Consider the following 288,358-nt stretch of genomic DNA (forward strand, 5'->3'; position numbering starts at 1 on the left):
TCTTACAATTTAAGCCATCTCTCTAGCCCAGAGGTTTAGATTTTAGATATCTACTTTCACAACCAAGAATCACCAAAGAGTAGAGCTTCAGCTGAGGAATTATGCAGATTGTGGAACATATCTATGAAAGATTTTTCTTGATTGTTATTTGATGTGGGAAGACCCAACCCATTGAGGGAGGGCACCCTTCTCTTGGCAGATGTCAGGAAGTATACAAGAGAAAGCTAAATGAAAGCTAGAAATGCAGCTGCATCCTTTCTTGTGTGTTCTTGACTATGGATATGGTGTGAGCTACTACTTCAAGCTCCTGCCTCTGTGCATTGCCTTCAATGATGAGTCCATTATATATACAGCCCCATAAAACTTAGAATTGTCAGCTTCAATAAGTTGCTTTCTATCAGAGTGATTTTTCACAGTGACAGAAATGAACTAGAATGGGCTTCATACAAACCCCTGTGAAGATGCTTTTTTGAGCTTTACTAGTTATTAATTTATGAGAAGAGGAAAATTGCTTTTATCCATGCTCCTAAGATATTTCATGAATCTTAAAGATGACTATAAAATTTATGAAACTGCATTTTTAAATATGTGTGCTAGAATTTGTACATGTATGTTATTTTTTCTGGTTTTTATGTATAAAATAATAGTTTAATAATTGGTATGAGAGGCAGCATATTATAAACAGTTTTAAGTTTTAGGTCTGTCTACTTAAACAATCTCATAGACCATTGTTGAAAATATTGTCATTTTCAAAATATTGTCTATAGAGTGGCATATGCCTGGAACTTATAGACAATTTTATTTTAGCTAGTTTCACTAACCAAACAAACTAAATTTCTTCTGATTAGTTAACTGCACTTCTATCTATCATAAGTCATCCAAATTGCTATATTTTGATACATGAATAGACACATTTGCACAACTAAAAATTTTAAAACAGAAAAGCTAACATCCCAATACATTTTTAAACATTTAAATTTAGTGTGCGTGCATGTGTGTGTGTGTGTGTGTGTGTGTATGTGTGACTATGTATGCATCCACATGACTGCAGTGGAGGCCATTGCCATTGAATCCCCATAAAGCTAAAGTTATTTTCTGAATGGTATGGAATATTCCATTGAAATTAATTCCAAAGTTGCCACCCCCATTCTCACATTAAATTCAGAACATGGTGTTTGTCCTTTGTCTATTTCAACATTGTTCAGCCCCTTGGTATCTAATGTGTTTGACAGAGTCTAATTGGGAAAGATCCTGAATGAAGAGAACATAATCCTCTTTAATGTGTCTGTCAGTGTCAAGGCATCCCTCTTAATAACTATGGTGAAAAGATGTGGAGAACAGGGAAGGGCCTGCTGCAAAGTCTAGGGTGAGTCACTTCAGATTCTGAGTTCAGCAATTGTAAATGAACCATCACATTTCCACCTTTACCCTTAAAACGTTGAAGGAATAAAAGGAAATGGATATCTTCAAAAGAAAATTATCCATGAAAGTTTTACAAAGAAATACTCTTTCAATAATTAAAAACTGACTTTACAAACTATTAATTTTGTATTTTCAGGGACCCACCCTACACCTTGCTCTGCTTTCTTTCTATGGTCTGAAAGATATGCTAGTTGAGCTTCTTTTCATTGACACAAGACATGACTGGTAAATAAGAAAATAAAAAGAAATCCATTCTGTGCTCATCTTTGGTAAAAATCCCACAATTTTTCTTTTGGTTGATTCTTATTTCCTTCTCTATTTTTGATTATACTCTACTCTAAGCATTGTCACTTCATAATTTAAGGATACTCCAGAATTATTCAGATCACATCAATAATCCTGAATTCAATACTCTTCCTACAGTGACACAATCCCTTCCTTTGTGACCACTCTGCTTACAAAGGAATTATTCAAAAAATAAAACTTAATATTTAAATACCTGAGGTATGGTGATATGGCTTAATGGGTATTGGGGTTTGCTGCCAAGCATGACCACTCTAGTGCCATTTCTGGTAGCAATCCAAATTGTGATAGGAGAAAAATTCACACAAGTTGCCCTCTGATCTTCAAATACATGCAGTGGAACACGAACAATGTGACATTAACGTGCCTACACACATAAAACCACACACACTAAACAAATAAATAAATAAATGTAACATTAAAAAGCTGTAAGTCTCTGGCTGAATGAAGGAATGTTAAATGGTGACTCAAATCTTCATGTAAAAAAGACCATCAATAAGCATAAAGACATTATGACTTAGTAGTCTATATTTTCTCTACCTAATTCTAAAAACAACTGAAATTTAAAAATAGTTATAATGAAGTGTTGATGGATTTATGATCTTTTATAGCTTGTATGGCTCTGATAATACAAAAGGGCATAATACTATATTAGATAGGAAGATCTGTATACAGTTTAAATAAAAATTAAATAGGTATTATTCTAATTATATTTTGTTAAGAAAATAATTGTGGTTTCTAGGAACATTAATTGAAAGAAAAAAATTATAATACTGACAGAATTCAAAGGGGCACTAGAAAATATGTAATTAAAATAAACAAGAGCCGGGCAGTGGTGGCATATGCCTTTAATTCCAGCACTCGGGAGGCAGAGCCAGGCGGATCTCTGTGAGTTCGAGGCCAGCCTGGTCTACAGAGCAAGATTTAGGAAAGGCACCAAAACTACACAGAGAAACCCTGTCTCGAAAATCAAAAAAATAAAAAATAAATAAATAAACAAGATACGAGAACTAAAAAGCAAAATCTGTAAGATGCAGAAGACACAAAACAATAGAAACAATTCTAAATATATCAGTGATAAGATAAAATCTAAATGAATTAAATATCTTAATCCAAGGGCAGAGGTTATGAACTTGATTTCTTTAAAGCTTTGAAAGTGTGTCTTGTTACAAAGACACATCTTAGATTCAAACACAGGAAAGCCTTGGGAGTCAGGCTGGGGAGCTGACATAGGAGTTAAGAGACATACTGCTCTTGCAGGAAACCTGTGTGTGATTCCCACATCAGGGAATTCTCAACTGCCTTTTACTCCAGGCACAGATGATCCAACACTGTCTTCAGGAATCTGCAGACACCTGGGCTCACATGTGTGTACCCACACACACAGATATGCATGCACATAATTAAAAAACAAAGGAAATAAATCTTCAAAATAAAGGAGGCCTCTAAAGTCTAAGAAAGAGGAAAATAAAATCTGAAAAATCTATCAGAAGATAGTTGAAATATTTGTATCAGTATCAGACATATTTTAAAGAAAAAAGGTTGGATGGGGAAATGGCTCAGTAGTTAACAGCATGAACTGCTCTTAAAATAACCCAAGTTAGATTCCCAGTACCCATCATGGATGGATCACAATTGCCTGTAACACCAACTCCAGGGGATCTGATATCCTCTTCTGGCCGCCATTGTCACTTATGTACACATACTCCTGCATAGATACATACACATGCACATAATTAAAAAAGAAAAATATTTTTCAAAAGAATAATATTTTTAGAGATAAATGTGGAATTTCCTGCTAATTAGTCTGATTATTTTGATAAGACATGGAATGTTTAAGATTACTCAAATACGAAAATAGCCTTAAATATATTAATTAAAATACATTGAGATGATTAGAGATGATAAATACAAAGTTTGTACCATAACCTGAAATTTCAAAAAGTATTAAAATATGAAAACAATAACTACACAGAAAATCAGCCATGAAGTAGATGATTTGAACATTACTAAGGAGACAAAATTGATATTTATGGAAAAATTTACACAATAGCAAAGAATTCATATGTATCACCAAGTATTATGAACTGTTACCTAGAATGTGCAATGTTATTCAATTTAAAACAATAAATTTACTGACAATATAGTCACATTACAATAAGAAATTCAGGTTTGAAATTGTAATAGACAGAAGTTTAGTATAGTCTCAAACTTGGAAATTAACACATTATAAGGAACTGAGATATCTAAATGCAAAACTCAGAGCAGATAAACATTTAGTGATAAAAGAAAACAAAGACACACTGCAACACAGTTCTGAGTACTGTAACATCAGGGCTTAGAAGGAAATGGATGGTTTTTCATAACTGTGATTTTTATAAGGATTTCTTTTTACTTGAATGTATGTGTGTGTATGTGTCCTCTGTAAGGATATGCCACATGCTTGTGGATACACACAGAGTCCAGACGACGGTGTTGAATTTTTGTAGGTGCTTGTGAGACACCTGATAGGATTGTTATGAGCTGGACTCTGGTTTTCTGGAAGAACAGCCACGTCTCTTAACCAGTGACTATCTCTCCTGTCTGTAACTATACATTTTCAAAGGGATTTTTATTTTATCAAATAGCATTCATTAAAGACAGGGAAGAGAAAATTAAACTCAGAGAAGAAAGCAGAAGGAGATTATAACTGGCTAAACAAATGAAAGAATAGCTGCTCCTATTCCCTGAAGTTATCTAAGCAATTCCAATATGTACCAGGATTTAGAGTGAACTGCTACACAAGACCAATGCTGTGAGTAAAGTCAACACTGTCTACCCAGAGCCCACAGTCATAAAAACTACACTAACAAACAGGGCAAGAACGTACCCAAAGGAAAAGCATTGAAATATTTTACTACACCATGTAAAATTGTTGCATATGTTTCTAGGTGAACAAATGTGGACTCCTTATTCTTGGAAAACTTGTAGATTCCACTCAACAGGGGCAAGGACTAATATCCTTCCATGAGTTCTGGTGCACAAATTATTCAAAGCTCCAAATTCTCAGAGAGGTAGAAGCTTTAACTCTGAGAATTATTTGGTGGTCACCTCTTACTTTCTCTCAGTAAGTGGTAGTTTCCATAGTAAAAATTAAATGGTAAAAAATGGAGACTTTCTCTCCGGGATGTGCCATAGTGATCTGGTTCCTCTTGGTGTGTTCTGTGAACTCACAATAACCTAACTTTCTCCCCAGTGAGAGTAAAGTTTTAATATATCCTCATTTTTTTTAAGCAAAGAACATTCTTAGCTTCATCATTATACAGTCTATGACATTAACTCAGTATTTCAAGGGCTGACCTCCTTCCCAAGCAAAAAAAAAAAAAAAGTAAATTAAGTAAAATAAAACATCAATAAAGAGGCCATAATATGAAAAAGAAGAAACAGTGAAGAGAGGAAAAGGAATGAGGAAATGATGTAATTATATTATAATCTCAAAAAGTAAAAGAAGTAATAAGAAGAAAACAAAAAAATCTTAGTCTTAACATGGAGAGATGAAAAGCTTTCAGGATGAAAAGCTCCCAAACAGGCCTCTGGCATGAGTAATGATAACACTGGGGATTTGCAAAGAGGTTTCCGCTTAATTTCAAACATACATCTAGGTATGCATTTTGACTGTCTCGAATATTAATTTGAAGATCTGAGTGTGTTTTAGGCAAGTCAAGCTGATGCAAAAATCATCCATTAAAACCCTCATTAAGCTTAAAACAAAATATGCAAATGTCAATTTGTACAATGGGGAACATTGAGTGAAAAAGCATAGTGTTGTAGGATAATGCTCTTGTACACTGTAAAGATTTGTCACTCGAATTGGTTTAATAAAATGCTGATTGGCCAGTAGTCAGGTAGGAAGTATAGGAGGGGTGACCAGACTAAGAGAATTAATTCTAGGAAGAGGTAGTGCAGAGTCAAGAGTCACCAGACAGATGCAGAGGAAGCAAGTTGAGAATACCAGACTGATAAAAGTTACCAAACCACGTGGCTAAACATAGATAAAAATTATGGGTTAATTTAAGTATATGAGCTAGTTAGTAATAAGCCTGAGTTACAGGCTGAGCATTTATAAGTAATATTAAGTCTCTGAGTCAATTATTTGAGAAGCAGCTGCTGGGTATTGGTGAAGAAGCCTCCAAATTAATTATTTAAGAAGTGGCTATCAGGTATTTAGGAGTTGCTGGCCAGACATAGAAACTTCTGCTGACATGTGATACCCAACATGGGGTAAGAATCTCCACATGAAAACTGATAGAACTTTTAAAAAAAGGTTCTAAAATGGAGCCAAAAGCAGCTTCGTAGTTCACATCTCTCATTCAGGGCTATGGTACAGAACCATATCCCCTGGCCATAGTGAGACTCAGCTGAACATGGAAGACTCCCATGGTCTCTCACGGGTCACAGTACAAAGAGGCTTCTCCCAGCTGCTGACTGTGGGCTTGAGTAGACAGCTGTGGGCTTAAGAACACAACTGCAGGCCCCCGACTTCCCTTCTGGACCAGAGGTGAGTACCCGGGTCCAGCCCGGACCCCATCCCTGGGCACCAGCCACTCCGGGGAGGCCTGCACAGCTTGGCGCCGGGTTCTGGCCACCGGGCAGCTCCCCTTCTAGCCCCACTGGGAGGGATCTCCTTTTCCAAGCCCCCCGACAGCCCCTGCAGTCTCCGTGCCCTGCCCCCACGCCCATCTGCCCAAGACCCCAGCCACTTCCTGAGACTTAGAGACCGGCCCCCTGCTCCCAGCCTGCCCCTGACTTCCCTTCTGGACCAGAGGTGAGTGCCTGGGTCCAGCCCGGACCCCATCCCTGGGCACCAGCCACTCCGGGAGGACCTGCCCAACTTGGCACCAGGTTCTGGCCACCAGACAGCTCCCCTTCTAGCCCCACCGGGAGGGATCCCCTTTTCCAGCCCCCCCGGAAGCCCCTGCAATCTCCGCGCCCTGCTCCCACGCCCATCTGCCCAAGACCCCAGCCACTTCCTGAGACTTAGAGACCGGCCCCCAGCTCCCAGCCTGTCCCCGACTGCCATTCTGGACCAGAGCTTGCCCCTGACTTCCCTTCTGGACCAAAGAGTTGGACAAGAGAACTCCCTTTTGGACAAGAGAGAGAGTCTTCCTGAGTCTGTCAGCTCTTTGTGAAACAAGTACACTGATAAGACCAAGAAGGAACCACAAGGAGATGGGCAGACGTCAAGGCAGAAGTACATACAGCAAAATGAAGAGCAATACAGCATCACCAGAACCTAGCTCGCCTCCAACATCTAGACCTGAACACCAAAAATTGGAAGAAGCAGAAGAAAGTAGCCTTATGAGTAACTTCATGAAGAAGGTAGAGGCTTGTGTAGAGGAAAAGACAAGAAAATTGGAAGAACGCTGTAAACAACTAGAGGAAAGGGCAAACAAATTAGAAGAAAACAATAAAGCCCTCCAAGAAAACAATAAAGTCCTGGAAGAAAACATTAAAGTCCTGGAAGAAAACAATAAAGCACTGAAAGAAAATCATGAAAAAGCAATGAAACAAACAAAGGAAACAGTCCAAGAACTGAAAAGGGAAATTGAAAAAATAAAAAAGACACAAACAGAGGGAATGCTGGAAATAGAAAACCTGAGTAAAAGATCAGGAACTTCGGATGCAAGTATAACCAACAGAATGCAAGAGATGGAAGAGAGGATTTCTGGCATTGAAGATACAGTAGAAGAAATAGTTCCATCAGTCAAAGGAAACACTAAAGCCAACAAAGTCATGAACCAAAATGTCCAAGAAATCTGGGACACCATAAAAAGACCAAACCTACGAATTATAGGGATAGAAGAAGGTGAAGAATACCAACTCAAAGGCACAGAAAATATATTCAACAAAATTATAGAAGAAAACTTTCCCAACTTAAAGAAGGAAATGCCTATGAAGATTCAAGAAGCCTATAGAACACCAAACAGACTAGACCCCCCAAAAAAGTCCCCTCGACACATAATAATTAAACAACTAAATGTACAGAATAAAGAAAGAATATTAAGAGCAGCCAAGGAAAAAGGCCAAGTGACCTATAAAGGTAAACCCATCAGAATAACACCCGATTTCTCAATGGAGACTTTGAAAGCCAGAAGGACCTGGACAGATGTAATGCAGACACTAAGAGACCATAGATGTCAGCCCAGACTAATATACCCAGCAAAACTTTCAATCATCATAGACGGAAGGAACAAGACATTCGAAGACAAAGCCAGATTTAAATAATACCTATCCACAAACCCAGCCCTACAGAAAGCACTAGAAGGAAAATTCCAACCGAGGGAAGTCAGATATACACTTGAAAACACAGGCAATAGATAAAGCCACAACAGTAAACCCCAAAGAAGAGAAGTACACACACACTACCACCAAAAATAACAGGGATGAAGAATCACTGGTCATTAATATCCCTTAATATCAACGGACTTAATTCACCTATAAAAAGACATAGACTTACAGAATGGATACGAAAGCAGGACCCATCTTTCTGCTGCATACAAGAAACACATCTCAAATTCAAAGATAGACACTACCTAAGAATAAAAGGCTGGGAAAAGACTTTTCAATCAAATGGTCTTAAGAAACAAGCAGGGGTAGCCATCCTGATATCCAACAAAATAGACTTCAAACTAAAATCAATCAAAAGAGATCAAGAAGGACATTACATCCTCGTCACAGGAAAGATCGACCAAGATGAAGTTTCAATTCTGAACATATATGCCCCAAACACAAGGGCACCCACATATGTAAAAGAAACATTACTAAAGCTTAAATCACATATAAAACCCCACACATTAATAGTGGGAGATCTCAACACCCCACTTTCACCACTGGACAGATCTCCCAAATCGAAACTTAACAGAGAAATAAAGGACTTAACCGATGTCATGACCCAATTGGACCTAATAGATATCTACAGAACATTCCATCCTAACAAGAAAGAATATACTTTCTTCTCAGCACCCCATGGAACTTTCTCTAAAATCGACCACATACTTGGCCACAAAGCAAATCTCAACAGATACAAAACAATCAGAATAACCTCCTGTGTTCTATCAGACCACCATGGTTTAAAGCTAGATTTCAACAACAACAAAAACTACAGAAAACCTACAACCTCATGGAAACTGAATAATGCTCAACTGAATCACCAATGGGTTAAGGAAGAAATAAAGAAAGAAATTAAAGACTTCCTAGAGATCAATGAAAATGAAGACACCACATACCCAAACTTATGGGACACTATGAAAGCAGTGTTAAGAGGGAAATTCATAGCACTAAATGCCCACATAAAGAAGTTGGAGAAATCGCACACTAGTGAATTAACAGCACATCTGAAAGCTCTAGAAGAAGAAGAAGCAAAGTCTCCCAGGAAGAATAGACGCCAGGAAATTATCAAAGTGAGAGGTGAAATTAATAAATTAGAAACTAAGAGAATAATACAAAAAATTAATGAAACAAAGAGTTGGTTCTTTGAGAAAATCAACAAGATAGACAAGCCCTTATCCAAACTAACCAAAAGACAGAGAGAGAGAATCCAAATCAACAAAATCAGAAATGAAAAGGGGGACATAACAACAGACATTGAGGAAATCCAGAGAATTATAAGGTCATATTTCAAAAACCTCTACTCCACAAAACTGGAAAACCTAAAAGAAATGGACATTTTTCTGGATAGGTACCACATACCTAAGTATAATCAAGACCAGATAAACTATTTAAATAGTCCAATAACCCCTAAGGAAATAGAAACAGTCATTAAAGGTCTCCCAACCAAAAAAAGCCCAGGACCAGATGGTTTCAGCGCAGAATTCTACCAGATCTTCAAAGAAGAGTTAATACCAATACTCTCTAAATTGTTCCACATAATAGAAACAGAAGGAACATTACCAAACTCCTTCTATGAGGCTACAATTACCCTGATTCCTAAACCAAACAAGGATGCAACAAAGAAAGAGAACTACAGACCGATCTCCCTCATGAACATTGATGCAAAAATACTCAATAAAATACTGGCAAACAGACTCCAAGAACACATCAGTACAATTATCCACCATGATCAAGTAGGCTTCATCCCAGGGATGCAAGGGTGGTTCAACATACGAAAGTCCATCAATGTAATACACCATATAAACAACCTCAAAGAAAAAAACCACATGATCATCTCACTAGATGCAGAAAAGGCATTTGACAAAATCCAACACCCCTTCATGATAAAAGTCTTGGAGCGATCAGGAATACAGGGAACATACCTAAACATAATAAAGGCAATATATAGCAAACCAACAGCCAACATCAAATTAAATGGAGAGAAACTCAAAGCAATTCCACTAAAATCAGGAACGAGACAAGGCTGTCCACTCTCCCCATACTTATTCAATATAGTACTTGAAGTTCTAGCCAGAGCAATAAGACAACATAAGGAGATTAAGGGGATTCAAATTGGAAAGGAAGAAGTCAAGCTTTCCCTATTTGCAGACGACATGATAGTATACTTGAGTGACCCCAAAGATTCCATCCAGGAATCCAATAAATTGATAAAGCTTATAAACACCTTCAGCAACATAGCAGGATACAAGATCAACTCAAAAAAATCAGTAGCCCTCCTATATACAATGGACAAAGAAGCTGAGAAGGCAATTAGAGATACATCATCCTTTATGACATAAAATACCTTGGGGTAACACTAACCAAGCAAGTGAAGGACCTATATGACAAGAACTTTAAGTCCCTGAAAAAAGAAATTGAAGAAGATCTCAGAAAATGGAAAGATCTCCCATGCTCATGGATAGGCAGGGTTAACATAGTAAAAATGGCAATCTTACCAAAAGCAATTTACAGATTCAATGCAATCCCCATCAAAATACCAACACAATTCTTCACAGATCTGGAAAGAACAATACTCAACTTCATATGGAAAAACAAAAAACCCAGGATAGCTAAAAGAAACCTGTACAATAAAACAACTTCTGGAGGCATCACAATCCCCGACTTCAAGCTCTACTATAGAGCTACAGTAATAAAAACAGCCTGGTATTGGCATAAAAACCGACATGTGGACCAATGGAATCGAATTGAAGACCCTGACATTAACCCACACACCTATGGACATATAATTTTTGACAAAGAAGCCAAAAGTGTACAATGGAAAAAAGAAAGCATCTTCAACAAATGGTGCTGGCATAACTGGATATCAGCGTGTAGAAGGCTGCAAATAGATCCATATCTGTCACCGTGCACAAAACTTAAGTCCAAGTGGATCAAAGACCTCAACATAAATCCAGCTACTCTGAACCTGCTAGAAGAGAAAGTAGGAAATAGTCTTGAACGCCTTGGCATAGGAGATCACTTCCTAAATATAACACCAGTAGCGCAGACACTGAGACAAACAATCAATGGGACCTCTTGAAACTGAGAAGCTTTTGTAGAGCAAAGGATACGGTCAACAAGGCAAAGCTACAGCCTACAGAATGGGAAAAGATCTTCACCAACCCCACATCTGACAGAGGACTGATATCCCGAATATATAAGGAACTCAAGAAATTAGACATCAAAACGACCAACAGTCCAATTGAGAAATGGGCTTTAGAACTAAACAGAGAATTCTCAACAGAGGAATCCCAAATGGCTGAAAGACATTTAAGGAATTGCTCAACTTCCCTAATCATCAGGGAAATGCAAATCAAGACAACTCTGAGATACCACCTTACGCCTGTCAGAGTGGCTAAGATCAAAAACACTGAAGACACTTTATGCTGGAGAGGATGTGGAACTAGGGGAACTCTCCTCCACTGCTGGTGGGAATGCAAGCTTGTACAACCACTTTGGAAATCAATATGGCGCTTTCTTAGAAAATTGGGAATCAATCTCCCCCAAGATCCAGCTATACCACTCCTGGGCATATACCCAAGAAATGCTCAATCATACCACAAGAGCACTTGCTCAGCTATGTTCATATCAGCATTGTTTGTAATAGCCAAAACCTGGAAACAGCCTAGATGCCCTTCAACTGAAGAATGGATAAATAAATTGTGGCACATATACACAATGGAATACTACTCAGCAGAGAAAAACAGTGACATCACACGGTTTGCAGGCAAATGGATGGATCTAGAAAAAATCATCCTGAGTGAGGTAACCCAGACTCAGAAAGACAAATATGGTATGTACTCACTCATAGGAAGATGCTAGATGTGAAACAAGGATGACTAGACTGCTACTCACATCACCAGTGAGGCTACCTGGAAAACGGGACCCCAAAAAAAGACACGGAGAAATGGACGAGATCTACATGAATAGCCTGGTCATGAGTGGGAACAATGAAGGGCGACAGTCGAGGGAAAGAGTGGGAGATCCTAGCTGGATCAAGAAAAGAGAGGGAGAACAAGGAATAGGAGACCATGGTAAATGAAGACCACATGAGAAGGTGAGAAGGGGAGGAAGCAGAGAGCTAGGGAGGCCCACGGAGATCCACAAAGATACCCCCTCAAAAGACTGCTGGCAATGGTCGCGAGACGGCAGGAACTGACCTACTCTGGTGATGGGATGGCCAGACACCCAGATAGTGGTGCCATAAACCCCATCCAAGGACTGAGGAATCTGAAGGCAGACATCCACGGCTGGGCCCCTGGTGGAGCACTGGGAGTCTAATTAGTGAGTAAGAAGAGGGTTTATATGAGCGAGAATTGTTGAAGCCAAGGTTGGATAAAGCACCGGGACAAATAACCAAATGAATGGAAGCACAGGATCTATGAACCAAAGGCTGAGGGGCCCCCAACTGGATCAGGCCCCCTGAACGGGTGAGACAGTCATTTGGCTTGATCTGTTTGGGAGGCAGCTGTGCATTGGTGCCAGGTCCTGGGCTCGTTGCATGAGTTGGCTGTTTGAATCCTGGGACTTATGCAGGGACACTTGGCTCAGTCTGGGAGGGGGGAATGGACCTGCCTGGACTGAGTCTACCAGGTCAACCCCGGTCCTCGGGGGAGACCTTGATCTGGAGGAGGTGGGAATGGGGGGTGGGCTGGGGGGAGGGGTGGGCGAGAGGGGGAGAACAGGGGATTCTGTGGCTATTATGTTGAACTGAATGGTGTTGTAAAATAATAATAATAATAATAATAATAAAAGAAAAAAAAAGAACACAACTGCATACAACTTAGTACTGCTTCCCAGGATGGGGGCATTATACATGGCTACTCCCAGTACCTCTGCCATGAAGCTAGGCACTTAGGGAACAAAGAAATAGCGTGAAGCCAGCTGCTTTAATCCTAGCCACATCTGCTTAGCAGATTTAATACTCATGTGGTCAGCAAAAGATAGAGATATGCAGTAAAGACAGATTCCGACAAAAACAAAAAACAACCTCTAAATGGTTTAGAGTGTTTTTAAAGATATATGTATGCTTGGGAGAGTAAAGAGAAGGTATAGATAGTCATAAAAAAGAAAGACATAGTTTTAAAATAATAAAGTCCTTAAAAATTGAGTAAAGAAATATAAAAAAGCCATGTAAAGATGGAAAATACACAGAAAGTTTGCATACTGTATGTTATTGTGTTGTCTTTGAATTGTTTGACCAGCTGAGGAAGGAGGAACAGCTGCTAAAAGACATTTAATATAAAACATTATAAATGTTGCTGGATTAATCCAACCTATGTATTTTGAAAATGCCTTGACTACAAAATTTAAGTCTAAAGATATGTTACACTGGAGAAGAGGTTATGCTTTTATTTCCACAGGAAATGAGAAGCTGTGGATTCATTCTGTGTTAAGAAAACTCAGATTTGATGGAGGAAAACCCCCTGAAAAATCTCCAGTGGGAGCATATGGCCCAGGTTATCTAATGTTTCAAATTGCCTCTGTTGCAGTTTCCTCTAAGTTCTGCATCAAGAAAGGCTTCAAGGCTGCTGAATGAGATGATTCAATCTCACAGACTACTCCAGTCAGGACTTGACCATAATCCTAAATTTTCTCAGAATCCCCATAAGATTAACAGCACCCCCAATTAGCAGAAAATAGCCTAGAAAACTACACTTACACTCCCCCCAAAAAATGAATTATGGATGTTTGTCTTTGTTTAGGGGGCTTGGTTACAAACTGTTATTGGTCATAGTCAATATCTTTTTAAAAGAATAAATGGGGGTATGATATAGAAATGATGGGGAGAAAAGGTAGATTATTAAATCTACTTTAACCCCAAAACCAACTATTAATCTTCCATATTTTACATCAGTGTGGATTTTAGTTTATTGATACAAATATAAAGTTTGGACAAGGAGGACACAAAAGAAAATTACTGAAGAATTTTGCCAAGACAAGGTGGACAGATCTTCAAAAATCTTGCTTCACAGATAAGTCTATCAGATATGCCAGGTCTATAGGCCAAAGATGGATGCCTCAATGTTGCACAGGAACTTTGGATGACTGTCTAGGCATCCTGATTTCCCTGTCATTAAGTAACATTTCACCTTTCAGGAGTCTTTGATGGAGATGAAGACTAAATAGTTATAGTTTTCCTTAGTTATAATGGAAAGTAAATTAGATACAAAACTTTAGACTCATCAAGATAAGATAGATAATTAAGTATTTTCTCTAATTTTGTCAAATACAAATGGATTGGATATTGTTACTGTAATCCTTACTTAATAACTATTTTTGTTTTACTATATTAAGGTTAAAAAACCTTCCTTTTAATTAGACAAAAAAAAAGGGAAATGCTGTGGGATAATGCTCTTGTACACTGTAAAGATTTGTCATTTGAATTGGTTTAATAAAATGCTGATTGGCCAGTAGCCAAGTAGGAAGTATAGGTGAGGTAACCAGATTATGAGGATTCTGGGAAGAAGAAGGAAGGAGCCAGGAGTCACCAGACAGATGCAGAGAGGAGGAGGCAAGATGAGAATGTCAGTCTGAGTAAAGGTACCAAGTCACATAGCTAAACATAAATAAGAATTATGAGTTAATTTAAGTGTAAGAGCTAGTTAATAATAAGCCTGAGCTACTGGCTAAGCATTTATTAAGTAATATTAAGCCTCCAAGTCAATTATTTAAGAAGCAGCTGCCAGGTATTTGGGAGGTGCTGGCCAGACACAGAAAATTCTGCCTACACCTAAATTATCTTCACACCAAATGTGGGGGTGCTCTGGGATATTTTTATTAATTAAACTTATTCATAGACAATTTTACCTATATGCAGAGTACATACTGAACACTTTTGCTCCCCACTTCTCTACCACCCATGTAGACACACCCCGCAAAAGCCTGTCTCTCAAGTTGCCCTTATATTCCCCATGTTACTTCATGTTTCTTTATAATAATATTGAATCCTTGTTGGGGGATGGTAATGCTTTTTCTACTTTCTCCATAAAATTAGAAGATCTACAATGAAACACTAAATATTTTATTGTTTTTCACTGTTATAGAAAATTTCATTCAATTAAATAAATACCTGTTGAGAATTAATTACTTCGTGATTCTTTCGGTATTGTTCTAGTAATGTGATGTGTATCTCTTGTAATGTTTAATTAACATATTTATGTGTTATCATCTAGGGAAGACAGCTCCCTTAAAATAGAAATTGTGTGTCTGTGCAAATCAGACTCGTCCAACAATAGAGTTGAGTAAGTGCTGTTTAATATCTCCTAAGAGATTCCCAATCAAGTAATATTAATAACACATGACAACTTATATTTCATCCACTTAATGTCAGGGATAAGTCTGACACTTCATATACAAAGAGAAAAAAAGACTTATTTTTATTGTCATTAATTCTCCCACATTAGAACTGTACTATGGTGCCTGAAACCTGATCAAAATTACTTTTCTTGTTTTATTTTTAATCTTCTGTAGCTGTTCAGAGTGAAGTATGATACCCAAAGATAACATGTAGAATATAAACCATAGCTTTTGTATGACCTACTCATCCCTGGGACTGTAAGAACACCATACTAATAAAGTATTACAGATGTTGGCTAACTCAATTGTCCAGTTGCAGTAAATGCAATAACAGTATCAAAATAGTTAACCAATATTCCCCTTAAACAGGTTTTCAAAGACAGGAACACTATTCTGAATGCCACTTTCCCCTTTAAATATTCCACTCAATTCCAGGGTTGCTTTATTTTCTTTATCCGCTTCACTGGGCTTGTCCATGTTTTCATATAAGCAGTGTTCTGTCTGTTTGCAAGTTATGTGGTATATTGTGACCTAATAAGCGAAATAGCACTCTTTGTCCTACACAGTCTTAAGGGTATTCACAATTACCTAGCGACTAAGATTGTAAGATTGCATTATTCTGCTAATTTCTTGTCCCTAAAAGCTCCCATGCATCAGATGTTTCAGCTTCCTTCTTTCCATTCCTCTCCCTGATCCCTGGAAATCACTGATATTTTTCTGTTAATTTTTTAAATTAGTCTTGTTTGCATAACAATAATCATTTAATTTGTCCACATATTTCTATTCACTAATATCTATTAGTAAAGAAAAGTCAATGGAAAAGATAGATTGACCACAGTTTATCCAGTTTGCTACTGTTACTAATTCCCACTGAATATTGTGTTCTTTTGTTTTAGTTTTTTTTTTGACAATAATAATAAGGTACATTAAACTTTGTTTTAATAAAGACTGTAGCTAGAGTTTTCCGGCCTTGCCCACAGTCAGGACAAATCTCTGTCACCCGTCAGTCCCACAGCCGCTCAGACCCAACCAAGTAAACACAGAGACTTATATTGCTTACAAACTGTATGGCCGTGGCAGGCTTCTTGCTAACTCTTCTTATAGCTTAAATTAATCCATTTCCATAAGTCTATACCTTGCCACGTGGCTGGTGGCTTGCTGGCGTCTTCACATGCTGCTGGTCATGGCGGCAGCTGCAGTGTCTCTCTCTGCCTTCTTGTTCTTTTATTTCTCCTCTCTGTTAGTCCCGCCTATACTTCCTGCCTAGCCACGACCAATCAGGTTTTATTTATTGACCAATCAGAGCAAATTGACATACAGACCATCCCCCAGTACAGCCAAGTGCAGACCATCTCAGACACCTGCACTCAGGCCCATGGTCCTAATCATCCTCTATGCAAACCTGCTGGGTAACGCCACAAGGAACCCAAGAAGGGCTCCCACAGGACATACATTAACATCCCACAGCACTTCCTCTTTTCTTTTTTTTTAAAAGGAAGGTTTAACTTTTATACAAAATTTTCAAACATTTGGATGAATATATAGGAGTATGATTGTTAAATTATGCTAATCACATCATTGAGCTTTTGAGGAAAAATATTATTATTATTTTCTTCCAAAGTAGTTATATTACTTTGTAGTCCTAACAGCTGGCAATTGAAACCCCTGCGTCTATGCCTCCTTGCCTGTAATCAATAGAGATTGTGGTTAGGTCAGTTAGTAATGCAGAGTTCTTTTAACTTTCACTTCCCTGGAGATAATTGATGCTGAGTATTTCTTTATAAACAGTTGTCATTTGCTCTTTTCATTGGTGATACAACTATTCTATTTCATTCACATTTTTGGTTACTTGGTCAGTTAAGTTCATGTTTTAACCTTTTAAAAATATAGTGGCTTCCAGCATATTTACAATTATTTGTTCTTTATTCATTTTTTCCCAATCTCATGAGTACTGCATTTATATCATTATTAACCTTTCCTTTCCTCATTCACACTCTACTGGTATCCCACCTATTCTTTATCAAATTCATGACTTCTTTAATTAACACACACACACACACACACACACACACACACACACACACACACACACACAGTTTATTTTGTGTCATTCATATGTATATGCTTTTAGGGATGACTGCTAGGGACTGAATATCAGGGTCATTACTAGATAGAAGTGAATCTCCTTCTGTAGGTTAATTTCTGAATGGTCTTATTAAATAAAAACATGGAGCCAGATATAGGGGTGAAAACCTGAGAGATCAGGGAAATAGGGAAAGCCACAGCTAGCCTTACCTCACCAACTCTGCAGCTTCCAAATGTGGCTTACTTCCTGTCTACCCATGCCTATATGCCTTGCTATTCTGCCATCTGATTTGCTTTTTCTGTCTAGCTACATCACTTCCTCTTCCTGCCCAGCTCTGTTACTTCCTGTTTGTCTGTACAGACCTCCAGACTTCCATGGTTAACTAGAGTTGGAATTTAAGACATGTGCCACCATACTGGAGTGTTTCCAGTGTGGCCTTGAACTCACAGAGATCCAAACAGATCTCTGCCTGCCAAGTGATAGGATTAAAGACATGCTCTAACATTACATAACTTTTGTGTTTACTTATAATGGCTGGCTGTTTCCTCTGATCTCTAAGCAAGCTTTATTTATTAAAACACAAATAAAATATCACCACATCTGTGGTGGTAATCTAATTGTATTGAAATATTATTTTGATTTGTACTGAAATATTAATTTGATTGTATGTTAATAAATAAAGTTGTCTGGGGGTCAGAGCTATTAGAGCCATAGCAAGAGTGTGGCGGTGGTGGCACACGCCTTTAATCCCATAGATATCTGTGTGTTCAGGGTCAGAGCTATTAGAGCCATAGCAAGAGTGTGGCGGTGGTGGCACACGCCTTTAATCCCATAAGATCTCTGTGTGTTCAGGGATACAGCCAGCATTGGAGACATATGCCTTTAAGACCTAGGGGGCTGTACATTCAGACAGTGACGAGGCAGTCATGTGTTTGGGTTTACAACCAATGAGAAGGCAGAACAACATACTTTAAAAATACGAACCGAGAGGAAGTAGGTCTCTTTTCGCGAAGCTGGGACAGCAGCAGGAAGGGTGAGATTTTAGCTCTGAGCTCTGACCTCTCGGCTTTCTCTTTTACATTGTTTCTGTGTTTCTTATTTAATAAGACGGTTGGTTACATCTACATCTGGCGCCCAACGTGACAAGAATCCATTAAAAACTGCTTGGCTTGGCGGCAGGTCCGCTTTCCCGCAAGGGCGGCAGGCGGCCCGCGGCGGCGGCGGCGGCGGCAGCGGCGGCAGCAGCGGCGGCACACGGCGGCCGGTGGCGATCGGCTTCTTAGTCCGAGCTGCTGGCGTCCTAGTCCGGGTAGCAACTTCTAGCCCGGGCCTAGGTCTGTGAGCAGCTTGCCTAAAGCCGGTGCTACAAACAACTCAGACCTGCCCTGCCGAACAGGGCCCTGCCTGTAAAGCACGTGGTCGGAGCTTAAGGAAGCCAGACCCAAGCCTTGACTCGGCACAAGAGGGAACACGTGGCTGCATTTAAGCTTTAGTCGGCTACGCTTTCTTGTGCGTTCTCTCTTTCCTCTCTCTCTCTCTCTCTCTCTCTCTCTCTCTCTCTCTCTCTCTCTCTGGATTTACACCTGGGACACTAGGTGGCTGCTTTGAAAATCCCCTCGGATTTCTACTGTTCTACGCAGATTTGGTAAGTCATAATATATCAGATATTTTAAAGGAAACTATCTAAAAGAGAATTTTTTTCCACATTAAAAAACAAATGGGTTTTATGTGTACATTGGAAGAAAATTGGTTTTTGTTCGAAATTTTAGGCAGTCTGGCAATGGAACAACTATATAATATTAGTATTGGTGGAATTATGCACCTCATCACTATAATAATCCACATTTTAATATTTAAAAAGATAGTCAATTTAAGTGCCAGGATAACAGCGTTAGAAGAACTTGTTAAACCTGTAAAAATTCAGACAGAAGAAATTAACAGTGAAGTTGTTTCAAGTCGGGATCATAAGGTTGCAGAAAGAAAGCCTGTTTTCACACAGTCACCCTTAATTTATCCTGTAACAGTACAGCAGATGCCTGATCAAATGGCTACACAAAATACTTGGGCTCCAATTGAAATGTTGGATTTAAAAAGGTTTAAGGAGGCAATAGTATCTTATGGCATGCATTCCCCATATGTAAAGCAAATGTTAAACACTTGGTCAACATATAATAGGATAGTACCACAGGACTGGCGGGACCTCGCACAAGGTGCTCTGGAACCCAGCCAGAGACTTCAATTTCTGACTTGGTTTAAGGAGGAGGCTAAAAACATAGAAAAACAATGGAGGGATAAAGGAGTACAAGTTTGCCAGGATCAGCTTATGGGCGAAGGCCAATATGCTTCAGCACAAGCACAATGTTTATATGATGTCCAAACCCTAATTTTATGTCGAACGGCAGCCTTGAATGCATGGGACAAAGTTGAGGAACCAGGAAAAAAATCTGAGTCATTTACAAAGGTGAAGCAAGGCCCAAAAGAGTCTTTTACAGATTTTTTACAAAGACTGGCTTCAGCAGTAAAGAGAACGGTCTCGGATTCAGAAGCTGGTAAGGCAATAATTGAATCTTTGGCCTTTGAGAATGCGAATGCAGCATGCAAAAGAATAATCAGGCCATTAAGGGCAAGATCTGCACCTATGGAAGATTGGATTAGAGAAACAATTAATGTTGAAGCTGATGAGCATGATGATACATGGGTAGGAGAAGTAATTTCAAAAGGTTTGAGGAGTGTTAGATGTTTTGGATGTGGAAAGCAAGGACATTTGAAAAGGGACTGTAGACAGGTCATTTCCAGAAACAATGTTTCTTCAAGGAACAATGGCAACAGAATGCCCCTTCCTTCTGGAGTATGCAGAAGGTGTGGTAAGGGAAAACACTGGACCAACGAATGTAGATCAACAAAGGACAGACAGGGTAATCCTTTGCCTCAGTCTTCGGGAAACTCCCAGAGGGGCCTCAGGCAGGCCCCCAGTGCAAATCCAGTTCAAACCTTTCCTGCAGCAATAGAGGAAATGCCTGCTCTGGAGAGCGATTAAATAACCAAATGCCTATTGGAATAAATCATGCTGGTCAGAATGATGAAACAGAGAGAATAGAAAATTCAGGAGAAAACATAAAGAAAATTTTTTGGCAAACTTCTATTAATGAACAAAGACCAAAATTAACGATAAAAATAAATGGTGTTTTGTTGTCTGGTCTGGTAGACACAGGTGCGGACGTTACCATAATTGCACCAGAATTTTGGCATCCAACTTGGCCTCTTCAGGAGGTAAACGTTCAACTGTTAGGAATTGGGACATTATCTCAGGTGAAACAGAGTGCAAGATGGCTTGAATGTATAGGTCCAGAAGGACAGAGAGGAAAATTAAAACCATATGTGGCTAACATAACTATGAACCTGTGGGGTCGAGACTTGTTGCAACAATGGAATACTCAGATTAACATCCCTCCAATCTCAGAAACAAATCATAAACTAGCACATGTTACTGAGAGAAATATTAGAAGATATTGTTCTAATGAGTGGTCACCAGCCATCCATATTATACAAGAACAGGGCACAATAACTGATGATCTTCCAAAGACACCAACAGCTCTACCTTTAAAATGGTTAACAGACAAGCCTGTATGGGTCCAGCAATGGCCTTTAACAACAGAGAAACTCCAGGCTTTAGAAGAGCTGGTAGAAGAACAGTTAAATGCTCAGCATATTGAAGAATCAACCAGCCCTTGGAATTCTCCTGTATTTGTTATTAAAAAGAAATCTGGTAAATGGAGAATGGTAACAGACCTTAGGGCAATTAACAAAGTAATTCAGCCGATGGGCTCTCTACAATCTGGGATGCCTTTGCCTACTCTGTTACCAAAAGGATGGCCTCTCATAGTTATTGATTTAAAAGACTGTTTCTTTTCAATACCCTTACAAGAAAAAGACAGAGAAAGATTTGCTTTTACAGTGCCTACTTATAATAATTCTCAACCGGTTAAAAGATTTCAATGGAGGGTCCTCCCACAGGGAATGTTGAATAGCCCAACTCTGTGCCAATATTTTGTACAACAGCCATTGGAAGTGATACGTAAAAAATTTCCTAAATCTATAATTTATCATTATATGGACGATATTTTACTAGCTGACTCAAATGCAGATACTTTAGAAATAATGTTCGAAGAAGTAAAGAAAATTTTGCCTCGCTGGGGATTACAAATTGCTCCTGAAAAGATACAAAGAGGAGATTCTATTAATTATTTAGGATATAAAATAGAGCTACAAAAAATTAGACCCCAAAAGGTGCAAATTCGGAGAGATAGACTACAGACTCTTAATGACTTTCAAAGATTATTTGGAGATATTTCTCATCTACGAACTATTGTTGGGGTAAAAAATGATGAACTGACTAATTTGTTCAAAACCTTAGAAGGTGACAAGGACTTAAATAGTCCAAGAGAATTATCACCTGAAGCTGAGAAAGAATTAGCATTGGTAGAAAAGAAAGTGCATGAAGGACACGTGAATCGTATTGATCCAAAGCTGGATTGCATTTTGGTTATTTTACCTTCTAGGCGTTCTCCTACTGGAATATTAATGCAGAGGGAAGATATTATATTGGAATGGATATTTTTACCAAATAAACCAAATAAAAAATTAAAAACTTATGTGGAAAAAATCTCTGACTTGATTTACAAAGGAAAATTGAGACTTCGTCAATTAGCAGGCATAGACCCAGCAGAAATTGTCGTACCATTAACTAAGGAGGACATTGAAAAATTATGGACAGAAAGTGAACCTTGGCAAAGAGCTTGCAGTAATTTTTTGGGAGAAATTAACAGCAAATATCCCAAAAGCAATAGAATTGATCTTATAAAGAGAGCTGAATGGATCTTGCCTCGAATTGTACGGCAAAAACCCATATCTGGAGTTCGTACATTTTATACAGATGCCAACAAAGAAGGAAAGGCAGGTTACAAATCAGAAAATTTAAGTAAAGTGGTTCAAAGTCCGTATAATTCAGTGCAAAAATCAGAATTGTATGCTATTCTGTTGGTATTAATGGATTTTTCAGAACCTCTCAACATAGTAACTGACTCTCAGTATGCTGAAAGAGTGGTGTTACATATTGAGACTGCAGAATTTATCCCTGATGCTTCAGAATTAACTTCACTATTTATTCAATTACAAGATACAATCAGGAAAAGGAATCATCCTTTATATATAACTCACATTCGATCCCATACTGGTCTGCCAGGCCCTCTAGCACAAGGCAATGAAGAGATTGATAAATTATTGATAGGAAATGTGCTGGAGGCCTCAGAATTTCATAAAAAACATCACGTTAATAGTAAAGGTTTAAAAAAGGATTTTTCCATAACCTGGCAACAAGCCAAAGAAATAATAAAGAAATGTCCTACTTGTTCCTTCTACAATCAGACACCATTACCAGCAGGATGTAACCCAAAGGGTACTCAGAGAAATGAAATCTGGCAGATGGACGTGTTTCACTTTGCAGAATTTGGAAAATTGAAATATGTACACCACACTATCGATACTTATTCAGGATTTCAATGGGCAACTGCTTTGAGTTCTGAAAAAGCTGATTCTGTAATCACTCATTTGCTAGAAGTTATGGCCATCATGGGTATACCTGCACAAATCAAAACTGACAATGCTCCATCATATGTCTCTGTTAAAATGAAACAGTTTTTTGCTTATTACAATATAAAGCATATTACAGGCATACCACATAATCCTACAGGTCAAGCAGTTATAGAAAGATCAAACAGAACTCTAAAGGATATGCTAAATAAACAGAAATGGGTAACAAAAACCCCCAGAAATAGACTGCATAATGCTCTTCTAACTTTGAATTTTCTGAATGCCAATGAGAAAGGAACAACAGCTGCAGAGAGACATTGGATAATAGAAAAAACTACAGAATTAAATCAGCCTATATACTTTAAGGATGTGCTGACCTCAGAATGGAAACCAGGGTATGTATTACATTGGGGACGTGGTTTTGCTTTTGTTTCTACAGGAGAAGATAAGCTGTGGGTACCATCAAAATTGATAAAGGTTCGATTTGAACAAGAGAGACCTCTTAATTAGAGGAGGTGATAGTTCATCAACCAGCATGAACATCCAATTTAAACTAACTTGTATCAATAAAACATGCCTTTTCATTTCATCAGATAATAACTTGCCAAAAAGGAACATCCCCAAAATTAGTCTTGGGGAAAGGTTTTTGTTTTTGTCTTTTAGGAGAATGAAGGTTAAGGAATCTGAAGAACACTGGACAAATGAGACAACTGAAGAAAAGGGACAAATCATCTATCCCAAGAAACAGAGTGAAACGATGTATGGGTGTATATTATCTAAAAAAAAAAAAATTTTATGTCTTCCTAAATGTTTGTTTCTGCTTTTCTCTAAAGATTTAACACTATTGGTCTTCTAACAGTCCCAGTTCAATTAAAATTTAAAGCTGACTTTGGAGTTGGAGAATGGCTCTCTCCTTCTTTAAAATCAAGCATGTTGTTAAAAGGAAAATGCAAACTCCCTGTATCATGCCAGAATAAGAGCCATCTTCTGCTATGGTACAGGACAAAAGCAAAATTAATTAAGGGACTATTCTATTACTAATCTCAACTCTTTGATTCTATTCTGATTCTTTAAACTTTTCTCAAAGTATAAATTTTATATCAAAATTTACAAGATTAATATATATATATACATTTTAAACTTTGTTAAGATATGAATGGTCACATAGAGTACTAACTAATTCTAGAAAAAAGGCTAGCTGCATATATATGTTTTTGTGTTCGAGTCTCTTATCAGTTTTCTGCAGGAAATCACGGCCAGGCCTAATATCAACTGAAGTCTCCAGAAAGAAGATGGGGCCCCACAACAACAACAATTCCACGTGGACAATAATATCATTAAGCTGACAAACATCATCCACAGATCAGCTTTGAACTACAAGGTGCTCAGAGCAATTTTGAGATGACTAGCTGAGATGATCCAGTCTCAAAGACTACTTGAATAAGGACTTGAGATAAACCCTGAACTTTGGCATTATACACAGACTGGATAGTGAAGGATATAGTTACCTCTCTTAGAATTTGACAATTAACCTAAAATTTTTCTTTCAGGATAAAGAAAACTTCGCCCATACCCAGCAGGAAACAATTTTAAGAATACGACGCCCACATTCCCAAAGAGGTGGTGTGGGGCAGGTGGTTTTTTGGTCTTTTTAATGGGTTCTGGGTCTGGGATAATTTTCAGTATTTAGGGGGGTTGGTTACAAGTTATTGTCAAGGGTTAGGAAAAAGGCTAAGCAAAGGAGATTAGATTTAAGGTTCTTGTTAAAAAAAAAAAAAAAAAAGAAAGAAAGAAAGAAAGAAAGAAGGAAAGAAAGAAAGAAAGAAAAAAAAAAGAAAGAAAAGAGAAAGACAATTACTAGTTTTAAATACTTTACATTGGATTGAATTGTTTTATATTGTACACAAATTTGAAACTGATATTGTTAGAAAATGCTATATGTATATTTCTAATTGTATTTATTCCATCCATTTAACAATGTAATGCAAATTTCTGATCCTTGAATGTTATTATTATCAACTATTAGGATATAAAGAAATGAAAGCTAGTAGTTAGACATTATCATAGAACTTGTAGTCATATTGGATATGTTTTAAAAATTGAGCAGAGATGTTTTAGACAGGTCATCTTCAAACCCTTCAGAGATCTACAGAATATGGCATTTAAAATGTTTTAATAACTTAGAAAATTTTTCTTTTTTGAGACATGTCGGCTCCTGGCAGTACCAATCTACTTTAGAGAAAATATGGGCATTGAAGAAACTGCATATGGAGTCAACTTTCATTCTGGCAAAAGTTAGCCACTGGACAACAAAGTATCCTCGAATCAACAGGACAAAATGGACAGACAGATCACGAAACAAGGGACTACTGATTCTTGCCAAAACAAGTGTGGTTATGGCTTTATCAGAAGGCATCTTCTGAGGCCAGGACAATATGGCCCCATCCCTGAAGTGGCCTTCGCATCCGGAAAAGGTACGGTGCCCTTTTCTTCGAAGGCAGCTTAACAGGCAGAAGGCCGATGGATTCTGTTGTACAATGGAACAGCAGCTGAAAGCTCATGCCTCTCAAAAGTAGACTGGCATTTAATAGAGGGATGTGGAGAAGAAGGGGATGCTGAGATGAAGCCATATATACACAGCCAAGAAGAATGGACAGCTGAATTAAAAAACTGTCAACAATTTCCAGAATTTAAAATCCTGAATCATGACAGGACACTAGTGGAATTCAGGTGTTTCTGGTACGTGGACTGCTCTCACCCAATGTGAGGTTGAACTGTTGACCTTGTGTACATCCTACTTCACAAATGAGTCTGTCAGATACACTAAGCCTATAGGCTGAAGATGATGCCCCAACACTGCGGAGAAACCTCAGGTGACTGCCCAGGCAGCTGGCTGTTTCTGTCAACTCACAAAATTTTTTTGGAAGTTGCTTACATGCACTTCCTGTTTTTATTTTTGTTAGCTACTATTATTCCCTTCTTGGGTCTCTGAGGGAGTTGAAGATTAGTTAGTTATGGTTGAAGATTAGTTAGTTATAGTTGAAAATTAATTAGGATAGAAAGTACATTAGATACATCTTGGAATTATCAAAATAGGATAGATAATGGAATTATTTTCTCTGATTCGTCAAATACCTGTTTAGGTATTTATTACTTGTATATATTGTATATAGTTATTGTACTTTTGTATATAGTTTTTCTTTTGTTAGTCATAACCTTTTGCTTTTTTTCTTTTTATTAAAATAGAAAAGGGGAAATGTGGTGGTAATCTAATTGTATTGAAATATTATTTTGATTTGTACTGAAATATTAATTTGATTGTATGTTAATAAATAAAGTTGTCTGGGGGTCAGAGCTATTAGAGCCATAGCAAGAGTGTGGCGGTGGTGGCACACGCCTTTAATCCCATAGATATCTGTGTGTTCAGGGTCAGAGCTATTAGAGCCATAGCAAGAGTGTGGCGGTGGTGGCACACGCCTTTAATCCCATAAGATCTCTGTGTGTTCAGGGATACAGCCAGCATTGGAGACATATGCCTTTAAGACCTAGGGGGCTGTACATTCAGACAGTGACGAGGCAGTCATGTGTTTGGGTTTACAACCAATGAGAAGGCAGAACAACATACTTTAAAAATACGAACCGAGAGGAAGTAGGTCTCTTTTCGCGAAGCTGGGACAGCAGCAGGAAGGGTGAGATTTTAGCTCTGAGCTCTGACCTCTCGGCTTTCTCTTTTACATTGTTTCTGTGTTTCTTATTTAATAAGACGGTTGGTTACATCTACACACATCCTTCTCTTGCCAACCATTAAGTGTCTGTAGTTTTCATGAAGTAGTAAGCCCTGGTGAGATTTCCTCCATCCATGTTGGCACACCAGATGATATGGTCAGTGTGCCAGTCTTGGTTTAGTGACCTTCCTGTCAAATATGAAAACAGCTTACTGCAGTGGAGACCCTGATCCTCTGGCTTTTACAACTTACTGCAGTGGGGACCCTGATCCTCTGGCTTTTACAGTCCTTATACCGACTCTACCACCATGTCCCCTGAATGCGAGGGTCAGGGCTACACATACTGTGGTGGGCACACCATCTTCAGTTGTTCTAAGCATTTTAAACAATTGTGAACTTGTGTGATAATCTGCATGCTGCAAAATGAAGTTTATTAATTATTATATAACTATATAATAATTAATCAATATAATTTAAATATTATAATTAATATAAATAATAATTATCTGTTATTAAGGTGGGTGAGAGTTACACTTGTTCAAGGGTATAAGGATGGGTATTTAGAATGGAGTTAGGAATTACACTGGTTTAGAGCAGTGGCAATAGTAGCTTCTCTCCATAGTCCATGACCCCACCCACAGCTGTGGATAGTGTGCTAGGTTTGTAGTACTGGGCATACATTTCTTCCTACTAATCAGGCCCTAGGTCCAATTAGACATCTATTGGCTTCCTCCAAGATGTAAGTGCCACATATCTGTGTGGCTATCACTCTGGTCTGGTCATTGTCGTTTGTAAGCCTTATAGCTAGATAGGACTATTGATTTATTTTCTCCTTTGGCAGCTTATGTACCACCTTCAGATATTATTAGAATTATTCCTAAGGAAGGAGGATTCCAGGCCCATTCTAGCTCAACTCTTCCACATCCAATTCAAAAGTGTGTGGTGTCTTTAGCAACAGGGTCTAACCTTCATGTTCTAGGGGGCAACCAAGGGCAATGGCAATCGGCTGTATTGTTTCAGGAATCATTTTTATTCCTGTGACCAACAGCTAGAAGGGAGGTTCCTTGTGACAGTCACTGGGATTTCTGCCAGAGGATTAATATAACCTCAAGTGATGTGTCTTAATTTAAACTACACACACACACACACACACACACACACACACACACACACTCTTACATACATTATATAAGTATAATATATATTAAACATTCTTCTAAAATAATGTTTTCCTGGTGGCTTTTAAAAGCATTCTTAGTGTTACTTATTCTTTCACTTTCCTCATCTCTACATGTTGCCCACCCACACCCTCCCCAATTCTCTGTATTGCCCACCCACCCTCTCCCCAGTGAAAGTCCCCACCCCTTTTTCCTTATGTTCCCTTTCATAGTACCTATGACCTACTTTCCCTTTCTCTAGATCTCCCTCACTGAGCTACCATGGTACCTATTTACAAACATAGCTAAAGATTCAGAAATAGGAATCATACATAAGAGAGGACATGTTGCATTTGACTTTCTGAGTCTAGGTTACCTCACTCAGTTTAATATTTTCTAGTTCTATCAATTTACCTACAAATCCCATCATTTCATTTCTTTACAGATGAGTAAAATTCCACTGTGTATATGTACCACATTTTCCTTGTCCACCCATCAGTTGAAAGATTTTTAGATTATTTCCAGTCCTTACTTATTATGAATAGAGTGATAATTAACATGGCTGAATGAGTACTTGTAGGTTAGGATGTTGAGTTCTTTGGGCATATGATGAGTACCAGTAAAGCAGAGTCATATAGATGTACTTCTGGCTTTCAGAGAAATTTTTATACAGTGATTTCCATAGGGCCTTCAATGATCTGCAATCTGACCAACAGTGTGGATTTTCCCACACCTTTGACTGAATTTGTTGTCAGTTGTTTTCTTAATCTTAGCCATTGTGATTAAAGTAAGATGAAATCTCAAACTAATTTTAATTTAGATTTTCCTGATTGCTAAGGATGTGGAATACCTTAAAGGATGTTTCTTAGTCATTTTACTTTTTCTTTTAAGAACCATCTGTGCAAGTTCAAAGCCCATTTTTTAACTATGCCATTTGTTTTCTTGGCCATTTTATTAATTTTTAGTTCTTTGTACATTTTGGATGTTAATCTTCTACTAGATGTATAAATGACAAAGAGCTACTCAGTGAGTTTCCTCTCCACCCAAATTGAAAGTTTCCTTTGATGTACAGAAATTTTCTTAATTTTTATGAGTTCATATTTGTCTATTTGGGGCTTTAATTTCTAAGCAAATGGAGTCCTATTCATAAAGTCATTCCCTACATTGTATCTTGTAGGATAATGACTATGTTTTCTTCTAGCACTTTCAGTTTTTTATGTTTTATACTGAGGTCTTTGATACATTTAAACTGATTTATATGCAGGGTGATTCTCTTATATATGTACATACAGTTTCCCCAGTACCATTTGTTTAAGATGCTGTCTTTTCTTTACCATGTATTTTTGGTATCTTTGTCAAATACCAGCTATCACAATATTTACATGCTCTCCTAAATCTCTTCTAGAACTAATCCTTTTTAAAGCATCCAGTCAGTGTAGCTTGATGACAACTGATATAAAGTAATATTTGATACTATTGGCAGTATTTGATGATAATAGATTATATATATATATATATATGATATATTCAATGGAAAGGAATCAAGAATTTGTTAATTATTGTGATGTTCCTATGATACAGTATCAGGGAGATTATTACAAATGACACAAAAATAGACATAAATGTGAAACTCATTAGCTGTGTGTGGTAATACATATAGCTAGAGTTTTCCTGCCTTGCCTACAGTCAGGACAAATTTTTTGTCACCTGCCAGTCCCACAGTCACTCAGACCCAACCAAGTAAACACAGAGACTTATATTGCTTACAAACTGTATGGCCGTGGCAGGCTTCTTGCTAACAGTTTTTATATGACAACTCTAATAATAGACAAAGTGGTAAATGTAAGAGGACTTTGCTGCTCAGTAACAAGTAGTAATATAAACTGGCTTTCTGTCAGTGCTCATGTGCATAGGTAAAAAGGTAGATTCTATATCTTAATGAATTGTTGGCAACATAGACACTATTTTCATGTGTGTGTATATGTGTGTGTGTGTGTGTGTGTGTGTGTGTGTGTGTGTGTGGTTTATGGTTTACAGAGGACTGCTGAAGGTTTGAGTTCTGGACTACATAGTAAGTTACAGACTACTATCTTGGCGTATACAGTAAAACCTTTCCCCAAACAAAACAAAATAAAATTTTAAAATGTAAACAGTAATGCAAAACAAAAGTATATAGACATATACGCTACAAGAAGATTGTTTTTGTTGACTATACAGAATGCAGCTATTATATTTAAGTATCAATTAAATTGCAAAGGAAAGTTGCAGGGCTCACAGCAAGCTGAGGACCTAGTGGATGGTAATGGTAAGACAGGAGGCTCAGGGAACCTGATAAGATGGGATGGGAAAAAAAAGTAAAAACAAAAACAAACAAACAAGGCCGGGCGGTGGTGGCGCACGCCTTTAATCCCAGCACTCGGGAGGCAGAGCCAGGTGGATCTCTGTGAGTTCGAGGCCAGCCTGAGCTACCAAGTGAGCTCCAGGAAAGGCGCAAAGCTACGCAGAGAAACCCTGTCTCGAAAAACCAAAAAAAAAAAAAAAAAAAACAAACAAACAAAAAGCAACAACAACAATAATTAAAAAAAAAACTTCTCTGCCTTCAGAAAAAAAAAGAGCAAAGTGAAAATATTTGCAGAAACTCTATAAACTAATTCTCAAAATTCCAGGTCCTCTTTCTGGGCCAGCAACCTGGCTTCACCTCTCAGAAGTAGAATTGACCATTGCAACTTGACAGTGACACTAGAGGGAAGAAAGACTTTCTGACCCAGTGGAGCATGGTACTGCATAAGGTTGATACTAGAAGTACTGTGACGTTTTAGTAAGAACCATGGGCTTCTTTGAGAGTCATTACTGAACCCCAAAGTTAAACACTGAGTGCAGAGAGGAAAAGGCAGTATTCACAACCCATAAAAGACATCTTTAGGAAGACTTCAAAAAGAATAATCCCCAGTTGTTCACATGCTCAGACATTCCCTTGTCTTGTCGAGTAACAGATTTATTTGACCTGTCAGCCAGGAAAACAAATACCCTACAGTTGCCTCTGGTACATCAGAACAATTCTAGTGAGCTTAATCTAGTGTGAACTGGCTGACTGTCAGTCTCTCCGGGTGTCTTGGAGATTTTAGTTTCATTAGTCAGAGAATACAGACTAGATGTATTTCTAATGGGTAACAGGCTACTTGAAAATTAGGATTGGGATTTATATAAAGTAGTGGTCCACTGAGCAGTTACAGAAACATTTTATTTCTAGATTTCAATTACTTGTATTTCAGATAATTTTGAAACAAAGCGACTTGTCTTTAATTTTTATTATTTTTGTTGTAATGGTTGTTACTCTTTTCTGTTGTTTCAAGATGTCACATATGCCTTGCTCTTTCCATGTATTCTGCAAGAAAAGTGGAGTTTTGGCAGCCAGAGCCTCTTACATTACTCTCGAGATCTGGATATTCATCACCATCAAGTATCCAAACCTTTCTGATAAACATCTGATCTCAGATATGGGATGTATTAACTCCTGTTGCTGCCTCACTTTCCAAAATATATGCTACCTAAGCTGTATTATGTGAACATCTCTTCCCTCTACTCTCTCTTCCCCACACACAGAGAAAGAGAGATGGGGAGAGAGATGCATACCTGATGGCTTGAACTCCACTTCTCAGGACTCTGAGGGCACCAGTAGAGCTCCAGTCGACCTTGGCCCAGACCAGGAGGTTCTGGGCAAAAGTCCAATGACTCACTTTAATAGGAAGAAGACATTTTGCAGTGATTCATCACTTCCACTATAAATTAGAGAAACGTATTTCTGCTCACTAATGATTTATTAAGAAGACTTTGCAGCAGTAAATCCTCTCACTTCCCATTTTCTTGGCAGTCATGGTAGCTTTTGAGCCCCGGAGCAATAGATGGCTGCAGTTTCCAGAGGTGACCACCTTTCTAAAATACAGATATACTGTGTTTTACACACAGTGGGGTCCTTGGAAAGGGCCACAATAGCGATTTGGAAGCGCTGCCTATGACCTTTAGTGGATCAGAGTGTCCTAGATAGCAAGCTGGGGTATAGTGACAGCAATGACTCCTGGGAGGAACTGGGCCAATCATTAATGTTTTTTACCTGTCAGCTTCAAATTTATCTTTCTTTATCGTCTTTGGTGACAGAAAAACTGAACCCTTCAAGAAAATACATTTTCATTTTTTAAGCATAGAATACCTTTAACCAACTTCTTTAATATTTAAAGTCCTATATAACCAAAGTATAATTACAAAAGCTGGAGATTTCATACCCCTGCAATGCTAGTAAATGATCCATGTGGCTTATTTACATTTTGAGCAGAAACAAAATCCCTGAACATGAACAGGGGAGACACTGAAAGTCATTTTTTTTCTCTATCATAATGTCCCCAGTGACATTCTACTCCTCTCATAAAAAGTAAACAAAGATCCCATGTTATATGATTAAGAATAACACCTCCAGCTGCTATGGTTGTATTTATTTTTCACTGCAGCAATCAACATTTAGTTACTGCTGTGTACAGAGACTAACACATCAGTCTTTCTATGGCAGTGAGCATTTATTTTCATCATTAATAATTCTTAAGCAATTCATCACAGTAGTGTTAATGTATTTGGCTCCTTCGAGGCAAGGTACCAGTAGTAATGTGTCACTACCTGGAATTCCTTTGTTATTTGTTTTTGCTGTCAATAGAAAGTTATGACTAAGTTTAAGAATGAAGTATTATCTAAGATCTTTTGTTGTCTTAATGATGAATAAATTAGAAAAGGGGCTTGGGTTACTTATGAAAAGTAGATTTTCCTTGTTGAATGAATACTGAATATCTATTTAGTGAGGTTTTAATGGCAAAAGATTTAACTATTTAACATTTATTATATAACAGATGGTGGTCAAAAATTATTCTAACAGGAGTTTCTTGCTTTATACAATTATAAACAGATATAGACAGCTGACATCTTTTTAGCTCAAAATTGTGTGTGTGTATGTGTGTACATATGTGCATATATGTTCAGGTGTGTGTGCATTGTGTGTTTAGTGGTGGTGGTTGTTGTGGTGCTGGTGGCGGTGCTGCTGGTGGTGGTGGTAGTGGTAGTGGTGGGAGTTCATGGACAGAGGTGTCCTGGTGACCATCAAACAATACAATTCAGTGTCATTGCTTTTGGCTAACTACCATTTGTGGCTATTGTAAAGGGTGATGTATCTCTGATTTCCTTCTCAGGTTCTTTATCAATTGTATATAGGAGGGCTACTGTACTCACTCATAGGAGGATACTAGATGTGGAACAAGGATGACTGGACTGCAACTCACATCACCAGGGAGGCTACCTGGAAAACAGGACCCCAAGAAAGACACGAGGATTGCCCTATGACAGAGAAATGACTGGGATCTACATGAACAGCCTGGACATGAGTGGGAGTAATGAAGGATGAGGGTCGAGGGAAAGAGAGCCTGTGGGAGCGGGAGATCCCACCTGGATCAAGAACAGAGAGGGAGAACAAGGAATGGGAGACCATGGTAAATGAAGACCACATGAGAAAAGGAAGAAACAAAGTGCTAGAGAGGCCCACAGAAATCCACAAAGATACCCCTACAATAGACTGCTGGCAATGATTGAGAGACAGCTGGAACTGGCCTACTCTGGTGATGGGATGGCCAAACACCCTAATAGTCGTGCTAGAAACCCCATCCAACGACTGAGGGGTCTGGATGCAGAGATCCACGGCCAGGCCCCGGGTCGAGCTCTGGGAGTTCAATTAGCGACAAAGAGGAGGGTATATATGAGCGAGAATTGTTGAAACCAAGGTTGGATAAAGCACAGGGACAAGTAGCCAAACGAATGGAAACACATGAACTGTGAACCAAAGGCTGAGGGGCCCCCACCTGAATCAGGCCCTCTGAATGGGTGAGACAGTTGATTGGCTTGATCTGTTTGGCAGGCATCCAGGCAGTGGGACCGGGTCCTATACTCAGTGCATGAGCTGGCTGTCTGAAACCTGGGGCTTATGCAGGGATGCTTGGCTCAGTCTGGGAGGAGAGGACTGGACCTGCCTGGACTGAGTCTATCAGGTTGATCTCAGTCCTTGGGGGAGGTTTTGCCCTGGAGGAGGTGGGAATGGGGGGTGTCTGGGGGGAAGGGGAGGGGGCAGGAGGGGTGAGAACAAGGGAATCCGTGGCTGATATGTAGAACTGAATGGTATTGTAAAATAAAATAAAAGGAAAAAAAAAAAGAAAATTAGGAAACAATCTACCTCAAGACCCAGCTATACCACTCTTGAGCATATACAAAGGAATGCTCAATCATGCCACAAGGACACATGCTCAACTATTTTCATAGCAGCATTATCTGTAATATCCAGAACATGGAAATGTCCTAGATGCCCCTAAACAAAAGGGAAGGAATAGATGCATGTAACATTCTTTACTATTCCATGTGCAAAAGCCTCAGTTCAAATATTTGTTAATAATAAAACATATAATCTTGAAATGCCCTGAAAGACATTGCAATAGCTCAATTTTACTTAAAATCATGCTTCAGGGGGGAAATTGCTTTAATAATTTATTATTTCTTTTTTAAGCTTTTTTTATTGCATTTTGTCAGGGCATGCTAAGTATAAATGTATAAATTGAATAAAATGAGAAATCACATGGGGTATTAATTACAATACTATTAAGAAATCCTATGGCTTTGTTTTCTGAGCTTAATAATGAGACATTTTGAATAGGCAGAATTTTAAAAAGTCACCAGCTAATTTTTCTCTACAGAGAACATAAGTCATATCCATTTGGCACAGAAATTTTTCATTCAATTTTTAAATATTATTTTAACTCTCTTTGTGAGAGTAAAATTTGGTCTGAATAAGATAAAAACAGGACATGGAGATCTTCTCCAGTGAATCAGGTGGTTCTAGCACAAAATATGTTCAAAGACTCAGAGTAAGGCAGAATTGAAGATAATAAATCTGTCAGAATCTGAGCAATCCAGGAAGACATTTATATTACTTACTTTTCTTACAACTAAGAGGATATATCTGGCAAAAATAACTTAAGGATAGAATGGTTTATTTGGTCCACAGTTTGAGGGGATTCAACCCTTCTTGGAAGGAAAGGTACAGCAACAGATTGTATAGCATTCCTGTTGCTCTCTCAGGATGTGGACAGAGGTGAGTGCTGGTGCTCTGCTGGCTTCATAATTTTTACATTTTTATAGTCAGAGATTCCAGCACAAGGGTGAGTGCTGTTCACACTCAGGATGGATTTTTCCCCCTCAGTTAATTCTCTCTGTAAATAGTATTTCATTCACATACAGAGGTGTGCCTCACCAAATTCTCTAGGTGTTTCAGAATCTAATCAAGATGACAGTCAAAAGTAACCATGATAGTAGTTAAAGTTAATGATGGCATCATTGCTATAACAAATAAAAATAATTGCTCTCAGTGTCTGTGCTACTGGTGTTATATTTAGGAAGTGGTCTGACCCAATGTGCTTAAGGCTACTTCCTACTTTCTCTTCTATCAGGTTCAGTGTAACTGGATTTATGTCAAGGTCTTTGATCCACTTGGACTTGGGTTTTATGCATGGCAATAGATATTGATCTATTTGCAATCTTTTACATGTTGGCATCCAGCTACACCAGCACCATTTGTTAAAGATACTTTCTTTTTTCATTGTACATTTTTGGCTTCTTTGTCAAAACTCAGATATTCATAAGTGTGCAGATTAATGTCAGAGTCTTCAATTTGATTCCATTGGGCCACATGTCAGTTTTTATGCCAATACCAAGCTGTTTTTATTACCATAGCTCTATAGTAGAGCTTAATGTCAGGGATGGTAATGCCTCCAGAAGTTGCTTTATTGTACAGGATTGTTTTAGCTATCCTAGTCTTTTATTTTTCCATATGAAGTTGAGTATTATTATTTCCAGGTCTGTGAAGAACTGTGTTAGAATTTTGACAAGGATTGCATTGAATCTGTAGATTGCTTTTAGTAAAATTGCCATTTTCACTATGTTAATCCTGCCTATCCATGAGCATGGGGAATCTTTCTATCTAAAATCACAGAATTCAAAATGGTTGGCCACACACACATGCACCAATGATTAGAACCTTTAGTGAACAAATCAGCAATAGTTGAAAGTGAATATGTGATGGTGCAACGTTGATGGTAGAAAACAGTTGATTCCATAGAAAAGAAGGAAATTTTAGAAAATGAAATAGCAACAGAGAAAGCCAAGTTTCCATCATTTATAGCTTACCCTGAATAGAAACTAATCTGTCCCAGAGTGACATGAGTGGAACTATAGAAGGTTTCAATAATGTCCTAATAAATGTGAAGTTTCAGAGTCAGACAGATTTTTCCTTTTTCTTTCTTTCTTTCTTTTCTTTCTTTCTTTCTTTCTTTCTTTCTTTCTTTCTTTCTTTCTTTCTTTCTTTCTTTCCTTCCTTCCTTCCTTCCTTCCTTCTCTCTCTCTCTCTCTCTCTCTCTCTCTCTCTCTCTCTCTCTCTCTCTCTTTCTTCCTTTCTCAATTCACAGTAAATTATGGTTTATATGTAGAAATAATATTTTGGGGTTTTTTTGAGTACTTAAAATAAGGTAAAACAAAAATAAATACATTCAAATAGAAGGCGAACAAACAGAAACAAAAGAGCCCAAGAAAAGACACATGAAGCAGATAAAGACCAAGAGATGTACTCATTTACACACTCAGTAATCCCATAAAAGCAGTAAATTAGAAGTCAAATATATTCAAAAGGATTTATAGGGCAAAGAAAGAGAATATATATATATTCTGACAACATTATGAGACAAGAGATCTACAAAGATACAATTGAATTTGTTTTCTGTTGGCCATCTAGTGATGGGCATGCAACCTACCCTTAAGATTTGCTTGTTTCCCTAGTGAAATCCCCTTGCAGAAAATTAATTTTCCTTGCAAGTGGTTATTATTAGAGATAGCTTCTAGGTTAGAAAAGGGGATATGTGTCCATTTCTTCTTTCAACTCTAGGACCCCATCTGGTACAGATGTGTGTAGGCCCGGAGTTTCCTTCTTCAATCTTATATCAGTTAAATTAGAGGGCCTGTTTCCTTAGTGTCCTCCATTCCTTCTGACTTTTATACACTTTCCACATCCTCTTCTATGGGGTCCACTGAGTCCTGAAGGGGAGGGATTTGATGACGATATCCCATTTGGGCTGAGTGTTCTAAGGCCTCTCACCCTCTGCATACTGTTTGGCTATTGGTCTCTCTGTATTTGTTCTCATCTTCTGCAGGAGGAAGCTTCTCTGATGATGGCTGAACAAGGCACTGATCTACAAGTATAGCAGAATGTCGATAGAAGTAATTTCCTTGCTACTTGGTTTGTTTGTTTCTTGTATTTGTTTTTGTTGTTGGTGTTGTTTTAAAACAGTGATATTTGTTTTACCATAGGTCCCTGGGCTATTTAGTCTTAGATTCTGGTCACTCAAGCAGTGTAAGATATGAGTTCTATCTCTTGGTGTGAGCCTTAAGTCTAACCCAGGACAAAGGCACAGAAAATATTTTCTTTTTTTTTTTTTTTTGGTTTTTTCGAGACAGGGTTTCTCTTGTGTAGCTTTGCGCCTTTCCTGGAACTCACTTGGTAGCCCAGGCTGGCCTCGAACTCACAGAGATCCGCCTGCCTCTGCCTCCCGAGTGCTGGGATTAAGGGCGTGCGCCACCACCGCCCGGCCAGAAAATATTTTCAAGAAAATCATAGAAGAAAAATTTCCTAATTTAAAGGTGGAGATGTCTGTCAAGGTAAAAGAAGCATAAAGAACACCAAATAGACTAGAGAAGAAAAGAAATTCAATTTGGCACATAATAATCAAAACACTAAAAGAACAGAACAAATAAAGAATATTAAAAACAAAAGAGAAAAAGAATAAGTAAATACTAAGATCAATGTATTAGAATAACACCTGATTTCTCAAAGGAGACACAAAAAGACAGAAGGTCCTGGACAGATGTTCTACAAACTCTAAGATACCAAGATGCCAGCCCAGACTATTATACGCAGCAAAACTTTCAGTCACCAAAGATGGAGAAAATAAGATATTCTATAATAAAGTCAAATTTAAGGAATTTCGATCTACAAATACAGCACTACAGAAGATGCCTGAGAAAAAATCCAGCCTACAGATATTAACCACACCTAAGAAAACACAAGGAGTAAATAATTCTAGACCAGCAAATCAATAGAAGAAAAACATAAGCATACACATGTACACACACGTGCGGGCACACAGATACACACAAGGAAAGGAGGGAGAAAGAGAAAAATAGCATGAATCAACAAACACTGCTAATCGATATGTCTCAATATCAATGGTCTCAATTCTCCAATAAAAAGACACAGATGAAGAGAATGGATGCAAAGACAGGATCCATCCTCCTGCTGCAAGAAATGCACCTTAACATCAAGGCTCAAAAAATGGGAAAAGATAGTCCAAGTAAATGGAAATAAGAAGCAATCCAGTGTTTTTAATTTTTAATAACTTACAAAACAGACTCAAATCAAAACTAATCATAAGAAATAGGGAAGGTCATTCTGTACTCATCAAAGGAAAAATCCACCCAAAGGATGTTGCAATTCTTAACATGTATGCATTAAACACATGGGTGGCCAGGTTCATAAAAGAAACACTACTACAGGTAAATCACATATTGACCCTTATGCACTGATAATGGGAGACTTCACAACCCCACTCTCACCAATAGGCAGGTCACTCAGCCAAAAATTAAACAGAGAAATGCTGGAGCTAACTTATTTTATAAACCAAATGGACCTAACGTATTTACAGAACATTTCATGGAAACACAAAGAATATACCTTCTTCTCAGGACCTCATGGAATTTTCTCCAAAACTGACACAAAGCGAGTTGTTGTCGGATAATGCTCTTATACACTATAAAGATTTGTCACTCAAATTGGTTTAATAAAATGCTGATTGTCGAGTAGCCAGGCAGGAAGTGTAGGCAGAATGACCAGACTAGGAGAAGGCTGGGAAGAGAAAGGGCAGAGATGGAGTTGCCAACAGATGCAGAGGAATTAAGATAAGAATGCTGGACTGATAAAAGGTACCAAGCAACCTTGGCTAAACATAGACAAGATATATGGGTTAATTTAAGCATAAGAGCTAGTTAGTTATTAACCTGAGCAATAGGCCCAATAGTTTATAATTAATATAAGCTTCTGTGTATTTATTTGGGACTGAATGGCTGTGGGATTGGGTGGGACAGAAACTTCCATCTCAGCAAGTCTCAACAGATATAAGAAAATTGAAATAACATCCTGTATCCTATGTGATGACCAGGAATTAAAGCTGGATATCAATGACAACAGATACAAGAGAAAACTTACAAACTCAGGAAAACTAAACAATTCACTACTGAATGTAAAGTGGGTCAAGACAGAAATTAAGAAATAATTATATACTTTCTAGAATTGAGTGAAAATGAGTACACAGCATACCCAACCTTACAGGACACAATGAAGATGATTTTAAGAGGCAAATATAGAACTCTAAGTGCCTACATAAACATATAACAGAAATCTCATACTAGTAACTTAACACTCCCCCGGAAAGCTCTAGAACAAAAAGAAATTATACCCCAAATGAATAGACTGGAAGAAATAATCAAACTTGGGGATGAAATCAATAAACTAGAAATAGATTGCACTTTCAATAGCAAGTAAGTAAGAGCAGAGACGTGGGAGGCGACAACCCTGCAGCTGCAGGGATATGTGGCACTGGGAAAGTCCCTTCTGCTTAGCACTTCACCAGAGCAACAGAACAAGACGTTTTCCTTAAAGACTCTTGCAGAAATGGTGTCAGTGGCTCCAGAAGCAAAGGCTTTTCCCTGTGTGGTCTAGTTTGTGTAAACGAGGCAAGTGTAAGAGGTCTATACTCTGAGGCCTTGCTTTCAGAATACTTGTAGCTATGAGAAAAAAACTACATCAAAATGGTTCAGTGTTTCACATGTTGGAACTCTGTTCTGACCTATGGACCACAATAATTATTAGCTCACAGGTAAGTGGAAAAACAGAGACAAGTGCTTACAAGTGCTAGCGTCTAGGGCACATCAGGAGAAACTGTACTAGGACTCTAACCCAGTATGTGAGAAAGAAAATATGACCCTTAGCCCATTCCCTCTGTTAGTCGATGAGCAGCACTAGGAGGTACACAGGCAACAGAAGTCACTTTGAAGCTTTGCTCATTGGAAATCACCCATCCAAATAGCTGAGAAGATAAAATAAGGATGGCATAGGTGGATGATGTCCCTGTGCTTGTATTAGTAATAACGTAAGGACAGACCCTAAACCTGTGTCCATGAGAGGGACCACAAATTATTTGTGCAATTATGTCTACATAAAAGAAGCAGTTTCTGCACATAAAAGAAGAGTTACTGCATACACACTTTGCACTCCTGCTAGGGTCTCTTTTCCTCACTTTAATATATGTATATATTCCTAAAAATAAGCATTATATAAAATGTTTATTTATAGTATAAAATTCCATGTATATGTACTATAATTTCATTATTCATTTGTTGATGACCATCTAGGCTCTTTTCATTCCTTGTCTATGGTGAAAAGAACAGCAATGAACATAGATAAAGAGGTATGTCTGTAGTAGGATTGAGTCATTCAAGTCAATGTCAGAACTGTGTAGGTGGGTCACAGACTGGACCCTTTAGCAATTTGTGTTACATAGGCTGAAGATAGAAAGAAATGGAGAGTCAGCAGTTCCCTGATCCTAATGGAATATGGCAGACAACAATGGAGTTTGGGCTTATGTTGAGAGATATCCGTACACTGTTTGAAGATGTATTGCTGTGATTGGTTTAAGAGCTGAATATCCAATAGCTAGGCAGGAGAGAGAAGGTGGGATTTCTGGAGAGAGAGGAAGAGAATGAAAACTTTACCCATCCTTGACCCAGGAGGCACCAGCCAGACTGAGAAAGCAGGATGGGAAGTACATAGATGAGGTAACAAGTCTCATGGAAAAAGTCAATTAAAAAATATCAGTTAACTTAATTTAGAAGAACTAGTTAGGAACAAGCCTAAGCTAAGGCCAGCTTTCATTATTTAATAAGTCTCAATGTCATTATTGTGGGCTGGTGGCAACTATAGGCTTGTCCTTGAAAGTAAATGAGTCTGAGCTAAAGGCTAACATATAGAGCCTGAACTCATCATAGACCCAAAAGCTGCCTGGAGCAAAGAAAGGAAGTGGAGCTAAACTCCCCCCTGCCCTTAAAGGAATCTGGGCTGAACACAGAAAGAAGTAGAGCCCTGAAACATTCTCGACCTAAAAAGAGCCCAGGCCAAAGAACTGATTTGGAGCCTTGGCTAAACCCTGACCTAATACTAATTTGGGCCAAAGACAGAAAGTTGTGTTATCAGGATCATCATTCACATAAAGGAATTGGAGCTGAAGATTGAAAAATAATTGAGTATGGGCTCAATCTTGGCCCAGAACTATCCCAAGCAAAAGACAGAAAGAAGCAGAGTATGAGTAAATCAATGACCCTAAGGTAGTCCAGGTCAAAAATAGATTTGAGCCTGGATTCACTCCTGACTTCAAAGGAGACACAGCTAAAGACTGAAAAATCAAAGCTAGGCTCAATGAATATCATAAAGGAGCCTGGGGGTGAAATCAAAGATGAGGAGGTTGAGCTAAAACCCAACCCTAATGGAGACTAGGCTGACAACTGACAGAAATAGCATCTGGGCTCATTTCTGACCCAAAAGCAGTCGAGCAGAAGAGACAATGATGTGCAGCCTGTTCTCATCCTTGTCCCTAAAGGAGACAGATAAAAATGGACCCCTCTCCACCCCTGCCACTTAGGGACCTAGGCCTAACACAGAACCTTTTAAGGCCTGAACTTATCCTTGGCTAAAAGGAGCTCGGCTGGACTGACAAATGGGGCCCAGGCTCATCCCTTACCATAAAAGGGCCTAGGCTGATGACCTAAAGATGTAGAGCCTGAGTTCAACACTGATCCCATAGGAGCTCAAATGCAAAAGATTTGAGGCCTAGACTCATCCTTGACCTAAAAGGAGACTGGGATAAAAAACTGACAAATAAAGGCCAGGTTCAATCCTTGCCTTAAAAGAGCCTAGGCCAATAGCAGAAAGAATGGAGCCCAAGTCCCCATCTGACCCTAAAGGAACCCCAAGTGATGATGGACAGTAATGGAGACTGGGCTCTTTCCTGACTCAAAAGGAAAATAAGCCAATGAAAATTATGGGGCCCAGGACAAGGAGAGATTTGGAGCCTGGGTTAATCCTTGACCCCTAGTAGCCTAGTCTAACACTGACAAATAGAGCCCAGGCTTACCCCTGACCAGAAAGTAGCCTGGATTCATGAGACAGAGACAGAGACAGACAGAGCAGCTAGACTCATTGCTGATCTTGAAGGAGTCTGGACTGAAGACAAAAGTGGGACCCCAGTATCATTCTTGAATTTAAAAATCCCAGGTCAAAAACAAAAATGACAAGGAGTCTGGCTTCAACTCAGACCTAACATTAGCCCTGACCAAAAACACACAGCTGTGGAGCCACAGCTCACTCCTCTCCCAAAGGGCTGCTGGGGTGGGGGAGCCTGGGCTTATCCCTGTTTCTGAGGGAGCTGGGCTGTTGGTTAAGAGAAAAGGAGCTGGGCTCACCATTGACACTAAAGGACTCTTGGTGGATGTCAAAAGGAAATGGAGTCCTGGTTCACCCACGATCCTAACATAGCCTGGTTTTAAGACAGACAGGAATGAAAACTTTACCCATCCTTGACCCTAAAAGTGCCCAGGTTGAGGACACAGAGATTTGGAGCCTTCGATCTACCTTGAACCAAAATTATCCTGGTCCAAAAAGAGAAAGAAAGGAAGGAAGGAAGGAAGGGAGGGAGGGAGGGAGGGAGGGAGGGAGGGAGGGAGGGAGGAAGGAAGGAAAGAAAGAAAGAAAGAAAGAAAGAAAGAAAGAAAGAAAGAAAGAAAGAAAGAAAGAAAGAAAGAAAGAAAGAAAGAAAGAAAGAAAAAGAAAGAAGAAAGAAGGAAATAGAAGAGAAAGAAAAGTCTGGAGCCTGGGGTGATCCCAAACCAGAAACAGATAAGGGATCAGTCTTGTTTCTAATGCACTAAGAACACAGCAGGTTTCTTATATTGAGCCTGAACTCAACCAAGACCCTAAAGAAGCCCTGGAAAAGTCTTTACCAAAAGAAGCCAAAGATAAACTAAAACAAACAGAGCCCAGACTCATCCTTAACCTAGAAGAAACCTGGACAATACCTGTAATTGACGGAGCTTGAGCTTTTCAGAACCCAGCAGGAACTCCGAATGTTATCTTATCCCTGTCTTAAAAGAAGCTTGCTCTAAGCCTAAAACTGAATGATAGGGAGCCCTGTCTCATACTCAGCCCAAAGGGGCTCAGGGTAAGCCTGACAATGTTTCTGCCTGCACTAATCCTTGTGTTCCACAAAGGAGCTATAGTAAAATCAGTCCCAAAACTTAAGACTGAAAGAAATGGAGTACTAGCCTCAGCTATCACCAAAAGGAAACTATACCCAACCCTGTCTAAGGAGCCATGGCTAGACATCAAAATGAGTATAACCCCAGACAAACCATTTCAGAAAGGAGACTGCACTAAAGCCTGAGATCTTACAGCACAGGTCCAAGCATGACTTAAACGTGTCCCCAACTCAACACATATACAAGTGTAGCAGGGGCAAAAGGTTTAAATGATGCCCGGCCAAAGCCTAAAACTAGGAAAGCCACAGTTAAACACTGACCTTAATGGTGCCTAGACCAATCCCCAAACTACAAGAAAACAGACACACAAATGAGCTGAAAGGAAAAGGGAGAAAAGCCAGAATTGAACGTATTGTGGCCATGTTCCCAACAGAAATGAGGCAAGGCAAGAGTCTAAAATAAAACAAGCCCCACCCTGAGCCAAGACCAGGGACAAAGACAGAGACCAGTGGTGCTGTGGATGATTGATTGATAAATAAAACACTGATTGGCCAGTAGCCAGGCAGGAAGTATAGGCGGGACTAGCAGAGAGGAGAATTGGGAGAACAGGAAGGCGGGGAGGAGACGCCAGCCTGCCATCCAGGTAGCAACATGTAAAGGCAGCAAGTAAAGCCACAGAACACGTGGTGACATATGGCTTAACAGAAATGGGCTGAGTGTAAGAGTAAGCTAGACAGTGGTAGGCCTGAGCTAATAACCAAGCAGTTTAAAGAATATATGTGTCTATATGTTTATTGTATAAGTGGGCTACAGGACTGCCAGGGATTGGTGGGAACCACAGAGAAAAACTCTAGCTACACAGTGGAGTCCAGGTCTTAGCTGGAACAAGCAGAGCCAGGCTTGAACCCTGACCCTGGCCCATGGCCAACCTTTTCTAGAAAGGAGCCTGGGCCAAATCTTGAAGCAGAAAGAGCCTAGAAAGCACCCTTGTCTGAAGGAGCCAGAAGAGTAACCAAGTATTACAGCACTGAGGGGAAAGGTTCCCCAGTGGAAGTGTTACAGCTCTGCTCTGAGAGGGAAGGTTTCCCTAAAGCAAAAGTTACAGCTCTGAAAAGACAAGTATCCTGGCCATTGGTAACCAAGGAATACAACAGAGTCACACCACACAACAAACATCACATAAGAGATTTATTGGGAAAGAAACAAGAAGATAGCTGCCTCTGCTGGAGTGAGAAGCAGCAGGGAACTGAGCAGGAGACAGGCTTATATAGGGTTGTGTGGGGAAAGGAATTTTCCAGGGTGGAGATTTCCAGAGTGGGGATTGGTGAGATTTCAAACCAAGCCTAGGGATTGGTGGGATTTCATGCTTGGGGATTGGTGAGTTTTAAGGCCATGGTCCTCACCAATAAAAGAACCTGGGTGGAACACTGAACTTAAAGAATCTTGATGAATCCTGAGATGATTAGATCCTTGGCTGACATGATCTGAAAGGAAATGGAACATAACTCTCACCTACACACAGAGCCTGGGCTTCATCCTGGACTCCAAGAAGCTGAGACCTCATATTTCAACATAGCTCAAAATGCACTGAAAGCAGCCTCCTCTCACATTCCTAACCTCACCGCCTTCTCTTGCCTTATTTCCCTCTGCCTTGCCCTCTCTTCCCACCCCTCCTTCTCCCTCCTGTAACTGACACTTAAATGTTTAACAACAAATCAAGACTGAAAATAGGACAAAATTTGATGACATTATTCACTTGATTTACCTGTTGTTTGTGCACTCCCCATTTTTCCAGTCTGAGAAACACACCACACACACACACACACACACAAAACCCATTTGTTCCAATCTGAGAAAAAAGTCAAAGGCCTTGTAGAACACACGTCAATGTTTAAAAATGATTTGCAATATTAGTTACCATGTGCATAGGGAATAAGGGTCTAGTTTACATCTTCAAACATTTTTTTAAAAGTTGTAGCTCACAATATATCTGTGGCCTTATGTTCATTTTATTGTGACTGTTTCCACTGAAGATGCTGATGTTTGTTTTGCTTGAGGATAAATATACTTTTCCTGTCCCAGTTTTCATATGTAAAAGGTTTGCTTTTGGTACAAAATGAAAATGCTTTATTCTTTCCTGATGACAGGTAGAAACCACTCGGCTACACACTGCTCCAGAGTAGCTAAATTTTTAAGGAGACTCAAAACATCAAATGTAGAGTAAAGTATGTGTGTGCTCCTTGTCACAATTGTTCCCAGTATCATAAAAATGAATATTAAGTCACATAGAACTGGAGTACAGTGTTACAGCAAGAATGAGAACCAGGAACCAGTTTCATTCTGCTACAAGTTGAGAGGCACTGCATGTAACTGACAGGTCTCCATTTGACTCACTCAGCTCTAAAACTGGAAGTTTCAGTACAAGAGTTCTGCCTTACCATCTATGAAACTTCTGTGTTCTTTTCCTTTCCCTGGTCATGTCATTCTCTCTGCCTCTACAGAAAACACCTGTCTCTTCTTCCCCTGGCCACTCGGCTCTCTGCCTCCTCAGGAATCTTGCTCCACCCTACCTTCCACCTTGATATGTAAAAACCTGTAAATCAAGGTCTCCTCCTTTATAAGTACCTATGACATATAAGTTTACGTGTTTGTGTATACTTTATGTATATATATTTTACATGCATATTTTATATACATACATATATACTATGCATACATACGTTACATATATACTTGATTTGTGTGTGTGTGTATTGTTCTAATGTGCTAGACAATGCTCTAAGTGAACTTAAGATAACATTTTGTACCCAGATACAAGTAAGAATACAAAGTATGAATTTAATATAAAAGCACATCTTTGTCATCATGGACAATTTTCAGCTTCTCATCTCATCTTGAGTGGTAAAGGACAGAGCATTGGAATGTGCAACAGAATGAATAGATGCAACACTTCCTGTTTCATTTCACTGTGAAATGCACTGACATCACTGTGCTCTCTGTCCAGTATGGTCACATGGAAATCACACCTCTATAATGTAGAAGTCCATTGAATGACCTCCAGCAGCCTTTTCTTTTGCTCAGTTTCCAGTATAATCTACTGATTGTCTCTATGCCTTGGAGAAATTCATGCAGTTCTTTGCTTTTGCTTTCTTGTCTGTACAGTAGTACATTTCTATTCAACTTGTCTTCACTCAGACAGAACTTAGTATTGAGTCTGTGACAAACTACATGGCCAAGGTTTTCTACAAACTCAATCACTTTCAAATAGAGCAGTCACTGCTGTGGGATATCATTCAGTATGTTGTGAATATGTGTTGCTCTGATTGGTTGATAAATAAAACGCTGATTGGCCAGTAGCCACACAGAAAGTATAGGTGGATAGAGCAGGCAAGGAGAATTCTGGGAAGAGGAAGGCTGAGTCTGAAGTCACCAGCCACACACAGAAGAAGCAAGATGACAAGGCAGAACTGAGAAAAGGTACCATGTCACATGACTAAACATAGATAAAAAATATGGGTTAAATTGTGTAAGAGCTAGTCAGTAATAAGCCTGAGCTAATGGTCAAGCAGTTGTAATTAATATAAGCCTGTGTGTGTTTACATGGGGGAATGCAAGTGGGAGAGATTTTTCCTGACTGCTGGCCAGTCCGAGACACAGGAAAACTTCCAGCTACAAGTCACATTGACTTTCTACATGCATTGAGAAGTATATAGAGTATATATGATCCACTTGAGTTAATGTAATTTATCCCAGAAACATCTATTCATTGATTCTACTTCTGAGTAATAGCAATAGTCTTGAGTCATGTATTCAAACTACAAAGCAATGTAGCTTTCTCCAAAGTATTTTAAAGTTGAATATTTTATGAAGTTTTAATAATCATTTAAAATTGATCATGAAATATATGGTGCTATGTAGCTAGAGTTTTCCTGCCTGGCCCACAGTCAGGACAAATCTCTGTCACCCGCCAGTCCCACAGCCAGTCACAAGTAAACACAGAGACTTATATTGCTTACAAACTGAATGGCCATGGCAGGCTTCTTGCTAACTGTTCTTGTAGCCTAAATTAATCCATTTCCATAAATACCTTGAATACCTTGCCACATGGCTTGTGGCTTACCGGCATCTTCGCATGCTGCTTGTCATGGCGGTGGCTGGCAGTGTCTCTTTCTGCCTTCCTGTTCTCTCAGTTGTCCTCTCTGTTAGTCCTGCCTATACTTGCTGCCTGGCCACTGGCCAATCAGTGTTTTATTTATTGACAAATCTGAGCACATACAGACCATCCCACAGCAGTGCTACAATATAAGACAGTGATTTTGAATTAAAAGTTATAGATCTATATCCACAGGAGTTAATCCAATCCTTTATTACATTGTATGAATATGGCAATATGATAGATATATAGAATATAGATTAGTAGGTGGGAGGTATATAACAGATGGCAGACACATGGACATACCTTCTATATGTTACTTTCAAGGGTTAGAGAGAAATAGAACTTTATGCATCAGTAACTTGATTCCTGGTTTTAAATTACCTCTGGAAATTTTAGGTGAGTTAAAATATTTCTGTTTTAATTTACTTTTCTAAATAAGTCAATGAAAAAACATAAAGTGAACATATAATACAGAACAGCAAACAAATGTTTACACAGAATTTGAGCCACTGTATAAAATGTTTAGGATAAAGTAGTTGTAAGCAGGAAAGTACCAAATTATTAATTTCACCATGTAAAGAAAGTTAATGTGTATATAATAAAAAGCCCCATATTTATTGTTTCAGTATTCTTTTAGTGTTTACATACCTTCATTTACCATAGTTTGTCCACCATAAGAGAGAGTATACATAGGCTAACATGATTTTATTTCAAAATTCAGTAGATTCTGTTTTAGCTACCAACAGGACTTCAATTACAGCATGAAATATCTTGGAAGTCCTTTCCATTCTAATGGTAAGTAAAAGTCAAAGGAAAAATTGAAAAAGAAAATCAAGAGTTCTTTTAATAAATAACTGAATAAATGACAGAGAAAATGGCTGTTCCTGTTCACCTGTTTTCAGACTGGCCAGTGACTGGACATCTCACAGACAGAGAGCAGAAACCTCCACCAGCACTGTTGCTTAGGTGGGAATGCCTGAACTCTGATGAACAGCCATATGCTTAGTGACCAGAAAGGAGTAAAATCTGCAAGGGACACAGTCCCTGGGGTCTTATGCTTTTGTTATTGATGTCCACAATATTTTATTACCAAGTCCTCGTGGCAAAAGTGCTAGAAATGTCCACTCACTGTTTCCAGGAAAGGAGGGCTGGGATGGCTTCAAGTTTATGACAGTCTTCCAGACAACCTTCCAAGTGGGCTTTATGATTTGTAACACTATACTTTTCTGACACTAATTTTTAGCCTTTTAGACACTGACATATATGTGAAGACATTATTTCTTTCAGCTTGTTTAAGAGATTGTATTTCCCATCCTGTAATTCACTGTTATGTATAATTACTCAAGCACATTTTCTTTTGAATGGATTCTCTCTTTTTAATGTTGTTTTATAACCTGAAACCATTCAGGTTGTTTAGTTTCCAAAGTATATGAGACTCATTTTCTTAACCCTCAATTTTTATGACCCATTTCATTTTAAACACATTTTTTCCTATAATAGAAAGTTTACCTTAATGGCATATAAAGGACTCTGTTAATCTAACTGTTATCTGTTTCAACAGATAGTGATCTGCTTCACAATTTCTTGTCTCCCTGTGTCTTGATTACCTTAATAGGAGCTCTCTTTCTCCTCTGGATACTAACGCATGGGGCAGTAATATGGATCCTGAGAATTTAAGCTCTGGAAAACCACAGGCTTCATCTAATGCTCTGTAAGTGATATTTATTAAATATGCAATGCCCCAAAGCACACTTCAAAACAATAAACTGTATTATGGAGAATTTGGCCCTTATTTCAGAAGAAATATTGTGTTAAATGATTATTGAACCAAGGATTTACTACACAGAACATCCCATTCTGACTTGGCACTGAGATGGCTACTGTTGCTCCTATTTTGCCTGACAGTTGTGCATTTACTGTGGGGTTCTGTTGGCTACTAGTAACTTCTGTAAATAGGAATCTAGAGCAGGATAAATATATATATATATATATATATTTACATCTAGCCCTTTCCTCAAAGATTTGGGGTAGCTATGAAACTTTGTTTTAATATAAACTTATAAAACCATCTATGTACATCATATATAAGCAAATAATAAGTTCATGATATAATAAATTTTCCCTTTAAGTAAATATATTCATATAATCAGTATCCAAATTAAAATGAACAAACAAAACCCAGAACACTATCAAATCCTAGAAGCATTTTGAGGATCTTCCCAACATTAACTCTGCCAAAATAACTATGACACTGACTTTTAATTTTTAAGAGTTAAACCAGATAGTCATTTTAATGTTATATTTTTTTTATGAAATTAGTGACTCTTAGAGACAAATGGGTTAATTTAGGATTACAAAAACAAGGCAAAATGAGATTAAAAACTTGCTTGAAGACCAATGAGTTGCTGCCAATCCTGACAATTAGAGGTCAATCATAGGGACTCTCACAGCAAAGGAGAAAAACAACTCCTGAAAGTTGTGCTCTGACTTCTGTGTGACTCATATACACATATACACAAAGTAAATAATTATAAATACATATTGTAAGATTTTTTAAATACATTGACTTGGGTATCCAGAACTTTCTGTGGTATCTATTCTATCACTTTTTTCTTTCATTTTTCTTTATTAAGAAAATGTCTACTCACTCCACATACTATCCACAGATTCCCCCCTCCTTCCTCCTCCCACCCCCCAGACCTCTTTTCCAAGCCACCCCGCATCCCCAAATCGAGGTCTCCCATGGGGAGTCAGCAGAGCCCAGCACACTGAGCCTAGACAGGTCCAAGCCCCTTCCCACTGCACCAAGGCTGTGCAAGGTGTCACACCACAGGCACTGGGTTCCAGAAACCTGCCCATAGACAGGGATAGATCCCGATCTCCCTGCCTGGGTGTCCCAGGAATCCACAAGGTTGACCCCACCTTGGTCTGCTGGCAGTGGTCCAGAGGGTGCCTGGACCGGTCTACTCTAGTGACCAGCCTAGCAAATAACCTAGCTGTCATCATAGAGCCTTTGTCCAGTGACTGATGGAGGCAGATACAGAGATCCATGTCCAGGCACCAGGCTGAGTTCCGGGAATCCAATAGATGAGAGAGGAGAGATACTGCAGGCGAGGGACGTCAAGATCATGATGTGAGGACGTGCAGAGATGACCGGCCACAATAGTGGAAGCCCATGAACTATGGACTGGTGGCTGTGGAGCCCTCATGGGACCAGACTAGGCCCTCTGGATATTCTATTAATTTTTACAGTGACTCAATTCATGTTTGCTTTCATTTAAGTGTGACAAGAAAATCATTAACAATTTAGTAGTTTATATCATTTTTTCTTATGAAAGTCAATATCCTCTAGTTTTATACTTACTGTCCCAGTAAACTTTTTTTTTCTGACATGGGGTTTTTCTGTATCCTTGGCTGTCCTAGACTCACTCTGTAGAACAGGCTGGCATCAAACTCACAGAGATTCACCTGTCTCTGCCTCCCGAGTGCTGGGATTAAAGTTATGTGATACCACAGCTGGCATCTCCAGTAAACTCCTTTATTCTAGATCATTTTGCCTTTTAAACGCATGGATAGAGCTTAATATACATTGAAGGAATTGTAAAATATATCCAAGCATAGGGGAGGGTACCTCATGAAATGTTTGCTGCCAAAAGACCTGCTAATGGGAGGAAAGTATGTGGGGGCTGGATAGTACATGAGATGTTTTCTGAAAGAAAAAGAAATGTAAATCATGCTTATACCAACTTACAATGCCAATATGGCCCCATCCCTGAAGTGGCCTTCGCATCCGGAAAAGGTACGGTGCCCTTTTCTTCGAAGGCAGCTTAACAGGCAGAGGGCCGATGGATTCTGTTGTACAATGGAACAGCAGCTGAAAGCTCATGCCTCTCAAAAGTAGACTGGCATTTAATAGAGGGATGTGGAGAAGAAGGGGATGCTGAGATGAAGCCATATATACACAGCCAAGAAGAATGGACAGCTGAATTAAAAAACTGTCAACAATTTCCAGAATTTAAAATCCTGAATCATGACAGGACACTAGTGGAATTCAGGTGTTTCTGGTACGTGGACTGCTCTCACCCAATGTGAGGTTGAACTGTTGACCTTGTGTACATCCTACTTCACAAATGAGTCTGTCAGATACACTAAGCCTATAGGCTGAAGATGATGCCCCAACACTGCGGAGAAACCTCAGGTGACTGCCCAGGCAGCTGGCTGTTTCTGTCAACTCACAAAATTTTTTTGGAAGTTGCTTGCATGCACTTCCTGTTTTTATTTTTGTTAGCTACTATTATTCCCTTCTTGGGTCTCTGAGGGAGTTGAAGATTAGTTAGTTATGGTTGAAGATTAGTTAGTTATAGTTGAAAATTAATTAGGATAGAAAGTGCATTAGATACATCTTGGATTTACCAAAATAGGATAGATAATGGAATTATTTTCTCTGATTTGTCAAATACCTGTTTAGGTATTTATTACTTGTATATATTGTATATAGTTATTGTACTTTTGTATATAGTTTTTCTTTTGTTAGTCATAACCTTTTGCTTTTTTTCTTTTTATTAAAATAGAAAAGGGGAAATGTGGTGGTAATCTAATTGTATTGAAATATTATTTTGATTTGTACTGAAATATTAATTTGATTGTATGTTAATAAATAAAGTTGTCTGGGGGTCAGAGCTATTAGAGCCATAGCAAGAGTGTGGCGGTGGTGGCACACGCCTTTAATCCCATAAGATCTCTGTGTGTTCAGGGATACAGCCAGCATTGGAGACATATGCCTTTAAGACCTAGGGGGCTGTACATTCAGACAGTGACGAGGCAGTCATGTGTTTGGGTTTACAACCAATGAGAAGGCAGAACAACATACTTTAAAAATACGAACGGACAGGAAGTAGGTCTCTTTTCGCGAAGCTGGGACAGCAGGAGGAAGGGTGAGATTTTAGCTCTGAGCTCTGACCTCTTGGCTTTCTCTTTTACATTGTTTCTGTGTTTCTTATTTAATAAGACGGTTGGTTACATCTACAGGGAGGAAAGTATGTGGGGGCTGGATAGTACATGAGATGTTTTCTGAAAGAAAAAGAAATGTAAATCATGCTTATACCAACTTACAATGCCAAACAAAACAATTCTACTGGTCCAGGATGATATTATATAACACATCTATGGGATGCATTATTTAGATTCCTACTCAAGGAATCAGACTGTTCCAAGTAATGTAGTAGCTATAGTCTCATTATTAAAAGCTTAAGCATTCATTCTTGCCTTGAAGCTGAGACCATACTGCTTATAAAATGAGCACCACTAGTGGCTGGTGAATGCAGTGACAGCTGAGGGTATATCTTACTCCTGTGCTCCCAGCCAGTATTTGAGCTCTGTTAGATTTCTTGCCAATGACTGACAAGACTCTAGATTTTTTAATTCCAACATGAAATTTAAAATTCCACTAAGCAATCTTGCTTCCTGTATGATGGAAATGATATCATAGTCTGACAGCTCCATTTCTCGAATCCTCCTGTCTTCCTCTTTGGTCTATCCTTTGCAGCATGCTCTCAATCATATTTCTGACTCTTTTTAACACACAAAGTATATCCAGATGGTCTAGTTTCATTTCCAAAGACTTTTCTATGGTTAGAGCCCCCGAATCTCTTTGTTAAAAGGGGTTTTGACTTAGTGTGATATAGCAGAACTTGAAATGGCATATTTTTAATTGTTTATGTTTTATTCTCTGAGGTTTGCTATGTACTTCCTTGAGACAATTTATCAAATTATTTTAAAAATAAAAATGTCTTTTAGTATCATAAGTAAAACATGTAAAATGAAATTTTATAGAGGGAAAACTGATGATCAAGAGTATTGTTTAAATTATAAGGACTTCAAGTGTATATAAGACCAAGACAATCATGTCTAATTATATTTGGTTTCACATGTCCATGAAATATTTTATATAAGGTTGGTCATGAATTTAAGAGAGTGTCTAAGCTATCTAGAGTCATTGATGTCATCAGTATAATCACTTTTCTCAATGCTATGCTCAAATATCTGAGGAAAGTTTAGTTAAGAGGACGAGTCTCTGTTGGCTTATCTTCATAGTACAGTGAGGATCATTTTTCTCCATCACAAATCAGATGATGCTAGAGGAAATTCTCTAAAACAGTTCTGATGCCTGTTATGTACTAGGTCCTGGAGACAATATTTAGTGAATAAATTATAGCATTCTTATATTGCTTAGACAGAAATATGACCATGCTTGTTCTGTGGCCAGCTTTTCCAGGGGAAATACAACACACACATGTCTACTCACCCCAGAAAGGGAGCCCACTACAGACTAGAGTAACAAAATTGATCAATGTCTAATTTTATGAGCCAATGAGGATTTTATTTGAGCCATTAACTTGTGTATGGGTGAGGGGCTACTTACAAAGAGCAGGGATAATTCAAAAGAAGATATATCACTGATCATCTCACCCCAACATGGGTGGAGACTCCAGAAAACTGAACCCCTGGAGCTCTCCAAGCAGCTTACAAGCCCCATCCACAATCTCTCTTTTAGCAATGGTGCTGATTGTAGTCTCCACCCCCAGAAACTGTTTACTCCCTTTTATTATGTAGGGCAGGGACCACAAGAGCCCTCCAAGGTTTTGTTCTCTCACACATGTGATCCTAATCTTTCCTTCTGGAACAGAGATTTCAATTTGAGGGAAAGCTGTCATTCAGAGGAACATGCCAAACAGCAGTTTTATATTATCAGTTTTCCCAATTAATGTATAAATCCATCACTAATGTAAACCATTAAAATAAAAATTTTATCCAAATGAAAGGAACATAAAATCAAGGAAAAAACGTTTTGAGACTTCAAGATTAAAAATTAATAAAAAATAATAACTCATTTTACAAATCTGGGAAAAAAGACAGGCATCTAGATTTAGAAAGTCTTGGAAGTTCCAACAGTGACAAGAAGCCTACCGAAGCATGCATTCACAAACATACATTACTAACAAACTGTGAAAAATTGAGAACCTAAGGAGAATAGCAAGAGCATAACAACTCATGTGTAAGACACTGTCTATAAAATAATTAGAAGAATTCTCAGCAGAAATATTCTAAGACATAAGGAAATGAAAATTGTCATGAAGTCTTGCTAACCAAGAATACCATACTAAGCAACACTATCCTTAAAAATTAAGATATTTCCCTCTAAAAATTTTATCAAAATTGGTTATCATCAGATCTGCCTTAGGAATATGAATTGGTAGCAGTGCTTTAGAAAATATCATGGTTCTTAATCCAGCTGGGATCTCCCGCTCCCCTAAGCTCTCTTTCCCTCGAATCTTGCCCTTCATTACCTCCACTCACATTCAGGTTGTTCATGTAGATCTCATCCATTTCTCTGTCATTGGGCGATCCCTGTATCTTTCTTAGGGTCCTGTTTTCTAGGTAGCCTCCCTGGAGTTGTGAGTAGCAGTCTAGTCATCTTTGTTCTACATCTAGTATCCTCCTATGAGTGAGTACATACCATGTTTGTCTTTCTGAGTCTGGGTTACCTCACTCAAGATGATTTTTTTCTAGATCCATCCATTTGCCTGCAAACCTCATGATGTCATTGTTTTTCTCTGCTGAGTAGTATTCCATTGTGTATATGTACCACATTTTATTTATCCATTCTTCAGTTGAAGGGCATCTAGGTTGTTTCCAGGTCCTGGCTATTACAAACTGTGCTGCTATGAACATAGCTGAGCAAGTACCCTTGTAGTATGATTGAGCATTCCTTGGGTATATGTCCAAGAGTGGTATAGCTGGGTCTTGGGGGAGATTAATTCCCAATTTTCTGAGAAATCACCATATTGATTTCCAAAGTGGTTGTATAAGCTTGCATTCCCACCCGCAGTGTAGGGGTGTTCCCCTAGCTCCACATCTTCTCTAGCATAAGCTGTCTTCAGTGTTTTTGATCGTAGCCATTCTGACAGGCATAAGGTGGTATCTCAGAGTCGTTTTGATTTGCATTTCCCTGATGATTAGGGATGTTTAGCTGAGGAGCCCCCAACTGGATCAGGCCCTCTGGATAAGTGAGACAGTTGATTAGCTTGAACTGTTGGGGAGGCATCCAGGCAGTGGGACCAGGACCTGTCCTCAGTGCATGAGCTGGCTGTTTGGAACCTGGGGCTTATGCAGGGACACTTAGCTCATTCTGGGAGGAGGGGACTGGATCTGCCTGAACTGAATCAACCAGGTTGAACTTAATCCCCAGGGAAGTCTTTGCCCTGTAGGACATGGGAATGGGGGGGGGGGTTAGGGGGAGGCGGGGGGGGGGTGATGGGAGAGGGAAGGACAAGGGAATCTGTGGCATATATGTAAAATTAAATTAAATTACAAAATAAAATTTAAGAAAAGAATTAGCAAAAAAAGAAAAATACCATGGTGATAGCAAATTTAAATTATACCTATCTTAACTCTCATTAAAGAAGCCTCTTCTTGCACTAGAGAACAATTAACACAGAGACCCACAACTGGTCAATGTATGGAGAATGAATTTGCTTTGTGCTCAGACCCAAATGGAGTGACTTCTACACTTAAGGATAATGTGTAGAAGGGCAGAAAGACTGTAAGAAATAGTGAGGTGGTGGATATTTTAGTTAGTATTCTATTGCTGTGAAGAGACACATGACCAAGGCAAGTTATAAAAGGGAGTATTTAATAGGGGCTTACGTAGAGTTTCAGAGAGAGGCTTAGTCTATTAATGTCATTGCAGGGAACATGGTGGTAGGCAGGCATGCTGCTGAAGAAAAGGTTAGCACTCCTATCTGATCGGCAAAGTTGTAAGACAGAAAGAGAGTTAGACTAGGCCTAGAGTTGGCTTTTGAAACTTCAGAGTCCACCGCCACTGACTCTGTATGAGCCTATGGGATCGTTCTCATGCAAACCACCACATATGATTTCTTGGAAACTATGTTTTTCAGATACAAGAGGAAAAGTACAAGGAAAATTGAACTCACCGCAATTGTGGCAGAATGCACAAGGAATGTACAAGCACAAGCCAGACAAAATCCCAGCATGGAGGAGAGGAGGTGTGAATTAATTCTGCTCCTCGCTGAGGAGCTATTCTTGGTAGTTGAATGCTGCTGAGAGAAAATATGTTTTCTTCAGTGATGTGACACCTGGTACATGGACCAAACTCCAGGACAAGCTCCATGGTGGGAGTAATCAGCCAATACAAATTGAACTCAAGGGGCTTCTTAATTTATTATTTATAATAAAAATATTTTTTCATAAAATATATTCTGATCATGATTTCCCTGTCCTCATCTCTCAGACCTTCCCCACCTCTCCAACATGCAATTCCACACCTTTTTTTTTCTGTCTCTTTAGGAAACAAAGAGACAAAAACAAACAAAAATAATTTAAAAAAAATGAAAAAGCATAAGAAACACATACACACAAAAATTAAAAACAGAATCAATCAAAACACAAATTGGAAAACACAATGTATAATCAAAAGACCAATAAGATTAAAAGAAGGGCCTGGAGAGATGGCTCAGAGGTTAAGAGCACTGACTGCTCTTCCAGAGGTCCTGAGTTCAATTCCCAGCACCCACATGGTGGCTCACAACCATCTGTAATGAGATCTGGCGCCCTCTTTTGTGTACATAATAAATAAACAAATCTTTAAAAAAAATTAAAAGAAAAATTCCCAAGCAAAACAATATAAGACAAAAGAAAATTCTACAAGAACGTCACTGAGTTCATTTTCTGTTGGCCTTGTACTGTTGGGGGTCGGGTCTTCCATTAAGTGTGGATTGCATGTTCAGTAAGGCTACCTTGGGAAAACTAAATTTTCCTTGGCAGTTAGTTGTCAAGTGGCTATAGCTTCTGGACTAGGCATGAGAAATCGTGCCCCATCTGGCTTGTACCTATGCAGGCTATGCGTACATTGCTACAGTCTGTTTTGAGTTTATATGTGCATCAGTCTGGGTCTGGAAGACACTTTCCCTTGGTATTCTTCATCCCCTCTGGCTCTTCCAATATTTCTGTCTCTTCAACAGAGTTCCCTGAAATCTGAGAGGAGGGATTTGATGGAGACATCCCTTTTAGAACTGAGTGTTCCAAAGTCTCTCAGTCTCTAAACATTATCCTGTTGTGTTTCTTTGTATCAGTTCCCATCCTCTGCAGAAGGAAACTTCTCTGGTGATGGCTGGGCAAGACAACATCTATGGATATTTTATTTCTAGGAGTCATTTTATTTCTTTATTTCTTTAGCAGAACAATAGTATTTGGTTTTCCCTTAGGTCCATGACTACCCAGTTTCAGGTTCTTGGCCACATGAGCAGTGTCAGGCATTTGTCAGATCTCATGGAATGGGCCTTAAATCCAATCAGATAGTGATTGTTTACTCCTACAACATTTGTGACACTACTGCAGCAGCATATCATGCCAGCAGGTCACTATTGTAGAACAAAGGGTTTGTAATTGGGTTGGTGGTTACCTTTCTCTTCTGGTAGTGAGGAAAATAACTTCCAGTACCACACATACTAGTCAATAAGGGTGAAGGTTCTAGTTAGCCATCAGCTCAATGTTCAATGAGATATGGAAGTATTGTCTTCGCAAGACTATATATTCTATTTCCCTTTTCCTGGGAGAAACAGAATCTGTCCCTCCCTGGGTCTCTTACTCTATATTTAACCTGTGTTATTATATGGACTATAGCATGCCTATTGAAGGCTTAAAAGCTAACATACATATCTAAGAGTATATATACAGTATTTGTCTTTGGGGTTCTGGGTAACCTCACTCAGGATGATTATTTTCTTGCTTTATCTATTTACCTGTGAATGTTATCATTTCAATTTAAAGACTAAATAGTATTTCATTGTGCAGATGCTTTTTAGTTTTGAATAAGCTCATGTGAGAGATATGAAGTTAGGTGGGTAGGAAGGTGGGAAAGAATCTAAGAGGAAGTGGGGGAAGGGTAAATATGATCAAAATACATTGAATGAAATTCTCAAAGAATTAACAAAAACATGATTTTTTTAAAAAAACTTAGAGCTATGTTATGATACAACAATCCAGTTTCTGAAATTCTTTTCCAAAATAATTTAAATGATGACATCAAAGTGGTAGTTACATCTCTATGCTCATTGCAACATTGTTAAGCATAGTCTACAGGTAGAATAAGCTTAAAGTGCATTGATGGATATTTCACCTTTATGAAGAAGCTTTGAGGAGAGGAAGACTGATATACAAGCAAATAATCTTATACACTAGCAGAGGAGAAATGTGATGCTAGATCCTTTTAAAGCCATTAGTAGGAATAGCAATTTAAATGATTAATCTTCTAATTAAATGATTAAGAACTGATTTAAACTTCAAAAAGGAAACTCATTACTACAATCACCATATGCAAAAATATTTCTTTATCTGTAAGGATACTCCTAATTCCCCCAAAGCAGCTCTGAAGATCTGTTTCCCAAAAGGTCTTCCTCTGTAGGCTTCTGTCAACATGAACTGAAGGTTATAATGCACACAGAGGACATTATTGCTTATACAAGTAAGTATAATGCTCCAAGAGTTATGTATCTAAAATATGCTATTAGTATTTCCACTTCTACATTTGGAATAAAATATTAATTATGTTCAAGTGATTTTAAAATAATATTTTATGAGTCTATTATAATAATTTTTCATCAATTCCTAAAAGTTCTCAACAGAGGTTCTTGCAAATGCTCCACTTTCCTAAATTGTTCTAGAGTAGAGAGCACTTATTCAATAACGTATCCTTTTGAGATCATAATTATGTCATCAGTTGCTTCTATTAATAACCAAATCATCTTGATTAGAGTATGTTTTTCTTCCCTCTTCTACTCTCATCATTTCCACAAAGGAGAAGAGAGAATAGTTATTTAATTTAGGCTGTCAGTTATAGGGTTTAAATTTCATCAAACGAAAGTCGTCTGATATCCAGAGGATAAAACCCAGTTCACAGATGAGCTTTTCATGTCCTCTACTAAGGAAGCCCAATGTTTGTGGCAAGTTTAAATTAAAAGGTGCCAACACTCAAAAGTGAACAGACACAAGTAAAAATCTGAATTTCCAGGCCCTTGTAGAAAATAAATGAGTCATAAATACTATTTACACACTTTCTTTCTTGAGTCAGCTGTAGCTAGAGTTTTTCTGCTTTGCCCACAGTCAGGACAAATCTTTGTCACCCGCCAGTCCCACAGCCGCTCAGACCCAACCAAGTAAACACAGAGACTTATATTCCTTTAAACTGTATGGCCGTGGCAGGCTTCTTGCTAACTGTTCTTATATCTTGAATTAACCCATTTCTATAAATCTATACCTTGCCACGTGGCTGGTGGCTTACCAGCGTCTTTACATGCTGCTTCTCCTGGCGGTGGCTGCAGTGTCTCCCCCTCCTTCTTCCTGTTTCCCCAATTCTCCTCTCTCTTTGTCCTGCCTATACTTCCTGCCTGGTCACTGGCCATCAGTGTTTTATTTATATAGAGTGATATCCACAGCAGTCAGGCATAGCAAAGACAAAGGTTGCTCCTTCAGAAGTCACTTTGCAGGTTGCATGCACCATGTCACTCCCTATTACTCTTCAACTATGAAGTAAAGAGACACTTGCCCTAAATACAAATGCTCTCACATTCTCAGTTCTTTCCAAAGTAATTAATAGATTCATATCCCCATAGAAGTGAGACCCTTCAGCTAGAACAGGAGAATAAGAATTTAACTGTGAATTGAACAAGTGAATGAACAACCCAACCAGAGAGCCATAATGTCCCTTAAGTGCTGAAGTATTCCTGTGTGAATAAATATGCAATCAAGTACTAACATTAAAAAGGAATCCTGACTCATAAATTGACAATATAAGTAGAGGTCCAAGACACACACAAAAAAATTCTGTATGTCATTTGAGGAACTGAAGAGGTAGAGAGAAGTAGCTTGAACATAACAGGACACTGCTGAAAGTGGTCACTAAGTCCACTGGTGCGGAACAATAAGAAGAGATGGGGATTGTGTAGCTAGAGTTTTCCTGCCTGGCCCACAGTCAGGACAAATCACCCGCCAGTCCCACAGCCACTCAGACCCAACCAAGTAAACACAGAGACTTATATTGCTTATAAATTGTATGGCCGTGGCAGGCTTCTTGCTAACTGTTCTTATATCTTAAATTAATCCATTTCTATAAATCTATACCTTGCCATGTGGCTCGTGGCTTACCGGTACTTTACATCTTCACATGCGTCTTGTCCTGGCAGCGGCTGGCTGTGTCTCCTTCTGCCTTTCTGTTCTTTTATTTCTCCTTTCTGTTAGTCCCACCTATACTTCCTGCCCAGCCACGGGCCAATCAGGTTGCATTTATTAACCAATCAGAGCAATTTGACATACAGACCATCCCCCAGCACAGCCAAGTGCAGACCATCTCAGACACCTGCACTCAGGCCCATGGTCCTAATCATCCTCTATGCGGACCTGCTGGGTAAAGCCAAGAGGAACCCGAGAAGGGGCTCCCACAGGACATACAGAACATCCCACAACAGGATTTTTTTTAACTTTGAAAGCTAGAGCTTTCCAGAGAAGTTCAGACCTGTGAGGAGACATCTTAGCAGATGTCCCTGTGTCTGACTTAAGGCCCACTCTTTAGGACTAGAAAGAACTCTGCAAGTATAGGAATCTTTCATGTAGAATTGGTTGCTCAAATTGGAATTAAGTGTTAGTGCTGAGGTGGAATTCCTCAGCTAGGCTATTAACAGACTTGATCAAAACAAAACAAATAAGCAAAAGATACAGCAAAGTGATCACAGGATGCTAAGATAGCAGTTCATCTGTGTTTGTTTTTCCCCTCAATTCTAGTCGCCCATAGGTTTATCCAATTGTAGACTTTCATAGGAATCAGCTTATAAGCCAGAAATAAGGCATTTCAGATATGGAATTCGGGGTAGCAAATGTATAATATAAGGTTGGATTTGAAGCTGGAAGATAAGAGCAACAATCATTGCTTTTACTTAAATAACATTCAGGAACTAGTGCTCTAACTTACAATGTCATCATTATGTATTTATCCCACTAACTGCATTTTGAATTCCACACAATAGATTTAATAATTTTCAACATGAGGAACCAGGTTATAGGGTATGATGCTTATGTAGTCATAGATCCACATAATTGTAGCTAAAGTTCCAGCCTAGAAACATCATCTACCCCTCAAATGCTCCACAGTATAGGGTTTCACAGGCAACTGGACTCTTCTACTACAGTCCATAAAACCCAACATCTGTCACTACAAAAACTTGGGGGTTTGAGATTTTTGGGGACCCAAATTTCAAGTGATAGGCATGCATCTCGAGAAAGGTTTTGCTAAATTTAAGAAAGAAAATGATTAAAAGTACATAGAGCTGAAATTAAGGAATATTCAAGCACAATTGACTTTATTGTTTTCTGAAACATCAGTTACTTCCTAGAAAATCCCTTACAGAGAATATAGTTCAATTTACCTCCTTAAAAGAGCTATGTAATAAATACATTCCTGCACTACTATGAAGAGAATGGACTCTAATTTGCTAAAAATAAAATCCTTTACCAGCTACTACCCCACAAGATTGAGTGGTTTGCTCTAGACTCAGAATAAAAAATCATGCACTTTTTGTCCTCTTTCAAATAAAAAAAAAAGGTGAATGTTGTGTGACAGGCTTTTCTTGGGGAGACATAATGCATGCACATCTACTCACCCCAGAAAGGAAGCCCATGCTGAGCAAAATAACAAATGCACCAATGTTTATTTCATGAGCCAATGAGTTCTTTTACTGGAGTTAAGTAGCATGATTATGGGTTATGGGTTACTGACAAGGAGCCAGGATCACTCAAAGGTAGGTAAATTTCTATAAAGCCCACCACAGCACAAGGGACTCTGGAAAACTGCAACCCTGGAATGCTCTACCCAGCTTCCCTGTAGCTCAGCATTCTCTACCCAGGTCCTTTCACTTAGGCTGGTCAGAATCTTCACTCCTAAGTATTAAATCTGTTTGCACAGTTGGTGGAGGCCTCAGGAACCCTTCCATGTCTATTTTCCCAACATTTGATTTTTTTTTTTATCTTCTGAGGCCCAGGAGCCTCCCTTTCTTTCCTTGAACAAATGTTTCAATCTGGAGGGAGATAATGTTGCAATTCTGAGGAAAAAGCCATACAACAAAGGTTAATGGCAATGCCTTTTCTCCTTCTAGTAACATCTTTTCAACAAAGTACTCAGTATTAGATAGTTGATAAATGCCTTTAGAGAGGAAAAAGAACATTTTTGATAATTAAACTCAGCAAGTGTTTATTGCAGCCTTGTTTTTGGTTTTTGAGCCTGGATTTACCAATACCTTCCATAACTCACTAGCTGCTGTGGAAATACAGGTAAAATGTAATATGATAAAAAGCAGTGAGCTTTACAGAGAGTCACTTGCTTCTGAGTTACCCACATCCCTGTCAGTAACCCCTCATCTATACTGCTGTTAGAAACTCCAATAAAAGAACTCACTGGTTCAGCAAGTAGGACATTGGTGCAGTCACTACTTGGACAGGTTCTCTGAATCTGTAAATAAAAATGGAAACATCCTTTTTCCAGGAGTCTATTAAGACTCAGGCTTGGGCCCTGAAACATACATGGCTAAAGAGATTCAGAAAAGTAGACTAACTGTTCAGATACACAATATATAAAATACACGAATCCTCTTCCTGGGGAATGCAGAACATTTATCTGTCATTCGATTGACAACTGATCTCCCCTAGACAACTTGTCACAAAGTACGAGGCAGACTTTGATTCTAGGAAGTCTGATGACAGGACTTATATTCTTAATTCTTGTTCTTTTTTCTGACATTATGCTCATAACCAGAATGGGGTAAACTGTTTTATTGTTGAAAATGATGTCAACAGCTACAGATGCTGATTGACGAGATGCCAAGGAGGAAAGCTCTTCTCACCTTAAGTTTCTGGTGAGTGCCTTTCTCTTGATGCAGAACTTCATATACAAAATCAAAGGGGGAAATTCATTAGTGCTTGAAAATAATTAGAAGTCAGCCTTCCATCATAAAATTTTTTATCTAGAGCACAGAAAAAGGATGTGTATGTGTGTGTGTTTCTTTGTGCATGAGTAAATGTGTGTGCGCATGTGAGTGTGTCCACATATCTGTGTCTCTGTGTACAGTTGTTAAATATTTGTGTGACTTGAAGGGATTCTGGCCAGCCTGGGGGCCTGACAAACGTGGCCTTGCCCTTCTTCCCTGCCTTTCCAAAAACCATTAGATTACCTTCCTAAAGCTGGTCACTAAAGTCCCTTATTTGTCTACTTCCTCCTCCTGAGGCTGACTATTAAGGTCCAGCTATCAAAGTATTAAAGTCCATCAATCAAAAGCCACCTTTGGCTAACCCAATTAACATGCCTAAATAAATTAAATACCTCGTCCTAACATGGGATTTATCATTTTACCTTTATAGGCTACCATTTTTCTATAAGCCATGTCTGTCTCCTCTCTCTCTAACCAAAGGCAATCCTTCGTCCCTCTGCCCCCTTCCCCTTGTCTCCTCCCCTTCTCCCTCATCCTCTGTCACCTTTACCACCACATCCTAGCCCATCCAACACAGACTTTCCCTTTTCGTCTTCTTAAAAATTACACCTGCAAGGCCATTTGCTGCTGAGATTTTATTTGTCTGTTTGTTTTTATGCCTGAATAAGAGAGCAGCCATGTTAACTTTTCTTCCCTGCTTAATAAAGGATCTCTGTTTGAAAACAGGTGTTTGGGTGTATTCTGTGCCTAATCTGGTGTCCTGGAGGAAGCCAGCTCTACTGGGGTCTCCTTCACTACTGTTATCTCCAAAATTAGAAAACTGTTTCTATTATAAAAACAACCTTCACTTTGCAGCATTCATGTGCTTAAGAGACCTCAACACAGCTGTTTTTGTTTGTTTGTTTGTTTGTTTGTTTGTTTGTTTTCCTTTTATGGAAGGTCTCTTTTGAGGAAAACTGGCTAGATGGAGAACTTTCCTGGAGTATATCTGAGACAGACATTTCTCATCCCTATAACAGATGATACTTCCCCCTTTTCTCATAGGCAAAAGATATGTAGTCCTACTTGAGGAAATGATAGTAAAGATAACATTACTGATATTAAATTATTTCAACTACCAGGTCAAATGATATGTGAAGATTATATAAGAATGAGTATGCTAAGGAGGTGGTATTCATAAAAGACACTATGGATTTAAAGATTGTAGAACCCTAATTTCAGAAGAAATTGATAATATTCCCACAGAATATTATACTGTAATTCAAAGAGATAACTTAAAAAAATATTGGGGCTTTTACTCTGTGTTAGGTACTGGGTTAGATGGCACACAGAAGTCAGGGCCACCTTCATTTTCCTGTCATCTTTACTTTCTAACCTGGTACCTAAAATGAAGATGGCACTATTTGTGTATGAAGAGAGTCTCAATATAGGTTGTATATGGTCTGTGCATGCCAATAATAGCACAAGGCTCTCAGGGACAAATTGTCCAAGCAGTCATTAATTGTTTTATGTTATAAAAAGAAGCAGATTGCTATAACATAGTGAAAAGTCATAGATGAGAAAATATATATTGTTGCATGAGGGTGCAGTAGAATAAAGAGGTTATTATTTGACTTGACTAAGAAAAGAATATGAAGCTGGGTGGTGGTGGCACACGCCTTTAATCCCAACACTTGAGAGACAGAGGCAGGCAGATCTCTGTCATTTCAAAGCCAGCCTGGTCTACAGAGAAGTTCCAGGACAGCTATAAGACTGTTACACAGAGAAATCCTGTCTGGAAAAATTTAAAAAAATAATATGAAGGAAAGCAATAACTATTCTATATTTTCAGAAAATGAACTAAACTGACAGATTTAGTTGAAAATAGAGTTTACAATTTTTTTTTTTTTTGGTTTTTCGAGACAGGGTTTCTCTGTGTAGCTTTGCGCCTTTCCTGGAGCTCACTTGGTAGCCCAGGCTGGCCTCGAACTCACAGAGATCCGCCTGCCTCTGCCTCCCGAGTGCTGGGATTAAAGGCGTGCGCCACCAACGTCCGGCTAGAGTTTACAATTTTAAGTGGAACAAACTAGACACATACATATAAAAAACACATGAATTTTCTTATATATTTGTGTGTGTGTATGTGTGTGTGTGTATGTGTGTGTGTATGTGTGTGTTGTGTTTGCATGTTACAGATAATGGATCGTAGATGATAGATAAAGAGATAGATAGATGGGTAGATAGATAGATGATGATAAATCAATAGACAGAAGATAGAAGTAGGATACACATAATATAGATATTGATACATATAAAGATTGAATATTGTCTTGAAATATAAAAGGTCCAGTGGAAAGGAAAGGAGGGGAAAGAGGGGATAATGAGAGTGTTATATGAGCCACGTATGCATAAACACATAAGAGAATGACATAAGAAATCCACCATTTCGTCATCATGTACAATGACTATAAGCTAGGGAATAGAGAATCATTCTCTGTTGAAGATTTGGTCACTAATACATTTTCCACATTCCATTGTATGGTACTTATTGACATCACACCCATACACATGCACATATGGACAATATTAATTTGGCATAGTGGGTTATCATGGGAAAATGGGCAGGGAGTGAGGGAGATGCATTAGGGATATGGGGAGAGTCTGAGGGGAGGATCAGAAGTGGATATGATGGTATTTCATTCTACACATGTATTAAATTCTAAAGATGAAGACAATGCTGCTGAAATTCTGAAGGAAAAAATGCATTAAGCAATAGTGCAGCCTTTCCAGTGGCAACTGTGTCAAATGAATGCCAGATGGATCTTCTTGGAGCTGACATGTTCTACTTGCTTTGAGAATTAGAGGAAAAATCAGGGTTAGTATACCTGATCCATGGTGAAATTGAGACTTAAGGGGGTTTGGGCATAATATAAAGTTGAATTCCCGAGAGAATGAAAGTTCATTCGATAGTCTCAAGGAGTGCCTAATAGTTACATTGCCACAGCAAATCCCTGCCTTGGATGAGAATGGAGACTGATGGATGACCTTTGTTGTCCTTTTGATGTTCTGATTCTTAGCTTTTCGAGACAAGGATGAGCTACTAGAATGCGGATAAAGAGAAGAAAGGGGAGATGACTGGTGTCTGATCTCAGATACTCAAACTGTAGCTATTGGCAAATCGTTCTTCTGCCTCCACAAATTTCTTTTACAAGCTGGTTACTGTAATCCAGCGATCTCTCTCTCGCCTCCCTTTCTTCCTTTGTTGATCTCCTACCACCCTTGTGTATGTGTGCAGGTGGGGGTTCACAGAAGTCATCCTGGAGCATTACTCCTGAGATATCATTTACCTCCCTCCCTTAAAAAAATCAGAGCTCTAAGTGGCCTAATGTTTAACAAGAAGTCATCTAGGCTGGCTGGTGTGAGTCCCAGAGGTCCCAGAGTTCTGCAGATCAGTTTTTTTGTACATGCGTTCTAAAAACTGAATATGGGTTCTTATGTTTGCAAGACTAGTAGTATTTATGGACAAAGTCTCCTTCCCAGAACTTCACTTAATTTTGTATAACGATGTGTGAGTACAACATTGTGATTGTCTAGGCTTATAATTTCAATGCAGAAATAAGAAAATAAGATAAAATTGATAACACTTAAGAACCAGTTTTGAAAGCAAGGCAGAACTTAAATGTGACATTTATTCCTTTTGTCCTTTATTTTCTTTCTAGCTTCAATACCATTGAGCCTGAATGAGTGACTATCCTCTCCCTCAGAATTTGCTCTTTCTCAGTAGGCACTGTGAGCTTTTATGCATTATATAACCACAACTGTCACTTATTGTTAACATTTTGGGTAGCCCTGAGTCTCTGTATTCACATCCATTCACTGCAAAAAATAAAACAAGCTTCTTCCGTTAAGGATGAGAGTTGCTTTTTATCTTTGGTATAAATATAGATATTTAGATGGTCGTTTGATGCTGTGTCAGTTTAGTTAAACAACAGTAATAAGTTACAGCTCTGGGCCTATGAGCTCCTCGGGCATTAGATTTTTCTGTTGTTGTAGTTGTTTATTTGTTTCCAGACATATGATACTAGGCATGGATTGTCTTCTATGGAATAGGCCACAAATCAAATCAGGAACACATTTCGTTAACCCCATAACAATATTGCGCAAGTTGGCATGTCTTACCTGGTAAGTTTGTGTTGTAGTTTTTAGGATTGATAGCTAGGCATGACTACTAATGCCTTTTCTTGCCCACACCTTCTGGCCCTTTGAAAGCTAACCAGAAGGGAAGAAGTTACCAGTTCACTTTCATTTTGATTTCTCTATACATTGTGTAGAAGTAACCATCTTATTAAATAAGAAACACAGAGCCAATGTAAAGATAAAAGCCCAAGAGGTCAGAGCTAAGAGCCTTACCCTTCCTGTTTCAGCAATCCTCTTCAGCCAAGAGACCTACTTTCTGTGTGTTTGTGTTTATACAGACTTTCTGTTCTGCCTTCTCATTGGTTGTAAACCCAACCACATGACCACCTTGTCACTGCCTGTCTGTACAGACCTCCAAGTCTTCTATGGTTGGTATTGAGATTAAAGGTATGTGTCTCCATTGCTGGCTGTATCCTTGACCACACAGAGATCTACCTAGCTCTGATTACCAAGTGCTGGGATTAAAGGCGTGCACCAGGAATGCCCAGCTAGAGCATGGCTTACTATTAGCTCTGACCCCCAGGCAACTTTATTTATTAAAATACAAATAAAATCACATTTCAGTACAAATAAAATATCACCATAACCTTGTAACTGAGGTTTTGCATGGGGGCCTTGGATTCTCCCTGACCTACAATTCCTATGGTGGAAGTCCAAAACTGGTACTAGAAATGGTTTCTAAACTCACTACTTAATAGAATTTCATTATTTAACCATATAGGACATCTCCCTTCAAACCCACTTTTACATTTTTTAAAAATTGTATTTTCATATGATTCTGTCATCCACCCTCATTTTGGTGAAATATTGCCTACCCACATCACCTCCACACCCTATAACTTCTTCTCTCTATAAAGCCTTCAGTACCAAGTATAGTCTTTCTCTAATTTTATTGTGTGTTGTACTATCTACCTTTAATTAAGGCTGCAGTGGGATGTCTTTCTGTATGCTGTGAATATGTGTTGCTCCCATTGGCTAATAAATAAAGGTGCATCGGCCATGGGAGAGCAGGATGGAGCCAGGTGGGAAAATCCAAGAAAGACAGTGAAAGGAGATGCTGAACCACCGTCCAAGGAGCAACATGTAATGGGACGCAGGTAAAGCCATGGAACACGTGGCAATACATACATTAATAGTTATGGGTTACCAGGCAGCGGTAACGCACGCCTTTAATCTCAGCACTCGGAAGGCAAAGCCAGGTGGATCTCTGTGAGTTCAAGTCCAGCCTGGTCTATAGAGTTAGACCCAGGACAGGCCCCAAGACTACACAGAGAAACCTTGTTTCAAAAAACCAAAAAAAAAAAAAAAAAAAAAAAAAAAAAGTTAATGGGTTATGTTATAAGAGCTAGCTAGCAAGAATCCTGAGCCATAGGCCATATAATTTGAAATTAATATTAAGCCTCTAAGTGATTATTTTATAAATGACTGGGGGGCCGGGCTGGACTGTAGAAACACAGGACCACAGGGCTGGGTGGGACCGGAGAAATTTCTGGCTACATAAGGCACTACCCCAAGATTACTTCCTAGTTTCTAAGCTTCTACAAGTGATTAGGCTAAACATACAAAACTACCAAATAAAAACAAGGGTCCACATGTGAAAGCTAACATGTATCTTGTTTTTCTGGGCCTGGGTTACCTCATTTAGTATAACCTTTTATCCCCGATTCCATCCATTTACCTGCAAATTTCATGATTTGATTTTTCTTTATAGCATAATGAAATTACATTATATATATATATATATATATATATATATATATATATATATAATTTATTACATATATTACATAACATTTCATTACTTTTTCATCATTTGGTGGACAGCTAGGCTGTTTCCATTACCTAATTATTATGAATAAAGCAACAACAAATTTGATGTACAAGTACCTCTGTAGTGTGATGTAGAGTTTTTGGATAGATGCCCAAGAGTGAGATAGATGGATCATTTGCTGGATTTATTTCTAATTTTTTGAAAAACCTCTAGACTGATGTATAAAGTCATTTTACTAGCTCACCCTTGTGCCAGCAGTTATAAAGCAGTGTGTGATAGATCCCCCCCCCCCGGGGGGGAGACACTGTTAGTTTTATGCTGCTCTGTTTACCCTTCGAGGAAAAGTCATGAGGCACAACAAAACTCACTATAAGAATTTATTAGGAGCCGGGTGGTTGGTGGCACACACCTTTAATCCCAGCACTCGGGAGGAAGAGCCAGGAGGATCTCTGTGAGTTCAAGGTCAGCCTGGTCTACAGAGCAAGATCCAGGACAGGCACCAATACTACACAGAGAAATTCTGTCTCAAAAAACAAAACAAACAACAGACAAAAAAGAGTTTATTAGGAGAAGGAAGGGACAAGAAAGGGTGTGCTCAGGCCTGTTTGAGAGACATGTGTGGAAGAAGGGGGAGGGGACATGGGATCTGCTTTTTATGGACTACTCATGTGCATATGGGCCTACATAGCTACGCCACGCATGTGCATAGATTATGAGATCACGCTGCGTGCAAATTACATGACCATGCAGTGCATGGATTATGTAGGACATATGGCTCCGGAAATGACTAAGTGTCTTGCACATTCGAGGTCATGGGGGTCTGGCTAGAATTCCTATCAGATACAGCTCTCTCTCTCTCTCTCTCTCTCTCTCTCTCTCTCTCTCTCTCTCTCTCTCACACACACACACACACACACACACACACACACACACACACACACACATACACACCCCTATTCACTCCAGAAGGGAGCTCTTGACAGATCAAAGCAACAATTACATCGATGTCTAACTTAATGAATCAATGTGTTTTTATTGGGGTCACTAACAGGAGTATGGTTGGGGGATTATTCTAATGAGTAGAGATGACTCAGAAGCAGTACTATCACCAGACCTCCCTGACATCACAAGGGCTGACTTAACCTTGCACCCTGAGCTCTCTACCCAACGCAGGGCAGGTCTCAGTCATAGTTCCCTGCTCTGCAGTTTGCCCTGGCTGGTCAGTCTCCTCCTCCAGAAATTGATCATGCTCTCTCTTTTTATTTTGTTTGTTTTTTTTTCTCACTGCTGAATAGGGGACCTCAAAAATCTTCCTGTTCTCCGTGACAGGTGTCATTGTTTATTTTCTGAGGCTCCTGAGGCTCTCCTTGTTTGCTGAAGCAAACGTTTTAATCAGGAGAGAATGCTGCAATTAGGAAGAACAGGCATAACACAACCACACTGGGCTCCCCTTTTCCTACATCCAAGCCAGTGTTCAATGTCGTTTTTATTCCGGATGATGGCCATTTTGACTGGGTTAGCATGTAATCTCAAAGTAGTTTCAATGTGCATTTCCCTGATGACTAATGTTGTCCAACTAGAGTTCCCAGCTCAATAGTTCTTTTGAAAACCTGATAGCAACTTTCACTGGGGTTCAACCACTAATCTGCCATGTCCCTTCAGGCAAATAGTAAGTACAACTTTCTGTCCTCAGTTTACTCATCTGTTGAGTAAACACTGCCTACCATTTTTACCATCATCCCTTTAAATGCAGACATAGATAATATGTATGGAATACCTTTACGAATACTGGAAAACTATGCATTGTTATTTGGTACTAGATCTGTTGTAAAGGAGTAGTGGAGACTCCTTTAATGCCAAAGAGATAACAGTAAAGCATGTGATAGCACACAGATCAAAGTGTCTCAGCCTCAGGTTTTAATCTGATAGAAAGAAGCTGAAACCTATTTTTATAGTGATGCTACAAAAATAAGTAAATTGAGAAAAATGCTGAAAAATAGAATTTTTTATGAATCCCTCAAATGTATCATAATTCTTATTCACAATTGAAATATTTTTATTTTTAATAAAAGTATCTACAAAACATACTGGAAGTGCATGTATTTATGGCTTGCTAAATGTTCTAAAGTGATTGGACTTATTTGCAAGACTTAATCCTGGGCAGATCATAAGCTAACCTGTTTTAAGAGGTGATGCAGTGGCCACAAAGGGGACAGTGCTGGAGGGGTAAAAGCCCCATTTAATGATAGGAGGGTTGACTAGGGATAAGTGACAGACACTATTAATGGTCCAGTGCTCCTGGCAAGCCAGCCTCTGTTACTTTCCCAGCAGGGAGTACTGGATCTGTTTTCCTCAGTCCTGCCCTTTCACCTTTGCTAGAGAGCTTCTGCTGTGCTGTGAGGGGCTGAGATACAAGCTTCCTTGGAATTTGTGTTGCCTTTTCCTCTGGTCTGGAGCCAGGGTTTGTTCAGTGCCGTGGCCTTAGGTTCCTTTCCCTGAATGGAATGAAGGGAGGGTGGTGTTTGCAATGTCTCTGCCCTTCAGACTCCAGAAGAGGATGAAGAGGGTTGTGCTTTTATGAAAGAAGAACCTAGGAGAAATCAAGTGGGTTCCCACTTCAGGACACCTGTGATTGTAAGATCTTTCGTGGGGTGCTGAGGTCAGTGTCTTCATTTATGTATTGATTTATTTCTAGGGAGTTACATCACCATCCTTGGTCTCAGCTTCTTCATTTGTTCAAAGAGCAAAATCGCACCTACCTCCATGCGCTGCTGGGAAAAATTAAGTGAAGGTGATTTAAATAGAGAGAGTTAGCCTAGTGATTAACCCTTCCATGTATTCCAGCATAGTTGCTATAACTGTCTCTCTCACTTTCTCTCTTTATCCCTCCAGGATGCCATGAAGTGGTAGCGTTCCTCTTCCATACCCTATTGCCATAATATTCCCACTTTGCCACAGGCTTTAAAGCAAAAGATACAGCCAAATGAGCGCTGAAGCCTCTGAAATTGTGAGCCAAATAAAGTTCTCCTTCTTTTTAAAAATTCATTCATTTGTGCATGCATGCATTTGTATGTGCACACGTGTACATAGCTGCATGCATACCACTGTGTGTATGTGGAGGTCAGAGGACAACTTCCAGGAGTCAGTTCTTTCCTCCCACTGTGTGAGACTTGGCAGCAAGTGCCTTTACATGCTGAGCCATCTTTCCACCTGTCCTAAACTTTCTTTCTTTAAAATGATTTTCTCAAGGGTTTTGTCACTACAACAGATCTGCACACTGATACCTCAGGGACCCTGAAGTCAGCTTCTTTTTGTATCACCTAGAGTTCTGTTTTGTTCTTCTTTTAGAGTGCATCACAGACAAGTAGATTAGCAGAAAGCTGTGGAAAATGCAAACACTTCTGCTGCTGTGCTGCATATGCAGATAACAAGATTTAACAGCAGGAGGGATGTTGCATGAATCCTAAATGGTCTTATAATAAAAACCCGGAGCCAGATATTGGGATAAATGCTGAAAGATCAGAGAGACAAAGGAACAAGCCACTAGAGAAACTTCTCACCACTACTGATTCCTCAGGCCTAATGGAAGGCGAGATCCTATCTCCATGAATCCTGAATGAAAGCCCCTGAGTCCTCAGCCAAAAGCTGTTAGTTCCTGTCTCCTCACACCTTATATGCCTTTCTCTGCCCAGCCATTTCACTTCCTTCCTAGTGCTGGGATTTATGGAGTGTGACCCTCAAGTAATGGGACTACAGTGTGTGCTACCATTGCCTGGCTCTGTTTCTTTCTAGACTGAAACAGTCTCATGTAGTCCAGGGTGGCTTTGAACTCACAGAAATCCAGAGGGATCTCTGCCTCCTGAGTACTAGGATTAAAGGTGTGTGCCACCACTGCCTGACCTCTATGTTTAATCTAGTGACTGGCTCTGTCCTCTGATCCTCAGGCAAGCTTTATTTGATACACAATATATCACCACAGAGGAACTTATTGCTGTGTCAGGAATGGCCTGATAAAAGCTGCAGAACTGAATAGAGTAAAAGATCTCCCTTTGTGGGAGATTGTACAAATCACTCTTACTTAGTTGTCTGTCCAGTAGTCATTGAGTTTCTCCCCTAAAACTCCCATGCTTTTCCAGGTACTGTGCTCACTTTTGTGTTTAGCTGGAATAGATACAATAGGATTGTTGTCTCCATGTATTCAGGAGCAGTTACTTAGCTGTCTATTCTGTCACCTCACGCTTGCTGTGAATGAACACACAGCATCGTGTCACAGGTGAATCTCAACTTCAATGTCACTTGCGAGAAACGTATTTTTCTTGTTGTTTGTTTTGTTTTGCTTTTTGAACTAAGGTTTCCCTGAGTAGCACTGACTGGGCTGACACTGTCTTTGTAGATCAGACTGGCCTGCAACTCAGAGAGACTCCCTAACTCCCTTCTTTCTTAGAGGCATGTACCACCGATCCCAGTTAAGATATTTTTTTCAGTTCACACAGGGCCATGGTTAGAATTTGTTTCAGCTGTTATTGCTGCACATCCAGTGCCCCAAATTATGGGCCACAAAATCTTCTCTAATGTGGGGAGCTGATGAAGTCCAGAGTGAATGTGTATATTTGATATGAGCAAAGCCATATGTCAAGGACCCCAATGCCTGAGACCCGTGGGATAGCAAAGCCTTCCTAAGCTCAGTTATGGATGTTAGCAGTATGTGTAGAAAATGTCAACCAATACATTGACTTTTCCTTTTTTTTTTTTTTCCAGTCATGTTTAGTTCCTAGGTCACTGGGCCATCCATCCTCTGGGCCCTGGCACTCCAGGCAGTGACAGGGTGGTTGCACTCTCACAGCATGGGTCTCAAGCTGGAGCAGTTATTGGCTGTCTACTCCCACAGTCTCTGTGTTGTCCTCGCCTCTGCACAACATGTAGGCAGCACAGACTGTAGGTCCAAGATTATGTGACTGTGTTAGTGTCTCAAACACACCACTGGAAGTCTTGTCTGAAAAAAGTCAATGTAATGATGCCTAAAGAGATTCTGCTGTACTCATGGATCGGTGCCTAGCCCAATTATCATTTGAGAGGCTTCATCCTGCAACTGATGCAAACAGATGAAGAGGTCCACAGTCAAACATTAGGCTGAGCTTGGAGAATCTAGCTAAGAGAGGGAGGGAGGGTTGTAGGAGCCAAAGGAGTCAAGGACATCGCAAGGAAACCCACAGAAACAACTAACCTGGGCTCATAGGAGTTCACAGAGGCTAAACCGACAACCAGGGAGCCTGCATGGGACTGATCTAGGCCTTCTGCATAGAAGTGACAGATGTGTAGCTTGCTCTTCTTGTGGAACTTGCCATGACTTTTTGGCAACCATGGGAGGCATGCCCTTTTCTGGGTCGAAATGGAGAAGTGGATTGGGGTGGCGGGATGGACTTGGAAGAGAGGAGAGATGGGAAACTGAGGTCTGGCTATAAAATAAATAATTGAATGTTAAAAGAAAGGAAATATCAAGCAAAACTTCCTCTTCCTGGATGACTGTAGCCTGGGGTGAAGGATCCTACAGAGGCTCCTTCCAAGATGAGCTAACCAGCTTCCTCCTCACTGGTCCTGTATATAATAAAAGCACTGGGTTTGCAGGCCAGTGCTGGTGCATCCTTTTCAGAGTGCACAGACAACCCAAATCCAGCTTTTCTGTGCCTGTGTCCGTCATTTCTTCATCCATCATCCATTCCTCCATTTAGACCAATCCCAAAGACATGAAGGTCACAGCACTCTAATATTTTTTTTTCCATTCTGGATTCTGAAAATCTAATCTGAAAAATGAATATCAAGAGAAAGTTCTCTGAACTCTTATGTCCACACCATATTCACAAATTTATTGTCTCCCCTCTGGCATTGTTCATTTAGGACATTAGTGTACAGTGACTACTTCCTGAAGTCAGCATTTGTATGAATCTTATCTTAGTTAGGGTTTTCATTGCTGTGAAGAGAGAGATACCATGACCATGACAACTCTTATAAAGAAAAGATTTAATGGAGGGTGGCTCACTTACAGTTTCAGAGGTTCAGTGCATTATGATCATGAAGGGGAGTGTAGCAGCATGCAGGCAGACATGATACTGGTGCTGAGAGTGCTACATCCTGCAGGCAACAGGAAGTCACCTGGCTGTCACACTGAGAGAAGTTTGAGAGAGAGACCTCAAAGTCTACCCCTGTAGTGGGTATTTGTTCCACCTATGGGTTCAGAGTACCAGCCCCTAGGGCATGGCCTCTTGGCTAGCTTAAGATCTGGGGTGCACAATGTGGGGGCCACATCTCTCACACACTCTTGGATGGTGAAGACCCAGTCAGACAGCATGAAGCAGTGTGGGGCCAGTTCTCAGCCTTCCAGGGACTCTGCGATTGTATTTGCCTTACGTGGTAACCAAATCTTAACGCTGCTGGCAAGTTTCTTCACCCCACCTATTGCACTGTGGTGGTATTCTAGTTTTACTGAAATGTGATTTTGATTGTATGTTAATAAATAAAGTTGCCTGGGGGTCAGAGCTATTAGAGCCATAGCAAGAGTGTGGTGGTGGTGGCACATGCCTTTAATCCCAGCACTTGGTAGAAGAGCTAGTTAGATCTCTGTGTGTTCAGGGATACAGCCAGCATTGGAGACATATGCCTTTAAGACTTGAGGGGCTGTACATACAGACAGTGATGAAGCAGTCATGTGTTTGGGTTTACAACCAGTGAGAAGGCAGAACCAAAAGACTATGAAAAGATGTACACACAGGAAGTAGCTCTCTTTTGGGAAGCTAGGACCACCACAGGAGGAAGGGTGAGATTTTAGCTCTGAGCTCTGACCTCTTGGCTTTCTCTTTTACACTGGTTCTGTGTTTCTTTTTAATAAAACGGTTGGTTACATCTACATCTGGAGCCCAATGTGGGGCTTGAACCCACGACCCTGAGATTAAGAGTCTCATGCTCTACCGACTGAGTTAGCCAACTGAGTTAGTGCTGTGGGATGGTCTGTATGTCAGATCTGTTGCTCTGATTGGTTAATAAATAAAACACTCATTGGCCAGTGGCCAGGCAGGAGGAAGTATAGGTGGGACAAGGAGGAGAAGAATTCTGGGAAGTGGAAGGCTGAGTCAGAGAAACTGCCAGCCGTCACCATGACAAGCTGCATGTGAAGACACCGGTAAGCCACAAGCCACGTGGCAAGGTATAGATTTATGGAAATGGATTAATTTAAGATATAAGAACAGTTAGCAAGAAGCCTGCCACGGACATACAGTTTGTAAGCAATATAAGTCTCTGTGTTTACTTGGTTGGGTCTGAGCGTCTGTGGGACTGGCCGGTGACAGAGATTTGTCCTAACTGTGGGCAAGGCAGGAAAACTCTAGCTACATTGCACAGTCCCTATTGCCCCATGTTGGGCACCAGATAATGCAATAAATCCATGGATTACTGAGAAAAGTACTATTTATTAAAGGATTATATGAGAGAATAACTCACTGATACAGGATAAGGCAAATTCAGTCACAGAGACTGTAGAAGGCTGAGAACTAGTCCCACACTGCTTCACGCTACCTGAGTTGGTCTTTACCATCCAAGAGTGTGAGAAACAAGGAACCCTGCATATATGCACCCCAGATCTTGAGCTAGTAAAAAGGCCACACCCTAAGGGCTGGTACCCCAAGGCCATAGGTGGAATAAATACCCGCTACCTGCTCCCACAGTGACACTTCCTCCGACAAGACCACATTTCCTAGTAGTGCCACTCCTATTGGGGGCCATTTTCTTTCAAACCTCCACAAACTCCAACAACAGTATTTACTAGCAATGTGGCCTTACTATTTAATACATTGTAGCTTTATTATACTTTTCTAAAGCAAATGGGCCAGAGAGTGGGACTAATGTAGGTTGTTATAGCCACACATATGAATTTAAAATTCAAAATGAGCAGTTATAATAAAACAGAGTTATTGCTCAGAAAGCTCACTTATCATTGTCCTTATAATTCTAAATTCTTTCAAAGATCTCATAGGAACAGCTATCTTCAGAGTTGTTTTCCGTAAAGATACATCTGATGTATCAGGATGAACTGTAGACCTCTTGACTGACTCACTCTAGGGTACAAATGAAAGCCTCAAATTTCATGGCCTTTGTAGATCTGGACCAACCTTTTCTTCCCTTTCACTGGTCTCTTCATCTTTAACAAAGCTTTGAACTGTTTGCTGATTAATATATTAAATACTTTCATGCCCCCTTCAGGGTGGCTTCTCTGTTTTTTTGTTTGTCTGTTTGTTTGGTTTTGGTTTTTTTAATCCCTTTTCTGTCAACACTCATAAATACCCCTGTCATGGCCATAAATTCAATACCTAACACTGTGGCTGGCATACATTAAGAGATTAATAGATATCTGAAAGATAAATTGAAGAATGGGGTAATTTATGTATTTAATAACTATATAATTTTTCAGAAATTCCACTAGAGTAATTGTAGATTTCATAAATCCAATACCTTAAATAAATTAATTATCTTCACCCTTGGGGATAGAACATTTACTGAAAGTTAATTTTGCTGCCTTTTATACATTTCAAATTCCTTCCACAAAAATAAGTGCAAGGGCAAGTTATTTGTAACTTGGACAATTTGTTTAGGAACTGTATCACAGACTTTATTTTAAGTAAATTTATAACCTGGTTTTTATAACAGAAAAGGTCTCAATTTATGCCTCTTATTCTAGACTAATAGATAAAATCTGTTTCCTTTTTAAAAATTGTCTTGGGGGAGGGGTAAGTGATAATGTAACTTAATTGTGAAGAGCCTGTGTTTCTACAGTTACAGGAGAATTAAAGGATCAAATTTAGCCAACCTTGCATATATAAGAATCCCTAGGGCAGTCTAACACCTGTGTGTAGCATACAATATGTGGACTATTTGTCAAGAATGTATGTTTGGTGTCCCACATGAGTCTTGGTATTTTATGTTCTCTCATATAATGGTTGTACTGGCTAGTTTTATGTCAACTTGACACAAGATAGACTCATCACTTAGGAGGGAGCCTCAGTTGAGAAAATGATTCCCATAAAATTGAGAAGCCTGTAGGGCCATTTTCCTAATTACTTATTGATAGGGAGGACAAAGCCCATTGTGGGTGGTACAATCTCCAGGCTGTTGGTCCTGGAATCTATAAGAAAGCAGGCTGACAAAACTATGGGGAGCAAGCCAGAAAGCACCCCTCCATGCCCTGCCTCGTGCTCTGTATGAGTTTCTGTCCTGACTTCCTTCAGTGATGGACAGCAATGTGGAAGTATAAGTCAAATGAACCCTTTCCTCCCCAATTTGCTATTTGGTCATGGTGTTTCAGATATTTTTGGGAATTTCTACACTGGTTTTCATAATGGCTAAACCGGTTTGTACTCCCTGCAACAGTCAACAGGATTTCTCCTTTCTCCACATCTTCACCTGCATTTTGGTCACTTCTCTTTCAAATTTATTTATTTTTGAAAATTCATTCATTAATACTATGAAATATGATTGTATCTATGTCTCTTTCCTTCCATTGTGTTCCCTCCATCACATTGTTCTTTGCCATTCCATTAGACAAAACTCTTTATTCAGTTCCAGGGCCCAGTGTGTGTGTGTGTGTGTGTGTGTGTGTGTGTGTGTGTGTGTTTGTGTGTTTAATTTATTGAGTCTTTTGTAGCTTGAGTTTTCCTGCCTTGCCCACAGTCAGGACAAATCTTTGTAACCCACCAGTCCCATGGCCACTCAGACCCAACCAAGTAAACACAGAGACTTATTTTGCTTACAAACTATATGGCTGTGGCAGGCTTCTTGCTAACTGTTCTTATATCTTAAATTAGTCCATTTCTATAAATCTATACCTTGCCATGTGGCTCGTGGCTTACTTTACATCTTCCTTGTCCTGGTGGCTACTGCAGGCAGTGACTCCTTCTGCCTTCCTGTTCTTTTATTTCTCGTCTCTGTTAGTCCCACCTATACTTCCTGCCTAGCCATGGCCAATCAGGTTTTATTTATTGACCAATCAGAGCAACTTGACATACAGACCATCCCCCAGCACAGCCAAGTGCAGATCATCTCAGACACCTGCACTCAGGCTTCTGGTCCTAATCATCCTCTATGCGGACCTGCTGGGTAAAGCCACAAGGAACCCAAGAACAGGCTCCCACAGGATGTACAGAACATCCCACAGCAGTCTTTAGTATATATTAACCTTTTGTCAGAAGCATATTAACAAAGATTATTTTCCCATCCCATTAGCAGCCTCTTTTCTTATGTGATAGTTTTGGCTGCTATACAGAAGCATCTTCATTTAGTGAGCTCCCATTTGTCAGCTCTGGAACTTATTTCCTAGGCTATCAGAATCCTTGTTGTAAAGTCCTCACTTGGGTTGATCTTTTGATACATACTCCCAACTTTTTCTTTCAGGAGTTTCAGTGATTCACGTCTTTGACCCATTTTGAGTTGAGTTTTGCAGAAAGCTGGTTGTGAATGCACTCTTCTCCCTTGATATGCACACAGAAGTCCTATAATGATATTATTTCTTCTCCAAGTTAGATGATAAATCTATTTATCACTGTGAAGAAGGGATAATGGATCTGGATACAGTGGTTGTGAGTTCGTGTTCATATACTGTTTTCCAAATTTGGCAGAGATGGACTCATTGACAACACATTAACCAAAGCCATTGGTACTTCCTGGGGAATATTAGAGTCTAATAATAATCAGAAGAGTGGGATATCCTAACATTGTATTTTTGTAGTTTCTGGAATCAAATTTTGAAGTCCAGGTATATTATCTAATATCTCATTTATAGCAAAATGAATCTTGAGGCACAGTGGCAACATTGGATTTATGTTAAACAGGGGATGCCAATTTTTGATTAGTAATACAGATGTAAGCTCTCCAGACACAGTTGCTATTGACTGACTGCTTGGAATCTCAATCCTTCTTTTCCCTGATGGTGGTATTTCAAAGCCAGTTACCTTTCCTACTTCCTGAATTTCATTCTCATTCCATCTCTAAACCCACCATAATGCCTTTCAGTCTTGTTTGCCACTACAGACTGGCTTTGGTGAGAAGAATTACCATGTTTCTCTTTTCCTACTTTTCAGTGACTCTGGAAACATAACCTTCTCTGCTTTAGTTAAAGGCATTCAGCTCCTCTTAATGTTTAGGTGGAGCTCAGGGAATTCCAAGGAAGATGGGGAGAAAGGATTACAAGAGCCAGAGGGGTTAAGGACACCACAAGAACACAGCCCACAGAATCAACTAAGCGGGGCTCATGGGGGCTCACAGACACAAATGACCACCACAGAGCCTGAATGAGACCTTTCTAGGTCCTCTGCATTTATGTTATGGTTATGTAGCTTGGTGCACTTGTGGGACTCCCAATAGTGAAAGTGGGGTTACCTCTGACTCTTTCACCTGCTCTTGGGACCCTTTGCCTCTTTCTGGGTTGCCTTGTCTAGCCTTGATATTAGGGTTTGTGCCTAGTCTTTTTGTAATTTGTTATGCCATGTTCAGCTGATATTCCTAGGAGGTCTTCTCTTTTCTGAAAGGAAACAGAGACAGAGTAGATCTGGGGGAAAAGAGAGGTGGGTGGAGTAGAGGAGGGGGGGAGGAGAAACTGAGGTTGAGATGTAGATGAGAAAATAATAATAATAATAATATTATTATTATTATTATTATTATTATTATTATTATTATTATTATTATTTCAGGTCAACACTAATCACTCAGCAGTAAAAACTTCTCCAGGCAAAGTTTATCTTGCAATGTCTGAGCTCTTAAGTGGGTTTGTTTGTTTGTTTGTTTATTTTGTTGTTTTTTCACTTTACAAATAAATTTTGTAGAGTTAATAAGGAGTAAAAGTGGACATTGGGATAAAAAAAAAAGAGAGAAATGCTGGGCGGTGGTGGCACACACCTTTAATCCCAGCACTTGGGAGGCAGAGCCAGGCGGATCGATGTGAGTTCGAGGCCAGCCTGGGCTACCAAGTGAGCTCCAGGAAAGGCGCAAAACTACGCAGAGAAACCCTGTCTCGAAAAACCAAAAAAAAAGAAAAACAAGTGGACATTGGGAAACTGTGAAAGGAATTGATAACACAGAATGAAAAAGGTGAAATACTTTTTACAAAGCTATTCATGGAGCTTCTTCAGTGGAAGATGGACCAGGACTTTGGGAAAATACAGGAAAGCTGCCCACTGGGAAGACACAGAAAGCACATTCAGCAAAAATGACAGGAGAATGATTGAAAGGCACTGCAGCATCCTGTGATGGTTGTGAACTCATGTAGATTGTCACAATGTCAGGTTACCATAGGTATGGGGGACTTATGCCCATTTTAAGTGAAGGAGCATCTGCAGTTATTAACCCTGGGATTCATCTTCAATCTCAAATATCAAATTTGTGGGGTGGCTGTGTAAAATGAAACACAGCATAAACTCTTTCTATCATACATATTCCCTGTTTACAGCAGTCAGAATTTAATGTGACCTCCCTCATAACTTTGCATTGTGGCTATTTATCCAGAAGTGTATATCTCAGACTCCAAACCCATAGGCTTTGTGTTAGAGTCATTCACAAAACTGTCAAATTCAGAAGGCTGATTTGAAGCCATGCTGATTCACACTTGGACATCTGGCATTAGGACACACACACACTCTTGTAGCTCAGGCACACTGTTGCAGCTCTGCCAATTAAGCAGAGAGGGAAAGGACCCCAAATGATGTAAGAGAGTTTGGGATTTTAGCCATATGAGTGGTTAAGAGAAAGAGTTTTGTTTATTAATTACACACTATTGCAATAAAACAATAGTTAACGAACGCCTATAAATTCAGTGAAGGACACCATGTCAGGTTATCAAAAGGGAAGGGAGACTGTACCAAGATGTCTTTCACATATTCTCCTTCCAAATATCTAAGAATTAAAAGCAAAAATGGCCTGCAAGAAAAATAATGAGATCAAATTCTTATAAACATCTCAGGCTGTGAATTGTAGTATTTGGCCACTGGTCCCTCTTCTAAGTAATTACATTAGGGATCTTACCTATTCCTGTAGCTGTCACCACAGACACTCATACTCAAGACTTCCAGTCCAAGGAAGGTTAAAATGTTGTCTTCAGGTTTTAGAGATGCCAAAAAATGATCAGGCGAAACTTCCTTCTGTGTGAAATTTCTGTAAAGGGTAGTGTTTGATTTTGATTAGTTGTATCATACATGTAGACATACGGACCCGCAAAAATACATGCATGCACTTACACCCACATACACATACACACTATAGTAGTTACACTGTAAAGGATATATAAATTTTATTGTATAATCATTTTATATTACACAACATCAAATCATCACGTAGTATACATTGCATATACAGAATCTTCAATCACAATTATTTTCATAATGAAGCTGAACAACAGGAGGAAAGTTTAGGGGAAGCAGAACTCAAAGGAGGCTGAGATAGGAAAATGAGGATTCTTAAACATAGTGATGTCATTTGATGCATGTCTGTGCATTTAACTTATCCTTTATGTGGTTTGAGCTAATAAGTCAAAGCAACATGTTCACCTTCACACATTAAAACAGAAAGTTACAATCTATCTCCTGTCCTGAAACCCGACTGTCTACCAGGCACAGGGGACTTGTCTAAGGAGAGACAATTGTTCAGGATTTAATATTATTGTCATATGACCTGGCCATTGTTAAGATGCCCATAACAATTTCTTCAGTCCAGCACGAATGAGGATGAGAAGAGCAGCAGTCTGTTCTCTCAGACAACACAGTCTTTCTCTCAGTGGTGTCCACCTTCAGATGGGCACATCTCACTGTGTACTTGCAGATTGTATCTTTCCTTGGGAGGATTGATTCTGGGAGAGTTTACAAACTTTCCTTCCAATTAAATTTTAATTAAAAAAAAAAGCTAATCCACCTAGATAATTGTCTCTTGGTAATAAAATGATAATTTCTAAAAGGCTAACTTTCATATATGAATTTTAATATTAGTCACAATTCCAAGGGGGAAAATTAGGCAAAAATAACTGTGAAAGGAAGAAGCATGAAAATGAACATTTAATTCAAATTGTCCCATTGAATATTGTACATAAATTTATTGGGAGAAAATCTGAGCATAAAGACCAACATGACAATGAAAGTACATATAAATTACACACACACACACATATGACAGATGTATGGGTGTATGTGTGTGTATACATTGTTTGTTTACCATACAGGGAATTGAACCCAGTGACTAATACCTGTTGATTTTAGGCTCTTCACCACTAAAATATATCTAAACCTAGAAATTACAATATTTAAGTGGATTGAATTGCGCATTATTCTGATTTGATCATCTCAAACTTCATTAAATGTGCCAAACTGGAACACTATACCCTATGAATATGTACAAATATGACATGCCTATTAAAATAAAGAGACACATAAATATGAAGGGTCAGATTAATGTGGTTGTAGCTTATCCCTAAAGCTTCAGCAAGTTAGATGCCAATGGCCAATGGAGTTGCATTTATATTGATTTATTTATTCTTGATCCCTAATACATCAGCATTAAGATCTCTTTCCTGGGATATAAAGGCCCTGTTTTAATGACACACCATCCTATGAGCAATGGCTTATGCCATTTTGTACAAAATATAGCTTATGACAAAGGAAATGCACTTCAAGTATCTTTAAATAGCTCATTCCTAAAGGAATAGGAAGATTGCCAAGTATGAAACAAATTTTTCCAGTGCCCAATTATGTTCATTAAATGTAGTTAAACTCTTTATGAATTCTCCCTCAGTCTGGGCCCATTAAGAAGAACCACAGATCTAAATGGCTGACTCCTAGGGAGACTATGGGTAGGAACATTTTGGGGCCTAACATTAACTTCATACTAGAATAGCTTCTGTTTAAAAATAATGCTTGAGATTGATAGGACTTCCCCTCTTGTAGAAGCTACCCTACTGGGCTACAGATTTTAATGTCATTTTGGTTTTGCTTTTTGTAGGAGTAATAGCTATATTCCTGCAAAGTTGGTGGTGGTTCAGGTCTTAAATATTGAATTCTACTTAAAATGAAGTATGATGCACATTGATGCTGTGAGTCCCTGTAGAACTCTTTGGGTCTATGAATAACCACAGTTTGCAAAAACCCAGCTGAATAATTCATGCATGTACATATTTTTGTACTGGCAACTAAGAATCAATAATTATCTCTCAGGTCAATTTTATGCATTAATATCTATGAGATACTTTGTTTGAAATGGTAGGTCTCTTTCTTTTTTTGTGGCTATTATATTACTTTCCTGAAATGTGATTATTTTGAGTATTTTTCTTTACAATTGTCATGCTAAGTATTTCATACAGGAAACGTACAGATGCAGATTCTACCCAAAGAAAACAAGAAAGCCTGGTGATGATTAACATATACTGCTCATTGTGGTCTAAGAGCACAGGAGAATCTTCGTTAAAAATCCTATCAATTCAAACGCCCTCTTTGTAGTGTTGAGAGAAAAACATACCCATATCAAGCATGTGACTGAGAGACATTAGTGACAGATAAGACATGAGTCTGCAAAGTTAGTCACCAAATCCATTGACTTTTATATTATACCATTGTGATAGGAAAAATAGGATTTTTTTTAAAAGGGTCAGAAATGACGGTTACTGATGAGAGCTAATCTCTATGATTCATATGTCTAAGCCCATAATTTGAGAGGCTGAGATAGAAGTTGGTTACACATCAGCCTAGTGTACATAATAAGAACCTGGGGATGTGTGTGTGTGTGTGTGTGAGAGAGAGAGAGAGAGAGAGAGAGAGACAGACAGACAGACAAGTTAATAATAAATTACTGGCAGCCAGACTTATTTGTAAAGGCAACTTTACAATCGAATAATTACATTTTCTTAACTATTATTTTTAAATTGTACTGCTATGAACAAATGAATTCTGCTGATGTAGGTAAGATATTCAACCATTTTATTTTGAAAAATATTAATGGTATAGTAACAATAATAATAACCCAGATTTGTAACAATGCCTACTCCATTATTAACTTACATTCAGTGCATACAATTTCTGAGTTATCTCTGGAAGTCTGCCCAAATACTATGGTACACATCCATCATTAGAGACTGAGCAAAGCAATAAATACTGCCTATTTGGGAAAATGGTCAATAAATACTTATAAAAACAACTCGCACTTAAACACAACAGCTGCATTCAATAAGAAAAAGAAAAGTGCTGGCTTGGAATGAGTTGGAGATGGGCTCCAGTTTGTATTCATTCTTCTTCCTTTCGTAGTTTGTACTACGAGCAGCAGAAAGTGATGACACCTGGTATCAAAAGCTTTTTATCATTCACGGTGAGCCACAGATTATCACTAAGCTGGCCCATTAGAAGCTGAACCTGTATATACATCTGATTGATTTTTCTCCCTCTGCAATCTATGCAAATTTTCTTAATACTACACATTCTTCCTTTAACATACCCATATAAAAAAATTAAAATAAAATAGCCAGACAATGGTGGCGCACACCTTTAGTCCCAGCACACAAGAGACAGAGGCAGGTGGATCTCTGTGAGTTTGAGGTCAGTCTGGTCTACAGAGCTAGTTCCAGGGCAGCCAGAGCTACACAAAGAAACCCTTTCTTGAAACAACCAATAAATAAATAGATAAAAAATAAAAAAAAAACATACCCATAACAGTTACACATATAGTATTATGGATGTTATACTATTTCTTTTGCTAATGCAGTAGACTGTAAACTCTTAAGTTTAGGGTCCTATACTTTGTTTATATTTGTGAATCCTATCTTCAGACAGTTTACAGAGACTGTGAAGACAGATGCTAGGAAAGATCACGTGGTTCAAGTAAGAGAGAGCCTGGATCCTTGGAAGACCAGCAAAGAGAGTGAAGTCCATAGCACAACAGAAGGCCTATTCTTGTCCTCAGCCTGGGGCTCCTGCAAAGTTGCATAGGTAGACATCAACTCCTGGATTTAGGGACCACAGACTGCCTAGAATGCATTATTATTGAAATCTCAGAGGATGATTGTGTTTTAAGGGTCATTCCACCTCAAATGTACTATTTAAAAAAGGAAATTTATACACTTTGACAATGTTTTATGATACTCTATCCCCACAGCCTCTTTTATCTTGCTCCCACTGCTCTATCAATTGCTGTTATCATTATCACAAGTACTGTCTCAGAGACATGACTTTTGGCTTGTTTTGTGACACACTTGGTTTAACCAGGGCCATATGTGTGATCACTGAATAGAAATTATCTGTTGGATAATAGCATGCAAAATGCTAAATCATGATGGTAAAATGTTCCATTTTAACAGAAAATGCTCTTTTGTTATAATTATTCATTGTTTATTTCAACTTCAATGTGAAGTCACAGCTCCAAAGTGGTATCACAATCCACCTTTACCTAACTTTAGTGTTACTGCATGTGATATCACAATGCACCATCATGTCATTACAAATAATGCTTTCTTGTGACAGTCTGATGTATACATATATAATTGTCAAATACAGAATATCAATTAAAAAGTGAGTTTAGAAATATAATTAAGGAACTTAGCAGTTTTGCTATGTTACAAAATTAACATTCTTGGAATCCATATTTTAGCAATTTTCAAATATATAGTTCATTATTAACTGTTGGCACTGATATATATATATATATATATATATATATATATATATATATATGTGTGTGTGTGTGTGTTTGTGTGTGTGTGTGTGTGTGTGTGTGTGTGTGTGTGTGTGTATCTTCAAAGATCGCTTCCGTCTAAATAAAGTTTTGCATCCATTGATCAACATCTTCCAGTCTTTGGGCACCAGCCTCTGGAAACCATGTTTACTACATTTTAAAAATTTGTCTGTATGTGTTTGCCTTTTTTGTGTGTTTAAATATATTGTTTCTTTTTAATTAAAATGTAATTACATCTTTTTTTCTTCTCCAATCCCTTCCACATAACCTCTACTTTCTCAACTTCCTACCCCCTGCCCCCCCCAAAGTGATATTTTGTACATTCTCTAACAAATAAAGTTTGTCTAAAGATCAGAGGGCAGAGCCAGCCACAGAGTTAGGCATAGAGGCCAGGCAGTGGTGGCACACATCTTTAATCCTAGGAGTTGGGAGGCAGAAGCAGATGAATTTCTGTGAGTTCAAGGCCACCCAGGACTACATGAGATTAATCCAGTCTAACAGAGAAACAGAGACAGTCTGTGATGACTCACACCTTTAATCCCAGTACTTGGGAGTCACAGGCCTTCAATTCCAGCACTACAAAGGATGAGACAGAAAGTGATATGGCTGGGCAGAGAAAGGAATCTAAGGCAGGAGGAGACAAGAGTTTGGCCCCCTTTCAGCTGAGGACTCAGGGCCTTTCAGTCTGAGAATTCTTGTAGACAGGATCTTCCCCCTTCCAGCTGAGGAGTTGGTGAGATGAAAAGCGGCTTGTGGCTTGTTTCCTCTGATCTTTCAACATATACCCCGATATCCGACTCTGAGTTTTTATTAAAAGACCAGTTAGGATTTGTGTGTTAGAGACCACACACACACACACACTCTCACACACACACACACACACACACACCACCTACTGTTTAGTTCTCGATTGCTAGATTGTGTGTATATGATTTCCGGGCTGATCACTTGGTATTGAATAACCAATTAAGGGTCTCATGATTGGGGAGGACTAATTCTTCCTCTCTCAGCAGTCGTTAGTTGGCTGTAGTTCTTTGTCTGGGTGTGGAGTCCCATGAGACTTCCCCTTTCCATGTTAGCAGGTCTGTTTCCATGTTAGCAGGCCTTGTTTTGGCAACCATGTTGTTGAAGTATCATGAATGTTGCTTCCCTGCCATTTCTAGGAGACACTATCTGATAACAGACCTCTGGTCTTCTGGCTCTTAAAATCTCTCTGCTTCCTCTTCTGCAGCATTCCATGAGACTCAGGCGCAGGAGCAGTGTAGTAGGTGTGTTCTTTACAGCCGGGCACCACATGATTAGAAATTCTGAGTACAAAAGATGGTACATAAGTCAACACAGTTTCTTTTGGATTATCAGACAAGCAGATGTGTTTAAGTAAATAAAACAGAGGTGCTTGGAAACCGCTTAAGGTTCAGTTTATAATTTGTCTTACCTGGCATCTTGAGGTAGAGAAATAGCTAGTTGAAAATAATAATATCTTTTTTAAAAAAAATTAACAGTGAATCTTTTTAAGAGCAGTTGAAGGGCTTGGGAAGAAAAAGAAGGGCAAAATATTTTTGTGTCTGTTTATGTAGGAAATCATCCTGAAATGTCATATATATTTATACTGAGATTGTTGCTGGCTGACATTAAAGAAAGATTACCTGATAATCTTATGAAAAAGAGAGAAGCACCCAGGAAATATGAAAAACAAAGGAATTTCACTTTGGGTCAAACAAATAGAGGCAGCATAGTCATTAGCTTGTGGCTCTCTGCCTCTGGTCTTCTCACTAAATACAAAGAGTTTGTGAGAAGAAAATTAGCAGGGAGGTGAAAGTAGGTTTATAATTTTTTAAAAGCCCTATGAATAGCCAAACAGTGAATTTAAAAAATTCTCAGCATCATCTATAGAAACTAAAATCACAATGATACACTGCTTCTAATGGACAAGAATGGTTAAAATGAAAACAAAAACATACTAGAAGAGACACGGGAAAAAAAGACTTAGTTGTGGGATTGCAAAATGATTGTGATTTCAGTGGTCCCACCTATATATGCTAAAAGAAACCAAAATTATCTTCATATAAAATCCATATATGAATTGTCAAAATTATTTCCAATATGTTAAAATTACAGAAACCTCAAATTACCAACTCTTGTCAAAGAAATAAGCATGATATAATTGCAAAGTAGAATCCTAATCATCAGTGGTATGGGAAAGGTTGAAAAAATTCAACATAAGAGATTCTCAACAAAATATGTTGCCTTAATTATGCAGGCACAAAGACCACTTATTGTATGATTATATTTATGTGAGATGTTCAGAAATCAAAGGCTGTATATAAAAAACATGAATCCTAGTTGTCTAAGATAGGCCAGAGAGAATGTAGACGGACACCAAGGGGCTATACAGATATTATATGTAGTTAGATTAGAGGTACATCTGCAAATTCTTAAAAAAAAAATAACTATAGGTTCAAAATAGAAGCCTTTAAAGTATGTTAATTATACTTGAGAAATCATTAAAAAAGCTGCCTGATAATCAACAGTTAGTGAAATCAAAAATCAATATTTATTTAGCTAAAACCAAAGTCAAACAAAAATTATGTACAAAAATTATTTAAATGCAAAATTATTCATGAAAATTACATATTCTGGGGTAGGGAGGTAGCTGAGGACATTACTTCAGTCTTCAGAAAAATAACCTGATGTGGTGGAATGTGACTGTAATCCCAGCCTTGGGTAGGTGGAGATAAGCAGAGGTTTTGGACTTGCTTGCCAGCCAGTCTTGACTACTAAGCATGTTCTATAAGTCATATACCCACTTCAAATACTGCTCACAGTTCTAGGACTACAATACTTGTGACCAACTACCTACAATTTGGGGTTCTCGTAAAGCCACCTTCTGGTTCACTTAATCTATTGAAGTAGCCCTAGCTTTGGGGGACCCAATACCTACTTCTGGCCTCCATGTATTTTTATTCCTGAGAGCACAGGCATTATATGCTTAATTAAAATAATGAATGTATATCACAATGATATACATTATCCTGTTTCTACATACAGATAGAATCACTTCTGTTTTCTTGGTGGCCTATCAACAGCAGTACCACAGTTGTGACAATGTAATTCAAGCTTGTTCTATTTTATTTTTCATGCATGCACACTTTATAAAACTTTTATATTGGAGCAGAATACTATTTATATAACTAAGACATATCTGAGATAAAACAGCTATAAGATAGTCTTAAGCTAGTTTTTATTACCTAAGATTTAACTTAAGTCCACTGATCTTTTAACCAATGACTTACTATAGCACATTGTCTTCTGCTTATTTGCTAAAAACCGGGACTTAATTTTTATATGAAAAATCTCAGTGCAATTCTCTGTATATTTTTAAATAAAAATATTGCCTGGCAAATAAGAATTTAAAACTGTATATATGAGTAGATTTTTCTTAAGTATGTTCTTAGGAGATTTAAAATTTTCTGAAGTATGCATATCTTTTTATTGCACCTAGTTTATAAATATAGAGCAATGAGCTTAAATGCATTCCCTCTCTCTTCCTGTGGAGCCACTGCTGATGAGTCCTCTCATACTTTTCTCTGCTCATGCTCAGATGTTCCTTTCCAGTTTGGAACATTGACAGTAACAAGGTAAAGTGTTTTCTTTTCAGAAATATATATATATATATATATATATATATATATATATATATATAGAGAGAGAGAGAGAGAGAGAGAGAGAGAGAGAGAAACCAAAGGAAAAGAAGCCATAGACTTGTGAGAGGCTAAGGGATGATGGAAGAGGTTGGAGGGAGGTATATGAGAAGGGTTGGAACAGACCTAAGAAATACATACAGAAAATTTTACCCAAAATATATAAAATAATAAAAAGAATATACCTTCTTCTTAGCACCACATGGAAATTTCTCCAAAACTGACCACATACTCATACACAAATCAATTCTCAACAGATACAAAAATCCAAACAATACCTTGTATCCTATCTGACCACAACAGATTAAAGATAGATATCAGCATCAACAGAAACAACAAAAACAATAAAAAGCTTAAATATTCATGGAAACTGAACAACTCACTATTGAATAAAAAATTGGTCAAGACAGAAATTCATAACAAAATTGAAAACTTTTTAGAATAATGAAAATACAATCTCCTCAAACCTATGTGGCACAATGAAGGTACTTCTAAGAAGCAGGGTCACAGCAATAAGTGCCTACATTTAAAAAAAATGGAGAGATTGCATACTAATATCTTAATAGCACACCTGAAAGCTCTAGAAAAAAGAAGAAATAACACCCAAAAGGAGTATATGGATGCTAAGAAATTATCAGGGCTGAAATCAATAAAATATAAATTTAAAAAAAGCAATATAAAGAATCAATGAAACAAAGAGTTGTTTCTTCAAGAAAATTAATAAGACTGATAAACCCTAAGCCAAATTAACTAAAAGAATGGAGAAGCAATATCCAAATTAATAAAATTAGAGACAAAGGAGGGAGATAATAAAAGACATCAATGAAATCCAGAGAACCAGAAGGATATACTTTAAAAATCTGTCCTCACCCAAATTGGAAAACCAAAAAGAAATAGATAAATCTCCTGATGTATATCCTCCTCTGACCTTAAGTCAAGATTAGATAGGCAACTTACCTGGACCTACCTAGAACCTACAGTGAAATAGAAGCCATGATTCAAAATCACACAAGCAGAAAATCCCAGGGCCAGATAGTCAACTAAGAATTCTACAGAATTTTCAAAGAGTTCAATGTTATTCCCCTCTTTTTCTTTTATTAGGCTCAGTATACCTGGCCTTATGTTGAGGTCTTTGATCCATTTGTAGCTGAGTTTTATGTAGGGAGAGGGAGAAGATCTGGAATGATGTGGGTGAAGATAAGAATATGATCAACATATATTTAAATTTAAAACTTATTTTAAGGAATAAAAAATATAAAAAGAAAACCAGTTACCTAACAGTCATGGTGGAGTATGCCTGTAATTCTAGCACCCAGGAATCTGAGGTGAAAGGATTGTTGAGTATGAAGATATTCTTGGATAAATAGAGAATTCTGGGCCAGCCTCAACTACATAGACTTCATGTCAAAGCTGGACAAATAAAAACAAGACAAACACTCCACTAATGCAAGCTTATTGAATGGTTGTGTTAGATGAGTGAATATCAGAATGTTGAGAGATTCATGGGATTCATTCTTCTTGTGGTGATATATTGTGTACCCTAATGAACTTGCTTGAGGATAAGAGGAAAGAGACAGCCACTAGATTAGACATAGAACTGGGTGATGGTGGCACACACCTTTAATCTTAGCACTTGAGTTCTCATGCCTTTGCTTGGGGAGCACACATGCCTTTAATCCCAAGAAGTATTATGACAGGACACAGAAAGGTATATAAGGCATGAAGAAACCAGAACTCACTCTCTTGAAGCTGAGGATTTTGTAGATGTAAGAACTAATGGCTGGTGCCTGACTCTGTTTTTTTTTTTTTTTATTTCAAGACCATCTAAGATTCAAAAAACAAACTTTTCTTCTGTAATGAGTAGCCAGCATCTAAAGAAAATCTATTTGGGGGTTACTTGGTTAGAGAGTTGTACCTGTCTTCTAATCAAATGTATGTGTCTATGAATTTTCCAGCCTCCTAATTTGCTGTTGATTTTTCTTTTTTTTTTAATTAAAATCTTTTTTAAAAAGAAAATATTTTTCTCATCTAATACTTCTTGTTTACAGTTTTCCCTCCCTCTGCTCCTTCCAGTCCTCCCCACACCCCCTCCTATCTGCATCTACCGTTTTTCTGTCTCTCATTAGAAAACACGCTGGCTCGTAGAGAATAATAATGAAAGATAATAAGATAAAAACAAAAACTACCACATTGGAATAGGAAAAATTTATAAATTTACAAATATATTCATGGAAATTAATATTTAATATTTAATTATTCTGCTGTCATTATTTTACTAAAGATGAGTTTACCTACAAATCAACTGTTTTATTGTATCTCTTTTCTTAAATATTAGATTTGTGTAAGTTTTGAGGTTAATCTGTTATGAATCCAGTTAAATACAAAATTCCACTAAATATATAATTTATAATAAGTTCCTACAATACCTTTAACATATGTCAGGTCCAGATAATGAATCTGAGCCTGCTTCATCACCACACTTCCCTGTTCTGTTCATATCAGCCCTTATTCATTCTTCTAAACTTTCAATCATTTTACATCATGCTATATTTATTAATAGACATTTAGCTTATCTCTCTCAGGAGGCTATACATAGGAAAAGTATCAACAAAAATATCAATTAAAAAATATCAACCTTGCTGTGGATATTGATCACTCTGGATGCTGTGAATGTGTTGCTCTGATTTGGTTGATAAATAAAATGCTGTTTGGCCAGTAGCCAGGCAGGAAGTATAGTATAGGCAGGACAAGCAGAGAGGAAGTTCTGGGAAGTGGATGGCTGAGTTAGGAGACACTGCCATCCACCACCATCATGAGAAGTGAGTTGTAAATTACCAGTAAACCACAAGCCACGTAGCAAATTGTAGATTAATAGAAATGGGTTAATTTAAGATATAAGAACTAGATAGCAAGAAGCCTGCCACAGCCATACAGTTTATAAGTGATATAAGTCTCTGTGTGTTTATTAGGGTCTGAGTGGCTGCGAGGCGGGTGGGACCAGGAAAACTTCTGGCTACACAATCTTCCTGCAGAGGAAGAACCACAATAGGCCACAAAGGCTGCCTGACTTCTAGTACTGTATGTCAAAGGAACCAAAATATCTGAGTAGGCAGAAATGTACAACACAATGATTCTATTGTTTCCTGAAGAGACCCATTACACCTAAAGTAGCCATACAGAATAAAACCCAGGGAAATTACAGTTACAGTGTTGATATGCATATAAAACAAATATTGGGAACAAAATCACTCTTGACTCATTCCTCTACAATTGATTGTGTGTGTCATTCTGTGCTCCAATGGGCATTGCTGATGACAACCTCAGGCATCATGGCTTCCTGGAAGCAGAGACAGTTGGACAGATGTCAGTTTGCTATTAATGAAGAAAATACAGAGGCTGGACCTGTCTTTACATAAGCAGGGTCCATTTTAATTTAGAGAAATTCAATCAGCTTGGAATGGAAAAAGAAAAAGAGAAAAGTGACTCTCTTATTTCCATTTTCCCGACCTGGGGGAAGGAGTAGAGAGGTGAGCAGAGTTGTCTGTTAATCACATGAAGCCGCTTTAACTTGCTTTGATGTGGTGGCAAGGAAATTGAAATGTTCACCCCTCAGGCACTGGCCCCTCCCCTGGAACAGGCCACTCTGATTGTGTTTACATTATTTAGTTGCTCTAGCCCGTTCTGAAAGAACTGCAGCACATTGGGAACACAGTTGCATTATACAAGGACAAACAACATGGGAAATTAGCTAGGGTAGCATGCCACTGCAGAAATACATTTTCTCAAGTTTTCTTAGCCTCCTTGCTCATGTTCCTTTTCTCTTTCCCTTGAATTAATGTTGGTCAGAAACTCACAGAAGCCAGGTCAAGTTAAGGGGCCTGGTCTATAAAGTGGGTTCCAGGACAGCTAGGGCTGTTACACAGAGAAACCCTGCCTCAAAAAAAAAAAAAAAAAAAAAAAAAAGAAAGAAAGAAAGAAAAGAAAAACAAACAAAAAACGAAATTCACAGATAATGAATGGAACTAGGAAGAAAATCATCCTGAGTAAGGTAACCCATATGCATAAAAACAAATATTATATGTATTCACTTACATACTTATATGTGGATATTAGCTGTTAAATCAATGATAAATAAGCTAAAATCTGTAGAACCACAGAGGATAAATATCAAGTAAGGGACTGGGTGGGGAGCAGATATATCTTGTTAGGAAGGGAAATGGAATAGATAGTGATGGATAGATGGGGTAAGGAGACTAGGAGGGAAAGATCAAGTGGGGAACAGGATGGAATATGGGGAAAGACAACTAAAATTACAGGCCATTTGAGGAGTAGTGTGGAAACAATACAGTAGAAGCTTTATAAAATATATACGTATATGAAGGTGTTCTAAATGAAATCAACAAATAATGGTGGAGACAGAGCCTCAAGTGGACATCTATTGTCTATCAATGAAACTTCCAGGAATGGGAATGGGTTATATCTAATTGATTTATTGGTCCAAGAGGGCCTATGTGAACGATCAAACAACCCAAGCTGTTGCTAAGGCTATAGCTTCCTTTCCACAAACTGAAAGAAGTCTTTCTTGCTGAGGATAACATCTGAACAACTCACTGAAAACTGAGAAATAAAGCTGTTATTTGCCTAGAGCCTACAGACTACCATTCTTAGTACCAGAAGGTACTCAACCAAAGGAGAAAAAATAGCACTAACCCTGGATCTACAATGGTGTCCTTCTGCAACATATTCTTGAGTAATGGTGGCACAAAGCATGTGGGAGTAACCAACCACTATCTAATTTGACTTAAGACCCAATCCACAATATGGATCCCATAATTGGCCTTTTTCCTTGAACAAGAACCAGAGATTAAATAGCCCAGGGACCTATGGTAAAACCAAATAGACTGTTCAACTACAGAAACATAGCAAAAAACAAAATGCCTAATGACATTCTGGTATAGCCATAGATCTGTGCCTTGCTCAGCCATCATCAGAAGAGCATCCTTCTGCAGCAGATAGGAACAAATACAGAGACTCACAGCCAGGCAATATGCAATGAGTGAAAAATCTTGCACCACTCAGTCCTAAATGGACATCTCCATCAAATTCTTTCCCTTGGGGCTCTGTAAACCCTAGAGAATGAGGGGAAAAAACAGTGTAAGAGCCAAAGGGGATAATACACCAAGGAAGTAAGGCCTTCTAAACACAATACCAATGCATATAAAAAAAAATAACAGAATGAACTTGGCCTGTGTAGGTCTGCACCAGATGAGGTGCTAGAGCAGAAAGGAGAAGTGAACATTTGCCCCCATTCCTAACTAAGAAACTATTTTCAATTGATAACCACTTGCAAATGAAAATTTAATTTTCTCCAAGGGAATCTCACTAGGGAAACAAACTACTCTTAAGGGTAGGTAGGCTGCGTGAATAGCAGTAGATGGCCAACAGAAGAGGATTGTAAAGGCATCTTTGGAGGTTCCTTGTCTCATAATGTCATGTCAGGGTTTTTTCCATTTTTCTTTTTTAAATTTTACCTTTTAATTTTTTCATATTTTCTTTTTGTTTTCTCTTTTTGCACCATGCATTCTTTTCATATATATTAATTTCCTGTTTTTTATTTTTTTATAAGATTCTGAGTGTTTCTACTCATGGATCTCTTGGGCCCCTTTTCTTTAGTTTGTTTGCTTTGTCATAATCCAATGTGTTTGTTTTTGTTTTATCTTATTGTGTTTTATTTTATTATTGTCCCTTAGAAGCCTGTTTGTGATCTAATGAGAAACAGAAATGGGGTGGATCTGGTTCTGAGAGGAGGTGGGGAAACTGCAAGACATATGTGGGGTGACAATAATCAGGATATATTATATTTAAAAAAAGTATTTTCAATAAAAGGAAAACAATAACCCTACATAGTACAGAGCAGAATCATACAGTGTATTATAAGGGTTATACACGAAGGCTAAGTGGGGCTGTCATAGGAATAAAAGTCAGTCTAGTTACAAACACATATTAATGTCAGACCCCACATTAATACAATGAAGGGGAGAGCAGGAACATCACAACAGATGTATTTAAGCCTCTGGTAATATTTATCACTTTCTCATAGTTAAAATTTTCCAGCTAGAAGGAGAAGCATACTTCCTCAGCTTCCCAAAAAGCCACAAAAGATGCATCCTGAAATCCATAAGAGCTGTTTAAGACTGAAAACTTTCTTATCGATTTAGTAGTGAGACAATATAGTTATTCTAACTTCTCTCTATTGCTTCAGAAGTCCTAGATTTAGACCAGGATGGAAGGAAGTAATCAATGCAATTGATACATGCATGACCATATGTGGAGAAAGTTCTGTGGAATCCAAAACAGGTAAAACTATTAGTACTGATAAGCAAGTGTACTGAATCTTCAAACTTAAGTTTAAAAAGATAACTGTAGTCATATACTAACAATGAGCAATCTGAAACTGGAACTAACAAAAAAATTCCATAATTACATCAAAATAATTCTTAGAAATAAACTTAACCAATGAAGTGTAAAATTTTATTTTGTGTGTAATATCTAGAACATTCCAAACACTATTGGAAAATACTAAATAAATAAAAAAAATTACTTAGCAGTGAAACACCTTGCCAATATAATAAAAAATTTGGAAGAATCTTGGAAAATGTATACTGTGTAAAAGAGAATACTTAAAAGGTCACATAACATATCAACCAACTTATGTTAACTGTTCAGAATAATCAAATGCATAGAGGCAACAGTGGATTGTTTTTGTAGGGTTGATTAATGGGAAGAGATATAACTGGCAATGTATGCCAGGTTTCTTATGGAATGATGAAAATATTGTGAACATATTATAAAATAACAACAAATGCTCAATAGGATTAAAACTTGAAAAATATCAAACAAGAATAAAAATTTCATTGGCACAATTCTTTATGTCATCCTTACTAGAGATGAATATAGTAATAAATCACCAAGATGTTTTAGGAATCCTTTCCATTCTGGGTGCATGAAAGCAGACTAAAAATATCTCAGTGTTGAACACAGTGGCACACATCTATAATCCAAGCATTCAAGAAGCTAAGTCAGTAGGGTCATGAATTCAAGGCCTGCCTGTAGTATATAATAAGATGCATGTATCAGATAGGTAGGTAGGTAGCTAGATAGATGGTAGATATATAGATAGCTGATAGGTAGATAGATAGATAGATAGATAGATAGATAGATAGATAGATAGATAGATAGATAGATAGATACACACACATATGCACCCACATACAAATGTGTCCCCATATGTAAACATGTGCAAGCACACAGACACACACACACACACACACACACATTTGCATCCATATATTCACATATGGGTATGCACATTTGCACACTGAGAGACTGAACTGCACTGTGCCTTCATGCTACATTCTGTTTGACTCAGGAAACCTAGGTATCCGTTATACAGTTTGTTCTCTGCAGTACAACACTGTAACCAGGCTGTCTACAGGCTTCTATTGCTGTGAAAAGACATCATGACCATGGCAACTCTTATAAGTAAAACATTTATTTGGGGTTGGCTTTCAGTTGCAGAGATTCAGTCCATTATCATTACGGTGGGGAGCATGGTAGCATGCAGGCAGACATGGTGCTGTCTACATCCTGATCAGGAGACAACAGGAAATGATCTCAGACACTGAGGGGTATCTTGAGCATAGGAAACCTCAAAGCCCACCCTCACAGTGATACATTTCCTCCAACAAGGCCACATCTCCTAATATTGTCAGGGCCTAGAGCTTATGGGGGCCAAATACATCCAAACTACCACATAGAATTTATGAAGCTGCTTGTCCTGGCAAAATTCATTAAATAGTGGACACTCTGTTAGGAAGCCAATTAGCTAGGTCTATCCCAGACTGTGTCTGCTTAGTTAGTTAAGGATGACTTCCTTACTCTTTTTTGCAGTTTTGTATCCTGTAATCAGTTGCTGCATCATATAATTTACACAGACATGGCAGTAATTTAATGGCAGAACCATGACCATCTGGGAAAGATGAGGGAGGTGATGAGTTGGGTGGTTGGAGCATCTCAGAAGTTTGTCCTTGATTCCAAAGCAGCCTTGGCTACACTCCACAGCCCATGTCTTCCAAAGGCTGTGTGACTCAACTGACAATTACTTGGATTCATGAAAGAGTTCCATGCTATCACAGGTTTCCAGCTGTAAGTAGGTAGAGGTCTCTATTGTAAATTAAGACTGCCTTCCTCCCTACTAAGCACCAAAGGCAGTGGAGGATTTCATCTCACAGTATGACAAATAAAACTATTTTAGCAAGACAGTATTTTGATTTAATTTGACCTCTAAGTCTTGATACCTATTTTACATACACAGGCACAAACAGGTGCATGCACACACATATACACATACATAAACACACATGTATGCACACACATGCACAGGAACACACATATACACACATGTGCACAGATACACATGTACACACACAGACACAACATGCAAATACACATGCCCACATGCAGAGGCCCATACACAGATGTGCACACACTAATGAATGCACATGCATACATGTACATATGCATGCATATAATTTTTAATACTTTTGGAATTTTCATCTACTCTCAGCATTTTTATGTGTCACACAATGTCAATGACTGTTACTTCTTCACACCTGTGTTCCTTGATACTTATCCTTTCGCTGTTGCATTGAATCTTCATTATTAACAATTAGCTGGATGCTTTGAAAAGTATTTAGATGGAAGAATAAAAGGCTGCTGCCCTCAAGGGATACTCAAGTTCATAGACATAACATGGCATTGATAATCTGTGGCTTATTTCTGTCTGAGAGTTCGGCAGTTTGTCTGTGTGGGCTTCATTTTGCTTAACAGCTGCCCTGATGTGGGTGTTATCATTTGATCTTTTGAACAAGGAAAACCAGGAAGTTAGACCTCAGCTGATAAAGTGAAAGATGATAGGTCTTAGAGGTCTGATCTAAAGTTATAAAGGCTCGTTTCTAAAACCTGTTCTTCCTTTTAACTACATACAGCATTTGTTTATAAGTACTGCAAAAAATAAAATAAAAGGATGTAGGTTGTGATAGAGAAAATATAAGAAAGTAAAAATTAATAGGCCCTAAGAAGAGTGAGTAGGGATGGGGAACACAGAAGGATTTAGAAACAAGGGACTTGAGAAGGGCTGAAGGGAGGAAAGGGATGGGGAAAATGATATAACAATTATATGTTAACTGAAATGTATTTTTAAAAATAAAGTAAAAATTGTAAAGATGTTGTCTTTGTTTGAAAGTTGTGTGTATGTGCTTTGTTTAAAACCTAGGATAAAAATGAAAATCATTCGATATTCAGTGGAAAAAATATTATTAAAATTTGATGTTTCACAGCGGGAACATAGATCACCTGAAATGATTCATGCTAAGGTATCTGAAAGAGGCTATTTTGACTATTTCCTGCCAGAATAATTTCCAAATGATGATCATCCTCTCAACTGTGGAAAGTTCTCCATAGACAGATATTTTGTGTACAGAAACAAGCATTATAGAATCTGATTTGTGGAACATATAAAACATAATGCACAGCCAATCACAGGTAGGGAGAATATACTCATGCCTCTTCCTACAATGCTGCCTTGCAGAAGTTAAAGTAGAAGACAAAGGATGTCAGTGGAGGAATGAGGACAAATAGGAACTTTTCCCTACACTAACCTAAGTGGACATGCCTGTCTTTCCCTGTAATGGTTTGACCCATCTGACTGTTGACCCATCTGACCGGTAGTAGATTACCTTATTATTATTCTGTATAGCCTTAGCCCTTGTCTTAGTTAGGATTTCTATTGCTGTGAAGAGACACCATGACCACAGCAACTCTTATAAGGAAAAACATTTAATTGAGGTGGCAGCTTACAGAGGTTCAGTCCATTATTAATGTGGCAGGGAGCATGGCAGCATGCAGGCAGACAATGTGCTGGCTACATGTTGATATACAGGCAACAGAAAGTGACCTGATTATCATGCTGAGAGAAGCTTGAGTAAAATGACCTCAAAGCCCTCCCCCACAGTGACACACTTCCTCCTACAAGGCCGCATCTTCTTCAACAAAGCTACACCTCCTAATAGTGTGCTACTCCCTTTGGGGGCCATTTCCTCTCAAACCACTACATTCCACTCCCTGGCTTCCAAAGGCTTGTAGCCATATCATAATGCAAAAATGCATTCAGTCCAACTTCAGAATTCCTCACAGTCAGAACAATGTTTAAAGTCCGAAGTCTCCTCTTAGATTCATGTAATCTCTTAACTGCAATCCCCTATAAAATCAAAATTAAAAAACAGATCCCATACTTCCAACATACAATGGCACAGGATATATATTATCATTCCATAACATAGGGAGGGAGCATAGTGAAAGAATACTGGACCAAAGCAAGACCAAAAACCAGCTGGACAAACTCCAAGCTCTGCATCTCCATGTCTGATATCAAAATGTTCTTCAGATCTCCAACTCTGTTAGTCTTTGTTAAATGAAACGTACTTCTTTCTCTTGAGCTGGTTCCACTCCTTATTAGCAGCTCTCCTCAGCAGATATTCTACCACTCTGGCATCGCCAACATCCTGGAGTCTCCAAGGCAATCCAGGCTTCACCTTCACAGCTTTATATGATGGTCTCTCTAAACTCCATCCAGGGACAACCCTGACACACACCTTCCTTAGTCTCAGGGGCAAATTCCACAGTCCCTTTCTTCTATCCTTAACTCCAGAACTATGTAGCAAGAACTGCCAAGTTCTGCTGCTTGATGGAGATAGAACATCCCTTGTTCAATTATATATTCATCAATTTTCTGTTTTCAGTGATTTGACTAGGCTGGTCTCAAAATCAGAGATCTGTCCAACTATGCCTCCCTAGGTCTGGGATTAAAGGTGTGTAGCTCTAGGCTTTTCTTTAATTCCTTTTCACAAGTTGGAAATTTAGCTGGGTGGGATCTTGCCCTGAGGTCACCACTACCTTTAATCTATGTCTTAATTTGTTTGTCTCCTTGAACACAGGATTTACCTCTATTCCACTTCTGATGCTCCCTTTCTCAGTCCATACATTTTGTATTTTTATTTGCTCAGCTTGTTCCTTTTCATTATAAATCTTCATCAGAGTTAAGACTAATAACTACAGGACAGAGTCTATACTGGTTGTTTTGAGATTTCCTCTGCCAACAGAATTAATCCAAATCTTTTCATTTTAGACTCAGGCAGACTTTTTGGACAAGGGCAAAAAGCAGCCACATTCTTCACCAAATTATCACAAGACCAGACCAGTCTCTAGACCACACACTACCATTATTCTCTATGAAACATCCTGACCCCCACAGTCCAAACCATTCTCAGCACCAATGTCTTCCTTGCTCCTACTAGTATGGACCATTAAGTAGCACTTAAAGCATTCTACTGCTTTCCTAATCCAAAATACCAAAGTCCAAGTTCCTCCAAACAAACATGGTCAGGCCTATCACAATAACACCCTAGTCCCCTGGTTCCCAACTTCTGTCTTAATTAGGGTTTCTATAGCTATGAAGAGAGATCATTACCATGGAAACTCTTATAAAGAAAACATTTTTTGCTGTGGGTTGGTCTATATGTCAAATTACTCTGATTGGTCAATAAATAAAACACTGATTCGCCAGTGGCTAGGCAGGAAGTATAGGCGGGACTAACAGAGAGGAAAAAAGAAAGAACAGGAAGGCGGAGGGAGTCACTGCCAGCCGCCACCATGACAAGCAGCATGTGAAGATGCTGGTAAGCCATGAGCCACGTGGCAAGGTATAGATTTATGGGAATGGATTAATTTAAGCTATAAGAACAGTTAGCAAGAAGCCTGCCATGGCCATACAGTTTGTAAGTAATATAAGTCTTTGTGTTTACCTGGTTGGGTCTGAGCAGCTGTGGGACTGGTGGGTGACAAAGGTATGTCCTGACTGTGGGCAAGGCAGGAAAACTCTAGTTACAATTTTTTAAATTTATTTATTTTTATTTTATGTGCATTGTTGTTTTGACTGCATGTATGTCCATGTGAGGTGAGCTGCACTGAAGTGGCAGCTTACAATTTCAGAATTTCAGTCCATTATCACCATGGTGGGTAGCATGACTATGTGCAAGTAGACATGGTACTGGCTACATCTTGGTATATAGGCAACAGGAAGTGAACTGAGTATCACACTGAGCAAAACAGACCTCAAAACCTGCCCCCACAGTGACCTACTTCCTCCAACAAGGGCACACCTACTTCAACAAGGTCACACCTCCTAATAATGCTACTCCCTTTGGGGGCCATTGTGGTGTTATATTGTGTATCAAATAAAGCTTGTCTGAGGATCAGAGGACAGAGCCAGCCACTGGATTAAACATAGAGGCCCGGTAGTGGTGGTACATACTTTTAATCCTAGCACTCAGGAGGCAGAGATCTCTCTGGATCTCTGTGAGTTCAAAACCACACTGGACTACATGAGATTGTTTCACTCTAGGAGATAAACAGAGCCAGGCAGTGTGACACACACCTTTAATCCAAATACTTGGGGGTAACATACTTTTAATCCCAGCACTAGGAAGGAAGTGATATAACTGGGAGGAGAAAGGCATATAAGGCATGAGGAGACAAGAACTAGGCCCTTTCGGCTGAGGACTCAGAGGCTTTCAGTCAGAGGATTCGTGGAGACAGGATGTGGCCTTCCACTCAGTCTGAGGATTCAGTAGTGATGAGAAGTTTCTCTAATGGCTTGTTCCTTTGTCTCTCTGATCTTTCAGCATTTACCCCAATATCTGGCTCCAGGCATTTTATTATAAAACAATTTAAGATTCATGCAACAGACCATTTTCTTTTAAACCATCACAGCCACAGCCCTGTTGTTTTCTTCAACCAGCAAACAAGTCAAAGGTCCCAGACTTTCTTGGGAAGTTTGAGCTCCTATCATCTATGTCTACATTATCATTTGGCTTTAGCTTTGTGATTTGTTTTCACAGTTAAGAGACACATTTAAAATTAAATCTAATGAAATCTTTCAACTTAACAAATTTTGTGGCCAATGTTTACACTTATATTTGTAGTTACTCTCATATTCTTTGGGTTTTTTTTTTTTGTTTGTTTGTTTGTTTGTTTTTGGTTTTTTGAGACAGGGTTTCTCCATGTAGTTTTGGTACCTGTCTTGGATCTTGATCTGTAGACCAGGCTGGCCTCGAACTCACAGAGATCCACCTGGCTTTGCCTCCCAAGTGCTGGGATTAAAGGCATGCACTACTGCCGCCCAGCCTGTTCTTGCATTCTTTATGTTTAAATATCTAAAGTCTTTTTGATAGCACACTTTTGCATGTGGCCTTGCCTTTGCAGTTTATTTCTCTGTAATCCACTCCATCTTCTCTCTTGCAAAGATTATGTGAATCCCTGAAGCAAAGCAGGTTTAGACAGTCTTTGTCTGTGTCGTAACAGCACCATGGACATATGTGTAAGTGTATAAGCCACAACTCTATGTTCCTGTGGCAGATTATTTCTCACATGAAATGATTCCATATCCTAACATCTTTCTTACTATATCTTAAGAGATGTATTTTCTTTCCAATAAAAGAGTCTTGATTTGTTCTTATTTGTCAGGCTGGTACATGTCTAATGCTACAACTGGAAACTAAGGTCTAAGTCATGAGTCACTAGGACAGGGAAATTAGGATATGCAAGAGAAAGTAACTTCTTAAGGGACAATCATTTTCTGTTGTTGAGGGAAAAGGAGATGCAAGCACAGGAAAAGAGCTTAAACAATGAAGTAACTGAAATGCAACTGTGAGGACCTGAATTTTATCTCTAATTCCACTGAAAACCCTCATGTAGAGCCAAGTGGTGGTGGCATACACCTTTCATCCATGCACTCAGGAGGCACAGGCAGGAAGGTCTCTGTGAGTTCAAGGTCAGTCTGACCTACAGAGAGATTTCTAGGATAGCCAGGACAACACAAAACACCTTGGCTCAAACAAAACAAAACAAAACAAAACAAAACAAAACAAAACAAAACAAAAAGACACTGCAGGCAGGCCTATGCCTGTAATCTCAATGCTGGGGAGATGGAGACAGGAGGAACTCTTGAACTCACAGCTCAGCCAGCCTAACTTAATTCAAGCCCCAGATCCCAGTGAGATGACTTGACTAAAAACAAAACAAGAAAAATGACTCCGGAATAGTAACATTCAACCTGCCCTCAAGGCTCCACGTGAATTCAAACACACAGGTGCCCTTGGGTGTAAGTGAACACCAATACAAAAAAGAGTCTCCACCAAATTCACTGTTAGTGATCTTGCAAAGAAAAATTGTTTGATCAGCTTTCTACTATATACAAAAGGAGATATCATGTCCTTCAACAAATAATGCTGCTTCCTTCACATGCAGGAAAGGATTTGACTTTTTTCATTTGGATGCGAATTTTTGTTTGTATGTTTTTATAGGCAAAGTATCTTTCTTGGACAGTTAGATGGTTGAAGATTAAAAAAAAACAAAAAAATACTATATTTTTTAGTGAAGGACTAGGCAGTGCCAAGAAATGAATATCTTTTGTGAACAAATATATAGCAAGAATTAAATTATTTGATGATCTTTATAACACTGGTTGTCATGGCTACAATTTTGCAGATGTGTTCATAGTCCCATGAAGAACATATATTTTATATATACATTATACACACACATATAAGTGTATATATATGAACATATCATATATATATGAAGAATCCAGTGATCCAGGGTCACACAGGTAGCGCTAGTTGTACACAGTGAGTCAGGAGACCAAACGCAGACATTAATGTAAGAAAGGGACTTGCAAAGAGGAGAGGTCAGGGATAAAATGGGTGGGAGACAGAGGAGATTCCTGATTCCTGGGAATACAGAAAATGAAATAACTTCCTTGGTGATGTGGAACTCCAGCAAATTTAATCATATTTTGAACTTTAATCTGGTCCACTCAACACAGTGTGAAAATGTAGGGCAATGTAAAGTTTCTTTAACATTCTTTAACAATCATAGATGTCTTATATATAGCAACATTCTAACAGTGGTCATATTTCTGCCAATACAAATTTCTTCCTAGGATTTTTAATGTCTGTCAAGTGAAACAGCAGGAAATTCATAGAAGCTGAATAGCATCATTCTTGCTTTTCCACAGAGAATGTGTATGAGAAAGATGAAGCAGGAAGTCAATGTTCTATTATTTTTTTAACGATAGTAACAATAAGACATTCACTTGAAGAAATGTTTTGTGATATCTTGCTGATTACTATGACTTACTGACCACCTGTATGTGAATTTCTCAACAATTTTACTAAGATGCATGTAGCCTAATTTTACCTCACTGGGAAAATACAGAAATGGTGATTTTAGGTTATAATGAAAATAAAACACCTAGAATTACATTCTCTTAAGACAATTTATTTGAGGGGGTGGAGACTTGCTACAACAACTTCCTCTTTCTCATGAAACACTGGAATTTCTGTTGCATGCTTTTGTCTTTAAAATAAACCATCAAAAATGTCAAAAGAAAAACCATATATGTAATGAACTAAACAGGAAATAATAGATGTATAAAATATTTACGTTCATTGGAGTTGTTCAATATCTTTCTGATAATGAAGCCAAGCATACACAGCTGTTCACTCCTTCCAGATCTCCTTTTTACCACACAGCAGGACAATCTTAGTGAATTGTTACGTTGTCATAGATGATCATGGACATCCCAGAATCCGCCCATTTGTTTTTCTGTCCACACAAAGGCAATATTATAAACGCAGTCATAAAAGATAATTTGGACTAGAATGGTTCCTTGGTGTGTATAAATTCAATTCTAAGTACCTGCTTTTGACCTTACAAGTCAGTGCTTAGGAGCATCCATAGCTACTCAGTAGAATCATTGTAGTGATTAAATGAAACCATGTGTGCAAAATGCCTATCCAGAATTCAAATGAGTTAGTACTAAGACAAACTCATTGGTATGAAAGAGCAATTTATGGACCAGTAATTATCCCTACATGACTATTCTACATCTTTATTTCAGTCAGTGCTATCATCTAGTAGCACAGAATTAAGGGTGTTTTATAACCAAGAACAATTTCTCTAAGCCTATTTCCTCACTATAAAAGCATCTAAGTCACAGGACACTTCTGAAAATGAAGGAAGAGAAACTTGTCTATGGCACTGACAACCCCTATCTTCCCTGTCCAAGGTTTACTCACTACTTTTTTTTTAAAGTACAAGCCAGATTTTAGATTCTTCCTCAGCTCCCAATAATTGGATTAGAGTATATGGCAGGAGCCTATCAGACATCACTCACAAAGAAATGCCATCCGATGCCATGTTTCTGAATCACTGCTCAGAGAGGGAATTGAATTTTAGAAGAAGAATAGAATGAAGGTACATAAGAAAATAACATTTGTAAAGATAGGACAAATATTCCCTCCATTATCTTCTATGTCTTCTGCATCATGAATATTGAGAATATTGGTATATTTAGATTTAGAATAAATGAGGCAACAGAAGAGGGAAGAAGTTGGATAAGTAAAACTATTGTTTGAAGGTATTTGAAAGCAGAGATCTTAAATGGACAAGGTGGGGTTACAGGTAGAAGAACAGTGTGAGAAAGGGCACTGAAGTGGGAACAGCAAGTAGCACCCAGTGATTTCCTCAGGCAAACTACATACGAGGGAATTTTTAGTGTGTTGAAGAAAGATAAAGTAGGAAAAGTCTTTATTATTCACCATCTATGACCAAGTATTTCAATACGTTTTATTTTATAATATTACAGTTTTGTAGATTCTGGGGAAAGTGTATCATTTTTTCACTTAAAAGCAGATGTTGTGTAAAACAAATCAGCATTGAGTTTCCCTGTGCAGACCATAAACCCTTGCATTACCTCCACTTGCTACAAGCTCCTTTATGTACCATATACTATGTACAGTGAAGTGATACTTAAGGTCATAAGCATTTTGTGTGTATTACTTAATGGATTAGTTGGAGGAATAACAATGCTTTTCTAAATGACCAATACATGAAATCAATATAAGTAGTCCTCAGAAAATAAAAATTCAAAAGAAATGTTTACACACACACACACACACACACAAACAAACACACACACACAAACACACATTATTTGACCTCTTCAAAGATGAAATTCTGTCATTTGTGATAAAATAGAAGTGTTGGATGGAATTATGCTAAGTCTAATAAATCAGAAATAGATGACACATTTCACAACATCACACACATGTTGAATTTAAAATTTAAAAAACACATGAAAGTAGGTAGATATAATAGTGGTCCCAAAAACTTGAAGATAAAAGGTATAGAATAGGGAAGGCACTGAGCAAGGGGTATGAATTTTCAGGTACACAAAAGAAATAAAAGGTTGAGATCCATTATACAATATGCTAACTACAGTCAGAAATAATGCAATAAATATCCTACAATTTTAAAGAATAGATTTTTAAGTGTCTTCACTATAAATATTTTAAGTAATTGAAGTGATAGATGCATTAGCTTGATATAAGCATTCATTATTACATACATCTATTAAAATATTGATCATATTGTGTTGCCCATAAGTGCATACAAATTTTATTTACCAAATTAAAATAATAAAACTTAAAAGCATTGAATGAAGAATTGAAATTCAGGAAAGCATGCATATATGGATGTATATATAGCTAGATGATGATAAATAAATAATAGGTAGATAGATGGTAGAATAATCAGGTAGATATCAATATTTTATAGACTTAGTCACTGTCTTTTACTAATTTCTGAAGGATAGTAATGCAACGGTGGAAGGCAGCAGGCACCTCAAAGTGTATATGACTATCTAACTATGACTATGCGACTTCTCACTATTTCTTAGTTGCTCATTTTCAGTCCATTTCCCCAATGACTAATGGACAGTTGGAATAGCTGTTGATATAAGCCTGCTCTTTCAAAATTGACTTATTCCCCTTAATTTAGAAAAGTTGAAATGTTATTTGTTACAGAAAAGTCTAAAGCTGGGCATAATGGTGTATAAGTGTAATCCCAGCCTTGGAAGACAGTATTTGATAGTTTCTTGTGACTGCTCTGTAGCCAGCCTTGTCCTGTCAATTTCCAGGCCACAGAAAAGCCCTATCTCATTGAAAAAAATTGAAGGATCTGTGGTGGTATTGTGTTCCCCAAAATATTGTGCACCCTAATAAATTTATCTGGGGTCAGAGAACAGACAGCCACTAGATACAGAGGCTAGATAATGGTGACACTCACGCCTTTAATCCTAGCATTCCAGAGACAGAAATCCCTCAGGATCTCTGTGAGTTCAAGGCCACATTGTAAATGGCCAGGCATGGTGACACAGGCCATTAATGCCAGAAAGTTAGCCTTTAATCCCAGGGAGTGGTGGTAGAAAGCAGAAAGGTATATAAGGCGTGAGGACCAGAAACTAGAAGCATTTGGCTGGTTAAGCATTTGGCCTGGTTAAGCATTTGGCCTGGTTAAGCATTCAGGCTTTCAAGCAGCAGTTCAGCTGAGAGCCATTGGGATGAGAGCACAGAAGCATCTAGTCTGAGGAAACAGGATCAGCTGAGAAGTTGGCCAGGTGAGGTTAGCTGTGGCTTGTTCTGGTTCTCTGATCTTCCAGTTCACCCCAATACCTAGCTCAGGTTTGATTTTATTAATAAGAACTTTTAAGATTCCTGCTACAAGGAGCCTGAAAACAGACATTGTTCTCTGCACTTCACATACATGTTCATACACTTGCAAGCATAGTGAATTCCACACACACACACACACACACACACACACACACACACACACACACACAGAGAGAGAGAGAGAGAGAGAGAGAGAGAGAGAGAGAGAGAGAGAGAGAGAGAGAGAGAGAGAAAACCGTAGACCTCATATGACCTGGTATGAGACACCGTCCTTTTTTTTCTTGAAGTGGCACAGGTGATATAGAGCTAGCTCCTCCTTTGGAGATTGAATATTTTTAAGTAGTAAAATTTAAATGCAAGGTGCAAAGGAAATTTGTCTTGTTCCATTGTTAGCTTTCCAATTCAATGTGTAACCTACATTATTCTCTGCTAGACAGGTTGTAGAAATTTGAGTCCATTTTTAAGCCTCTGTATTCTGCCAATTAATTTTTTTAAAGGCAGGCTCACTCGGATATATGCAATGGTCATCACTTAAGTTCTACTTTAGTAAATCTGTTCCCACACACTGTGCTATCACTTCTATTAGTTCCAGGATAAACTGAACAGTCAGATTGTCATGATCTATCACAGTCACATAGACTCCCTGATATTTGACATAACACAGGCAAGATTCTGATGATTTCCATAGATCTCCCTCATTGATAGAATGAAAAAAACATATTATTCAACAGGTTTACATATGTTGAAGATATTGTTGTCCCCTGGAATCACTCTAGTCCTGGGGATGGGTATAGGATACTAAGGGAAATCAAAACAAAACCTCCAGAAAACAGCATTCAGGAAGATAGCAGTAAATCTGAAATGATTCAGGCATATCAGAGATCCAAAGCAAAAATTGTAACTTATGGAATTAATGCAGTGTTTATATAGTTATGTATTTGTCAGAGAGCAGGGTAAATGAGGCATGAGAGAAATAGCAGAGGCATGTGCAGTGAGGCAAAGAGCAGGACAAGGAAAAACACAGTCATAAAATATTCCTCTGGAGCCAAGTTTTTGTCAAGCAAATCTAGAGGACTATAGCATAGACTGATCAATGGTTCTGGTTTGACCAACAGTCATTTTAGGACCATTTTTATATTATCCCTCTGGTGTTCTCTTGCTAACAATACGTTTTCCAGTTTCAATTGAGATTAAGAAATAAAGAGATACGTTGTCCTACTCTTGCCTTCATTCATTGATATGTGACTTGGTAATGGGAAAGCAGGACATCTCATCTGACTGGCTGAAGAACACATGCACAACTCAAGTGTAGAAAATATGAGTCCAAGAGATGTGTTTTTCATAAACCTTTATGAGAATTGCCTTGAAAAGGAACATTTCTCTTACTGACTTACAACTAATATGATCTAAATCTTGATCTAATAGAATCATCATTTGGTGGAGACCAGAGCAGAAAGATAAATAAAAGTCTTCAAAACTTCACTTCATTTAAATTATGCCTTTTGCCAAGTAGATACCTTTGCATTAGGTTTCCTCAACCTTTAATCCACACCTCTAGTACAAATTCTTGGACTACTTGCTGACAATGTCAGAAACCAAGAAAGATAAATGCTACCTTGATGTTCTTACTAAGTATTCAACATCTCTTTTTAAAGTACACATAGGTAGACTTTTTCTATGTCCCAGCAACTTTTTCTATGTCCCACTCCTAAATAACCACTCAGAGACTTATTATTAATTATAAATGATCAGTCAATAGCTCAGGCTTGTTACTAGCTAACTCTTACATTTTAAATTAACCCATATTTCTTATCTACTTTCTTCTATGTGGCAGTACCTTCTTTCAACACAGAAACTCCATCTTGTTTCTCTCTGCATGTCCCATAACTCCTGAGACTCTGCCCCCCTCCCTCTGCCCAGAGTCCTCTTTGCCCTGAGAATCCTGCATAGCTATCAGCCAACCAGTTTTTATTAATGATGAAAGCACCACATATTCACTGTGTACAAAAGGATTATTCCACACAAAGTACACAATTCATCACTTACCAAAAGTTTGGAAGACTCTTTCCTCAGCTGACTAAAATAGTTTATTCTGTTAGTCAGGATATCCACATTGCACATCCTTATCACCTTCCTCCAGGATCGTTAAGTGTCTCTGACCTCCTACAGCCTCCTCTCAAGATTAAGTTTCCTGTCCCCACATTCTAATACTACGAGTTAATGAACTGAATATTTGATCTTCTCCTTCCACTCAACAACTCAGATTTTTCTCTTCATCTAAAACAAACCTGATAACCTGCCATCTTGAAAACGACCTCTGTTAAATTCAAGTTTGTTAATCTCCAACTTCAACAGCATATACTACTGTCTTCCATATCACAGATTTAAAAAGAAAATCCTAATGGAAGAAATAGCTTTTCATTCCTTAGAGGCAAGACCTGGTAAGATCTTCATGCAATTACAATGAATAGTGAGCAGACACTTCATTGTATTTTCTGCCAATTAGAGACATTTCCCTAGAAGACAGTCAATAGCAACAAACAGAATTTCAAACTAAAATGGCTTTAAATAGCAAACTGAAAATCATTTTAACATTGCTCCATGCACAAATATTCCAGCATAGTAGAAATTGATGGACTGCTTTGACACATATTTCTGAAAATTTCTCTTGGCCCCAAAGAGATGAATTTTTTTTCTGGACCTTGCAGTCAGGTTAATCCATGTCTTTAAATAATTATTAGACTATGTAATTAACATGATATTCTACTGTGCATTCAGTCTATTTAAGTTTAACTAACCTGAAGAGAATGATGCCACTTACCATATGGGGGTTTTCCATATAATCAACATTTATAACCTAAGATAAATGTATAGCTTTAATATTAAATTTTATATTCTTGCAAGCACCAGGAACAATAATTGTGTGTGTGTGTGTGTGTGTGTGTGTGTGTGTGTGTGTGTGTTGTGTATGATTTACTAAAAGCAGTCAGTAGGTTGGAAGGAAGCCTAAACAGCAAACATTTCATAAATGCTGAAAAGAATATTCGATTATAGGTTGATAGTGTCTTTTGTGTTTTTTTCAGTATCAGTTGAAGTCAGTTAGGTAACTTGTTCCTTTGTAAAACTCTATTAATGATTGCTGTAAAGAATACTTCATTTCTACTGGATGATGGTTCTTTAATCACAGGACTCAGAAGGCAGAAGCAAGCGAATCTCTGAGGTCAAAGTAAGTATGATATACAGAACAAGTTCTAGGACAACCAGGGCTACACAGAGAAACCCCATCTTTTTAAACAAAAATAGCAACAAACAAACAAAAACTATATCATTTCTTTCTCATACTGTTTTCCGCATTGTTTAATAAATACAGAACAGAGTCGTTTGTTAGGGTCAGGCACAGATTCAGACATAGGAAATGAGAAAGTCAAAGGGGAAGTAATAGACAGATCAGATGCATGTAACATCTGAGGACAGACAGTCCAGTCAACATAATTTACAGAGAGATGGAACACATACAGAGAGAGAAGTAGAGAATGTGAATTTGGATCACTACTGTTTAGGAAGTTCTTAATTTCTATTCTTCAATGCAACATATCTTTAAAAAAAAATGTAACAAGTCTTTCTCTCTCCTGCCAGCCAGCTCTCAAATAATGACATAGAGACTTATTGATTATGAAATCTCATCCTATAGCTTAGGCTTGTTCTTAACTAGCACTTATAAATTAAATTAACCCATATGTTATTATATTACCCTAATAAACTTATCTGGGGGTCAGAGCACAGAGTCAACCACCAGATTAGACATAGAGGCCAGACAGTGGTGGCACACACCCTTAATCCTGTCACTCGGGAAGCAGAGATTCATCTGAATCCCTGTGAGTTCAAGGCCACACTGGGAACAGAGTCAGGCAGTGGTGGTACATGCCTTTAATCCCAGGAAGTGACATGGCTGAGTGGAGAATGGAATATAAGGCATGAGGAGACAGGAGCAGTTCAACTGAGACCCTCAGGTGTGAGGACTCAGAGGCTTTCAAGCTGAGGAAATAGGATCGGCTGAGGAATTGGTGAGGTGAGGTTGGACGGGGCTTGCTCTCTTCTCTGATCTTTCAGCTTTCACTTCAATATCTGGCTCTGGGTATTTTTTTTATTAATAAGACAATTTAGCATTTCATGTCACATCCATATTTTTATTAATCCACATTTTACCACATAGCTTTACCTTGCTTCCATCCTTCACCTCCTATGTCCTCTCCATATCTCCTTAGCACCTAGATTCCTCCTTTTCTTCTCTCTTCCCAGAAGTCCTGCCTATCTCTCCTGCCTAGCTATTGGCTGTTCAGCTTTTTATTACACCAATCTGCCATGGGATGTCTTTCTATATGCTGTGAATATGTGTTGCTCTGGTTGGTTGATAAATAAAGCTGTTTGGCCAATGGCAAGGCAGAATAAGGTTAGTACATTCAAACTGAAGAGAGAAAAGAAAGGAGAGTAAGGGAGACATTGAGAGCCTCTGCCAGGAGAAGCAAGAGAGTACTGGAAAGCCACATGGCAAGACATAGATTAATAGAAACAGGTTGAATTAAGTTATAAGAGCTAGCTAGTGCTGGGCTGTGGTGGCACCCGCCTTTAATCCCAGCACAAGAGAGACAGAGGAAGGTGGATCTCTGTGAGATCAAGGTCAGCCTGGTCTACAAAGTGAGTACTAGGACAGGCTCCAAAGCTACACAAAGAAACCCTGTCTCGAAAAACAAACCAAACCAAAAAAGAGCTAACTAGCAAAAAGCCTGAGCCATAGACCATACAGTTTGTAATTAATATTAAGCTTCTGAATGATTATTTTATAAGAGGCTGCGGGACCATGGGTAGGGAGATTCATCTGGACCTTAAGGCCAGGTGGGACTGGAGAAACATCCATCAACACCAATCACAGCAATAGTTCTTCACAGTATACAAATATCTCCCAAGGAAAAAAAAACACATTTTATTTATTCTTTTATATTTTTATACATGCATATAATATATTCTGTTTGTATCCAAGCCCCTCGTTTCTTTCTTTCAATTCTCCTTAGATTTCCCAATCTGTTGACCTCATCAATTTATGTCCTCTTCTTTAATTGCTAAACCAGGCATCTATATCAACCCTCTTTTCCCAATGATCAGAGAATATATCATAGAAAAGGAGATGGAAAGACTATGAGAACTAGAGGACTGGAAGAAGGGGTGTGAACCACTGCCTTCTGGACTAGTGTGTACATGAAGTCACAGTAACTGTGATTACTGCTTAAGACCTATACAAGAAAGAGCAAGCCAGCTGAAATTCCATCATAGAAGGGGTAGATGATCTACAGTCTCTACCCTTTAAAAAGCTATGGTTATTTACAGTTGCTAAAGGACAGATAAATAACTCTTCTTTTAGAATTTCTCACTGTCAGACTCTGTATGTTCCTGTGGTATGTCCTACATCAATGTGCATATTCTATCAGTAATTTGACTTAGTATGTTATTAAAACATAGACATGAGGCCTAGAAAAGGAATTCCTAAATAGGATATGGGGATTGGAAGGTGGAAATGGGGGTAAATGTGATCATTTTTTATTGTACACATGTATAAAATCCTCATGTATAATTTTTTAATTTCAGTTATATTTTTAATTTTTTAAATTATTTTTCAGTATTTTATACATGAGTAGTATATTTATATCATTTGCACTCCTCCAATTCAGTCCCATGTTTCCCAAGTCACTCTAATAGCCATAATGAATTATTTTCTTTTATTTTACGAGAATGGTTTAAAACCATAACTTAACAATGCATCAGACATTGCCGGGCGGTGGTGGCGCACGCCTTTAATCCCAGCACTCGGGAGGCAGAGCCAGGCGGATCTCTGTGAGTTCGAGGCCAGCCTGGGCTACCAAGTGAGTTCCAGGAAAGGCGCAAAGCTACACAGAGAAACCCTGTCTCGAAAAACCAAAAAAAAAAAAAAAAAAAAAACAATGCATCAGACAGTAAGGATTTTATACCTGCCATAATCAATCATTTTTCATATTCCAGAAAGCAAAATAGCTGTTTCTGTAGATTCAAAATATGAACTAAATTTTGTCTGTATTTGAGCTTTTGAAAAACATATTGTAAGCTTATGGATGGAATTATTGTCATCTCTTTGATATAGTTATGATTGCTGACATAGATAATGAAATTCCTCTGGATTTCTTCAGAAAACTCCTTCCCTTTGCAAACATAGTGGAGGCTGATACTGAGAAGCAAAGGCATTGTGATTGGGTCACATTCTCTTTTTTGGTGAATCCAATAGAGGTCCTGTGCATTTTTTCATATCACTTCTTGTTCTTTGATTGTCAGAAATACTCTGCCAGACACTAAGACCATGGGTGAAGTCAGTAAATGAAGAGGTACAACAGGAACTCTATGTGTGTTAGGTATGATTCAGCAGGCATTTTCCTATGAAGAACATTTGGATGTGCTTTATTGAGTAGGTTTGAAATTCATGACTGAAATAGGCTCTCATGGAATTTTCCAATCTAATGTTGTTCCTGTTTTTTCTTAAATTACTATAGTGTAAATAAAGGTTTGTACAATAGAATAAATGACTCTGATGAACTAGAAAACTAGTCAGAATGAAAAAAAAAATGGGAACCAGAATTCTATAAAAGCTGTCATAAGTAGTTCTATCTACCAAAAAGCCCCAAACTATTTGGCCAAGGAAATTATAGAGGCTATAACTACAAAATATTCAATGATAATCTCATTTGGATGGGTATTTTTGAATGGGTAGTTTTTGAAGGGGTAGTTTTTAGTTAAATGTATACAACCTAGAGTTATCTGGGAAGAAATTCAATTGAGAAAATGCTTCTATCCTGTTTTTCTGTAAGCAATTCTATATGTAATTTTCTTGATCAATGATTGATGTAGGAGGACTCATCCCAAGAGTGGGGGAGTATCACTCCTGAGAAGATATTCCTGAGTTACATCAGAATATAGGCAGAACAAACCACAAGAAACAAGCCAGTAAACAGCATTTTTTCATGGCCTCTACTTCAGCTCCTGCCTTAAATTCCTACTCTGAGTTCCCTTAGTGTTGAACTGTGACCTGAGACTTTTGAGCTGAAAAATATCCTTTCTTCTATAAGTTTTTTTTTTTCAGCATGTTTTATCACAATAATAGAAACTGTAAGGTAGGATATTTAATGGCATTTGGCCATAACCATATTATGTAAAATTTCTTAAATGTAGAGCATCATAATCCACTAAGACATTCTAAGTAGATAAGAAAGTTAATGTATAGACTACATATAAACATTTCTTCCACTTACTTTTAGGGCCTTTTGGGTAACATCTCAACATCATACCATGTACTGTCTTGAGAGTTTACTTTTTCCTGTAGTAATATTCTCTTAGCTGAATGCTGGATTTTATAATTATTAAAACATAAATTGACAAATATAGTGCTTATAGTAATGTTAAGGTAAATAATATAGACACTGTATTTTTTTACATTAGGAAATAAAGTGGCTCTGAAAAAAAGTTTAGAAATCAACAGCTCCCTTTATTTGGTCACTAAGATGGGAAAACAAAAATGGAGAGTTACAATTTCAGCCAGGGAATTTGAATTTGATTAAATTTGCACACCAAAATATATGCCTCAGAAAAGGTTAACTCATGAAAACTTGGAAGACTGTGAGTAAAAAATGGTTTACAAATTCTTTTCCAAAAGTAGTACCCTCAGAACCTTTGCCTGTTTAAGAGGTCTTCCAAAACTTTCAAGAATTTTTAATCTGCCTTTTAAGAGATGAAAGCCACACAGTTTAACCCATAAGTTAGTTCTACTCACTCAGCATCCACACTACATGAAAGAAGCACAGGTAAAGCAACCAGAAAACCACACAGCATGGAGCAGGGGAGAGGAGATTAGTTTCTAATCCTCCATGTATTTGTCTCTGTCCTTAAGCAACACTATTTTATGTTTAAAAAGCCATATGAATAGACTGGCAACAAATGCTATTGCGTACTAGAACATTACCAGACGACACAAGATCTTTAGAACAACGTGCACGTGAATTTTTGTGTCACAAGTATATGATGGGTCATCACACCAACAAGCAACTTGTTCACTAAGGACATATGATCAAAGAAATGCTTCCCTCTGTCTTAAGAACCAGGTTTCTTCCAGAAAAATTACCTTCTACAGAATTCTTGATCAGAAAAGTCTGGCTTTAGATATTTCCTTTAAAATAGTAGAAATATTTCTGAAGGAACATTTTAAAAATTGTTAATTCAGATGGAGGACTTGCCAAGGGCATTGCACCCTGTGCTACAATGGAAACACACAGAGATATTCTTAGCACAGTGGAAACAGGAATAATGATCCAGATTCATGCTCAGGAATGTTGCCTAAGTTTCCTCTTTCCACACATATTTATAAATATGCACTAGCACCAGTTGTATGCTCCTACTATGTTTGAATATTGCATTATCTCCCGAGATGCCGTAATTGTAATGTAGTAACTCTGGAAGACGCAAGTCACTCAGTTTGTAAGAGGGATACATTTAAGATACCACAATCTTTATTCTCATTTATTGACTTAATTATGAAATGACCTCACTTTTCCTATGGCACAAAATAGGAGTTTCAGTATAACATTGTTGAAAGGATTCTGGGCTCTGAGAAGAGGGATTATGAGAATTTGATAGGAACTCTGAAAACACAAAGCTAAAGAAAGTAATTGGAACTGAAAAAACAAACCAGCATACAGAGGAGCAAAAGGGATGCCTTCCTGGGGCATTTCTATCTCCCTGGTGCAGACTTCATCATCTCTTATCTGATGTTCAAAGTTCAGTGCCAGTTTGATGAGGGATCTAGGGCTGGAGCACAGGAGTCTCTTTCAGAGTAACTTTAGCTTTCTTGAGTGGAAGCATAGAAGGTAGATTTAGCAATACGCAGATGATTTTTAGCACATGTCAATACTCAGAATGTTCCATAAAGCAAGTAGAGTCAGTGAAAATGTTAAAGGTCATCTTTGGTTACACAGCAGTTAAAGTCTAACCTGATGTACATGAGACCTTGTCTCAAAACAAAACCATAAAGAATCCATTGAAGAGAGTATTTATCCGTACCTAAAATACATCAAGAGATTTGTTCATGTTAAGTAGAACATTTTAGATAAATAGATAGATGATCTATAAACATATATGCACATATATACATATATATGTATAGCCACAAAAACAGGCATATGCATGTAAATATATGTAAACCAATAGCATTTAGATACAGGAGCTTGTAGATGTAACCAACCATCTTATTAAAATAAGAAACACAGAACCAATATAAAAGAGAAAGCCGAGAGGTCATAGCTCAGAGCTAAAATCTTACCTCCTGCAGTGCTCCTAGCTTCCCCGAAAGAGAGCTACTTCCCGTGTGTCTGTCTTTAAGTAGTCTTTCTGTTCTGCCTTCTCATTGGTTGTAAACCCAAACACATGACTGCCTCGTCACTGCCTGTAAGTACCACCCTCCAGTTCTTAAAGGCATATGTCTCCAATGCTGGCTGTATCCCTGAACACACAGAAATCTACCTAGCTCTTCTACCAAGTTCTGGGATTAAAGGCATGTACCACCACCACCATACTCTTGCTATGGCTCTAATAGCTCTGACCCCAGGGCAACTTTATTTATTAACATACAATTAAAATCACATTTCAGTACAAATAAAATACCACCATAGGAGCTGAACTTTAAGAATAATTTATTTCATAGAAAAATCCCAAAAGGATCATTGACTTCTGCCTCCTTATGAAGTTGACATATAACCGGTACAGGAGAATAGTTGGCAAAGGTTTTGGTGTATTTCCTATCATTATTCCTATTCACAGGATTCCCCTATATCAAACACCATGCCAGTCAATTTATATAAACTATCTCACCAGAATTATAGGAGACTGATATTGCCATTCCTGTACTGCAGCAAGGATTCAAATGCAGCTCTATTTATGGTAAACTTTTTACTATTATTTCAACACTATAATTTGTCATAGAGATGTCTAATAAAGACTATACATAAGACAGTTCAGATTACCTTGGAAACAAAATAGATATAATAGCCATCACAGGATTATGGAAATGAGGGTGAATTGAAAACCAGTCAATGGACCAAACAAAAGTTTCTTTAAAGGTGAATTATTTGTCATGAGAATACAATGTGTAGAGATTTTGCTATGTTGTCATTGTGTAATCATGGAACTGCCTGTGGCTTTGTATTGCTTTGAAAATCTAGAAAAGGGCTAATGGCTAATTGCTCTAGTGAGATAAATTTGCAAAAAAGAAGCAGTCATTTCTAAGGCAAGCAAAATATTAGTTGCTGGCTCTGCATAAGAATAAACCCTCTTCCACTGGAAACCCATGAAACAACTCAGGAAGACATGTGTTAAGACTTCTAGACAGAAATGGCAGCAATCAATTTCTGTGTCAATCTGTCCATCCATTCCTCATGTAACGCCTCAAGTCAACCAAACACTTCTTCAACAGTGCATACAAGGTCTGATGAAAATCATCTGAGGGTAGGTCAGTTTTCATTGAACTAACTGATCACTCTGATCTTCTTTCTGTAACCACTTCTGCAAATTTCACTGCAATTCTCTCAGTAAAAATTTCCAATAAAGTAGTTAGAATAGGAGAGAATTTTTCATACTATTCATGCTATTTCTTACTATTCATGTTATAACATTTAACAAAATACATCCTTAGCATTTTATTTCTGTAGAATTTTATTGAAAATTGCTAAAATTAAATATATAGATGTGGCATAATTATAAAATCCTCTAATGAGAGGCTGAGTTCAGTACTGAGGTGCCACTATTTGCCACTACTACTAGGTTATTTACTTAACTGCCCTAAAATAAGGATATAGATATGAATTTTTCATCTCATGAATTCCATTGCCCTCTTTGTATACATTAATAATGTCTTCTACATTCTCATTCATGGTGATCCAAATAATTTAGTTTTTCTCTGAAACCTACTCATTCTTTTTATCCCCCTCCTCTGATATAGCTAATAAATAGTAATAAATTAAAAATACTTAATCATTAATCTTGCTCATCTTAACACTCAGGTGTCTTGTGAATTTATATTTAACTTGCCGGAACATTGCCATTTACTTAACCAAGTCCTCTTTGCAACTCCACTCATGGTTCGTTTTTGTCTCTTCACCACCTCCTTTAGTTTAGAAGATGTCTTTATCACATCTAATTTCCTATACTAAAGGTATTGTATTGGAAGTATAGAATCAATTATTGTCTTTCACTCATCATCATTAAAGGTTGCCCTTCCTGTCTATGTCTGCCCTATCCCTGGTGCCTGTGGTCCGAATGCTGATAAACAGCTCCCCCGCCCATCTTATTTTAAAAGCTAACATCCAATCTGATCATATTAAGAAATGTGGTTTTGACAGGTGATTGAATTCCATGGGCTCCACCCCAATGACTATGATTTGTGACTATACAAAATAGCCTGAACAGCTTTCGTTTTATCATGTGAGGGCTCATAAAATGTACCATCTTTGAAGTGTTTGCTGGACCCTCACTAGACACCAAACTGCTTCTACCTTTCTATTGGACTTTCTAGCATTTATTACTGTATGTAATAAATATATTTTTTTAGAAATTATCAAATCTAAGATACTTTGTTATATCTGAAACTATCTGAAACACCACTTAAAAATTGCAAGTGGTTTAGGACCTTGACCTGAAATCTGTGTTTGCTCACATGCAAAATGGATGAGAAATATGTGCTGAGCAGAATTTATAGGGGAGAGATTCAGAGGAGTATTTTGATATGGGTGTCAATGAATTTTTTGCAGCTACTTAGAGTCTACAGATAGACTTTTAAAAGTCAAGACTGACTGACAAGACCATTTGCTACCAAAGGAGTGATTGTAACTAAAAAGCATTATTCTTCTGAGAGGATATTTTGGGTGCAGGGTTGAAGGTCAGTGAGAGACAGAACATCACCAGTCTTGATCACACTGCAGTGAAGGTTAAGCCATTCATTTCTCTACACATATAAGTATATAAATGAGTAAATAAATAACAACATATATAAACATGCTCCTTAAAGAATCTCATATTTGTGAAGTTGCCCTTTTACTTTCCTGCTTAAGTCTGGCTCTCCTTCATGTTACCAAATATACTATAATGAACAGTGCTGTGTACAACACACACACATACACACACAACACACACACAACACACACACACACACACACACACACACACACACACACACACCACACATTAGCACGGAGTCTCACTATGTAGCACTTTCTATCCTGGAACTTGCTATGTACACCAGGCTAGGCTTGAGTTACAGAGATTCACCTGCCTCTTGATTGCTGATGTGCACTACCACATTTGACATATGTGATATACATATTTTCATAAGTCCTTTTTAAATACTAGACTTTGTGTTACTCCAAAGCAAGACTGTGCTAATTATTCTTATTCCTTTGGGTCTTAATTCATTGTCTGATACTGGATAACCATTCAATTAACGTTTGTTGAATTAATTGAATTAGTCTATCCCAGTGCATTACCTCTCAAGTGATATGAAAGGGCTACTACCAATAACTGAGTCACTAACCCAGTCAATATCAAGAGGATAAGAATGACATGGCTTATCCATCTACACTGAAGTTCTATTTGGAGAATGAGAGTTAATATATGAAATAATATAATGTAATAAGTCACTCTGTCAATTAAATTGACATTATCTAACATTAATATGATTCATTCATATAAAATTATTTGTTAAATTGAATGGAATGAATCACTATCAGAGCAAGGTCTATTCTAAAAACAATTACATTAATGCAAATGTCCAAGGAATTAAGTTATAATCCCATGACTCCTGACTAAAAACAATAATTAACTAGGATTGTGCATAAAAGGCCAACTCTTTTAAGGGAAGCTCTGAAGGGCTGACATGCACAGCTAGCGTACACTGATATAGAAAGACAGCAAGAGTTCAGTGACATAGCATCCTGTTAGATTTCTTGAGCATGAGGGTGTGGGGCATACATAGGCTGCAAAGAGGGTGCCAAGAGAAATTCAGATAAATAGAGCTTAAGCTTTAAGGTGTTTACACAGAGAGTGGATACAAATGGTGAGAAATGAAGTTAGCTCAAGTTATTTATGCTAAGATAAGATAGTAAAAAACAAGAGATAGTGTCAGGACATAAACAACTTGTAAATAGGGTGCCCTTTAAAATGATTGGTTGGTTCCTTCACCCCCTCCTAGGGTTCTGAGGTTTTCTGGTATAAAAGAGGCTTACTGCCTATCAATAAATGAGTTCTTGCTTGACTTGACTTCCCGCTGTGTCTGGTTGTCTCCGGGTAAGAGGGAGGCTGGGGAACAGGCCAGCTGTGAGCACTTACCTTTCCTAGGTTCCAGGCCACCTCTTCACAGGTGACCTAAGTTCCTGGTGGGGCAGGTCCCCACATGAGGGTAAATCAGGATATCAGCAAACAATAAACAAAATCAAAGTTGTCCTGAATCTGTTGCTTTCTGAACCTTCTGTTGTACAGTATCTCTTGATATAGAGTATAATGTAACAAATACAGTCACCACAAAATCCCAAATGACACAGCCCGATGAGAACTAATATTTTCACCTTGACAGTGTATAGAATCCAACTGGAGACACATCTCCGGGCATGTCTGTGAGGAACTTTCTTGATTAAGTTAAGTGAAGTCAGAAGACTCAATTGCTATATGAAGCAAACACAGATAGTGAGAAAAGCACTGCCCTTCATTTCTCTCTGAGTGTGGGTTCTTTGTGGTCAACTATCTCAAGTTCTTACCACTGTGAGTTCCTCACCATATTGGATAATATCCTGAAATGTTAGCCAGAATAAACCCTTTCTTCCTTAAGCTGATTTGTCAGCTTTTCTGTCACAGAAACAAGTACCTGATGTGGAAAATTGATAAAAATGGGGCCATTGCTTTGATAAACTGCAGCATGTGGTTTGGGGGGATTTGGAGCTTGTTTTCCTTAGGGATGTGAAAGAGTTTGATTTGGGGGCTGGAAAAGCTCTTTAATAGTTTAAATAAAGCAAATCTTAAAGAGACTTCTTATGGGAACTTAGAAGACAATAATGCAAAGAGAAAGACTCAGCTATTAGGGTTTCAGAGAAGAAGAGATGTGCCAGGAATATGGCAAGGGACCAGCCATATAATGTTCTGGGGGTAAAATGTAGCTGAATTCTGTCCTTGCCCTGAGAATTTGAGCGAGGATACAAACAGGAGTAATTGTTGGCAGAAATACAGATGCAAAGCAGAATTCAGGCTGAGGGATGGATACAGTTTACTGTTCTCACCAAGGTCTACAGTAGAATAGAGGAAATAAAAAACAGAAAGATGGGGGAGGGGTTCCACTTTGTTGTGGAAATATTTCAAACAAGTTTAAAGTTGCAGCCAAAGCAAAAGCTGTAACAGAGGCTATTATTGTTGAAGGAGGCCTGTTGCTCTGTACTGTGACAGTGGACAAGGAGCTTTGAGTATGTGCAGCCATCCACAAAAGGCTGCAATTTGTAATAAATAATAAATAAATACTGCAAACTCATTTGAATAGAAATAGCCTAAACTCTGATTTGTATATACATGGTTCAAGGTATTCCATACACAAACTTGTAAAGTATACAGTCATCCTATGATCGTTACAAGTCCAGGGACTTTATTTCCCTGAAACTTTGATTTTAGCCTCTGGGTCTATACATGGTGTTAATAGCTTTTGAAAAAAGTTCCACATTCCCCATTTAAGTTTGATAACTATTGTCCAGATGCCTGGTATTTGAAAGTTAAGGAACATAAGATTTCTATAAAATTAAGAAAGAATATACTTTATGGTGTAACTTTTGACATTCCTTAGAGACATCATCTATAATGGTCTCCATCTGTTGAAAGAGAAAGTTCCTTGATGAGAAGTAAGACTACATTTTTCTGGTTTCTATAGTTATATATAGCTCAGTTATATATAGCTCAGACCCAGTGAATGCATCCATGATACATCTCTGGCAAGTAATGTAGGAACAAGTTTTTTTCCTACCTGGTCCAAAGTAAATACACAGAGGTATATATTAATTACAAATTAATATACTTCTTATTAGCTAACTCTTTTTATCTTAAATTAGCCCATTTCTTTTAATCTATATATTGCCACATGGCATTACCTGTGGTTCATTATATCTTGCTTCCCCAGCAGCACTCAGAGTCTCCTCTGACTCTGCCTTCTTTTCTTTGTTTCTCTGCTTGGATTCCCCACCTGCTTCTATTCTGACTTGCCAAAGGCCATAGCTGCTTCTTTATTAACCAATGGTAGCAAAACATAGTCACAGTGTACAGAAAGACCATCCTACAGCACTTGCCTTTTCTGTCTAATAAAAAAGGTTTCATTTTAACATAGCAAAATTACATATAACAAAGCAGTTGTCAAGTGAGAATTACAGTTATAACTTCTATTTGTATTTGGCAAAATTAAAGAAAATATTTCTATCTTCTGTCCTATCTTCATGAGTCTAAAGTTTTATATCTAATTTACCTTTTATCATAACTAAAGAAAACTGTAGTTATAACTATCTAGTCTTCAACTCTATCAAAGACCCCATAAAGATATAATATTACCTAAGTAAATAGGAAGTGCTCTGTAAGCAACTTCCAAAATTCTAGAAATGATAGACATATGACTGCCTGTACAGTCACTCAAAGTTCCTCTGTAACATTGAGGCATCCGTCTTCAGCCTACAGGCCTAGAGTCTCTGCTAGACTTTTTAGTGAAACACGAAATTTGAAGGATTGTCTTACCTATTGGCAAAGTTCATCAGTCAATTTTTCTCTGTGTCCTACAGAATATCTGGCAGTTTTTTTTCTGTGAAGCAGAAACCTGAAGGACCTTCTTGCCCTGTTTTGGCGAAGTTCAGTGGTCATTTTCCAATGAGTTCTGCATGTCCAGTTTATACAATATACTGTCGAGCAGCCTAGGCAAGAGCAGTCCAAATGGCTAACCTTTTTTACATTGTAAGCCAACTCTGTAATGAGTTTCTTTGATGTCCATCATCTCCTTTGAAGTAATTGGTGCTGCTAGGAGCAGACATTGTCCAAAACGGTCTGAGTTCTTAAAACATTTTAAATGCCATATTCTGTAGGTCTGTAAGTGTTTGAAGATTACCTACCTAATTAAAATATATCTTGTATACCTAGAAAACTTAACTAACATGACTATAAGTTTGATTATCATAGATTACTAATTATTAGTCTGTATTTCTTAATTACATATTACAACTTTAAATGAATTGCATGAACAAAATACTTTAAACAAGAGTAGAATCATTGTGTAAGATTGGGGTGGAAATATTGTAAGAGCCAGAGGAACAGAGATATTGTCGTGAGATGGTATTTCCATTTCTTTCTTTTTCTTTTTCTTTCTTTTTTTTTTTTTGGTTTTGGTTTTTCAAGACAGGGTTTCTCTGTGCTGTTTTGGTGCCTGTCCTGGATCTCCCTCTGTAGACCAGGTTGGCCTCGAACTCACAGAGATCCGCCTGGCTCTGCCTCCCAAGTGCTGGGATTAAAGGTGTGCACCACCACCACCCGGCATGTATTTCTGTTTCTCAAGAGCAAAACACACTCTGTTTATGTTTCCCATCTTAATTTAGTGAGCATCATTTTCATTTCTGTTGATTATACACAATGCATAAGAGTTGCTGAGCAGAGCTTTTAAGGAAGTACTTTGTTCTTCCTAAATAGAATTCTAATATATCCAATTAATGCCACTTTACTACTGTTTAATCATTTGCTGCATTATTAACCAAACTCTAACATCATTTACAAACAGTTAAGGGAAGACTAAATGGGCCCTGCTTTGCAAGTAGTTGCTCTGGATTTGAACCCTGGATATATGGCTTCCTTACACTTTAATTTAGAATGAGTTACTTAAGCCTCCTACCTAAACTTTGGGTTTTCCTTCCATTGCCATAAAAATTTTACTTTAGAAATGGAATAATATGCATCAAATACCAGACACACAGTGCAGTTTCATAAATACTATTTCCTAATCTACCTGAAATATATATTTATTGTTTAGCATATATTTCTTAGTAAAGTGGAGTCTCTGAATAAATAAACAAGGAGATAATGATGATTTTCTTCTTACTGAAAGCTGAGATCCTCCATACCCTGTGATTTATTTAGGCTGAATAAGGTGATATGTCAATTTTGTCTCCTTGTTATATCTCTGAACTGACATGAAATATAATGATCCAATGTTTGGGATATGCATTTTCTAGTTTTTGTTAAAGTTATGCTTCACAAATATAAATAAGAATACAATGATTAAAAAATGAGGTGTATTTGTAAAAATTAGCTGAGGAGATTGATAACTTCTTTATGAAAAAATACCATTTAGAAGAATTAAAATACCTAACATAAGCATGCCCACAAGGATAGACCACATATTGCATTACTTAATGAAATTATTTTATAATATCAAATCAGTTATAATACTAGTACATAGAAGTGAAGTGGTCCATCTTTAATTACTAGGAAACCCTTGGGGATATTGAATGAAACCTTGCCCTTAACTTACATCTCTGTGCATATATGTGATGAAAAGAGTGGTGGCAATCAAAGGCAAAAGTCAAGTAATATATAATTGCAGGTGCTCACTACATAGCACTAGAGCTTTTCCAGACCATTGTAATCATCTGTACTTTGTTGTATTTCCATGTTTCATTATGGTGTCCCACAGATAGAACCATATGGGCCAAATAGGTCCACATTAGTGTTCTTGATGGAACAAATATTTTCAATAAGCAGCTGTCTTTAGATTAATGTAATTAACTCATAAAAATAAAACATTCTACTAAAATATGAGATAAACAAGGATTTTTATAATGCATAAAGAAGTCTCTGTGGATATTTTTTTAAGGGGGATCAGGTGTTTGAGTTTAAGGGAGGTGAAGAGAGAGGAAGGGAGGAAGGAAAGAACCAGGTAGGAAGAGATGGAGGGAAAGATGCGGAAATGGAGGGGAAAGTAAATTAGTAAAGAAGAAGGAAGGAAGGAAAAAAGGGAGGGAGGGAAGGAGGGAGGGAGGGAGGGAGGGAAGGAGGGAGGGAGGGAGGGAGGGAGGGAGGGAGGAAGGAAGGAAGGAAGGAAGGAAGGAAGGAAGGAAGGAAGGAAGGAAGGAAGGAAGAAAATGAATAAAGTATGAGGGGGGAAAGGTGAAAACGCAGCCTACAGTCTTTTAGATTGAATGACATGTCCTGTTTGAAATGCCTCCTGTACCCACATCTTCTACCATGTGGCTTTCCAGCTTCTCTTGTTTAGAGTTGGGTTTGACCACACTATACTTTACACCTAGATTGGCTTTTATTTATGTTCATCAATTAGATTGAGACATAAGTGACATTTTGGCTGTCATATCTGAGGCTGCAAACAATATCAGTCATCACCCTTTAAACTATTACATAGTAAGCCACAACTCAATAACTTATAACAATTAGCATTTTGTATTATCCAAGTCTATGGATTAACTGAATGCTTCTGCTAATCTGGGCTATGCTTGTCTGTTCTTGGCAGGACCTGTTTATCACCCTCCAGGCAAGCCCATGGCTTTTCACGCTGTGGTAGCTGGTTTTCCAGAGAGCTAGTGGGAGTGTGACAGGCCTCTTAATCCTTAGACCTGGCACTAGTAAAATGTCACCATTACTCATTCTGATTTCCAATACAATTCAAAAGGCCAATCTAGATTGCAGGGGCAAGAAATACTCTGTTTCTTGATTGAAGGAGCTTCAAATTCACATTTAAAGCATGTATTCAAGTATGAATAAATTACCAGAGCTCTTATAATAAACCTCACACAAGCGATGGCAAGTGATTTGGCTTACTCTCTCAGCACTCTCCCTCTCCTCAGAAAACAAAATAATTTGGAAGTAATATGAAAGATGCAGCCCCTCATACTAATTGGTCCAAATATGACCCATCTCTGACCATTAAGTTCACATATGGCCTTGTATGCAAGAGAAAAATAAGGAAAGCTTTAGTATAATTATTATGCCCGATTTTATGATTGATCAGCAAAAGGCAACATATAGTACAAAGCAGGCATAGAACATGACTTAGGTTTTCTATTGCTGTGATGAAACACTGTGACCCAAAGTAACTTGGGGAGAAAAGGGGTTTATGTCACCCACAGTACCAAATATCAATTCCACTATCAAAAATAGTGAGGGCAGGAACTCAAACAGGCCATGAACCTGGAAGCAGGAGCTGATATAGAGGCTACAGAGAAGTGGTTCTTACTAGCTTGCTCATCATGGCTTTTTCAGCCTGCTTTCTTATAAAACCCCAAACTGCCAGTCCAGGAGTGGCACTACCCTCAGTAGGCTGGGCCTTCCCCCATCAATCACTAAGAAAATGCCTTACAAGTTTGCCTATAGTCTGATTTTATGGAGGTACTTTCTGAATTGAGGTTCCCTCCTCTCAGATGATTTTAGCTTGTGTCAACTTGACATAAAACTATACAGTGCAAAACATAATATTGATCTCATGGTCACAGTCTTTCAGGTAAGGCCACGGCTCAGACATCATTGGCCATCACTTCTCTTTGGTTTTTCTAAGCATGTATTGGTGTATATTAATTTATGGTCATATGACCTTCAATTTAATATCATTTGTATGAATTCTGCAAGTATTTAACTGAAAACAACATTTTGCATACTGAAGTGAGCCATCAGACCTGTTTACCAAACTTTGGGGTCACTGCCTATGTCCCAACAAGCCAGGTTAAGCCACCTGTCCTCAGTAAGCCAATTCAAAGAACCAAATTAAGAGTGAAACAAAAATAGATTATTCAATACCGTGTCTTTGAAAAGATGGACAAACAGAAATACCGTGTCTTTGAAAAGATGGACAAACAGAACCAGCACTTATCTCCCAGTTCATCTTTGGTCCTGAGATGAGAGTAAGGTTTAAATAGAAGGCAAAAAGTAAACATCACTAAGCAGTGTGGAAAAGATGTGGTCCTGACAATCATTGACCCATTATTGTCTGGACTTCAGTCTCATGTGTTGAGAGTACAAAAGGTCCTTATGCCCACTGATCACCAGAGAAACCAGGAATGTTAAACATGCTGGACTATCCTTTCAAAGGAAGGCCATAGAACCTGTTTTTCCACCCAGAGAGCTTGGAATTGAAGTTTATAAATAGTCTGGTGATCTGTGTTTTCTGTTCTACCAGGACATATCAAGTTTCCACAACCAGAACTGGAGATGGCTAGTAGTCTAAATGAACTTTATGTTATCTGTATATCCAGGGTCTCCCCCAAGCTCCCTCAACCAGGACCAAAGATAGCCTAAATGACCTTTATGCTATCTGTATGACAGAGACCATGCCAGATCCTTCCCTGGACTCTTAAGATTATATATGTAGCCTACCTCCAGAACCTGTCTCCTTGGAAGAAATGATATATACTTTGAGTTAAAATTTGATGTAATTACACCTCCTTGTGCAGTGGGAATTATATTACACCAGGTAACTTTTCCCCAAATTTTACTGTGTTTAAATATGCTGGCAATGAACCATCCAGCTTCAGACTCTCTAGAAATTTGAACCAGCCAAATGAAGTTAGGCTGAACCAAGTTTTCATTCTCATCTCTTCCTGGTTTGTCTCCCTGTCCACCATAATGCTAGCAGGAACCCCCTCCCTCATGTTATGGACCCCCTCATTCATCCTATAAGGTGGTCTGACATCTTGAAAATCTCTAAGATAAGTATTCTCTCTGGCTTGTGCCTTCTCGCCCATCATTAGATCCCCTGGGAATTCCTATTTCTTTGGTGTTTATTGTTTTAATAGTGTGATAATCAAATTGAGAGAAGCAACTGTCGCTTAGATATCTTCATTTATTCAAAGCTAGTTATAATAGTATTTTACATACTATGAAGCATTCTTTGTTTCATTTATTCAGTCAGTCATCCATGTATTAGTATGTTGCTGTGAAGATTCCAAGAATATAAAATCTTCTAAGGTAATACATACAAGAAATTATGTTAAAGTCTTTCAGAGCAGAGGGAGAAAGAGAAGCTCACAGGCAACCCTGTCTCCAGGGGTCAGTGCTAGAGTAAGTCGGTGGACTCTTTTTGGAACTTTATGAAGAAACTCTGCCTTAAAGGGATGTGGTCAATGACTTCTGACAATAAACACATTTTCACAGTGGTCAAAAAACAAAGAGCTTGAGAGCAGAAAGTAAGTATAAAGATATAGGATCTTGTAAAATAACAATTCTACAGTTTCAAAATCTGCACACTGTCAAAATGGGTGAGTCCTGGGCTATGTGACCTTTAACAGGTACCCAAGGTGATTCTTGCACTTATGGAAATTTAAAGGCCACCACACTAGATTAATCAACTTGTAGTTGGGGACCTGGATGTTCAATAAAACTGAGTTCAACTCTTCTTTCGTGTGTGTGTGTGTGTGTGTGTGTGTGTGTGTGTGTGTGTGTGTAATGTAGACATCAATTTAAAATGAAATTCAGAAGGGGAGATTTGACTGATTAAAAAAAACAAGAACAAAAACACAAAGCTATGGTTAGTAACAATCCACTTCCAACCAACAAGTTAGTAACTGATGCACAGGAGACTGAGGGAAGACTTCCACTCCTCAAATCCTGGACCTACAGTTTACAATTACAACCTAGTTAGGTTGAAATGAACAATCCAATAGACTCTTTCTATTATTTACTTGCTTTCCTGTGTGACACAGGACTTTTAGTGAGATGTCTAACTCATGGACTGCTTCAAGAACAAACTAAGTTAATATATGTAAAGTGTTTGGTGCCTATGCTAATTTATGTAAAGCAGTTGGCACATGGCAGGTGCAAAGAAAATGTTAGGTGCATCTTCAATTTCCCTCTCTTAATCTCTCTCTTACCTATTAAGCTTCACCTAGCTTTATCCATTTTGACCCACTCCCACATCATCCCTGTTACCTTGCTGACAGACCATAGTATTTACCTGGACAGGCCTGTGAAACAAAGGCTCTGATCTCCCCAAGAGGGCTACAAGAGAGGAAATGTCTTCCCCTGCTTTGCTTTCCTTGTGGCCCAGCATGATGCTGAGGAGGAATATTCAACTTATCCTTATGATACAAGTCTATCAGGCTCATGTTTCATTTCTATCTCTTAGAAGCAGCAAGTAATTTCTTTCCCTCTTTCAGCACCACACTCCTTAGTCTTTCAAAAGAAGTTGATTAAAAGTGAGGACTTACTAAGAATGTGAGTATTAGAAAACCATTTCTTCCTCTAAGAAGATTTTTTGAGTTTCTATATGACTGTACAGATACTAGAATGCTCCTTTCTGCCTTCCTTTCCATGTCCCAGATTTATCTGCATGCAGTAGAGTACATCACCTCACTCTACATTACAAACTAATTTAAGTTCTTTTTTTTTGAAAATCTTTTTACTTCTAATAATGTCTATAAATAAAGTTTTAAAAAATTTGAATTTCATCAAATTGAATGTCATTTACCCTCAGATATTGAAATTCTATTTAAATTTGTCAAAATTCTAGTTAGACAAGTTTTAACACTAGTATACATTTGTTATTTAATCAAAGGAAAATCAGATGAATTTTAAAAGAGGATCAGTTCTCACTAATGTACTTTTAGTAGGAAAGCTAAAATTCAAATGACATATACGAATTATTGATTTAACAAAAACAGCAAAGAAGGTCCTGACTTCTGTTCCCAACACCCACATTGTGGCTCACAATCATTCATCCCTCCTGTTCTAGGGTATCAGATGACTTCTTCTAATGTCCTTGTGCACCAGGCTTACATGTGATTCATGTACATACAGGCAAGTACTACACTCATACCCACAAAATTACATTAATTTTTTAAAAGCAAAGAAAATAGAAGCTTCATGCATCGGTCATAAAGAACAAAAAATAGTAATGATCACCTTTGAAAGCTTTTTTATAGTTTCCTGAAAATTTGAATATATGTGTTTTTATTTTGTGACATAATTTAGCACTTCAGAACATTATACTATTCAACTAACGATAATACCAATTATGTATATAGGAAGATGTGCATATAAGTGGTAATATGAGTTTGTTTATGGTGGCTCCAAATTGGAAATAACCAACATGTTCTTCAACATAGTTAAATAGATCAATAAATCATGATATTGAAAAGTTGTACCTAGCAATAAAAAGAACCTAGGTATTGTCAAATGAAATGACATGAATGAATCTTATAGCATTATACTAGGGGACAAAAGCTGGGCACAAAGACTCTCCAAGGTAAGATTTCATTGATATGGACCAGAAGAGTGAAACAGCAAAATGGCATAGACTGAGAAAAGAGCTAAGTAAACTCTAGCAATGTGATATTTTTCCTTCTTGTAGCAGTAGATACATAATCATATAACTTTGCCAGAAAGCATAGGATTATGCATTTAAAACTAGTCAATTTGTTGTATGTAAATTAAACTTCTAAGAGCTAACTTCAAAATGTGGTTAAATTATCTATACAATTAAAAAATGTCTTGCAGATTTTAACTTGTCTCCCTAATAAAATATATGTCTTCCATATATAGACCTATTTTATGGCATTAAAAATGTTTGGAAGGACCCAAATCATAGCTTTTAGCTCAATATAAATGTAGACAGTTTCTGTTACTTCCTTTTACTGCAGCATAAATTGATTATAGTAACCATAAAGAAGGAAGAACACATCTATATAATTTGATACTTTAAAATATTTGAAATTCCTTCACCTTGTCCTGTGGTAATATCAAGTGTCCCCCAATAAAATTTATCTGAGGATCAGAGGAAAATGTCAGCTACTACAGCCAACATAGAAGTCAGGTAATGGTAGCAAATGTTTTTAATCCTATTATTTGGAAGGCAGGGATCTGCCTGGATCTCTGTTAGTTAAGGCCATACTGGGAACAGAGTCAGAATTGGGAAAGTGGGAAAGAAAACTGAATCAATTACAAAAGTTATAAAGGGTTCCAAAGAAACCTTTATGGATTTCTTTCAAAGGCTGTCTTCAGCAGTAAATAGAATGATACCAAATTCAGAAGCTAGATGGATAATAATTTAATATTTGGCTTTTGAGAATGTGAATGCAGCATGCAAGAGGGTAATAAGGCCATTAAAGGCAAGATCAGCACCCTTGGAGGATTGGATCAGGAACTCAATTAATATTGAGTCTCATGACCATGATGAGATCTGGATAGGAGAGGTGATATCAAGAGCTTTGAGGAAAAGTGATAATGTCAGATGCTTTAATTGCAGTAAACAAGGTCACCTAAAAAGGGACTCTAAACAGGTCATTCCTAGAAACAATGTTTATTCAAGGAACAATGGCAACAGAATGCCTCTCCCTTCTGGATTATGTAGAAGGTGTGGTAAAGGTAAACATTGGACTAATGAATGTAGATCAACAAGGGACAGACAAGGTAATCCTTCACCTCTGCTGTTGGGAAACTCCTTGATGGACCTCACGCAGGCCCCCACAGCAAATTCAGTTCAGTCCATTCCTGCCATTATAGAAGAAAACTCTTCTCAAAGCAATTAAACAACCAAGTGCCTATTGGAATAAACCAGACTGCTTGGGGTTGATAAAAACAGCTATAGCAGAGAGAACAGGAAATTCAAGAGAAACCATAAAGCAAATTTGATGACCTTTCCTATTTATTTAGACAAAAAGGGGAAATATTGTAGAATAATCTTTTTGTACAATATGAAGGTTTTTCACTCAGGATGATGTAATAAAGAGCTGAATTGTCAACAGCGAGGCAGGGTTTTGGGGACAGAATGGATGCTGGGAAGAAGTGAGAGATACAGAAAGTCAGCAACCAGAGACAGAGGAAGCAAGAAAGCAGCATGCACAATAAAGAGTAAAGGAAATAAAGCCAAAAGGAAGAAAGTAAATTAATAGAAATGGGTTAATTTAAAAGCTAGCTAGAAAAAAGCCTAAGCTATCAGTTGAGCTTTTATAATTAATAAGAAGTTTAAATGTCATTACTGGAGAACCTGTGGTCCTGATGAAAAGGTCCAACTACACTTAAGTATAATTTTTGAAAAACTTTCCCTGGTAACAATTATCCCAATCTTATGTACACATAAAGCTTAAGGTATGACTTCATCAAAACTCATTTGCTAAGTACATGTGAACTCTTCTACCATGATGATGGGTTCTATTGCTTAAAGGCTTAGGATCTATTATATTCTCTGACCAGAGGTCAGGAAGCTATAAAGTACATGTGAAATCTCCCCTAAGGATGAGTTCTATTGATTGATAAACAAAGCTAAAGACAAAGGTCCAGGGAGGAAAAGTCTGAGATAAACATTCTAGAGGATTTGGATGAGGCGTAGCTGTACAGATAGTAAAGCTCACAAGACAATTAGCAACATCTACTTCCAGCCTTCTGGCTGTAAAACAAGTCTTCATTTTCTCCACTGAGGAAACAACCCTGTAGGATTGACATTCTTGGTTTCTCTAATGATTATCTTTGCCTTCTACAGGATCCCATCAAAATGAAGCAAGTTGACTAAACAAAAATAAAATTCAAAAGTATACAAGATTATAATTATATAGTTATCTTAACTGTCATTGATAAACATTCTGGTACTTGGATATAAAATGGAAAATTTATGATTTAACTCTCAGCAGATACAGACTTGGTATGTAATTTTCAGAATTGGTTGCCCTTCTTGGAAAAAATACTGATAGCCACATTATACTAATCTCAATATCAATTTTCAACAGCTAATTTAAGTATAATGCAAGTGACAAGAAAAGAAATATGGTCATAAATTAATGTTAGGCTCTACATACCTTCATAATAATAGTATTATTTTTTAGTTATTAAACTATTTTCTGCAGCCTAGAGAGAGTCTTCTTGGGTAAGAGTACTTGCTGCAAATACATGAAGTATAAATTGAAGTTTGTACCCCAGAACCCATATAAAGCTGGCCATGGCTGAATGTGCTCCTGGAATAATATTATCATAACATGGAAATCGGTCATTTCTTTATCTTGCTTGCCAGCAACTGCTGGGGATGTCTTTCTGCATGCACTGAATGTGTTGCTCTGATTGACTGATAAATAAAGTGCTGATTGGCCAGTAGCCAGGCAGGAAGTATAGTATAGGAGGGATAAACAGAAAGGAGAACAGGAAGATGGAGTCAGGAGATGCTGCCAGCCACTGCCACCATGAGAAGCAAGATGTAAAGCAATGGTAAGCCACAAGCCACGTGGCAACTTATAGATTAATAGAAATGGGCTAATTTAAGATATAAGAACTAGATAGTAAGAACCCTGCCATGGCCATACAGTATATAAGTAATATAAGTCTCTGTGTGTTTAATTGGGTCTGAGCGGCTACGGGCCCAAGCGGGACTGGAGAAAAGTCCAACTACAAGCAACCTCACTCTATTCCTCACATCCTTTTCTGGTCTCCACATGCACACAGGTATGTGCACTTACATGCACACTCATTCATACACACTCATTTATACACATTCACACATTCTTAAACATGCAATTGAGATTTTAAACTTTATTTTTTCCTTTATTCAGAATTTTTTTATTCATTTTACATACCAACCAAAGATGCCCCTCTCATCCTTCCTCCTGCTCACCCTCAGCTTTCCTCCCCCAACCCCCCCCCCATTCTCTCCTCTGAAAAGGTAAGGCCTCCCATGAGGAGTCAGCAAAGCCTGGTGCATTGAGTTGAGGCAGGTCCAAGCCCCTCCACCCACATCAAGGCTATGTAAGGTGTTCCACCATAGGTAGTGGGCTCCAAAAAGCCAGTTCATGCACCATAGATCCTGTTTACACTGCCAGGTTCCCCTTAAAAGTTACACAACTGTCTTGCTTATGCAGAGGGCCTAGTCCAGTCCCATATAGGCTCACAGCTATTGGTCTAAAGTTTATGAGTTCTCACTAGTTTTGTTTGGTTATCTCTGTAGATTTCCCCATCATGATCTTGATGCCCCCTACTCATAGAATCCCTCTTCCCTCTCTTTGACTGGACTCCTGGAACTTGGCCTGGTGTTAGGTTGTGGATCTCTTCATCTGCTTCCCTCTGTTACTGGATGAAGGATCTATGATGACAGAGTATTCACCAACCTGATTACTGGGGTAGGCCAGCTCAGGCACCCTATCCACTATTGCTAGTAGTATAAGCTGGGGTCATCTTTGTGGATTCCTGGGAACTTTCCTAGCACCAGATTTCTCCCTATTCCCATGATGTCTCCCTCTATCATGATATCTCTTTCATTGCTCTCCCACTCCATCCCTGTTCCAGCTTAACCATTCCATTTCCTTATGTTCTCATCCCCTGTCAGATAATTGGGAATCAATCTTTCTCAAGACCCAATGATACCATTCTTGAGCATATACCCAAAGAATGCTCAATCATACCACAAGGGCACTTGCTCAATTATGTTCATGGCAACATTATTCATAATAGCAAGAACCTGGAGACAACCTACATGCCCCTCAACCAAAGAATGGATAAAGAAAATATGGTACATTTACACAATGGAGTATTACTCAGCAGTAAAATCAATGACATTATGAAATTTGCAGGCAAATGGATGGAACTAGAAAATATCCAGAGTGAAGTAACCCAGACTCAGAAAGACAAACATGGTATGTACTCACTCATAAGTTGATACTAGATGTAAAGCAAAGAATAACCAGACTACAACCCACTGCTCCAGAGAAGCTAGGAAACAAGGAAGACCATACGAGGGACATATGGATCGCCCTGGGTAGGGGAAATAGATGATATCTCCTGAGTAAACTGGGGGTGAGGGGAGACAATAGAGGGTAAGATTTTACACTTTAAAAAATATTTTAGTTCTACTGTGAAAATAGGAAGAAAGTAGAAAATGGAGGTGAGATGTAAGAGTTACAGTAAAGACATCCTATCATAAAAGCCTATTTGTAGTATAGAGCAATTATACCAGAATCACACATTATAAACTGATGAAAAATTTAAAAATATAAATGTATTTCTTTGGGGAAATTTGAAATTGTCAAAGACATCACAGTATTTTGCTATAAATACTTTAATGTGCATAATTAAATTTTTTCTTATTTTTTTTTAAAAATGACAATGAGACACTCTGGAGTCTATTATATTGTAATATCTTACAAATTAATTAAATAACTGTCTATTGCTGAATGAAAAGAATTCCCAAAGTTGCCTTTGTTTTGCTTCATTCTTTTAAGTTGCTGTAAAATATATTGAATTGACTGTCTAGCCTAAGGCAATCCTTGGAGGCAAGAGCAGACAGCAGGTTCCAGGGCAGGCTCCTAGGGAATCTATCAGAGCAAAACCTGGCAGCATATCTCTGGAGAAAGAAAGCTTGACAAAGATGTGTTCATTTTACAGATTATTAGATTATATTTGAATATTAAATTAGATTATACTTGAATAATTCTTACAAATTTAAGATTATATGGATTTCATCTAGAATATAAATTTCAAGCTATTCTTAAAAGGACAAGGATATAATACAGTGTTTTTATATCTCTGTGGTAGGAGTCTGTAATGCCTCCAGGTCACCTTTTATCTAACTGTTGACAGAACTGAAGTTTGCCTTACATGTAGAGGAATGGTCTATTAGACTGTGTCGGCAGAAATCTAACATGCCCAGTTCTGTTCTAGTTTTGTCCCTTGAGAAAGTAGCATGTGAATGGTAAATAGTTAGAGATAAGTTAAAATTTAATAATAATAATAATAATAGTAATAATGATAATGATGATGATGATGATAAATGTCACAGTGGAGGTTGAGGTCCCTATATTTGCTGAAGAGAAACCAAAGAAGCTCAGATCCCAGCCTTAGATGCCAGACATAGTACTGTGAGCAATTTAAATATATTTGAATTTTCTTTATTTGATTTTGTAACATTTGGTCTTTAACCCAGTGCAGTTAAACATCTCTATTTTTAAAGTTGGCTCAACAAGATGTAGCAGTATTGAAGGGTTCAGCCCAGACAGAGGAGGAATGGATAATGTAGAGAATTAAGTGTCTGAAATTCAATCCTATATATATTCCTATCCTTACAGCATTAATCTTCTAAAAACAAAACCGAAAGACCCAAATGGGATCCTATAAGTGAAAGGCTCATAAACAAGACCAGCCCAATGTTGGGCATACTTTTTCTTGTTTTTGTTGTTGTTTGTTTTGGTTTTGTTTTACACTGTAGTTAGTGGAATAGGTGTTAAAGTGTTCTGTCTTTCCAGGTTACCTGTGATCTCCTTTACTTATTACTTTTCTTCTGTTTGTTTATATTTGTTTTAATGAAAATATATCATCTTCACTTTGAAGATAATACAAAATAGCCTGTTATCAGATCCACCTCACAGATATTATTTTCTTGACCACTAGTTAATCCTTTTAGCAACCTGGATTACCATTAAAAATGTCATTTCAAGGAAAGGAATCTGTGTGGGCAAAATTATCCATCTGTTTTTAGCAGGGAACAATTTGCGGGCATCTAGACTATTAAAAAGTCTTCTTTTCTGTGTTGAAAACAATTGTGATTGCCCAAATCAAGAGACTGACAACTATAGTCTAACTTTAGGCCATGTGTGATTATTGAGACTTGATGAGTTTTATGCAGAATAAAGTAGTTAGTTGCTTGATGTGATATCAATTAATGCCATAACACAGCAATTAGAAACTAATTATAATCAAATCTAACAATAGACTTTATAGACAAATACCAGATGAAGAAAATAAAATGCATAATTCACTAATGAAAATTTTGCTTGCTGAATAATTAATCAAAAATATGAAAATGATAAGATTTTAGAAAATCTCTACACTGTTACTTCACACAGCTGGAAGAGGGATAAGATCCCGGTGTGCAGACATTGAGTAGGTGTTTTTCTCTCCTTGATGAAATGTGAAAAACAGGTAAACAGAGAAATTAAAATCACACCTGTCATTTATCTAATATTTTTGCCATGTTGTTTGGAATGCTTCTGAATAATGAGAGTTTTTAGGCAATATTTGGAGATGGATGACTAGAGAAATACATTGAAGAATGGATAGATAAGAGATGATAGATAGTAGATAGGTAAATAAATAGATACACAATAGATTATTAGGTAGATAGGCTGGCACATGCATAGATGTCGATCTAAATTGGTTTTAGAAGTAAATACCTATTCACCACATGCCTTAAGTTTGCTTTCTGTAACTGTGATAAAACACCATGAATTACAGCACCTATAGAAATAAAAGGTTTTCTTCAGTTTACAGCTTATAAGCCACCATAAAGAGAAGTAAGCACAGGAACTCAAGGCAAGAACCTGGAGGTAGAGAATGACTAAGATCAATAAAACTAATGACAGCTCATGTTAGTGAGGATGTGGAATAATGGGAACACCTAGCTATTTCTGGTGGGACTACAAACTTATACAGTCATGTGAAAGTCAGTGTGGTGGTTCCTCATAAAAATGACAATTGATCTACCTTAAGAACCAGCTATTCCACCCTTGGGCATGTACTCAAAGGGTTATTCACCTTACTTCATCCAAGGGACACTTGGTCAACATTTTCACTGCTGATCAATTCATAATAGCAAAAAAATGGAAACAAGCTAGATGTCCCTCAAAAGATAAATGGATAAAGAAATGTTGTATATTTATACACTAGAATATTACTAAGCTTTTAAAAAAATCAAATCATGAAACTTTAAGGTAAAAGACAAATATAGTATATATTCACTTCTTTGTGGATATTAATTGTTAAGTTGATAACCAAACTATAATACATGGAGTAAGGGACTAGAGTGTATGTGTGTGTGGGGGGGGGGTCATAGATCTCCCTAGATTTTTATTAATACATTCATTCATTTTTTAAAATATAACAAAATAAAATATAATAAAATAAAACAGAAACTATCACATAAATGTTGGACAAAAGAAACTTACAGAAGGAAGAAAGCTCAAGAGAAGGCAGAACAACATGGGGGATTCCCACATCAGTACACAGAGCTGTCTCCAAGCTGTGCAGCATGCTGAATGGTGGATTTGGATTTTTCTCATACAGAAAAAAAAATGGTTTATAGGCCAGCTGCAATCTACCTGGTGTCAACATGGACCCCAGAGTTGTCAGGGTAAGTGTGACTCTCCTGGGTACCTCCACCATGTTGGAAAGCTGAGGTGGGCAGAGGAAGCAGCCAAGCCTGCCACTTTTCATCCTAGCCATGCTAGAGTTTAACAATTTAACATCTCTCCCTGTCAGAAAAGGATTATAGATACACAAAAGTCAGATTCAGATGGAATAAAACTCTAAATGGTTTAGAGTGTATGGAAAAGTATATGTAGGTTTGGAAGAGAGAAAAAAAGGAGGACAGGCAGTTATATAAAGAAATAGAGAGTTTTAAAGGGCTGGAGGGATGCCTCAGAGGTTAAGAGCACCAATTGCTCTTCCAGAGGTCCTGAGTTCAATTCCCAGCACCCACATGGTGGCTCACAACCATTTGTGATGAGATTTGGCACCCTCTTCTGAATATATAATAAATAAATAAATATAAAAAAAACTAAACTCTTTAAAGAGACAATAAAAGTAATATAAAAACAAGCCACATAAAGATGGAAATTACAGAGTCTGGGTTATATTTGTCTTTTGGAGTTTTAACTGCAGAAAGACATTTGATTATAAAGGCTACTAAGGTAAACCAATATGCATATTTTAAAGGTACCTTGAATTCAAATTTTGTGTCTAAGGATATGTTGCTTTGGAAAAAGCAGGAAAAGAGGTTCTGCTTTTGTTTCCACGGAAGATGAAAATTCTTCCAGATTAATACTGTTGGATCAACCAAGACTCCCTGAAAGGTCTCTGATGACAGCCATGGCCCAGATGATCCAACATCCGAAATCATCTTCAAAGCAACTTGCTGAGATTATGTATTCTCACAGACACTACAGCCAAGATTTAACCATAATTCTTACTTTTCTCAGGATCCCTATAAGATTACCAGTGCCCTCCAATCAGCAGGAAGGAGGAGGAAGAGCTATGGCCAGATTCTCAAAATGTTGTTTATAAATGATTATTTTTATTTAAAGGAGGTTGATTATAAATGCAATCTCTTTTTAAAGAAGAAAAGGTGATATTATAGATGTGATAGGATAAAAAGGTAGATGATTAAATCTACTTTTAAAGAGCAACACCTTGTTTAAAATGTTCTACATTGCTATAGATGTTAGTTTATTACAAATTTAAAGTTAATTTTATTATACTATATGTATATTTATACTCTTGTTCAAGGTATTATGTTTATGCAGCTCTTTTAAAATTGTAATATATAATCAAGAAATACAATGCAGTCATCTAGGATAATCAAACTTATAGTCATGTTAGTTAAGTTTTTAGATTTACAAAGATATATTTTAATTAGGTAGGTAATCTTCAAATACTTCAAAGACATACAAATATGGCAATTAAGATGTTTTAAGAGCTTAGACTTTTCTGTTCCTGGCAGCACCAATTATTTCAAAGAGGATGCTGGGCATTAAAGAAACTCATTGTGGTGTTTGCTTTCTTTGTGGCAAAAGTTAGCCACTGGGTAAAAAATTCCCTTGCCTAGACTGTTTGATAGGATGTTGTGTAAACTGAACATACAAGACCCATAGGAAAATGACCACTGAGTTCTGCCAAAAGAAGGCAAGATGGTCCTTCAGGTTCTTGCTTCTCAGAGGAGACTGCCAGAGATTCTATAGGACACAGGGAGAAACAACTGAGAGTCTCTAGACCTATAGACTAAAGATGGTTGCCCCAACATTACAGAGAATCTTTGGGTGACTGTCCAGGCAGCCAGATGTCTAGACTTTTGGAAGTTGCTTACAATGTACTTCTTGTTTCTTAGGTAGTATTATATCCTTCTGGGGTCTTTAATGGAGTTGAAGACTAGATAGTTATAATTATAGCTTTCCTTAATCATGATAAAAAATAAGTTAAATATAAAATTTTAGACTCACAAAATAGAATAGATGGTGAAACATTTTCCAATTTTGCCAAATATAAATTGACTAGATATTGTAGCTGTAATTCTTGCTTGATAACTGCTTTGTTATATATAATTTTACTATATTAAAATTAAAACCTTCCTTTTTGATTGGACAGAAAGAGGGAAGTGCTGTGAAATGTCTTTCTACAATCTGTGAATATGTGTTGCTCTGATTGGTTGATAAAGTTGCATTGGCCTATGACAAGGCAGCTTAGAGCCAGGCAGGAAATCCAAGCAGAGATATGGAGAGAAGAAAAGAGAGAAGGGAGAGATACTAGCTGCTGACCAAGGAACAACAGGGTTGATGATGCCATGGCCATATGGCAACATAGACCGCAGGGCCTGGTGGGACTGGAGAAATTTACCACTATCAGGGATTGGATGGAGACATCACATTTAAGGCAGAGTGTTCCGAGGTTTCACTCACTGTGCAATGTCTGGCTATGGGTCTCTGTATCTGTTTCTGTCTGCTGCAGGAGTTACCTTCTCTGATGACACCTGAGCAAGGCACTGATCTGTGAGTACAGCAGAATGTCATTAGAAGTCATTTTCATTGTTCTTGTTTGTTTCTTTTTATAACAGTAATACATGATTTACACTAGGTAACGGTGATATCTAGTCTAAGGTTCTTGGTCACCTAGACAGTGTCAAGTATGGGCTCCATTTTGTGAAGCAGGCATAAGTCAAACCAGATATTGACTGGTTACTTCCAAAATATTTGTATCACCATTGCACTAGCACAACTTGCATGTAAGACAGCATTGCAGATTTAAGGGTTTGTGGCTGGGTCGGTGTTTATCTTTGGTAGTGCACAGATGACCTTCCTGTGCCAAAGTCTCTAGCATACTGTGGTGAAGGCTATATGTGAGCACCTACTTTACTTCTTCATAAGAGAGCAACCTATAGTATTGGTAACAGGCTGACTTGTTTGTGGTGTCCCATGGAACCCTTTTGTCTAACAGCTCAATTCGATGCAATCCAGTTCTGGTACTGGACGCTTCATTTGGTGACAAGAGAATTGGTAGGGGAAATTGTAATCAGAATGTATTATGTGAGGAAAAAAGTTATTTTCAACAAAATGAAAATAAAGAGAACATTTTATTCCTATAAGAAACAAAACAACCCACCCCCAAAACAAAACAACATAAAAGAACTGGAGACAGGAACTGAAACAATGCCCCTTAAAAAAATGCTGCTTACTGGCATGCTCTTCCAGCTTAAATTCAATAACCTTTCCTATTTCTCCCAGGGCCACTCTTCCATGGGTGGCAGTGTCATAGTGGGCTTGGTTCTCTCATATCAATCATAGATCAAGAAAATGATGCACATACTCACTTACAGGCCAATAAGATGGAGTCAGCTTTACCATTAGACACAAATATAGCTGCCATTCACCCCAGAGCGTAACATCTTGACCCTGTCTTTGAATTATAGTAATGACAATGTAAACAACACTAATAGTTTTCTCCACCAGAGCTACACATGCTAAACAATGTTGCTTATTTAAAGTTCACATAAGATAGTCTATGACCCTTCAGTATTTTATATTGTTTTTGTGGGGTTTAGTATTGTATTGAAACACCACAATTATTGCCCTCTGTACATTATATATGAGAGGAATACATAATTCACAGCAAAGATTTTTCAACTTAGTTTCGATATGATCTTAGAACCATGACCTGATCATTGATGCTCAACACTCAGGCAAAAAGAGTAAAAGGCACTTGAGTCTACTCTTTATCACAGCTTCCAAACAGGAGCAGATAATACAGGAAAAGAAGCTGCAGTGAGGAAACAGTACATAGCACAAGAAGTCAAAGAACGGGACATTAAAGTAAGAGTGGCCATACCTCAGACCCTGTGCTTGAGTCCCAGCATGTAAAAATAACGCAGTAACAGCAGAAGTGAGTTGCAGTCTTGGGTTAGATCCCCCTTAATGCTCTTCCACAGTGATGTAATAATTTCTGGAATTTGCGAGTGACCTGTAACTTCAGTGTTGAAAAAAATCTGAGTCAAGAAGATAATCTAAAGTACAAACACAAACCCCACCCACACTCCCTTGTTAACAATGGAATCTACTTCACAGAAAGGTGACTATGTACATGTAAGTCTCCTACCCAATATGAGCACTCACAGGGAAACTGGAGCTCACACACACTCTCCATAGAATCATAGATAAGCTGGAGCACATAGACAAGGTCAGAAAAATGGATATACCACAAAAATTCAACAGTTAGTGTGTTTATTTCTCTCAGATGCCTATAGAGACATAAAAATAATCAGTTTGAGAGAAAAGACACGCTGTTATAGGACTCAAGGTATATGGTGAGATTTTATTTGTACTGAAATGTGATTTTATTTGTATGTTAATAAATAAAGTTGCCTGGGGGTCAGAGCTAATTGCAAGCCATAGCAGAAGTCTGGCAGTGGTAACACACACCCTTAATCCCAATCACATGACAGGCAGAGCTAGGCGGATCTTTGTGTGTTCAAGAATACAGCCAGCATGGAGACACACACCTTTAATCTCAATACCAACCATAGAAGACCTGGATGTCTGTATAGATGGGCAGTGACGAGGAGGTCATGTGGTTGGGTTTACAACCAATGAGAAGGCAGAACAGAAAGTCAATAAAAAGGACAAATACACAGGAAGTAGCTCTCTTTCGGAGTGGTAGGACAGCAGTGGCAGTGACGGGGAAGGTTTTTAATCTCAGCTCTTGGCTTTTAACTCTGCATTTGACTGTGTGTTTCTTATTTAATAAGACCATTCATCTACAAAGGTACTTTGAATTCTTTCGGGATATGTCAGAAGCAAGAGATGATAGATACTTGGACAAGTTAATATCATTTTTAAAAACCACATAATCTTGTTAATAAACTTTTAACAGCAAAATCCCCCAAATTTGCTAGGAAAGAAGGCCACCAGGTAAATAAAAGACTGTGACATAAATTATCATCAAACAAGTTCATCAACCTGAATGAATAGTTATAAGCTTCTGAAGCCAAGGTGACTGCCCAGTGTCCTTGCAAAAGGGTTGTGGGTTCTAGAGGTATGGCTTAGGGGATAAAGCACTTTCTGTTCTTCAAGAGGGTCTCAGTTCAGCTCCCAGCACCCACTTCATCTACAAGATTCTATGTCATTTTATGGCCTTTGCAGACACCTGTACACGTGTGGCACGTACATTCACGTGTGCTAATGTGCACACGGGTGTAGACAAAATCAACTTTTAGAAATGCATATATGGTTGTACCAGATTAAGGCTTTTTAAAATAATTTTTTATATAGTATCAATTGATTCCCTTCCCATATTATTAATAAAAGTATAATAATTTTACTTTCTTCATTTCCTATATTTTCTTGTGATTGGTTCATGGGAATTATACCATTCCCTCATAATAAAAGACACTCTAGGGGCTCCAGGGATGTCTCAGAACTTGAGAGAATTGGCTGCTTTTGCAGAGGAATGTGATTTGATCCCAGTACCAATATGACAGCCAGTTTCAGAGGATCAGATGCCTGCTTCTGATCTCCCTGGATTCCACATATTCACAGACAAACATTCAGGTAAAACATACACACAAATAAAATAAAAACAATAAAAAGAATTTAAAAGACACTGCAAGCGTAGAATCCAGCCATCTCCCTCCAGGAAATCAAGTCATAATTCTTAAAGTCTGATAATGGTGAGAACATACTCCCCTGGAACGGTTAAAGAGAACACACACTCAAAAAAAAAAAAAAATTTTTTTTTCCAAAATACCGGTAAGGTGCAAACTTTAGGAGAACATTGATGTTCCTGATGTTCAAGTCTAACCTTTTCCATTCAACCTTTATTATGATTTCAATTAAGAAAGTAGGTGGGCTCTTTCCATACTCATGAGGAAGTTTCAAATTGACTGTTATGCTAACTCCAGTTAAAATTGAGCATAAGTCCTTTCATTATTCATTCCAGTGTTTCATTTTATCTAGTTCCAGGATTTTATGTTATTTCATTCTTAGCAGTGCCTAGAATCTAGTTTCTAATCATATGCCTATTCAAAATTTTAATGTTAAAAGTTGAATTATTTCAGGATAATTATTCTTTTTTATAATATATTCTCATTCTCCATCACATTCCAAAGCTGCAGAATTATGCCAATATCTCTTGGATTATATTCTAAATTTCACTTAACTACACTGCTGACAGCCAGGCAACTCCAGAGTAAATATTGATGACTTGGAAAGTGCCCAGGATGCCAAAAAAGTCTTAAGAAGAATAATTTTAAAATATTCAAAAGATCAAAAAAGAATTTGCATGAGTGCCTTTATTTGAAGGCCAAAAGATTCCACCTTGTCATAGTGGGGAAATATCACTTCCTCGTCACCTGGGGTCTTGGTGTTCACTGCCTTGCACTCCATCTCTTTTTCCTTACATATTCCTTTCTCTTGACTGGGTTAGCTACTACTCACGCCTGATTTCTTTTTATATCTCTCTCATAATTTCTAACCCACATGATGCCTTTTATATCACTGAAACTTAATAAAACATCGCCATTAAAATTTATGCAAAAAATAGATTCTAGCTTCTGCAACTCACATTGCCTCACCTGGAAAAAAGTGAAAATTGATGACTAGAATTACAAAATAATAGGGGAAGATGTTTGACAGCTAAATATTTAAAGAATGTATTTCATATAAACATATTAAACCTTATCTTTCCTTTAAAGGGACAATAAAACATATTTGTTCTCCAAAAAGTATAAGGTTGCGTATCATAGTCAGAGGCCAAGGTCATTTTACTCTTCAACCCAGAGGTGATTACAGTTCATCTAGGATGCCATGTTCACTATGACCAATAGGAAGAACTTTGTAAAATGAAAAATGTATCAGTAATTGATTAAAGCCAAAGTGAATGTTTTCTTCTGTTACTGTTCCAACTAGGCAGCATTACTATCTTTACAATCAAGCTTAACTGCATTTTCTCTTAAGTGCTATACTTTGTTCCCCAACAAGATAAATCTGTTTTCTACAAACCATTGAGCAGTTGTCCCTAAACAAGACTCATTCTGAACATCTCTAAAATACCTCCTTTTAATTTTAGTTTTACTTTTTATTAATGATAATGAAACCATGGTGTCTGGATAAAGTTAAGTTTATGATATCTTTTCACCTGAGTTAATTTAGTCATGTAGAAATCTCAGGAATTTGGAGAAAGTGTACTTGGAAGATTTTTTTCCTCTAGTGCTGTTTTCAAACTATAGTCTAAGAAGAATACTAAGAAATATTAAGAAATTGCCTGTGGGCAGTGGCACAAGCCTTTAATTCCAGCACTTGGGAGGCAGAGCCAGAAGGATCTCTGTGAGATTGAGGACAGCCTGGTCTACAGAGCAAGATCCAGGACAGGAACCAAAACTATACAGAGAAACCCTGTCTCAAAAAACAAAAACAAAAAACAAAACAAAAAAAATTAAGAAATTATATTCTTCTCTCTCTCTCCTTATCTCTCTACCTCCCCCTCCCCCTTCCATCTCTGTCTGTCACACACACACACACACACACACACACACACACACACGCACACACACGCACACATGCACACATGCACACACATGCACATACACACCCTCCATGAAAAAATAGAAGCTAATGATTATTAAAAGACTGTTATAGTTATTTTTGCTCACAAACAGCTTAAAGTAGAATACAATATAAGAATAATTTTAGTGCTATTTGCTGAAAATTGGTGTTTACTGAAAAAGAAAATGAATAGATGGTTTTCTTTCTTTACTCATCATGATACAAAATAAAATATCTTTAGAAAATTCATTAAATATATATATTGCTTGTTCACAATGATCTTTAATCTTAGTGAATAGCGTTAGTAATATGAGGTAACAGAATAATATCCTATCAAGTTTGCAACAATGTATTAAGCACCTGTTTATGCAAGGAAAATAATAGTTTCTACTTAATTCTAAAATTATCTTTATTTTTGCAAGCTACTGTGGAAATGTAATTATAAAATCAAAGCATTTTTCCCATACCCAAAACCAACGGATGAAGCCATTGCAAAAATCCTTTAACATGAAAATTTATGAATGTATATGTATATTCATATGTATATATTGACTATGATGTAGAGACAGAGAGGGACAGAAAGAAACAGAGACCAAGATAATTTGCAGTAGGTGTGTAGCATGTTACCCACAATTATTCACTAAATGAATATTAGTTAATTATTAATGAAGTCACATATATCTATTTGACTTTTGAATATTAACACTTTACTAGTTTTAAAAAATACTCATTAATATCCATTCTAGTAATCTACTTCTAGGTTGACAAGCACTATTGTCTTTAGTTTGAGCACTCCTAAAACTTTTTTAATACAGCATGTCCATACACGTGAGTGTGCTACATTTACACACATTTGTGTGTACGAGTGTGGAGACAGACATGTATGCTGTGTATGTGTGTGTGGTGTGTGTGTTTGTGTGTATATATGTGGCAGTATTACGTGTAGACTTGAAAGTGTATATATGTCAGTGTACAAGTGTGTTTGTGTGCATATGAGTGGGATAATGTTTCATGTGTGCTTGTGTGTATAAGAGTACAGAGAGCTGGGCGGTGGTGGCGCACGCCTTTAATCCCAGCACTCGGGAGGCAGAGGCAGGCAGATCTCTGTGAGTTCGAGGCCAGCCTGGGCTACCAAGTGAGTCCCAGGAAAGGCGCAAAGCTACACAGAGAAACCCTGTCTCGAAAAACCAAAAAAAAAAAAAAAAAAAAAAAAAAAAGAGTACAGAGAAAAGGTAAGGATAATCCTTTGAGTATAACATATTTGTGTTTTGGCCTTTTTTTTAAATTAATTCTACACTTTGAAATCATTGTTACATTAGTTCTCTAACCTTATTTTTCATGGTTATAAACTGGGTGCCATTTAAACTGCCAGGCTTTCAATGTCACAAACACATCATGCAGCAGTATTTCAAGGAGCTCTTTGTCCTTAATATGAAAACAACACCCCTGTTTCTTTATCGTTGATTATTTGGGAAGGGTGAGAGAGTTCCTTTAACTACAGTAAATATTGAATGAATATTTCTTAAGCAATGCAGAGACCATAGTTCTAGGGAATAGGTTAATATGAATGAAGAGCATTGACTATAAAATCACTAGAAATTCTACATATACAGTATTTGCCATGTTAAAAGCCTAATTTTTTTAGCATAATAAAACCTGTAATTTTTCCCTACTTCTTCCAGAGGGAAGATAATGAAAAAAAAAGATTCATTTTAGCATATATAATTCCTCTTCCATGACTCATTAGTCAATAATAAAAGGTTGAAATTGTCTAATTTCTAAAAAGAAACAAGTTCTGTAGTGATGATATTGAGTTCCACATCTTATTTCATAACCATGCACAAAATATACAAATCACTCTTCATCTCTACAACATTGTGAAGGAAATCTCCTAATTTCACAAATGAAGCAGAAAAATACAAAAATTTTGTGAAACAAGATACTTATTTTAACCTATATAATGTACTGAATAATATGATTAGGCAATAAAAACTGGCAGGAGAAAGTTCAACAGAAAAAGGAGTTGGAAGTTATGGGAAAGAATTCAGTAAGTGAATCCCAAAGTTCTTTTAGGTCCATTTTTACAGAGAAACATGCATTTGACAAAACTGAAAGTCACTGTTCACTGGTCTCTAGAATAGTATTTCAAATGAGGTCAAAGGTGTTGGTGGATCACTGAACTAACTCATTGAATGATGGAGAGATAAGAAAATTCTGGAGAAATGTTTTCTTCCATAAGCTAATTATTACTAATAGTAGCAAATCAAAAACCAACCTCACAGTTGCCATGTTTCAAACTGCCTTGTTGTGTTCAAGTGACTTGTGCTAAGAGAAGGAACATGAATGATTTCCATCTTCAGATTCATAGATATTCTTGTTGTTCTAGAATAAAACCCATTCAGTCAATATCTATGTGTCATTAAGTAGACTCTCTGATGCTTGACAGATGTCAGTTGTGTCTAGTTGGTTGCAAGGTGATTCAATTCTTTTGTATTCTTTTTTTTTTCTCTTTAGTTTTTCTGTTTATCAGAAAGTACAACACAGGAATGAGGGAAATCAGGAATTGCAAGCCTCATACAGGACAGTGGACAGGGAGAGCAGATACCCTAGAGCAGGAAAGTCTTTTCTTCCAGAGACAAAAGCAGCATCTCATCAGAAACAATGTCAAGGACACCAGAATCCAAATGAGTTCCATGACCACACAAGTGATGCAGCTGACTGTTTGTCTGTCTCCCTTGGGTCTTCTTTTAATTGATTGATTCAATCTGTATTTGGAAGCTCCATCTTTGGTCTGAAACTTGCTGAGAGTGGACTTAGGAAGCTCAAGTTTATATAGGTCAAGATAAGTTTAAATTAGCCCTATATTAGCAAGTGAGGTAAAGAAAAAGGACTAAGCTGGGTGGTGGTGGTATATGCCTTTAAATCCAGCACTCGGGAGGCAGAGCCAAGCAGATCTCTGTGAGTTTGAGGCTAGCCTGGTCTACAGAGCAAAATCCAGGACAGGCACTATAACAACACAGAGAAATCCTGTGTCAAGAAAAAACAAAAAACAAAAAAATGACAAAAAAGAAAAAGGACTCACCCAAAGAAAACTGTCAACCCATGAAGGGAAAACAAGTCCATGGAAAGATAGAGGATTTTCAATCCCAGTAACTACTCTACTTCATCTTCACCTGCTGTTGGATGTCTTTTTGTATCCTGTGAATATATGTTGCTCCCATTGGCTGATAAAGCTGTATAGGCCTATGGCAGGGCAGGATGGAGCCAGGCTGGAAAATGCCAACAGAACACATGGTGATACATAGATTAATAGTAATGGGTTTAGTTAAGTTATATGAACTAGCTAGCAAGAAGCCTGAGCCATAGGTCATGCTGTTTGTAATTAATATTAAGCCTCTGAGTGATTATTTTATAAGCAGCTGAGGGACCGCAGGGCATGGTGGGACAAGAGAAACTTCTACCTGTAGATGTAACCAACCGTCTTATTAAATAAGAAACACAGAACCAATGTAAAAGAGAAAGCCAAGAGGTCAGAGCTCAGAGCTAAAACCTTACCCTTCCTCCTGCGGTGGTCCTACCTCTCCAAAAGAGACCTACTTCCTGTGTGTTTGTCTTTAGATAGTCTTTCTGTTCTGCCTTCTCATTGGTTGTAAACCCAAACACATGACTGCCTCGTCACTGTCTGTAAGTACAGCCCTCCAGGTCTTAAAGGCATATGTCTCCAATGCTGGCTGTATCCCTGAACACACAGAGACTTACCTAGCTCTGCCTACCAAGTGCTGGGATTAAAGGCATGCCCCACCACCACCATGCTCTTGCTATGGCTCTAATAGCTCTGACCCCTGGGCAACTTTATTTATTAACATACAATTAAAATCACATTTCAGTACAAATAAAATGCCACCATATTTACCATTTCTTCTTATTAAATGGAAGCAAGGAAAGTGGAAGAAGAAAGGTAGAAACCTCAGGACCTGGGTCAGGTTGCTGCTCGAGTGAAGCCTGTGTATTTCTTTTTGCATGAGGGGGTTGAGCTATTTATGTCATGGCTGGCACTGGTGTAGACCATTGCTAGAGGGCATTCCCACATAATAAGTGTCATAGTTTGTGGACATTAGTAGAAATTTAAATTTGTAAAGCAGTTACCACAGGGTCCTGAATTATAATAGTCATCACTAGATTTTATTATAACAATCTTTGTTAATAAGTATCATATCTACCTTGATGAAAACTATGACTAAATACTAAATAGAGAATGAATAACTAGACTTGAATCATCATTCCTTTCTTGTTTATCTAGTCTCTCCTAATAAAGTATTTCTCCATCAGATGATGAAACATAAGACATCATAATAGCATGGTCATTGCTGTTATAACACATTGGTAAAACTCTCCTTGTGAATAATGCTTTCCTTGCTACAAATGATCAGCTGTCTCTTTTCACCCTGTAAGCCTTACTAATCCTTCAAATCCCAGCAACTTGTAAAGTCCATAGTAAACCTGTAACTAATACTCTTGAAGAGAGTGAGATAATCCCTAACTTATCTATAATCCTCCCATCACCCTGTGTGCTCATTAACAACGCTTATAAGTTAACATTGAAGAGTTTGTCTATTTACATGACATTATCAGACTGTGAACACTCTGATGGGAGAGAAAACCTGTGTGTTTGTTTCATCTTTGTATTCTTTGCAAGCAACATTTACTAATTAACCATTTAATGTGCCTATATTCATCTTCTGAAGAGAGCATTCCATTACTGAATATCTGTGTAAGCTAATCTTTGTTCCAGGCTTAACAATAAAGACAAAAGTGTAAAACACAGGACAGTAATGATGTAAAAATGATGAAGATTTAGATTCAGAATTTCTGAGTTATTGCTGGCCATAGTATTTTGGATTTCTGCTTGTATCTTTAAAATGGAAGCTATGGAAATCTACCATATACTATGTTTTTTTTAATTAAGAAAAAATTTTCATTCATTTTACATGCCAATCAAAGATCCCCCTCTTCCCTCCTCCAGCCTCCTCAGCTTTCCACCCATCCACTCCTCACTTCCTCCCACAAGAAGGCAAGACCTCCCATAGCCCTTTCCCCCTGCCTCAAGGCTGTACGAGGTATCCCATCAGAGACAGTAGGATCCAAAAAGCCCCCTCATGCACCAGGGATGGACTCTGATTCTACTGCTGGGGGACCCCCCAAGCAGATCAAGTTACACAATTATCTTACCATACAGAGTCCCTCGTCCAGTCCCATAAAGGCCCTACAGCCATTGATCCAACTTTCATGAGTTCCTACTAGTGTGGTTTGGTCATCACTGCATGTTTCTACATTATGTTCTTGATGCATTTGCTCATAGAATCCCTCCTCTCTTTCTTCTACTGGACATCTGGAGCTCTGTCTGGTGTTTGGCTATGGATCTCAGCATCTGCCTCCATCAGCCATTGGAGAAAAGTATAGGATGTTTTCTAAGATTCATTAAATTATGACTATGAAAATTTAAAACACTCTATAGTAGGTTTTAGAGATGGAGTTTTGATTTTATACAATTCTCAGGAGTATTTTTTAGCTTCTCTGAAACTGTGGGTTGTAGTCTGATTGCTACCCGCTACAGATTATCATTTGCTTTCCATCTAGTATCCACTGATGAGTGAGTACATACCATGTTTGTCTTTGTGGGTCTGAGTTACCTCACTCAGGATGATATTTTCTTGTTCCATCCATTTGCCTGCAAATTTCATGATGTCATTGTTTTTTACTGCTGAGTAAAACTCCACTGTGTGTATGTACCACATTTTCTTTATCTATTCTTCAGTTGAGGGTTATCTAGGTTGCTTCCAGGTTCTGGTTATTATGAATAATGCTGATATGAACATAGTTGATCATGAGCCTCTTTCTGTATCCCATTACCTATGATAGGACACCTTGCTCACCCTGATAAAGTGGGGAGGGGTTTGGTCCTGCCTTAACTGAATATACCAGGCTTAGCTGTCCTTCTATGGGAGAACTTATCCTGCTGGAGGAGAGGGGGAGGGGGGAGCAGGAGGAAGGATGAGAGGGGGATCTATGGTTGTTATGTAAAATGAATAAAAAAATGGAAATAAGATATTTTTTAATTTAACTGAGGTTTAGGATCCATTTGAATCAGAAAAAAATGTAATAAAATTCACAACATGAGAATGACATGAGATGCTATAAAATGTGCCAGGTGAGTGGACTCTTTAGTTTGATCTCTAAAACTAAGACAAGAATAATAGATATGAGTTGAAAGTATCAAAATACAGGATTTGTAATAAGAATAAGTGTGGCTCGATGTAAGAAATAAAAACTAAATATGTATTTATAAAGCTTCAACTACTGAAACTGTGAAACTGCAATGTAACCAAAAGGCAGCTTCAAAATATATGCTGCTTACATATGTATGCAAGACTAGGAAACAACAACAACAACAACAACAACAACAAAAAACATCTGCAAGGGCAAAATGGCAGCACTCTCCCTTCATTATATAGTGCCTGGCATGTGCTATTATGAAATTTTAAATATGATCAAAGATTACATAATCACAAGAATTGATGTTTACATAAAGGTCAGCATGGGACAAGCTCACTAGTCCTCTGTTGTTTCTATCAACAAAGAGCCTCCCCTGCTACTAACAGTTTATTTGTTTTTGATTGTATCTATTGTTAAGGGTGCATGCAAATAATTCAGGTCTCCTGTTTTCTATAAAGAGTACCCCTAAATCATGCTGAGTAATTTTGGTCTTGCTGAATAATTAGCCACATATTTACATGCACATTAAAACCAAATTGCCATCCTAAAACTAGAAATGCTAAAAGACTATTTTACCAACAAATGTAGAATACAAATGAAATGCAGATGGAATAGCAATAGAACCAAAGGCCATGCAATAGAGTTAAGGAAACATGTAAATGATTTTTGCAGATATTACAGACTCCCAAAACATTCCTTCCCTAGTGATAATTCTCACTACTTTCCTTAGTTCTTCCAGTTCACTGTTCACATGTATGGCCTCAAAGACAACTTTGTATGCATTCTATTAATGTGATAGTCTAATCTCCGAATAGAGAATCCAATAAGTGCACACAGCATGCATATCCTGAACTTAGCTGGTTTTGCTGTAGTTCACAGTAATCTCTTCAGCAGAGGCATTGTGCTCATTCATTCACCAAGAAATCAGAGAACAGGAAATATGTGCATTGAAGACAGGAATGTTGAAGAAAAATCAAAAAATGAAACCAAATTTGGAAATAAATTGATATTTTTTCATAAAATCAAGTATATGTTCTTGACTCAATCCAATAAAAATGAAATTTAACAAACTATAATTTTCAAACAGTCAAAAACGTTGAATACAAATAATTGGAGACAGTTTACTATTTTAACTTTAAGATACCATTTAGTAGTCTAACTTCTTTCTTCACAGATCTAATGGGGAAAGTCAGTTTTGTTCTGTTGCTGACTAGTGTTCAGAAAATAATGACACACTGGAAATGAACTCTTTAGACCTGCAAAATACCTCATTGTAAAGCTTCCTGTCTTCCTTCTCATGGAGTAAAACTAATTGCTTTCTCCTTTTGTAAATAAAGTAACTTATATAAGACTAGCATTCCTTTTCTCCTATGCTCATCATTTCTCAGTGTGTGGTACATTCTGTATTCTTCATGTCTCACAAAACACTGTTTCACAGAAAATTGTATTTACCTATTATAAACACACATAGGTAGTCAAAGCCTTCCCAGGGTATTTTGGATCATGTTGTTCAATTCTTTGTTTCCAATGTTTGCTTTGCCTATATGTGTCTGCCTCCATGTTGAAGTCTTTTGGTGTATAAAATTAAGATTAATCAGAGCATTTTAAAGATAACGTAAACCAAAGAATATTCATGTGGAAAATTAATCAAGACATAACACCCAAGGAAAATAAATGGATATAAAAATGTACACAGCATTTTATACTCTTCTATCTGTCAAAGCATTTGTCACATAGGGACACTGATGGGTGGCATGAGCTCTTAGCACAGGACCAAGAAAGGCAGGTTCTTAAGTAGTCGGACTAACTCATCTGAAAGCCAATAGAACAACCCCCATGTTTTCGTAAACTAAACCCACTATTATATTTAAACTATGAATACAGGCACAAAATATGATGCTGTGTTTATTTCCCCTGTCCACCCATTAGGAAATACAAACTTCAGTGAAAGTGAGATAATAACTTGGTCATCCATCTGCATCTAGTACAGTAGCTCTCGTTTGCTGCTGGGAAACATTCCTACAGAATTTTAAATGTGTCTGTATTATTGGAAGGACTGTGTGAGTTATTAATCATCTCAAGAATGAATAACCACTTGAAAAAAACCAAGTGTCACTAATTTCTCAGGATTACATTTTTAGTCTTTAGTTTAGGCCATCACAGGACTGATTCTTTTGTTGGGTTAAGATTCCCCCTTGCATTCCTTTTAGGTTTTTTGCATTGTATGAGTATGTGGGTGGTTTTTCTAACAGAATTTTTTATTACTGTTCTTATAAGAGAATATTATGCATTTATGTATTACAACAATGGGCACAGCTGCAAAGTAGGTCATAAAAACATGACATGAAAATTTTGTAACTAGCATGTCAGCAATAATTGAGAAATAAATGTTCCACCTGCTTTCCATCATTGATTTCAGTATTTTCCCCACTATTTAAGTATTTAAAGGAAAGTTAACATTATTTATTAATTAATTATTCACTCTGTAAATTGCCACATTTATATTGATTACACCAGTAATATGTTACCCATCCCTAATGTATGGTTGCCTCTTCTAATACACTCAAACTTATGAGAGTATAAACTCCACATCTCACTAATATAGCTTCCTCCCTAACTTTCACTGCTACGTTCATCTGTGTTGGTGGTGTATAGGCTTCTGTTATAATGGGTGTGATTATATATATATATATATATATATATATATATATATATATATATATACACATATACATATATATATGTATATATATATAATTTTATATATATAATAGATCTGTTATCTATCATTAAGTTTTTACAAACTTAGAAGGTAGAGAAACTAGACAATAAATAAATGTGTTTTGTCTGTTAAGTCCTAAGATGAGGAATTTTTGATAATTTCTAGTGAAAGTAGAGATAGCCAGTAATCATTGGGATGAATTAAATATAACCATAGCCTGCATTTTTGTGTTTGTAAGAGAACCACAGTGACATGGCATATGTTATCTCAGGGAACACAGTAGCAGATCTTGTTTTTTCAAACATGATATTGCTTATTATGATCACTATTAGTATTGCCGTTTTAACTCCTCTTTGTTGCTAGAACTATATCATTCCTGAGCCACCAGGTTGGTCATATCTTAGCCAAGTGACCTAATTGGAACATTTTATAGTGGCCATAATAACAAAAGAATTATATGTGGAAATGATTTGTTTTTAAATGTCTTACTCATTTAATTATATAAATAACATATGTCTTACTATAATAAGGAGAAATATAGCTGAAAGAAATAGAATGTGTAACAACACTCTTTGTTGTGGTTTGAATAGTAATAGCCCCTACAGGCTCATATGTTTGAATAATTGGCCACTGGGGAGTGACACTACTTGACAGAGATTAGAAGGTGTAGCCTTGTTGGAGTAAGTGTGCCCTTGGAGGAAGTACGTCATTGGGGTGGGCTTTGAAGTTTTAGAAAGCCAACCAGGCCTAGTGGCTCTCTCTCTCCTTCCTGCCGCCTGTGGATCCAGATGTAGACTTCTCAACTTCTCCAGCATTATGATTGCCTGCATGCCAATGCACCCCCAAATAGTGACAATGTACTAAACCTGCAAAACTTTAAGCAGGCCTGAAATAAATGCTTTCCTTTGTAGGACTGGCCAAGGTCATGGTGTTTCTTCACAGCAGTAGAACACTGACTAAGACAAACACTTGCCAGCTGTTTCTGTTTTGTCCCAATGTTCTATTTCTATGCAATATCAACTCAATACACACCTGGTAGAAGCAATCACATTCACTTTGCTCACAGGTTTGACATTTGAGTGGAGCCAGTAGTTCAAGTTAATTTTTATGTTTTGAGTTATGCTGATTCAATCTGATAAAATCCTTCAATTCAGTTCTACAGCATGTAGGCGCCTTTTCTACTTCTCTGTAAACACCACTCTGAACACAGGAGTTCCTTGATTGCTACCATCTGTATTTCCAGGGTGATACACCTGGATGCTGTGATACACACACATCTGTACAAACACATACATACAAACACATATACACAGAGACACATATATGTACAAATACATACCTATAATACATGCACACACATATATAAATATATACACATGTGTATACATACACACATACATACACATATAAAAACACACATACATACATACACACAGACAGACACACACACACACACACACACACACCTCACTATGTAGTGAGGAACATTGCTTGATTCAGATCAAAATTTCTTCTAACTTAATTGTTCAAGCTGCTATCATAAACAAACACATAACACACCAAAAAGCTTTGAGTGTTTTAGGAACAGCTAGGGAAACATCAGTGAACATTATCTCAGAAAGAAAAAAAAATGGAAGAAAAACACTGTGCAATACAGAGTATTAGTCAACAAGGAGAAACTTCTGGGACTGACATTTTCCTCTGTGGTCAGCTGGTATTGCATGTTTCCATGAAAACCAGTCTAAGCAGAAGTAGCAGTGGGACCCAGGTGATGAAGTGTCATCTTCACTTGCTGCTTGACATCCTTTCAACTCCCCCGAGCTGCTTCCCTTACGGTGTCACTCGTGGGTTAATTGACACAGATGGTTCTCATCAGATGAAACATTTCCTGTTTATTTACGCAGCTTAGACTGCATCAGAGATGGGTGGCTTTAAGTCAGACTGAGATGAGATGCGATGAGGAGGATGATAACAATGACGGGGGTGATAGATGCTGTAATGAAGATGTCAACCGTGCTGACGTCTGCTATCACCCAGTGTTTCCTGTAGTGTATTAACAGGATTGCATACATAACCCCCTTATCACTTTCATTTCTACCCCGTTGTTTCTATTTTCTAGATGACAGTTACCTCCTCCCCTGCCACCTCCATGTGAGAATCAGAACCATCTTGATAGCCACTTGGGCTTTTAGGAAATTCACTTTTTGTCTATACTCTCATGAAAAATATTTACCTTAGTTTGTTTTAGGCCAGTATAACAAAATACCTGATACTGAGTAATTTATAATGTACAGCATTTTACTGGCTCACAAACTTGGATCTGGAACATCTTAGGTCATGATGCCAGAAGATTTAGTGACTAGATAGGACATTTTTTTCTTCCTAGGAGGACTTCATCTTCAGATGCCAGGGATGCTGTATTAGTTTGCATCTCTGCAGGTATAATGAAATTTTGACTAAAACAAACTTGTAGGTAGGATCAAGTTTATCTGGTTTACATGTTAACATCCTTCATTGAGGCACACCAGGGCAGGATCTCAAGGTGAGAACCTACAGGTAGAAACTGAAGCAGATACCAAGAAGTAAGGCTGCTTACTGCCTTTCTTATAAAGTGTAGGTCCACCTGCCTGGGGACGGCACTACCCACGGTAAGGCTGGGCCCTCTAACATAAAGTATCAACTCAAAATGTACTTGACAGACAAGTCCAGAGACCAATGTGATGATGTCAGTTCTTCAATTGAGGACTCACCTTCCAACATGTGTCAGGTAGATGATTAAAGATAACTATGATAAGGTCCAAGAAAAGCAAAATGCATTAAAAGAAAAGCACAAAGATCAGAAAAGCTAAATTCTTTAGGAATTAGACTAAGTTAAGGACCTTGTCATCTAAGAGATGGTATCAGTTAAATTTGCATTTGAATTCATATTTAAATCCTACCAATATTATTAACATATTCAAAACAGCAAATGCTGCAAGCAAATAAAGGCTTTGATGGCCCCTGGTGTGATTATCACATCTCCTTGTCACATTACCCCAGGAAACTGTTTTAGCATAAGCCTTACTGCAGTCTTAGGGAGATAAATGATCCAGCAAGAGTTGAAACTCAGCTAATGGCTGCATACACATATATTTTATTGGATAGAATCTAATCTTGCAACAAAAAGAACATATAATATGCCATGAAGTTAGCTATTATTTCTATTGTACCAGACAAAGTCTTGAGATACTAGTAAGTTTATAGATTATACTAAGTCATCAAATTCAGTAGAGGAACAGAGATCAGAACTCTCAGTGTCTGAGTTTTTAGAACCAAGGCTTCTCACGTTACAAGAGAAAAAGCTTAAGACAGATTATTCTCATAGCTAACAACAGAATTTGTTCTATGAATAGGTAGACATTAGCACATTTTCAATTTTGAAAGTATATTTTAAACCATTTCATTTTCCTTGGAAATCATGAAGTGATTCAAGATCACTTCTTCTCAAAAGAGAAATAGAAAAACTGTAACACAAATTGCTAAACAATCTTATTAATAAAAAAAAAAACCCGGAGCCAGATATTGGGATGAAAGCTGAGAGACCAGCCACAAATTCTCACTGTTAGGTAATCCTCAGCCCAAGAGAGTGAGTTCCTGTTTCCTCACACCTTATAAGCACAATGTATCACCACAGAAAACTACATTGTTCCTGTCAAAACCCAGTTCCGTTTCAGGAAATTGAGGCAGAGAATAGGAAACGTGAGTTTATGCACAGCTCTCCATAGTAATTCTGAATGGCAATGAGAGGAAGAATTAGGTGCCAACAGGGAGATTCTGAGGAGTTGGCATTGTTAGAATCCAAGGAATGCATCTCAAAACCCAGGCAACACTCATACTTGGAGACTCTGACTAATTTAAGTATTTAGAAAGTCATCAATTTCAAGAGAATTTTTGAACAGTAAATTACTATTAAATTTACTAGATTTCAGCTCCTGATTTTTCAGCAACTACTGCCGGTTCTCTATCCACAGCTCTAGGCCAGACAAGTGTTTACCTGTTTCAGGCATGGATTCAGTGAAGTAACAGAAGGGAAGGGCAGCAGTACAATTAAAATACCCTGTCCTCCCCATACCTAGGTCTGTGTCTTGCTCTCTGTTTGCTGCTTCTGATCATGGAAATACCTACACAGAGAAGTAAAGTTGCTATTGCACCTTCCCTTTGTAACAAATGTATCTCCCTCCATCTTAAAAAAAATCCAGGGAAACAGGGATCCTCTTCCTTTGAGTCAAGTCAATGTCTCTGTTTGCCTGGTTGTCCTCTGTTTGGATATAGGAATTACTGACAAAGTCATTCAAAAGTACTTGCATGGGTAACACTGTTTAAAAATAACTGTGCAATCCTATAAGTATCTCAAAATACACCCAAAGAGACACTGAACTTCATACCCTAACACAGACAGTGCTTATACTAGTCAAAAACAAAACAAAATAGCCAACCTTGGAAAGCAGAAAATCTATTCCCATTTACTATGTTAATTGATTCGGAGGTCCAGTGTTCAATAACATGAGGCATGAAGTAAAATAAACAAACAAAATCATAATTCCTGTTAAAGCAATGTATAAATCAATAAATAAACAAATAGGAACTACCTTAAAATATTTGACACCAGATTTATGTATTGGACAAAGACTTGCAACCACTGTCTTTTTCAATGCACAAAAACCAACATAAGTAGTAATGAAAGTGAAGAAAACAATTCAGGAGAAAAGTAGATTACAAAAGGTGATATAAAACACACACACACACACACACACACACACACACACACACACACACACCTAAAGCTGAAAAAAAATAAGGCCAATCAAAAATCACTACAGTGATTCCACAATGTACCTAAGCCAGCAGAAGAAAAGACTGGCAAAATTGAAGACAACATGATTAAAATTATCAAGTGAGGAGCAGAGAAGGCAATAAGATTAAGGGGAAAACATGAATAGAGCCTAGAGACCTGTGAAATACCACCCCATGGGACAACATACACATTCTTGAAGCCCAAGAATATGAAGAGAAAAGATATAAAGAGAATATTTGAAGAAATAATGCTAAAATTTTTCTAAAATTTGATTAGAGACATGGATGTAAGCACCTGAAACTCTCAAAGAATGCCAAGTAAGATAAACTTAGACTGTGCTGATACATAGCATTCAATGTTTAAAAAGACAAAATGGGAAAATCTTGAAAACAGCAGGAGAGAAACAACATGTCACATACATGAGCACTTCAGAGAGATTATAATAGCATTTCTTATCAGAAACATTGAAAGTCATAGAACAGAGAATGTATATATTTTTAAATGATTGAAAATTAATCACATTACCCTAAGATCTTATATCCACAAAAAAGACCATGCAAATCTGAGAAATTAAAATATTTACAGAAAAATGAAAGCAAATGGAACCCATTTCCATTAAATGTGTCCTGTATATACTAAATTCAGTTTACTAAGTAGCATTAAATTTACCAAGCTTTTTCTTCTTAGTAGCACAGCTACATCACATTATGAATTGTTTTTCTCTCATCAGGATGTTTTAGTTTGGTATATAAGTAAATTACTGAAGTGTGTGTGTGTGTGTGTGTGTGTGTGTGTGTGTGTGCATATATATGTGTGTGAGCATGGTGTATGCACCTGTGTGTGTAGATGAACACAGACCACACAGAGGCCACAGAATGTCTGGTATACATCCTCAACCATCTAGTAGTAGTTTGCATGATAATGATCTCCATAGACTCCTATGTTTGAATATTTATTTTCCAGTTGATAAAACTATTTGGAAAGAATTGGAAGGTGTGATCTTGTTGGAAGAGGTATGTAATTGAGGACAGACTTTGATGTGTCCAAAGGTTCATGCGATTCTCAGTGTGCCTGTCTCTCACGCTCTACATCCTATTAGGGGATCAAGATGTGAGCTCGCAGTTTTTCCTGGCGCCATGCCTTTGCTCCGCCATCATGGACTCTAGCTCTCTGAAACCACAAGCCTAACTACATACTTCATTTTACAAGCTGCTTTGGTTATGGTGTTTTCTGACAGCAATAGAAGCACAACTAAGATAGAAATGATACCAGAGAGAGGGCTATTGTGAAACTAAGACATATCTCCACCCTATTTATTTCAAACAGGGCTTCCTGCTGAACCTGAAGCTCATGTTTCCCAGTTGGCTGGCAGGAAGTAAGCCCCAGCAAAAATTCTGTCACCATCTTACTTCGTGTTGGTTTGAAGCATCTGTGGGAGCAACCCCATCTTGTTACTTGGGTCCTGGGGTTTGAACTCAAGTATTCATGCATAGGAAGCAAGTAAACTTAACTGTTGAGTCCTTTCTACAGTCTCAGAAGTTTAGTTTTCCCATATGTTTAAGCAGTGAGTACAAGGGCAATATTAATAAGCATTAAATCTTACCCCATCAGTGCTATTCACTTTTCATATAAACATTAGTAATAATAAAGATAATCAGAAATCCTTAATGGGATTAATATGGGAGCCAAATACATTAGTAAGCTTCCTAGAGATCATTTCTCCATCCATTTGGTTCAAAATTCCCTACATAGCAAACGTACCAAACATGGTCACAGTTTTACTTTCTCTGGAATATTTTCCACTATTACAAATTTCCATATTCATCTACTCTTTGCTTATATCTTTATTTTCCATCCCAGACCTGGCTCTACTTCTAACTAGAATGCAATCTCTATGAGAGTAAGGAATTCATTGATATTAGTTGGCACTGTATATCTGACTTGCAAAAATCAATAGGAAAGAAAATACATGCCTACACATTAATAAATGTCTAAATCAAGAGAAATAAATTTTTCACTTTGACTTTACCTATTCAGAACTGTCAATCACTAAAAGCAAGGTGTTCATTCTTAGCATTTACTTAATGGAATGTAGAAAATGCTCAGTGATTTCTACTCAACATTAAAAATTAACATATCTTTATCATTTACATTAGTACATAGTTGTATATAGAAAAATCACAAATTTAAGTCATTTTCTGTTTTTAAATTTATACTTTGCATTTCTATATACTGCTTTATTTTTGTTAGTTACATTACATGCCTGGATTCAGATAAGGTTTTAGCCCACAATATATAAGCTACATTTAATCTTCTTAGAATTCCAAACTTCATAAGCAATTATAAATTTTACATCTAACAGTATTCTCAATATTATTTTAACATTTAAAAAATGCCATTAAATATTTGATTTAACTGAACATCTTATAAAGTACTTTTGAGGCATGATATAAACATTAATTTATTTCTAATATCAGAAATATAATTTATCCAAAATAGAAAATAATTTTATCAAAATAAAAAAATAGAAAGAAAATAATTATAGTATTTTTTCAGCTGGTAGTCAAAATGTGAAATAGTTATAGACATGACAAACATATATATATATTAAAATTTCAAATTCAATACAGAGATTTACCTTTTGCCAAGAGAAAATTGACATGATAATGTCAAAATGTGTTGCTTCCTCACAATGATTGATACTAAAACATTTGATACTGCATTGAAGGTTATGCTTTAATTAAATGTGTAATTATAACTTAGTTGAAGCATTTTGTCATATGAATGTTACCATTTAATTGTTGGAGAAGACACCTCCTTTCAATGACATCAGCATGTGAGCTCATAACTTGAAATGTCCACCACAGACTCATGTGTATCAACACTTGATTCTTAGGTGGTAGCACTTCTTTGGGAAGTTCTGGGACTTTAGGAGGAAGATCCTAGCTAGGGGAAATGGGTAACTGAGGAGCAAGCCTTGAAGGAATAGTCTATCCTGATTCCCAGCCAGTTATCTCTCTGCTTCTTGATCTACTCAGATCCTAGTTACAAGCCAATCCCACCATCATGGCTTTCCTCCAGGAAAAAACTATGTTCCTTAAAACTGTAAGCTTAAATTCATCTTCCTCCCATAGTTGTTTTAACTCGGTATATTATCACAACTTTTGGGAAAGTAATTAACATAATTCATTTAAATTACTTACATTAATACTTAATATTTACTTTCCCTAACTTACTGAGTCTGGAACACTACCCTGTTCATTAGTGCTGTTCATTTACTCAGTGTGAATCTCCCTTGTTCAGTTGAGCCATTCTAGCAACATTTTTGTGAATACATTTCAAGGTGTGTTTCCATGATGCTTAAAAACTGTGTATAGTTAGCAGTGAAGATTGGCTATCACAGGAATGGAGTATGTTGACTCCATGATTGGGCAGCTGAGAGACTTTCCTTTCTATTCTGGCTTCCTTTAGTAATGGTGTATAGAACTAGCCTTATTCCAGGAACCAGGGATTTTGGAAAGATGACAAGGAGAAACCACATGGGTGCTTATCCCAGACAGAACTGTTTCAAGCCAGCTGCACTGTCCCTTTCCTGTGGCTGTTTCCATCCAGACTGAAGTGGACATGCTGCTGGGATGGTTATAAGCACAAATCTTCAACTGTATTGTGCTGGGAAAGGTACAAACACCCCTTCCCTGTCCATCAAAGCAGAATTGGGGGCACACTTGCAGATCTGGGTAAGAGTTGCTTAATGTTTCATCTTTAAGCCCAGTGAAAGATTTCTTTCTAGTAGTCTTGTGACTATTTTTAGTAGAGTTTGTGGAACTGGTCATATGAAGAAAGAAGCAGCTGGGTGCCTTTAATCCCAGCACTTCGGAGGCAAAGGCCAACCTGATCTACAGAGCTAGTTCCAGGACAGCCAGGGCTACACAAAGAAACCATGACCATGGAGCAGCTAGAATGATGAATCTCAAGAGCAACAAAGTGCCTGCCTTCTTGACACTGAGGAAGAGGCATCACTGAGCAGCTGGCAGGCCAAGGTGCAAATGCTATGCAGAGGCCCTATGCACAGATAATCTATGCCTCAGAAACAGCATCAATAGAAAAACAAACAGCAGTCCCTGCCTTTTGAATGGAGGTAAGCATTAAAAGTGTCATAGTAACAAGAGGGAATGGAATCACTCAGAAGAGTGATGGGTTTAGTGATAGCATGAGAGAATAAGAACTGGGGCTCAAGAAAGAGAGAAATGCCTGCTGCAGCCCTTGACTACTGAGTTTCAGACTGCTGTCAAGTCCTATTCCTAAGAGTTTCAGTACTTCAGGTTCAGGGGTTATTAACCTTGGACAAGGTCAAGGACTAAGGAATTCTGAGACCTAAGCCTGGAACTTGCTTTATCAGCCACTGTCACAGGTTAGGGAATCCTGACTCCCTGGACCTACAAAAGAACTATATTTGTAGAGCTGAGCTTCACAGACTTCTAGGTATGCATAAGAGCTGGGTCCCAGTACATGAGCCTGGCTAGCTTAGTCGGTAGAGCATGAGACTCTTAATCTCAGGGTTGTGGGTTTGTGCCCCACATTGGTTTGCAAATGTAGTCAGAATGTTCCTCTAGTCCTGCCAGGCCCACAGTCCCTCAGCTGATAAAATAACCACTCAGAAGTTTAATGTTAATTATTAATTGTATGACCTATGGCAGGCTTTTTGTTAGCTAGCTCTTATAACTTAACCCATTTCTACTAAGCTTTAAGTTGCCCTGTGGCCATGGTTTACTGATATTTTCATATCTTGCTTCTCCTGGTGGTGCTGGTATCTCTCTCCTCTCTGCCTTTCTCCTTCCTGTCCCTCCTCCAATTTCTCACCTAACTATAACTTAACTTGTCATAGGCCAAACGGCTTTATTTATCAACCAATCAGAGCAACACATATTCACAGCATATAGAAAGATATCCCACAGCAATCCTGAGTACTGACAACAGCTGTAACATTAGGGGGCCCAGCTGTCTGCTTCCACTGCTGGTGTCTTAGAAACAGGTTGCCTTATCAAAGGTACCAAAAACCAGCATGGAAGAACTCCTCCCTGACCCATGATGTCCATTCTGGTATAACTTAAAGGGTCCAGCCTCTGGTGATACCTGTGACTCACTCCTGCTATGCTTTTCTATTGTTGTAATAAGAAATCTCCACACTGAGCAGTAATCTTTCACACCCTGTGACAAAGGAAGAACTTCAGTTAAGAGAGATTAAATATGGTTTCCCAAGTAAATAGCAGAAGAAAAGCGCAATCAGGAAATGGGCTACCCTGGAGAGCTACAATTGGACAATTGCCACAGTGGGAGTCAATGAAAGAGGGAAAGAACAAGAGCTGAAAACAAGCAAACAGAACAGAAAAAAAATGGATCCAACAAACTTTGCTTTAAAATGGAAAGACTTAGGCCCCCAATGTGAATGGATTAACTCACCATATATGGATTTATCTGTTTCTACTGCCCTAGAATTTAGTATCTGTGAATACACAACTTCATAGATCTTTGTCAATGAAACCAAAATGTGGAAAACCACTATTTCTTCCAAGAACCCATGTTTAGACATATCTTAATTAATTCATTCATTTCTGTACTTAGATAGGTTCTGGTATTTTGTGTTCCTGGAAAATGTCAAGTATTTAGTCTGTAGAACTGTACCTTCCCTGGGGGAACATATTTAATATTCCCAGGAACAGTGATCAAAAGAATGGACCTACAAAAACACACATTCCAAGCTGCAGGTTTCCATATGACACTTCAGACTCTTATCTATTCAATGAAAACATAGTTTAACAATAGCCAAATATTGACAAATTTGTATTTCTGATGTGAGAAAACCTCTCTTCCACAAACTGTTACAAGCATGAATTGTATCTATAGCTAGCTTTAAACTGTACTCACTACAGTATAGCTAGTCTTTCTTTGGACCACCAGCTCCCAAATAATTACATGGAGACCTTTTATTAATTATGAAAGCTTGACCTTAGCTTAGGCTTGCTCCCAACTAGCTCTTAACAGTTATATTAGCCTATTTATTTTATTCTACACTCTTCCATGTGACAAGTTACTTCTCCTCAATACCATAAGTCCAACTTCCTTGTACATCTGGCTAGTGAATCACCCATATCTGATTCTTTTCCAGAGTTTCTGTCTAGGAGTCCAACCTATGCTCTTCTGCCTAGCTTTTGGCTATTAAGCTCTTTATTAAAACAATCAGAAGACGCCTTAGGTGGGTGAGGTTATAAAGAGACACATATTCAGTGTACAAAAAAATTATCCCAACATCTCCCCTTTTAGTCCAATAAAAGGCTCTTTCTCTAATATCTATAAACTATATGCAATAAGAACATTTATCACATAAGAATTACATTCCCAAAGTCCAGTCCATTTGTATTTGGCAACTTTGGAGAAAACACTATATTATCAATCCTATTATGATGAGTCCAAAGTTTTATACCTAGATCACTTTCTATCCTAACTTGTATACCAACCTAAAAATATCTTTTTAGATCTTAAAACATTTTCTTAAATAAACAACTTAAGCTTTTATGTCTTTCAACCTTTATAAACTTTACATCTCTTTTTAAAGTTTCTTTTCTGAATTTAGTAACACAGAAAACTGTCGCTATAACTATCTAGTCTTCAACTCCATCAAAGACCTGAGAAATATGTACTATTACCTGAGTAAAGTGGAGGTGCACAGCAAGCAACTTCCAAAACTATAGAAACAACAAAGATGGCTGGTTGCTTGGACAGTCACCCATGGTTCCTCTGCAATGTTGGAACATCCATCTTTAGCCTGCAGGTCAGAATAGCTGACAGACTTTTCTGTGAAGTAAGAATTTAAAAGGACTGGCCTACCTTGTCTTGACAAAGTTTAGCAGTTGATTTCCTTTGTGTCCTGTTCGTCCAATTTGGACAGCATACTGTTAGCAGTTGATGTAGCAGGAATCTTAAAGAGTCTTATTAATAAAATCAAACCTGGAGCCAGGTATTGGGGTGAATGCTAGAAGATCAGAGAAGCAGAACAAGCCTTGCCAGTTCCTCAGCTGATTCTGTTTCCTCAGACTGAAAGTTTCTGAGTCCTCATCTGAATGGCTCTCAGCTGAACTGTTGCTCAAAAGCCTAAAAGCTTAACCAGCCAAATGCTTCTAGTTCCCAGTTTTCATGCCTTATATACCTTTCTGCTTTCTGCTATCACTTCCTGGGATTAAAGGCATGAGTCACCATGCCTGGCCATTTCCAATGTGGCCTTAAACTCACAGAGATCCAGAGGGATTTCTTTCTGCCTCTGGAATGCTAGAATTAAAGGTGTGTGCTACCACTGCCTATCCTCTGTTTAATATTGTGGCTGTCATGTTCTCTGACTCCAGATAAGTTTATTAGCATGCACAATATTTTGAGGAACACAATACCACCACAAATTGAGGCAATGGCAATTTCCTGCCCAGTGACTAATTTACCACAATAAAACTCCATATGGAGTTTCTTTGATGTCCACCATCCTTTCTTAAAGTAGATTGGTGCTGCCAGAAGTACATGTATTTCAGTGTCATGAAAAGCCTTATGTTATTAAAACATCTTGAATGTCGTATTCGGTATATCTCTGAAGTTTTTGAAGAAGATCTGTTTATCTAAAATATACCTCTGTATGACCTTGAAAACATAATATGACTACAAGTTTGATTGTTATAGATGACTAACTACTAACCTGTATTGCTTAATTATCCTAAATGGTTTATAATAATAGCTTTCAAGTAAACTGCATAGGTACAATACCTTAAACAAGAGTAGAAACATACACATAGTATGTTGTAACACAAATAACCTTAAATTTGTATCAATATACAAAATCTATACCAATGTAAAATATTTGAGACTAGTAGTTGCTTTTTAGTCTAAAAGTAGTTTCAATAAGACTAGTAGTTGCTTTTTAGTCTAAAAGTAGTTTATCCTACCTTTCCTATATCCCTCAGTTTTTTCACTAGATAGGAGAGAAAGAAGGACCTAGGGAAGAAAGAAAGAAAGAAAGAAAGAAAGAAAGAAAGAAAGAAAGAAAGAGAGAGAGAGAGAGAGAGAGAGAGAGAGAGAGAGAGAGAGAGAGAGGGAGGGAGGGAGGGAGGGAGGGAGGGAGGGAGGGAGGGAGGGAGGGAGGGAAGGAGGGAGGGAGGAAGGAATCCTTTAATCTAACATCCGTTGTTTAATTTCCTCCCTGACCATGACCAATATCAACTTGCAATCAATTCCCCTAAATATGACAAACATCCATAACCCACCAAATGACCAAAAAAAACCACCCAGCCTACCTCTTGAGAAAGTGGATGTCATGTTCTTAAAATTACTTCCTGTTGTCTGGGGGTGACGGCATCTTTAGGGAACCATGATAAAATTGGGATGATGGGTCAAGTCCAGAGAGAACTAGCTGTATCATTTGTTACACAGTCTGTGGATGATGGAAAGTGCAGATCTTATCCGAAGTTCTGGTTAGAGTAGTCTGAGAGACTGGACCATTTTAGCTTGCCACTTTGAAGTAGCCCTGGATGTAGAATTTTGAGAAAACTGCAACAGAGGCATTCTGAGAGGATAGTTCACCTTGGCTACTTGTCTTCAATGGTTTATTGTCCTTTTTTTCCCCCTGAAAACACACAAACTTTTAAAGGTAACATACATATCTGCATTAACACAAGTATGGAATGTCTAGTGTCCAAAAATCAGGTAAACAAGATTTTTTGTTCTATGTTTGAGCACATAAAAGGCATTTGTTCAACTTTATAAGTCTGTTTGGACCGCAAAACCAAAGTCTAATATAAATTTCCATCCATGCCATATGAAAGAATGACATGTAATAATAAATCATAAGGACTCTCTAGCCAATAAGATTTACAATGGTTTATCCAGTCTCAGACTTGTTCCCATATAGAGGGATGAGGATATTTGTAACCTGTCTTGTAGTTTTGTTTTTTTTTTTTTCTTTCTTCCTTCATGTCTGTAACCAGGATTTTCAGGAGATCTGCCCTGGTAAAATCTGAACTTTGTTAATTTTGAAGGAATTCATAGCTTCTCTTTTTCCCTATGGAAACAAAGGCATAACCTCTCTGCCAATACAACACATTTTCTGACTTCCATTTTGTAGTTAAGACATTCTGAAAGTATACAACCTGGTTTAATTCAGCAGTTTTTCCTGCTGAAAACCAATGTCTCTCAACAGCTGTTGCTCTTTGTTCATTAGCATTTAAACATTTAACGTTAATAAATCACTATATATATATATATACATACATACATATATATATATATAATTCAGATGCTCTGTGTTATGACATTTCCTGTCTTTACATGGCTTATTCTTTTTATATTACTTTACTCTCTATTTAAAGACTTCACTTTATTATTTTCAAACTATCATTTTTTTCCTATGACTGTCTTTACCCATTTTCTTTTCTTTCTTCAGCACCTAAGCACATTTCCAAGCATACTGTACTTGTTCAGAGGTTTTCCTCAGTCTGGACCTGGTTTTCTGCATACCTGCAGACTGTCTCTGACCACATGAGCTAAACCTTAAAGGGCCATGCCACCTACTGTGACCTACCAGATTGTGGCACAAATGTTTGCTTTGCTCTTCTGTGATATCTGAACCTCGCGCTCATGGGCACTGGCCTGCCTGAAAGACTGCAGTTGCTATTAACTCCATCAGGCTCCTTGTGTAGCCGTTTTTTCAGCTTTCTCAAGCCCTATGCTTGGATATATGCCATGTTGGATGCCAAATATAGCTGATCTTCTTTGGACCACTAGCTCCTGAATAATGACACAGAGACTTATTGTTAATTATGAAAGCCAAGACTTAGCTAAGACTTGTTCCCAACTAGCTCCTAAAACTTAAATTAACCCATTTATATTAATCTACATTCTGTCACATGGCTGGTTACCTCTCCTCAGTAAGTAAGTCTGACTTTCCTCCACATCTAGATGGAGAATCAACAGCTCCTTTCCCAGAGTTCCTATCTCTCCCTGTAAATCCCACCTATCCTCTCCTGCCCAGCTATTGGCCATGCAGCTCTTTATTAAACCAATCAGAAGGTGCCTTAGGCAGGTGACATTAAACAGAGTTACATCTTCACAGTGTACAAAAAAATTATCCAACACTATAGTATTAAGGCTGGTCTTAAACTCACAGGAGACTTCCTGTCTGATCATCTCAAGTTCTGGTATCACAGGCATGTGCTACCATGACTGGCCCCAAATTAACAGGTTAACCATGAGTCCCGATGCATTCTTGATAAGTAAAAATAATATTTTAAGGATTGACTAGATTTCTTAAGGTTTTTGTCTCAAATTAGAAAGAAGTACAACATTAATTTTTAAAAAGAGTGATCTAGATAAAATATTTAAACCTTTATGCCAATTTACAAGCTGTTAAAGGATCTTTTCAAATTACTAAATGACAAAGCCCAATAAAAATAAAAAAATGAATTTATAAAAAATTATGATGGAAAGAATCTTTTAAAAATTTTAATTTTAATGATTGGTATTTATCAAATTTGTAGCCAAATGTCTCAATGCTCTATGTGAAAATATGGAGTCCATTTTTCCTTGTGGAGTAGAAGAGGCAACACAAATAAGCAAGCCAGGGAGCTCCAACTATGTTAGTCCTTATTGTCTCCATGTTAGTTACTCGAGGAAAAGGTCAAAATCGTGTTATTTTACCCTTGCCAGTTAGGACAAGAGAACAAATGCATCTCTTTTAATTTTTCAGTTTTTTAGTAGTAGAATATCATACAATGTATCTGGATCATATTCACCCTCATTCTCTCAATTCCCTATAATATATCTTCTCTTCCATCTTTACCTGTGCCCTCTTTGTTTGTTTGTTTGTTTTATCATTCATCACGCTCAGTTTGCAGTGCCCATATGCTCTTAGATAACTGGCCTTCACAGGAGCTTGGTTTACCTACCAGGGCTGCACAGTTAAAGAAAGCAGCTTTCAGTGACAATGATTGCTTATCTAAGGGTGGGGGCAGTCTTTGTTCCCATCCCCAACCTCCATGCTGAGATTTTGTGTGGTTTGACCTTGTGTAGCCCTTTCTCATGTATCACAACTGCACTGAATTCATATGTGCACCCACCCTGCTGTGTCCAGAAAACAGTTTTCTTGTAGTCATTCACCACCCCTGGCTCTTACTCTCTCCTGGACACCTCTTACACAGTGATCCCCGAGTCTTTGCAGAAAGGAGTAGTGCATACATGTATCCTGAAAATGAAGCAAGCATGTATTATATAGAGAAACAGGAGGAAGAAATGGCTTCTAAGCACAGATTTTACACCTTCCCAAATCTGAATCCGTTATCCTTTTTCATCTGGTTCCACACCTTCTCAACCATGTAGACATTCAATGTGTTCTTTGTAAACTTTAATTATTCTGTAGGAATAAGGAAGGCTAACAAAGAAACTTAAAATAATTAAATGGAGCATGTTATTTGACATGCAAATGTGCTTTACTTTTGTCCCACTAGGTTGTAGGCTTCGTTATGATTAAAAATGTCAAACAATATTTTGCCCACTGGGAGTATAGGTTTTGCATCTCTTTTTTTCTGTCTTGCTCAAAGCCCATTGTTGCATAATTTATGAGGTGCAGCAGCCCTTGGTTGTTGTTTTTCAAAATTACAGACTATGAACCCCATGATAGCATTTTACTAAATGGTCTTGCATATACTGTTTTTTTTTAAACATTTATAAAATGAAAGAATACAATGAGGAAGTATTTTTGGAAGACTGTTCTCTTGTGTCCAGCCTCAGGACTGGAAATAATGTGACATCACTGATGAAATGAACAATGGTAATCTGCTGCCTATAGGATTCATGCTTTTCTTTCATCTTCAACCCAATTCACTCGTCGACCAGTAAAACATCATATTCTCTCTTTTCCTTTACTGTTTCTTCCCTTTCTCACCACCCCCCTGAACATGCCCTCCTGCACCTAGTGATAGGGGTTATATTGCAAGATCTCATTAGTGAAATTGTGGGTGTTGTATTGAAACCATCTGTCTTATTGCCCTTACCCTATGGGCCTTTGTGCTTGAACAAATTTAGCATATGTTTGTCATGTGCTAAGGCTTCTGGAGAAATAATTCCCTCTCTAATAAGATATTTAAGAGTACATATGTGAAAGACAATTCAATATCCCTGGAAAAATCAAGGGATCTGGACACAATGAAGTTCTTAAAATAAAGTTGAAAATCTCTGTCAATTATTCATTGAGACCAGTACTGTAATTTTCTTTTTTTGACAAAAGAGACAGGGTGGCTCTGAGGGTTTTAGTGAAATATATTTGCCCACAGCATATATTCAGTATGTGTTTGGTTTTAAGTTTATACAAAGTAAGATTTACCATAACCCCAGCAAAACAAATTAGAATGCAATTTCCTTAAGAAGGGAATTAATTATATCAGGGAAATTATAAGAAATAAAGAATATTAAAGGTTTATTCTCATACCTGTGACTGGCAAATTAGAAATATTACAGCACACTTCCCTAAATGCTTATAATTAAGAAAACAAAAGAAAATACTGGGAAAGGGCTGAACTGTTGACTCAGTGGGTTAAGAACACTTGCTTTTATAAGCACAAAGACTTGAGTTTACATCACTGGGACACACATATGATGTGAGCATAGATGTGAACACTTAAAACCCTAGTGCCAGAAGGAAGTTGAGAGAGACAGGACTCCTGGGGCATGCTAGCCTTTATCCTATCCTTGGATTCAGTGAAAAACTTACTTTAAAGGAATAAAGTAAAAATTATAGAGCAGAGCATGGGATATCCTACTCTGCAAGAGTGCAGGGGCACTTGTATGAACACATATGCACACACACACACACACACACACACACACACACACAAACACTGCATTGACGTATACTATACACAAATAATAGCACACACAATCACACAAAAGTAAGAATTAAAAACAATGGTGATGAATATGAGAAAAAACACCAGAAGTCATGCTCATTTTTATGGGGTTATTAAACAGTGTAGCCATTATAGAACATACTTTGGCAATTACTCAAATTTCAATGGGGTTGGGGGTATATAACCTAGCATTCTACATGCAGGTATATATTCAAGACAAGTAAAAATATATGCCTACTTGAAAAATTATCTAGTGATATTCATAGGGCATTGTTTATAATGCGAAGTAGACATAACCTAGATGCTTATCAATTGATATATGGATAAAAATGACATAAGCCCATGATAGAATATTATTTGGCTATGTAAAAAAATCCATAATGTAGTAGCTGCTACTAATCCACAACACTAGGTTCTAAGACTTTATGAGAATGTATGAAATCTCCTCTCTGTTTCCTATAAACCGATGCCCATGACAAAATTGAATTTCTAAAGTCATCACAGTAGGAGATTAAAAGCAATAATAGAAAAATAACTTTAATAACATACTGCAATAAAAGAATGTCAGTATTGTGTCTCTTAAAAAAAATTCTGTTCAGCCTGTCTTCTTGGAGTAAATGTCTACCTCAAAATGAGGAAACCGAATGGACCAGGCATTGTAGAACCACACCATACAGTTTTCAAGGATGTTTAAACTTTTTCTATTCAGAATAACCTTGTTCACCTCAGAAGAAGCCATGACCAACACAAGTGCCCTGTAGCACAGTAACCTGCAACTAGCAAATAAGTAGCAGACATAGGCCAGCCATTTGTAATTGGCTAAGTAGTCTGCAAAATAAAGTAATAAATGGCCAGTATTAAGCTAAAAGCAGTTTTGTGTTTCATTCCCTCATATGAATATTAATTTTATCCATTTGATATCAGGAACCCAGTTAGTTTCTATTTTTAATAGTTAATAAAATTACATAATTAAATTAAGTTTCACAACACAGCTAAGCACATTTCTGAAACAAAAATTTACTGAGTATCTTCTCTCACTTGTATTAATTTGTTGCGTATTATTTTATTCTGTAGACATTAACTGATGTCTTGTATTTATTTACTACATTTGAAAGTGTTTCCTGAAAGCTGAGCATTTTTCTTAAGGTTGAAATTTGTTGAACATTGCTCAAATTGTCTGGATCTAAAAACAGAACACTAAAGCAAAATAAAACAAAAACAGGACAAAACAAAGAAAAAGAAAACATTTTCTGATGGGAAAAAAGAACATTTTCTTAGAAGGTTTGAAACTTTTCTCTATCTTGATTCAATATAATCATGTGTGTGTGTGTGTGTGTGTGTGTATGTGTGTGTGTGTTTAATTTATTACCTTCCAGCATCAGCATCATGCAAAGTTATAAAACATGCTATACCAAGGCTACATTGCAAGCTGCTTTGCTTTGGAACTTTATCAGCAATTCCATTATCACCTGGAACATCCCTGCCACCTTAGTTCTAATTCCCAAGATGCATTTCTTCGAAGACTAAGAACACCAAATCTCTCAGCTTATGTCAGTAAAAGGCAGAGGGCAGAGAGTTACTGCAATCCTGTTAAGAAGCTCAATTTTCAATGCTGTTTTGACGTGGCCCAAATAGAAGAGGAGATTGTTTCACATGGCTAGTACATCTGTAATATCCTCAAGATACGGATCTGATGTGCTGCCATGACTCACTAGCTTCTCTCTCTCTGACAAATCACAAGCTCTTCCATTTCATTCTAACTTATGCAAAGTGTCTGCATCCACACTGGTACACAGTGAATAGAAACCCAACCTAAGAACGACATTTCGAATGTGTCTAAAGGCAAATCAACTTACCTTCCAAATAACTGTTTCCTGGGGTGTTTTCCTGAGGACAGACAATTATGATTGTTCCAATGTTACTTTCTCAAACTGAGCCCTTATCTGAAGGGAGGTAAGTGAATGGCAAGACAGCCATGCATGATAAAACAGTGGAGATAAAATGGTCCAAATACCATTGCAGAGGACAGAAAAGAAACATGAAACTCAGCCCAGACATACACATGTGAATACCTGACAGAACGCCTTATTCATGCACTGTATTCTAGTTTTGGCTTTGTTTATAAAGAGTACAAGAATACAGACATTAAACTATATCTTTAGTTGAGATTATTCAATTTCTTAGGGATTTTCATTTCCTGTTTATAACAATGAACATACAGCTTTTAAAGGGTAATTTTCAAAATAAATGTAAAAGAAAAAGAAATATAATATAATCAATGAACAGTCCCCATAAATACATTTCTTTTTCCCACAAGGATACATTAGCACAATTTCAGCTGTGAGGTTTGCTTGATTTTTACTTTTACCTAAGAATTCTTTACTTAATATATATATATATATATATATATATATATATATATATATATATATCCAGCAAATATTCATTAAATGTCTGCTTCATGCCTGATGCTCCACTGGGAGGTGGGAAAAGACAATTAGAGTCTCCAAGAAGTGTCACTGAGGTCTGAGGGAACATTATCAGTCCAATAAGTACCAGCAAAGCTAAACAATGGGAGAGAATAATTGCTGAAAAGGAGCAACTGAGGGTGCTCTAAATTGAGGGATCGCTGACAGCATGCTACAACAAAAGCAAAGATTAAATTAATATTTATTGTATGGTTAGGAATAATTTTAAAAGAATCAAACAAAGAAAATACTGTTTTTCCATAAAGCATTTAGTTTTTTTCATACAACATATTTTGTTCCTTTTTTCCCTCCTCAACACCTCCTAGGTTCTCCCCACCTCTATACCCCTCTAACTTTATGCTTTGTATATATCTTTTTAAAAAACCCCACAAAGCCATCAAAATGAAAGACAAAATATACCAAAACACAATGAAACAACGCAAAAAGCCCCCACAAACAAGAGAAAAATGGAGTTTGTTTTGTGCTGTCCAACTATTCCAGGGCACAGGGCCAGCCCTGGAGTTGGTATCCACATTCCATTAAAGAAAACCGACTTTTTAATCCATGCTTTGCTCATCCTTTGCTCTGCATCTCAGTGTTAATTGATGTTTCTGCGTGCCACCATTATGTCTGGGCATTGAGAATTTGTGGGGGAGAATGTATACCTTCCACTCGAGCAGGTGTCTTATATAATCAGAATAATAAATTATACTCAGATGCCCCACCTGTGTGGTTTTTCATGCCCATTATATGAACAGTAGAGGTCAATATTCTGTGGGAACCTCACAGCATTTTTACACTCTTCACAACTCTGAAGACCTTTATAAATGTTCATAAAAACATCTGTTAGCCTTGTGGCGGCTTTGTCTCTTTTAAACATGATTTTGAACTACATGGTTTGAAAGTCTTCTTAAAATTTGATATGCTATCCAAAGGTGTAAAATAAATGCAATGATGTTAAGGTATTAGGGGCATGATATTTAATGCTTCATTATAAATAAAAAGGCAGGAGTATAAAAATATCACATTGTTTCACACATATATGGTTAAGGAATGCATAATTCAATAACAAATCACATCTCACTTTTAAGTGAGCTCTGAAGTGTGTGGAAGCAGCTGCTTGAAGCATGCAGCTTGCAAATGATTGTGCACTGGGGACAGAGAAGAAAGTTTTAAACCTGGGTTAGCATGCTCATGGCTCATAACATACCCAGTGAACTGAGGTGGTTGATAAACATCTGAGGATAAGTACTATGTTTTTCCAGAGGTCTATTCAGTTAGGTGGTATTTTCTATGTTCTTCTACTATTTCACATGAATAAATGGACATGAACAGATACAAAATTTGTACTGTTTTCACATTGATTCCTGACACATCAATCACTTAAAATAAACACATTATTTTTTATTATCTCATTTCATTATTACTTTGTGTGTATGAGTGTTTTGCCTGCGTATATGTCTGTGTACTACTTGAATGCTTTGGTGCACACAGACACCAGAAGACAGCATCAGCTCTCCTGGATCTGGAGTTATAGACAGTTGTAAGCCACCGTGTGTGTGTACTGGGAATCGAACCCCAGTCATCTGGAAAGCACCAGCAGTCTCTCCAAACAAAAGAGATCACTCTTTCAACACTCAGATTGTAGAAAAGATTGCATAAATATCATCTTCAGAACCTAAGCATGTGCATACTACTTTGAGTGGGCTGACAAACATTTTCAGGAGAACCGAATGATTTTATTCAATTAACCAACACTCATTTTATGAAAATCAACATTTCTTATTCCTTTTCAACTAGTGATTGGTGTGGGATTAATAAACCAGTGGATTAGTACTTAATTTAGTATATTTGGCCAAAAAAACCGATCAGAGAACAGATGCCTAATTAATCATAACAGCATGTATTTGGGGTTTTAAACAATTTCATTTTCTAATTTACTTTTATTAAATAAGTGAAATTTCTTCTCATTCTTGGACCACACTATATCATTAGTATGGACAAAATTTCATGAGAATTAAGCTGGGTGATAACTATCCTGGTCATCACATTTCCCCTCAAGTACTCAAGATCAATTCAACATCCATATGAATGGAAAGTACTATGAGTCATTAGCAAAATCTGAGAATAGCTAAACCCTCTTTGGAACTGCTGTCTCCACTCATGCATCTCATCTTTATTTCAGAAACAGCAATTCTCTTGATCTGTCTCTGTCTAAGCTTACTTTTTAACATATTTTATCCTATTTTTTCTTCATTGTACATACCAACCACAGATCCCCTCTCATCCCTCCTCCCGCACCCCCCCCTCCCACTTCCCCCACCTTCTCTCCTCCAACAGGATCATTTCTCCCTTGGGGGGACAACTACACCTGGTGCATTCATTTGAGGCAGAATCCAAGCCCCTCCCTGCTTTATCAGGAGTGAATAAAGTGTCTGACCATAGGTAATGGGATCCAGAAAGCCTGCTCATGCACCAGGGGACAGATCCTGATCACACTGACAGTGGCCCCCCAAACAGAACCAGCTACACAACTGTCCCCCATATGCAGAGGGTCTAGTCCAGTCTCATGCAGGTTCCACGGCTGTCAGTCTAAAGTTCATGAGTTCTTTAGAGCTTGGTTCAGTTGTCTCTGTAGATTTCTCCATCATAATCTTGACCCCTCTTTGCCTCTTCCCTTTCTTTGACTGGTCTTCCGGAGCTCGGCCTGGTACATGGTTGTTTGTGGATCTCTTCATCTGTTTCCATCAGTTACTGGAATTAAATTTATTTTATTTTATCATCATAAACCAATTCTATAACAATGGTGCTCAACAAATCAAGAAACAATAAAGTCATACTATTTTAGATAACTGGCAAATCTTAAAGTTGTAAAATGAACATTATCATCAAGTGTTGAAGCCCATTTGATAAGTCATTTTGTAATTTTTTCTCTAAATCACTGAATCTACTGCTTATTAGAAAAAATGAATGCCAGGCTGGGCTGACTCCCTAGGGGAGACCTTGCCTTGGAGGAGGTAGAAGTGGGGAGTGGGTTGGGGGGAGGGCTGGGAGGGCTGGGAGGTGGGAGGAGGGAGGACAGGGCAATCTGTGGCTGATATGTGAAATTAAGTTAATTATAAAATAGAAATAGTATAAAAAAAAGAAAAATGAATGCCACAAACACACGTTTGGCCAGACAGTATGACCAAGAATGATGATACAAAAGGAGATAATTGCTTTTGTAAGAAGTATATCTTGTTAACATTTTTTTCTTGACAAGTTTATTATTTTTTATTATAGCATGCACTTACTTAAAGCAACAGATTGTACTCACTGGTCCAGCAGTAGCCGCAGTGATCACAGAAATGAGAGAAAAATGGGAGTGTGGCTTCCCTCTTCTCCCAGGCACTCAAACCAGTTGAAAAGAAATCCACGATATGGAAAACAAAGTAGAGAGAACAACAGCCATCGTCTGTCACGAGCAGCTCTGTCTTACATCTTGCTCCCTACCTCCCAAGTTTTATTTCTGGAGAAAATATGAGATAAACATAAAAAAAAAACTATACTTTCTACCTTTTCCAACTTTTGCTTCTACCTCCCTACACACTATTCCATAAGACTATCTTTTTCCATAAACCTATCGCCCTGCTTTCATTATCTCATCTCTTTTTCTTTTTCTAGTCAAGCTTTTCATCCGAGTAGTTACATCCCCATTTTTCTGTTCATATCTTTACACCAACTGATCAGTGACTGGTAACAGCAGTGTTAGAAATGGCTTCTTCTTTTTTTTAAGATTTATTTATTGTGTATACAGTGTTCTGCCTGCACATATCTCCGAAGGGCAGAAGAGGACACCAGATCTCACTACAGATGGTTGTGAGCCACCATGTGGTTGCTGGGAATTGAATTCAGGACCTTTAGAAGAGCAAGCAGTGATCTTAACCTCTGAGCCATCTCTCCAGCCCCTAGTGTCAGGGACAAGGACAGAATCTCTAGTTAGTAAAAAAAATACAGACCCCCAATAAGACAGGGAACTAGATCATCTTACAGTCAGGTTGCCTAGCAACAGGACATTGAGTCAGAGCCCTTGACCCTCTCACCCTGAAAACATCCTATACAAACATCCTGTTAGCTTGCCCCACCTTATGCAGATGACAGCTTCTTGCTCCCCTCACTCTGTGGAGCTATATAAACCTTTGTGGAAGAGAAATAAAGTGCACCTTGATCAGAATCCAGACTTGGTGTCTTTCCTTTGTATCTCCTGTCCCTACATTCCCTCCTTAGGGTGGTCGAGAACCCGTTGAAGCCCTGCAGGTGGGGCAACTGGCACCCAACCTGGGGCAACCTCTAGTTATCCTAGAAATGGCTTCTTAGTAGCTAAGTAGACTGTGGTCTCTGGCCATCCTCTGCAGTTTTACTGTAGCTCTAGCAAAGTTACCTCACCTCTCTAAGCTTCAGTTAAACCATCTCTGAAATAATATAACCTTTCAAGATTGCTGTAAGAATAAAATATATGAAAGCCTGGCACAGAGTACATGTGGAACAAACATATTCACTTGCCCTGTAATTGGAGTCTTTTGTAGAAGAGAAACAAAAAGGATGTGGGTATAAAAGGTTAGTTCTACTTTCTATAGGTAAGTGTGTCTCAAGGACACAGGAAGAAGTTAATTGATGTCTGGGACAGGTTCCAAGACCTTTGCTTTAAACACCTCAGATATTCTTTAGATGAGAAGTGGTGTGCCATGTGGCTAAGACATCAGACAGATTAAAAAAGAGACAGTCTGGGACTATTCAGTGAATTAATTTAGACAAGTTGCTTATTGTAAATTACAGCTATAAAACAGAAATAATAAAATGTTACCTTACAGGAGTGTGTGTGTGTGTGTGTGTGTGTGTGTGTGTGTGTGTGTGTATGAGAGAGAGAGAGAGAGAGAGAGAGAGAGAGAGAGAGAGAGAGAGAATGAATTAATTAACATCTTTAAAATTCTTTACCCAGGACTGTTGAATGACTCAGTGGGTATCTATGGCCAATCCTGGAAACCAGAGTTTAACCCCCAAGACCCACATGGTAGAAGAAGAACCATCTTCCATAGCTTTTCCTCTGAGCACCACAAGTGCGCTCTCTCTCTTCTCTCTCTCTCTCTCTCTCTCTCTCTCTCTCTCTCTCTCTCTCTCTCTCTCTCTCTCTTTCTCTCTTTCTCTCTTGCATGTGCTCATGCACTCTTTCTGTCTCTGTCTCTTTCTCACACACACACATCCATGTATAAATAAATAGATATGGATTTGTCATAAATTAAAAATTTGTTAAAACAAAGTCCTTTATCTCACTTGGTCACTATGAGCACACATTTTTTTCTCTTCATGTGGTGGCAATAAATACAATAATAATGCTATGAAGTTTACAAATCATGCTGACACATCAAAATACTTAAAAATTTTTATAAAAACATTGAAGTTATTTCTAAAACAATTGGGGAGGTTTCCCTGATCATTGATACTGAAGTTTGATATTCCATATGATACCAGATATTACATAACAATAAACTAATTAGTAATTTGAGATGTTGCCAGACTGATTTGCTAAAGAAAACATGCCCTGAGTTTCATATTTCAATGCAGCAGAGGGTGGTTGCTTTGGTGTAAATTCAGTCTTGAACAAATTCAAATATGACTGAGGTTTCCTAAGATTGGCTAAAATGCAATATCAGGAAAATGACAGCACAGAAGACAGAGAAGTTCAGTGTTAACAGAAGAAAACCAGTTCACCTCCAGGAAGAGTATTTATAAAGCAGAGAGCAAACTGATTCTAGAGTAGATGAAAATTGCTTCAAAGACACTACGGTATTTTAATTTTCCATCTTCAATATCACATTTGGTCCTAAAATCATAATTCAGAGTCATCTGTGGGCATCTGCCCAGGATCCATAGGAAATATCCAAATTATAAAAACTTCAACAACAACAACAATACTGATAATAACAATAACAACAACAACAATAATAAAATAATGTCATTCCTAAGAGCCAGGAAAACCATAGTTTTAATGGGAAAATGAAGTCAAACTGAAATGAATCAGATATTTAAAATAGCTGATAAACAATTGTTAAACTCTTAATATTTATTATCTCTTATATGCATTTGTATAGTTTCACAACAGTCATCATTACCATTGCTGCTGGAGAGAAAATCCATAAATAGTCTTAAATAGTTATGAATCTCTTGACCTGTAATACTGACATGCAAAGCAAGGTGGACTCACTGGTTCAATAACAGACATGCTGTTATTGGGACAACCAACTTCTTGCTGGTTGGATTTGAAGCTGCCCTTTCAACAAGACTAAACTCATACCTCTTAATGTATTAGAGAGTCTGCAGACTCTAGGGAGCAATCTACTATTGTTTTATGGAAAAGATGGACTGTCAAACCACTTTCTAAATATTTGCATTGATACCCACACATTAGTACTGAGAAAAGTACTATTGCTGCATGCATGGCATTTTCAAGGAGGGGTGGAGCCTTCCAAGCCTGTCTTGTATCTATGGTGTAATGCTAACGGGCACAATCTTTTACAGATCTTGTGCAGGTAACCATGCATGCTGCATGTGGCATCCATGATTTATATGCAAGACAGCATTTTATAAATCCTTTCCCTTACCTGGATTTTAGCATTCATTCTGCCCTCCCTTCTATGATTTTTCTCTAAGCTTTAGGTGGGGTGATAAAGATGTCTCATTTAGGGCTAAGTACTCAATAGTACTTTTCTCAGTACTTCCACTAGCTGTGGGTTCCTGCATTAACCCACACTTACTGCAAAAAGATGCCTCTCTGACCAAGACTAAGGACATCACTAATGTGAGGGAATCTATGTGGAAAAGCAAGAGAAAAGACTGTAGCAGCCAGAGATAGTAGGTAGCAAAGAAACCTTGGCTTCTAGATACATGTGAACTCACGAAGACTGTGATTGTGCACATAATACCTACATAAGTTCAGACAGTACAAAATCCAAGTGTAGGGTGGGGGAATTGGATAAAATGCTCATCCCTAACCAGGAAGCTATTTACAATTTATGTCTTCTTGGAAAGGGAGAATCAATTTTATTCTTTAAAGTGTCACTTAGAACATCAACACTCCAGGGCAGGCCCCATGCCTAGTAAGTGGCTGATACAAAACAGACTCCACATTTTTGTTGTGAGACCAAACTGAGCCATCTTAGAAATAAGACCAAAATGCTTTCACCCTACAATTAAGGCCTAAGATTTCTCCTTTTGGGAATAGGCCATTAGTTACTGAAACCAGTCAGTTCAGATTCCAGAAAACAGGAAGTATAAAAGTACAGTCACAAGAAAGTCACGAGGTAATGCCTGCCAGACTATGGAATGTCCTCTCCCTGGTTTCCAGGGCAACTGACCACAGAAATGCCCCCACCTGAGGGCAGCCAATGAGAAATGGTGGTGGGCAACCACTCCCATAGAAGTAATTTCTAGAAGTCCCTAGAAGCGAGCCAATCAGAATTGTACCCATACTAGCACCCCTAAACTATGTAACCTTGTGATTTTTCCCATTAAAAACTGAGCTTGCAGACAGGCGGACACTTCCTCCAGCCTCCACTGCGTTGGATGTATTGGACAAAGTCCCTGCCTAGGCTTGTATTGCTTTTGGATATCCAGAATTAAACCTTGCTTTTGCATTCCGGCATGCTCATTTTTGGTGGTCTCTCTGGGGGTCACGATCTGGGCACAACATTTGTGTGTGTTTTAATTTGGTTTGGTATATTTTTGTCATATTGCTTTGTTTTGTTTTCTTGTTTGTTTTGCTTTTCCTTTTTTGTTGTGCTTTTTTGGGGGGCGAGGTGGAGAGATCATGAGGTTGGTGGGTAGATAGATGGGAAGATCTGGAAGGACTTGGAGGAGGGGAAAGAATATGATCTAAGTACACTGTATGAAAAACATAATAATAAAAGAGAAAAATAAAAAGGCATTTAATTAGTGTGCTGTGACAAATAAGTAATAATTCGACCCAGGAAAAGCAAACTTCTGTTTAGTTTCCAACAGTCCATAAAGACACACCACATTATTAAAACTCATGCACATGCATTAGAGGCACCTCATTTCTACACCCTGTGGGCATAAGACTTGTGTCCTAGTTTGAGCTCTGTTCTTACGATAAAGATCATGACCAAGAGCCATGGCAGGAACTCAAGCAGGATAGGAACCAGGAGGCAGAAACCAAAGAGGAGGTCATGTAGAAACACTGCTTCCTGTATCTTTAGGCTAAAGTTCAGCTATCTGTCTTTTACCTCCTAGGACCACCAAAGTGTCCCAGTAGATAGGCTCTACCACATCAACCATTAATCAAGAAAATTCCCCCACAAACTTAGCTACAGGCCAATATTTTGGTAGTAATTTCACAACTGAGTTTCCTTCTTCCCAGATGACTCTACCTGGTGTCCAAGTTGACAGAATACTAACCAGTACAAACTGACAGCACCACTCAATATGTTTCTTTAAGACATTTTCAAAACTACCTGAATTGGAAATTAATGTACAAATTATATGTTTTCACTTAAAATATAATAGATTTTGTTCCTCATACCTCTTGATGGGGTAGATAATTGAAAATGAATATGTTCTGAAGTTTTGCCCCAGAAGTAAGTAGTTCCCCCCCCCCCTCTCTCTCTCTCTCTCTCTCTCTCTCTCTCTCTCTCTCTCTCTCTCACACACACACACACACACACACACACACACACATATACACACCACACATGCATACTATGGCTGCTTATTATTACTACAAAGGATTATATAGGAAAAACTTAGTATTTGTTACTTGCAAAAAGCAAAATAAATAGCGTGAAGCACTTTAGATTCAATTAATTCTTTTAAAAATAGGGATAAAATAATGTTATTATATTTTGCTTATAGCCCATTGTATTGTTGTGGCTGAAGTTACTTTTTTTTAACTGAATGTCAACTCTACATAGCACTGAAAATAATTCGTAGGCTATAGAAAGACAACCTCAGGTGAAATGGAAGCAAAGATTTAGATATTGAGAGAAAAGCACGACTTTATTTTAAAGAGAAAGAAAAACATTTTCAATTTGAAGAAACAGAATAAATGCATGAAATATAAAACTCTTTTTTTTTTTTTTTTTTTTTTTGGAACTGAGGATCAAACCCAGGGCCTTGAACTTGCTAGGCAAGCACTCTACCACTGAGCTAAATCCCCAACCCTGAAATATAAAACTCTTAAGTATTTCACTATTATTTCTAATTCATTGTCAAAACTGCTGCTGCTGCATTATAAAACTCAATAGCTAGAGAAACGTGTAAGTAGGAATGAGTCAACGAGTAAGTCATAACCTCTCTGTGTTGATTTTTTTTTCATTCAGGAAAAAAATTAATTAATAACAATATAACCTTAGAGATTCAATGAACTAATGGGTCTAACTAACTTATGTCTTGATAAGGTATGAATTATAATGTGAATTTTGTAGTGGGTAGCCATTTCAGCTTGGATTTGCAAGTTTCAACCCCCATTGAGACCCTGGAAACTGTCACATCTACAAGGCGGGGCCAGGGCAGGCGCTTGGAGACCTGAGAGCAGGATTGGCGAGCACTCTCAGTGTGCCGGGACCCTGAATGGTGGAGGTGGACCAAGCAGAGCTCCAGAGAACACCGCTGGATTGCGATATACCTTCCCCAGACCCTGCGACCTACCTATCCCTTAATTTGTGAGTTACGCCATTAAATAAATATCCTTTTAACTACGTGGAGTGGCCATAATAATTTCACCAATAGAATTTGGGGGCACTCTTGATAATTCCTGAAATTATCTTAAAATTATTATATAATGGACGAGCTCTAGATAATAAAAGTATCCCCAGAGTAGTTCAGTAGTAAGAAAGAATTCTAGTCAGTTTACTTTTATGTTCTTAAGATGGGTAAGCAGTCCTCTCATTTCTTTAGAGTACCTGGTTTTCATGTGAATGGTAGCCTTTTTGTTTGTTTGCTTGCTTTTTTAACACAATAGAAAATCTCATGGCCTCATACTGGACTATAAACAGTCTTCTTAATCAAGGCAATTTGGTATTCTTTAAAAAAAAAAAAGAGAAGCAAATACACACCGATCTGTTCTTAGTTACAAGCAGCAGTATCCTTCAGCATGGACCACTCCCACAAAGGGATAAATTTCCATTCTCAAAGTACTTCATCTCCATCCACAGATAAGAAAACTAAGGCTAATGATTCAGTTAATGTGAGGGTGGCTTCACAGATAAGAAATTAAAGAGATGCTTGTAGTGATTATTCTGCATGAGAAACAAAACAATTTCCTTTCCACTTCCTGGCCTTGGCCTACAAAGTTGGCACACCCCCATAAGGCTGGGCCTTAGTTGTTGTTGTTTAAGAAGTCCATCTGTGTATGGAGGGAATGGGGGGAGAAGGGAGAGGGAGAGAGAGAGAGACAGCAAGACTAGATAAGTATTGTGAACTAAATGAGGGCCAAGGCAGGTGATGGATGGACATTATCTATGGTGATATTTTATTTGTGCTGAAATGTGATTTTATTTGTATGTTAATAAATAAAATTGCCTGGAGATCAGAGGTCATAGCCATTAAGCAGAAGTCTGGCAGTGGTAGCACACACCCTTAATCTGATTACATGGAAGGCAGAGTCTCTGTGTGGTCAAGGACACAGCCAAGAAAGGTGACTGACCTGAACTTTTAATTCCAGTACCAACCATAGAGACCTGGAGGTCTGTATAGACAGGCAGTGACAAGGAAGTCATGTGGTTGGGTTTAAAGCCAATCTGAAGGCAGAACAGAAAGTCAATAAAAAGACAGGTCACACAGGAGAAGGTCTCTCTCTCAGGGGAAGTGACAGCAGCAAGTGGTAAGCTCTTGCTCTGATCTCTTAGGCTTTAACTCTGCATTTGGCTCTGTGTTTCTTATTTACTAAGACCTTTTAGAATTTCATCTATAAGTGACATTTTCAGCTATGTACATGCATAATCATGTAAGGATTATTTCCTGAATTATGTCACCAGCCTGTGACTGCGTCCCAGCCTGAAAAGCAGGCATGCTCTCTCTGTGTTCTCTTCCCCACCCCCCTGCACTCTCTCCTTCCATATTCTCCCCCCTCTGTGCGGTCTTTCTCTCACTTTCTTTCTCTCTGTCTCTCTCTGTGTCTCTGTCTCTGTCTCTGTCTCTCTCTCTCTCTCTCAATAAAGCTCTAGAAAGATAACCATGGCTTGTGGCTCTTCGGTCACCTATACATCCAGCACTCTCCTCCGTCGGCATGCCTGCGGTGGCCAGCCACAAGCACCACTGCTTAACCAACAAATCAGATACTGGGTTATTGTCTGAATAACCTCCAAATTATCAGTTGGCTACATTTTCATAAGAAGGCTAGAGGTGGGAACAAAAACATCACTGACCAGCCCTCCCACACCAAAGTTGATACTGGTTGTCTGCAGTTCAAATGAAATTAATTGGAAGGTAGTTCCATTAAAAGATGTAATGATGTTGTTTGAAAATGTTTCTACTAACATTATCATTGGCATAGCCACACAAACAAAAGGGTCAGATTAATGAAGCCATTGAACCATTCTATTTTGTAGTTTGAAGAAAGATGAACGTGTGCATGTGGTACATGTGTGCATGTGTGTGTATGTGTGAACCATTTGTTGTTCAAATGATGCTGTAATACTATAACTATGGATAGGACTCCTGTGTGGAGGCCAAGTTAGATTTTTTTATAACTAGTCCCCTTCTATACCCTGATCATCTATCAAACCCCTCAGAAGTCATGGAGAAGCTCAGGTGAGAAACTATGTATGTGCATGTGAGTAACAATGCTCACATGTGTGGGCTCTCTGTTAGATACATTGTATTTAGATCTTTGATTGAATTTTGGGATATCTCTTTATGTAAGAATTATCCGTCAGTTGTATTAGTCGTTATACAATCATTGCTCTCAGGAACTATAAACATCTACAGTGAGACTTACTAGGCTTACAAATTCATGAGGATATTTAAGAGAGACTCTCTAGAAAAAAATCATTATCATATGGTATGTTTCCTAACCTGCCTACAGTTCCTGAAGGGATCATTCAGGCTTTTGTGATAAAAGCTAAAAGAGGCCTAAGACTGTAGTAGTGCACTGACAGAAGCAGCAGGCACAATGATTGCACACCCATTGTTTCATAGAAATCACATTTCCAGATGAAAACAAAGCAGCAAGCACACACAGTGGATGAAATGAATTGCATAAAGGAGGAATACTGGAAGTGGAAATAATAGATAAAGTGCCTCAGAAAGAGACAGAAATAAAACCATTGAGCACAATAGACAGCCTGAATCAGAAAACAACACAAGCAGATGCCATTTATAGTTGCATAATTTTACATTTTCTCCATCTCATATCCAGATGACTTTTGATGGCAGTAATGGGGTCCTTACCACATCCCTTCTCTGATCCAAGGAAATGACTGTAAGTATGCATCCTTCTCTGTGTCCCAAAGGAGGTGTTTGTGCTTGTGGAATAAATCCTCTCTCACAAGGTCCACTTTTTGGAGCAATCATTTTGGTTGAAACCAAAATGCTGTGAAGTTGATTTCAGCACTCTCCACACATTTAGGGTAACTACAAGACACTTTTTGCAAACCATGGCTCCTGAGCATGGACAAAATCTGAGAATGTCCCTAGACAAACAGATGTGGCAGGAAGCCCTACCACAAATACAGTGTGAAAGTCTAAAGTGCCCAGATCTGTTAGTGGTATGACCAAGACAGGGAGTCCAGGTATCCTCATCAGGCATATCAATAGTTTGATTCTGTTACATCCTGACTCAACCTATTCACATTTTTAACATTACTGAGCACAATTATTTATAAAATCACATATGTAAATATACAGCTAAGAAAAAAAATTGGCCCACAATACTGTAAAAATGATGACCAAAGCTAGGCCCAAAAGGTAAGAAATGCAGTTAGGGTCCCATTAGCAAGAAAAAAGCAATGTGTGCAAATTCAGGAGTTGCTTCTTTTGACTCCAGGCTATTAATCACAGGCAGTTATGTCTTTGTAGCTATTAATCCTGATGTCACAAACCTGGAACAAGTGAAACAGTAGAGCTGACCTAGGTGTCACCACTGTGAGCAAAGATGCCTGCTGGCCAACAGGGATGGTGAGATACTCTGTAATGAGCTGTTGCTCTTGTGACTCTGAGGGTAACTGGACTTGAATCTTCAGAAACACAAGACGCTTCTGAGGAGAGTGGAGAAACAGTTCCATGCAAGAAGCTGGATCTCAAGTCTAAGGAATTGCTTGGGAAACATGGAAGGCAGGGAAATAAGCTTTGTTTATTCTTTTTTTTTTTTCATCTTTCAAGATTATATATCCAACTATACCATTCTCCCTTAGCTACCTTATCTCTAGAATGCAGACTTTGGGACAAGGGAAGGCATTCTGTCAGGTGGCACTGTTTTTAAATTTATTTATGGAGCTACGATTGCCTGAGAGATTAATGGCTATGAGAATGGACACAAGAATCAGGAAGACTTGTGTTTAAATATGGTTGTATCACATATTTGATATCTCTGGCTTTCATCATAAATGGATATATTGAGTAATTAATTGATGGGTCTGTTAGAGTAATACATGGACCCAACATATGAACATCACGTGAACTTAAGTTTGAAAAAGTGTGATATAACAACGGTGAAGGTAATGCTGTAAGAACATTGTTCATGAAGACAATGAAAAGCAAACCATACATCTTCCCACCTTATGGAGAAGAAAGCATCTGTGGAAGGGTAGCTTCGAGAAATTATTTAGGATTTTCTACCACTCCAGGAGATATACACTCTAAATGAGCAAATGCTACCAGTGCAAACCTACTCACAAACACACAGAGATACGTGTGCACATAGACACTTCCACACAAATATATCCCCAGATTTAGCTATAGGAAAGTATATAGTCATGGAGGCCTTCTGATCTTCATAAATTCACCTCACTTATTAACTATGTATTAACTTATTTGTCTAAAAAAATAGTCTTTTCCATTTAGCTTTTGTGGATGCACAAGTTACTCAAAGGCCAGCAATGGTTCTATAGATGACAAAAGATTAAAGGATATGACAGAAGCCTGGAGATAAGATATAACAGCCAGTGACAAACAAGGGCTTCTTATCATCAGTGTAAGCAATAACAATTTTATTGAAACTTAGAATGATACCTAGATATTTTAAGAAATTTATCCATCAATGACATTTTAATAACAAAGTGAGCACCAAAATAAACATCTTTCTACATATTCTGTTCATCTGTAAATGTACCTCTAAGAACATTTTCTAGATGTGTGATTCAAAGCCTTTAAACAATTTGCACATGTTTCAAGTAAACAGATACTGATAAATTGCATTAGGGAAGTATCTAACTGAGTTTCTCACCTAAAGCATATGATAGAGCCCAAACTCCAATAGGGCTAACATATTATTATCACTGATTTGGAGGATTGTCAACATTTAAATTGAAAAACAATAAAATAGAGTTCTTGTTTTTGCCAGTGTTAAGATCAATGTTCATAATATAACATAATTTTTTTAATCAAATTTATCCTGTTAAGTCTGAGTCGTTCATAACACAAAATATGCAGGCTGAATTATGTGCATGTTTATATAAGAAGATTTTCACATTCATACAAAAGCTGCAGAAGAGAAAGGGCCACTGAAGGAGACAAAAAAGACAAAAGGAAGAGCTCATACTATAACTCAGTCATTCGGCTTTCAAAAAGACTTTAAAAATCCTAGTAATTTTTTTCTGTGAACAGAGACTGGGTCTCCACACCCTAGTGATTCTGACCAGGTGAAAAATGGCCTGCTGTCTACTCCTACACAGCCTGCCAAGACACAGTGGATGCTGTTGTAAATGACAGGCCTGTTAGATCCAGCAGCTTTGCAGCCTGTATCTTGCAACACTCATTATGCATCAGGTTAAATTCACCTGAATGCTTTCTGTGATGCTGAATGCCTCTTTCATTCTGGAACAGCATCAAGATCATAACAAGCTTCAACTGTATTAACTGTGGCTGCAAGAAAAGTACAAAACAAGCTCCTTCCTGAAGGAGACAAGTGTCTGTGGGAGGGCCACTGGTTGGCCCGCAGTGCCATGGGTGGCTGCAGATGTTCATTAAGCAAAGTCCTGAAGAGGTAGCAATTAGCAGGGATAATTTCAGAGAGACACAGAAGCTGGCAATGGGGCATCCACTTAGGCTGCCACCTGGACTATGGCTCCCTGGCTACACCCAGGGATCAGTCCCAGTCTTCCTACTTTAGAGATGAGTTCATCCAAGCCTAGGATCTGAGAGATGATCAGTGCAACAATAACTCGAAATATGTTAATCCTGGCAAAGATCTCATGCTGACCTTTATCAGACACAGCATGCATGACTGAAAAAGAGAAGGTAATGAAAACATTGTCTATTGAAGAGACCATGACAGCACACACAAGACCTACCTACACAGGTTCAAACCAGATAAAACCCCAGCACTGAGCAGAGGACATCAACACTAAGTTCCACCCAACCAAGAAGCTATTTGCAATTGATACTGGCCAGGAAAAGGCAAAATTTAGTTTAGTTTAGTTTAGTTTAGTTTTTCCATAGGACTGCCACAAAATATATTCATCACAGTCCAGGACATAGCCCATGCTTAGGAGAAGTTCACCAACACAAAACAGACTCCATGGTTGTTTGTGAACTTTGGTTTTGTTTTGTTTTTATTCTTTTATATTTTAAAAGAAAGGAGAATATGAAGCTGAGTGGGTAGGAAAGTGGTGAAGTTGGAAGGATCTGGCAGGAGTTGGGGGAAGAGTAAAACATGATCGAAATACATTGCATGAAAAATTATAAGCAGAATAAAAGAAAAAGAAATAAATTGCACCAGTAGCCCCAATTTAAACAACAACAACAACAAAATTGAGGTTTTGCTTTGATTTTGGTTCTGAACTTATTTATTAAGAAGAAAGCAAGCAACAGTATATGTTAAACTCCAGTACCTGATTAATACACACACACACACACACACACACACACACACACACACACACACACAGGGGATCTGAATAAAATGTGTAAACACCTGATTCAAATTAAATAAATGGATCGAATTAAATACCAGTTCACATTTTACTTAGAATTCATTTAATTTCATGCAATTACTAATTTTATGTAAATATATTATTAATTACAAAACAATCATCATTTGTCACATGGAATGTTCTAATTTTTTAGTGTGAGTAAAATTATCCCTTACTGAGGCATTTGATGAGTTGTAATTAAACGTCTCTCTAAGATATTTAAACTTGAAAGATTATGAGGTTAGATTTTCTACTAAATTGATCTAGAAAAAGAAGGATACACCTCTCTGCTTGGATAATAAATGATTGTTCATCTGAAATGTTATTACAATTTCACTGAATCATGAAACAGCTAATATAATTAATCATGGAAACACACCATACACGCTGAAGCTCTTTTTAAAGACAAAACTTTAAACTCAGCAATATCCCAAAGCCTAATGAAGGGATATTTATATGTGACTTTAACCTTCATTGTTTCCAAGGGCCTTTATATTCTTATTTAAAGTCAGCTTGCTTATGGTCCATAATAAGAAAGTTTGTATGTTGCTAGCACAGACAAATGAGCAAACTGCAGGACTCCTACATGAGAATGTGCCAAGTGTTCTGACAGACATGTGCACATGTTCTGAGATGTTCAATAGTAATGCCATTGGAAGTTTAATACTCAGGCATTATCAGTGAATAGCTTTTCGAATAATTCATAGGACAGAAGCTAAATATTTCTGTCATTTCTGATTCAGCCAAATCAAACTATGAAAATTGGGAGGCTTAAATTGATCTAAATTAAGGGATTGAATGTAGTCATCATACAGAGAAAAAAACAAAACAGAACACTTCTTAAGATCTTTGTACTGAAGAGAAGGGGGAACTTTAATGGCTCAGAGTCCACTTCCAGTGCGGATATTTCAACTTCAGAAACCACCATGCCAGACTAGGATGGAAAAGAACATGCCGTTCCAATCTAGCTCCAACATCCCCAAGTAGGCTAAATGGAGTGTGCCTTCCCAGTCCTCACCTGAATGTTTTTCCAATGGAAAATCATAGAACACTGGTAAAGAGTTTCCCAGAAACATTGTTTTAAATAAGAAACAACAAACCACAAAGCTAACATTTAAAAAGAAATTAATTTAAGGCGCAACAAAGCTAGCAAGTCAGGAATCCAGAGGTAAATCTTTAATCACGTGCAAATTTAAACACTGAAACGACATGCAAAGGTCTTCATTCTTAGCTTCATTGCTCAGAATGAAACACTTCTTCACCAGCAATCATAAAAGAAGACATTGTTTGATTGGCTGACCTTTATAAATTCTTATTCTCAGTTCTAAAGATTCTGATTACACTGCTGCCCAGCATGTAGGGTACTTAATATCATAACACTGGAGTGGATGTTTTCATAATAATGTTCTTAATTGTTAGTGATAGGAAATTATCTCTTTTTTTTTACACTGTTCCCTTAATAGTCACTAGAGAATCAAATTACAGTTGACACAAGAAAATGTAGGAGGCTCCATGAAATTGACAGCAACATAGTCCTCATCAGTCATATTAATCTAGCCAATTCACCCAATTTACAGGACCCTTGAGTCTCTTCATCCGAAAACCAAGAATAATAATGTTCACTTTTCATTTCAAATGAACATTGTTGCTCATGAAGAACACAATACATGCCAACTGCTTGGCCTTATTCCTATTCTGAAGTGCACTCTAGTTTTCATTTATTCCTTAAGAACATCTGTACATAAAATTTCATTTGATTTGTTTATTTATCATTTATTTACTTTACTTTATTGAGATAGGACTTCATATTATATCTCAGGGTAGCCTAGAATTTACTATGTAGATCAGGTTGACCATGAACCCGTAGCAATTCCCCTGCTTCAGACTCCTCAGTAACAGGATTATAGGAGTTTGATCTACCATATCCAGCTTGAAATTTTACTCCAAAGCATTTATTCTGTGCCTGCTACTTACTATACTCCATAATAGATACTAGATAGTTAAGTGTGGGCAACACATAGTCTACATTGTTCAAGTTTATAAAGTCCAGGGAGAGGAAAAGAGGAAAAACAAAAACCCAGACCTAAGTTGAACATTCAGGCCAGGTGTATCCAGCTTGTTGATACTGCAATGGGATGTTGTCCTCTGTAGAAAATACTCTAGAACTGTGCAATTGAGTTAAAAAAAAAAATGGTCATAGTGCAGTTGGGTATTATTCTGGCTTAGTAATGTGGACCTTGTAGACTCTTCTCCTAGGGCCATGCCCTCACTAGCCCAAGTAGTCAGTACTGAAACCACTACATGCAAGTAACATCATAAGACAGGTTGTATTTGCATACACACACGCATACGCACGCACGCGCGCGCGCACACACACACACACCATTCCAAGTATTTTCTGTCTCTCTTCAGATGCAGTTCCCTACATAAAGATTAAAAAAAAAAAAAAAACTCATCCCATGGGGGGGGGGCAATTCCTGACTCATAGAGGTGCTAATATATTTTTATTTACTCACATGTTAAGTGGAAATCAGCAAAATTCTCTGACAGCCTTAAAAAGAGCATCAAATGTAGGCTCCTTCAGTTGCATTTGTTTCTTCTAAGCAGAACGTTTTAAGCTTGACATTTACTTCAGGTCTCAGGGATATTTTGAATGGTACTGTCAACAGATCTAAATTGCATGTCCAGCCTCCTTGAGAATGGTCTGGTAGAAATTATACTTGAACTCATAACCCATAGATTGAATGTGTAGCTGAGAGAATGTGTTTCTAAATACAAAAATAATTAATTTGGATGGGGTTGAATCATCTTTCCACTCCTTGACTTGATGTGCTAAACCAGTGACAAGAGACCATGTAGAGAAGTGTAGCACACTAGATTTTCTCATTGCTCAAAATATTTGTCATCTTTGCTTGAGTATCTATGTAGAACAGAGAGGAGTAGATCTAAGACAGGAATACAAACCACCTGAAACCAGGCACATGATTGTGTAGCCATAAACAGGAATACAAACCATGTACAGGATTTTCATCATTGTGTTTCTGGGCCCTAATATGTGGCCTGCTATGTTGTTAGAGTTCAATGATAAATTCCCTGTGCAGGCTGTGGCATTCCAATGAGCAATTCCCTATAGGAGGATCTCCTGGAGACACCCTTAACTTTGTCATTTGATGTCCAACCTCACACAGAGTACTGCATCATCTTTTCTATTATTTCAGTTACAAAACCGGGCACCCATCAGCAATTTAACCTTTTCTGAAGATAAAGTTCACATCACTCAGGAATTTCTGGGATCCATTAAACTAATTAATTCTAAAAATATACACTTGGAATACATGGCTGAATAAGAGCTAAGAAGTAAGTGAAGCTTTACTACAAGTCCATTAAGAAAGAATGGATAAAAAACAAGGTAAAAATTAGACACTGACTGGAACTACATTTGTGCAAAATTGAGTTTTCATTATTATGAAGATAAATTATATTAATTTTGAAATAAATAAAGAATACAAATTACTTCTCCATGAATATGAAGTTCAACATAATGACACATAATTACACTGATAAAATACAAACATCTCTTCCAGTGACTTAATTTAATCTTTATTTCCCCCTTTGCAAAATGTGGATAATAGCTATACCTATCTGCTTCCTATGACCATTGTTATTGTAAATTTGGAGAATGAATGCCTCCTGATATGCAACTGCTCTGAAATGACACTTTTCTCAGTGTGTAAGAAAGGAAGAAGATTCTTTGGACCAACAGCTGTGGAGACTGCATGGGACTAGACTGGGCCCTCTGCATGGGCAAGACAGTTGTGTAGTTGGTCTGTTTGCGGGACCCCTGACAGGAAATAGGATCTATCCCTGGTGCATGGACTGGCTTTTTGGAGCCCATTGACTATGGTGGGACACCTCTCACAGCCTTGATGCAGGTGGAGGGGCTTGGACCTGCCTCAGTTGAATGTGCCAGGCTTTACTGACTCCCCATGGGAGGCCATACCTTTTCAGAGGAGGGACTGGGGGGTAGGCTGTGGGTGAAGGCTGGGGGGAGTGGAAGGAGGGATGAGGGGGGATCTGTGGTTGGAATGTGGAATAAATTAAAAAAATCTTAATTTAAAAAGGAAGAAGTAAAACATTTGATAATCAATGAGTTTAGAAACAACTAAATCAAGTCATCTCAGATTTTGCCACTAATGTGATAATAACATAGTGTGTCTTAGGAAAAAGCTTCAGAATTGCCAGCAATGAGGAAAATAACAATTAAACCTTAGACTGAAAAAAAGAAAGACCTTTATTATAGTACTAATGGGAATTGTCAAAGATTGGAAGAATTTTTAAGCCTGTGTTGCTCTACTAAGAAAAATACCTTCAATGACAATTGTAGTCTTAGAACTACCTAAGCTAAATGTTTAAAAATCAGATTCATTAAAACTTTTTAATTTATAAGCCTTCTCTATATTTAATACTCAGATTAACATAGTTTATCATTTTAATTTGTTTATATTTTTTTAACCAGCCCACTTAATAGTAAAATCTAAAAGTATCAATATATGGGGGATATGATGGGAAAAACTACATTAAGTAGGTTTTGGTTTATGGTCAGGAGAGGGAGGGAGGGAGTAGAGGAGAGATAGATAGATAGTTGATGATAGATAGATGATGGATAGATAGATAGACAGATAGATAGATTCTGTAATGTAAGAGGCAAAAAATATGATAAGGTTAAGATATTGGTAAATGGAAAAACAGCCAATTTCAAAATCTCCATGGAAAATCATGCAAATTCTATACTACATAATTAGCACTATTTATGAAATCCATTTGCTATTTTAATATAAAATACTCTGAGAATATGAAGAGCCCTATACTAGGTCAGAGAAGATTCTGGAATGAGTAAGGGAGACCTAATCTCTTCCCCTTAAGTTTAAGTTGTTACAATAGAAGTAGAAATGATATAGGAATGAAAAAATGCATTAACAATGGTATATTTATTAGATAACTGCTTTTATTCATTCTCTTTCTCATCTTTGGAACATAAAAAAAATTACATGATGCAGCTTTGTTTACATGTTTCTAATATCTAAGATTTGACTGTATTTTCCCTAAGGCAGCTCTGTCCTTCCTTCAGTGTGGAAAACTTCAACACATAATGATACTGCCATTGAAGAATCAACAAAAAAGAAGTCATCAAAGCTGAAGATCAAACACATTTAATCTCAGACAGGATCCCTGGCCCTATGTGGGCTATGAGAACTATGCCAATGTGGTACTAGAGGGTATGGGAATAGTGTCATGGAGCACTGTGGAGTTCTACAGACCTGACTTGAAATACAGCTAAATAGCAGTGCAAACTTCAGCAAGCATACTTCTCTCCTGCGCTCTTACTTCTAGTAAGATGGTGTTATAGTCATGCATCTCTTATAGTATTATAAGGAAACTGACTTTTGCTCAGCTAGGAAAGATCATATCCAGTACTAATACATCTGTAGGAGTAATGTTAATGATAACTCCTCTCTTTTCTCCATTCTTCACTTTGGAATAAACTCCCAAAGGACTGTCCATTCCCTGAGCTAGATGCACACAACCAATGAGACATAAAAGATGGCTTCTGTGTTCTGGAAATACATGTCCCTCATGAACATGGATCTAGGTGTGAAATGTGAGAAAGAACCTACCTGAGAAATTTTTATCAACACATCCCAGATGGGTTATTCACAGAACTGCACTGAAGATCCATGATCACTAAACATCAAGTGGCTTCCAGGCTTCCAGCAGAGGAAGAGCTTCACTGGCACAGCCTGCCCACACTCCATGTGGGCTTGAGCCAAGTGCTCTCTTTAAAGTCCCTCAAGCCCTAATGATCCTGAACATGAAAACATGTATTGTACTGCCAACATCACTAATGACCAAAAGCAAATAAGAGGAAAATTAGAGTGCTAAAGAGACCTGACCTGATTTTGGCTACCTGCCAGACGTTCAAGGAGTGCCAAATGCTTTTTGCACAGGTCACACCTGCTTAATTAGCAATAATAAGAGCTTTGGGAAGTTCAGAGGGAAATTAAATAGTTACAGATAAATGATCTAACAATTTGGTCTCAACCAGAGAGGGGACAGGATGCAATTTAATAACATGATCACAAATGGAATTGCAGGTTAACGACCTTGCACTTTATAATTTAATGGAGCACACACAGTACCAGGCTGAAAGTAAATGGATTGTCAAATTCAAATGTATAGAGTGGCATTTCATAAATAAATTATTATAACCTAATTGCAAATAAATTGCTAGGTCTTAATCTGACTTGATAATTAAGTCACAAGTGATTTGCTGCTTGGTTCTTGCCTAAACTGGTACCAAATAAAACTATTTAAGTCAATTAAACTTGTCCTAAATTTGTCCAAAAATTTTCCCCAGTTGTGGAGATACTTTAGAATCCCAGATATATAATAAGGAATAATTTTCATCCTTTGTATTTTGTGATTACTAACAATGGGAAATGACAGAACAGAGAACTGAGTAAACTTACCTTCCTAAATCTCAAGACACTTTGTCAGCTCTGAGTTAACCTTCTAGAATGATTTTTTTTTCTTGAAAATCTTGTAGGATATTTTTGAGATTATAATATAAGTATATCATCCCCCCTTATCTAATGGCAAACTGAATTTTATTTAACAACTTAGAAGGTTATTTATTTTTATTTTTAAAAAGACCAGCAAACAATTAAAAACTCATTTTTAATGATTTATTTTTATTTTATGTTCATTGGCATTTGCCTACATGTATGTCTGTGTGATGGTGTCGACTGCTCTGGAATTGGAGTCATAAACAATTGTGAGCTGCCATGTGGGTGCTGGGAATTGAACCCAGGTCCTCTGGAAGAGCAGCCAGTGCTCTTAACAACTGGAACATCTCTACAGCCCCTAAAAACTAATTTTCGAGAAAAACTTAGTGACCATATGAGAAAATGCAAATGTATATTCCAACAATATTATATAATACAGCTAATTGTCAGAATTTAAAGGTAAATTACAAGTCAACCGATTGATTGATAAAGCCTCAAATGGTCTTCCGTGATATATTTGCAACAAAAATATGATACAATAAACAATTCAATATCTTAACCAAAAAAAGTTCTTAAGAAATATCTTTTGACTTGTAATTTCTCTTAAACAAGCTTTTAGCCTTTTTGTACATGTATATTTATTTTGGTATTTTCATCAGATACATCCCCATAACTGTTTATTATTTCCCCTACTTTGCTAAACCCCATTTATCTGAAAAAATTGCTCTTCTATTTCATGTTATTTATTTATTTATTTATTTATTCATGAGGGCCATATGGGGTTTAGGTATAGTTGCCTTCATAAACATTGGTGGGCCATTATTTATTAAAACATAAACAAAAACAGTGGTATAGCAATGAAGAAAATTTCTTTCTTTTATCTCCCTGAGGGGTCACTAACTACCAATATCTCTTAAGAAATGGTGGTGCCTCTCAGTTCCCTCCTCTTCCATGATAGAATGTTGAAGTGCCCATTCTTGTAGAGGTCTTGTCCAAGTAACCACAGCTGCTGTTATTCCAGGAATGTTATGTCCAGAAGACAGCATTTTTACAACACTCTTCTCCATCCTCCATGGATTACAGTCATTCCATCTTTTATTCTATGATGTTCCTCAAGCTTGGGAGGGGTGATATAAATGTTCTTAAGACTTAAAATTCCACAGTCACCTATTTTCTGCACATTGACCAAGCATGGCTCTTTGTATTAACCACTACTGAATAAAAGTCACCTGACCAAGACAGAACAACATGAATCTGTGGATAAAACATAAAATTTAGAAGGCACTTTGACAACCTGTCCTTTACAAAATTAGCAGTAGTAGGTTACCTCTAAGGTCTGTGACATCTCTAGTGCTGAGGTTTGACCTGCTATATAGTAACAGATATCAATTCCCTTTTGTTGAGCATGCCTAAACCTAAAAAGCAAAGCAATTGGTTACTCAATTAACAGTCGTGCAACTATTGCACCATTGAGCACATCTTGCCTAGTGTCAGGGTTGTGTGGTACCTAGGACCTCCAGCTAGGTGATGCTGTTGATAACTTTTCTCCTACAGTTTACTGCATAACACTTCTAAGTGTAATGTTTCACTAAGAAAACTAGATATCAAGGAGGAGGAATCCAGCTTGATGCCTCTAATTTCTCCTTTCAAAGTGTGTGATGCCTTCAGCAAAACAGAATAACAAGTTCCAGAGGGTAAACAAGTGGACTGTACTTTTTTGTTGTTGTCTCTGGGGCCTCCTGGATTAACAATTTATAGTGAAGCATCCCACATTTGGCCTTGGGGTTTTTATTTAGCAACTCTTAGCTTCTGGAAGGAGCATTATCCACCTGTGAATGTACCTCCATTGATATTCCCTACTTTTTACCTTTAACAACTGTAGGTTTCATATTACTTTTTCACATTTCCCAAGTTTTAGTTAATACTCACAGTCATTCATCATTCCTTCCTCAGTTTCTTCCCCCACCTGTTCCACAGCTTCCTCCCTGTTAACCTTTTCCAATGCAATGATTCTTCTGCTATATTACTCTGTTCTTGTACCCCTGCTACACAAGGATTCTTCTTTTTCAAGAATCCTGGCATCAACCAAAATTCCAAGTTAAGCATGCAGATCTAAAAACTAAAAGAATATAAGGGAGAACATCCAATAGAATATTTTCCAGCTCCATCTATTTTCCTGAAAAATTAATAATTTCATTTTTTGTTGTAGATTATTAAAAGTGGAATTTTTATATTACTCCTATTTTTGCACTAGAACTGGTAAATCAAGGCATAGTTTGTCAGTTGGGATTTCCTGACACACCTGCACTGAGAGAGAACTTGGATCTATGATTGATGTTCCCTTGGCTTAGAAAATCTTGGCTTGTTTAGGTTCTACATGAAGCTCATCCATGAAGACAAACTTGATACTGATTCATGAATGTGATAGATGTGGCGATTCTTGCTTAGCTAGGGAATGGGACAGGGTGTATATGTCCTCTGACCTCAGAAGTAGGGTCACAAGTTGCTGTAAGAATTGTTTGGGGTATATGTAAGGATTGTGTATTCTATGATCTCATGGATGCAGTCTGCTCTGTGCTGTAGTGGATCAGAAGAAGTAGAAAGGTTTTCAGGGCCTGTGACTTCACAGGTGTCGTTTGTATGGCAAAGGAGTTGAAGGCAAGGATAATCACTCACGAGGATCACAGAAGCTCTGATATCATAAGCAAGGATAGAAGAAATAGAATCTTTCAGTTTCAAAACTTACCCAGTATTTGGTATTGAATGGATACAAAGATACCTCAGTAACTGTGAGGTGTGAAATTTGGTCATCATGTTCATATGTCACATAGCTATGGGAGACTTTTGGATATTCTATCTCTGGGTGTCTCTGTCTCCAATCTCCATTCCTGTGGCCTGTGGTTAGATATGTTATAATATTATGTTTTTCATATCCTAATAATAGATTCATAGTTTACTGATCATAGTATCATGATTATGCATACTTCTGGTTCTTGTAAATAAACTACTTGTAAATAAATTTGTAAATGTACTCAAGCAAAGAAAACAATTACCACAGTGGATACATAACTTACATAAAGAGAAAATCTTTGCCAATTATTCATCTGATAGGATGATACTATCCAGAAAATATAAAGAACTCAAAATACACACCCAACAAAGAAACAATCTAATTAATAAAAAATCACTTTAACAGACAGTTCTCAAAGGGAGAAATACCCATACCCAATAAAAATGTGAAAAATGTTCAATATGTCTAACCATCAGGGAAACACAAAACAAAACTATATTGCAGTTCGTTTCACTAAAGTCAGAATGATTATCATTTAAAAATTATTGGTAAGGATGCAGAAAGGGACACTTATACCACATGAATGTCAGATGTCATGCCTCCATATATGGACAGGGTTAGATGGGTAAAACTCGATGATTAAAGGGAGCCAATGTTAAAAACGGGACAGCAGAACAGTAGATTCATGTGGGGTCACATGAGCTGGTAGAGCAGAGTCAAATAAAGGAGGATTTTGACTCAAGTTTAAGACTTCTTCAAGTATTCTTAACACTTAAAATTTGAAAATAGAAATTTGTGGATATGTGGTCTGTTTATAAACTGTATGTCTTAAATAAATAGCTATTTACATAATATTTGATTTTCCTAAAGTATATCCTTTGGTCTTTCTGTTAAGGACCAAGAAGCAGGTGTATAATATCTGCTGTCCCCCTTATGTGGCCAGCTGCACCTATTGAATCTACAGAGAATGGAGCAGGCTTATTCCATCAATGAAGGTCATATCCTGGAGTCTAATTTCAGATAAGCCACGAAGGTTTGGGTACCCTTTTAATTCTACCAGTATGCTCTACCATTTATATGACACACAGTAGAAGTTGAAAATAAAAGCTATTTCATTCATGACTACTTTTATTTAATCAGATTTTTTATTAAATTAGTCTAGTGAATGACGGGGACTTATTTTGGTTTAGCAACTAATGAATGAAGTCTTGTATAAAAAAAACATGAAAGGCCACTTTGACACATCAGCCTGGTGGTTGTTTCTGTAAGAATTATAATTCTATGAATCTATGATCAAATTCTTCCTAGCAGGATGTTCAGTTCTAATAAAAGTACAATCCATGAGATCACTTGGTACATTGAACAGAATTATTCCTGAAGATCAGATGCCAATGTTAAGAAAAATCATGGAAAAATTCAAATATCTCAGACAAATAAAATAAAAAAGTTAAAGCAAGAAAAGAGCTATCTGAATGGTAGTGGCCAGATGGAGTCTTTCATATGTGAAAATATTGAACAATTTAAGGTCAATACAACTGACAATCATATTTAACAACAACAGCAAAAGCATTTGAGCCATAATTTGGCTGTCTTATCGCACATCCCATCAAACATAGTTTTAGGCACTCCACCACCTGTAATTTTCATTTCAGCTTCAGGGAGTGATTATTATTGTATATTGTCATATTTTGCATGTAAAATGACTTGCCTTTGTGGCAGGTAACAGATTTTTCTGAGTTACTCCTACATTTTTCTGAAGTCTGGCCTGTTATACAGTGTGCCATCTCTAGTCTATCAGTTCTCACTAATGGTAAACACAGGGACATCAACGACATGACTCTAGGTCTTGATCGACAATCCATTCTATCATCTGCAGATTTGGACATGTCTAAATTTACTTGAGTTAGACTTTTTGGATTTTCATCAAACAGTTTTGTTTGGAAACTTACCATCTGGACAACAAAACATGGTTTTTGTACTATTATCAGATATTCATGGTGCCTCAGTTAAAATAATTAGAGAGTATATATAACTTAGAGACAGGGAATCTCATATGCTAAAACAAGGCAGCAGAATTCATTTGTTTGTTCTAGTATTTTTTTTTTGAGGGGGAAAGACAGTCTTTGGAATCATGATCTCATTTGACATGTTTATATTTGATTGTTGGGATTGGGCACCTCATTGTCAGTCACGTATTCTCTGCATTTTGACTAGTTGTGAATTCTTACAATAATATTTATCTGCTGTAAAAAAGAAGCTTCTTTGAAGAAAGAGTAGCATATATCTCCTGATACAAAGATAAATATTTAGTATGCTTTTAGAAATTATATTGCCTTAGGAAAATGGCAGTAGTAGGTTCTCCTCTGGGGTCTATGACCTCTTCAACCACCTACACTTGGCTAGAATTACAGCCATGCAAATACTTTATCCTATCAAATAAACCTTAAGTCCAATTAGACAGTTGTTAATTACCCCTGAGATAAAAATGTCACTAGTGCACTATTGTTCTACTTATAAACATTTTATGTTACTGCTCAAAGATACATAGCTAAGAATAAAGACTTGAGAAAATAAAATGTTTAATATGTTTGGGAATTGGGAATATTCATCTTTTTCATTGGCTATTCCATATTGTGAATTAGAATAAAAGGGGTGTGTGTGTGTGTGTGTGTGTGTGTGTGTGTGTGTGTGTGTGTGTGTGTGTGTGTTTGCATAGGTGCACAAACTATGTATTGGGGACTATAATCAAGTCACATTAAAGGTCTCTGTAGCAGGAATCTTAGAAGGTCTTAGTAATAAAAACAAACCTGAGCCAGGTACTGGGGTGAATACTGGAAGATCAGAGAGACAGAACAAGCCACAGCTAACCTCACCTGGCCAACTTCTCAGCTGATCTTGTTTCCTCAGACTGGAAGCCTCTGTGTCCTCATATCTGAATGGCTCCCAGCTGAACTGTGCTGCTAGAAGTCTGAAAGTTTAACCAGCCAAATGCTTAACCAGCCAAATGCTTCTAGTTTCTGGTCTTCATGCCTTATATATCTTTCCTTTCTACCATCACTCCCTGGGATTAAAGGATTGCTTTCTGGGATTAAATGCATGAGTCACCATGCTTGGCTGTAACCTTGAACACTTGGACTTCTGCCTCTGGAATGCTAGGATTAAAGGTGTGAATACCACCATTTTCTAGCCTTTGTATCTAGTGGCTGTTCTGTCTCTGACCCCAGATAAATTTATTAGGGTGCACAATATTTTGGGGAACACAATACCACCACAGGTCTCAAATGGGCAATGAGTATAATTGAGGAACAGTAACACAATAAGGTTGGTTAAATGGAATGCAGGTAAATACCCTACAAGTATCCTCACTTCATGTGTTTAAGTAATGATGCCATCTACTACCTTATTATACCCTATTATCTAGTTCATACATTTAGGAAGGGAGGGACTTTAAACATATATGAAGAGAAGATATCCATGATCTCAAAATTATGATTCTAGTATTCACTTATGAGTGAGTACATACCATGTTTGTCTTTCTGAGTCTGAGTTACCTCACTCAGGATGATATTTTGTAGTTCCATCCATTTGACTACAAATTTCATGATGTCAATGTTTCTTACAGCTGAGTGATACTTCATTGTGTATATGTACTACATTTTCATTATCTGTTCTTCAGTTGAGGGACATCTAGGTTGCTTACAGATTCTGGTTATTATGAATAATGCTGCTAAGAACATAGCTGAGCATGTGTCCTTGTGGTATGCTTGAGCATCCCTTCGGTATATGCCCAAGAGTAGTATCACTGGGTATTGAGGTAGATTGATTCCCAATTTTCTGAGAAGTAGCTATACTTATTTCCAAAGTAGCTGTACAAGTTTGCACTCCCACCAACAGTGGAGGAGTGTTCCTCTTGTTCTGCATCCTCTCCAACATAAGCTGTCATCAGTTGTTGTTTTTTTTTTAATCTTAGCAATTCTGACAGGTGTAAGATGGTATCTCAGAGTCATTTTGATTTGCGTTTCACTGATGACTATGGATGTTGAGCAATTCCTTAAATGTCTTTCAGCCATTTGCAATTATTCTGTTGAGAATTCTCTGTTTAGATCTATACCCATTTCTTTAATTGGATTGTTTGGTATTTTCTGTTTAGTTTCTTGAGTTCTTAATATATTTTGGAGATCAGCCCTCTGTCAGATGTGGGGTTGGTGAAGATCTTTTCCCATTCTGTAGGCTGTTGTTTTGTCTTATTTACTGTGTCCTTTGCCTTACAGAAGCTTCTCAGTTTCAGGAGGTCCCGTTTATTAACTGTTGCTCTCAAGTATCTGTGCTACTGGTGTTATATTTAGAAAGTAGTCTCCTGTGCTAATGTTTTCTAGGCTACTTCTTATTTTCTCCTCTATCAGGTTCATGCACTCACTCATAAGTGGATACTAGATATAAAGCAAAGGATAATTAGACTACAACCCACAGCTTCAGAGAAGCTAGGAAACAAGGAGGACCCCAAGAGGGATGTACAGATCACCTTGGAAAGGGGAAAAAGCAGAGATCCTGATGAGTAAACTGGAAGAGGGTAATAGAGGGTAGGGAATGGGAGATGAGAACATGAGGGAATAGGATGGTTGGGATGGGTGAGGGATGGAGTTGGAGAGCAAATATCTTGATAGAGGGAGACATTATGGGGTAAGGTAGAAACCTGGTGCTAGGGAAATTCCCAGGAACCCACAAGGATGACCATAGATTAGACTACTAGCAACAGTGGTGAGGATGCCTGAACTGGCCTACCCTGGTAATCAGATTGATGAATACCCTAACTGTCATCATAGAGCCTTCATCCAGTAACTGATGTAAGCAGATGCAGCGATCCACAGCCAAGCACCAGGCCAACCACCAGGAGTCCAGTCGAAGAGAAGGAAGAGGGATTACATGAGCAAGGAGGGGTCAAGGTCATGATGGGGCAATCTACAATGGAATTCAAGAACTTTAGACTGACAGCTGTAGAAACTGCATGGGACCAACCTAGATTCTCTGCATACGATGGACAGTTGTGTAACTAGGTCTGTTTGAGGGGCCCCTGGCAGTGTTATCATAATCTATCCCTGGTGCATGAGCCAGTTTTCTGTATCCTATTACCTATGGTCAGACACCTTACTCACCCCTGATAAAGCGGGAAGCGGCTTGGTCTTGCCTCAACTGAATGTACCTTAGCTGTACGCCCATGGGAGAACTTATCCTATTGGAGGAGGGGATGAAGGAGGGGGAAGGTGGGGTGAGCATGAGGAGAGATGAGAGGGGGATCTGTGGTTGGTATGTAAAATGAATAAAAAAAATAAAAAAAACAAAATTCCAATTCTAAGGAACAGTGATTTTTTTTTTCCCAGCATGTCTGCTGTGTCACCACAGATGTGTAGGGAATATATGAAGTCATAATTTCCATCTCATACATTGTGACACATGTGAGTGGGAAGGGTAAAACTGAAGAAATTTTTCCAAGGACAATTTTTAAATCACATTAATAAACTAGTCACAGGAATACACAGGAACTTTATAGTCTTATGTCAGACTTCCAATGGTTCCTGATACTTCCAAAGCAACTACGTAGGATAATGATAGTCCAACATTGTCAAATGGCAGTCTTTGGAATTTAAAGCTCATAATAGTGCTCTCGACATTCTTAATTTCAGAAAGCATATCTGAAATTTAAGAGAAAGATAATGATATTACTATAGCTAGACCTTGTCCAGGTCAAGCAATTAAACTTAGTTACCTCCAATCTCATTCACCATAGTCTCTGGGACTACTGGCCTACAATATGAAGGAATGAATTTTAAAGTCACCTCAAGTAAATGCATGTCAACAATGAAATAACTACAAGTCTCAACTCTTAGATTTGTTTCAGACTGCCTTCAGTGGTTTCCCCATGATTGCTGATTCCAGGGTTTCTAAAGAACAAATCCACAAATTGCCTTATGGCCAAGACATGTTTGGACATAGGTCACTATACAGACACAGATAACTCAATCACTTAAGTGTTGTTCATTTGCTTTATTGACATATGTTGTTTTTAAAAGTATAGATCCTGGATTTTTATTCACTCAAAACTACATACTACTGTGAATAAAACATTCACTCTCCCTCAAAACTCATCTCATTTTTTTTATGAAAAGAAGATATAGATATTACCAAGAAAAACTTGGTAACAGTTAGATAATACAATGAAAGATCATAAGATACTTCTCACGATACACTTAATGATCAATAAATGTTATTTATCATTATTATCAACAAATAAGGATAAGGAAAATAGCAGGTTATGTCAATGAGGCAGAAAGTATGTATTTGAAATCCAGGAAGCAGCAATCATGGAGACTCAATAAGAACAGTCTGAAACCAATGTGGAAATCAGAACTTGTATTTATTTCATGGCTGGTATTCATTTAATGGACATGAATTTAAAAATAGTTCCCTTGGCTGAACTTATTGGTGTAAATCACTAATCATCCAAAGATTATGGAGGATTAGGTCAGAGATAAGCAAGTTCAAGGCCTGCCTAGTCAACTTTAACAAGACTGTTTCAAATAAAGAGTAAAATGATGGACAGAGATACAGTTTAATGGAGTGTATCTGAGAAGGAGTGACTCCTAGGTTCAATACCCCCATACTCAGAAACAAAACAAAACACCTAGTTTCTCTAACCACTGGCTTCAGAGCTGGTTGTAGAATAATTATCAAAATTTGTAGAGACAACTACTGGCCTAATCATTTTAGATTTTTACAACAATTCCATTCTCATTATTTCAATGTAAGGCTTACTTGTTTTATTATATTTTATCAGAACAATTTCTTTTTTGGAAATGTATTATAGAATGTTGTTGGATATACTGTAAATCTATTTATGCACCGTATTATCTCTGTTTCCAGTCCCTTAATGTTGATCCTCCCATCCACGGCTCTTGCAGAGTGCTTATTCTAATATATAACCTCAGCTCGGTCATACCAGTGCTGTGGGATTTTCTGTATGTCCTATGGGAGCCCGTTCTCGGGTTCCTCGTGGCTTTACCCAGCAGGTCCGTATAGAGGATGATTAGGACCATGGGCCTGAGTGCAGGTGTCTGAGATGGTCTGCACTTGGCTGTGCTGTGGGATGGTCTGTATGTCAAATGTGTTGCTCTGATTGGTTAGTAAATAAAACGCTGGCTTGTGGCTAGGCAGGAAGTATAGGCAGGACTAACAGAGAGGAGAAAAGAAAGAACAGGAAGGCAGAAGGCGTCACTGCCAACCGCCACCCTGACAAGCAGCATGAAAAGATGCCGATAAGCCACGAGCCACATGGCAGGGTATAGATTTGTGGGAATGGATTAATTTAAGCTATAAGAACAGTTAGTAAGAAGCCTGCAACGACCATAGAGTTTGAAAGCAATATAAGTCTGTGTTTACTTGGTTGGGTCTGAGCGGCTGTGGGACTGGCGGGTGACAAAGATTTGTCCTGACTGTGGGCAAGGCAGGAAAACTCTAGCTACATACCAGCATACCTAGTTGAGTGAGGGTGGAACTGTGCTGTCTTAGAAAGATGAGCAAAGGCTGGCATTTTAACCAGAAATCACAGAAGGATATTGTAGATGGTGGTGGAATTCCAAAGGTCTATAACTTAAGGTTAAACTTTCATTTCCAGCATACGTACTCACATATTTATGAAGAATTTTAAGCAAACTGAAGGAGAGGAAAGGAAACCATGAATATGTGTGCAAAGGGCCTGCCCAGAGAAGAGAAAAAGAGGAAATAGAGTCAAGTTCACATTGCAGAATTGCCTCCCTAGAGACTTGTGTCTTGATCTTCTGAAGCCAATGTTCAGCTCTTCAGATCGTCCTAAATATGCCGTGGTCACATAGTCACTTGTCCCACTACACCTATTTATTTGAACTTTTACTTTTCCATTCATATAAGTAGTCACAACTGGAAGAAAATCTCTATGGCTCTGAGAATTCTAAAGTGATTAAGGGAGATCCGATTGAACAAAGTTGGCGTTAATCTTGTTTTAGCAGCCACTGAATGAAATTATTAGAACAATTCTGAAAAATATGTAGATACTCATCATACCTGGAAGAAACATGAGAAACCTTGCATTTTATATTTTTTATTGTAAACCTATATAATTTATCCACTGCATAACAAATTGACAATAAAAATGAGACCTAAATCTTTTACACCTGACATAACAAGAATTACTTGTTAGAAACTGGACTAAGTTTTCCTTTAAGTGATTTTGATTCTTTGCCCAGTTGCCAATGATCCTGTTCCCATGGATGATTCATTAGTTATTTTTGAACTGGGGGAAGGTATATCAGCCTTGATATTAGAAACTCTCCCTCTGAGCAAGAGAGATCAGAATGACTCTTCCATAACTACCAGACATTCCTTTGAACCCATTTTTCAATGATAGAAAAAGTAAGAAAATTAATTGCTTATCATGGTATAATATCATTTACAAGAAAGTTGAAACAATCAATTAAAACATAAATTTTGGCCAACTATTCACTCTCACACTGCTATTATTGTAAACATGAATAGACTTAATTAGTGATCACCCAAAGTAATCATTTTCAGATCATAATTACAAGAAGCATTGTGGTCGAAGGCTGTGAACAATGGCCAGAAGTGTGAGTGTGATGAATCTTGTCCTTTCAACTACAGCTCCTTCTTTGAGACTCCAGACCCATGTTTCTCTAGTTATAAAGTCTTCACAGACTATATTAAAATGGGAAATCTAATATAGTACTAATTTAAACACTGTTTTAGAGTGTTTTGATATTGGATAGGGTGTGGACATTAATAAAGCTACATTAAGCAACAATGAGAGGCAAGGCAACTTCTCAGTGGTGAGTGCTTGCCTAATTTGTGTAGGACCCTCAAGTAGTAAAAGAAACAGATTCTGACAAGGAGTAAGAGGTCATCAACAGAGAAATAGATGAGATCTACATGAGCAAACTGAATGTGGGGGGGGTAATGAAGGGCAAGGGTTGAGGGAAAGAGAGCTTAGGGGAATGGGAGATCCCAGCTGGATGAACAGAGGGGGGAAACAAGGAAAGAGAGACCATGATAAATGAAGACCCCATGGGAATAGGAAGAAGCAGAGTGCTAAAGAGGTTCACAGAAATCCACAAAGATACCTCCACTATAGACTACTGGCAATGGTCGAGAGAAAGCCCGAACTGACCTACTCTGGTGATTGGATGGCCAAACACCCTAACTGTCATGGTAGAACTCTGATCCAGTGACTGATAGAATCGGATGCAGAGATCCACGGCCAGGCCCCAGGTGGAGCTCCAGGAGTCCAATTAACAAGAGAGAGGATGGATTATATGAGCTTGAATTGTTGAGACCATGATTGGAAAAAGCACAGGGACAAATAGCCAAATTAGTGGAAACACATGAACTATATGAACCAATAGCTGAGGAGCCCCCAACTGGATCAGGCCCTCTGGATAAGTGAGACAGCTTATCCAGATTAGCTTATTGATTAGCTTGAACTGTTTGGGAGGCATCCAGGCAGTGGGACCAGGACCTGTCCTTAGTGCATGAGCTGGCTGTTTGGAGCCTGGGGCCTATGCAGGGACACTTTGATCAGCCTGGGTGAAGGGAGGAGGGGACTGGGCCTGCCTGGACTGAATCTACCAGGCTGAGCTGCTGTGGGACAGTCTGTATGTCAAATTGCTCTCATTGGTCAATAAATAAAACACTGGTTGGCCAGTGGCCAGGCAGGAAGTAGGTGGGACAAGGAGAGAGGAGAATTCTGGGAAGCGGAAGGCTGAGGCGGAGAGACACTGCAGCCGCCACCATGACCAGCAGCATGTGAAGACGCCGGTAAGCCACCAGCCACGTGGCAAGGTATAGATTTATGGAAATGGATTAATTTAAGATATATTAACAGTTAGCAAGAAGCCTGCCACAGCCATACAGTTTGTAAGCAATATAAGTCTCTGTGTTTGCTTGGTTGGGTCTGAGCAGCTGTGGGACTGGCGGGTGACAAAGATTTGTCCTGACTGTGGGCAAGGCAGGAAAACTCTAGCTACAAATGGCGCCCAACGAGAGGGCAAGAGTTTCCACCTAAAACCTGAGAAAAGATTCTAAAACGGAGCTAAAAACAGCTTCCTAATTGTCTCTCTCAAATGAGCAGCAGCTGCCGGTTTGAGTTACTGGCAGGTTCCTGGCGTGTGCGCTCGATCTGCAGTATGGCGGGAATGAGGCCTCTGCAAGTGGCACATTAAGCTGCGTGGTGGATTTAGCCTTTACTAGTACAAAACAAAAAGAGGTTTCTGGGCTACACGCTGCTTGGATAAAAGCACAGACCCACGATGGCTCCCAGAGCTGGCGGAAAACGTACCACTGCCATGTTGGGAAGCTGAAGTGGGTGGAGCCAGCAGCCACAGCGCCGTTTCAGGCTTAGAAGGCTGCAGTTTAAAGCAATAGGCTCAAGGTAATATAAAACATAAGCCACATAAAGATGGCTACCACACAGAGAATCTGGATTATGTTCTCTTTGATATTCGTAACTGAAGAGAAACATTTGATTGCAAAAGCTGTTGAGTTATGCCAAAATGTGTGTTTTAAAGGTACCTTAACTTCAAAATTTGGATGTAAGGATATGTTGCTTTGGAAAGGAGGCTCTGCTTTTGTTTCCACAGAAAGCCAGAGGCTATGGATTTGTTCCAGATTAAGATACATCAGGTTTGACCAGCCAAGACCACCTGAAAGGTCTCCGATGACACCATGGCCCAGATGATCCAGCATCCAGAATCATTTCAAGGCAACTGGCTCAGACGATACGGTCTCACGGACTACTCCACGATCCTAAAATTTTCTTTATGTCCCCATAAGATACAGCACCCCCTTCCAGCAGGAAGTAGTAAGAGAAGCTACGCCCAAATTCCCAAATATACCAAGCTGACTTTGGAGATGTGTAAAACTTAAAACCTTCCTTTTAAAAAAAAAAAAAGAAAGGGGAAGTGCTGTGGGACAGTCTGTATGTCAAATTGCTCTCATTGGTCAATAAATAAAACACTGGTTGGCCAGTGGCCAGGCAGGAAGTAGGTGGGACAAGGAGAGAGGAGAATTCTGGGAAGCGGAAGGCTGAGGCGGAGAGACACTGCAGCCGCCACCATGACCAGCAGCATGTGAAGACGCCGGTAAGCCACCAGCCACGTGGCAAGGTATAGATTTATGGAAATGGATTAATTTAAGATATATTAACAGTTAGCAAGAAGCCTGCCACAGCCATACAGTTTGTAAGCAATATAAGTCTCTGTGTTTGCTTGGTTGGGTCTGAGCAGCTGTGGGACTGGCGGGTGACAAAGATTTGTCCTGACTGTGGGCAAGGCAGGAAAACTCTAGCTACACTGAGCTGAATCCCCAGGGGAGTCCTTGCCCTGGAGGAGATGGGAATGGGAAGAGGGCGGGGGTGGGGGGTGGGGGAAGGGTGGGAGTGGTGCTGACAGGAGGAGGGAGGACAGGGGAATCCATGGCTGATATGTAAAATTAAATTAAATTATAAAATAAAAAAATCAGAAAAAAGAGGTCATCTAAAAGTGGGATAATTTGAGAGCTATCGAAAAATTTTTCCATGCACATTTCTAGAAATTGAAATGTAAATTGTAAACTGGAAAAAGAGAGAGAACTGGAAGCAAAGATCATTGAGGGAAGATTGTTTCTGACAGGTAAGCCAGGTGCTTATTTCATTATATAACCTTCAGGAAAGGTTTAGTAACTATAACACACTACTTTGATTGTAAGATACAAAATTGAATAGAATTAGTTATGGCCATCAGTGTCTCATTTTGGAATTCCTGGTATACTCAAGTTGTATGACTCATATGAGGAGCAATAGATTTTAGAAATTAAAGTACAAAAAACTACTCAGTTATGTTAATAGATAAGGAAACATAAATGACTACACAAAGACATCAGCAGGAAAAACAAATGTCTACAAATTATAAAGAAGAAAGGTGACAAATAAGATATATATGTAGCCATAAGATAAACTATGAAAGAACATCATGTATGTTGTGTGGTTTAAAAATGCACATTCTTCTTACAAAGCCCCTGAATTGAAACCAAAATTTCTGTGTTTGATTAATTTTGCTATAATTTGTTCAGTGTAAATAATGGGTAAAATGTAACTTTGGTAAATTGAGAACTGAAAGTGTTCATGGAAAAAAGAAAAAGAAAAACACTGTGGATCAGGATGCTGAAATGTGTCTGCTACTCCTAAATATTGTATCCTTAACATTTCAGCATGGAACATGTATGAAGAATAGCATTGGTTCCATATTAAGAGAGAAGTAAGTGACAATGAACTCAGCTATCTAGTAAGAAGGCTTAACCATTAAATCTGCCATTTTATTACTTAATACTAATAGTGCTATTTTCAGTGCATTCTACAATTAAATGCTAAAAACAATTGTAGTGATTTTTTTCAAGTACATATCTTATATATAGCTTATTATCATGCTATCTAATAAGCCTATCCTCAAGACATTTCCTTTCTTTTGTCCCATGATAGGAAAATGATATATTTTTAAACTGAAAATTAAGAGGAAGAGATGGGGTAATAAGGAAGAAGTTTTTAAAGAAAATATGAATGTTTGTAATTATAATACCAGACTCCAGCATAGTGGACAGCAAATAGAAAGTCTATAAAAATGAACCTGAAACTATATGTGTTTTTCATAGATTAAAAAAAAACTCAGGAACACATGAACAGGAGAAAAGAGTGCAAGATTTGGACTCAGGATTCAGCCTTTAAGGAGGGATTTGGTCTCACAGAGCATTAGCTGTCAAATCAAACTGCTTTGGGAAACATGGATCCAAAGAACAATTAAATAAAAATAAACAAACTGCCCAAACCCAGATGCCTAGATGTCAGTGTAAAACCACAATCAATAATGCCAGGACAGTATGTCTTCACTGGAGCCCAGAGTGTTGGCCCTGACTATCACAGCATAGCTGAAGCACAAGAGAAAGACCTTAAACCAGCCCTTATGAACATGATGAAGGCCCTTGAGGAGGAAAAGAATAAATCCCTGAAGAAACCTGTGAAAACACAAACAGTGGGAGGAATGGTTTTTACAATCTAGTTCAGCCTAGGGAAACCACAGAGGCTTTTCCTAACAAAAATATGTCTGCAATGTAACCATAGTTCATGGCTTAGGGGAAAATAAACAGAAATAACCAAGCCTGTGTGTCCTTACAGACAAGATATTAATTTTGTGTTCTCTACTTGCTGTCTCTGTATTCCCACTCTTTGTATATATTATCATAGGAAAGTTAATTTACCTAAGTCTCAAATTCTGCATATGTGAAGTGGGGATAGTAATATTCAATCTTCACAAGTGTGGGTCAGAAAACGTAACAGTATTTATTTATTGATTATTTTTGTTTCTGATACAAATACTATCATGAATTAGAAAAAAAAATGTAGCCAAATTGTTGCAAAGTACAGTTTGTAGGGTGGAGTACAGATTGGAACTTAGATTCCATCTATTCCATCAACTCTGAGTTTGTGAGGACGGTATATCTTTGCTAACAGTACCCAGTGACCTTTGTGAGATATGTAGTAAATGTTTTCTCTTATGTGACAGTTGGTGAACTACAGCAGAAAAATTGTATAGAGTCATTTAAAGAAGTTGAGGTAGCATTTCCCTTAAATTAAGTAGAACAAGTGGGATGAAAATAAGTAAAGAAACATGAAGTACTTTAGAAAGGAAAAGGGGCAATTCAGTGAATTCTCAAAGGCACCAATTAGATCTCGGTGGTTATAATGGAATGCAGTTTATATTTACTTCAAATTATTCCATGATTCCAGACCAAATGTTGTCACCTTAAGGGTCAAATCTGGAACAGGTTGATGGAAGAGATATCATCACAGACTTCCAAAGATAAGTCAGCATATGGGAAAGGAGTAGTCTGTGTATAGAACAGTATATATCATTACAAATGACATTAAATGAAAAAAAAATAGGAACTTACAAGAAAATTTTTGCTGAAATATTGATGGATTATAACTAGCTAGAGTTTTTATATTGAAACACTCACTTCTTTTCTTCAGGATAAGGAAATCATCTAATCTTAAGGCCCCCCAGTTGATTTTTCTCCTTGACTCAATGAACTTGGAGTAACTTAGTCGATTTGACTTGAGACTATAGATGTTAGCAACCTGAGATTCTGACTTGCAGTCATTCTGGAGCATGACTGAAGCATGAGAATAGTGTCTCCCCAAATGGCGTTTTCAAGAAAACCTTCCATAGTTCATATGATATAAATCAGAAAAAAAGGTATGATCTTTGCTTGCATTTACCAGTCACACATGGGTGAGTAAACTGTACAATATTGTAGTCTATCAAGCCCTGGGACAACATGACAGCTGCTTAGCCATTCTGTGCTATTTTGTACTTCTCAGAAGGATAAGTAAAAAAACTCAGAACTATGTGATTCTCATCCTCAAAGCAGGGAACATGACAGACAAAAAAAAAGTCCACATTAAGTAAACACTGGGGTTGGTTGCAAATATCATCGACAGAACAAGTTGGAGGAAATACTTTTATTTTCTGATTAGTCCGACCCCAAGTCTGTTTATAAAAGTTTCAGAGAAAAAAAGTTCAGGAAGACCCTCAACTTAATACTATCAGTCATGAAAAGCAAAGAACTTTAATCTTGCACTAAAATGAAATATTTGGCATGACTTTATTCTATCTGCTCCATCTACCATAACCACTAAGAGTCTTATCTTGGCTTTAGTCTATCCTCCCCATCTACTGCAACCAATAAGAGTCTTATCATGGCTTTATTCTATCCCTTCTATCTACCATAACTACTAAGAGCCTTATCATGGCTTTATTTTCTCCTCTCCATCTGCCATAACCACTAAGAGTGTTCAAAAACAGAGGAGATTAAGATAAACATTCCTATAATATATGTCTGAAAATACTAGCAAATTGCTAGAAATACACTAAGTTTTTGACGATGATTCTCCCATTTTTCATCTGTGCACCTTGGTCCTGTCCCTCCTGGATTCCTACTGAGTCTGGTTGAAGATAGATAGTTAAGTTTAATCAAAGGAAAACAACTGACCAAGCTGTTTGGGGTCTGATGGAAATCTGATCTTTGAAGTAAAATAAATGTTAAAGAGTCACTACCCATTTTGCAGATCCAGTACAGAGATTCTAAACTCAAAAAGGAAGCTGATGAAGAGAGACTGCAGGTAACTATCAAGACTAGTCTATGGTGGTTTTTTGAAACTGTTACTCACTAGTATGTTTCTTAAGTTAATAAAAATAAATAAATTAGTGAACAGTGATTATCTAGAATCTTCAAAACAAACTTGCCAGATTTTTATATATAACGAGCAAGGCATTAGTTTTTTCAGTCTCTGGTTTAATATTAAAATGGATGAAATTTTACACTATTCAGGACTGAGGTGAGTGTAGTGGGTAGCCATTCCAGCTTTGGTCTGGAAGTTCCAAGCCCCATTGAGGCTTTGGTAACTATCACGCCTACAACGTGGGGCCAAGGGAGGGCCCTGAAGACCAGAGATCAGGATGCACAGTGCTCTCTTGGACTGCGCTTTGTCTTTCCCAGAACTCACAACCTGCCTATCCCTTCATTTGTAAGTTACGCCACTAAATAAATCTCCCTTTTAACTACGTGGAGTGGCCTTAATAATTTCCCCAATAGGTGAGTAATAATAATTCTGGGTGATTCAACTCAAAATTTTGAGATGATTTGATTGCACAGAGGTTTTGTAAACAGCCCAGGTCTGTTTCTGTTTTGTATCACCTCACATCCATCCAGATTGTGAGGCTCAGGAGAGTTTTAGGGACATAAAAGTGACACAGTGGATCCACTTATGTCCTCTGAAACCACATTGTCTAAGCTTGAGAACTTGGTTCAATTCTGAGCATCACTATGATTGAAGGAAACAGTCAGCTTTCTCATTTTATCATTTTTCTCTTTAAGGTCACATGTAATGATTCCACCACATTAAGTGACAGGAGAGTGTAACAGGCTTTCTTTGGGGGGCCACCAACCAGCTCCCAAATCATGATATGGAGACTTATTAGTTATCAATGCTAGGCCTTATTTTATGCTCCTTTCTTTATAACTCTTATGACATAAATTAACCTTTTCTTCCTCTACATTTTGCCTCTGAGCTTTCCACCTTTCTTTCACTCTGCATTTCCTCCCATCCTGCTGCTCCTGCCTAGCTGGCTGTTGGCTACCTGACTTCAGGTCCTGCATGTGTCCCTCTCTTTCTCCCTCATTTTCTTCTCTCTTTCTTTTTTTGAGCGTAGGTTTCTCCTCATATTTATTGTCTCTGCTCACCACCCCTGCCTATCCCTCTCCCATCTAGCTATTGCCTGTCCAGCTTTTTATTAGACCAATCAGGTGTCTTAAGCAGGCATGATAAAACAGCAACACATCTTTACATAATTAAACAAATGCAGCATAAGCAAATGTAACATATCTTTGCATCATTAACAAAGGGAGCACAATCAAATGTAACACACTTTCTCATAGCTAAACATAGTTAAAGTAATATTCCACAATATTTCCCCCTTTTTATCTAAAGAAATAAATAGATTTTAACTTTAACATAGTAAGGCTATATACAATAAAAATAGTTATCAAGTAAGAATTACATTTACAATATCTTGTCCCTTTGCATTTGGCAAATTCAGAGAAATCACTCTATTATCTATCTTATCTTGATGAGTCCAAATATCTGTACATATTTTACCTTCGGTCACAACAAAGGAAAACTGTAACTATAACTATCTAGTCTTCAACTCTATCAAAGACCCCTGAGGGTATAATATTATCTGAAATAAAAGTGCAGTGTAACCCACTTCAAAAACTATACAAATACAAACATGTGGCTTCCTGGACAGTCACCCAAGGTTCTTATGCAACATTGGGGAATCCATCTTTGGCCTACAGGCCTAAAAGATCTGTCAGACTCTTCTATGAAGCAAGAATTTTAAAGTACCTGCCTGGCTTGGCAAAGTTCAGCAGTAGCTTCCCTTTGTGTCCAGCATGTCCAGTTTGGATAGTATACTGCTAGCAGTCGAAACTAGGACAGTTTCTTGTCCAAATGGCTAGCTTGCCGCAATAAAAGCAAACTTCCTATGGAGGTTGTGTGGTGCCCATGATCCTTTTATGAAGCAGTTGGTACTACCAGAAGCACATATGTCTCATTGTCAAGGAAAGCCGTAGGTTATTAAACATCTTAAATGCCATATTCTATAAGTCTTTGAAGTGTTTGAAGACTGTATATCTACCTAAATATATCTGTTTAACCTTGAAAACATACCTAATGTGACTACAAGTTTGATTACTATAGATGACTAACTACTAACCTGCATTTCTTATACATTATATTTTTAAATGAGCTGCATAAACACAATAATACCACAGATTAGAAACATACATTCAGTATAACAAAAATAACTTTAAATTTGTATTAATATACCAAAATCCATACCGATGTAAATATTTGAGGTTAATAGTTGTCCTTTTATTTTATATTCCTATCCCCCCCTAAATGATGCCAAACACCTATAAACCATTGAATAACCAAAAACCTCCCATCCCACCACTTGGAAATGTAGATGCTGTGATTCTTTAGATTGCTTCCTGTTGTCTGTGGGTGAAGGCACACCCACAGTCAAGTCCTGAGAAATCTAGCCATAACATTTGTTGTCCAGTCTCTGTGCAATGGGAAAGCACAAGATTTATCTGCAGTCCTGGATAGAATAGTCTGTGAGGCTGGACCATCTCAGCCAGCAGTCTTGAAACTGTTCTGTATACAGAACTCTGCAGAAATTGCAACAGAGGCACTCTGAGAGGCTGGGTCACCTGTGCCACCCATTTTCTTTGGTTTCTGGCCACTTGCTCTGAAAACACACAAATTTTCAAAGGTAACATACATATCTGCACTAACACAAGTATGGACTGTGTGTTGTACAGCTAGCCAAAGATGATTTTTTTGTTTTATGTTTGAGCAGGTAAAATATACGTCTCCCATTTTGTAGTTTTTCTAGGTTTATTTCATTATGTCTGTAGCCAGGATTTTCAGGAGTGGGCCCCTGGTCAAACCTGATCTCTATTTACCTTGAATGAATCCACAGCCTTCTGGTTTCTGTGGAAACAAAAGCATAACTCTTCCCCAACCAAGACATTTTCTGACTTCCATTTTAAAGTTAAGGCATTCCTAAAGTATCTAGGCTGGTTTAATTCAGCAGTCCCTGTTACAGTCCCATGTCTCTCAGCAGCTGTCATTTGTTCACCAGAATTCAAAAAATTCAAAGTCAACAAGGCACCTTACAGGTCCAGACTCCCGTGTGTTTTCTATCATTACGTGGCTTATCCTTTTTATACTGCTTTACTCTTTCTTTAGAGACTTTATTATTTTTAAACTATTTATTTTTTTCTATGACTGTCTATATCCTTTTTCTTTTCTTTCTTAAGCCTATGCTCATTTTTAAAAATACTATAACCTTTTTAGAGTTTTTTTTTTTTTTTTCCATCTTAGCCTGCTTTACTAAGTACCTACAGCTGTGTTCTCTGACATGCGAGCCAAACTTTAAACTGCTAATCTGCTAAGGCCCTCTTGGCTCTGGCTACTGGCCCTGCCCCCTTCTTGGGTCAATGAGAGGCCAGCTCTATGCCACTTGGGCCTGGTGAGGGTAGTGTTTTTTTTACTGGGAACTGCATTCAATCGCCCCAGCTCTGGGAGGCTGGTGCCTATGCACTCCAGGCATCTCTCCCCAACATGCTGTTTCTACTTACTTTGCTGACTTTTTTCCCCAGCTATCTCAAGCCCTATGTAGAAATTCAGGCTCTACATAGAGCATCAAATGTTACAGGTTTTCTTTTTCAGGCCACCAACCAGTTCCCAAGTCATGACATGGAGATTGATATTAGTTATGATTGCTCAGCCTTATGTTATGCTTATTTCTTGCTCACTCTTATAAATTACATTAACCTCTTTCCCTTCCTCTGTGTTTTGCCTCTGAGCTTTTTTTTAACCTTTCTGTCATTTTGTATGTCCTACTTTTCTGCTTCTGGTGTCTGTCTGGTGGCCGCCTGGCTTCTGGCCCTTCGTGTGTCCCTCTCTTTCTCCCTCGTTCTCTTCTCTCCTTTTCTCAAGCCTAGCTTTCTCCTCCTGTTTATTCTCTCTGCCCACCAGCATGGATTATCAGTCTCCGACACAGCTCTTGGACATTCAGTTTTTATTGTATCATTCGGGTGCCTCGGGCAGGGAAGGTGAAAGAGCAACACATATTCATATAATTAAAAAAGTACAGCATAAAAAATGTAACACATCTTTACATCATTGACAAAGGCAGCAGAAACAAATATAACACAGCTTCACATAATAAAAGTAATATTGTGTGGCATAAACAATGTAACACATCTTTCCCTAGTTAAAACAATATTCCACAACAGAAGTTTCAGTTGGATGGAAATTCATAATAAAAAGGATTTGGGGGGTTAGTATCCATAGTTCATGTTTTGGATCAGCATCTGTGTTCTGGATTTTTAGATTACCTTTTAATGAAATTAACTATTGGTTGTTGATTTTGCTATCTGTTTTACTGTTAGATTTTTGTACAAGAATTCATTAAGGTTGAAATGTATTACGGCATTCTACATGTTTCCAAAATTGGTGCTATAAAAGTCCTTTTCCAATTTCCATTACAATGTTGGTTCCAATAAACTTTTTTAAAAAAATTAACAGAGTCCATATTTTATACATCAATATAATGTGTTTTAATTATATTCAGCCCCCATTTGCCCCCTCACACTTCCTCTGGACCTGTGTTTTTCTTCTTAACAAATTCTTTTCCAATTTCCATGTCTTACTGAGTTTAATTAGGGATGCTTGAATGAGCATGACTTAAGAGGTTATTTACTAAAGTATGGGCTTCTTACCAATAGCTACACCACTGAAAAAATAAGTTCCTGACCCTTAGCATCTATTAACTCATAGTAGCTCCACAGCTAGGCTTATAGCCTCATATGCTCCTCTTCCATCCATGCTTCAGTGCTGGTGGATCCAGTCTCGTGAAGGTAGCCACAGCTTCTTTGAGTTCATTAGTACAATCATCACACATTAGTGTGATATTTTGTCCAGATAGGAGTGTTTCACACTACTTCATCCGTTACTTTGGTTATAACATCTGAGATGTTTTCTAAACTTTGGGGCTGAGATGAGGGGTAATATATATATCCCTTGTCCAACTGAGCATATGTTAGTAATTTATTCTCAGTTGTTTGACCAACTAAGAATAGCTGCATTAATTATTGTATTAACTGTAAAGAGTCTTCTCTGACCAAGATTTAAGGCAGCATTACTATAATAATACAAATATAAATATTTAGAAAGCAGCTTGACAACATGTCTATTTGGAATAACGATAGTTCTGGGTTCTACCTGAGGCCCATGACACCCATATTATAGACTTTCAATGAGTTTTATAGTACTAGATGTCAATTTGCTCAAGTGGAGCAGGCTTCAAATGCAATCAGAAAGTGATTGGTTGCTCTTATAACAGCCAGGACACTATTGTTCCATTAGGCAGATTCTCCCTGGCAAGTTGGTCCACGGTTGGGTAGGGCTGCTGGTGACTTTTTAAATGTCCCACAACTAAAGCCTTGAGTGTCCTGATCATCAGAGTTTCACCATCTATTTTTAGTGGATAATGAAGAACAATGGGAATATCTCTATGGTATTGAACTCTGAAAACCTCTTGACCAATAACTCATTGGGAGGTATATCACACTTGACAAAAGCATTTTTATTTAATAACTTAGGTCTTATGGGATATTATAGTATACCTCTGTTCATATTCCTTTTAAGATATGTTTCTATTTTATTTTATTTTTATGTGTATGGATGATCTGTCTGCATGTCTGTCTGTCTGTGTACCACCATATATGTGAATGGTTCCTGTGGAGGCCAAAAGAAAGTGCCCGATGCCCTGGGACTGGAGATACAAATAGTGTGTGAGTGCAAGGAATCATCTGGAAGAGCAACCGGTGCTCTGAATCATTGAGCCATCTCTCCAGCCCCTATATTCCTTTTTAAAATTAAGAAAGCAGTGAGTCAATAAAATTTTAAAATAGTGTTTTATTTTTTTAAAAAAAAAATGTACAACTGCTGAAGCAAACTGGAGTAAAAATCTTAAAAATGTATCTTGTGTCTTAAGTTTGCCAAAAGGACAGTTATAAGCAAGATATACAATTGTATATGAAAGCATCACTGTGGCTTTTGTGTACCACTTTCCCTTGCTGCTACTTTCTCACTATAGCCTTTGTTACCATCTAAAAGCTAAATTAATATAAATAAATAAATAAAGCCCTGACTTCTGCCAATTACCATGTAAGTGAATGGCTCCCACTGAGCCAAGTCTTGAACTTACTATAGTTTTGTGATGAACCCAGGGCTAGAGCCCCTATTAAGATATACCTCATTCTAAGCTTATAGACACTGAAAAATGTGTTACTGTTTTTGACCTCTAAAATTTTTAACAATTTGCAATGGAGCAACGAATACTTAACACAGGGATCCAAGTGCTGTGTTCACAACTGGGGTATACTGTGGTAGTAACTATGGTTCCTGTGTTTGTAACTCTTCTAAGACATGCCTGGGGTGACCAAAGTACAGACATGCTGTATGGGAAGCTGGGCATCTTCTGACAAGAAACATGCATAGACTGGTAAAAAAGTTTGAACATGCACTGACTATCTATTTGACATCCTTCTCTTGGTTAATATTCATTGAAACTTATAGGAATCCCTGTTAATACTCAGATTTGAAATCTCAGAGCCAAGTGCTGTAGCTGAGGGGCCTGATTTGCATACATGAATATGCAGCAACACAAGCCCCTTGCTTGGGAGTTCGGCCCTGTGATGGGTGTCAGCAATATATGTGTGGCTATGCATTTCCTCTCCCAGAACTGACCTCAGGAAATGAAGTCAGAGCTGGGAGCAGAGGACAGCAGCCCCTACTCAATTTTTGTTCTCTAATAAGTGCTCACAATGACATCACCATTCTCTGAGTCACTTTTACTTACCTACGTTATAGAAATTTTGATGTGTTTTTGTAGCTTCATTCTGGCTTGAGAAAAAGTGAATAAACCATTCAAGTATAGCATATGCTCTAAAAACACAGTACTTACACACAAACAGAAAAACATTCATTGTCATGAATGGCAGTTGTGAAAATGCAGAAAAGGGCAAATTTATAAAGATTTAGGCTTGCATTATAATATTTGATACTTTCAAGTAATGCTATTTCCATTTGGAGGACATTTATAATGTAGAAGAGTAGTCCTGAGAAAAACATAGAATGGGTCATTTTGATTTCATAAGACTGCCCATTACTAGAAAAGTATTGCAGTTGAAGTGGCCCTGTGGTCCTATAGAAATCAATCAAGTCTTTATCTTTTGAAAAAAAATTATTGTGTTTTTATGTGTATGAGTGTTTTACCACCTTCATGGAGGTATGTGAATCATGAGCATGTCTGGTGCTTGCAGAAGCCAGAGAGGCCATTAGGTATTTTGGGTCTCAGGTTTCAGATGGTTGTGAGTCACAGGGGTGCTGGGAATTGCACCTGAATCCTCTCCAAGAATAACTTCTCTTAATCATTGAATAAATTCTCCAGCTCCCAATGTCTGGAATCCTCCTATTGTGTGAACTAGTGAGCTAAGGTTCAGCTTAGGTAATTTCTCAGGCTCTCCTATGACTGATAATGAAATAAAAAGTGACATCTGGACTTACCTTCTAGCAAATTTGAGTAATCATGGTGGTGGCATCTTTCCAGCTTTCTTCAGAAGAAGAATAATGGGCTCACAAAACTCTGTGTCCAAGCTCAGCTGGCTTATATGTGGCAGCAGACATTAGAAAATGGGATGTAAGACTATGTGCGTGAGGCTGGACTTTTCAGACTTCGTCCTACTGACTGACTTATTCTGAGGAGGCCTAGGGGTGAGATTCTGGGAACCCTAGCCACACAGCACACTCCTCCCCACTTGATTAGGCAAGCAATTCTAATAGTGAGAACCCCGGCACATGGCCCAGAGAAAGCCTCTTTATTGTTTATGCAGAACCAGCAATTTTCTAGGGAGTAAGAAATGAATTCTTGGAGTTTGAGATATACCCCTCTTCTAGGAGCAGAAGAAAAAAAGACAATGATTGAAAATAGGACTTTGAAGTGGAATTTGATGGAATACACTGTAATCCCAGTTAAACAGGAAGCTCATGAATTCAAAGTAAGACATCTCTCTATAGCATGATTCTATCTCAACCCAATAGAAAACAAGGATGTAAACAAAAAAAAAAAAAAAAAAAAACAGGCAAGCTAGGACTGGTGTCCAGGTAATATAGACAAAGAAGCAGCAATTTCCACCTTTTAAGGAGGAAGGGAGGAGCAAGAGAAGGAGAGGGAGGGGAAACAGTGGTTGGTATGTAAACATAAAAAAGAAAAAAATAGACAAAATATCTTGAAGTAGGCCACAGTATGCATACATGTGCATTTTCCCTGCCTTTTTCTTCCAAGGCTTGTATTACCAGTAAACCAGAGCTGAGCCTCACACAGATGAATCTCTGCTTATGTGTTTTGTTCATTGAAGTTTATGATATAATATTTGCCTAGTTAGAGCACTCTGGTAGCTGATAAAATACAGGTAAAAACCTCAATCCTATATCTTTTATCAGGCTAGTCGATGTTTGTGTACCATAGTTTGACCACTGCTGTTTTTTCCTTCATAAACTTATAAAAATGTTTATGCACATGGAAGCATGCCAATGAAAATCTTTTTGTTTTCCATGAGAGATAGTATACTTTGCAGCATTCTGTGTATATTCTCTTTCACCTAACTGTGCATACCTTGAAGATATTTTATCAAAGATTGAGTCCAGCCCTTCTATAGTGTTTCCCCAGAGTTCCAGAAGAGACACTACCAGCAGTGGATTAATTAATCTGAGGGATTCTTGGACATAAAACTCTTTAGTCCATTCACTTTATTCTTCTGAGTCAGTTCTCTCTTTACACTGCTTCTTTTCTGCTTTCATACTTAGCTCCTTTCTTGCCTAATTCTCTCTATATTTTTCTGCTCTTAGTTATTTTTTATCAAGTTCTTCCTCATCTAGTTCTTTCCATTATAGTTCCCCAATCTAGTCCTCCTCAATCTGGTCCTCCTCAAGTCTCTGAGGTTTAGAGTTATACACGCATGCAATAGCAATGCTCTGGCTAAGGCAAAGTCAACTGGCTTGAATTCCCCAGGGGGGATAAGATCCACAAGAAGAGCAGTAATTGTCAGCTATCATTTACAACCCAAAAGGGAAGTGACTAATGGGGAATAGAATCAACAGAGGGCTAAATTTGGTTAATGGATCTAAAAAGGGGAATTTATGCCTTCGAACTATATTCTCAGAAATGGTTAGTTAAAATGTTAAGAGACTATAATTTGATAAGTCACAAGTGAAAATAAAACTGCCTTATTTTCCTTTGAAGCCTTATCTGTCTCAGCATAATCTCAGCTATGCCATTTTCCGGCTGGGCAGGGGTAGCTAGGCAGACTGTGGCACAGGTTGATGTACCCTGTATGTAAAAGCCCTTTTGTTCTGAGTTAATTGATAAAGGGAAAATCTAGAGCTACTGCTTGGGCTATGGAAGAAAAGAGGGTTAAGTTTAATTTGTACAAGAAGCAAAGGTTTTTACCTAACATTCGCCTAGCCTTGGCGGTTGTCTCCATATGGATATTTACCTTAATTCAGGAGACTAGCAGGTGATCTGGATGCTTGTCTTATCTGCAGTCTGTCCTTGGATGTTTGAGAGGTATCTCAGATAAAATGCTTTTGCCTGGAGATGGTCCTGGCCCTGGATACTTGCTAAAGAAGATAATTACAGAAGGCAGATATCTGATTCTAATGCTAAAAACTGGAGACAAAAGCCTGGTAAGAAGAAGTCTTGCCTCTATGACTGTTGTCAACACAGTTGGGGGAAGTTATCCAAATACATTAATTTTACAGGGAAAATCTGTGCCCAATGAAGGACCAGTCCCACTGTTAGAAGTTCTTAGATTCAAATGAGAAAGCTATAATAGCATAAATGAAATGCATAGCAGCAAATGGTTAATATTCAAAAGCCAGTATCACCAGACTCTTTAAGTCTTGGCTTTATCCTCTGGAAAGGGCCTTGGCTACTTCCAGGTATAGCTTGTCATAGTCAGCTGATTCCTATGTATCTCTGTGGTCCACAGCAATATTTTTTCAATGCAAAGAGAATTATTAAATTACATGGGTTTTTTTTAATTTTTTTAATTGCATGTTTATTACTAACTTCACATGAACCACAAAGTATAACAAGACCCCTTCAATGAACTAGAGGCTATTTCCAGTCTTTTCCTATTATAAACAGCATGCAATACATAACTTTAGACAAGTATAATTTAAATATGAATAATATATATTTGCTGAAAGAGTATATATACATTTACAATTTATAAAAAATTGATCATGTTTTTCTAGGTAGAAGAATTACCAAAGTATGAAAACGGAGTTGTGTACCACAGATTACCTGTACATGACCTTGGCTACATGAATGTTCTTCATTATTTAGAATAAATACTTTTTCAAAGTCCTTTCCATATGTTTCCTTTTTGCTATTATTTTAGTTTTCCTTGGTCTTTCTATTTGCTTGTTTATGTTTTGAGACAGAGTGCCCCTGTGTATCATGGAACTGATGGTCACTGCTACAGTGGCAAAAGATGACCTGGCCCGAAGCTTGTGACCCTCCTATCCTAGCCTCATCCATGCTGGGGTCATGAGCTGGCACAGTCCCAGATGCTTGTCTTCCTGTGCTTTTAATCTTGAAAGTACAGTCAAAAATGTTTTTGTGACTCTTAGGAATCTAAATTAAGAACCATAATCTTCTGTGAAGAGCATTTTCTGTTAGAATAATGTCATCTCAGACATGGCTTTGCTTCTTCATTTCCTTTTGTGTTCTTTGACAATGGGTTATTTTGATTAAATTCTCTTCTCTTGATAGATTTCCTTGCTCTTAATCACAGAGTGATGATCCAGGATGAGATAAATTACATGATATAGTATATAAGAAATAAATAACTGAAAAATTTCCCATATTATATCCATACCAGAGCATTAGTTAGTAAATCAAACATCTTTCTTTAAATAACTACAAAATAAGCAAAGTATGAAGCAACTTTTTGGATGTTCTGCAAGATAAAAAGCATAATACCTTAAGCCATGAACAAAGGAATCCTGAAATCAAATCTGTGGTTTGCGACTTTGAGTCCACGAGCACTCACCATACAGACAAAGAAGTAAGTCCCACATGTTTGTCAGTTTATATAACATTTCAGTCATTTCAGGAGCACTATGCAATGATTGCTTCTGAAAATGGAACTCATGTTTTCTTACTTTGCATTTAAAATGATTTTGTATCATGCCGCTTGTGACTGAAATCCTTGTTGATTCTTTAATGTACCTTTGAGTACTGTGTGTGTGTGTGTGTGTGTGTGTGTGTGTGTGTGTGTGTGTGTGTGTATGTGTGTGTGTGTGTGTAAGCATTCATAAAAGGCAATAAATGGTTGGATCAAACAAAAATATCTTTAGACAGCCCAACTCTCAGGTATGTTATTTTTGCCGTTAAGGTTTATAATAAGCTTATATATATATATATATATATATATATATACATATATATAGATATAATTTCTTAAATAAGAAATTAGTCTATAATTTTTATGAATTCATCTATAGGAAATATTATAAAAAAAAGAAAGCTAAGTAAACATATGTGTCCATAAAAGTTAAGGGGAGATAATATTGGCTAAAATACACATAGGAATTAATAAACTCTATTTCTTCTAGGGAAAAAAATAGGATCCTGAGAGTGGGGGTAACTGGGAAGTTGTAGAGTTTTCACTGTAAGTGTTATAGTTTTTGAATTATGAATAACAAAATTGCATTAGCTATTCAAAAAGTAAATGAAACTATACTGAATTAACTATGATTTAAATTTTTTAATTTAATATGAGTCATTAACTCCTGGATTAGCATTCTAGAACAATGTTTTCCCTCTAAAGCCTAGGCAGAAGTCTTGGGTGAGGCTGCCAAAAAGACAAGTGCAAAAATCTCTTGAAGGATCCTTAGCCAGTCTCCTCAGGAGGGAAGACATGAGCAAGGAGACTATGGGAGTGCTCTTGGTGAGGACAAAGGAGAGTACTTTCTCCTAAAATACCAGGTTATTTTACAGGTGGACCTTTTAATATAATAATGATTAATTTCAAATAAGAAATAATAAAGACAATATCCAAAATCCCCTTTTCACTTTTAAAAGACAAAAAGGTTCTTTTAAATTCTTCCTAAACTTATTAATGCTGCATTCAAAGGGCCACAAGAGGTTATCTCCTGACTATGAAACCTTGGTACATATCTCTCAGTGTCAGTCATTACTAAATATTAAACATATTTAAATACAATGTTTCTTAGTACTTAAATGCCATCACTAATCATTGTCAGTTTAACTAGATTTGGAATCACTTAGGGAGTCTCTACTGAGATTAAGTAACTCTGGTTACTGTAGTGAGTCTTTCTTTATCCCCCCAGCCAGCTCCCAAATAACAGCATGAAGACTATTTCTTAATTATGAAAGCTTGGCTGACAGCTTAGGCTTGTTTCTAACTAGCTCCTATAACTTAAACTAACCCATTTCAATTAATCTATGTGCTGCACCAAGGCTTGTTTACCTCATCTACATACTGCCCATCCTGCTTGATCTGTGTAGCTGAAATTTTCTTGATCCCACCTGGCTCCTGTGGCCCTGTGGTCCACAGTAAACACACAGAGGCTTATATTAATTAAAACTGCTTGGTCATTAGCTCAGGCCTACCAGTGACTGGTTCTTACACTTAAACTCAGCCCATTTCTGTTAATCTATGTTGCCACGTGTTCTGTGGCTTTACCTGTGTGCCATTACATGCTGCTCCCTGGATGATAGGCTGGTATCTTCTGATCCTCAGCCTTCCTTTCCCCAGAATTCTCTTTGTCTGCTTATCCTACCAATACTTCCTGCCTGGCTACTGGCCAATCAGTGTTTTATTTATCAACCAATCAGAGCAGCACTTTCACAGCATACAGAATGACATTACCCATCAGCTCTGCATCTCATGGCATCTCTGCCCTTCTTTTTCTCAGAATCCTCTCTGCCCCCCAAATCTTGCCTAACTGTTGGCCATTCAGCTTTATATTAAACCAATCAGAGTGACACTTATTTACAGTATACAAAAAGATTATTCTACAACATATCTCCCTAACCTGTCTAAATAAAAAGGGAAGATTTTAACTCTAACATAGTAAAACTATATACAATAAGAACAATTATCAGGTATTGTCTAAATAGAAAGGAGAGGTTTTAACTTTAACAAATGAAACTATATACAGTAAGGACAATTATCAAGTAAGAATTACATTCACAATGTTCAATCCATTTGTATTTGGCATATTTGGAGAAAATATTCCTTTATTTACTCTATCTTGATGAGTTCAAAGTTCTGTACCTAATTGATCTTTTATCATAACTAAGGAAAACTGCAACTGTAACTACCTAGTCTTCTAATACAAAGACCCCAGAAGGATATAATATTACCTGAGTAAACAGGAAGTACAGTGCAAGCCACTACCAAAACTATAGAAATGACAGACTTTTGACTGCCTAGACAGTCACCCAAGGTTCCTCTGCAATGTTGGGGTATCCAATTCTGCAGGCCTAGAATACCTGGCAGAATCTTCTATGAAGCAGGAATTTTTTCTCTCTTTCTTTCTTTCTTTCTTTCTTTCTTTCTTTCTTTCTTTCTTTCTTTCTTTCTTTCTTTCTTTCTTTCTTTCTTTCTTCCTTCCTTCCTTCCTTCCTTCCTTCCTTCTCTCTCTCTCTCTCTCTCTCTCTCTCTCTCTCTCTCTCTCTCTCTCTCTCTCTCTCTTTCTTCCTTCCTTCCTTCCTTCCTTTTTTTTTTTTTGAGACAGGGTTTCTCTGTTAAAGCAGGAATTTTAAAGGATGGTCCCACCTTGTTTTGGCAAAGTTTAGCAGTCACTTTCCTTTAAGTCCTGCAGAATGTCTGGCAGACTTTTCTACAAAGCAGGAGTGTTGAAAGACTATTCTGCCTTATCTTGGCAAAGTTCAAAAGTCATTTTCATTTGTATCTTAGTTGTCCAGTTTGTATAGCACACTGTCAGCAGTCAAGACATTAACATTTTTTTTTGCCCAGTGGGTAACCTTACCACAATGAAAGCAGACTCCATAAGGAGTTTCTTTGGTACCCATTATCTTCTCAAGTAAATTGATGCTGTCTGGAGCAGATGTGTTTCACTGTCATGAAAAGACTCAGGTTATTAAACATCTTAAATGTCATGTTCTGTAGGTCTTTGAGCTATTTAAGACCAATTATCTATCTAAATATATCCATTTAACCTTGAAAACATACTTAGTATGACTACTAGTTTGATTTTTAAAGATGATTACTAACCTGCATTTTTAATTATATATTACATTTTTAAATGAGCTATATAAGCACAATACCCCAAATAAGAGTAGAAATGTACAATCAGTATAACAAAAATAACCTTAAATTTATATCAATATACAAAAATCCATACCATGTTAAATATTTGAAACTAGTGGCTGTTCAAAAATAGACTCAACAGTCCAAACTTTCATCATATCATTTCTATAATATATCCCCCTTTTCCCTTAAGAAAGAGATCCCTGAATCTAATCTCCTTTGTTTAGCTTTCCTCATGACCATGATCAGTAACAATTGTAAACAACCCCTCTAAATGATAACAAATAGCCCATACCCCAACAAATGACAAAAAACAAACAACAACAACAAATCTACTTCACATCTTCAGAATGTGGCTGTTGCATTCTCTAGGATGCTTCCTGTTGTCTGGGGATCCTGGCATCTTTGGGGGACCCTGATAAAATTAGGATAATGATCAACTCCTGGCTAGAATAGTCTGTGAGGTTGGACCATCTCAGACAGCAGCCTTGAAGCTATTCTGTGTGCAGAACTCTGGGGAAACTAGAAGAGAGTTACATTTTCATGAAGAATTCTGAGAGGCTGGATTATTGGTGAAATTATTAAGGCCACTCCATGTAGTTAAAAGGAAGATTTATTAATGGTATAACTTACAAATGAAGGGTAGGTAAGTTGCAGGTTCTGTGAAAGACGCAGCTCAGTCCAGTGGTGTTCTCTGTAGAACTCTCCTCAGTCTACCTCTAGCATCCGGTTCAAGAAGGAAGAGAGTGCAGCACATTCCGATCTTGGGTCTTCAGGGCCCTCCCTTGTCCCACCTTGTAGGCATGATAGTTACCGAAGCCTCAATGGGGGTTGGAACTTCCAGACCAAAATTGGAATGGTTACCCACTACACTGGATCACCTGTGTCACCAGTTCTCATTGGTATCTGGTCCCCTAGCTCTGAAAACACATAAAATTTCAAAGGTAACATACATAACTGCATTAACAAAGTATAGACTGTGCATTGTACCCAACAAGCAAGCCAAAGATGATTTTTTTCTTTCTATGCTTGAGCAGGTAAAATATACATCACCTGTCCTGTGGTTATTTTAAATTTATTTCTTTATGTCTATAACCAGGATTTTCAAGGGGCCTTTCCCAATTAAATCTGATCTCTATCAATGCTGAATGAACCCACATCCTTTTTTTTCTGCAAGCAATACAGTTTTGAGTTATATTTTAAGGTTAAGGCATTCTTAAAAATTTTAGGCAACCCCAAGTTTCCCAGCAGCTGTCCTTTGCTTAGCAACAATTAAAAAATTCAAAGACAACACAATAACATAGAGTAAACAGACTCCTTGTGTAGTTCTCATCTCTATGTGGCTTATTCTTTTTTTATTACTTTAATCTTCTTTAAAGAGTTTATTATTTATTTTTATGACTGTCTATATTCTTTTTATTTCTTTTTAAGCCTACACACATTGTTAAACATACTGTAAGCTGTTTAGATTTTTTTCCCATCTGAACCTGCTTACTCCATATCTGTAATCTTTTCTATCTCTATGAACAAAACCTTAAACAGCCACATAGCTTATCTTAGTGCATGCTGGCAGCTCGAATCTGAAAGCAATGGCTGAGAGATGCATCCCCATACCATGACCCTGATGAGAGACTGTGGGACTAGAAAGCCACATTTGGCTCCATTTTTGTGCACTTGGAAACCTTTTTTTAAGGTTTCTCAGGTCTTATATAGAAAGATGTGTCCCATATTGGGTACCACTAGTGGTGAGTATTTTTCTGTTCTTCCAGCCATCTCCCAAATAACCACATGGAGACTACTTATTATGAATGCTTGGCCTATAGTTTAGGCTTCCTTTTAAATAGCTCTTATAACTTAAATCAACCCATTTCTGTGTTTGATAGCATCTCTGTGCTTCTTCTTTCCAGTGTCATCTCTGCCCAGAAAACCCTGCCTTGCTCTTGGCCTTTCAGGTATATATTCAATCAATCAGAATTACACATTCATAGTATAGAAAAAGATGGTTCTACAATGGGTTACAGGAGGTAATACCAGTCCCAAAATACGTGAAATAGAAAAATGAAAAAGCCAGTAGAACATGCTCCTTCACTGTAGATGTAACCAACAGTCTTATTAAATAAGAAACACAGAAACAATGTAAAAGAGAAAGCCAAGAGGTCAGAGCTCAGAGCTAAAATCTCACACTTCCTCCTGTGGTGTCCCAGTTTCCCGAAAAGAGACCTACTTCCTGTCGGTTCGTTTTTTTATAGTATGTTGTTCTGCCTTCTCATTGGTTGTAAACCCAAACACATGACTGCCTCGTCACTGTCTGAATGTACAGCCCCCTAGGTCTTAAAGGCATATGTCTCCAATGCTGACTATATCCCTGAACACACAGAGATCTTATGGGATTAAAGGCGTGTGCCACCACCGCCACACTCTTGCTGTGGCTCTAATAGCTCTGACCCCCAGACAACTTTATTTATTAACATACAATCAAAATAATAATTCAGTACAATTAGATTACCACCACACTTCACCCCCTTTTTCCTTCCTTCCTTCCTTCCTTCCTTCCTTCCTTCCTTTCTTTCTCTTTTGTACATTGTACCCTGATCCCACTTTCCTCTTACCCTTCTGAGGTCTACCTTCCCACCTGTGTACCACCCTCCCCCAAACAAAACAAAAATACCAAGTTCAATTTGTGTTGCCTATATATTCATTGGAGCATGATCAAACTACCAGCAGCCAGCCCCTTAATAAAAATTGAGTCCTTCCTTACCCCCTACCTTCACACCCACTAGAAGCCATGAACTATGAAGAGCTACACTTCAGGATCTTTATCACAGTTTTTGAGGACTCTTCAATAGCTTCCTGTGTGTACTGTTTATTTGTTTGTTTGTTTTGGGGCATGTTACAGAAGACTTTAGTATCTCTCCTTTGGGTTATGAGTCTGTAGTCATCCATACCACTGAAAAAGAAGCTTCCTTGCCTAAAGGAGGCAGTGGCAACATTGATCATGGACTTCCACATGGTTTCTGGTGGCAGGTTGAATCTTCAATATCAACATAGCCTGTGCCTGCACCACAGACCACAGACAAAAGTAGGGCCTAAAACTGCTGTGAGATGTTCTCTATGCTGTGAATGTGCTGCTCTAATTGATTGATAAATAAAATGCTGATTGGCCAGTCACCAGGCAGGAAGTATAGGATAGGAGGGAAGAGAACAGAGGAGAATTCTGTGAAGTAGAAGGCTGAGTCAGAGAGACACTGCAAGCCACTGCCAGGAGACGGAGATGTAAAGATACAGCTAAGCCATGAGCCATGTGGCAAGGTATAGATTTATAGAACTTGGTTAAATTAAGATATAAGAACTAGATAGCAAGAAGCCTGTCATGGCCATACAGTTTATAAGTAATATAAGTCTCTGTGTGTTTTACTTGGCTGTGAGATAGGCAGGTGAGAGAGATTTGTCCTGACCATGGGCCAAGCAGGACCAAGAAAACTTCAGCTACATCCAACAGCAGCACAGACCACAGAAATCTTTCAAGGAGACTTAATACAGAAAAAGAATCATTCATCATGGCAGGATATCTTGTTGCTCAGAGTCAGAGTGATCATGTCGTTGGACAAGATGTCTCAGGGCAGGACCTGCTTGCACTTCAGTCTGCTATACACTGCCCTGCTCTTAGCACCTGCTGGCACAGCCATTGTGTTTGTAGTCTATGGCAATACTGAGGCCCTGTGATCCTTCACTGCCCACCCCCAGGCCTAAGCCTCCCAGTAGCCTAAGGATGGGGCTCTATTTGTCAAGGACATGATCCTCTGTCCACTACAGCCTCTCTGCCCTATCTGTTATTGATGCCTTGCCTCTAATTTCACTTCTCTCTGCCAAGTGTTGCTCCTTTATATCATCTTTTTTTTTAACTCCATGAAATCACTTTTTAAAAGCATCTTCTTGTAAGACTTGCCTTTGTTTTAGTTTTTCTGAGATACTGTAAGCTCTACAGGATCATCCTTTGCCTCTAAGTTTTCCTGAGAAGACTCCATGTGTTTCTTAGGTGCCTCATAGTGTCTGACAGCTCGTGCTGGTGGCTGCCAATTTTTGAATCATCTCTCATCCCTTTGTTTCTTAAACATCCACACAGTGTGATCTGCCTTGGATCCTGTTACCAGGCTTTCTTTGCAATGATGGGCTGTACTCTAGCTATGAACCAAAATTAACTCATACAATGGATATGTATTCATGTAAGAAATAGGAAGGTGTGTGAAGATTTAAAAAAATATAAAAAAGAATATAATGTAAGTCTAAAAGAAGAAACAAAATACTTGTCCAATTGAATTATGACAACAAAATGATAAGACTCAGACTCAGAAAATTACAATGGTGGTTTCCCCATTGAATTTTTACTTTAGTGAAATTAAAAGTTTTAATTTTATGGGAAGTAATTTATTTCTCATTTGTAAAGATGTTCATATAAAATATAAAATTTTAATAGTTGCAAAGATTATATTGAGTGAATTAATAATTTTAATGATTGAGATTATGATTTCAAATGTATTTTACTGAATAGAAAAACAGCCAGATTGTTATTTTAAAGAAATAATTTTATCTCTCCCTTACAGTCTTAAAGAAGAAATATAAATTATTTTTCTCATGTAAAAACCACTACTTTGTCATAGAGATTAGTTTATAGCACAAAATCATGACTTTCATTATGAAATTTTCATATGCATGCATCATGGCTAGTAAATATATATGTATATGTGTATATATATAAGTTAAATACATATATTATATATTATTCTTTTTTACCCCTTCTTCCTCCTCCTATTGGTCCTTTTACCTTCCCAAATAGTAGTCCTGCTGATTTTTTTCAGGTAGGTAGGTAGATGATAGATAGATAGATAGATAGATAGATAGATAGATAGATAGATAATAGATAGATAGATAGATAGATGATAGATAGATATAGATAGATAGATAGATAGATAGATAGATAGATAGATAGATAGATAGATAGATAGATAGATAGATAGAAATATCCTTTACAGGAGAGAAAAAATGAGCAATATCTTCTCCCTGACCACTGTCTCCCATTTCCCCTGCCCACTTCTGTAGACTTCTTTTCTTTCCCCATGGCATCCTTCTACTTTTGTGCCACTCATCCACATAAATACTTTTTCTACAAGAGGAAGAATGATATTTATCTTTCTAAGTGTGGCTTATTTTACTTAAAATGATGATTTCAGTTTCTAGCTAATCCATTTTCCTCCAAGGAAAATCTCATTCTTCCTATGGACGAATAAAATTCCATTGAATAGAGAACTGTGTGAACTTGGATATATGTGCTAAAATTACCACTTATTTTGGATATGAGACAGAATTGACTTGACTATTTAAACTAGCTAGTAAATTGATAAACCTTAAAATAAAAATTATGAAAGTATTTAGGATTCCCACTAACTGATCATTGGAATTCATATCTTTATCAGTAAGAAAACCATTAGTTTTCGTAGTCCTACTCCCTTGGGAATCCTTGGCTTCTCACAAATATCTATGTTGCAGACACATTTTAAAGCTTCCAAGAATGCAGTGTAGTGACTTCCTAAGAATAACAGAAATTCCTCATTTCATCTCCAGTATGGGAACAGTAGATATTATCAAAGAAAGTCATAAGAAATACAGTTTGCAGATGCCTCACAAACCCTGGATGAAGCCAAAGTGTGGATCTGCAGACACACTACAGCAGGTCAGCTACGGAGACCAAAAACAGCCGCAGGAACACAGAGAAGAAAGAACACGGGCACAGTAATTCTTTCTGAATTCTTGTAGGTAACAGGCTCAATTTGGGGGCTGTTACTGCTATTAGTTATGTTCAGGAGCAGCTGTGCAAATTTTTCATAACACTACACTGACCCTTCAGTTATAAGCCCCCTACAGTTCACCAAATCTGAATTCAGGTGGTGATCTCTTGTAGGGCTGGTTCCTCACACCACACTTACTCTTGCTCTCTGGATTTTTTTATTTATGGTTTTGCACATCCAGAGAAAGGCCCATTGATTTTGATGGGTTTCCTGAGCTCCTCATCCTGCCTTTATCCACTGCTCTCAGATTGGGTTGCAACCTGATTTATTGAATCTCTCACATTTTCACTACTTCTTCCTGTGGGAGTCAGAAAATCTATAAGTAAAAGAAACTTAGTCAAGATGATAGACTAAGCCCATGGGTCCCTTTTCTATCTCTTCTGAAAGTATATAGTGATTTGAAAAAATAAAACATTAAAACTGCTGAAAACAATAACAAATTTCTAAACCACAAAAATAAGTAGTGCTTGTTATAACAGATAACAGAAAAATCAGAAAATTAAAACTGCAATAGGAGACAGTGCTGGAGTCTTTGAGTTCAGAGAACCTTGAATGTGCTAAAAAAATGAAAACTTAATGAACAGATATCAAAATAATTACCAAAGATGGGGCCCCAAGGGAGCAAACAGTCAGAGATATTATATTAGCAAATCAATAATATGAAGAAAAGGAAGACATTGGTTACATATAAGTAACAAAATAGTCCTAGATAATTAATGTGTGATAATAGACAGTAATCAATCAGTGGCTGAACATTATAAAAACTGAACAAAAGCAACCAAAAGCCAAAGGTAAGATTAATAGATATTCAAATTTGGTCCTAGAATTACTTGAAATATAAAACAGAAAAGTTATAAAATACAGTTTACACAACTGATAGGGCTTAAAAATAGCAAAACAAATAACTGGTAATGAGAAAGAGGAGTGGGTTTCATAGTAGAACCTGAGAGGATCATTCTAGTGTTCATGGAAACAATAGGTTTGTCAATATCTTTAGTACAGGTATAATAACTATGTTCATAGGAAGACTTGATGGTATATCCCTCAGGGTAAATATTATTATTAGTTTTTGAGAATATTCTCCCTGCCTCTCCTTTCGTTGCCAGTTCCATGGTGTGTCTTGACTTCATCAGACTTCTTAAGTAGGATTTTGCAATTGCTTTTCAGAGAATATACTATGTAACTCAGAAGTGCCCTTGGCTTTGATACTGGCTTGTCAAACTCTCCTTTGCCCAAGGCTTTTACTTTTAACTGCAGCCACATCCTGACCTCAGATGAGGGCTCTGGAACAATACATAAGAGACTTGTCTCAAGTCTTTAAGTGTCTAGGAGGTATAAAAACATGTGTGTGTGTGTGTGTGTGTGTGTGTGTGTGTGTGTGTGTGTGTGTGTGTGTGTGTGTGTGTATGAGAGACGGGGGAGAAAAAAGAGAGAGAAAGTTTGTGCAAATCCTTATCTAGTATTATTTAGAAAATCCAAGGGATGGTTTTAAAAGTCGTGTGGATATAACAAAATGTAACTGAGTGTCTTTGTTACGGTATTTTATTACTGTGAAAAGACACCAAGGCAATTCTTAGAAGGAAAACATTTAATTGAGGGGGGTCACTTACAGTTTCAGAGGTTCAGTCCATTATCATCATGGCGATGAGCATGGTGGCATGCAGATAAATGTGGTGCTGGTGGAGAAGCTGAGAATCCCTTGCAGGCAATAAGAAGTTGATTCAGACCTTAGGCGGTATTCTGAACATTGGAAACTTCAAAGTCCACCCCCACAGTGACACACTTCCCCCAACAAGGCCCTACCCACTCCAACAAAGCCACACCTCCTAATCATGCTACTCCTTGTGAGATTATGGGGGCCAATTACATTAAAACTACCACACTGAGTGTATTGTGATAAATAACTTTGTACCAAATCACAGATTTGTTTGCAAATAAGATGGATATTAAAAACAATCCACAATCTTGACATATTCTTGTAAGAGTTATTGTAGTGTTTATTAAAACATTAGAATTTGTCTCTAAATTTCCAACTAGATTCTCATCTGTTAGGGAGATTCTCAAGAAAATATTTAAAAATAAATACAAATGAAAGTCTGTTTCATCAGTTACCTCTAAGGCTAAGCTGTATGATGCTATCTTGCCAGGTTTTCTGTTTACTCCAGCTCTGGGTCCAGTTGACAGCAGGAAGAGAATCGAAATTACACACTGACTTAATCACCACTATAGAAGTCAGCTTACTTCATACTATAGGTTTAATCAAATTATCATAATGTAATGAAGAAGCCCTGACATCTACAAAACTGACTTCTGTGAGGGGCTAATCTCTGGTCACAGTTGGCACTTTGTGTCTCACCAGCTAAGCATAACATTCAAGAGGTTATTAAGGTCACACAGATTTAGTACAGAAATGACAGAAGAAGTTCATGAGTAAAAGAGATATGTCCCAGATCTGGGAATCAGTCCATTTGCAACAGTACATCAGCTCTGGCTAATGATTCAGGGTTTATCTTTGTAGGGCAAGATGATATCAAGAGCAAAGAATCATGTTAAATATCAAAGATTCAAAGTTAGACTTTGTTTTCAATAGAACATCCAGGTCTACAATCAAAAATGTAATAATTGACCAATAATACTGACCAAACCATTATTCAGGAAGCTGAGTTTGTTTGGATCACCAGTTCATAGCCACACAGTAGCTACAACGAATCATGATACCAGGAATCATTCCTGGCTCCATGGATTTTTGTGTTGGGAAACTGTTGATGAGGATCCTGTGCTGAACAGAAGTGCCTCAGGAAGTCAGAAAGATTTGATCCAAAGGTAGGAAGCCCAAGTAATTCCACATGAGTGAAGATCAGATTGAGAACCAGATACCAAGACTGGAATAAGCATGTAAGAATTGAAGGAAAAATGCAAAACAAAAAGTAAATGCACAGTGAGATGGAGAGAAGCCAAGGAAGGCCACATGGTGACTCGGCTCATGAAGGAAAGAGAATGGATGAGTGTGGATGGAAGTGGCCAAGACAGAGCCAGGACGCTTCGTCGGGGCTTTCTGTGAGTTCTGGAGCCAAAGTCAGCAGTGCAAAGGAGCACTGCCTTTACTACTTACTGCATCTGTGTTCTGTCATCAGATAGAGAAACACTTTTGAGAAGTAGAACCTTGCCATGAACATAGGGATGGGGTTCTGAGATGAGCAGTTTGGCCATCATTCACACATGGTTTTTAGGATGAATGGTTGAAAACATTCTTATGGCAGCAATAGGATGAACTAGGTCCTTCCACTGGTCTGTTTTGAAGTGGGGAAACAAAAGTGGTCAACTTTGCCTGATACCTAGCTCACAGTCTCTGAGTAGTTCTTAGATTATATTAAAAGATTATGTATGATGCAGATTTTAAGGTAGGAAGTGAAGACATAAAAAGGTTCCCTATTAGTCCACATTCGCTTACCCAGAAAGCAAGCATGTTAGTGTTTGTGATGAGCAGCAATCAAGCTCAGAGGATGTGTCCTAAGCACTGTAGTTAAGAAGCACACTTTTTACTCCTAGGAACATCATCTATAGAAACAACCACCACAAAGACAGCTCATAGGGCTGAATGCAGAAAAAAAAATCTGTTTCTGTCCATCATGGCCAGTTTATACAAGTCTCAGCTTTTGATTGTTTGTGCATAATTCATAAATCACATCAACTACATTTTCCTTTGTGTGTCCTATAGAAAAGGAAGTGGACTTATTTTGGTTTTCTATAGTCCAGTCACAAGCACTCAGGTAAACCAGTGGCTCACACTCTAACATGAAGTCAGTATTGTTTTCTATACATGAGTCATTGGAGAGATATGGCAGAAGTATTGTGGACAGTATTTATAAATCAAGAGCAATGACACCAGGCCATCAAGAGCAAAGAAAAAGTCAGGGATCTGAGAAATCATTCCATTTTCCAAAAGGTCAGTTCAACTTTGTTCATTTTATGTATTTTGAAATATACTTGGGAACATTAGAGTTAAACTCAGCAATAAGAATGTAACAATGTGTTACAATGATGTTTTCCCCTACTGTTTGATATCTCAAAAATGAGACCTTTATTTCATTTTACTATAGGCTATTTTTTTATATTTCAAACAAATCTGAGTTTGATGAATTATTTAGTAAGTATTGGATAAACAAACTAGTGCATGAGCACACAAAGCAGTTTTTATTTAAGTAAATTTGTTTTGATAAATGAGCTCTGCCTGAATGATTTATCAGTGTAAAATGGAATTGCCCTATGGTTGCATAACCCTAAGCCTGTTTTTCATTTGAACCTTCTATTGCACGCTGAGAAAATGAAGGTGAACTTATGTTCTTTCCAATTAGACATTAGGAAATTTTAGTTTTGTATAAGCTATTATTGTATGATTTAAACAGAAAAATAAACACTGAAGACATAAAAATTTACTGCATTTATTTATGTAAATAATGTATGCTGAATAAGGGAAAGCAATACAATTAGAGCAAACTAATCTTAGTACTAAATCAACATATTACATTTCATAAGCTTTTTTTAACAGGCCTCTATCTGAATACGTTTAGTTAGCTAGGAATTAAGTATCATTAAAGATATCTGATCAACCTCAAACACATAGGAAATCATTTGCTAAGAAGCACCTAGCACTCCAGAATCAGAAGTAGGTTTATAAGTTTGAAAACAACCTGTGCTATAATGAGAACCAATTTAAGAAGGAGTAAAAGGGAGGAAAAAGGCAAGAAGACCAGGAGGGGTGGAGTGAAGGAAGGGAAGAAGGGAGTCACTGAACAGATCTTCCAATATCAACTGAAGACGATGAAACTCCACAGGCTTAAAAGATGTCTCAGTTAGGGTTTCTATTGCTTCAATGAAACACCATGACCAAAGCAAGTTGGAGAGAAAATGGTTTATTTGGCTTATACTTTCAGATCATAGTCTATCATTGAAGGAAGTCATTACAGGAACTCAAGCAGAGCTCGAACCTGGAGGCAGGAGCTGATGCAGAAGCCATGGAGTGGTGGTGCTAATTGGGTTGCTCCACTTGGCTTGCTCAGCCTGGTTCTTATAGGACCCAGGAACACTAGCCCAGGGACAACACCACCCACAATGGACTGGTCCCTCCATCATCAATGACTGATCGAAAAATTACTCTACAGGCTGGCTGATCTTAGGATCATTTTCTCAAGCAAGGTTTCTTCCTCTCAGATGACTACAGTTTGTGTCAAGTTGACATAAACTTAGCCAGCACATAAGCTCTACATTTTCTGCATCATTTCCTCATAGGTTTTTACATAGATAAACTTGTGCTGTTAATCATACCAACTTAGAACTTCATAGATTACAACTACATAAATTGCGGCATAATTTTACAACAGCTACACAAGTAACAGGCATGAGCCCCTTAATGTAACATGCCAATAATCAGAGTCATCCATTAGACAAAAGTGTGGTGCTGAATGTAGAAAAATTGGAGGAGGCCAGCTAAAAGGAGGGGGATAGGAAGAAGGATCAATAAAAATAAAGTGTGTATATGAAAAAAGCATCAAGAAGCACATTACTTTTTATGCTAATTTTCAGAAAGTAAATTTAAAAATATTTGGTGTCACCAACACATAATATACAAGTTTTAGGAAATAATATACATGTTCCTTTACTTGCATAAATATTGGAAATACTGTCTGTACCTGATAGTATGTTAGTTACATCAGTTACAGTGGTAAATAATCCAAGAGTGTATTATGCATGTATTGAATTTCATTTTTCATTTATTATTTAGAGGAACTACAATCAAATTCAGGTCCTCATGCATGCTAGGCAAACACCAGGCCATTCAGCTATATCCTCAACCATCTTTGTATTTTCTCTTTTGATACAGGGTTTCATAAGTTACACAGAACAGAGCTGGAATTTGTGATCTTCTTTTCTGAGCATCCTGAGTAGTTTTTGGGTTATGGATATGTAATACCATTTTAGCTACATCCTGAATTTTAACTGAATGGGTCAAACTAGCATTGAAGTAATAATGGCAGATATAATTAATTTACTAATAACATGCTTCCAAAAGCGGAGACAACCAGAAACCATGAACTCCACAATGAAATGGTATATAATCAACTATTACATATATATATAATGTATATATATATGTATACATACATATTATATACATATAAATGTGTATAACATATACATATTACACAAGAATTGATGTAAGAATAAGGGACAGTTTAATTCTCAGCACCAAACAGGACATTTATACTGTCTACAACTAAACTTAGATAATAAAGGAGAAACACTGGAAAGAACTTAAGAGACATAGACAGGGAGAATAGCTGTGAAATACTATCTTTTGGACTTGTCAGTCATTGAAATTATAACTTCACAGTAGCTGTGGCTTCCTGCAGTCTTGTGGACCTGCACTAGTCTAGGCCTGCCAACAGTCAATCACAGATTGGGAAAGATTCACAGGGTCCTGCTCCTCCATGCTGAATTATTAGCTACTGATGAATTTGAAGGAGGTGGGTTGTTCAGTCAATGTCTTCAGTTTGGGGTCTTCAAGGAAGCTAACAAGTCTCCAGCAGAGAGTTCCAAACCCATGAACACAGAGATGACCCTAGTCTCAATAGAACCAAACAACAACAGAAAGTCATGAGTGTGAGAAGGAGACTTCCAAGGGGGAGGGAGTTTAAAGTGGGTGTTTATAATAATCATAATGCACTTTATATGTGCATGACATTTTTTTGTCAGATAAAATACACAATAAGAACTATAAAAAAGTAAAACATAGCAAAAACTGATTCTCAAACCACTAAACTTAATGTATAATAATTATATCATTGTTCCTAGTCAAAGAATGTGTAATAGCAATAATGAATAAAATTGTAAATACAAAAAAATTATAGTAATGGATATAACTTACATATTAATTAAATATTACTCATTCTATAAGGAAAATGTCTATAAATCTGAAGAAGACTTTGAAAATGTTGAGAGATATTCAATCACACCGTGAACCCTGAATTTGCATTTGCATTAATTCAATAAAATTAAATGGGTTAGGAGGCTGAGTTAGCAACTAATTGACAGAAAGCAATCTTAGAGCATCAGAGGGCATCTGTAAGAGATAGAGAGGTGAACTGGAGGTAGTAGGGACGGATTTGGGGTGCCATGGCTTTTTCTGTTTGGTAGAGTGGAAGGGCACTCTCCTTTGAAGATTCCAGCAAGGAGAGAGAAGTTAAGCAAGGTGCTACTCAACATCTCTGAGCTAGTAGGTTTTCACTCCAGCCTTTGAATTTCCAGTCTTATTTATATATAGAAGAATCGACATTTAGTTAAAGCTACCCTCAGTGGCAGTGGCAGAGCCAGTGCCTATGAGAACAGAATTTCCACTAGGCCACTGCTGGAAAAGCAGGCTGGTAACTGTGGAGTCACAATTGATGGCTGAAATAGCAATAGATTAAGTAGCAGCCACTGTGCCAAAGTTAAAACAACATAAAACTAATTATTACTTTAAAGGAAACACAGGGAAAGAGTATAGCACATTAAATGGCCCATACATTCAGCAAAATTCACATTTTGCCAAACCATACATGCTAAAGGATATTGTATGAGTCAAATGAGCCTGACTTCATTAAAATAAAGATGACAGGTTTGGACAGCAGGCTCAGTCAGTATAATGCTCTCTGTACACATGGACCTGAACTCAGAGTTCCAACACTCAAGTAAGAAGTTGTCTATGGCAACACATGTTTATAATCTCAATAGTGGGGAGGCAGAGATAGATGGATTCCTGTAATTCACTGGCCAGCCACCCACCCAACCAGTGAGATTCAGGTTAAGTGAGAGGTCTTGTCTAAAACACAAAAGGTTGAATTGATGATATATCTGGTCTCTACATGCATGTACATGCACATGTATATTGATGCCCTTGCACACATACTCAAGTAAACACATACATATAACACATACACAAACAAAAATAATGATAAAAACTAGGAAATAAGCATCTAAGAGTCTCTATAGATGTAATCAGCAATTGGATTATATGGACTGTATCTTTTTTTGATTCAAATAAATGATAGAGAAAAAGAGAAGACAGAATCTGTAATTCTATGTACCTAATTCTATGAACAAAGTATTAGTTAAAAATAAAATAATACAACAGGCAAAGGTGAATGGGGTGTGGCAAAGGGCAGGAAAGAGGGGGAAATATGGGAATTTGCACTTGAAAAAGCCATATGGAAACCAAGTACTGTAGAAGTTACATATGTCTATAAATTATTACAGACACATGTACACAAAAACTGTTAGAGTGGAGTTACATTATAATGGGGTGGGGAGAATGCCCCTACTAGATATTACAACCTAATAAATATTTAAAAAATAAAAATAAAATCGGGCCAGGAATATATTACTTTTTTTGGAGTACTAGGCCAGTGAGGTCCCACAGATTCATAAATATTGCAAGTGCCAATGCTATTGGTAACTCCAGACCTTGATAGTAAGACCCTATTGGTGAAGATGCCATGTAACAAGTCGTGGGAACCTGAAGAAGGCAAACTGATCCTACATACTTCATTCATACTGTCTAGCATTTATAGTGCTAGAGTGTTATGCACACTATTCTGCTAAATGAATATAGCATTAAACTGACTTCTAATGACATCATTTTTCTAATGACTCAAAGTTCTATGTGTAGGGAAATGGGAATGCTTCTGAGAAGAGTTGGGGAGGGTGTGAGAGTATGATCAAAATATATTTTATGAAATTATCAAATAACTGCTACAATGAGGCTGACAACTGGGTGTTCAATGGGTCATCAATGGTTTGGGGCCCACCTAAAACAAATTGGAATCAAAAAGTTTGAAGTAAGAAAATGACAAAATTAGATACAATTTTTGAGAGAAATCCATATCTAACTTAGAATGCATTTGAGGGGAGTACTTTACTTCAGGTGAGTGATAAAAGACACAATAGATGTAGCAAAACTAATCAGTTGAGAACTGCTTAGATGGTAAGATCAAGAGTAACTGAAAGTGCACTGGAAATTTGGGATTGAATGCAAACAGATGGGAATGATAGCTCCTGGGATTTGAATTCCCACATGTAAATGTTGTCACCTATCACAGTAACATGGACAAGGAATTTTGAAGAATCATGCCTACAAAGTCAGTAGGGATTAAAAACGTTAGAGATGTTTCCCCACATTAACAGTCAGTCCCTGGTTTCCAGACTGGGGAACTTTAGATGTGAAAATTTGGGATACAGTAGGAATATATATTAAGAACTGGTATACAGAGAAAAGAGGAAAAGACATGCTTTATATAGCATTTTCTATTTGGAGTGTGCTTATACAGGCACTGGCAGATGATAAAGAGCCTATGCTTGCTCTGGGACCCTCTGATCCTCCTCCTCATGAGGGAACGCCTTCATTGTTATCTCATTCAGGACCTAAGAAAGAGGCAGCAAAGTGTTATAATCCTGATTAGTCCACCCTGCCATGCCTGACTGTAAATCACTCACTCCACAAGATCCCCTGAGAAATGTAAAAGAGGGACGGTGGGATTTGCTGTTGCTGAAGTCAGGCCCACTAGCAAGGGAATAATTGGGGCAAGAAAAGAAAGGGTTAAGTTGCAAAATGCTTGTGGTGTGGATCATAGCTTGGAGCGGCTGCTCAACTGAAACTAACAAAGCAAGCCTTGCAAATATAGCGTCCTTGGTGCTATGCCAGGCCCCTGTCACTAAGTTGGAAATTCTAAAAGATGATCCCACACCTTAATCCCAGCACTTGGGATAATTCTACTTACTCATTTTTCTGGCTGTTTTTTCTTTCTTACCTGTTCACTGTCTCTCCCTCCTTTCGGGTTAAGTGTCACTACAAAGCTTCCTGTTTTGTTTGCTTACTAGAAAAACCACACTGGTACATCAGGAAGCTTTGAGTTGTGAGAAATCCGAATGATAAAGTAGGTGTCCCACCACTATAACTAAGGTCCATACATGGAGTATCACAGGGCTTGATTAAAAGCAAAATAAACTGAAATTTTTCTAAGCTTCAAATTTCTCACTATGAAGTAAATGCCTGCCTCTAACATTTATCCAATATTGGCACTGGAATATTTACCAGAGTTGAAGCTACAAAGGCCTGAAAACAAAAACAAATAAAATATCATATGTTGGTAATTGAACATCCTCTAGTCTTTTAAGGCTAAGAAAACAAGGATTCACCATGTTAGATATTCATAAGAATAAGAATTACCGACAAACTAGATATAACTTACATTTAACAGAACTTGCAATATGTCCCACATTTCTTCAAAGAGTCCTCACATTATGTAACAGAGAAATGGGGGAATCTCTCTGGAGAAAGATAACTAGAGGATCCACATTTTATATTTAATATTTGTTTTGAATTTAAAAGGATGTGGAACATTGGATTTGTGATCCCAATACTCAAGAGGCTGAGGCAAAAGAATTAATGAGGGTTGTAGAGTTGTCTGGGCTACATAGTGAATTACAGGCCAGCCTTAGCTATTGGTTTTAAAAATACAAAATACAAACCAGACACATACACACTATTCTAATGAACAACAAATTTTAAAATTTGAGCTTAAAAGAAAATGAAAATGAAGTGATCAATTAAAATATAAAGAAAACACACTATAATTAAATTCACAGATGAGTCAAAATTTTTGATTAACAAATGAGTAACTTAAAATAGCTGTAACTTTAATGTGCTAAAGAAATAGAGGCTGATTAGTCTCAAAGGACAAAAACTGGGAATTATAGTTTTCATAAGGGAGGGATTAATTCAACATTTTAGAATGAAAAATAAAAAATAGAAAAAAATGTAATTTATTAAAGAGACAAACAGAAGATGTAATTGGTAAATAAAGTTAGACCAACAAATTCCAAACTGAAACATAAAGACAAAAACAAAACAACAACAACAAAAAAAAAAAAAAAAAAAAAACAGGCAATATATGGAGACCCCCAGGCAGACATTACACAGAGAGTGGAAGTCCTTGGAACACGTAGCCATATATGAGATGTATATGAGCCATATATCAAATCTCTCCTTTCAGAGCTCAGAGAACCCCATACCAAAGGAACAGAAAGAGTAAAAGAGCCAGAGGGGATGGAGCACACAAAACAAGACCCTGTTAATCAACATGAGCAAAGCTCACATGAACTCACCGAGACTGAAGCAGCATGCACAGAGCCTGCGTGGGTCTGCACCAGGAATGAAAACCTAGCCACTAGGGTAAAAGCTAACAACTGAACTGTCACTTATACCTATGGGGAGAGGGAAAAATCAGTTTTCTCCAATAGAGTGACACTGGGTATATCAACCACTCTAGGATACGCTTCTTGCTCAGTGTGTTCAGGAGTAGTTGGTTAACATATAATGAACTGTATAGTCTGTTTGAGTGCTTTTATTTGGTTACAGTTTTGTGGGCATTTTTTTTTGGGAGGGCAGTATGGTTTTATTTTGTTTTCTTAGTTTGGGGGGGTTTGCTGTTGTATAAGGGTTTTTGTTTTTTGAGAAAGAACTTAAAGTTGCTGGGTAGGGAGGGGGAGAACATCTGGAAGGACTTGGGGTAAGGGAAGAGCATGATCAATATATTTCAACTTAAAAATTGTCTTAAATAATAAAAATATAATATGATAAAAATTTAAAAGCAGTATATAGTATAAGAAGGAAGGAGAAATGATAAGTATAAAGCTTATGACAATATAGATTATCTTGGTATTGACATTACACTGGAATATTGTTATGGATGGTTATTTTGTCATTAATGTTGGTATTCTATGTACACTGAACATAAACCTTGTCAAAATAACAAATAAAGGTTATTTAAGTGGAGTAAGTTTATTTCTTTCATATTTAAAAGTGGTTTGAACAACAAAGCCAAAATCACTCTACCAGGTAGAGGCACAGAACTGTTTCCAATGATATTTCAGGAAGAAACATTGCCTTATTCCATGTATTTACTCTAGGTTAGACAAAAGAACACTTTCCAACTGTGTATGTGAATGCAATGTATTGTTTATTTCAAAGTCATACAATGTTGTAAGTCATCATGTTTCATGAATATAAACAGAAACATACTATCACAATTATAATTAACAACAGTAAGACATACAGCATCAAAATGAGGTTTTTGTTTCAGGTATTCGTGATTAATTATCCCATTTGGAAATGAACTAATTTAGTGTGTGTGTGTGTGTGTGTGTGTGTGTGTGTGTGTGTGTGTGTGTGTGTTTGTAACTAATTTAGTGTGTGTGTGTGTGTGTGTGTGTGTGTGTGTGTGTGTGTACGTACATATGAGTGTAGAAGTCAGAGTACAACTACAATGCAGGTCATTATGTATGCATGGCAATCACATTTATCTCTTGAGTCATTTCATTGGACCAAGATGTATATATATTTAAAGAAGTCAATTTTATTCAGTATTGTCTCTTGTGAATAGACCATTCCTGATGCATAGCAGATTTTCATCTTTTAATAATCTTCATGCTTTAAAAAAGTCATTTGTCCACAAAAATATCAAGTTGAGTCTCAGAAGCTGTTTAGTTTCTTCTGGGTTTATTTCACACATGAAATTAGGTTTAAAGATTCATCTAAAGAATGATGGTAAGCTTTGGGATAAGGATTAGATATTGTATTTGTGTGCACCACAAGGTGTACAGCTACAAACACACTTTCGAAAAAAATTAGTGTGAAATCCCCACAGAAGAAATTAGAAGCAAAATTTTAGGAAAAAAAAATTTCCAAAAACACTAGGCACCAATTTTCTAGAAACCAGGTAGGGGAAGCAGCTTTATCTCTAATAACCACCATTAAACAATTGTAGCATAATGTTGCTAACAAAAGACATGCATCAGGCAGGGGAAATTGTCTTTGCTAAAATTTATTTCACTGAAGCAGTGACCTGACCAACACTTCTTGCACGTAATAGAGGAGAGACTAGAGCACAGCTTCTAGTAATTGTTACCAAAGCTGAGAAAGAAAATGACTCTCTGTAAGATATAATTACTTCAGACTTTCTTGGGAAAGATCCCATTAATTTGTATTATCGCAGAATATATGTGACCTAAAACACATTCATATGTGCCTTCTGGCATTTTCAAGTCTTGGATTTCATTATTTTTATTTATTAATAAAGGCTTTGCTGTTTTCTTCCACATTAATTTAGATCATTAAACACATGACATTTTTTTATTTATAAGGATACTATTAGTTACTATATGCAGAGAGTCATCTTTCTGTCAGGGTGAATATGGATTGTCAACTCGACAGAATCTAGAAAAAATTTCCGTGCATACTGTGAGGGAGTTTTTAGATTATTTGAGACTAAAAGATTCATCTTTGCAGGGCTAGCCTGAAGCTAAGAAGCCTAAAATGTCAGATTTTCTCATCCTGAGAGCCACAGGAGTTTGGACGCTCCCTGCCTTGCTCAGGCACTGGCAGGCCCCAGCATCTAGGTTTCCCAGAGCATGGATATGCCAGGTTGCTGCTTAACTGAGTTCTGAAACATACGGGGCTGGACTTCCTTTCCTTTCTTTTCTGTATGACCTTATAAGTCTGCTTCCTCTAGCACTTCCTACTCCCGAGTATGCAAATGAGACACCCTTGATGTTCTTGCCCAAACCAATGACATATCCATAGGCCATTCTTCCTAAGGTATAGCTGTCCCTTGCCCACTCCAAAAAAGAGCTGTCCTCAGTCTCCCAGGTGTTCTTGTACCAGAAGAAGCAGAACTGGAACCTGGCACACCTTTAATATACTCAGGGATCCACTTTCCATGGCTTGTTGTCCTGAAATACATTTTTTAAAATGTGAGCTAGACTCAGCAGTCATTGCTTGTTGCTACAATACAATGTGATCAGTTGCTTGAAGGATATGGCCCCATGCTTCCACACCATGATATGCTGTATCCTTAAACTGTGGCCAAAATAATCCTTTTCTTCTTTAAATTGCTTTTTAAAGTTGTTTTGCTCCATCGATTATTGGTTAAAATATTAAGGCAACTCCACGTAGTTAAAAGGGAGGTTTATTTTGTGGGGTAACTTACAAGTGAAGGGATAGGTTACAGGGTCTGGGAAAGGTGTAGCGCAGTCTGGCAGAATTCTCTGGAGAACTCTGCTCGGTCTACCTCCAGCATCCAGGGTTCAGGATTTTCAGGGTCCTCTCTCACCCCACCTTGTAGGTGTGACAGTTACCAAAGCCTCAATGGCAGTTGGAACTTCCAGATCAAAGCTGGAACGGCTACCCACTGTAACCAATGAAGGAAATAACTAATATGCCTTGCCAAATAAAATAGGAGTTCACTTGCGACTACCAGATCCAGAGTATCTAGTCATGGTGGCTGGGTTTTCCTCAGTATTAACTGGAATTGCTTCCCTCCTGATGTTTTTACTTCCATTATCTGAAATTCATCCCCTACCCAATGCCTAAAATATTAAAACGTGGTGGCGCATGCCTTTAATCCCAGCACTCAGGAGGCAGAGTCAGGCGGATCTCTGTGAGTTTGAGGCCAGCTTGGGCTACCAAGTGAGTTCCAGGAAAGGCGCAAAACTACACAGAGAAACCCTGTCTCGAAAAACCAAAATAATAATAATAATAATAATAATAATAATAATAATAATAATAAATATTAAAACGTATAAGTTCATATTGTCAATGGCCAAGAAAAGTAGAGGCACCAAATCTCACATGTTAACAGGCTAATGATGACATCAATGTGGCACATATGCTGGAATGCTGCAGAAATGAGCCTAGTCTGATATTCTTCTCTACGTATGACTGACTCAGAAGCAGGCATGAACTGGAGGATACCATCCATGGACTGTGTATGGAGGAGTCCAGTCCCACAAGAACAGCTTAGTGTGAAAAATTTGACCAATGTTAGCACTCAATTTTGATATATTAAGTACCCAACTGAAGTTCTGCTAGAAAATAAGCATACTGTTAGAGAATATAGGAAGTTAAACTTTATTACTCACTATTGGAGAAATTATTTTGGCCACTCCACGTAGTTAAAAGGATATTTATTAAATGGCGTAACTCACAAATTAAGTAATGGGTAGGTCGCAGGGTCTGGGGAAGGTGTAATGCAGTCCAGCGGTGTTCTCCGGAGCTCTGCACAGTCAATCTGCACCGGTCAGCGTTCCGGCACCGAGAGAGCGCCCAGAGCGAGCGCTGGCCCATCCAGCTCTCGGGTCCCCAGGCACCTCCCCTCGCCCCGCCTCGTAGGCGTGACAGTTGCCAGAGTCTCAATGGGGGTTGGAACTTCCAGAACCAAGCTGGAATGGCTACCCACTACATCTCCCCCTTTTTGTCTAAATAAGAAGGTTCTAAACTAATACACAACTATATACAAAGGAATGGTTATCAAATATTGTCCAGAAATAATGAGAGATAATGACCTAGATAAGATGTAACTACAACCAATGCAAACAATATCAAGCAAGAAACACATACTAAAATCCAGAGAAGTATAGAGCATAGGTAAACAGCATGTTATAAAGATCATTCAAAGGTGTCCTATCCTAAAGAACCTGAATCTAATACTTAATATGTTCTATCTAAGATATTATATATACTAAGTTGTAACTATAACTGCTAGTCTTCAATCCCATCAAAGACCTGAGAAGGAACATAATGGTCCCTGAGAAATGGTAGATGGATGCAAGCAACTTTCGGGAATCTTGCAAGAGTAGACCAAGACAGCTGGCAGCCTGGACAGTCACCTAATGTTTCTCAGCATTGTTGGTGGGCCCCAGGCGCCTCCCCTCGCCCTGCCTCGTAGGCGTGACAGTTGCCAGAGTCTCAATGGGGGTTGGAACTTCCAGAACCAAGCTGGAATGGCTACCCACTACAACTCACGATTCTGGCATACTTTCCTGGCTCTCCCGAGTTCTTGGTACAACCCATTCTTAAGTGAACTTGAACCCAGATTTCCCAGGAAACTATTTCTTTGTGTATACTTCATGATTCTAGCTATTTTAAACTTTTCTCCCCCATTGAATATTGTCATGTGTCCTCTTTGAAAACTCATGTCACTTTATTCATTCTGTGGTGTTTTCTTAGCTATTGGATTTTCTATCTTGTAGTGTTTAGTTCTTCCTTGTGGTCTCCTGTGTGTGCCTTTCCTTCTGTTTAGACTGATGATTTCTTCCAGTGTCCTCTGTAGAGATGGCTTATTAGTTATAAATTCCTTTAATTTGTTCTCATTGTCAAAAATTTTTATTTTTCTTTTAATTTTAATTGATAGTTTTGCTGGATATAATAGTCCACATTGACAGTCCAACTGCTATTATATATGAGTGTGGTGGTATTGTGTTCACCAAAATATTGTGTACTCTAATAAATTTATCTGGGGTCAGAGAACAGACAGCCACTAGATACAAAGGCTAGAAAATGGTGGCACTCACACCTTTAATCCTAGCATTCCAGAGATAGAAATCCCTCTGGATCTCTGTGAGTTCAAGGCTACATTGGAAATAGCCAAGCATGGTGACACACGCCTTTAATCCCAGAAAGCCAGCCTTTAATCCTAGGGAGTGGTGGTAGAAAGCAAAAAGATATATAAGGCGTGAGGACCAGAAACTAGAAGATTTTGGCTGGTTAAGCATTCAGGCTTTTGAGCAGTAGTTCAGCTGAGACCCATTCCGGATGAGGACTCAGAGGCCTCCAGTCTGAGGAGACAAGACCAGCTGAGGATCCGGCGAGGTGAGATAGCTGTGGCTTGTTCTGTCTCTCTGATCTACCAGCATGGACCCCAATAACTGGCCTCGGGTTTGATTTTATTAATAAGAACTTTTAAGAATCCTGCTACATATGAGTATATATTTCTATTACTATTGTGATATCCAGTCTCCAAAATAACATCTTGGATTCTTTGTTTCTGAGAAATTTTCATTTTATACTTATCCTTTTAGTACATATTTTTTCCTGATTCAATAATCTACTCTCTACAAACTAATTCTTTAATTCTCTGCTTTAACTGAAGAATGTGATATCATCATAATTGTTAACATATAAGCAGGTTAATGAAAAGTGAACTTTACTCCTTCTTCAGTACTGCATTGTGTTCTGAAAATAACATCAAACTCGTGAAGATTGGTCATAACATGGATAAACAATTATGATTAATTTAAGATATTAAATGTAATACCAGAATCATTGCTATAAGGAATATCATTGGAAAGCAGAGCTAAGAGATGGAAGAGAGTCTAATTACCATCTAAACTAATAAACCAAAGAATTAGAGATTTAAATTCTTCCATTATCAATCTAGAAATACGTCACTTCTTGGTACATTAAACTCAGTCACTAAGTCCCACCATTTGTATATTGTAAACACCACTTGACTCTCTCACTTCGTCTCTCACCTCCCTTCTATTAGTAGCCCAGTCTCCCTTAATTCCTCTTGTTATTGCAAAAGCTAATAGTTTCCAGTCTTTCCTTCATCCCTTCTTCATCCTTGAGAATATTCTCCAAGGTGTCATCTGTCATGACTCTGTGGCAAAATATGATTAAGTTACCATCCTAAGTACAAGACATGCAAGAATTGGAGAAATTTTCATTTGATCTGTGGAGGAATCAGATTAATTCTTCTTTTTTTAACCATATGCAAAATAAAAGAGCAATGTTTTGGGAAGGTTCTAAGGACTAGAACTTTTGAAAGCATACAGGTTATTTTGATATAGGTGTCCTAAAGATGACTTCTGAGAAAACTATGATCATGACTTTTTAAAACCCCTGTCTCCTGTAACTAACTAGTACTACATATTTCTTCACTAGCTAAACAGACTGTTCCACTGCATATTATGAAGCTGATAATCTGTACTGTAGACATTTTGAACATAATATGGCTTTGTAGCATGATTTTATTTTCCTGATCTGTGTTCCTAGATCTATGCTAGATATTTTTCTTGTATTTCAAAATAATGTACATTCAAATTTTGCCTTTGAAAAGGTGCATTATATGTTTTCTGACACATAGAAGTGAAATAATTTCCTTTCCTTTACTTCTTTCTTACAAATTAATATTTAAACTATGCTATGTATTTTAAGCACTAAATATGAATCATAAAATCGTATTTTGTAATTTCATTTTTGAATGTTTTGGTGCATAACTACATGTGTTGATATGTTCCAATGTTTAAAACTTCTATTTTTGAAAAATTTTTAATATATAAAATTAATAAAGATATTAAAAATTAAAAGATGTCTTAACATGACATAATGTACTCCAGCTAAAAAGACTAGAGTCTGACATGAGGACATTGATCAAAGGAAAGAAAGATGGAATTTTAATTAGTGAAAAGCAGAATTGTAAAGCTGGAGTGAGTTCTACAGAGAGAATCAGAAAGCAGGTAAAACCCAGTGAATGAATGATTGAGTTAGAGATATAGTGTGTGGGTCACATAAGTTTTCATAGTTGATCGACCGAAAAGAAGGATAAGATAGATACCTGGGTGAAGCAGCATCTGCAGACCAAGCTGTAAGGGGACAATAGGGGGGAAGCCGCACATTTAAAGTCTCTGATTTGTAAGCTTGGTGATGTTGCAAGCCTGCACTCCCAGCAAGTGGAAGGTAGAAGTAAGAGAATCAGAATTTCCAGGTCCTCTTTGAACATCTTGGGTTTCATAATGAGACTGAGTCTCTAGCTCTAGGTTACATTAGACTCTTTCTCAAAAAAGAAAAACAATCTGTAGTTTCTTATTCCATCTGCTAGAACTGAGTTGCTGATTGGAGATTAAAGTATATATTTTGGTTTTATACAAGCTTTTTATTTCAAGTTTCAAAATGTCCCAGGTGAAAGATGAAAATATTCCCTCAGGAGGAATGAGCTGTTTTGTATTTGGAAACACAGGCTGGAATATCTGGAATGTTTTATAGCAACTTAAGCTTGTATTAAGTGTTACTTTTAGAGGCTGTCTCCTTTGCCAAGCAATGCTATCTGATATAACTTTAGAGAAAAGAGCAGAAAACTTTGATATCATTTCTATCTTCAACCCTTGGATGCTACAACCATCTTTGTCCCATTCTTGAAAACCCTGTAAAGAAATTATAACACTTATTCATGGAATGGCAGAGACCCCACCTGATACATGACCACAGGTGGGAAGGAATACAATTCCCTACAAGCTCACAAATCACTGGTCCAAGGAAACTTAGGGAGAAAGTCAAGGCTCTTTTGTGTGTTGTAAAGTAGTCTTTGAGCTCATCTCCATCCCCTACACCCCCTGATCTCTCAAACTTCACAGCTGTGATGGTGGTTCTGGTGCTACACAAATTGTCAGAATGTCTTCTTTATTGGTTGTTCAAAGATATTTGTGAGTGATGCTGAGGACTCAAACCTTCTCCTGTAGCTCTGTTTCTAAGACTCTTCAAATCCACCTACCCAATGACCACTGCTCAGAATTAAATGCATTCTTGTTCCTTTCATTGCCACTGGTTATTTCCCATTTTTCATCACTTGTGGTTTTGACAATGGACTATGTCGTGCACAATTTATCTCTATATCTCCATGTCTCAAGAATGACCTTTCTCTTTGTTAGAGGAAGAAAATCACCGAAGTCTCTGAAAACGTGGGTCTCCTTGATCCTCTCTAACAAGTGGCAGCTCATTTCTATTATTGAGTTTTTTTCCCCCCTACTTAAATTCCTTATTGTCCCTGTTCACAAAGGATGGCTCCATTTTCAGAAACTGCGATGCTTCTCTGTTTCATTTTCCCCTTTCATCTGACATATTCATTTTCATTTCCCTTGTTACTAGTAACAAAAGGAACCCCTGACTTTTGCTAGAGGTGACTTACTCTGAGAGAGTCATTTTACTTCTTTGGAACTTAAGTCTGTGAATATCGTATTTATACATTGCTTAGGTTTATCTAAGTATATCTTCCTGTGGTCTTCTAAAGACTCCCAGCATTTTCTTTGAGGCCTAGATAAATCCAGATAGAATGAACTAAGAAGTGTAAGAGCAAAGAAAGTCCTTCTGCTTCTACCACAGAATATATGTCCCCGAGAAAAGATACTGTTTGACACTTATATTAAATTATGAGAGATTGGTATTTGGGGAGGCAATAGGAGGAACAGTAGAGGCAAATACTACATTAAAATATTTTTTTAATTTTGATGAAATTTACCTGAGCAATTTAAAACACTGTCTCATCAGCACAAGTAGCTCCAATGTCCTGATCACATTACTTGGGTCCTGCTATGTGTCCTTGGTACAGATCTCCAGAATGAGTATCTCTAACTGGTAGAGGTGATGAATATCTTTGAAGCTATAGTCAAAACAAGATCTTCAACATCTCCAAAATTCTAGTCCTTGCTAAGACTTATTGCCTGGTGGTGACAGTGAAGTTGGTGAGCATCAAAACATACTTGCCTAAGTTTAAATGTACCTTGAATTGGCTAAAGTGTGTCTAGCAGGACTTCATCTGGTATTTCAATAGGAGCAGTCTGACAAGTCCTTCTACTTCTTCTCCACTTCGTGCTTTATGCCCAGGAGATCCTAATTCATGTCGAATTTCAATGAAAGAATAAGTCTCTTTCAACTCTGCTTCAGCAGTTTCCATGGCAGCTGGTCACATCTTCTGTATGTGTTTTTGGTTTGGGTTTGTTTGTTTGTTTGTTTGTTTTGGTGTGTGTGTGTGTGTGTGTGTGTGTGTGTGTGTGTGTGTGTGTGTGTGTTTGTAGAGAGGGAGAGGGAGAGAGAGAGAGAGAGAGAGAGAGAGAGAGAGAGAGAGAGAGAGAAACAGACAGATAGACAGAGATAGACAGAGACATAGACAGACAGAGACAGATAGAGACAGAGATGCAGAGATCAACTTCATGGAATACCTGGCTCAAGGATGCAGAACCACTAAACATGGCAACAAGTTCTGTCTAAAGACACAGAAGCTTTAACTGCTGATATTCCAGGAGACCACTTTGAGTTAACTTGCAGTAAATAAAAACAACTTTCTTTTTTTTTTTTTTTTTATAGGAACTCTATTTTTTTTCGGCCACAACTGAATCAAGGATTCGGTGTATGTACACACATACACATACTCTCTTCACTTAGCAAGGCACAAAAGAGCAGTTAGCCTTGCCAATGTCTTTTCTCTCTAACTGATAGTTCTTCACTAAAACAAAATAACCAGAAAGCTTTGCCTCACAGTCTCTCCAACATCAAAATATAAAAGGAAAATACTCACAATCTTGCCATTTCTTTTCTGCTCTATTGAGCTCTTCGTAAGAAGAAGGGTGAGGCCAAACTTATTGATGATAACTTTGTTTACAAGAAGTGAGTGGCCTTTGTATAACTCCTTAGGTAACCTGAGGTAAAGAGTACCCTGATCTACAGCACAGTGTTTGTTTGTTTCTGGATATCTGTGTCCCCTAGATTAATTAATGTGGAGACTCAAGGAAACACGGGCTTTTCCTTCTATCACAATGTGGTGATATTTTATTTGTGCTTTGATAAATAAAGCTTGCTTGGAGATCAGAAGGGAAAGGCTAGCCATTTTAAGTAAACAAATTTAGGCAGCACATGCCATTAATTCGATCACTTAGCTGGCAGGGTCTCTGTGTGCTCAAGGCCATACTAGGGAACAGAACCAAGCATGGTGACACATGCCTTTAATACCAGTACCAACTATAGAGAACTGGAGGTCTGTCCAGACAGGCAGTGACAAGGAAGTGAAGTAGCTGGGCTAAGAGCCAATGAGAGGGCAGAAAAGCAAGGCATATAAAGGTGTGGGTAGACAGGAAGCAGCTCACATTTGGAAGCTGCAGAGCTGGTGAGGTAAGGTTGGCTGGTGGCTATTTCTATTTCGCTGATCTCGAAGGCTTTCACCCTTATATTTGGCTCTGTGTTTTTTACTTAATAAGACCATTTAGAAATTCGTCTGCATCACAGGCTATGTATTTTTTCGCCTGGTCCTATTGGACAGTTTTGCTGCTGTGACTCAGTTAACTCAGGATTGTGGGAGCCCAACAGCAGGAGAACAGTCCCTGTAACAATCTGACAAATGACCAGTCACTTTCAAACCTGGAAGTTCGTAAATAGCATGAATATAACAAAATGGGTGCTTTCACTTTACAGAATTGAAAGCAGGTAGACAGCTGTGACTGGGGACCCAGACCAGCTCTTGCTGTAACCTCTGAATACTGGAGTCCAGATGTCCCTTCTCGATATTGTTTAAAGAATTCTCCCACAGTGAACTCTGCAAACTGTTGTGATTGAGAAGGAGATAAATGCTTGTCAAGCCAGACTGAAGTTCCTTACAAATGTCTCACTTAACCATTGTATTAATTTTTGTCTCCCAAATCTTAGACTTTTGAATGTTTCTACTCAATTTCCTTGTTGTCTTTTGTGGTGATATTGTGTTCCCCAAAATATTGTGCACCCTAATAAATTTATCTGGGGTCAAAGAACAGAACAGCCACTAGATAAATGGTGGCACACTCACCTTTAATCCTAGCATTCTGAAGGCAGAGATCCATCCAGATCTCTGTGAGTTCAAAGCCACACTGGAAACAGACAGGCATGGTGACTCACTCCTTTAATCCCAGGAAGTGATGGCAGAAAGCAGAAAGGTATACAAGGTGTGAAAACCAGGAACTAGAGCTGGTTAAGCTTTTAGGCTTTGAGCAACAGTTCAGCTGAGATTCACTCTGGATGAGGACTCAGAGACTTCCAGTCTGAGGAAACAGGATCATCTGAGGAATTGGCAAGGTGAGGTGGCTGTGGCTTGTTCTGCTTCTCTGATCTTCCAGCATTCACCCCAATACCTGATTTTAGGTTTGATTTTATTAATAAGACCTTTTAAGATTTGTGCTACAATCTTTGACTATTTTCTTTTTATGTTTTGATGATGGAGAAAAGGGAAGGGGAATACTTTCATGTTTTATATTTTTATATAGAAATCTTAATAATTAACTTCCAAAAAAAAATTCCATCAAGTCCTGCTATTATCACTAAAAAATGCAAGTGAAGTTTTTACTGAAATAAATGCATTTTTTATTTTATATATTTTACATCCTAACAGCAATTTTCCTTCCTTTCTCACCTTTTATCCATTCCCTTGCCCGTACCCAACCCCCAATTCACTCCTCCTCTGTTTTTTCTACTTTTATTGATTCTTTGTGGATTTTATAAATCATGCATCCCAATCCCACTCATCTGCCTGACACCCCCTGTATCCATCCACCACACTAGCAACCTGTACCCCTCCCCCACAAAAATTAAAAAAAAAACAAAAACCAAATGAGCAAAACAAAAAAAATTAACAAAACAAAAAAGAAAGAATAAAACAACAACAAAAACAAATAAACAAACAAAAAAACCACTAGAAACCCCATCCAATGACTGAGGGAACTGGATGCAGAGATCCATGGCTAGGCCCCGGGTGGAGCTCTGGGAGTCCAGTTGGTGAGAAAGAGGAGGGTTTATTTGAGCGACAATTGTTGAGACCAAGGTTGTATAAAGCACAGGGACAAATAGCCAATGGAATGGAAACACATGAACTATGAACCAGTGGCTGAAGGGCCCCCAACTGGATCAGGGCCTCTGAATAGGTGAGACAGTTGATTGGCTTGATCTGTTTAGGAGGCCCCCAGGCAGTGGGACCCGGTCCTGTCCTCAGTGCATGAGCTGGCTGTTTGAAACCTGGGGCTTATGCAGGGACACTTGGCTCAGTCTAGGAGGAAGGGACTGGACCTGTGTGGACTGTCTACCAGATAGATTGATCTCAGTCATCGAGGGAGGATTTGCCCTGAAGGAGGTGGGAATGGGGGGCAGACTGGGGGAATGGGGAGGGGGACGGGAGGGGGGAGAACAAGGGAATCCATGGCTGATATGTAGAATTAAATTATATTGTAAAATAAAATTAAATTAAATTAAAAAAAAATCTCATCGTGTGTGGTGATATTTTATAAAAAAAAAAAAAAAAAAAAAAGCCAGCCATTATAAGTAAACAAAAAGTTCTCCAATCTTAGCACACGCCTTTAACCCTATCACTTGGGAGGCAGGGATCTGTCTGGATCTATGTGAGTTCAAGGCCACACTGGGAACAGAACCAGGCATGGTAGCACATGCCTTAAATTCTAACACTAGTTAACCATGGAGGTCTGGAGGTCTGTACAGACAGATAGGAAGTAACAGAGCTGGGCAGGAAGAGGAAGAGATGTAGCTAGACAGAGAGAGCAAATAAGATGGCAGAACAGCAAGGCATATAGGTGTGGGTAGACAGGAAGTATCTCACATTTGGAAGCTGTGGAGTTGAGGAGGTGAGGTTAGCATTTGGCTGTTCCTATTTCTCTGGTCTCTCTCAGGTTTTCACCCCTATATCTGGCTCCATGTTTTCTATTAATAAGACCGTTTAGCAATTTGCCTACAATCATGGAAGCTGTGGTGTGGTCCAGTGTGTCTCACAGTTCACCATTTAGTCCTTTCATCTTTACTCGGAAGCGTTCATTGCCAACAGTCCTTGGTCTGGTTAGAAGCCTCTGGCATCTGCTGTGCCATCTCTTTCTCTCTGGGGCTCCTCTTGGACATCCTGTTGTTGTCCTGTGTCATGGGAATTTTGCAGATTTGGATCTGTAGGTTTGTCTCCTTTACATACTCCAACAGTTCATAGATGACATAGATGTTAGGGTGGGACCACTCATAGCCCTGGTTCTGTGCCTGGGTGTTAGCTGGGTTGGTCAATCCACCAAATTTCCCTTCATTGTCACCACCCTGGTGAACTCTCCAGAAATGCATCAACCAGTCCACCCAGTGCAGCCTACAGCAAGGAGCAGGGCCAATTCTTTTGCTCTCAGGCCTTTGGGTCAAGCTCACCCACATTCAAACCACCATGGCCAGGTCCACTGTCTTGCCCAGGCAAGGTGCAGGGCAGGGCTCTCTCTCTCTCTCTCTCTCTCTCTCTCTCTCTCTCTCTCTCTCTCTCTCACTGTAGGGAGGCTGAGTTAGCTCTCCTGCTCTTATGCCCTCAGAGCTGGCTCACCTCTGTCCTTGACAACTGGGTCAGTTCCAGTCTGCTGCCCAGGTGAGGTACACACCAGATGAAAAGGATGTGGTCTTTTGTGACAACAGGGGCCATGGACATCAATACAGGCCCTGGCTGTGGTAGTACCACAGACCCAAACATGGGTCCCAGACCACAGCCAAGTCTCAGAAATCACCATGGCCCAAGGTGGCAGTGCAGGTCATCTGGTTCAACATGGCCACCGTGGCAGTGTGGCCCTAGGATAACTACTAGCCCCCAGTGGCAGCCCAGACCACAGGCCTCTGCAGGGCCCTCATTGGTGACAGGAGCCACAGACATCAATGCATGCCTCATCAGCTGCCCCAGAGCCAATACCAAGGTTGGCCCTGGGCAATAGCCCAGGCCTGGCATCACCTTGGATTCAGGTGGCAAGCAGGCCATCCACGTTATCCTGTGTCTCAGCACCCTCATCTCTTTGACCTGCCTCCCTCCCTAGCCCATGAACCTCTCCACCACTCTCTTTTCTACCCCCACTCTATACTCTCTCACCATAATGGTGTCTGACTGCCTGGCTCCATAGGTTCCAGGTGAAGCTTGCTTGAGTTGCGCCCCAGCCACACATATGGCATGGAAGAACTGTTGCTTTTGCTGTGTTATGGCCTGGAGCTAGAGTCCCCAGGTGTATCTAGTTGACTCTTGCCCCGTGCCAGCCTCATGGCATGGCAAGAAGCTATTGCTGTGTTGAGGCCAGAGCTTCCTCCTCTATTTCTGTTCAGAAAGGAGCAGGCCTCCCATGGGTGTCAAGGAAACATGGCATATCAAGTTGCTACAGAAAGACTAAGTACCTCCATGGTGATACTTTGTGTATGCTCTAACAAATAAAGCTTGTCTGAAGATCAGAGTGTGGAGCTAAGCCACTAGTTAGCCACAGAGACCAGGCAGTGGTGGCACACATTTAATCCAAGCATTTGGGATCTCATGTCTTTGCTCCATGTACTTGGGAGGCACACACCCCTTTAATCCCAGCACTAGGGGGGTTGAGACAGGAAGTGATATGGCTGGGTAAATGAAAGGAATATAAGGAGGGAGGAGACAGGAGCTCAGTTCCCTTTGGGCTAAGGAGTTGGTGAGGTGAGAGGTGGCTGTGGCTTGCTCCTTTGTCTCTCTGCTATTTCATTTTTTACCTCAATATCTGGCTCTGAGATTTTATTAAGACCAATTAGGATTCGTGCTACAGACATCCCCTGGTATGAAGGCTGGGCAAGGCATTTCAGTATGAGGAATAGGTTCCCAAGAGCCAACAGCATTAGGGAGCCCTGCTCCCATTTTTAAGCATTCCCCAAAATAGACCAAGCTACACAAATGTCACATATATGCAGACAGCCCAGGTTGGTCCTCTGTAGGCTCCCTAGTTGTTGGTTCAAATTCTGTGGGTTCCTATGAGCCAAGTTAGTTGTTTCTATGGGTATTCCTGTGATATCCTTGACACCTTTAGCTCTTTCAATTCTTCCTCCCTTTCTTCATCGGGATTCCATGACCTCAGTCTAATGTTTGGCTCTGCATCTGTTTCCATCAGTTACTGGATGAAGGCTCTCTGATGACAACTGAGGTACTCATCAATCTGATCAAAGGAGATGGCCAATTCAGTCCATATATCCATTATTGCTAGAAGTCCTAGCTGGGATCATCCTTGTAGATTCCTGGGAGTTTCCCTTGCATCAGGTTTCTACCTGACACCCGAATGCCCCCCTTTCTAGTCATCTCTTTAAGTACTCTCTTCCTCCATCCACCCTGCAAACTGATCCCTCATGTTCCCATCCCCACCCATGCTTCCCTACTTGGGCCCTTCTTGTTCCTTAGCCTCTCTCTGTCTGTGAATTGTAGCAAGTTCTTTTACTTTATAGCTAATATTCACTTATGAATGAGTAGACACTATGTTTGTTTTTCTGGGTCTAGATTACTCCCTTGGGATGATTTTTTCTAGTTCCATTGAGTTGCCTTAAAATTTCTTGATGGATTGGTTTTAACAGCTGAGTAATACCCCATTGTGTAAATGTACCACAATTTCTTTATCTATTCTTCAATTGAGGGGCATCTAGGTTATTTCCAGGTTCTGGCTATTATGAATAAAGCTGCAATGAACATAGTTGAGTAAGTGTCCTTGTGGTATGATTGAGCATCTTTTGGGTATATTTCCAAGAGTGATATTGCTGGTAGACTGATTTCCATTTTCTAAAAATCTGTCATATTAACTGAAATATATTTTTACTCCTTTGTTTGTAGAGAAATTATTTCAACAATTTTAAATCATTTTATCATTTATAGCAAGCTCTGGGATTGCTGTTATGATTTTCCTACATCTTTAATAAAAATGATAATCTTGATAAAGTAAAACTATTAATTCCAACAAGAAAATAGCAATAATAATATTGAAACAAACTGATGAATGATGAATGGATAACTTGGAGTATTAAGACATATTCACTAGTGCATTGTGGGATGAGGACACCTATTGGGGCAGTGGCCTAGCACCAGCCACTCCACACTTTCATTAAAACTCAATTAGTATCTGCTCCGAAGATCTGGCTTGAAGAGCTGACACCATCTCTGGCCTGATATTAATGAAAACAAACCCTTAGTTTTCTTTTTATATTATAAAGTAAAATATTGCTCAGCCTTCCAGGCCCAAATACTCTAGCAAATAATTTCAGTTCTCTTTTCACTGAGAAGATTCACAAATTATTTATGATTTTTATTATCATGTAGCAAAGACTAGTTAAGAGAGTCATTATCAATACTTTTTGGACTGAAGGTCCTAGAACATGCCTTGAACCATGTCTTAGCAGTGAGCACATAAAATTATACCAATATGTGGAAAAAGCTATATGAATTTGTAATGTTCTTATTAAACAGAAAACACAGAGCCAGATATATGGGGGAAAGCCTGAGAGAGATCATGAAAATAGGGAAAGCCACAACTAACCTTATCTCACCAACTCTACAGCTTCAAAATTCGAGTTACTTCCTGTCTACCAAATCCTTTATTGCCTTGCTGATTTGCTCTCTTCGTTCAGCTACACCACTTCTTCTTCCTGCCCAACTTTGTCACTTCCTGTCTGTCTGTACAGACCTCCAGACCTCCATGGTTAACTAGTGTTGGAATTTAAGGCATGTGCCATTGTACCTGGCTCTGTTTCTAGTATGGCCTTAGAAATTCAGAGATCCTGCCTGCCAAGTGATAGGATTAAAGGTGTGTGCTAACATTGCATTACTTCTTTGTTTACTTATAATGGCTGTTCCCATTCCTCTGTTTTCCAGGCAAGCTTTATTTATTAAAGCACAAATAAAATATCAGCACATTTCCCCTTTTTTTCTAATAAAAGATTAAAAAAATTATAACTAACATAAGCAAAACTATATACAATAAGTACAATAACTATACAATATATACAAGCAATAAAATACATCAACAATGTCTAGTCCATTTGCATTTCAAAAATTCAGAGAAAATATTCCATTATCTATTCTATTTTGGTGAGTCTAAAATATACCTAATTCACTTTCTTTCCTACCTTGTATTACCAACAGAAAACTATCTTATGATGTTTTTCAAATGTATACACTTAACACATCTTAGTGAGTGTCTTTTCTGAATTTCTTAACAAGAAAAATTGTAACTACAACTATCTAATCTCCAGTTCCCTCAGAGACCTGAAAATGAAATAATATTACCTAGTAAAACAGAAAGTACAAACAAGTGACAAAGTACAAAAAGTGAGTTATGACAGAAACAGCCAGTTTTCTGGATAGTCATCTGAGGTTTCTCTGCAATGTAGGGGCATCATCTTCAGCCTAGAGGCTTAGCATATTAGACAGACTCACTTATGAAGCAGGATGTATGCAAAGCCTACAGTTCAGTCTCACATTTGGTGTTCCATGTACCAGATAAACTTGAATTCTACCTGAGTCATGCCATTATTCAGGATTTTAAAATCTGAAAATTGCTGTTGTTTTTGGAATGTGGCTTTCCATCCTTCTTGGCTTGTGAATGGCTTCATCTCTTTTATTAAATGCCAGTCTAACATTGAGAGACCAGACTCTTTCAGCCTGGTTACTCCTCCAAGAATAACTGCTCCAGCTACTGCTCCACTGCACACCAGGAGCCATCAACTTCTGCCTGTTCAGCTGCCTTCGAAGGAAGGGGAACTGTATCTTTTCTGGATTGCAAAGCCACTTCAGCAATGGTGCCATATTGTCCTGTACTCAGAGGATGCCTGTTACAAAAGCTGCAACCACACTTGTCCTGGCAAGGATGAGCAGACCGTTTTTTTTTTTTTGTTTTGTTTTGTTTTTTTAGCCCTGCTTGTCCATTTTGGATAGCATACTGTCAGCAGTCAATTCAAGGGCATTTTCTTGCCCAGTGGCTAACTTTTGCCTCAGCGAAAGTTAACTCCATATGGAAGTTCTTCAATGCCTATATCCTCTCTGAAGTAGATTGGTGCTGCCAGGAGCAGACACGTCTCATAGCCATTAAAAAAAAAAGAAAAACTCTATGTTATTAAAACATTTTAAATGCCATATTCTGTAGATCTCTGAAGGTTTTGTAGATGACATGTCTATGTAAAATATATATCTGCTTGATATTAAAAAACGTAACTAATATGAATACAAGTTCAATTGTACTAACTACTAACTTTCATTTCTTTATATCCTAATAATTGCTAATAATAACATTCAAAGATTATCAAATTGCATTGCATTATTAAATGAACTGTATAGGTGCAATATCCTGAACAAGATTAGAAATACAAGTACAGTATTTTCTAACAAAATCAATCTCAAATTTGTATCTCTCTCTCTCTCTCTCTCTCTCTCTCTATATATATATATATATATATACATATATGTGTATATATATATAATTTGTATACAATATACAAAAACCTAATCCAAGTAAAATAATTGAAAGTAGTAGTTGTTTTCTGTAAAGTAGATTCAATATTCTACCTCTTTATCTATATCATATCTATATTCTCTCTTTTTTCTTTTCATACTAGATTCAATAATCTACCTTTTATCTTATCATATATATATCCTCTTTTTTCTTTTTCTTTGGTTTCTAATCAAGAAACCTGAATATAATCTCCTTTGTTTAGCCTCTTTCCTGACCATTAACAATAACAACTTGTAACCAACTAGCCTAAACAATGACAATTATCCCAAGCCAAAACCCCAGTGAAAGACCAAAAACCACCCACCCCACCTCTTGGGAATATGGGTGTTATATTCTCTAAAATTGCTTCCTGCTGTTTGTGGGTAAAGTCACTTTTAGGGGATCCTGAAAAGAAAAAAAAATTGGTTAATTGTCAAGTCCTGGGAGAGGTAGCAGTATCATTTGTTGTCCAGTCTTTCCATAATGCAAAAGTGCAGGTCTTATCTCAAGTCTTGGTACAAATAGTCTATGAGGCTGGATTGTCTCAGCTAGCCATATTGAAATTGCCATTTGGGTAAGAAAGTGTTCTTGCCTGGACTGCTTAACAAAATGTTGTATCAATTGAACATGCAGGACCCATAGGAAGGTGACCGCTAAACTTTGCAAGGTGAGATGGTCCTTCAGGTTCCTGCTTCATGGAGGAGACTGATAGACATTCTACATGACACAGGAAAAAGTGGCTGAGAGACTAGGCCTATGGGCTGAAGATGGATGCCCCAACATTGCAGAGGAGCTTTTGATGACAATCCAGGCAGGCAGCTGTCTCTGTCCTATCCAGATTTTTTAAATTGCTTACAATGCTCTTGTATCCTTCTGATGTCTTTGATGTAGTTGAAGACTAGATAGTTATAATTTTCCTTGGTTATGATAAAAGATAAATTAGATATAAAACCTTAGACTCACAAATATAGGATAGATAAAATATTTTCTTTTTGCAAATACAAATAGACTAGATATTGTAACTGTAATTCTTGCTTGATATATGTAATTTTACTAGGTTAAAGTTAAAATCTTATTTAGAAAGAAAAGAGGAAGTGATGGGGGAATGTCTTTTTGTATGCTGTGAAAATAAGTTACTCTGATTGGTTGATAAATAAAGCTGTTTGACCAATGGTGAGTCAGACTAAGGTTAGGCAGGACATTCTAACTAGAGAGGAGGAAGGAGAAAGGCAGAACAGAGAGGACGCTGCCAGCTACCACCATGAGAAACAAAATGTAAAGACACCGGTAAGCCACGAGCCATGCGGCAAAGTATAAATTATAGAAATAGATTAATTTAAAACATATGATTTAGCTAGCTGGAAGCCTGTGACAATAGGCCATACAGTTCATAATTAATATAAGCCTCTGTGTGTTTATTTGGGTCTGAGCAGCTGTGGGACTTCAAATCCATGGGAGCCAGGTGGGCATGGGAAAACTTTCAGCTACAGAACAGAGCATTCATTTGGATGATACAATAATGAACATTCATATTGTCAGCCATGGAGAAAATGTTCACAGTGGTTTCAGATAAGTCACCCACAAAGTGGAAAAAAAACCCACTAGTGAAACCCATCAAAATGTAGAGGCTTCTAGTAATGAATCTAGGAAAATCATCATGGCTGTCCCTCAAAAAAAGAAAAGAAAAAAAAAAACAGAAAAGAGAGAGAGAAAGAAAAGAAATCTAAAAACAGAATGACTCACTAAAGTCTGTAAAAATAGATCTATCTGTTACAGTTTGCAGCAAGAAAGAGAGTCCATGGGGTCCAATGTTGTTGAACTAACTTCAGTGCCAAAACTTCAATTTAATTTTCATTTTATTGCTTGCTATGTAAGAATGACCATGACCACTGCAGGCTTTCTTATAGCAAAAGATTGCCATTAGTGTAGAAAAATTAAACAAGAGAGTTGCTCTGAGAGCTAAGGTCCCATGCACATGTACGTACGTATTATAGTAATTTCTTTAAAATATAGCAAGGATATTTTTAAATTATTGAAACCCCATGCTACAGTGGTCATTTGCAACTCACTATTGATTAAAACATGATAACCTGTTAAATGATACATCACTGAATGATATTGAATTCAAGCTTAGATTGTGGATGTATTTGAGATATTTTTATTGTCTCTTTTTGTTTCCAGTATTTTGACCTTGGCTGATAATTTTCTTAAACATTTTAGTAATGAAACTACTTTGAGATGGCATAATATTCTGGTTTTTCTTGGATAAATTCAAATACTGATGAACAAAGTTGTGTCTTTTAATAAATGTGCACTCTGCTTGCAAGATTAAAATTAAATTAAAAAAGGTGAAGCAACTGTTGTCAGGAGCTAGAGAAGCTACTACAAGCTAAAGGCAAAAAGGACTCATGCTTTTTAATGCTCTCTTAGAAATTGTTTTGTTTTATTTAAGTTACCGAGTTTTGTAAAACTCTTAAAGAAGTGTTCCTCAGACACACCCATGCCTTTTCTCAGTAATGATGGTTTCATTGCTTTTCATACTTATTTGCATAGTTTGTTAACACTGGAAGCAAACACTGGCTAAAGGATAGTGTTTTTATTCCTCATTTCAATCTCTTTCTCACTGGCAGAAGTGTTTCATGAAAAATGATAGGTCTTGAGAATCAGCTAAACTAAATGACACCTTGGAATACAGTGTGTTATGTTAATGTAGGTTTGCAATAATTAACTAGGAGTCAAGCTCTGGTTATCCACAGATATTCATAAAGTCATAAACAATGGGTAATGAAGGTAATGTTGCCATAACAAATAGTATATATTAGGGTATAATTGCCAATGCAGTAGCATGGAGCTTGATGGTTTTTTAATGAAGACTAGAATGTTTTTTTAATCTAGAATTATTCATCTGAGAAACTCATTAGCAATCACATTCTCTAGTGTAGCTAAATTTACAAAAAAATATGGTAGATACAACCTATAGTTTCCTGTATAAAAATAATTTTCTCATAAGTTACGATAATACTCTTTTTTTGCAATTGATGTTTAGAGTATAAAAATGTGTATTTTATAATATATTATACAAATATTACATAAATATAAGTATTTATGTATATATGCATATGTATATATACACAGAGCAAGAGAGAGAGAGAGAGAGAGAGAGAGAGAGAGAAAGACCTTTTATTATAGTCCTAACCAATGATTTGTGCAATGACACCTTTTTCTCTTCTAATAGAGTTATAGAATGGTTCCATTTTACCAGGCTGCAGCAAAGATGAAAGGAATCAGAAAAACAGCAATAAAATATGTGGTTATTTTATTAGAGCTAGAGATGACTCTATTATACTAAGTATCCCAGAAACCTCGCAGGTGAGCTTACAAATACTTCAGCCCTTAGCTTTGACATGCTGATATAGTCAAGGTGACATCGGAGTTTTAAAATAAAGTCTCATGATCCAGATATGAATTTTAATAGCATGGTATAAGAATCTGTGAAAAATGTGACTCCTTAAGATTGAAAAGAACACTAGTAAATATTTTTAAATCAACTTTTCTAAGATGGCAAAATGAACAAATCCTTACAACAATCTGACAATAGTTTAGTCATGAAAAAAGCCTGACTCATACTAAAACTACCAAATTGTTTAAAATGTTCTGTCTATAAACCTTTCTCGCTTCTGAAACAGACTTTGAAACAATACATGCTTTCAACCATGAAATCTTGGAAAAGTAGCTGTCTATCAACCATTATAGGAGAACTTTGCAAAAAGTTCTAGCCCATAAGGTATTAGCAGGCAGATTGATTGGTAACTATCAGGTAAAGTACCATTTCCATGGCTTGTCTTTATTTGACCCTACACAGATTTCTACATACCTAGAAAACTGTCCAATGAGAACAGTGATCGTATGAGTTGGGACACATTTAAAAGGCAGTTATTGGAAGTCAGTTTTTATTGCAGAGCTCCCTCACATCCTGGGCTAGGTTTATCTTGATGTTTTATTTTATTTGGGGCTATTGTGAATGGGAGTGTCCAGAAGCATGGTACAGAGGAATGCAAAGCCGATACATTGAGAGATATTAGAAATCACTAAGTCTTGATGTGCATTTTCCTGATGGCTAAGGATATTGGACATTTATTTGTTTATCAGCCACTAGAGATTCTTCTGTTGAAAATTCCCTTTTTAGATCTGTACCCTGTTTTTGAGTGGATTATTTTATATGTTGATGTCTAGTTTCTTGAGTTAATTATATATTTTGGAAATCAGGCCTCTGTCAGATGTCGGGAGATTTCTTTTCCCATTCTGTGGGCTGCTGTATTATACTATTGATGGTGTCCTTTGTTTTACAGAAATTTTTCAGTTTCAAGAGGTCCCATTTATTAAGTGTTGATCTTAATGTCTGCATTGTTGGTGTCCCGTTCAGGAAGTTGTCTCCTATGCCAATGCATTCAAGGCTATTTCTTACTTTCTCTTCTATCAGGTTCAGTGTATTTGGATTTATATTGAAGTCTTTTAACTACTGGGACTTAAGTTTTGTGCAGGATGATAGCTATGGATCTATTTGAATTCTTCTACATGCTGACATCCTGCTATGCCAGCAGCATTTGTTGAAGATGCTTTCTTTTTTCATTGTATAATTTTGGCTTCTCCAAGATTCCATCTTACACTTGTCAGAATGGCTAAGATCAAAAACACAAGTGACAGCTTATGCTGGAGAAGATATGGAGCAAGAGGAAGCCTCCTCCATTGCTGCTGGGAGTGCAAACTTGTGCAGCTACTTTGGAAATCAATATGGTAATTTTTTTTCAAAAAAACTGGGAATCTATCATCACAAGACCCAGCTCTACCAGTCTTGGGTATATATCCAAAAGATGTTCAATCACACCACAAGGACACTTGCTTAACTATATTCATGGCAGCTTTATTCATAATAGCCAGAACCTAGAAATAACCTAGGTGTCGCTCAACAAAGGAATGTATAAAGAATATTTACACAATGGAATATTACTCAGCAGTTAAAAACAAAGACATCAGGAAATTTGAAGGCAAATGGATAGAAAAAAAATCATTCTGAGTGAGACAACCCAGATCCAGAAAACAAACATGGTATATACTCACTCATAAGTGGAGGGTAGCTATAAAATAAAGGATAACTATGCTACGATCCACAGACCCAGAGAGAGTAGGTAACAAGGAGGATTCAATGAGGCAAAGGAGAGAAGGCCAACATGCCAAGATCTCCCTCAGAAGGGGAGGAAATAGGAGAGATTTCATGAGTGGAACTGAGAGATGAGGTGAAGGGAGTGGAGAGGGAGAGTACTGAGAGAGACTAGAAGGGGAATGTAGGTTTAAACCTGGTGCAAGAGAAATTCCCAAGAATCTACAAGGATGACCCCTGCTAAGACTCCTAGTAATAGCAGATATGTAGTCTGAACTGGCTATCTCTTGTGATCACATTGGTGCCTAGCCCAATTATCATCAGAGAGGCTTCATCCAGAAACTGATGGAAACAGATGTAGACCCACAGCCAAACATTAGGCAGAACTCAGGGAATCCTGCAGAAGAGGGGGGGGAAAGGATAAAAGGAGCCAAAGAGGTCAAGGACACAACAAGAAAACCCACAGAACCAACTAGCCTGGGATCATAGGAGCTCACAGAGACAAGGAAGCCTACATAGGACTGACTTAGGCATTCTGCATATATGTTACAATTTTGTAGCTTGATCCTCTTGTGGGACGCCTAATAGCAGGAACAGGTCTGTCTCCTACTCTTTTACTGACTTTTGGTACCCTACTCTTCATACTGGGTTGCCTTGCCCAGCCTTAATACATGGAGAGGTTCCTAGTCCTACTGCAACTTGATAAGCTGTGTTTTGCTGATATCCATGAGAGAACTGCCTTTTCCTGAACAGAAAGGGAGGAGAAATGTTTTAGCGAGTAGAAAAAGAGGGGTGAGAGGAGGGCCCGAGATGATATGAGGGTGGGGAAATTTCTGCAGGGATTTAAAATAAATTAATTAAATTAAATTTAAAAAATAAATCACCAAGTCTTTGATAAATAATGAAATAACTAGACATTCTCTGATCAGGGTATTTTATCAGGTTAAATAGTTGATATAGCAGAACACATCATATCCCATTAGAGTTACTATGGCTCAGGAAAAGTGGCCATTGGAAATACGTAAATGACATATATGATGGAAAAAATAGGGGATGAATACAAAAATATAAACTAAAGATTTTTTAAGTGAATAAATACCTACCTTGAAAATTAGTGAGAATTAACAGTCATGTATATGCAATATAAAAATAAAGAAAGATACCCAGAGAGTCCTGCCCCTAAGACCCATCCCTTGGACACAACCAGTTCCTGGAAACCCCCATCCAATTCTGTCCTAGTTGCCATCCAGCAGGAAAACTTCTTCAGGAAGCCCCCCGCACAAGCCCCCCCACAACTGGACCCTGCAATCTATACGCTCTGTCCCCATACCCATCCACTTGAGACCCCAGCAACTTCCTGAGGCACAAAAACCAAACCTCCAGCTCTCATTGGATCAAGAGGTGAGTGGCTCTGCTCATACCCAGAGAGTCCTGCCCCTAGGATCCATCCCTTGTCACAACCAGTTCCTGGAAACTCCTACCCAACTCTGTCCCAGTTGCCCACCAGCAGTAAAAACTTCTGTGGGAATGCCCTCCATCACCAAAACCCCCTACCAGACCCTGCAATCTACACACTCTGCCCCAATACCCATCTGCCTGAGACCCCAACAACTTCCTGAGTCAAGTAAACCAAATTGCCAGCTCTCACTGGAACAAGAGTAACTTTCTGAGGTACAGAAGCCAAACCACCAGCTCTCATTGGGCAAAGAGCTCTCATTGGACGGGGTAACCTCCTGAGACAGGGAATCAGCCAGTCCTCATTAGATTAAGAGTGGCTTTCTGAGACATAGAATCTGCCACCTCTCACTGGACCAAGAGAGGCTTCCTGAAACACAGAATCTGTCAGCTCTGACTGGACCAAGAGCCCTAATAAGACCAAGAGAGGCTCCATGAGTCACAGAATCAACTAGCTTGTGTAGACCCAAAAGCAGCTCCTTAAGACACAAAATCTGCCTGCTCCAATTAGAACAAGAGCTAAGATTGGACCGAGAGGGGGTGCCTAAAACACAGACACAACAAGCACAGAGTGGACCAATAGCAACTCTCTCAGACACAGGCACCTCTTATATCTATTAGAGGAGGAGATGTGCAGATATCAAGGCAAAAATATGTACAACAACATAAAGAACAATACGGCATCACCAGAACCTAGCCCTCTTCCAACAGCAAGAACTGAACATCACAATGTAGAAGAATCAGAAGAAAGTGACCTTAAGAATAGCATCATGAAGATGCTAGAGGCCTTTCAAGAAAAAAATGAAAAATGAAATTGAGGAAAAGACAAAAAATGGAAGAAATCAATAAATCTCTTAAAGAAAGCAAAGAAAACTATGAAAAAGCAATTAAACATGTGAGAGGAACAGTTAAAAACCTGAAAAAAGAAATAGAAACAATAAAAAATATATAAACAGAGGGAATGCTGGAAATAGAAAATATAAGTAAATGAACGGGAAACACAGATGTAAGCATAACCAACAGAATACAAGAGATGGAAGAGAAAATCTCTGGTGTAGAGAATACAATAGAGGAAATAGATTCTTCAGTCAAAGAAAATACCAAAGCCAAAAAAGTCATAACACAAAATGTCCAGGAAATCTGGGACACCATGAAAAGGCCAAACTGAAGAATAATAGGGATAGAAGAAGGAGAAGAATACCAACTCAAAGGCACAGAAAATATGTTCAACAAGATCATAGAAGAAAACTTTCCCAACTTAAAGAAGGAAATACCTATGAAGATACAAGAAGCCTATAGAACACCAAACAGACTAGACCCTCCAAAAAGTCCCCTTGCCACATAATAATTAAACAATGAAACCTCCAAAATAAAGAAAGACTATTAAAAGCAGCAAAGGAAAAAGGCCAAGTGATTTATAAAGGCAAACCCATCAGAATAACACCCGACTTCTCAATGGAGACTTTGAAAGCCAGAGGGACATAGACAGATGTAATGCAGACACTAAGAGACCATGGATGCCAGCCTAGACTAGTATAACCAGCAAAATTTTCAATCACCATAGATGAGTGAACAAGACATTCCAAGACAAAACCAGATTTAACCAATACCTATCCACAAATCCAGCCCTACAGAAAGCACTAGAAGGAAAATTCCAACCTAAGGAAGTCAGATACACCCAGGAAAACACAGGCAATAGATAAACCCACATCAGTAAATTCCAAAGAAGAGAAATACACACACACTACTACCACCAAAAGATAATAGGAACTAACAATCACTGGTCATTAATATTCCTTAATATCAATGGACTTAATTCACCTATAAAAAGACACAGGCTAACAGAATGGATATGAAAGTAGGACCAATCTTTCTGCTGCATACAAGAAACACACCTCACTTTCAAAGATAGAGAGTACCTCAGAATAAAAAGCTGGGAAAAGTCTTTCCAATCAAATAATCTTAAGAAGCAAGCAGGTGTAGCTATCCTAATATACAACAAAATAGACTTCAAACTAAAATCATTCAAAAGAAGAACATTACATACTCATCACAGGAAAGATCCACCCAGATGAAATTTCAATTCTGAACATTTATGTCCCAAACACAAGGGGACCCACATGTGTAAAAGAAACATTACTAAAGCTTAAATCACACATAAAACCCTACACATTAATAGTGGGAGACTTCAACACCCCACTCTCACCACTGAACAGATCTGCCAAATCTAGACTTAACAGAGAAATAAGGGGCTTAACTGATGTTATGACTCAAATGGACTTAATCGATATCTACAGAACATTCTACCCTAACAAAAAAGAATATACCTTCTTCTCAGCACTCCATGGAACCTTCTCTAATATTGACCACATACTCAGTCACATGCAAATCTCAACAGATAGAAAAAAATTGGAATAACCTCCTGCATTATATCAGACCACCATGGTTTAAAGTTAGATTTCAACAACAACAAAAATTACAGAAAGCCTACAATCTCATGGGAACTGAATAATGCCCAATTGAATCACTAATGGGTCAAGGAAGAAATAAAGAAAGAAATTAAAGACTTTCTAGAAATTAATGAGAATGAATATACTATATACCCAAACCTATGGGACACTATGAAAGCAGTGCTCAGAGGAAAATTCATAGCACTAAATGCCCACATAAAGAAGTTGGAGAAATCACACACTAGTGACTTAACAGCACACCTGAAATCTCTAGAACAAGAAGAAGCAAAGTCACCCAGCAGAAATAGACACCAGGAAATAATCAAATTGGGAGTTGAAATCAATAAAATATAAACAAAGAGAACAATACAAAGAATCAATAAAGCAAAGAGTTGTTTCTTTGAGAAAAGCAACACAAGGCAGAGAGAGAGCATCCAAATTAGCATCAGAAATGAAAAGGGTGACATAACAACTGACAATGAGGAAACCCAGAGAATCATCAGGTCATGCTTCAAAAATCTGTACTCCACAAAATTGGAAAGGAAGAAATGGACAATTTTCTGGATAAGTACCACATACATAAGTTAAATTAAGACCAAACTATTTAAATAGTCCAATAACCCCTAAGGAAATAGACTCAGTCATTAAAAGTCTCCCAACCAAAAAAAGCCCAGGACCGGATGGTTTCAGCACAGCATTCTACCAGATCGTCAAAGAAGAGTTAATACCAATACTCTTTAAATTGTTCCACACAATAGAAGCAGAAGGAATGTTACCAAACTCCTTCAATGGGGCTACAGTTACTCTGATTCCCACACCAAACAAAGATGCAACAAAGAAAAAGAATTACAGACCAATCTCCCTCATGAACATTGATGCAAAAAATATTCAATAAAATGTTGGCAAACAGTCTTGAAGAAAACATCAAAACAATTATCCACCAAGATCAAGTAGGCTTCATCCCAGAGATCATGGTTGGTTCAACATATGAAAGTCTGTCAATGTAATACAACATATAAAAACATGGAAAGGAAAAAAAAAAACCACATGATCATTTCATTAGATGCTGAAAAGTTCTTTGACAAAATCCAACACCCCTTCATGATAAGGGTCTGGGAGAGATCAGGAATACAGGAAACATACCTAAACATAAATAAAGGCAATTTACAGCAAGCCAACAGTCAACATCACAGTAAATGCAGAGAAACTCAAAGCGATTCCACTAAAATCAGGAACAAGACAAGGTTGTCTGCTCTTCCCATATTTATTCAATACAGTACTTGAAATTCTAACTAAAGTAATAAGACAACAAATGGAGATCAAGGGTATACAAATTGGAAAGGAAGAAGTCAAACCTTCACTATATGCAGATGAAATGATAGTATACTAGAGTGACCCCCAAAATTCAACCAAGGAACTCTTACAGCTGATAAATACCTTCGGTAATGTGGCATGATACAAGATTAACTCAAAAAATTAGTAGCCCTTCTATAAACAAATGACAAATGGGCTGAGAAAGAAATAAGAGAAACATCACCCTTTACAATAGCCACAAATAATATAAAATATAAAATACCTTGGGGTAACTTTAACTAAGCAAACAAAGGACCTGTCTGACAAGAACTTTAAGTCTCTAAAGAAAGAAATTGAAGAAGATATCAGAAAATGGAAAGCTCTCCCATAATGATAGATAGGTAGGATTAACATAGTAAAAATGGCAAACTTACCAAAAGCAATCTACAGATTCAATGCAACATCCATCGAAATTCCAACACAATTCTTCACAGATCTGGAAAGAACAATACTCAACTTCATATGAAAAAAGAAACCCAAACTCGTCAAAAGTATCCTGCACAATAAAACAAGCTTTTTGAAGTCATGATCCCTGACTTCAAAGTCTACTCTAGAGCTATAGTAATAAAAACAGCTTGGTACTGGCATAAAATCCAACATGTGGATCAATGGAATTGAACTGAAGACCCTGACATTAACCTGCACATGTATGAACACCCAATTATTGACAAGCCAAAACTGTACAGTGGAAAAAAGTAAGCATCTTCAACAAATGGTGCAGGTATAAGTGGATGTCAACATGTAGAAGATTGCAAATAGATTCATATCTGTCACTGTGCATAAAACTCAAGTCCAAGTGGATCAAAGACCTCAACATAAACCCAGCTACTCTGAACCTGATAGAAGAGAAAGTAAGGACGTAGTCTTGAATGCATTGGCACTGGAGATCACTTCCTTAATATAATGCCAGTATCACAGACACTGAGAGCAACAATTAATAAATGGGACCTCTTGAAACTTAGAAGCTTTTGTAGGGCAAAGGACACAGTCAATAAGACAAAACAGAATGGGAAGAGAATGCGAAAAGATCTTCAACAAACCCTACATCTGATAGAGAGCTGATGTGTTGGGATTGAAGACTAGCAGTTATAGTTACAACTTAGTATATATAATATCTTAGATAGAACATATTAAGTATTAGATTCAGGTTCTTTAGGATAGGACACCTTTTGGAATGATCTTTATAACATGCCATTTACCTATGCTCTATACTTCTCTGGATTTCAGTATGTGTTTCTTGCTTGATACTGTTTGTATTGGTTGTAGTTCTATATTATCTAGGTCATTATCCCTCATTATTCCTGGACAATATTTGATAACCATTCCTTTGTATATAGTCTTGTACTAGTTTAGAACCTTCTTATTTAGACAAAAAGGGGGAGATGTAGTGGGTAGCCATTCCAGCTTGGATCTGGAAGTTCCAACCCCCATTGAGACTCTGGCAACTGTCACACCTACGAGGCAGGGCCAGGGGAGGCGCCTGGAGACCCAAGACCTGGATGGGCAAGCAAGCTCTCTCTCTGTTCCTCTGTTCAGGGACCCTAGATGGTGGAGGTGGACCAAGCAGAGCTCCAGAGAACACCGCTGGATTTCAATACACCTTCCCCAGACCCCACAACCCACCTTTCCCTTTTTTGTTAGTTACCCACTAAATAAATCTTCCGTTTAACGATGTGGAGTGGCCATAATAATTTCACCAATACTGATGTCGAGAATATATAAAGAACTTGAGAAACTAGACATCAAAATACCTAACAGTCCAATTTAAAAAATGGCCTATAGAGCTATATAGGTAATTCTCAACAGAAGAAGCTCAAATGGCTGAAAGATATTTAAGGAATTGTTCAATATCCTTAGTCATCAAGGAAATGCAAATCAAAATGACTCTGAGATACTACCTTACACCTGTCAGAATGACTAAGATGAAAAACACTGAAGACAGCTTATGTTGGAGAAGATGTGGAACAAGGGGAACACTCCTACACTGCTGGTGGGAATGCAAACTTGTACAGCCACTTTGGATATTAATACGGTGCTTTCTCAGAAAATTGGGAATCAATCTCTCTTAAGACCCAGCTATACCACTCTTGGGCACATACTCAAGGAATGCTCAATCATACATACCATAAGGACACATGCTCAACTATGTTTGTAGCAGCATTATTCATAATAGCCAGAACCTGGAAACAACCTACATGCCCTTCAACTGAAAAATGGATAAAGAAAATATGGTATATATACACAATGGACTACTACTCAACAGAGAAAAACAATGACATCATGAGGTTTGCATGTAAATGGATGGACTAGAAAATATCATCCTGAGTGAGGTAACCCAGACTCAGAAAGACAAACATGGTATGCACTCACACATACGTGGATACTAGACGTAAAGCAAAGGATAACCAGACTGCAACTCACAGCTCCAGGGAGGCTAGCTAGTAAGGTAGACCCTAGGAAAGACACATGGATCACCCAGCAATGGAGAAATGGATGAGATCTAAATGAGCAAACTGGGTGTGATGGGGGTAATGGAGGGCAAGGTTTGGGGGATAGAGAGCTTAGGGGAAGGGGAGGTCCCAGTTGGATCAGGAACACAGTGGGAGAACAAGGAAACAGATGCCATGACAAATGAAGACACCATGGGAATAAGAAGAAGCAGAGAATGCTAGAGAGGTCCCCAGGTATCCACAAAGATGACTCTACTATAGATTATTGGCAATGATTGATAGGGTGCCTGAGCTGACCTACTCTGGTGATCAGATGGTGGAATACCCTAACTGTAATGATAAAACCCTCATCCAGTGACTGATGTAAACAGATGCTAGAGATCCATGGCCAAGCCCCAGGCAGAGCTCCAGGAGTCCAATTGACAAGAGAGAGGAGGGATTATATGAGCAAGAGATATTAAGACCATGATTGGAAAAAAGTACAAAGACAACTATCCAAGCTAATGGAAACACATGAACTGTGATGTGCTGGTATTGTGTTCCCCAAAGTATTGTGCACCGTAATAAACTTATCTGGGGTCCAAGACAGAACAGCCACTAGATACAAAAGCTAGAAAATGGTGGCACTCACACCTTTAATCCTAGCCTTCGGGAGGCATGGATCTCTGCGAGTTCAAGGCCACATTGGAAACAGCCAGGCATGGTGACACACACCTTTAATCTCAAGAAGTGAGCCTTTAATCCCAGGGAGTGATGGCAGATAGCAGAAAGGTATGTAAGGCATGAAGACTAGAAACTAGACACATTTGGCTGGTTAAGCTTTCAGGCTTTGGCGCAGCAGTTCAGCTGAGAGCCATTGGGATGAGGACCCAGAGGCTTCCAGTCTGAGGAAACAGGATCAGCTGAGGAACTGGCAAGGTGAGGAAGCTATGGCTTGTTCTGCTTCTCTGATCTTCCAGCATTCACCATAATAACTGGCCTCAGGTTTCATTTTATTAATAAGAACTTTTAAGATTCCTGCTACACTGTGAACAAATAGCTGAGGAGTTCCCATGGTATTGGACTAGGCCCTCTGGATAAGTGAGACAGTTGTTTAGCTTGAACTGTTTAGGGGAACCCCAGACAGTGAGACCAGGACCTGTCCTTAGTGTATGAGCCGGCTTTTTGGAGCCTAGTGTCTATGGTGAGACACTTTGTTCAGTCTTGGTGCAGGGAGGAGGGGCTTGGACCTGCCTCAACTGAATGTACCAGGCTCTGCTGACTCCCCATGGGAGACCTTGCCTTGGAGGAGGTGGAAATGGGGGTTGGGTTGGGGAAAAACTGGGGGGGTCAGAGGAGGGAGGACAGGAGAATCCATGGTTGATGTGTAAAACTTATAGAAAATCTCTTAATTTAAAAAAAGATAAAGAAAGAAGAAAATAGTGGCATGCAGGTGTAGCTGCTGCTACTTTGAAAACTGAAGCAGGAGGAATACCTAAGTTCAGGAGTTAAAGATAAACATGAATTATAAAGAAAAACTTACTCAAAATAAATAATAAATAAATTAATTAGTTATATTCCATGCATTAATTTTCATGTGAAAACTATCTTGTCAGCATTTTAATTACACATCTCTCCAAATTGAAAGCTCCTTGCTAGCAAGGAATTTTTGCCTTTCAATTTTATATCAGTGTATCTAAAATAGTATTCAATATTGATGATGCATTCAATGAGAAAGTTTAGTAGAATAAATTTCATAAATCCTGAATAAAACACATATGTCGTTAAACAATCTTTGTACACAGTAAACATGTATTCCTCTCATTGTTAATGAAACACTGATTGGAGAATAGTTAGGCAGGATTTTAGGGGTAGAGAGAATTCTGGGAAGAAAGAGGGTGGAGTCAGAGGAGTCACAAGCAGATGCAGAGATAAGCAAGATGAATATGCTGTGTTGAAAGAAAGTACCATGCAGTGGAAACATGTAGATAAGAAATATGGTTTAATTAAAATATAGGAGTTAGCAAGTAACAAACTTGAGCTAGCAGTTGAACATTTATGATTAATAATAAGTCTCTGAGTGTGCATTTGGGAGCAACTGCCAGGACACAGAAAAAATCTGTGTACACACATACATATACATCATCTATCTGTCTATCTATCTATATATATATCTATCTATCTATCTATCTATCTATCTGTCTGTCTGTCTATCTACCTATATATCTATCATCTTTTTCAGAACACTAAATATGGAGTTTTCATGATGAGATAAATTAGTGGATAAAGTTATCTATCATGAAGTCTGATGACCTGAGTTTAATCCCTGGTAAATCTATGGTGGAAGGAAAGAACCAATTTCCAAAAAGAAGCTCTTCTCTAATCATCACACACACACACACACACACACACACACACACACACACACACACACACACACACTCATACACCATATAACAGATACATACAGACACAGATAGAAAGAGAGATGTGAGGTATTAACAAATATAAACTAAGATCAAGTCTTCTCTTCAGTGTAGTTGATACAGATAATAAAATACAGTTATGATATAGAACTGTCTTCATTCCTTTCTGCTTATAGATTTGGGTGTATCATTATTATCTGGATAGTTATTGAACGCAAGCAAGAAAATATTAAGTATGAAAGACTGAGAGGTGAAATGATCTAGATCAAAAGCAATGGAAGAAGCAAGATTGTCCTTATGTATACAGAGGTTGAATATTCCCTAGTGTTGTAAGAATGTTCTGAAATAGAAGGTAAATGATGTCCCTAAATGTGACTAAAAGAACCAGTCATAGAAAGAGTTTGAGCCTTTTGGAGACGCACATTCTAGTAACAGCACACAAGTTTCCAACTGCCTTTCATGGAGGTCCACATCAAAGAAGGAGTTAAAGGGTCTAAAAGAGAACAAGGCAAAGATAGGACAATTCCAGAGATAATAGTAAGAGACAACAAGACAGGTACTTCAGGGCTGGCCATGTGCTAACTCTATGTTTGTGTCAGTCTCTCCAATACTCAATCCTCATATGAGTCAATTAATATCAGTTGATCATGCTTTCAAGTCCCCTGAAACAGAATTCCTTAAAAGACAATCTGAGACACAGACTGAAAGAAAGCTGTTCCTCAAATGAAAACTTAGAATAAAGTTAGCAATAAATAGAGGAAGGGTGTTGAAAAAACAAAATAGCAGATGTTTCTAAAGTGAAAATAGCACTGTAGAACATTTATATCCTAGCATTCCCTCATATAAAGCACTTTGTGCTCAGTCCTATCTCAAGACTAACTGATACTAAAGTGTTTAATCCTTAAAACAACCCTGGATATTGTTATTTCAAAAATAACCCTGCATTTGAATCATGAGGCAAATAAAATTTGGGAAGAGATTTCCTGGCTCAAGGATCTGCATACACAGTCCACTACTTCTCAAATGTATGTTGTCTGGAATAGAGTGCCCTGTCTCTGGCTAAGAATAGCTGTGTTAAAGAACAAGGGGAAAACGTGAAGCCACTAAACTATGTCATTATACCATTTTCTTCCACTTACTGAAAGAGTTTTGGAACTTTCACTTTATGAATCAATATCTAATTCATGGCCTCAATTTCTTGAAAGCCCAGACGATTTAAAATTTTATTTTCACATATGAAAGTGAAGTTCTTGACTATTCAATGCGTGTAATTGAGGTTTGGAGACTGGGTTTTTCAAAAGTCCACTATCTTTGCCTTTTAAATCAGAGACTTCGGGTGCTTAAATGCTATCAAAAGGCTCCTTTTGTTATCTATTCAAAGATGAGAACTTCTCCCTTGAAGCAGCTGTGATCATTCACACCATGTCACTTCAGGTCCCTCATCACAGTATTGAATAGACTCACATAATTGCAAGCTTAACCAAGCATAACTGGCACTAAGAGGTGATGGTACAATCGGATACCACCCTTATCTTCTTGCTTGCAAACCCAGACCATTTCAAACTGGAAAGAATTTGTAATCTCATAAGGGGACAAAGACAAGGAAGTTCCTGAAAGGACAGTGTTCACAGAGCAAGGACTATCAATACCCTCTCGGGACCATGTGATAAGCAGGATTTAGTTGGGACCCTGCACTGCACAGAAAAGCAGATGATGTCAGGCACAAAGCTTTTGCTGATTGGCCTCTCAAGCAGGAAAGTAAATATGATAGCATATGTTATGAAAAATAGTTTGCATTGAATCATTAAATGTGAAACACACCAGTAATCTATTAACTATTACTACCTAGAAAAGCAATTTTGTTGTAACATAGGTTGTGGAATTTGAATACTCTGCACCCACATGTCATCTGTATCTGATATAACATGACAAGAATAGCACCACTCTCTCTATATACTTTTCCCTACAATTTACAGCTCTAGTTAAACAATGAAGAAGATTTGAGGCACACCCATATTGAGATACTTCCTACAGAATACTTGCCAGTCAGTGCTTCTATAAATTGCTAAGGTCATTGAAAAGTAGGGAAATGTATCACAGAAAAACGAAGCTTAAGAACACATGAAAACAAGTATATGAAATCTTGACATGAACCCAAAAAGGTGAAAAGTAAGAACTATCTAGGAGAATTGTATCACAGTTACTATCTTGGTAGTAATAAATAGAGTATAAAATGTGAAATGTTGAAAAGTAAATTGGGTGAGTGTTTTAGGAACACTATGCACTGCATTTTTTGTTGTTTGTGTGCTTTTACATTTTAAGTCTAAAACTGTTCTAAATTTTTTTAAAAGGTACAAAATTTAAGAACTGTGGAATATATATGTAAAGAATTGAGTGGAGGCTCCTCATGTCTCACTGCCTCTCACCATACCCTCAGGGGTGACTTTAGCCTGAGATAGCCTCTAAACACCTTACCCTTTGGAAGTAGATTTATTTGCACTCTGGTCCTTGTAATTTGTTTTCTGGAAAACTCTGGAGTAATATCTTGGACTGTACCGATAATGTTTCATTATTAGAATAAGACCCTGTGACAAATTCTCTTCTACATATTTAATTTAAATTCTCCTGGTACTATCTTTGCACTCCCTTAGGCTATGAAGAGCTTTCTCCTTTCCCTCTCTTGCCATCCTTTCCCAGCTGTCTATCGTTGGCTCCTTCACACAAAAGGGACCCCCATGGCTTTCTCATCATTTTGCCTCCTCACTCTCCTAATCACTTCTCTCCTCATCAACTGATAATTCCTAACTGCAGTAGTGCTTGAGGGGTAGACTGGGGGAGGCCTTGCCTTAATAAATGATTCATGAGTGTTCCCATTTCCACTTGAGGGAAGAGATAGACTCATTTTAAAAACTAGAAACAGTGCTTCCAAAACTGTAATGTCACTGTAGTCTAAGCAGTAATCACAGATACAATGTTGCATGACATACAAGAGTACTGAAAATAAAGCCTAAAGCACATCAGGAATGGAGGGATTGAAATTCACTTGGAACAAGAAGAAGAAGCTATACTACTATTTCCAGAAATGTTAGAATAAAAACTGCTTGACTGCCAACATGTAACAACTATGTTGAGATTTCTGCCCAGTAAACTGCTAAAATGCACTAATTTTCCAACAGCGTATACAGAATGGAAAAGGAGCCACACAGTCAATGCTGTCACTCACAGCATACCGATGTTTTGAAGCTACACATAGCATAGAAATATCTAGCTTTTGTCTGGGGTGATTAAGAATGAATGGAAAACAAACAAAAGGAAAATAAAAGAAGATTGACATACCTTCAAAATCATCTGAAGAGGGGTTCACTCGCTTACAATTTATTAAATTCCTTCTTGGTATATGTTATTGTTTATAAACATTCCATTTAATTGTAACAGTATTGTGAGGGATGGGGAATTAAACATATTGTACAGGTGAAGATCATGAAGACTCAGCCACCAAATAACAGGACCTAGAGCATTCTTTATAAAAACAACATTCATCACAATGGAAAAACATTTCATGCCCACCAGTGAAACTGAAATTAAAAAGATGACAGTGTCAAACATTATTGAGAAAGTACATATCTACCCCCACTCTCACTCCAAGTCTCCTGTGATGGAAATCCTGGGCTGTTAACTTGATTACATCTGGAATTGACTGAAATTCAAGCTGCTGTGTATACCTTGAGGGAATTTTTCCAATTAAATCATTTGAAATGGGAAAACACACCTTTAATCTGGACTTTTTGAGGTAGGAAGATTCTCCTTTAATCTGGGCCATATGCTCTGTGGGCAGGTTATAAAATGACACAGAACGATCAAATCCTTGCTCTTTGCCTGCTTGCCCTCACTGTTGCTAACAAGTTCACTCTTTCACTGGCATTAGAGCCCACTTCTTTTGAATTCCAGCATACACTGTATACGAACTGAGACATCCAGCCTCATGGATTGAACAACCACTGGATTCTCAGATTTTCCACTAGAAGATAGCCATTGTGGAACTAGCTGGTCAGCGATCTGCAAATCACTCTAATAAATCACAACACACACACACACACACACACACACACACACACACACACACACACACACACACACACACACATATTCATTCTATTATTCTGTTTCTCTAAAGTACCCTGACTGTCTTAGGGTTTCTGTTGCTATGAAGAGACACCATGATCATGGCAAGTCTTATAAAGGAAAATATTTATTTGGGGCTAGTTTAAAGTTTTAAAGATTTAATCCATTATCATTATGACAGGAAGCATATGTGACACACTGGCTAGGCTTGAGGTTCTGAGACCTCAAAGCCCATCCCTATTGACACACTTCCTCCAAAAAAGCCACACCCACTCCAATAAGGCCATACCTCCTAATAGTGCCACTTCCTGTGGACCTACAGGGGTCATTTTTGTTCAAACCATCACACTGACTAATAATTTCCCAATACGCACTTTGAGTTCAATTAGTGATGTCCATATATACATGGGTTTGGATTTTGAGTCATCCAC

This window comes from Peromyscus maniculatus, chromosome 1 (genome assembly GCF_049852395.1).
Source record: "Peromyscus maniculatus bairdii isolate BWxNUB_F1_BW_parent chromosome 1, HU_Pman_BW_mat_3.1, whole genome shotgun sequence".
Classification (NCBI taxonomy): Eukaryota; Metazoa; Chordata; class Mammalia; order Rodentia; family Cricetidae; genus Peromyscus; species Peromyscus maniculatus.